General features: G+C 30.8%; 4 protein-coding genes across 8 annotated transcripts in view; 2 read left to right on the top strand and 2 right to left on the bottom strand.

Annotated features, from left to right (window-relative positions):
- Nucleotides 1-6,733: 6,733 nt before the first annotated feature.
- Nucleotides 6,734-49,222, top strand: LOC135962854 (uncharacterized). Of its 3 annotated transcripts, XM_065514760.1 has the most exons (6): nucleotides 6,734-6,920; nucleotides 7,163-7,273; nucleotides 28,241-29,579; nucleotides 29,658-29,869; nucleotides 43,000-46,608; nucleotides 46,677-49,222. In XM_065514760.1, the coding sequence occupies exons 3-6, from the start codon at nucleotides 28,378-28,380 to the stop codon at nucleotides 46,694-46,696; spliced, it is 5,043 nt and encodes a 1,680-aa protein (XP_065370832.1). In that variant the 5' UTR covers nucleotides 6,734-6,920; nucleotides 7,163-7,273; nucleotides 28,241-28,377; the 3' UTR covers nucleotides 46,697-49,222. The 3 variants fall into 3 exon arrangements, with proteins under 3 accessions (XP_065370832.1, XP_065370831.1, XP_065370833.1); XM_065514759.1 differs by lacking the exon at nucleotides 7,163-7,273; XM_065514761.1 differs by lacking the exon at nucleotides 6,734-6,920 and having other exon boundaries at nucleotides 7,262-7,280.
- A 31,857-nt stretch (nucleotides 49,223-81,079) lies between these two features.
- dpr7 (defective proboscis extension response 7) lies at nucleotides 81,080-210,304 on the top strand. 3 transcript variants are annotated; one of them, XM_065514728.1, is made up of 8 exons: nucleotides 81,080-81,166; nucleotides 116,628-116,846; nucleotides 124,503-124,847; nucleotides 135,454-135,507; nucleotides 157,285-157,387; nucleotides 157,456-157,643; nucleotides 196,899-197,295; nucleotides 209,816-210,304. In XM_065514728.1, exons 2-7 carry the CDS (start codon nucleotides 116,714-116,716, stop codon nucleotides 197,210-197,212), a joined length of 1,137 nt encoding a protein of 378 aa, XP_065370800.1. In that variant the 5' UTR covers nucleotides 81,080-81,166; nucleotides 116,628-116,713; the 3' UTR covers nucleotides 197,213-197,295; nucleotides 209,816-210,304. The 3 variants fall into 3 exon arrangements, with proteins under 3 accessions (XP_065370800.1, XP_065370799.1, XP_065370801.1); XM_065514727.1 differs by having other exon boundaries at nucleotides 157,282-157,387; XM_065514729.1 differs by lacking the exon at nucleotides 135,454-135,507.
- On the bottom strand, nucleotides 202,335-203,282 carry LOC135962799 (uncharacterized). Its single transcript, XM_065514692.1, has one exon. It carries the CDS (start codon nucleotides 203,280-203,282, stop codon nucleotides 202,335-202,337), a length of 948 nt encoding a protein of 315 aa, XP_065370764.1.
- Nucleotides 210,305-243,853: 33,549 nt separating the features above from the next.
- LOC135962798 (43 kDa receptor-associated protein of the synapse) overlaps nucleotides 243,854-247,739 on the bottom strand; it is a 7,477-nt gene continuing 3,591 nt past the window's right edge. Inside the window, exons 5-7 of the mRNA XM_065514691.1 lie at nucleotides 246,085-246,276; nucleotides 244,449-244,648; nucleotides 243,854-244,392 (exon numbers count right to left, since the gene is read on the bottom strand). Coding sequence (XP_065370763.1) covers nucleotides 243,903-244,392; nucleotides 244,449-244,648; nucleotides 246,085-246,276 — 882 coding nt within the window. The 3' untranslated portion in view covers nucleotides 243,854-243,902. The remainder of the gene's footprint in view (nucleotides 244,393-244,448; nucleotides 244,649-246,084; nucleotides 246,277-247,739) is intronic.

Here is a 247,739-nt window from a genome sequence, read left to right as displayed (position 1 = left end):
GTGGCAGAGTCGTGAGGGAGTTTATCAGAGATGCTTTTTGAATTCGTGTACATTATAAAATGTGTCTGTATTTATGTGAATTTATAAACGTGTATAAAAAACATTGAGTGACTATTTAATTCTGTTGTTATACATTTTAAATAAATAAAGAGTTGTTACAATTTTCAAGCTACTAAACGGCTTTTATTTGCAATCAAAAGTATCCGGTTTATTTAAAGGAAATAAACAAACGTTTTGAAAAGGTTAAAACGTAACAATAGGTGTCAGAAGTGGGATTGCAAAATAATAAGCATGAAGTTTGAGGAACTAAAAGTTGAACAACTCAAGAAAGAATTGAGTAAGTTGGAGCTACCAACAGCAGGTAACAAGGCAGAATTGCAGAAGAGGCTGATAGACGAATTCAAGCGGCGTGATATTGACAATGGAAGTTTCTACACGTTCAGCAACAAGCAGCATGAATTTAAGCACAATGAAACTTCAAGAAACTTCTAAAGTAAACAACGAGAAACTTCTAGCTGACGTTCAAGAAACTTTTAGAGTCAACAACGAAAAACTTCTTGCCGACAATGTGAAACTTCGTGTTGAGGTTAAAGCTGAAGTCAAAGACTTAGCTGAAATGGAAGCGAAACTTCAAGAATCCTCTCGAGCTAAAGATGAGAAAATTCAGGAAATGTCTGAGGTTATTAACAGCAGAGTGGATGTCATTGATAAAAAGGTGTCGGACTTGAATAATGTTCAATGTCAAGAAGAGACAGTTGTAGAGGCTTTAAATGAGAAACAATGTAAAACCAAAATTAAATGTTATAACTGTGGTAAAATTGGTCATATTCAGCGAAACTCTAGAGCACCAAGAAAGCGAACCAGATATGTTTCACCATCAAGAAATAACCAGCTGGCGAATCATCAAGCATTACAGGTGCCACCTTTAAAAAGAGCTAGCACTGAGGCAGAGGATTTGGTATGGGCCCGTGAGGAAGTGGAGGATTGTATAGACAATGGTTTGTTGGTGTTGAAACCTTGTTGAACAGTGCAGCGGCGGAATGGTTCCCGTTGGAGTGCTTGGTCTGTCCCGCAGAGAAAAGATCATCAGGCCGGGTTCCAAGATGGGTGAAGGTGCTTCAGCAGAAAAATAAATGCATGAACTCATTCGCAGACGAATTAAAATGACAAATAACCAAATGAAAACTAGATATAGCTCACAACGTAATAAGGGTTTTTCATTAAAATTAAGGAATCACTGCAAAGGACCACATAGGGTAGTTAAAAAATTGGACGACATGGTTTATAGAATACGGAAATGTGGAAGACCGATATCGGGAATTAAGGTTGAACATCTAGAACGACTAGCTACCTATGGGAGAAGTGAATCTATGCCTATTCGGGACGAACAGGCTTAAGCAGTGTTACGAAATTGTACTTGAATTCAAATGTAACGATTTTAACGGCTGATTTAAAAGTAGCAGAATGCTTTCAAATAGCAGTGCTGTAATAGCAAACTGTGACATATCTGTGGGCATTATTAACATTGAATAAAAGTTTTCATTTGACCATTGATCGTAAGTTGGCAACGCTGTTTGCTGCGACCGTATATTCGAATACGAATATTCAGTTAAAGAACAGTGTAGAAAGTACACCAAACATGGCGTATGTATTAGAAAGCGCTAGACAGTTAAAGAGCAATCTAGAAGGCAGTGTTATAAAAAGTGACAAAGGTTGCAGTCGTGAGGGAGTTTATCAGAAACGCTTTTAGAATAAACATCAAATGAGTGTGCTGTGGTTTTCAAGTGAATTCGTGTACATTATAAAGTGTGTCTGTATTTATGCGAATTTATAAACGTGTATAAAAAACATTGAGTGACTATTAAATTCTGTTGTTGTACATTTTAAATAAATAAAGAGTTGTTATAATTTTCAAACTACTAAACGGATTTTATTTGCAATCAAAAGTATCCGGTTTATTTAAAGGAAATAAACAAACGTTTTGAAAAGGTTAAATCGTAACAATATATATTTTATATGGTCGGAAAATTATATTGTGGAAATTATAAAGGGTATAAAAATATTAGTGTTGAATGCTTATGAATTTCTAAATGTTAAAGATTTGATATATAACTGTAAATACCTGGATATATATGAATATAATTTTTGAAAGTTATCGGAAAGGGATTTCGATTGATATATCCATTTGGAGCTTGTGACTGTATTTATATTTGTTGTTATTTTGAAGAGTACCAAGATTAGAAATATTGATATATGTATACATTTTTGTAGAAAACTTTTCAAGATTTCAACCCAAAGTCTTACATGACTTTGTTCTATGAGAGGAAATATAATAAACATATGTATCATTTGAAAGTGCTCAGAAAGGCCTTAAGACTGATATGTAATACGTCCCAAAATATGAAATGAAAGCTGTAAACGTTTTCTAAAAAATTTATATAACATGAATTTTCATTTTATGGGTTGGCTTTCGAGAAAAAAATACTTTAAAAAAACTCAAAATTGAACAATTTTACAGTCCGAGGTACACAACGAATTAATATATATTATATATCATTAGATAGGCCTTTCCGAGCACTTTCAAATGATATCCATATTTTTTTTTTGGAATTTAAAGTTAGTTGACGGAGTCACAAGACCAGGTTGTCCCACGTCGATTTAAGTTAGTCCCTAGTCGACCTTTATCTTCATATATGAAGCTGGAACCCTTAAATATTGTTATTAAAATTATGAGTGATAATGGTACTCCATCAGTTGATGCTTTGAGTTTTGGATGGTACTCCACCAGATTAACGATATGATGATGCTTTACTAGTTCACGATTTGAGTTTTAAATGCTACTCCACAAATATCGACATAAATTATCCATATTGTATAACTCATAAACCATTACACTGTGTCTACAACTAACATGAAATGCTTAACATTAACACTAACATAATGTTAGTGTTAGGTATAGACACATCATGTTAGCGTTTTTGTCATGTTTTAACATGGCTGTTAACAACTTTAACAACTCTTTCATAACATGAAGTGACGTTTAAGCTTCACAGCAGGCATTTTGTTACCTTTCATTTACAACACGATTTCACAAATACACAACTCTAAAATCACAAAGAAATAAAACACACTCAAGATTTTTTAGAATTTGCTTCGCTGACAATCAAAAAATAATGAAATATCTTAACATTGACATGAGTAATATATTGCACCATAAACATACTAAAAATTTAATATGAAGTCTAAGGCCCTAATTTTGTAAATCACGCCACCAAAATGATATTTATAAGCATAGCAAAAACAAAATTTCACACATTTCAAAAATTTGTTTTTGTTTTATATACAAATTCTGAACCAAACAAGCGCACCAAAATTCAAGCGTTGATTTGCCTTTAATAATTTGAAAATTTTGTACATAAAACAAAAACAAATTTTTAAAATGTGTGATATTTTTTTTTCCTATGCACATAACCCAGAACAACAGCAGAGTGATTGCTGATTACTTTAGGTGGAGAACGACGTTCATCACAAATACAAAATTTTCAACGCGAGAAGATCTATGAAAAACTGATGTGTATTTTGCTTATATTTTGTGTTGAATGATTTTTTCACTAATTTCTTTGTTTTTTTACTTTTGGTACTTATATAAATATAACTGAAGAGCCGACTGATGTTACATTCGTGAAATTAGTTGTAGTTTTTTAAGGTAATACTCGTCCTTGAGTTGAGTATTAATTAATAAATTACCGTGACTTCGGTCGCCGGTTCTTACCGTGATTCCGGTTTGCCTGTTCTTACCGTGACTTCGGTCGCCTGTTCTTACCGCGACGTCGGTCGCCTGTTCTTACCGTGGCTTCGGTCGCCGGTTCTTACCGTGACTTCGGTCGCCGGTTCTTACCGTGACTCCGGTCGCCTGTTCTTACCGTGACTTCGGTCGCCTGTTCTTACCGTGACTTCGGTCGCCTGTTCTTACCGTGACTTCGGTCGCCGGTTCTTACCGTGACTTCGGTCGCCTGTTCTCGTAGCATAAGCAAGCATTGTATTATTTAGAATTTAGACATTAAGAGTTAAATATTGCCGAACCTGCGTTAAGCCGATCTTGAATCTAAAGCCGAAAATCCGAGTAACCGATGGCTAAAACCCGAACCAGCCGAAATCTAATTTAGCCGATAGCCAAAACCCGAACCACCCGAAAACCGAATCCAGAACCTGAAAACGAGATCCTGGTTGCCGAACCGACCAACGTATCTTATCGTAGCTATTTTCATAGAATCTTTTTATAATTGTATTTTAAACCAAGAATAAAATTCAATAAAGAGATTTACTTATTTTAACCCCAAGAAAGGGTAAATAATAGTCTTATTACTAAAAGTTTGTGGACCCGTAAGTAAACCCTGGACACGACTAAGTTACTTCAGCCGACGACAAAACCACGTTACACAATATTTATAGCCACAATTGACAAGTTTGATTGCGTGAATAAAATTTTCGATGTGTAGATGGCATTTGTAATATACTGTAATCCGTTTCGTAAATTTGATTTATTGAGCAATTATTGCTAACCAATAAGCTGTCGGTTCAGTTGTCATTAATGTCAAATTTATTGGCGTTTTCTTTTCTGGCATATATAATGCCTTTATTCTGCCTTTTAATCTTTTCTAAATGCCTTTATTCTGCCTTTTTGCGTTCTTTTCTAAAAAAAAATGTAGTTTGGTAAGGGTATAACGTGTTCTCTTCAAATAATGTTGCTCTAAAACCTCGAATATATGCTACACGTTTCATCCTCAATTTTTTCAAAGGCTTATAAATCAGAACTTTTTCAACAGCAAAATGTATAGTTTTACAACATTTAGAAGGTACATAAAAGAAAATTGCATAATTGGTAATAGTTTTTGTTCTATTGTGATCTTTAATAAATGGTACAAAATATGTTGGCAACATTTTGTGTCAGAATATATATTGTGCTTTGCAATATATATTGCTACGTGGAGATGGTTATATGGATACTTTTTTCCAAAGTTGTATAAAAATCGATAAATTAGTTGAACAAAAATAAAACTTTAAATCTGGCAACAATGATTTTGTGAGTTTCAAGGCGTATTTAACAAGGTGACAGCAGTGGCCAAGGTGCCATCGGCAGCACAGCTGATTATAGAAATAGCACGCACAAATGTCAAACTACATATATAAAAAATATCCGTCCGTAGGCCCGTATGTCAAACTCTATATATAAAAAATAAGTGAATTCGCCTGTATTTATTTCAATTCGCCACTGCTGTCACCTTGTTAAATACGCCTTGGCAGTGGCGAATTGAAATAAATAGAGGCGAATTCACTTATTTTTTATGTATAGAGTTTGACATACGGGCGAATATTTTTTATATATGTAGTTTGACATTTGTGCGAGCTATTTCTATAATCAGCTGTGCTGCCGATGGCACCTTCTTAAATGCACCTTGGTGAGTTTATTGGAAACATTTTTAACAAACACTACCCAATGCGAATTTATACAAGGTGGAGTCCAGGGCACACTAAAAAAGGTGACTGCGATGAAACAGCTGATTATTTTTTTATTCAGTTTGAACTGTCAATTCACTTGTGGTTGTTGTGGCGAAAAATACAACAAACCCAAAAGCAAAAACAACAACAGGCAACTTTGACAGTTCACCTACTTTTTAACAAAAACAAAGTACCTGTTGTTTTTGTATTGTTGTATTTGTTGTAGTGATGCAGTCACCTTTCTTAGTGTGCCCTGCTGGAGTCAGTCAAACAGCTGATAACTTTTTTTTCGCTTTTTGGTTCTAACCAAGGTGCATTTAATAAGGTGCCATCGGCAGCACAGCTGATTATAGAAATAGCTCGCACAAATGTCAAACTACATATATAAAAAATATTCGCCCGTACGCCCGTATGTCAAACTCTATATATAAAAAATAAGTGAATTCGCCTGTATTTATTTCAATTCGCCCTGCTGTCACCTTGTTAAATACGCCTCGGTTCTAACAATTGTCAAAGCTTGTGTTTGTAGAACTGACACCACCTTGTATTAATTCGCCTTGACACTACCCAAGTCGAATTTATTAAAGGTGGCGTCAGTCAAACAGCTGATAACCTTTTTTCGCTTTTTGGTTCTAATAATTGTCAAAGCTTGTTTTTATATTTAAACATGTACATATTCTAAGCTTATTAACAAAATATTTATTTTTTACATAAACAAGTAAAGCCCTGATTATTCAATTATCTACACCATATTAAGTTTAAATACTTATTTGTTTAATTTTTCATTTTAGTTTTTTGACATTTGTTAAGAAAAATGGTTGTTTTTTGTAGAACTGCCACCACCTTGTTTTAATTCTCATTGATACTGCCATATCAACACAAAGTCAAAGTTAATCGCAATATGTTACACTTACCAATAATATAAACAAAAGACAGTTCTGAGAGAAAGAGTGAAGCATAAAAATTAGATATTTTTGTCTCGGGACAGCTCTGTATACTTTGTGATATCAATTTAAATAGAATAAATGTAAAAACTACATCGAAAAAGTATTGGAAGATTATAATTACGTGTATACACTATCCCAATTTAAATAAAACGCAAATAATGATAATACGCGTGTTAAGTGTCGGTAGTTATTTAATTAATTTATTTGCTTGAACAATATTTGTTAAACAATAATTGTCGACCTCCTGAAATAAAGTGCACTAAAAAGTATTTCTAATCTGGCAACTCAGTGTGGACTTGCAAACAAAAACAGCAGCCATTTTGTAGCTTGTTGGTTTTTGTAATAACAAAGCAGATATTCGTGGAAAGAAGTGTTTTTAAATTATATTAAAAAAATAAATAAATTAAAAATGTTTACAAACTTTAAAAAGCAATTAGTTTAATATTATTTTAAAAGTTTATTGAGAGTGAAAACGTAAGTGGTTCGAAATCTTGAAAATATAAAACCGAAAATATCTCTGAATTAGTGTAACTTTGTGTGTATTGAATAAAACCTGATTTTGGTACCACCTATAGTTTAAAATATATACATATTCGAAAATAAAATAATTAAAGTTTGGGGTATATGTATATCTTATACCTTTTATGTATTCTTAATAAATTGCATTCAAATAATAATAATAATATGTTTCGGAAAAAACATTCATATTATTAAAGGGTGGGTGAAAATGCAAGAAATGTATGTATTGGACAATTTTTCAAAGCAATGATATCGTGAAAATGCATTGTCAATGGATAAAATGCAAAGAGGAAAAATGTGAGCTTAAGGTAATATGTATGTACATCTTTGTGTATATATGAATACTATAAATATATATGTACATATATATATTTATATACTATGTACATATTCATATAAATAAGTATGTAAATTATATACATACATGTATATTAAAAGTTTTAATTAAATATTTGCTTTCTGTAATGAATATTTGTTACGAATAAATTTTGTTACAAATAAAAATAAACTGTCGAATATTAGATAAATAGTTATGAAAATACTCTAATAGTTTATGAGATTTACTAGTATTTGTATTAAACTTAAAATGTTGACTAACTAGTAAATTTTGAATGTTTTTTGTTATTTGTTGGTCTAGCATACATAATTATGATTGATTTTGAATAGAAATTTGATTTTGTGCAATACATTCAGAAGTTGAAAATAAAATTCGTGAGTTCTTTATTCCCTAACGGTATAGACCGGTGTTCTTCGAAGACTGTAACTTAAAATGACCATATTTATTCCCTAATAAGGCATAATTGATTGCCTAGATCGTATCTATATCTCCTAGTTCATTGTTAAATCTATCCCCTGGCCATTTTTGTCTGAGAAACTGTAATCTAGGACAGTTACACAAGACGTGTTCTACAGTCTCTAGATCATCAAAATCCTCGCACATCCTTGTTTGTCACTATCCCATTTACCAGTGAAGGCTTCAATTGTGCCTTGAACGTTTGTCTCTACTATTAAAGAGCTGATATTTCCCTAGATACTCTGATAAAATCAGATCAAAGCCTAGATACTTGGCTCCTACTGATAATATCATATCAATGTCGCGGAACGCCGTATATTTTTAATAAGTTAAAAATCCTGAGTGAGTGCTAACTCTGTTTTCATTGGATTTACACACCTGCATGATTTTTCACTGATTGTTGAAAGATACCCTTTATCAGAATCACAACATCATCCTGTCTCCACCCTCTAGGCAGTAGCAGTTTCTGTGAATGAATTATCTTTTCATTGAATACAGTTGTGGTAAAAATTTGATTGTATAAATAATTTTACACATGTCTTTATATTCAAATGAAAGAAATAACTCAAGACTAAGATATCACAAATTAAAAATTATTTATTCGAGAAAAATATTCGGTAAAAAAATAGCATAGTTAGGGGTAGGGGTAGTGCACAAAATGTTGATTGAAATCAGCATTGCACTATCACTCAATAAAATTGCAAAAAATTTAGTTTGCACTATTTTTTATCAGATTTATTGATAATGATAACCAGCATTAAAAAAATAGTGATAATTTTTTCACTATCACTAAACGCAGATTTAGTGCAAAAATCTGCACTACAATTAATTAGTGCAAAATTTTAACCTGCAATCAAAAAAAAGCTGCATTTAACATTTTATCACAACATTTTCAAAAATGAGTGGTAATGAAATTGTTGAATCCAATTTCGAAAAATAAAAATTTTAAATATTTTTTGGTTTTTTTAATGAAGTATTAAGTTTTAAATTAGTGCACAGAAATAAACTTAAACCATTTTGACCAGAAAAATTTAGTGCACAATTTGAAGTTGTACTCAAATTAGTGCAGAAAAAAAGTTGCAATAAACTGATGATTGCTATTTTTTAAATCAACTAATTTAATTTTGATTGCAAAATGTTTGCCATTTGTGACAAGTATAGAGGAGCGTGTCAACGCTAGCGATTGTAAGATAATGACACTCATTGGAAATACTCCCTCGTAGATGCAGTGCTTTCGTCAAATGCTCATCAAATACGATCATCTCAACATATGGGAAGCATGTTGAGATAAACCGACTGAATTGAGATGACATTTTGCATCAGATGAGTATTAGAACATCAAATCCAAATTTGCAACTGAGCGAGGAAATTTACAACGAGGCTTTGATATTAATTGAGGACATATGATTGATGATGTCAAAAAAGGTATTATCTGAGTTAGGCATGACAGCTCCTAATCGTCCGATGCATTTAATCAAGAGTTGCGACGCGAAAAACAATATGATTGCGATGCCTTAAGGGAATCAGTTCAAACAAACGTTCCATTGTTGAATCGTCAACAAAAATATGCGTACGACACTTTTATGAAAGTTGTGAAAGATGGAACTGGAAGGAGTTAACTGGAAGGATACGCTAGCAGAATGATATTGCACTTGCTTCAACAGGAATTGCAGCTACGTTGTTGGAAGGCGGTCGAACTGCTCATTCAGCACTCAAGTTGCCATTGAATATGCAAATCAATGAAAATCCAACATGCAACATATCCAAGAAGAGTGCGATGAACAAAGTTTTGCTGCAAGCAATCTGATCTTTTGGGATGAGTGTACAATGGTGTATAAAAAGTCCTTGGTGGTATTAGAAAAAACGGTGCAATATTTACTAAACAATCAAAGCGGGTTTTGAGGTGCGATGATTTTGTTGGCAAGTGATTTTGGGCAAACATTGCCAGTGATTCCACGGTCAACACAAGCCGATGAACTTAATGCATTTTTGAAGTCGTCCGTTTTGTGGAAACACGTCAAGAAACTCAAATTGACTGTGAACATGCATATCGAGCTGCAGAACGATCAATCTGGAGAAGTATTTTCCAAACAATTACGAAAAGACTTCTGCGAGACCTAACTAGCAATAAGTTATTAACCATGTTAAAATAATGAGTTAAAATACTGTTGTGTAAGTACATTGATTTTGTGAATCTTTAAGATTCCATCACTATATAAATAGTGATAAAAAATAAATAATAAAAATAAATTTAACTCAATTTGTAGTAGATTTGAATTAACAAAAATTTAATCATTTAAAGTTTGAATAAATTCTGTTGTTAACTTCAAAGAATTAGATGTGGTGAATGTATTTATGAGATGAAAGGCTGACATTTTTTAATTACGGATTAAGATTTTTGTGAATTAAATTTCCAGATTCCCGGGAATCAAAAAAGGTCGCGAAATTAAGAACCCTAAAACATTATTTTTGAATTTTATTTAATAAAATTCAGTAACTTGGTTATAGACGGTTACAAATTTCTACTTAAGAATAGTATTGAATAAAGTTTTTCAAATGAAATATGGCCTGATATGGAATTTTGTAAAAATGTACTAATAATCCCAAAATATACTCCTCTTGTTAAAAGTAAATTTAATGACTTACAATGTTAATAAATAAACGCGATAGTCGTTAATTATTTTATAAATATTGGTGTCTTGTAAAATGAAGACAACATAGCATAAATCACTCATGCTGTGTTATATTATCACAAGTGTATGACTTAATAATATTTAATTAACACACAAATATGGATATAATTGTATATATTTTCTTATGGCACAATATTCCGATTATGTTTATTAATTATTATTGTCATATACAGTATTTACATTCTAACTACCTATTTTCGTATTATTATTATTGAAGGTTTTTATAAGCAAATTTTCCTTCTCCATGCATTTAAATACTACAAATGCCCCTTAGAAATTTAAATTAAATAATATTTTTGAAAAGAGAAATCCTATTTTCGTATTCCAAATGACAAAATTTTTCTGTATATTATAATAAAAAACACTAAAATTTGTATACCCTCCATTGGTAAGTAAATTGGATTTTAGTAGTTTCTGTAATTCTGTATTTTTAAAATACTCATATTTATCTTATATACCCTTTACCTTATACTTCAAAATACAAATTTTAAATATTTTTAGGTAAACAAAATCTCATTTTGTTACATATTAAACATAAAATAAAAGGCAGAACAAATTTTTGGATTTGCTTTATTAGTTTTATTTTTATTCCATAAGAAGTACACAAAATAGAAACATGTACTCATGTGTGCTCCCCACTGTAGGTCAAAAATTGGTAAAAAATCGAGGTTGTCCTGGGTTTTTCCTCATATCTCAGCCATTTGTGGACCGATTTTGCTGATTTTAACCCTTAAATGCATGATTTTTACTTTTATTTCTCTATAAAGTATCAAGTATTTAGTTGATTTTTATTTATTATATTTCCTTTAGCTTTAGTTTGATTAAGAATTTCTTTAGCTGTAACTTTTCGTACTCCATTTGATTTTTCGGAATTAGAATCTGAATTAGTATCAAGCTTATATTCGTCTAAAATTAAGTGGAACTGGAATGTAGACAATTGGCAACAATATGCATTAAAGGGTTAAATAGGAAACTTCTCGAAAGCATGTCTGACAGAATTATTGAATATTTGGATCCCGAAGATATCTGGGGTCTTCAGAAAATTGATTTCAACAGACAGACATGGCTTAATCGAATCCGCTATAAGGATCCATAATATATACTTTATATGGTCGGAAAATTATATTGTGGAAATTACAAACGGAGTGACAAACTTATATATACCCTTCTCACGAAGGTGAAGGGCATAAACACGTGTTTTTGAATGATAATTTTTATTCATATAGGTTTGGGGTATGTTTGAATTACATTTGATTTGAAAATATATGCAATGAATCCTTTGGAGATCTATTTAAATTTCGATTGAAAGATCGATGTTCAGGTAACCAATTAATATAAACACATTTTTTGTGTCATCATTTTCAAATAATGATAACCATTGACCATGGAAGCGTGGATTTTCAAGGTTAATGCCGCCAACAAGCGAATGGGATCCGTGGTATCAAAACTTTCCTTTCCGTTATATTATATGAGGAACCGCAGAACAAAAGGTACTTTTTCGCATTTTTTTCAAAAATTGTTTTTTTTTGGTATTTTTATAATATTTGGTTTGAAATCTTCTAGAAGCAATGAAGTTAGCAAAATTTTTTTAATTTGTTTTACTAAGTACTACACTAGTAAAAACGAAAAAAAAATATTTAATTTCAATGTGTAATTTGTTTATATATTAGATCAGGATTAAAAACATTCATTTAAAATATTATCGTTAAAAAGAAACGCATAAAAACAAACATTTTAATTTTGTTTTTAACAAAACGTACTTTTTTTTCTTGAACAAAAGGTTCTTTTTCCGATATTAAAATGGTTTTATATCAAACATCCTTAACAGTTAATGTGGTGACTTATGGCAGTTAGATGTATCTATTGATAAGCAAGAAACTTGTTACTATTTCCAGGTTCATGCAGTTTTTTAAGGGGGCGAAATAAATAAAACTCAATTTCCCAAAAAATTTAAATGAGCGAAAGGTACTTTTGTTCAGCAGCTCCTCATATATGACGATATTCAGCAGGTTTTTTACCGCAAGTCGGGTGCCATTACAAAGATGTGGTTGGTTTATGTTTCGTAACATTATGATTACCGATCCGACTTTCAGTTGGAGGTTGTGAGGCGGTAATAAGGGTAATTCCAGTAAGTTTAAAAACTCGGTTGGATAGTTGATGACATCATCTTGACAAACAACGGAATCCAGCTATTTGTACGCCATCAATTCTACAGCAATTTCACTTTGAATCTTAAAATTCAATTCGTCGACATCAATGTTTCTCGCTGCCACTAAACTAAGCACGTTTGCTCAACCAATCATGATTTTTGCAATTTTATGTAATGTTTGGAAACACCTTTTGAATGAGTTAGGATTTTGATTCGATGTGCTGGCAGAAAGCGCCGGGAAATTGAATGCAGACGGTTGAAATATCAACCGGGATTTGCATTACAAAAGGTTTATAAACCAATTATAGGAAAATGTTCATATAGTTGTATTCATAAACGATTAATAAATTAAAATACCTTTGATAAACAATTGTTAAGTGTACAAATTTTAAAGTTGGTTCGACCCTACTTTAAATCTACTTTAAGGAATTCGTTTTACTTTTTATCTTAAAAAAGAGGATTTTAAAGATAAATTTGGAATAATAGACGATACTATTGCAATTGCTAAGCACAATTTCCACTCCGCTGGCGAATAAGTTCCATTTTAATAGTATATGATTTTGTATGATATTCCTCCGGCACTGAGTTACATGAGTGAGGTTGATTGGCATTTTTGTCATTTACTTTTAACCTGCAACGCCATATAGTAATAAAATGTGTAAAAATTGTGGAAGAAGGTCCACACAATCTAATATACCCACTCCGGAATTAAAGCTACGCGTTTCCACATAGAAATTCATTAAATTTTGTTAAAATTTAACAAAATGTCAATAAAAATAAATTAATAAAACAAATTATAAAACTGATGTTTATTTTATCACAGAATATTCGTCATTCGAATACTTTTAATAATAATTGAAATAAACTATATAAAAATGTTTGTATATTAATACATTTTAGCTTAATATAAATTTACTAGAAACAAATATATATTTTTAAAAATTAGTTATCTTCAAAAATGTATTATTACTAAAAACAATCAATGAAAAAAAGAAAATTAACGAATATTGTAGCAATCACTGCTGCTACAAAAACAACGAAAAAGGGAAAATAAATTAAGCTGACAATGCTTAAACAAAAATCAGTAAATTAGTAATTGTGCCTGTAACAAACGTTTATGAATACAATACATTTATAAATGGGTTTTAAAGTTAAACGGTCTAATTCATAATAAAATCTTATTGTAGATTTAAAGCACAAATTTGTTAACAAACACTTTAGCTTTATAAACCTTTAATAAAAGTATTCTATTCATAAACGTTTGATAAATGCACAATAACTAATGCACTGTTTTTTGTCTAAGCTGGCAATGCTTCTCAGTCATTTCCCCTTTTTTGTTGTTGTTGTTGTAGCAGCATGAACAATTTACAATAATCAATCTGGATGTTCTGGTGGTTCTGCATGTTGTTCAAGACCAAGAAATTGAGCTACTTCAACAGGATGAGTCCATAAATCCATTGGACTGAGTGAAGTAGGGTTGGCTGAACAGTTAAATATGTGGAGGGTGTCATGAGGACCCTGACCACATGCTGGGCATAAGTTAAGGACGGCACGGTCTATGCGAGACCAAAAGGCATTAAGCCTGTTGCTCCATCCTGATCTAAGTTGTGCCAGAACGACTCTTGTTCCACGCGGCAGAACCTTCTCGGCGTCTGCTATCGGTGGTGGGCGACCTCCAAGTACGACATTCATACGGTATCCTGCTACCGTGGAATTGATGGCGTCTCTGTGAATGTCGTTCAAAGCTGTCATATACGAGCGGCGATCAAATGGATCCTGCACATACCTCTGTATGTTCTCCTCGTATTTCCGAAGGTCCTGTCTGACATGCCTCGGGGGAGATTCCAACTGTGTGATGTTGAAGTTTGGATGACTCCTCCGATGACATCCCAGAAGGAACTGTTGCGTCAACATGACGTTGTGTTCCTTGACCGGTAGAACCTTGGTTTCCTCGTGAAGGTGGTGTTCGGAGGTTATTTGAAGGCAGCCTGTGACGGTCCTTAAGGCTGCGTTTTGACAGCTTTGAATATTTCTCCACTGGGTATCACTCAACGAAGGTGACCACACTGGAGCAGCATAGTTGACCACTGACCGGCCAATCGTTTTGTAGGTAGCAAGCAAGGTTTCTTTGTCCATACCCCAAGTACTGCCGGCTAGTGCTTTGAGGACCTTGTTCCTATTTCGCAGTTTATGCGTGATTGCAGTGGCGTGTGCTGAGGAGGTAAAAAGGCTATCAAAAGTGACACCCAAGATTTTCGGGTGGTTCACTGTCGGAATTTGTACGCCGTCGACCATGATGCCTAAATTCAGTTTTACCTCCTTCGTCCAGGTGGTGAAGAGTGTTGCTGATGACTTCGTTGGTGATAACTGCAGGTTACGTGCAGTGAAGAAATTGTGGATTTCATTGAGATAACCATTTACCATACCGCAAAGCTCATCAACGTTGTGACCTGTTGCCAATATAGTACAGTCGTCCGCATACGAGATTATCTCTACGCCCTGTGGGGGCACTGGGAGTTTAGAGAGGTAGAAGTTAAACAGGAGTGGCGACAGGACCCCGCCCTGAGGGACTCCTTGTTTAACTCTACGGTGTTTTGAGCATTTGTCTCTAAACTCCACGAACGACTGCCTGCCACTCAGATAGTTCACTATCCATCTCTTCGTGTTGTTGGGCATTGTGGACTGCAGGATGTCCTGGAAGAGTGTGGCGTGACTGACAGTGTCGAAGGCTTTCGACAGGTCAAGTGCCACTAGGATAGTTCGTTCACAAGGCCTCTGCTGGTTTAAGCCCTGTGAGATCTGAGTGACTATGGCGGATAATGCTGTGGTGGTACTGTGCATTTTACGGAATCCATGCTGGTGACGAGCAGCTGGTAGTTGACGGGTCAGCTGGGGGAGGAGAAGAGCTTCGAGTGTCTTCGCTACAGGTGACAGGAGGGAAATCGGCCTGTACGATTGTCCCTCACTCGCGATTTTCCCAGGTTTTAACAATGGGATCACTCGACCCATTTTCCAGACATCGGGTATTGTTAAGCTCCTCACTGACAGATTAAAAACCATTGTCAGGTACTCGACTCCCCGCTCGCCTAGGTGTTTTAGCATCAGCATGGATATCCCATCAGGTCCTATTGCCTTTGAAGGCTTAGCTGTGTTGATGGCTTCTGCAACTTCAGTTGGCGTGTAAAGTTGTGGTGTGTCCGAGACTGGAAGATCGTGTAGTTTGCGGACAATACTTCTTTTCGCCTTGTCTCTCTCGGGGTGCTCAATGAATTGTCGGCAAAAAGCTCGCGCGCACCGTTTAGGGTCGGATATGGTGGTATCTGCAAACTTAATCGCGACCCTATCATCCTTCTTAGTCGGATTGGAGAGAGACCGAACTGTGGACCACAACTTGCCAACTCCAGAACTTAAGTTGCAGTTCTTCAAATGATCCAACCATTTGTTTCGCTTGTCCTCATTTACCAACCTGCTGATATCGCGGTTCAGCTGGGCGATCCTAGGGTCGTCAGGGTTGGTACTTCGGATGTCATCACGCTCATCTGCGAGTCCCGCTGCTTCTGCTGGGAAGTGCGGTCGCACTACGGATATTCTACCAGCGGGAATGAAGCGAGCGGCTGCTGCTGTGATGGTTTCGCGAAACTTCCTCTCTGCTTTGTGTACGTTGGAGGGAATCGGTAGACCATTGAAGATGCGGTCGGTAAATTCTCTGAAGCCGTGCCAGTCTGCTTTCTTTTGGTTGATGTAAGTTCGGCATTCAGAGACGATGAAATCGTTGGGTCTATCCAGACAAACGATTATGGGTAAATGGTCTGATCCTAGAGAAATAACTGCACGCCAGGTTGTGCAGTTAATCAGACCAGGACTCGCTATGGTGATGTCTGGCGAACTTGCGCAATTACCCATAATCCGTGTGGGGGCATCATCATTTAGTGTGCAGAAGGTGGATTCGTCAATCTGTTCCGCCAGTGACGCTCCTCTCTGGTCTTCCCCAAGACTTGAGTGCCAGAGCTGATGGTGAGCGTTAAAATCCCCTAGGACCAAACGAGTATCACCATCTAGTAAGGTCCTAATGTCGGGATGGTAGCCTGTTGGACAACTGGCTACTGGCGGAATGTAGACATTATAGAGCTCCAACTCCGTATCTCCCGATCTGACCGCAATACCCTGAACTTCAAGATATTGGTCTCTAGAATTCAGATCGAGAGAAAGAGCCCTATACTGCACGGTATTGTGTATAATAAACGCGATGCCTCCACCGTTGCCTCTGGTGCGGTCTTTTCGGAGAACGTTGTATCCGTTGCAACTTTGCAGACTGGAATTACTCGTAAGTTTTGTCTCCTGGACCGCAGCGACCACGATGTTGTGTTGGCGCATAAATCTGGTTATCTCAGTTATTTTCCCTTGGAGGCCATTGCAGTTGAACTGCAATATGGATATCACCCCAGGTCTACGGACTGCAATCGATGGTGTGAGCGGCGATGGTTGTTGCTGCTGCTGTTGTTGTATTTGCTGCTGTTGTTGTGATTGCGGTGGGGAGGGTGGAGGTGTGGCGTAGGATGACGACGATGATGCCGAAGACGCCGATGAACTACGTCCCTGGCAGCATGGGGCAACGTAATTCTCCGACCACTCCCTTTCATGATTTAGTCCGGAACAATTCCTAAGGTGACACCAGCCCAAACAAGAGTTGCACCTTAATTGTGTTGACATGTGGTGCAGTCGGTTCTGGCAAACCGTGCAGAACCATGGTCCGGGATTTACTTCAATTCCGGCACGGACCAGTAGGATGCGGAGCAGCAATGCCGGAAGGTGCAGCTCCGTGATTAAAAATTGTAAAGTTGTTGTTGCTGGGTTGACAGCCCTTGGCCGATTGAGCTCGGGTCATTCCGGTGCGTAGAACCGGCTGTCGTGGGAACGTTTTTGTTGTTAGTGTTGCTTGTCATTTGGATAAAATATTCATTAATTCTCTTTTTTTTTCATTGTTTGTTTTTAGTAATAATACATTTTTGATGATAAAAACTAATTTTTAGAGAAAATAATCTATATTTGATTCCAGTAAATTTATATTAAGCTAAAATGTATTAATATACAAACGTTTTTAAATATTTTATTACCATTACTATTAAAAGATATGGAAGATTTTTTTATTTTTATCATGTTACATGTGCTGATGTCATCTATCAAAACACTATAAATAGTTGATTATTTTTTGTGTTAAGCATTATTTATATTTATAATTTATATTTTTGTTAATAAAACATTTTATTAAGTAGAAATTTATAACCGATTATGGCCAATAAGCTAGGTTGTTGAAAAAACAATAAATAAATAAAAAAAAAAATAAAAAAGTATTCGAATGACGAATATTCTGTAATAAAATAAACATCACTGTTTTATAATTTGTTTTATTGATTTATTTTTATTGACATTTTGTTACATTTTAACAAATTTTAATGAATTTCTATGTGGAAACGCGTAGCTTTAATTCCGGAGTGGATATATTAGATTCTGTGGATCTTCTTCCACAATGTTTATACATTGTATTATTACATGGCGTTACAGGTTAATAGAAAATTACGAAAATGTCTATAAAACTCACTTGCGGACCTCATGAAGCTCACTGCCGGAGGAATATGAAACAAAATCATATATTATTAAAGTGTGATTTATTCCCCGACGGAGTTAAAATTATGTTTAGCAATTGCAATAGTATCGTCTATTATTGCAAATTTATAAACAATTAACTTTAAAATTCGCTTTTTTCCAGATAAAATGGAAAATAATACCTTAAATTAGTTTTAAAGTAGTGTCGAACCTACAATAAATATTTCAAATTTATGAATGGTTTATAACAGACTTAGAGCTAGTTTCTTACTTGTCAGTTAAACTCAGCTTAACACGCTGTTATATTAATCCTGAAACATATTTTGCCGGAATTTAACCAATGATTGTGTTTCTCACTAGTGGATTAATTTTGTTAGCATTACCATACTTTTCAGTCAAATCACATGTTTATTCTTCAAATTTTTTCATATAAATATGGCAATTCTATACATTTTATAAGAAAAAGCAACCGCGTTACATAACTTTTTTTGTAAATTTTAACTTTCTAAAAGAAAAAGCGACATAAAAGTATATAAAATGTATATTAAAAATTATATTGATGTTAATAAAGCAAATAAAAACAAAGAGCTGCTGTGCTGAATTGTTTATTTTATTTTCCATCTGTTTGTGCTTTGGCATTTTATACTTAGGTTTAACTCACCAATGATGCTCAGTTAAACCTAGATTATATAGCATATAAACAATAAGTGAGAAACACAATTTTTAGTTTAATTTAGGTTTAAGCGAAGAATGTAGATTATCTCTATCCCAGAAACTAGCTCTTATAACACTATTAAACGTTTATGAATACTGTTTTTCAATTTTTTTCTTATTAACGACTTATAAAGCTGCTTTAAGTTATTATGAATTAGACCAAAGTGTTTGTTAACAAAATTGTGTTTTAAATCTACAATAAGGTTTTTTTATGCATATATCCGTTTTTATTCACCATTTTACACTCATCCCAAACGATCAGTTTGCTTAATGCAAAACATGACCGTTTTTTCGAACTGATTCCCGCAAGGCATCGCAATCATATTGTTTTTCCAATTAAAATAAAGAAATACTTTTTTCGATTGATTTGCTGTAATACAGTAATTTTGACTTACCTGCACAATCAACTTTGCACGATATTTTGTGCAGGTAAGTTAAAAATGCAGTTAACCTCAATGCACTTACCTGCTCATTGATGCTGGTAAGTACATTTACAGTTTACTGCCCAAAAAAGCAGCTAACGGCAAATAATTTACACGAAGCTTTGTGATTTTTCCGTCTAAAAATAACGTCAAATTGATATTATAGCTACTTTTAAAATTATTAAGAAGTGTACAACATATTTTTTCATTCAAAACCGTATTTTTCTTATTTGTTTTGATTTATTTGTTTTGATTTTATAGCTTCCAAAAGTATTATGCACTTATCTTAAATGTGCAGGTATGAACAATACACTAAAATTAACGAATTTATATGGAGTTTGGTAAATAAATATACAAAACACAAGTTTTGTGCACTTATATGCAAAATGCTTTTAAGTGAAAGGCAGGTAATTCAAAACTACTGTATCATAATTTCGTTCATTGGAATGCTCTATGATAAACGACATATTTTGTTTTGTTGTCTGGCGCGTAAACAAATAATGCAGAAGTTGATCCTAGAAGCATTGTTAACTGTCATTGCGAATGCAAGCCGTACCGGAAACTGCTAGCGTTTAAAATCGAACGGCATGTCGGTCGGAACCATTGGGATCTGTGGTATCAAAACGTCTTCTCATTTGTACTTTCCTATAAATATTGTTGCCTCGATGACGTTATTCATCAGGTTTTTTACCGCAAGTCGGTAATTAATGGATTCCACCGAATGAATATTAAATTTCAATTCGTCGACATCAATGTTATTTGCAGCCAATATAGAACGTTCGCTAAACCAATCATGATTTTTGTAATTTTGTGCAATTTTGTGAGTTCGGATTTTGTTTGGAAAATACTTCTCGTTATGCAGCTCGACACACATGTTCACAGTCAATTTGGGTTTCTTGGCTTATTTCTACGAAACGGACGACTTCATATATGCATTAAGTACATCGGCTGGCGTTGATCGTGGAATCACTGTCAATGTTTGCCGAACAACAGATTCAACAGTAGAACGTCATGCCTATCTCAGATAATACCTAGTTCGACATCATCACCCACATGTCCTCAATTAATATCAAAGCCCTGTTGTAAATTTCCTCGCTCAGTTGCAAATTTGGATTTGATGTTCTATGTTATTCGAAATTGTTTTTTAATTTTGTTCCAAATTTTTTTTTAATTTTTCATAACAAAAATGCTTTTAAATTTATTAGTGAAAAAAATTGATGAAAAATAATTCGTGTTAAAAAATATTTTTACCGATTTTGACAAAAAAAAAAGGCCAAAAATCGAGGTTGTCCCGGTTTTTCCTTATATCTTAGCCATTTGTGGGACGATTTTCTCGATTTTAAATAGTAAGCGAGCCGGAATTCCCGATATATTGATGTATCAATCATGTTTGTAAGTTATTTGGAGGCTACAGAAAGTTGATATCTATAACGATCCAGAATAAATATGAAAAATGTAGAAATTACAAACGGAATGACAAACTTATATATTCCCTTGCCATTCATGTTGAAGGGTATATAAAAATAATATTATGATGAAATTTTAGTTTATAAAATTTGTTTAAAAAATTAATTTTTTTTTGGCAAATAAAGATAATTTAATTTTGGAAAGTAGAAAAAGACTTTGTTCTTTGTAAAAAAAAAATTCTTCAATCAAATAAATTTAAATTTTTAATTTTGATTTTTCCTATACATACATTTCCATTATTATTATTTAGACTTGCCCTGATCATAAATGATCACACACCTAAAAGACAACGGACTACCAGTATTATCAAAATCAACACTGAAATCCACGTCCTCATAAGCTACATTCACACAATGGGCATTAATATCATCATCATATTCACACTGAAACTCATTGTCACCACTAAAACCCTTTAAAATACAATTTTGTATAATAGTTTCTTCCTACTTTCGTATAACAGTTTTTACTGTTACGATTCCGACAATATACTCTGCAGTTACCATCAGACCTAGATCTCAAAAATGTTGACTAGGCTCTATTCCTAAGAGATACAGCCAAAACTATGTTGTTAGACTTCTTCCTATTGTCAATCCCACTAGAAATCCTTTTACGAACAATTGGAACGAAATCAAACAAGGATCCAGCAAGTGAACTTAAAAGGCACCACACAAAATCCACATCACCGGAACCAAAAAGAGATATCGAATAGGATTTTATTGGAATATAATATATATAATAATATATAAATTTTGTTCAAAAACCTCTATGTAATTTAAACTTGTTCTATCTTCTTCAATCTATATATATCAGTTGAGAACTGCTGGGCCAATTTGGAAATTTTTTTTTAAACATTCGTCATGGTCCACCTTAGGTTTTTACGAAAAGAAAATTTGACAACGCCAACTTTTACGCCCACTTTTTCGATTTATCTAAAATCGTAAAACGGCTGCACCGATTTGGCTATTTTTTTAATGTTTGTTGTATTCTAATTTTTGTTTTTACTGAAAGAAAAATTGAGCATCGGACGATTGGGAGATGTCATGCTTATCTCAGATAATACCTTGCTCGACATCATCAAGCACATGTCTTAAATTATTATCAAAGCACTGTTGTAAATTTCCTCGATCAGTTGGAAATTTGGATTTGATGTTCTAATGCGCATGTAATGCAAAATATCAAATCAGTCGGTTTGAATGGGAAGCATGTTTCTTTCCCTAAAAACCTTATTCGTGACCTATACAGTTAAACTTGTACATCAAATTACCCGACGAATTAATGAACATGGGCGTATATGTGGACGTGGACAATTTAGATTTCTGTAAAAATCTTTTGTGGACTATTGCGAACGATTTTAGATAAATCAAAGAAAAGTGGGCGTGGTCAATTTTTCTTTCAGTAAAAACAAAAATTAGAATACAACAAACATTAAAAAAAATAGCCAAATCGGTGCAGCCGTTTTACGATTTTAGATAAATCGAAAAAGTGGGCGTAAAAGTTGGCGTTGTCAAATTTTCTTTTCGTAAAAACCTAAGGTGGACCATGACGAATGTTTAAAAAAAAATTTCCAAATTGGCCCAGCAGTTCTCAACTGATATATATAGATTGAAGAAGATAGAACAAGTTTAAATTACATAGAGGTTTTTGAACAAAATTTATATATTATTATATATATTATATTCCAATAAAATCCTATTCGATATCTCTTTTTGGTTCCGGTGATGTGGATTTTGTGTGGTGCCTTTTAAGTTCACTTGCTGGATCCTTGTTTGATTTCGTTCCAATTGTTCGTAAAAGAATTTCTAGTGGGATTGACAATAGGAAGAAGTCTAACAACATAGTTTTGGCTGTATCTCTTAGGAATAGAGCCTAGTCAACATTTTTGAGATCTAGGTCTGATGGTAACTGCAGAGTATATTGTCGGAATCGTAACAGTAAAAACTGTTATACGAAAGTAGGAAGAAACTATTATACAAAATTGTATTTTAAAGGGTTTTAGTGGTGACAATGAGTTTCAGTGTGAATATGATGATGATATTAATGCCCATTGTGTGAATGTAGCTCATGAGGACGTGGATTTCAGTGTTGATTTTGATAATACTGGTAGTCCGTTGTCCTTTAGGTGTGTGATCATTTATGATCAGGGCAAGTCTAAATAATAATAATGGAAATGTATGTATAGGAAAAATCAAAATTAAAAATTTAAATTTATTTGATTGAAGATTTTTTTTTTACAAAGAAAAAAGTCTTTTTCTACTTTCCAAAATTAAATGATCTTTATTTGCCAAAAAAATTTAATTTTTTAAACAAATTTTATAAACAAAAATTTCATCATAATATTATTTTTATATACCCTTCAACATGAATGGCAAGGGAATATATAAGTTTGTCATTCCGTTTGTAATTTCTACATTTTTCATATTTATTCTGGATCGTTATAGATATCAACTTTCTGTAGCCTCCAAATAACTTACAAACATGATTGATACATCAATATATCGGGAATTCCGGCTCGCTTACTATTTAAAATCGAGAAAATCGGCCCACAAATGGCTAAGATATAAGGAAAAACCGGGACAACCTCGATTTTTGACCTTTTTTTTTTGTCAAAATCGGTAAAAATATTTTTTAACACGAATTATTTTTCATCAAACTATTTTTTTGGTCATCAATTTTTTTCACTAATAAATTTAAAAGCATTTTTGTTTTGAAAAATTAAAAAAAAAAATTTGGAACAAAATTAAAAAACAATTTCGAATAACATAGAACATCAAATCCAAATTTGCAACTGAGCGAGGAAATTTACAACAGGGCTTTGATATTAATTGAGGACATGGGGTGATGATGTCGAACTAGGTATTATCTGAGATAGGCATGACGTTCTACTGTTGAATCTGTTGTTCGGCAAACATTGACAGTGATTCCACGATCAACGCCAGCCGATGTACTTAATGCATATATGAAGTCGTCCGTTTCGTAGAAATAAGCCAAGAAACCCAAATTGACTGTGAACATGTGTGTCGAGCTGCATAACGAGAAGTATTTTCCAAACAAAATCCGAACTCACAAAATTGCACAAAATTACAAAAATCATGATTGGTTTAGCGAACGTTCTATATTGGCTGCAAATAACATTGATGTCGACGAATTGAAATTTAATATTCATTCGGTGGAATCCATTAATTACCGACTTGCGGTAAAAAACCTGATGAATAACGTCATCGAGGCAACAATATTTATAGGAAAGTACAAATGAGAAGACGTTTTGATACCACAGATCCCAATGGTTCCGACCGACATGCCGTTCGATTTTAAACGCTAGCAGTTTCCGGTACGGCTTGCATTCGCAATGACAGTTAACAATGCTTCTAGGATCAACTTCTGCATTATTTGTTTACGCGCCAGACAACAAAACAAAATATGTCGTTTATCATAGAGCATTCCAATGAACGAAATTATGATACAGTAGTTTTGAATTACCTGCCTTTCACTTAAGAGCATTTTGCATATAAGTGCACAAAACTTGTGTTTTGTATATTTATTTACCAAACTCCATATAAATTCGTTAATTTTAGTGTATTGTTCATACCTGCACATTTAAGATAAGTGCATAATACTTTTGGAAGCTATAAAATCAAAACAAATAAGAAAAATACGGTTTTGAATGAAAAAATATGTTGTACACTTCTTAATAATTTTAAAAGTAGCTATAATATCAATTTGACGTTATTTTTAGACGGAAAAATCACAAAGCTTCGTGTAAATTATTTGCCGTTAGCTGCTTTTTTGGGCAGTAAACTGTAAATGTACTTACCAGCATCAATGAGCAGGTAAGTGCATTGAGGCTAACTGCATTTTTAACTTACCTGCACAAAATATCGTGCAAAGTTGATTGTGCAGGTAAGTCAAAATTACTGTATTACAGCAAATCAATCGAAAAAAGTATTTCTTTATTTTAATTGGTTACTTGAACAAGCATAGGGTTAGAATTAGAATCGCAAATGAGAGTAAAAATTTTTACACTCGCATTTTTTACAAGTAGTTTGTTATTGTAAGTAATACTTGACTTAGGTTTATCATTCAAAAATATGTTTTTTTCTGTTTTTAACATTTTTACACATTTCAAACAGCTTCTCACAAATCGAACACAATTATTTTTTAATTTGGACAGGACAACGTCTGTCGGATCAACTAGTATATAAATAAAACTTGTCAGACTTTGATTTTTTGTCAGACATATTTATGTATACTAGGATCGCCTGGTGGTCAAAATTCAACCACTAATAACAAAATTATACAGTTACTTTGAAACCATATATGTTTCATCAATATTGGTTGTCCACCAATACTTAAAAGTGTACCACAAAAAAACGTGTGGCCTATTTATATATAAGATGTAATATTGTTTTTTATTTGCATATGTATATGTAAAAAAAACTCAATAATTAATTTTTATATCTGCCAAAAAAAAATAACAATTATTTTTAAATAAAAATCAAAGTCTGACAAAAAAAATAAAAATCGAAGTTTGACAAATATTTCTGACAAAAAAAAAAAATAATTAAAATCAAAGACTGAAAATATTTCATAATATATGTATACTAGCTAAAACCCGGTGTGATTCGCCACCCGTAAAGTAATGATTTACAATATAGTAGTCTATATAAAATTAGTTTCTAATGTAATAAAAAGTACGTTATTTATTTCATATTTTCTAACCTTTATGTGAATTGTAATAAAATACAAAAGTTTAGAACCAAAAATATTTGAATTTAATGTTGGGTTTTCCTACTCGCGAACATGCAACTGAAAACTTTCCATGGATTGTCTAGACTTAGTCCGCAAACTTGAAAAGACTGAACTTGAGCTTTATCAATTGACATTGCAAATGCTAAGCAAATAGGAAACTGCAATCGATTAAAATCAATGGCATTTCCGAAGTTATAATCGGAATACGTGCAGCAATACATCTGTCCCTTTATACTTCCCAGTTATAAAAGTCGCCCCTATTAGACTGTTCATTAATTTCCTTATACTGTATGTCGAGTGTCATTACAAATACGCAAACAATCATACAAACAAACAAACAAACACACATTGACTTTTATATATATATAAGGGTTTCAAATGTATACATAAAAATTTTAACATTTACATTTATATTGTTGGTAGTGCGCGCATTTCTGTACTAAATATTAATATTGATAGGTGCTATAGCTTTCCCTATATATAATTTGTCATCATATCTATGGGAGGTGCCACGCCCACTACTGTTAATTTGCCCATTTTTGGCCTAAATAATTATTTCATACAAAGATTCAATGTTTTACATATCACAATTATACAAATAGATATGAATTTTAGTATTTGGTTTGTATGTATGGGAGGTGCCACGACCTCTGTGACAACTACTCCCATTTTGGCTTCAAATATTTATACAAAGGGTGGAATTGCTCATGCAAACTTTGATGACTACAGCTAATATAGTTTCCAAAATATTTGATATTTAATATTAACTTTCTATGGGAGGTACCACGCCCACTTGAAAATTCAAATTCAAAGTATCCTATTGTTCCTTCCAGATATAGAAAAACATACAGTCAAAATTTCAAGCAAATCTAGTTAGCGGTTTAGCCGTCTGGTTAGACGTCAAACCAACAAATATACTTAAATCTTATATATAAATAGGCCACACGTTTTTTTGTGGTACACTTTTAAGTATGTTATTGTCCACCAATTTTGATGAAAATTATATGGTTTAAAAGATTATTTTCTCTAGATGTGCACAATATACATTTTTTTAAAAAAATTCTTTCCATAAAAGTGGTAAAAAGCATTTTAAATTAGCTTGAAAAACAACAACAACATGTTTATGCACATCTAAATACATACACGTGCATTATTTGTACACAAACGTGAAAAATATTTTTGCGTATAAACAAAAGTAACTGTATAATTTCGTTATTAGTGGTCGAATTTTGACCACCAGGCGATCCTAGTACATATAAACACACATTCACTTTTATATATATAGATAAAATATATCAAAATGGTATGCTTGACTCGACACTCCTATATTTTCTTGTGATGGCTTTTTTCCTTTGAAATTTCCAGAATAATTACACTGCGTTACACGATTTCGGTACCCTCTTAACTATTAGCTGGAATGAATAGGTAATGAGTCATAGATTAAATGTTCCAAACGTATGTGGTATCCATCACCTTGTGGCCTGGTTATCACTGAAAGCAGTTATAAAAGGGTTTTTATGGAACCACATAACCGAAAATGCAGAACAGCTTATTAACCAGATGTTAAAATCTGACGAAAAATTGCGTTGTAGAATGTCATTGAAAATTCTCTTTCTTCATTCTCATTTTTATTTCTTTCCATCTAATCTTGGTGCCGTCAGTGATGATCAGGATTTAAAGAAGCTTTCACCAGGATTTAAAGAAGCTTCAAAAACGATATCAAGGCCATTGGGACACAAATATGCTATGTGATTACTGTTGGCGTTTAAAACGAATATATTATTCAAAGCACAAAAGACAAAGTTAAAGTTTCACGATATTTTGTGTTAAAATTTAATAAGATGATTTTTTTTTTTGATTTTTTTAACTTAATAAAATTAAACTTTATTAATGTAAAATATTCTAGTTGATTTTATTAGATTTCTTTAAAATATGTTTTGGCCATGACATTTCAAAGAGTGTACTAAATTTTGTTTAGGTCCCAGCATATTTATTACATATATCGATGGCTCAATATAGAAAGGTCGTATCTCAACTTTTAGTTACTTTACAGGAGAAGGCAAAAACTCAATAATATCAGAAAGTGAAATTGAAAAAAAAAAACATTAAAAATTTGTAATATATCAAAAAATATTTTTAGAAAAGTTGTTTGTTTTATTATAAACCAAAAAATATGCATTCAACTTTAAATGAGTTAGGGGTGTTTCTTTCAAACGATTTTTTAAATGAGTTAGGGCTTTTTTATAATTACTGTAAATCTGTTATTCGTCATCATATGAAGTATAAATTTATAAAAAGTATAAATTTATAGTCTTTTGTAAACAAGATCTGTTTTCATTATTATTGTTGTTATTATATATTGCTATTATTAAAATTAATATTTTACCATGCTAAAGAAAATGCTGTTATAAGCTAAGTACTCTGTTCAAAATTTCGTGCGAAATGCTGTCAAACTACATAAAAAAAAATTTGGAATGAAAGAAATAACACGAAATAAGCAAAGTACTAAGCTATAAATGTTAAAATTTCAGCCAATCATACACACAACATTTTTGTTATGTCTTACTATGATTTAGTATAAGAGATGCATAGTTATCAAAAGTTTATATTGTATTATTGTATCATCATCATTAACATTTTTTTAATATTATTATTATTATATTATTTTTGTATTTTTTTCAATACAGATTTATATTTTGGGTTGTTTCAAGGACGAGATGTAAATAAACTATGATGACAATTATAACATCTTTTAATCGGGGAACATCACTTAATTTTAGGAGATTTTTCATATCCGTGTATACATAAAAAAACTCGAACAGCCATGAACTCAAATACTGTGAATGTTGTATATAGCTTTAATAGTAATGCAGTAATTGAATATGAATACAAAGTAAATACCTTAATTGGGAAGGCAGATAGAGCAACTTCTCCTTATTATGAATGTTTCATAAAATATGAAATTAACAATAATAAAAGTGCATGTTGTGTTCACAACCATGATGATGACGGAGAGCAACTGGAGGATTTCCAGAAAGAAAGTGAAGCGGATACGTTTGGGCCAATAAATACTAAAATGCAAGGGCTAAGTTGGAGAAAACAAGCCAAAATGCATAATCGAAAACGCCAGTTATTACGAAAAGAGTTCATGAATAATGAAAGCCTCAACTCATCCTCCTGCCTATTAAGTGATCATCGACGATTACTTGCACCAAGGATACCTATAGCACATCACGATGAAGAACAACAATATTGTAAAAAATACAATTGTAGTTTATTCAATTCAAGTTTTCGCTCAATTATATCTGAAAACGATTCATTATTGCATGTTAATAATATGACGTCCAACTCAAAATACATTTCAACATTTGAAAATGAGAACCCACAAAATCATATAGATGTTACAGCTGATGATAATAATAAAGGAAAACAGTTTTTATGTGCCAAAACACAAAAGCGATGGTATCATCACAAACATCGCACAAGGAGCTTCGTTTCTATCCTTAACTATGTCATGCTAATAATGTCATTTTCATATCCTCAACAGCGAAAATGCAACCTTTTACATGTCTTATTTGTTATACTATTAACTTTAACACAATATCTAGGGCCCATACAAGGTCTGTTGATGTCGAAATCATCTCCTATCGGCATAGATTTGGGTTCCACTGATTTTGGGAATGGCAGCGATATATTAGTATATAACAGTACTAACGGCAGCGCTAGAAACAGCAGCAGTATTAATAATAAATTATCAAAAAATTTATTTAATTTGGAACATGACGGTGGAGAGAGAGGGGATACGTATCTTCCTGCTAGTAAAAGTCTTATTATAACATCCTCTACTGAGGGTGTGACTTCTGGAGGTGCTTATCTGGATAAATTAGATAATCTGGAACGAAGTTTAGCTGCTGTTTTAATTAAAGTTGCCTATGGCACGACTTCAACCACCAAGCGAAGTATTCCGGAAAATAGTTATGTGCCAAGTTTAACAACAATAGCAACACCCCTACTAACTACATTAAGGTATTTTTTGATTTAATTCAGTTTTTTAATCATTTATGCAAATTAAAAATTATTTATTTTTTTGTTTTCTATATCTAGATATCAAGAAAAATCCCATCAATCCCAATTAAATATTCATCATCGTAATTACGAATTAGATTTGGAGAGAGATCACGCTTTGCCAACTTCAGCACCAAATGCTGATATTTTAAAGAGTAATAGTAATCCAACATATCCAAATCCAAATCGTCATCACAATCATGATCGTGACAGACACAGACATTTAATAAATTCAACACCGAAACCATCATGTAAGTAAAAAAAAACGTATCTATAAAGGTAGGATCACACGATTGCCGCAATACTCCAATTTTATACAATTTTTATTGTGCTGTATTTGTGCCCAATAAAATTCTTTGCAATCACATGATTGCATAAATTTGATTGTTGTAAATTGCCGCAAAAAGGTTTAGAGACAATAATAGCCGCATTCCAGACACACGATTGTTTTAGAATACGGCAACTATGAGAAACAGCTGTTGGGCTAGATGTTAAATTTTGTTTTGTTTGATGAAGAAAAAAGTGAATAAAAGAAGTATATGGGTCAGAGAGCTCACAAAAAGAGGCACTGATGGCCTTATTCTATATTGCCCCTAATCACCACATCACTTTTTTAAATTATTATTACAATAAATACAACAATGAACACTTATATTATAGTGCATAGTTGCCTCTCAAGCTTTCACATTATTGCCGCAGCAGGGTTGCATTTGATTGGGCCAAATAAGCACAATATTGTTATGGTTTGACATATGAGCCAATAAGTTGTGAAATCACACAATTGAGGTATAAAATATACCAATAATTGGTGCATTGCGGAAATCGTGTGATCCTACCTTAAGTATTCCAATTGTTCTATTAACCCTTATCCTGTACTTTAAAAATTAAATTCAAATGCCATCATGTTTTTTACAGTTATGGCATGTACTTCGCATCTCAGAATGATTATAAATTCATTTATACTGAGTATTTATTCGAATATGTTGTGTCATTTGAACGATTTGGACAAAGGAAGAAACGTCCTATTTTAAAGCATTACAACTGTTTTGTCATTTTTGACACATGATTACATTAGATGAATACAGATGTTATAGAGTAGCATTTTCTGGGCAATTCCATGTGTATGTCAAACACGACGGAAAAAACGTGAAACTTTTTTCAAGATGATTTGAATAGGATAAAACACTAAAATTTTACTATGTGAAGATATTTAGAGCTTATTACAACTTTTTAAGATCAAAAATAATAGTTTAAACTGACTATCTTATTAATTTTTTATTTAATTTATTTATTTATTTTCAACAACCTAGCCTTATTGGCCATAACCGGTTATAAATTTCTACTTAAGAAAATAGTTTACATTAAAAAATTTAAATATAAAATAAATTAAATTAAAATTGTGATATAATTTAAATAATTATTATAAATAAAATTAAACAAAGTCAAAACTTAAACTCCAACATAATATATTATAAATCATCATTATTAGATAATGATTCTTTAATTGATGTCAGTTAATTAGCAACTTGATAAGAAAACTAGTTTCCACTAGTAAAAAAGAAATTTGATAAAATATATGTGTAACAGAAATAATCAACAAAGTAAAAGAGAAAGCAAGGTACTCAGTACAACTAAAAAACTGTAAGGGCCAAATATAATATGTATATGTATATAAGTATTAGTCACTGAATGACAATTAGTTGATACCACCTTTAGAGATATAAACAGTAGAGGGGCCAACCTATATGACAAACAATGTCATATAGGTGGGTGAATATCTAATAATCAATTACAATACACAAACCCTAATATCATAAGTGATTCAAACAATAATCAAAACAAGTTCGAATAAATTTATGAGATAATGATAAATTCATCGGAAGGGTACTTATCACAGTTCACAAATCAATGTCTACACACTATCCGCAAATTGAACTTCAAACATATATACTATTTTGGCGCCCCATCCAATTGCATTAGTGCAACATGTAAATCAAACTCTAAATGTAACTCAAAACAACACGACAGATTACTAAACAACACTTGATGAATACACAAACATAACACAGTCAGACAGTCTCATAAAATCCACAACAACAGAATGGAAATAAATTAACATGACAATGACTAAGAATGCAGAAAATCATATGACAATAGAAAAAAATCCATTAACAATGTTTACATTAATTACCCCATAAAGAACCACGATTGATAGTAGTCAAAAAACATAAGAGGATCTATGATAACCAAAATTGTATCATTCATATTAGGAGCAAATATAACTGAAAGACAACCTGACGGAAAATAAAAAAAAGCCGAATAAATTACAAGAAAACAAAGCAAATGACACATGACTATGAACAAAGAAAAGAACAATATTAAGATTAGCCCGTCAAAAACTTAAGAATGAGATAACAGATGGGAATGACATTATTAAGAGTGCCAGTCCTGATGATCAAGACCATTCCCTCTCTATAATCAATCTGAGTTTAGAAAAAAACATTAATGAAATTTCCACAAACCAAACGATAAAAACTTTTATGCGCAGTAGATATAAATGAAATGTTATCTGTCTCTATCAATATATAGAAAATGTTTGAAGCAATGAAAATTCAACTCACAAGCTTATTACAATGATATAACCAACTACTTGTAATCTACAATACATTCACTCAACACAACCAAATCCATTTTTACATAATATTGACAGTTGCTAAATAGTTATCAAATAAGGAAGAAAACTGCTGTAATAGCATCAATGAATTTAGATCTATATCACATGCCATTATCAGAATAGTGAACATCGCGTAAAACTCAACCCAGAAAACATATCTTCAAAAATGATACAAACCAAAACATTGTCAACCGGCGCTCAAATATAATTGGACTACCACCACATAACAACCTGATAAACTGACAACAAAAAAGATATAAAAGAATAATATGAATAATTACCCCAGACTTTGATATGGCCAATCACAGAAAAAATCAAAAGCATTATGTATTAAAGCTACATACAACGTACGGTCCAAGTCATGTTACAAATCAATGCAAAACCATCTTGCCCACAGAGCATAGTATGAATTAGAAATGTTATTTATCCTGTCATTCCAAATTTAAAGCTGAGATTAACAGGAATCAGCACAAAGATCCCTACTATTTACATGCATATAAATTAACATTCAAAACGCAGTTAAACAAAATATAACAACCAAATTCATTTTAGATAATGAACAGTTACCATTAACAAAATGATGTAGAATTTCCCTATATTATGCAAATTCCAATTTTTAATATTAAATTAAATTCATAATTGGGTCCCTATCAAATCATTTATCTAACAATAAAGATAAAGAAAAAAAGAATAACAATCTTTAATTTTTTAATTTAATAATGTGGCGGCGATATACGACATTTTTTTTTGTCGACACGGGAACAGGCGACATATGGAGCCATAGGGATCCGTGGTAGCAAAACGTCTTCCCCTTTGTACTTCCTTTAAGTATTGTTGCTTCGATAACATTATGCATCAGGTTTTTTACAGCAAGTCGGGTGTCATTACAAAGTCGTGGTCCGATCAGACTTTTAGATGGAGATTGTGAGGCTGTAATTTTTAGTTAGTTGGATAGTTGACGACATCATCTTGGGAAGTAACAGAATCCTCCGATTTGAATGTCACCATTAGACATATTCGACAGCAATATCACTTTGAATTTTAAAATTCAATTCATCGACATCAATGTTTTTCGCAGCCAATATAGCACGTTTTTGATTCGGTGAACTGGCAGAAAGTGATGGGAAATCGGGATTTTTCCGTTGCCAATGTCCAGCAATTGTTTGGAAAATACTTTATTTGGTATCAATCCAAGTTTTCCAAAATTGTTATAAAAATAAAACAAACAAATTTCAAGTTTAAATTAGAGACGAAGATCTCTTTTTATTGTAAATAAATATTGCCTCGTAGAAGGAATATATTTCGTTTTTTAGTAAGATGCACGTAGTGCTTATGTCGAAGACAATTTGACAAGTGTTTTTTTAATGCTAAAATAACAAGCATAATTTGGTGGCAAACAATATTTAAGGACCCGTTAACGGTTTACTCGCTAGAATCTAGTAAAATACTTCCAGCAAAGTTGCATAAAAAAGGAAGCAACAATAGATTCTAACGTTGTTAAAAATAGTATAATACGTTTAATGTAGTTATTACGTTTAATGTAGTTATTACGTAAATATTGCAAAGTTTTGTCTAATGCCACCAAAGATCAAAGAGTTTTTCCAGTTCAACCGGGAGTATGCAAAAAAATCCTTCCAGTTCCATCTTTCACAACGTTCATAAAAGTGTCGTACGCATATTTTTGTTGACGATTCAACAGTGGAACGTTTGTTCGAACTGATTCCCTTAAGGCATCATAATCATATTGTTTTCCGCGTCGCAACCCTTGATTGAATGTATCGTGCATCGGACGATTGGGAGCTGTCATGCCTAATTCAGATCATCAATCACATGTCCTCGCTCAGTTGCAAATGTGGATTTGATGTTCTAATACGCATCTTATGCAAAATATCCTCACACATGGTATCTTTGTACTTGCTTCACAAATCAGTCGGTTTATCTCAACATGCTTCCCATATGTTGAGATGTTCGTATTTGATGAACGTTTGACGAAAGCACTGCATCTCCGAGTGTCATTCTCTAACAATCGCTAGCGTTGACACGCTTCTCTATACGTGTCACACAATTCAACATTTATAGTTGGTAAATCTTGGAATGATGTTGGGCCACGAACGTTGACTAATAGTAAACGCAAATAGAAAGACTCATCGTTTCTTTGATAGACTGTGTAAATGCGACCTGGAACTGGATTTATTTATTTTTCTTTATTTTCAACAACCTAGCCTTATTGACCATAACTTTGTTCCTTGTTTCCGATGTTGAAATTTCTTTGTCGATTGATTCCAAGTAATATATTGGCATTTCGGAGTATAGCAGCGTTGGGGCAAATTCATCATTTCGGCACATTTCTAAACATCTGGTCATTGTTGTAGATGGCGTTCGATTAACTCGTTGTAATACATTCTCCTCAGTATTGTACTCTTTTTGGGCATTTTCCATATGTACGGCTAAATGAACAACAGTTGAATGTCTTTCATGAATGGAAAATGAAAAATGCGCCAAATTGTTTCGTTACTTAATTCATCGTTGGAATTCTCCGCACTAACTCAGCCAAGTCACTGCCTTTGGTTAAATATTTGCAGACAAAAAATTGCTAAAATCCGTCCAGGCGTTCTGCGATTTTAGATACATATGTATATCGAAAAAAGTGGGCGTCGTCAATTTTTGTTTTAGTAAAAACTTAAATTTGATTACTACGATTATTTAACAAAAATTAGCTAAATCGGTGCAGCCGTTTTCCTATAAATCAATTTTTCTTTCAGTAATAACTTAAATTGGATTATTACGAACATTTAAAAAATAATTAGCCATATCGGAACAGCCGTTAGCCAATTTTAGATAAATCTAAAAAAGTGGGCGTAAAATGGTAAATTTTTCTTTCCGTAAAAACCTAAGTTGGACTATGACGAACATTTGACAAGAAAAAATTCCAAATCGGTCCACCCGTCCTCAACTGATGCAATTACCAACGAACGACATTTTATTCACAGATGCAAAGAAAGCTGTGCTCCTTCCAGATAAAGAAGTACATAGAGTAAAAATTTCTACAGAATCGGTCCAGTGGTTTAGGCTCCTCTATGGCACAAACAAATAAAAAGACAGACATTCATTTTTAATTTATATAGATGATAAAGGTCTACTTAAATTTATTTTTATACACATTTTTGTTAAAGATAAAACGTTACGTGTGTAAATACATGTTTCATAAGAAAAATAAATAGATTTTAACATACAATTTTTCCTTTTTATACCCTTCACCTTCGTGAGAAGGGTATATATAAGTTTGTCATTCCGTTTGTAATTTCTACATTTTTCATTTCCGACCCTATAAAGTATATATATTCTGGATCCTTATAGATAGCGGAGTCGATTAAGCCATGTCCGTCTGTCTGTCTGTCTGTCTGTCTGTCTGTCTGTCTGTCTGTCTGTCTGTCTGTCTGTCTGTCTGTCTGTCTGTCTGTCTGTCTGTCTGTCTGTCTGTCTGTCTGTCTGTCTGTCTGTCTGTCTGTCTGTCTGTCTGTCTGTCTGTCTGTCTGTCTGTCTGTCTGTCTGTCTGTCTGTCTGTCTGTCTGTCTGTCTGTCTGTCTGTCTGTCTGTCTGTCTGTCTGTCTGTCTGTCTGTCTGTCTGTCTGTCTGTCTGTCCGTCTGTCTGTCTGTTGAAATCAGTTTTCTGAAGACCCCAGATATCTTCGGGATCCAAATCTTCAATAATTCTGTCAGACATTTTGCTATTTAAAATCAGCAAAATCGGTCCACAAATGGCTGAGATATGAGGAAAAAACCAAGACAACCTCGATTTTTGACCTATTTTTTTTACCTATATCTGGATTACTAAGACATTAATATAGACAATATGGATATCTAATGATAGATATTTCAAAGACATTTGCAACGACGTATATAAGACCATAGTAAGTTGGACCTACAATGGGTCAAAATCGGGAAAAAAATTTTGAACCAGAATTTTTTTTTTTAAAAAAAAAAATTGAAAAAACAAAAAAAAAAATTTTTAAATTTAAAAAAAAAAAAAAAAATTGAAAAATTTAAAAAAAAAAAATTTTTAAATTTTAAAAAAAAAATTTAATAACAATCGAAAAATTTTTTTTCCAAAAAATTCAAAAAACAACTGGAAAAAAAAATAAATTTTGTTTACTTAAAAATATTTAAAATTTTAGAGTATAATTTGGTGAAGGGTATATAAGATTCGGCACAGCCGAATATAGCACTCTTACTTGTTTTTATTATTTTTCGTTTGTATCATTATGAAATGAATGATAAGTCGACTGAAATAAAAATAACAGCATAGTAAGAACAGATGATTCATGACTAACATTAAAATAAGTAGGAATAGTGTTATGACAAATAGATAAACCATTTTGACTACCAAAAGTTCTAATTAAATTAGATTTAGCCGGTTCATATAGGTTTAAATTAAAATTTCCAGCAACTGCAATATTTCCTTGATAAAATAGATTACTATGAAATTGTTCTCTTATATTCTTAAAATCATTATTAGGCAAATATGCTACTTTTCTACCGATTATAATTTTAAAAGTTTGTTAAAATAATGTCTACTATAGAAGGCTGTACTGGGTTGATATTTATAAAAGAATTAAAATAACACAAAACAAACGTTTTAAATTGATTTATAATAAAACACAACTTATTGTTACAAATTGTTGTTCGTGTACTTTTTTTTACTCTCTAAAATAAAATTACTGGATATTTTTTACTGGAAAGTACGCGAACACACCATTATCGGAAACGGTTTGTTTATGGTAACCCAATTCTTGACAATTGGCATAATATTTGATCCTGTTCGATTTCTTTCTTATTCATGTTGTATATGTTACGGGAACTTTGCGTGATAAAACGTTTGTATAATCAACATTTGTGGTTGATTCCGATTTCGAAATCGGAATTTGAAGCTCGTTTGCTTGGTGAGCAGTTATGTCAGTATTTTTCCCGAAAATACAAGTAAAGGCTTATGGTCAAGTTTTAGTTTGAATTTTCTGTCGTATATCATTTTATTAAATTTGGTTGTCAATTTGGCTTACGATATTTCGGCTCTTCTTAAAAAATGGACGCATGGGAAATAGCCTGTTGACATTGATAGCTCCTTGTTTTCTGAAAATTCGTTTTCTTTTCGTTGTGTGAATGAAGTCGATGTTCTAGAGGCTTTAAACAAAGTTAAAACTGTTTCGGTTGGGACTGATGGTATCTCAATTAGATTTATAAAGATTTTTTCCCGCATATTTCTACATATCTTTTGCATTTATTTAATACAATATTAATGACGTCTCAATTTACATCTTTATGCCTGCTCTTTCTAATGTAATGGAAAGCCTGCTCAGAGATCAGTACTGCGATTCACTAACTTTTATAACGATAATCGTATCGTTAAAATAAATATAACGAAAATTTATCGAAATTGCTATTCATTAACATTTTTAACGACATACGCTGTCGGTTGAAGTCAGCTGTTACTTTATGCAGTTTTTCTTTCGTTATGTTAGCGACAATAATTTAAGTTGTGTTTATTTAATCGATAAAGTGTATTTGCAATTTTTTCTTCGTCATCTTCATCTTTTGTAGCTGGAACTATCGTAAAAATAATGGAAACACATTTTTGTTTACTTAACTTATTAATATTTACAATAAAATATAAAAAATATGGGAATTTGACGATTATAGTACTACTAATTATTCAAGTACTTATTTTTGTTCGCGATGTCCCAAAAGTAATCCTTTATATTTTGGCAGGAAATATGTTGTTTTGTTAGTAGAATTATTTATAAAATTATGTATTTACTAAAAAAAAATAAATAAAAAAATGCAAGTCGCAGCCAAGTGTCGAACCAACAACTTTCCGATTGCTAGTCAACGTTGTACTCACTACACCACTGGTTAATTATTTCATTATGTGTCAAATAATGGTTTTCTACTTTTAGCTTATTTTGATATTTTGTAGACAGAGATGTTATATCTTCAACAATCGTTAAAAATAAATTACTGAATCACACTATCGTTACTGCAAGCAATTATTTATGTCGATAAACATTACGATTGTCGGTTCGTTAAAAGTTAGTGAATCGCACTACAGGTTCTTGAATTCACTAGTATGAACATTTATGAGTCTCAATACGCTTTTCGTAGGGGTTTTAATACTTCGTCGTTACTTTTGAATCTTACTGAATCTATTAGATCTAGTGTGAATGATGATAAACTTAATGTTCTTGTATCCTTGGATATTTCTAAGGCTTTTGATTGTCTCAATCATTGTTTAATGATTAATAAGCTCAGTGAACAATTTGCATTCTCTAAATCGAGTTGTAGACTAATATTGTCATATCTTAAGGATAGAAGGCAGTTTGTTTCTAGAAAGGGCGATAGCTCAACTTACTTTCTTTAAGTTCTGGTTTTCCTCAGGGATCAGTTCTTGGCCCGATCCTGTTTATATTGTATATAAATGATCAACCTTCAAAAGTAAATTCTTCTATGTGTAAGTCATTTTTATATGCAGATGATGTGATTTTACTTTTTAAATGTGATCGTGACTTCAAAGATGTTCCGAAGAATAACATTAATTTCAGTCTTAGGTGTATATCTGATTGGACTAATGAAAACAGTTTAACTATTAATTATGAAAAAACTAATGCAATGTCAGTTGGACCTTCAGATCGATTTGTTGTTGATTTTAATATTGTTCTTAATGGTGTACGAGTGGAGTTTGTTAACCAATTTAAATGCCTTGGTATTTTACTTGACTATAAATTAAATTTTGATTGCCACATTGATCTTATTCTTGGTAGAATCTTGATGACCCCCTTTTCTATTTTTGTAAAGGTTCGTTCGTTGCTACTTTTTTATAAAATAATGAAAACTCACAAGCCTGCACCATTATGTAGAAACTTTACATTCAGTCGTTCTACCCGCAATCCGCAGATTATAATGCATAGAATTGTTTATTCATTCTATGAGAGATCTTTTTTTGTAAGAATTGAATTGAGAATCTTTTCTCATTCTAATAATGTTTTTAAGCTTAAATTACTTAAATTTTTTCAATTCTTACCATGAACCACTAATTTGGACTGGTTATTTCTCATTAATTGCCTTTGTATCGATGATTATATTAGTTTGGTTATGGCTGGGGAGCCGTTTAGGGAACATTGTATTATTTACTTATTTTTAATGTATAATATTAGTGCATTTTTTTGCTCAGGTTATTTTCTATGTACTATGAATTTTTGTATGGCCTTTTTGGCTCTATATTACATGAATAAATAAATAAATAAAATAAAAAGCTTTAATTGAACCGTCTTCGAACTCAAGAAAGATACATGCACCCAGTCCGTAATTATAAACTTTTGCTCCGTTTGGTATTCCACTCCCAAGGTTTGTTTGCTTTAAGCAGTTTATCAGGCGGACCTCGATGCTCATGGAATTTATTAACTAATTTGTTTGCCATACAAATTAATAGAACATAAAAAAACGAAGGTTCCTTAATAAACGACATCCTCTAGAAAATTTGCATTTATCATATTTAAGTTTTAATCATGAAGACTTTTTTCATTTTCTTCTTGATTTCTACCAGACACAAATGTGAGCTTAAATTTCTTTATTGACCTTGACCTGTCTGACCAACTTTTTGTATTTGAAGATTCTTGAAGACTTCTTTTGGTATTATTATTATTATATCAGAAGCTTTATCGAGTTGAAGATTTACTGGTGTATTACAGTGGATTCGGTTTAGAGTGAACACTTGATAATATGAACTACTGGATAGCAAGGTTGCCAACTGTTCAGTTCAGAAAATGGCTAGATTTAGAATTAAAAATGGCTAGAAACGGCTAAACCCAAAATAACTAACCATGAGTGGCAGGCAAATAACTTACATACATGACTCAAATAAATATATATAGGGAATTCTTCCGGCTCGGTTGCTATTTAAAATCGACAAAATCGGCTCACAAATGGCTGAGATATAAGGAAACCTATATTTTTTGCCTATTTTTGATCTATATCTGGATTACTAAGTCATTAATATAGACAATATGGATATCTAATGATAGATATTTCAAAGTCCATTGCAACGATGCATATTAGGCTATAGTAAGGACCTACAAAAGTAAGGACCTTTAAATAAAAAAATTGGAAAAAACTTTTTAAAAAAAATTTAAATTTTGTTTAAATAAAAATATTATTAAAATAAAGTACATTTTGGTGAAGGGTATATAAGATTCGGCACAGTAGACCTTTACTAATAATATCAATAATTCTATCAATGTTCCTTTTTGATAAATTAAAAAAATTTCAGTGCACTTATTTATAAACAAAATCTGATCTATTAAAGAAATGCAAAATTGATTTTTTAATACGTCTGACGTGTTTGCTTTGGAAACAATTTCGCAACCTGTTCTTATAAAACTAATAATATTTTCATCAAATCATCTAAAAAAAATTTTCCTTTTTCATTTGATAAAAGTTATTGTTTTACTTTTTTTTTTAAAAAAATTCCAAACAATTTCAAGAAAAGTTTAAAATAAAAAAGGCTAGGATAAAATAAAATGGTTAGATTAAATCTATCCATTTTTTTATGGCTAAATGAAAATAAAATCGCTAGATCTAGCCGAAAAATGGCTAAATTGGCAACCTTGCTGGATAGTATGAACACAATTGGAGACTCTAAAGTGTGAACATCGCCTACCTCTATAGAGTGAACTTTAGTTTTGTTTTTTGAAAAACAAATTAAAATCAAAAGTTTTTATTTGTTATTTTTTGTCTACATGCAGTTTTGACTCTCATTTGTATTTTTATACCACTTAAACTAAGTTTCTATATTTTTTTACACACATTTTTTATACAACACCGTTATTTCTGTTTTGGTTTTTCTGAGATTTTTGACTTTTTTTGAACCTACTATTTTTATTGCTATATAAACCCAAAAAATCTTTCTATAAAAGTTTAGCTAGAAATAATTAAAGATATGGACAATGTGTGGGAGTTACAGGTCTAGCAAATAAATTTGGTGTAGCAAAGTCCACAATATGAGGCATTAAAAAAATACAAAGTGGAATTCTATGCCACAATAAAAGGGCTATAAATAAAGAAAAACTTTGCGAAAAGCGGAATGTCCCAGCGTCGAAAAAATACTCCATAACTGACTTTTAAAGCAGCGATGTAAAAATTTTCCTGTTAGTGGAGAAATGTTTAAGGCAATATCAAAAAAAAAAAAAAATACACGAGCAGTTACACGATCAGGAGATTTCAATGCAAGCGCAGGCTGGCTTCAAGGGTACAAAGCAGCAACTCAAGCTGTTCAAATTTTTGAAAAAGCTAAAGATTATGAAAATATCTTAGTTTTACAAATTTCGTGATTTAGCAGTACAAAAAGCCAAAAGTACATGTATAAAACAAGCAAACATTAATGATTTATTTGTTCCTTTATAAAAATATAATAAAATTGACATCGTTGCTTACTAAAATACTCTGGGTTTCTGCATTATTGCTGCTGTAATTATTCTGTTTTTATACCCTACACCATGAGTGGCAAGGATATATACATATAAGTTTGTCATTTCGTTTATAATTTCTAAATTTTTCATTTACGACCCCACAAAGTATATATGTATATTCTGGATCGTTATAGATTGTGTAGTCGATATAACCATGTCCGTTTTTATGTTGAAATAAACTTCCCGTAGCCCCCAAATAACATGATTCATACATCAATATATCTGCTATAGACCCGGTTCGGCCCACAAATGACTGAGATGTAGGGAAAAAACCTGGACAAAAAAATTTTTGTCATACAATTTTTTCCACTAATAAATTTTAGTACCTAAAAATGGCAACCGAACTTCAGTTGAGTTGTCATATGATAACTAAAAATTTCTGGTTTCCAATTTGGCAACAGAAAATATAGCTGTCAGTTGCCATTTGTAATATCATTTTGGAAACTGACAACGCAACTTATTTCGTTATTTACTCATGACAGTATTACCAGTGAACATAATAACATTGTTAAAAAATAAATTTAATCTATTTTATCTATAAGCAATTCTAAAATTTAGTTGTTAATAAAAGATTTTGATACCAAGGATTCATTTGGTAATATTTGAACAATCATTTTTATTTAGGATTGCTAGGTATTGGAATTATTTGCCTTTAGAACTTAGGGTCTTCTCCCATTCTAATAATGCTTTTCGGCTCAAATTGATGGGATTATTTTCCTAACTAATAACCATTTTTGTCCAAGCCAAAAAAAAATTGTCTTTATTAATTTATTTGCTTTTATATTTAATTCATATTAAAAATAAAAAAAATAAAAAAAATATACAATTACAATATTTAAATCTTTTTTACAATTACTAATAATCATCTTGTTAAATTGTGTGTTTAAAGTTGAACTAAACTCATGTTTTATTCATACTTAATCACTGCTGGGATCAGTTTCTTTATTTCGTTTTATTACCTTTTGGATTGGGAATCAATAACTCAATGAAGCTCATTTAAATTGTACATACTAATAAATACTCAATATGTTATTTTTTTTACTTATTTATATATTTTTATTTAGGATTACTGCTTTGTAATATATATTTATTGGCCAAGAATGGCATTTTATATTACTATGAATAAAATAAAATAAAAAAAAATCTTAAAGTTAATAAATTCTTCAACTATGTTTTCTATATTGTTTTTCAGTGCCTAATATATTAAAGAAAACAAGTGGTCAGATGTCCACAATCTCTATGTTTCCCGCGGGTGGAGAGATACCATCATATTCACCTCCAGCTCGATCATTTTTTACTCCGCCACTACCACCAGAATACCAACATCCCTTTGCTGACAAACCAACTCTGCGTGGAACTAATAACGAAGGAATAATTGAGCCTAACACCGGTAGCTATATAAATCGCAGACCTATACCACCGCCTAGTTTAATGCCCGGCCATGAGCGTATACCATTCAGACCTCCAGATCTAGGAGGAACATCGAACTCTAATGAAGCCGTATCGTCGGTACTAATACCATCTGGCAGCACAAAATCGCCTGTATATTCTTTGACGACAATTAGTGCTCATCATGAAGCCGATGTGAAAAAAGCTTTAAATACTCCGTCAAAAATTACAGGTGTAAGTTCGGATAATATTTCGAACGTCGACAGAATAAATACATCATCATCTGGTATATATTTAGACCCAAATAATAATGTATATAACCATTCAAATAATCCTGAAGTTCGAAAGGAGGTCCTGCCCAGTATTAGACGTATTTTGAGTGGTTCAAATGGCCGTAAAGGTGATATACCAGAAGTCTTATTAAAACAAGTAACTACGCGACCTAATCACAATTACCATCATCCGCCGTCGTCACCAGTTGTTCTGATTGATTCCTCATTATTGGCAGCTAATGAAGGTACTTTAGATAATAGCGATAGCAAACAAAACATAAACAAAATAAAGAATATGAGAGATTCAGACATTAACAATGACGACGATCAGCAACAAAAAACTAAAATTACTACAAATCCTTCAGGTGACAGTATTTTTACTTCAAACAATACAACTTCAACACCATCGACCGCTGCAGCGATTGGTGGAAGTGAAAAAGTAAATGCAGAATTTTCAGCCGCGGTATCAACATCAACAACCTCATCAAGTAATTTCGATATGTCACCTTCGGCTGGTAAAAATAATAATGCAGATAGCTCATCATCATCGACTTCTTCGTCAACATCGTCCATATCATCTTCAACATCATCTTCAACTCTAGCATCTTCATCGGCACATGCGACCTGGTCTTTGGCATGGAATATACATGTTTATTTGTCCGTTATACTTTTTACTATTTTGGCAGTATATTCATTATATAAAATGATTACATATAACAAACTTACCCATCTTTTTTCGCAATCATATTTCATTTGCATACATCTAATTTTGATTATCATATGTACTGCTCGAACCTTCTATTTATGCTACGATGCATATAATATTCATTCCAGTTTTCATATATTTATATCGGAAATTTTACTTAATTTACCAGCCACATGTCTGACTATATCATTTGCTGTTTTAATTCTGTTTCTATCGCTGAAATCGCTGAACCACAAGAATAACCGATACTCGGCCTTAATACGTCCTTTAACGGTAGTCGTGGGCTGTGGAGTACATGTAGTTCTGTGTATTACTTTACATTATGTCGAATCTTATACGCTACAAAATCATCAACAGCACTTGTACTATCAACAACAACAGCAATTACTTACAAAGAGGCAACAGATGCAACAGCAACAACAACAACAACAGCAAAACCTTCATTACAATTATCAACAAAATCAATATTCATATGCAGCTAATATTATGGGTCTTGAAACAATGGCTTTCGGCTCGTCAGTATCCTCAGTACAGGGATCTAACTTCCATCAACACACTATAGCAACTAGTGTATCTTCATTGCCACCGCCCCCACCTAGAGTATTATCACTAATATGCCAAATAATCTATATATTTGTATGTTTTAGTTTGGGCCTCTTGTATCTGTATTTGTATCGCATTTTAAAACGCATTTTAAGAAGTAAATCTCAAAACTACATACACGGTTATCAAAACCTTTCATATGCTATACACATAACCATAGCCACAGCATTGCTTTTTGTATTACTGGCATCATTGCAAATCTTCGGTGCTATAAGCATTTCATCGTCCAGACCTTTAATTACACAAAAAACTGCTGAAATCGATTGGATGCAGTGGGGTTATCAATTTTCATTGCGCCTTATTGAAATCGCTATTATAACATTGATCTCTTGGGTGACAGGCCTTAAAATGAGTAATGGTAGCAATACAGTCAACATTAATTTAACCAACAATGAGCCTAGAGTAGTTGCTGGCCAGGTAAACGGTGGAAATTCAATGTTTAATACAAATATTAGTGTAAATCCAGTGCGCGAAAAACATAGCGTTCACAATACCCAATACAATCACTCGAACATGACAAATTTCTTTTTGCCTTGTACCTCGAGTTCCAGTCAAGAACAATTCGACACAGATTACCCAGCAGTCTGTAACGCAAATACCAATTTGCATACATACACAATGCGCACGGGTAAATTGATATATGATGATAGTTTTGCCTTGAATTCGCTAAATGCAGCCGCACCAGCTAGTGATTTCCATCATCCACATCACCAGGTTCAGCAACATTCTAAACAACCACCGCCGCAATCTACTTATCAACATCCTTATGATTCACAATCTCTGCACAGTTCGGCCCATCACAATGTTTCTGAATATGGTTCGAGGATAAATTATCAGCCTGAAAATCATTTACAGTACAACGACTATTTGACAGATAACACAACGGATCACTATGAAAATCCCAATTTCGATTTAAGAGGTTCAGGATCAGCTACATCAGGATCTGCTTTGGTGGTAAATTCTAACGTTGGCAACGGAACAATGCAAAAATTTGGTAAAAATTCCATTTCAAATTCGACTACGACAGCTTCAAGCAGCAATAATTCGAATATGGGATCAAATTCATCATCTGGTTCGTCGGCTACTTTGCAACAGCAAATGTTATTGCTACATGGTGGTGGTGACACTTGTTATTCAGAGCCTATTCATGAAAATTATGATTTTAATAATTTTGAAAAGCCAAAATTTAAACAACAGCCACATGATAATTGGCCCGATGCTCATATTCCCACAATACTAAACAAACGTGATAAGAAAAAATCCTTAACTACCTTAGAAAGATGTGGATATGATAAGCCCGAGAGACGAAGTTCTAATTCCACGCATTCCTGTAATTCAAATAGTAATTCCAATAATATCGGTGTTGGTGGTAACAGTGCTACTGGCGGTGGTAGTTCACGCTATGCAAGTTTTAATACATTTGAAAGAGCTCCCTTTAACAATGTACGTAAAAGTGATACGTTTAACAATATTACATCTAATGGTCTTAATATAATGCATGGCCGCAATAATTCCTCATCGTCAGCTACTTCAGCTACTTCGGTTAGTGGACCTAGAAATACTTCGTTAGGCATGCAGACTTTAGCATCAACTGAAAGACATCATCATCATGTCATGCCTTCACGAAACTTAAGAGCGAGTGGTAGTTCAAAAGTTTTAGCAAATAATGCCTCCGGGTTAGATGTTTTCTCACGTTCAACTATAGAACGTTCAAGTATAAGCCAAACACAACAAAGGCCCCTGAATCAGCTACCCATAAATCAATCTCAAGCACAACGCCAGTATTCTGATGACGATGACGATGATAAAGATGATGACATAATGCTAGCATGTATGTAACTTCTATGTGCGTATTCCACCAGAAATAAAACTAATGAACTTTTTTTTTTTACTTTACAGCATCTCCACATCAGGTGTAATAGTATGATATCGAATTAGTGAAAAAAGAACGAATTCTCTGATTAATCTGTATATATAGAGGAAGCTTTTTCGAACTCAAAATACTTTATATGTATATATATGTATATATGTTTTGAGTTTCCAAAAGTTTTTATTGCATATATACCTTTTCTGTTACCATCTTATAAGCATCTCTAGTAATTTACAACTCAGGTACTTCTCATATTAACATCACACGTTGGTACAAAAAATGAGATCATACGATATACGTAGCTGAGAAAGGTTTCGAGAGTATGTGTAATTATTCTATAGTTAATGTAGTTATCAGCTGGAAAGGAATTCAATACTTTTTGAAACATAAAAAAATCAAATCGAATAAAAGGTTTAGTGTAGTCATGCATAATTTTATTTAAAACGCCTTCTTTTAAAAAATTCGACTATGTACATTTAAATTTAACTTAAGGCAAGTCACATTAAATTCAACATTTTGCGCATACATTTTCCATAATATCTCATCACGTTACAATTTACATTTTATCTCCTTTCCATTGCAAACTCAAAATACATATAGCCTTCATTAATCAAATCATTACATCATTTAGTACATTTCAATATTTTTACTCAAATTAATTAACAAATTTTTATATTAAATTTAATTAAATATATTGGATATACATACTACTTTAATCTTAAACGAATTTTGTTAAAATTTGTCAATATTTATACAACCACTTGTACTATTGTTCATTTGCCTTTTCATTCGTTATCTACTGATGTTCTTACATACAGTAGCCCAATAAAGTCTACATACAGCAATTCTAATTAAATTTCTATCATTGAAATCTGTATTTGTAAGTTAAACAACATTTCTTATCACGTCCAAAATTTCACCGTTATTAGAATTATTGGTTCTGAGTCAAATAACGACATTTTTTTTGAGCTTTTTGGGCTTTAAAGTTCAAAATAGTATGAAACTTAAAAGTCCCGCACACCCAAAAGTAGGCGTGGGTGTAAGTTAAACAACATTTCTTATCACGTCCAAAATTTCACCGTTATTAGAATTATTGGTTCTGAGTCAAATAACGACATTTTTTTGAGCTTTTTGGGCTTTAAAGTTCAAAATAGTATGAAACTTAAAAGTCCCGCACTCCCAAAAGTAGGCGTGACCGACAATAAATTTTTCGTTATTCTACTCAGAATCAATAACTCTAATAACGGCGAAATTTTGGGCGTTATTTTTTTTTTTTTGCTAAAATCGACATAAGACGTGTTATTATTATATATTTTTTCCTTTATTAAAATTTTTCAAGTTTACAATTTACAAATTATGAGATTTTACATAAGTATTTCAACAATTAATAACAAATTAGCTTAACCTTATATAATCTATAAAATATATCACAGTTTAAGGATGAAAAACCTTTGCATAAGACGTGTGTTATTATAAATTTAATTAAAATTTTTATTTATTTCATAAAAAAAAACTAAAAAAACAGTTTCAAACTAAAGTAACACAATTATTTTTCTTGTATATAGACTTTATTTGGCAACTGTATATAAATTATAGTTCACTTAGTACATATTTTCAGGACAGTCTCTGCTTCAAATTTTAAAAGTAGGTACAATTTTCTAAAATTATTGTTCACTTTCATTCGAAACTGTTTTATCCAATGATATTTAAGTATTTTTTTTTTATTGGATAAAAGACGAAATGCGCAAGATAGCATTTGATTTTAGACCTATGGTATCTTGGGGAAAATTTCTTAGACGTTTGAACGTCCTGTATTGTACTACGTATGTAAGTAATCTATTCTATGTGTGTACACTAGGCTGGGTCGATTTGTATGGACGATCAAAAAGTAAAATATCGTATAGCAGAAACGCAATCTACGAAAAATTCTAAGAAATTTTCCCCAAGATACCATAGGTCTAAAATCAAATGCTATCTTGCGCATTTCGTCTTTTATCCAATAAAAAAAAAATACTTAAATATCATTGGATAAAAGAGGAAATGCGCAAGATAGGATTTGATTTTAGACCTATGGTTTCTTGGGCAAAATTTCTTAGAATTTTCCGTAGAATGCGTTTCTGCTATACAATTTGAATTTTCTGTTGACCGGTCATATTGTAAAAATGTGTGTATTTTTTTCATGTCGTCATTTTTTCATGTGTTGACAAATATTTCGGCTAGTCCATTTTTATTGCATTTTTAACATATAAACAGAAACAAAAGTCCAAATGAACGATACAGCTACAGTCTGTGGTTATTTTAAATACTGATACAGATATTGACAATTTCTAAAAATAACATATTTTTAAGTTTCCCCTGTTATATAGATTGTAAAATATCGATGATTTTAAATATATGTAAATGGATTTCCCTTAAAACGAAATTCACCCCTCATATTAAGATTTACACCAATAAATATTAAAGAAAGCATTTGAAGTTATTTAGTATATGACTTAATTTTTTGTAAATACTGCCAGCATTTTTTATTTTAAGTTATCACAACAAATAAATCAATTTAATAATCAACTAATAATAACTTTGTGGAATTTATTTAATCAGTTTTTTTTTGTTAAAAGGTTATTCGGGAATACAAAATTAGTATTTTAGTAAAATTGTTTTATGCTAAATTCCCAATTTTTAATTTGATAAATTCACTGAAATTTATTGTTGAGGGATAAGCTAGTTCCTATGCGCATTTCACTGGTTGCTTAGACCAGATCATCAGGAAACCTTTTCCCAAAAGGCTTTAGAAAAACTAAAGATATTATACAAATAAAACTATAGAGTGTTTGAGAATTACAGATACTCAAGCTTTATTTGTAAAAATATCAAAGCTTAAACAAAACACCAACAATAAACCGTGATTTATCTTTTCTTACATTTCCTTACTACAATTGGTTTGTTTCTTGCTGACACAAACTGTAGTGTGTAAGTGAGTAAAGAAAAAACAAAAAAATAAAAACAACTTGCTTTATTGTTTTTAAGATATACACTAAACATTTCATACCGAATTCGGTCAGAATTCTCACCGACAGTCTGATCATGTTGCCAATTTCATATCCAATGTAGGTACGACCTTTGTTTGTATGATTGGTTGACAAGAAATCGTAACTCTTTGTCTAAGGATATTCTATAACATTTATTTATTTATTATTATACAATTATTACTGAGCCCAATGGGCCATATTTACATAGTTAACAAATTTTCCACTTTTTTTTAAAAAGTTACATTGCAAACATTTTTTAATAATAATGATATAATAAAAATTTAGCTAACTTATATCTAATCTTAAATACTAGAAATATTAGATAGTAAAAAATGTCATAATGTCCTAATATTCCAAGACTCGCGGCTCGGCTTAACCGACTCTTAGGTGTTCGGCGCAGGTCTCTGCTGGTTGGTTACAATAACACAATAAACATAGCATGCATGTAGGAAAGACAATAAAAACATTTTCTAACCATTGTGAAAAATAAGGACATTATGGCAATATGACATGATAAGAGACCTTGTGAATTGACCAAATATGTAGTATAGATAAATAACAACCAAACAAAAAAAATCTCAATTGCATACTGTATCAAAACTATAACTACTTAATAAAAATTTGGTACCATTTAAACACATCGACTTTGTACTGAACAATCTAATCGAAGCGACCATTATAACTGGGAAGTATAAATAAAATACAGAGTTACAGTTACAGAGTTTTGGCCGATGAAAAACAATTCTGAACTACTGTGTGTTGTACAAAAATACGAGCATAACTAATGAATGAATTATCATTCACCCCTATTGCGAATCAATATTTCACATGAAATATGTTCACTTTTCCCATTTCTCGTTCATCAACTTTGTTCATGTGAAAAAATTCCCCATGTTGTGAAATATTTAGGTGGAATAAGCAGCTAATACAAACAAAATCAACTATTGTGAATGAAAAGTTCATAGGAATATCATGATAGCAATTTTCCCTTCGAGGGAAATGGATATATCATGGGAACAAAATTTCACATGTTATTGCCGATAGGGGTTACTACGCTAAAACATAAATAAATTTTGTTTATTTGTAATTTATTACATTTTTTATCTTAATGCTAGTAGCTTATCTATCTATATACATATATGAAATACAAAAAAAAATTCTACCTATGTCCGTTGTAGTATCTGAAACCATCCAACCAATTAGCTTCAAAACAGTTTCATTGGAAAGGATATTTTTCTGAAGATAGTTTTAGACACATAAAATACTTCGTTAGGTCCATTCTGTCCATTCGTAAAGCCCATTTTCGAATTTTCCCACGAAATTATTTCCCAAATTTAAACTTTTGAAAATTTGTATGTTTTGAAATTTTGTATGTGGTACCTCATACGATGTGTAGATCCACTAAGAAGTAATTTTTGGAAATTCGAATTTTAACCCCTTATTGACCAAGGCTTTTAATTGTTGAACAAGTTTTATTATTTTTATAAAATACTAGCGGATCCGGCGAAATTCGCCTCGCCCCAATTTAAGCCTTCAAACAAACTTTAGAGTAATAATACATAACTAGCATAACCCGGGGCACTTCGCTATCCCTACCCTATTAAAATTAAAAAAATATGAATGGAAATACGAAAATAACACATAAAAGATTTGAGAATCTCTCAATTACAGTTCACTTGATATTCGAAAATAACTAAATAATTTTATATGGGAGATACCACTCAACTGCTCTGATCCCACGCTATTTTAAGCCTCTTATGCAAATATCTAGCTACTAAGCCGATCATGCTTAGCTAAACTTCGAACAGGGAACAGGAATAAATAAATTTTTAGCTAACCTCCGTAGAATAGTAATAAATTGATTAATACAGAGTTAAAATTCTTTTAGAATTATGGTTCTCCAGATATTTAAAATTAATTATTTACATCAGTAATGTTCAAAAATAAAAATGAAGATGTATTGGTGAGAGAGCTACCCAGCAAACATAATGTCAAACACTGAAAATAATAACAAAATGAAGAAAGTTTAGATTTAGAATTTTTGTCAAATAAAACCAGTTTATTAAATGAATGTAATTTAAATTTTAAGGAAATGAAAAAATATACATTGTAAGTCCGAAATTCTCTTAAATTTTGTATTTATTTTTGACTTTGTTTTATTGTGTTCAATTGTAATTGAAACGCGTGTGTTTGCTATGCTTCAAACAAAAACAACCAACAACAATGCTTAATAAATTTCTGAAAAAAATTGCGATAGTCCGTCACATGTGGTTTCTTCGCATTCTCAGCGATGAATGAACAAAAGTTTTTAAAAGAGCATAACAAATGTGTGTAAATTTTTCAAACAATTGTTGTATGGCGTGAACATCACTGATTTACATTGTGCCACAACCACTACTTCAATCCCGATAATAATAACTATTTACTTTGTATGGGAGGCGACTCACCATTTTTTCCGACCCGTCCCATTTTTCATTAAACTTCATGTAGTGATTACATATTTACACCAATATGCATAAACAGTTTTTAAATTTTCAAAGGTTTATAAAACAAATTTTGAATGGAAATTTTGTTTTATAAACCTTTGATAAATTTAAAAAATTGTTTATGCATATGGGAGTTAGAAAATAAAAAAAAACACCTTCAAAATATATTTATTAAAGCGAATTTAAATTACTAAAGTCTTCTTCTTTGTTTTCTATAACAACTCTCACTTAAAACAGAGCGAAATAAATACTGTTTAATTGTTTCTCTTATTTATTTACAACAACAAATTGGACAAACACGAATTGCTTTGTTTACTTTTTAGCTTAATGTTCACATGTACACGTTTTTGCATATGTGTTAGTAACATCTTTAAACGCTTATAACTCCTAAAAAACTGAACCGATTTCAATAAAATATATATTCTGCACTTCTGTGAATAAATCCGTATATTGGTATCCGTATAATGGTATATTTCTTGCCCAAATTGATTGTATAATGTGAGCGTAAAAGGGGTCTAAAGAAATCGACTTGCCTATTAATATTTCGATTTCGCATTTTCCGCAATTTTCCATGATTTACAATAAGAACATAAAAAAAATTTAAAATTTAAAATCTGGGTAAGCAAGTTTGCCAATAGGCAAAAAAATATATTATTCAAAGAACTCTTGGGCAAAAAGTGTCAAAATATGTTTTTTTTTAATTTTATAAGCTTATTATTGGGTTCAAAAATGGGTAAAACCGGGTAAAATTGGCATTTTGGAACTAATAAAACTAGCACTAAAAGTCGAACTTAATCAAAATTTATCAAGGTTGGCAACCGAAACGAATAACGGTATCGGTATTAATTTTATTATTATTTCGGTATCGGTAACGGTATTTAAATTGTAACGGTATCGGTATACCGGTATAAAACTAATATATCGGTATTTATACCGGTATTAAAATTATGTAAATGCTCCAAACCTAACAAAAAGTTAAAAAAACTAAATATATGTAATTACATTCAGTCTATGTCTGGCAATGGCCGAGTACACAAGTGTTTACTCTCGCGACGGTTGTTTTACGTGTTATTGATAATTGTTGAGTGCATAGTTATTTACTTCACTTACTGAGATAAAAATGTCAATTATTAATTTTTTTGAGTTAATTTTACACTTTTGGAATTAGAAATAATTCCAATGGCCTGCCATTGGAAAGAACAGGCCAACCAGGGGCAAACGCCCACGCCCAGATGAATTTATTCATCTAAACCACACATCTTCAAATGAACATAATCTACCGCGTTACTTGGTTGCAACTGCAATAAATTGGAATCAAGATGGCATTACACCTTCTTTGGCATCATACAACGTATTTCAAGTGGAAAAGGGTCTGAACTATATCTCTACGGATCGCCTTGAGGTCAATGAAATGAGAAGTGGAGATTTATTGATAAAGGTAACTGATAACAAAACCGCCGAGACATTTTTGAGGGCAACGTACATTGATTGTATCCCCGTTAAAATAACTTTACATAAGACACTTAACACGATACAAGGCCGAATTTTTTCACGGAAAATTATTGACATACCACAGGAAGAGTTATTGTCTGCTCTTAAGGAACAGAAAGTTGTTGAGATTCACAAAATAATGAGACGGGATGGTGACAAAATGGTTGCAACTGGCGCTGCCATTGGCACGTTTGATCTCATACACCGCCCTGAGAAAATAAAACTTGGTTGGGAACTAGTTACGGTTGACGAATTTATACCAAACCCCATGAGATGCTTGAACTGCCAACGACTCGGCCATACCAAGAAAAGATGTCGAAATGCCGAAATATGCAGAGATTGCGAATTTCACCACCCCATGATCTGTGCTCTCGTAAATACTGCGTCAATTGTCAATCGGAAGACCATACGATCCCGACTGTCCAACTTTTTGGAAACACAAGTCGGTTAACTATTTGAGAATTACGCGCAGATGCACAACAAGAGAAGCTTGGGCCATTTTTATTGACAACCCAAAGCTTAAAACACTTATATCCAATCCAAGAAAGGCCAACAAGAACACTTATGCACTCATTGTAAATAATTCTCTTACGGAAAACGTTTCGATAACCCAAAAAGAACATGCAAAGACAAATAAGGAACAAAATCGAGCAAAAAAAAGCAGCCGTTACAAACTCAACATTCAATAAAAAAACAACTAGCACACTCTCATCCAGTGATGTTCATCCCATACAACAATTGTTTAAAAAATTTAAACACATTTGTTACGCTCTTTTAAAGAGCGTAATAAATGTCTCATTTTTTCAGAAATTCAATAAGCATTGTTGTTGGTTGGTTTTTGGATGAAGCATAGCAAACACGCGTTTCAATTACAATTGAACACAAAAAAACAAAGTTAAAAATAAATAAAAAATTTGAGAGTATTTCGGCCGTATAATGTATATTCTTTCATTTCCTTAACATTTAAATTATATTCATTTAATAAATTGGTTTTATTTGACAAAAATTCTAAATTTAAACTTTCTTCATTTTGTTGTTATTTTAAGTGTTTGACATTATGTTTGCTGGGTAGCTCTCTCACCAAATATCTTCATTTTTATTTTTGAACATCACTGCTCTCATCTATCAAATCTAATACTCAGAAAGAAGACAATACTGCGACAGTAACCATACAAGATAAGGAAAACAACTACCAACAACAAAATAACATAAAAGCCTTTACAGAACTCTCTCAAACATTTTCACTCAACACTGCAACGGATAATCTCAATCAAACAACAAACACAAACTCACCCACTCAAAAGAACATAAACAATGAATTTATCAGTGATGACAACTTTATTTTTTGCGAAGACAACTCTAACGATATTTCGGTTACAAATATGATGATTGATAAAAATGTAAGTGAGGAAATGGTTATAAACGATATTAATGAAGGTATGAGTTTCACCACACCCACGAGGGAAGATACGGAAGGACAGCTTGGAATGTCTCCATGCTCTCAACTTTATAAAAAATTTCCATATTTGAATACTATTATAACCCCAAAGACACTTAAAAGGACTATGCCTAAAAAGGACAAGAAAAAATAATCTAAGTTTTTTTTGCTACAATTTTTTGTTACTATTAATGTTAATGAATATTTGTCTAAATTTGAGTATATTACAGTGGAATATTCAGGGATTTACGAATCACAAATACGCCTTAGAGTTATTAGTTGCTAGACATAAGACGAATATTATTGCATTGCAGGAGACACAAGTTACTAAAAGGAACCTACAATTTTTACATTTACCAGGATTTAAAGTATACCATCACAACATCGATTATGTACAAGCAAAATCCGGTATAGCCATTTTTGTCAAGAACAACGTAAATGTAACACACCATCTTATTTCAAATGGAGATCTTTTATTTCAATCCATAACTATCAAATGCGGCATTGATCTACAAATAATAAATGTTTACAAGGAATTTGATATCAATTTAAATCCTCAGATGGTTGATGAAATCTCTCTAACAAATAACACATATCACCTAGTACTCGGCGACCTAAATTCCCAGAATCCTCTATGGGGTTCTGCAACAAATTCCCCTAGTGGTTACAATTGGGAAAAATTTGCAGACGATCAGGACTTGGTAATACTTTGCTCCCGGTCTATCTTGGAGTTGTTTACCAATGCCGGAAGTCGGTGATCATTTTCCTATTATGATCGCAAATCAAGCGAATGCACAAATTGTAAGGAAATTTATACCCCGATTCCTGGACCAAAGGGCCGATTGGGAACTTTTTGTCAAGAAGGCGAAGAATTTCAATGAAAAGTTCTGTAAATCGAGAAACATCAATAAAGAAGCGGCACAAATAAACCGTATACTGCGACGTGCAGCCAACGAGTCTATTCCACTCAGTCGTAAACCAGTAAACATCAACAATCCAATTTGGTTCAATTCTCAGATTTCTAAATTAATTCGGTTGAGGCAGGATGCCTGGAAACTGTTTAAAAGGCGTCGAAATCAACAGAATGCATTGGAGTATCGAAGGGCATGTGCCAGGGTAAAGACAGAAGGCAAGATGTCTAAAAGGCGCACTTGGGAAAATTTCCTTAACTCGTTGAACCCATCCATGGATGTTCGTTATTTGTGGAGGAAGGTCAGTAACTTTAGGAGGAATAGGATCGACAACTTTCCCGCAATTTTTATTGATGAGGATAATTTGTCTCACCCTCAACAAATAGCAGACGGCTTTGCGAAATTTTGGTTATCGCTGAGTTCAAATGGTGCATTTGATCCGGAAATTATACTTCCAAGAACAGTTTGGATATCAACGGTTTGTCCCATCCTTGTGATGATTTTTCTGGAATGATTTGTAGAATAGGTGTATGTGAGATGAACGAAGTTTTAAGGACATCAAAGGGGTCAACCCCGGGAACTGACAAAATTATCTATGAGATGATAAAAAATGCCCCAGTTGAGTTAAAATCTCGTCTCTGTGAGCTTTATGATAATATACTCACAAGTGGAAATTTTCCACATCAATGGAAAACGGCAACACTATCTCCAATTCCTAAACCTGGTAAGAATCCAAACCAGCTTGACCAGTCTTCTCTAAAATTCTCGAGAAAATTCTATCAAGACTATTTCTGAAATTTGCTAAGGATAAGATAAATGTAAACCAACTCGCATTTTTACCCAGGCGAGGAGTACATAGCATATGTCATCAATTAGATGAAAAATTACGACTTAATTTGAAGAAGAGATGGCACACTCTTGTTTTGTCGGAGGACATTGAAAAGGCATTGACCGGGTGATAATAACATACATACTACAGGAACTTGCCGAATGGAAGATGCCTTTGCATATAATTAGACTGAAATCTTTTCTCGAGAATCGCACTATGAAAGTGAAGGTTGACGGCTTTTTGTCAACGTCATACCGCCTTGAAAATGGTGTACCGCAGTGGTCTCCCCTATCGGTAGTACTATATACCATATATGCAAATTCTCTCATCAAGGCATTGCAGCTTTCACCTGGTATTGACTATGTCGGTATCTATGCGGATAATATCTTCGCTGTTGCTTCTGGCAAACCGGAGGAGGTACACGAGAATCTAAACAACCTTGATCGCATAATACAACAATGGGCTAAAAGTAGAGGTGCAGTTATTCCTGCTGAAAAAACAGAGTTATTACATGTTTGCAGGAAACGTGATTGTAATAACGGATCCATCTGCATTCGAGACGCAAACATAAATATTACGGACAGGATACTTGGAATTTTGTTTACTAGAAACCTGCTATGGAACAGCCACGTAAAGTACCTAACCAACAAACTTGCTAAGGTAAATAATCTTTTGAAACTTATATGTTCCCGTAGTAAGGGCCCTCATATGGACACTGCCTTAGGTATATGTAGATATCTTACAATTGGCATTCTCCAACATGGTATCACATTATATGGATGAACTTCAAAGATGAATATTAACAAACTAAATACCGCTGTTAACAACTGCTATAGAGCTGCCATTGAATCTATTGAGAATTGACGCTAATTTTCCAGATTTTCAGTATCTCCTGGAGAAATGTTCAGTCGCCTTGGCATCAAGGTCAATTACTACAACTAGCGATGGGTTGCATGACACCTTTTAGATAAACATTAATTCTGCGAGTATCTCTACAACTGCCATTGCAAGAATAATTCGGCTCCTAGGGCAATCTGAAATCTCTTTACCATCTAAGCCATCATCTCGAATCACCTCTGCAAATATTGTAAAGATTGACGATGGTCTTTCTTTTTATAGAAGGGACAACACGAATCCTTTATGTTTATTTACTGATGGGTCATTCCAGAATAGCAAGTCAATGGTTGAGAGTCTGGATAATAATCACCGGATCATGTTGGTATTTTTGTAGCGGAAATGTCAGCAGTGAAACGGGCAATAATTTATGCAACGCAAAAAAAAGAACTATCATTTGCACGGATAGTCTTAGTGCCATAAAAGTAATCAGAAGGAATCTCAAGGGTATTTATGATGACGTTGTTAACCTTCCCAATTTTGGATGCGAGATAATGTTACTATGGATTCCATCGCATACTGGTATTCCTGGCAACGAAGCAGCAGATAAGGCTGCTAAGGAAGCACTGAGTTTAGATGACATTACAGAGATTCCATGTTTTCCCAAAGTTCTGTCAAATCCCTTCCGGTAAATTGAGAGGCAACAAAATCCGAAACCTAAAAGACCTAATTATAACAGGAACCTAACACGTACGCAGTGCATCACGTTGGGTCGCTTGAGGGTTTGCAAGACAATATTTACAACACGGCATTATTATGACAGGACTGATCCTGCAATATGTAGTTTTTGTTTTGAGTTACTTACTGTTAGGCACATCCTTTCGGAATGCCCGCATTCGAGACTTGATATACCACTGGATGAAATTCTTGATTGCACCACCGACGGAAATTTGCCTATGATATGAGGCTCTCTACGACTTCATGAAATCCACGATGTCTAGTTTCATTTTCACTGAGTATACTTATTATTATTAATTTTAATTTTTTGTTATTGATTTGATATTTTATACTTTTGATTTTTTATTTTTATTGTCAAATTAGTTTTTTAAATTTTGAATTCTGATCTCATTGCATTTGTTTACATAGCCTACTATATTATTTTTATTTTAATTTGTTAAATTGTTCGAGCGCATATGGTCCAGGCGCCTTTTGATAATGTTTTGTAAATTTATTTTATGGAATATAACTTTAATAAATAAATGTAATTACATTTTTTTATTTAATAATTCAATAAAAACAAGTAAGAGTGCTATATTCGGCTGTGCCGAATCTTATATACCCTTCACCAAATTATACTTCAAAATTTTAAATATTTTTAGGTAAACAAAATTTAATTTTTTTTCCAGTTGTTTTTTGAATTTTTTGAAAAAAAAAATTTTTCGATTGTTATTTTAAATTTAATTATTTTTTTTTTTAAATTTAAATTTTTTTTTTTTAAATTTTAAAAATTTTTTTTTTTTAAATTTAAATTTTTTTTTTTTTTTTAAATTTTAAAAATTTTTTTTTTGATTTTTCGATAGGTCAAAAATAGAGGTTGTCTTGGTTTTTTTCTCATATCTCAGCCATTTGTGGACCGATTTTGCTGATTTTGATGATAAATAACAAAATTCTCGAAAGCATGTCTGACCGAATTATTGAAGATTTGGATCCCGAAGATATCTGGGGTCTTCAGAAAACTGATTTCAACAGACAGACAGACGGACAGACAGACAGACAGACGGACATGGCTTAATCGACTCCGCTATCTATAAGGATCCAGAATATATATACTTTATAGGGTCGGAAATGAAAAATGTAGAAATTACAAACGGAATGACAAACTTATATATACCCTTCTCACGAAGCTGAAGGGTATAAAAATAGGCATTAATGCCCTTTTAATGTTTAGGAACACAAAAGTAATTACAAATATTTAATATTTAAATTAGAAGATATTTTGTTAATTAGTATTTATTTAATACCAATCGAGGTAAAAATACAAGCATCTTCTGATTGTATTACAAAAACAAAAAAAAAATTTCATTAAGTTAAATAAAACTTAAACCGTTCAATTTAAATATTCTCAAAAATACGTACATTTATTCAACTATTGTACAAATTCATTAAAATATTGGCATATTACTCGCTATTTATAAATTTATCCACTTTTCATCACTATTATTCACTAACTTTTAACGATCCGACAATCGCAATATTAGTCGACAAAGTTTGTTGTTTGCAGTAACGATTATGTGATTTTCTAACTTATTTTAAACGATAGTAGACAACTTCATATCATATTGATATCAAGTGGCATCTCTGCCACAAAAAGCGAAAAACACAAAGAGGAATATAAAAAACAATTGAATTTATGGAAGTCAAACACTTTAGTTCGTAAATTTTATTAATTTTATATAATAAATGTGAAATAAATTATTATTAATGCATACATACATTAATGTCATCATATATTTCTCATTAATGTCACATAATATTGTTGTCAAAGAAGACGCCTCTCAGTTGAACAGCTAGCAATTGTCGATTTTGTAAACAACACAAAAATCTGTAACTTTCTGAACCTTATGCAACTTCAACCCAGCATTTATTTTGGCACTGCGCACAAAAGAATCAGAGCATTTAACTTTACTGATAGAAGTTTTTTTTAAAAGATTTTCTGATAGAAGAGTTCGGTGCTCTTCGAATTCTTTTGTTTTACCAATATCTGTTAAGACATTTTTTTCATCCTGATCCAGGTTTTCTTTCAATTTAATGGCTTTTGAACCTTCAACCTTCAAATCTTGTTGCAGTGGGAAGAAAATATTCTAAGTTGCGTAGCACCATCTTAGAGAATGCTTCGGGAGGAGGTCAAAAGTACCTACTACCTCGAGTCCCTCATAAATAATAGGGGAGGGGCCACTCTGAATTTGGAGGAACCACTTTCCGGCCCAATTCATTGTTTTATTATATTGTTAATTTTGATAGTTTTCGTTGTTTTTTTGTTTGCCGGGGTTAGTATTGTTAGTTTTTTTTATAATATTCGGTTTTTTATTTTTTTTAATGGTCCACTTCCCTCATGCGGCTGGCCTCCCGCAGTGGAACCATTTTAGGACCAACTTTTATTAGCGGCTGAGCAAGACAGCATATTATGAATGCTCATTTTGTATTTGTCCTGAAAAGAGAAGAAAGTAATAAAATATTAATGAATATGAAAGTTGCTAAAATTAGAACTATACTTCACCACCTCATCCGTTACTGCCTTGTCCAATTCCCTGAAAAGATACCAAATTTTATAAATTAAAACAATAAAATAAAAATAAATGCAAGAATACAACTAACTACCTACCTCATGTCTGCTTCTTTTGTTTTGTTTTGTTTATATTTTTCATTCCATATGTTTATATCATTGGTAGGCAAAAAGAGGCATTTAATTTGTGTGCTCTTTTGGGTAAAAAATAAAATATCCACAACAACATCAAGAAACTGAATGAAATGTGTGTATTTTTACGCTCTATTACGCTCTTTTGTTCACATTCGGGTTGTTTGACGAAAATCATCGTAACCTGAACAATATGAACGCCTACCATGGGTTTATATGTAGGGTATGCTTAATGAATGAAATTCAGCAAGAAAGTTGCAACTAAATTAATTTTCGTAAATAACAGGGATGTTAGTTGATAACGTATTGAATATTTTTGTAAAATTATTTGAAATTTATGAATGAACCGATTCAACCACCTAACTTTATGAACGCCTGATCCTGCAGTTCGGCATCAATACTAAATGAATTATTGAATAGGACAGGATAGGAGCAGTAAGGAGAGGGTTGAGAACTACGTCCCTAATGAGAGTCAGGAAAAAGTTAAAATGGCCGGTGAACCACCTAAGCGCAAAAACCGTCACGTAACAATCTATACTATTTTCGGATATCGCATAGATGCATATTTCGGAATTACCAAAATATACTTGGAATTTTAAAATTAAGAACATTTAAATATTTCAATATACAAATTAAGTAAGCATTGTTAATACTGTTATATAAAACACTCAAAATATTTTGAGAGTATCAAATGAGTCACGAATGTATCATACATAATAATTTTACCATCGCTGGCGTCAAGGTTCAAATACTATTTTAAAAATGTTTGCAAAATTTAATTATACTGCCGGTATGATAATGATATTGAATTGCAATTGATACCGGGATTAGGGGAAACTGTATTTAATCGGTATCGGTATTAATAACGAAATTTATGCAAAAAATAAGTGTACAGGTGTGTGGTACTTTTTGATTTTTGTACTTTTAAGGGGATAAAATGGGCGAAACCCAAGTTTTAGTACTTTTTCGTTGCAAATATCCACGAAATTTAATTTAAATGGAATTGTCCTTAAAAAAATTCAAATGGATTTTGGCACTTTTTTTAAATTTTTTCCTGCTTTTGGTATGTAATTTTTTTGCAAAAATATTTTTATGTATGCTAAAAAAAAACCTTTCATTAAAAAAAATAATAATAATTTTTAGATTTAGTAACCTTTTTGAAATTTGAACAATATTTTTTGTACATTAATATGATAGAAAAATGTTTGTTATAAAACAACTTTATTAATAACTAGCTCACCCGACAGACGTTGTCCGTTGTATGTTCGAATGTGTAAAAATAGTTAAAAAGAGAAAAAACTTAGTTTTTAATGATAATGTTTGATTTATATTTGATTTGATTTAAAATAAAGAAATACTTTTTTCGATTGCTTTGCTGTGATATCATATTTCGTTCATTTCAATGCTCTATGATACACGAAATTTTTTGTTGGTTTTTGTCGACACGGGAATAGGCGAATATGGAGACGTTGGGATCCGTGGTACCAAAACGTCTTCTCCTTTGTACTTTCTTTAAGTATTGTTGCTTCGATAACGTTATGCATCAGGTTTTTTAACCGCAAGTCGGGTGCCATTACAAAGACGTGGTCCGATCAGACTTTCAGATGGAGATTGTGAGGCGGTAATTCCAGCGAGTTGGATAGTTGACGACATCATCTTGGGAAGTAACGGAATCCACCGATTTGTAAGTCACCATTCGACATATGCGATAATAATATCACTTTTAATCTTAAAATTCAATTCGTCGACATCAATGTCTTTCTCAATGTTTGGAAACACCTTTCGGATGAGTTCGGATTTTGATTCGGTGAACTGACAGAAAGCGATGTGAAATTAAATGCAGCCGTTCGAAATCTCTATCGGGATTTTTCCTTTGCCAATGTTCAGCAATTGTTTGGAAAATACTTCTCCAGATTGATCGTTCTGCAGCTCGACACACATGGTTACAGTAAATTTTTCTTGACGTGTTTCCACAAACGGACGACATGCATCATCGGCTTGCGTTGACCGTGGAATCACTGGCAATATTTGCCGAAAATCACCTGCCAACAGAATCATCAACCACCTCAAAACCCGCTTCGATTGTTTCGTAAATATTGCAACGTTTTGTCTAATGACACTCATCCCAAACGATCAGTTTGGCTACTGCAAAACTTGGCCATCGCACTGTTCTTGGATATGTTGCATATTGGATTTTCATTGATTTGCATATTCAATGGCAATTTGAGTGCTGAATGAGCAGTTCGACCGCCTTCCAACAACGTAGCTGCAATTCCTGATGAAGCAAGTGCAATATCATTCCATCTTTCACAACGTTCATAGAAGTGTCGTACGCATATTTTTGTTGACGATTTAACAATGGAACGTTTGTTCGAACTGATTCCCTTAAGGCATCGCAATCATATTGTTTTTCGCGTAGCAACTCTTGATTAAATGCATCGTGCATCGGACGATTGGGAGCTGTCATGCCTAACTCAGATAATACCTTTTTTGACATCATCAATTAATATCAAAGCCTCGTTGTAAATTTCCTCGCTCAGTTGCAAATTTTGATTTGATGTTCTGATACGCATCTGATCCAAAATATCGTCACAAATCAGTCGGTTTATCTCAATATGCTTGCCATATGTTGAGATGTTCGTATTTGACAAAAGCACTGCATCTCCGAGGGAGTATTTTTAGTGGAATTCTCTAACAATCGGTAGCGTTGACACGCTTCTCTATACGTGTCACACAATTCAACATTGTGGGCGTAAAAGTGGGCATGGTAAATTTTTCTTTCCCGTAAAAACCTAAGATGTACTATGACGAATATTTGATAAAAAATAGTGGTGGAAAAAATTATTAAAAATTTTTAATAATTTTTTTACTTGAATTCAAATATAACGATATTAACGACTGATTTAAAGTTGCATAATGCTTTTAAACAGCAGTGCCTCTCAAACTGTAACATATCTGTGGGTATTATTAACATTGAATAAAAGCTTTGAGTTGATCATTGATTGTAAGTATGGCAGCGCTGAATGTTTCCTGCGACTCTTATATTCGAATTCGAAAGCTCTAGACTGCGAATATACTAGTTTTGACAGTTAAAGAATATTATAGAAAGTTCACCAGAGATGGCGTGTTTATAAATAGTGGACATGGTTGCAGCCGTGAGTTTAGTTTATCAGAGACGCTATTCGAATAAACATCAAATGAGTGCCTTAAAGTGTGCTGTATTTTCCAGTGAATTCATGTAAATTTTAAAATGTGTCTGTATTTCTCGAATTTATAAATGTGTATAAAAAACACTGAGCGACTATTTAATTCTGTTGTTGTACGTTTTAAATAAATAAAGAGTTGTTACAATTTTTAAACTGCTAAATGGCTTTTATTTGCAATCAAAAGTATCCGGTTTATTTAAAGGAAATAAACCAACGTTTTGAAAAGGATAAAACGTAACAATACTTTAATAACTGATTTTGAAGGTTCTATTATAAAAGATTTACTTTTAATTGATTTAATACTAATAATAATTGCTTGAATTGTAAAAATATCCAGTTTTTTTATTTAATAATGAAATTGGTATTTTTACGAAAACGATAAGCATTAGTAGCCATTTACACTATTTTCTTTTACAAAAATACATAAAGTAAGTTAAAAATATAATTATTATTTTACAACCACCTATTAAATTTTTCTAAAACTATTTATTGGCAACTCTGTTTGTCTTCACTTGTATGAAATAGGGTATCAGTACAAGGTGGTATCAGTTCTACAAAAGCTACAATTGGTCTTAACAAATGTCAAAACACAAAAATGAAAAATTAAACAAATATGTATTAAAACTTAATCAAGGCATATTTAACAAGGTGACAGCAGTGGCGAATTGAAATAATATGTTGAAAAGTCCTTTAACAAAAAAGTTTCTGCCGAAACAGTTCGTAGGGCTATTAAAAGAGCTGGATATCAATCACGAGTAGGGATGCCAAACGGGACTGGGTTTTACAAATCCCGGGATTCGGGATTTTAGAAATGTAAATCCCGGGATCCCGGGATTTTTCGGGACCCCGGGATTTTTCGGGATCCCGGGATTTTTCGGGATTTCGGGATTTTTCGGGACTTCGGGATTTTAGTTAAACGTCAAAAACATCAAATTCAACAATAAAAACTATTGATTTCATTAATATATTTAAGTAAAAATATAACAAATCAAAAACTAATGCATTAAATTAAAATAAATGGTCCATGATTTCCCCTAGCTCCATACAATTGTCCCCCGGAGTACTGTTTGAGCAGTCATAAATATCTTGATTATACGGCAATCCTTACAAAATTTTGCACAAAATAAGTTGTAAGTACTCTGAAATTATACTGTAAAGTACTGCGGAAATCGGACTACATTTGCCCCTTCAGAAAATAACTTGAACATAAATTTCGTAAAAGTGTAAATTTCGTGCTGCTTCCTGATTCAAATGAAAAAATCTGGCTGCGTTTGGATTTGAAGTGAGATTATTATAAATATGCTGAAATTTAGCTTTCTAAGTATTTTGGGTGCTTCAAAAATCTTCCTAAAATATCAAAAATCTCATAATATTTCGGGATTTGTTAATCCCGAAAAATCCCGGGATTCTTTTTCACAAATCCCGGGATTCGGGAAATCCCGATCCCGAAAAATCCCGGGATTTTCGGGATTTCGGGATTGGCATCCCTAATCACGAGTAGCTCGTAAAAACATCTCGTGAACGAAAAAAATCGAAAATTAAACGTTTAGATTTTGCAAAAATGTATGTAAATAAAGAAATATTTTCGGATGAGTCAAAATACAATATATTTGGCTCTGATGGAAAGCCACGTGTATGGTCAAAAGTAGGGGATGAATTCAATCCGAAGAATACATGCAAGACTGTGAAACATGAAGGCGGAAGCGTGATGGTATGGGGTTGTATGTCATCTGCAGGTTAGGGTTCTGAAACAAAAAGTCCACTTTTCGACCTTTCGACTTTTTCCGATTTTAAAAAGTTGACTTTTAGAACTTTCTACTTTTGGTAATTTATGAAAAGTCGACTCTTCGAACTTTCGACTTTTTAGTTTATCGACATTTTTCGACTATTTTCGACTTTTTTAAACTTTTTACAATTTTTTGTAAAAAATACATGGTTTCTACATTTATTAATGCGCCTTTTGTAATGTTTAGAAATAAAAAATAAATACACTACAAAAAATGCAAGCGTATGTACAAAATTGTAATATTTTTAGTATAACGTTGCAATTAAATAATTGGTTTTAACAATCTAACAAGTAAGAGTGCTATATTCGGCTGTGCCGAATCTTATATACCCTTCACCAAATTATACTTCAAAATTTTAAATATTTTTAGGTAAACAAAATTAAATTTTTTTTCCAGTTGTTTTTTTAATTTTTTGGAAAAAAATTTTTTTCGATTGTTATTTAAAATTTTTTTTTTTTTAAATTTTAAAAATTTTTTTTTAAATTTAAAAATTTTTTTTTTTGTTTTTTCAATTTTTTTTTTTTTTTAAAAAATCGGGTTAAAATTCTTTTTTCCCGATTTTGACCCATTGTAGGTCCAACTTACTATGGTCTTATATACGTCGTTGCAAATGTCTTTGAAATATCTATCATTAGATATCCATATTGTCTATATTAATGTCTTAGTAATCCAGATATAGGTAAACAAATAGGTCAAAAATCGAGGTTGTCTTGGTATTTTCCTCATATCTCAGCCATTTGTGGACCGATTTTGCTGATTTTAAATAGCAAAATTCTGACAGATGTCTGACAGAATCATTGAAGATTTGGATCCCGAAGATATCTGGGGTCTTCAGAAAACTGATTTCAACAGACAGACAGACAGACGGACATGGCTTAATCGACTCCGCTATCTATAAGGATCCAGAATATATATACTTTATAGGGTCGGAAATGAAAAATGTAGAAATTACAAACGGAATGACAAACTTATATATACCTTTCTCACGAAGGTGAAGGGTATAAAAAGTCGACTTTTATCGACTATTCGACTTTTATCGACTACTAGCTGAACCCGGTACGCGTTGCTGGCCTTTAGAAAACATCTGTTTTATTTTGTGCATCTCGATCTCGATTTTAATATACAGTGTCGGAAAATGTCGGTAATCCAACCTTCAATGTTATACATGTGGTGGCATTTCGGCTGGTTCCAATGAATTCAAAAATTCAGTAGGACAATTGACGACTTGTTCTTCGTTCATTACTATGTCAATCGATTTGTATTTTATTGTTTCGCCAGACACTTTCATTTGTATTTGGTCATCGAGCTTGTTAACATCATAATTTTTTGATTAAAAGTAGATTTCATTTGGAAATTTCTTATTCATGCACCTAATATGCAAGAGTAAACAAAATTGTTTATCACAGACCGAAAATCAAAAATCTGACATTGTTACCCAAAAGTCTTTTCTGAAGATTTCCCGAAAGTTTTATCAAAATCGGTCCAGCAATTTTTGAGTCCATACGGAACATACATACACACATCCATTTTTATGAAATATATGGCATTATCGGTATAATGTAAAAATTAGATTTTTACACGCCCCTCCGCCCACAGACCGAATATTAAAAATCTGACTGTACAGTGTTACTCGCTGGGCTATTCTGCAGATTCCCTGGAAATTTCATCAAAATTGGTCAAGCCATTTTTGAGTTCATTCGGAATATACATCCATTTTTATATATATAGATGAAAAATGTTTGTATGAGAAAATTCGAAAATCTTCTTTACGAAATCACTGAATGGATCTAATGTAGTATTTTAGGTGTCCAAAACCATATTCATAAAATTTCCTTTCCAATGATACCAGTTTGTAGCTAATCGGTTGGATGGTCTCAGAGTCTATAACGGACATAGTTAGAAACATTTTTTGTATTTTATATATATAGATTTTCGACTTTTGAAAAATCAAATTAAACATTTTAGGGGTCACCCTCCTAGATTTTAAGATTGCCAAAGTTTGAGCACGATTGAAAGATGTTAAAACGTGCCACTGGGGCCTCAAAGTTTTGAAAATGTCGATTTTTTGACAGTTTGGCGACTTGTTTTTGTTGCTCGTCCTTTGTAAGTAATTGGTTGTAATCTGTGATGAGCTTGACTCTTCGCTATTGTGTAGAACATAAAATATTATAAACAGTATGGCCTTTAATTTGATGGCACGGGCAAATAGCTTTAGCTGTTCCAGAGATATAGGTCATCGAAGTCGCCAAACTGCCAACAAATCAAGATTTCATAACATTGAGGCCCCAGTGCATATATGTATGTAGGTCTGGCAAACCACATTTTATGGCCAAAACTTCTTTTTCTATATTTGTTGTTAGAATATAGTAGCAAACACTTCAGATAAACCAAACAAATAATTTGTTTTTACAAACTTCAATTAACCGTTATTCTATGAAGTGAGAAAGTTCATGTTTTAAGTGCAGTGGTAAACTGAAACACGTTGTGCAGTTTTTTGTTTTATTTGAGTCACATGTTAAACGAAAAAAAAATTCTTTTTAAATCTGTTAGTTATGGATATTAATGACGATGTTAAGTATTTAAATTTTTAATTGTGAAATATTCAATAAAAATTATGGTAATAAGAAATGACATAAAAAAAACTTTCATAACCTAAAAATCATTGATTTTAACTTTTTATAAAAAATAGTTTATAACTTACAAAATTTCAACCGATTTCAACGAAACAAAAATTTACGGCCATTCTCACAATGTATGATTAAAAGTTAACGTGAACTTTAACCGCAAGTTAGGCTAATTTGAATTTCACAATGTACGATTAATTCTTAATTGACACTATTTAACAACAAAGTTGCTGTTAAATATAACCGAACAAATTTCGCCGGTTAGCATCTTAATTGTAAGAAATATAATAAAATAACATGGAAAAACATTTATATTTTTGTAATATTTATAATTTTTAAAAGTGTAATGCGAAGAAAAGTAAATTTTGCACGAGGTGATCCATATACCACCCGGATATTGCACTTACAAACCAAACAACAAATGTGCACTTTTGCTTGTTGGTTTTCAGTAATTGTTGTTCAGTTTGTTCTGTAAATTTTATAGTTAGGTACCTTAATATTTTTGAGTTTTATACGTTTTTTTTATTATACCACTAAGAAAACACAAACTATTATTTTTTATGCCGTCTTTTAGACAATTATTTATATTTCAATCTTTCATTACACTATTTTTCGTAAACAAATGTATGCAGTATTGCCATACTTTCTACTGAATGCTTTGGTTAAGTAATCAAATGATGGTGAAACGCAAATCGGTAACCGTTGGTTAAATGGTCCCCGTTAAACAAACCGACAGTTAGTTAATTTTCCGGTTAAAATGAAATAATCGTACATTGTGAAAATGGCCGTTACAGTGATATTTTCTGCTTACGAATCATCAATAACTTTCTGCTAGTTTTTGCTTATTTTTAAGAAATCAATTTTTGTTTCAGGAAACTTTTGCTTCAAAAATTATGATTTACTCAGAGTTTAGCAGAGTGGAAGTAAAAAAATAAATTATTATAATTATTATATTATAAATTATTAAATAAAATTTAATAATAATAAAATTAAATAAAATTTATGTTTTTTGTTATTAATTGTATATTTTGTACGAATTTATGTATATACAGCCTCAAAAGTGAGACTTGAATCTTTTTTTTCACAACAGAATCTATTATTCAACACATTCTCTAACAAACCGAAACTTTTAAATTTTAATCGATAGATAAATTAGAAGATTTTCATTATCTTAAAAAAAATCATATAATTTTTGGTGTATAATCACATTTGAGGTTCACTGTAAGTGAATATTTTAGTTTTGGCCAAAAAAAGTGGCTCGCCAGACCTATGTGCAGTGGCACGGGTTAACATCTTCCAATAGTGCTCAAACTTTGGCAATCCTAAATTCTGACAGAAAGAAACATTTTAGAGTGGTGCCCCCAAAAAAATTCTGAAATTTTTTTTACCCTATGAAATAAAACCACCCTAATACCTGACATAAAAAAATTTAACGGTATACCATAGCAAACATATTTAAATGAAATGGGATTCCAAAGTACAAGTATTTGTCCATAATAAGGAATAATAATACAAATAACGCATCTTCTCATTTTTTTAACCCTATGAGATAAAACCACCCTACTAAAGATACAGTGGTTGACAAAACAATGGAAACTTTTCCAAATATTCCATATGTAGCCTAAAATTTAAAACATTTTTTTAAAATAAATTTTTTTTTTAGTATTTTTCTTGTATAGTTTTATTTATATAAATTAACTGAAAAACAAACAACATAATTAATTATATTCTGAACAAAGGGAACAAAATTAAAAATATTCACTATTTCGCTACTGACAAAACAATGGTAACTTTTAAACTTCTGCAAGAAAGAAGTGTAAAACGAAAATAATATTTAAAAGAACTATGTAAAAAGCATCCTGTTTACAGTTATTTTATTTTTAAATTCTGGTAATTTTTCACAATTTATTTTTCTAAGTTTTTCGCATAATTGCTTTTTTTCAAAGTTAACGAAAATGGCTAAAGTTAAGATTTGTGAAGACTTAAAAAATAAAATAATTAACGATTTTAAAGCTGGTTTAACACAAAAAAGTATCTGTGACAAATATTCAATAAATAAATCAGCAGTTTCAAAAATTATAAAGAAATTTCGTGAGACCAGTTCTGTAAAAACTCAACATTTAGGTGGAAGACCTTATAAGACTACTCTTAGACAAGATAATTTAATAGCGAGAGAGTTCAAGAAATTCCCAAAAATAACTCCTCGTGATGTTGTTAATAGCCTAAAATTAGAAATAATACCCGAACAGTTAGTCGCAGGGCAAATGAGGCTGGTCTTTCTAAAAAGAACCGTTCTGCTCGTCTACAATTTGCCAGGGATCATTTAAACTGGTCGATACAGAAATGGAATACTGTCCTCTTTTCCGACGAATCCAAATACAATTTAAGAGACAGTGATGGGAGAACATTTGTTAGACGACCAAAAGGAAAAAGATTAGATCCAAAGTACACAAATAAGACTGTAAAGTTTGGCGGTGGCAATATTGGGGATGTTTTTCAGGGCAAGGTGTGGATCCAGAAAATCTATGGGAAATTGTAGATCGTAAAATAAGGACCCAAAATTACACCAGGAAGGAAGATTTATCGGAGGCGATTATAAGGGAATGTCAAAATATTTCAAAGGAGACCATTGACTTTAATTGGTTCAATGCATCGTCGATGTGTAGCAGTTATAAAAAATAAGGGATACCCAACAAAATATTGAGTTATTGCAAAGTTTAGACCATATTTGTTAAAATATTACCTAAGTTTCCATTGTTTTGTCAATGCCGTAATAAAGAAATCTTTTAATGTTGTTTTCTCATTTTAGAATTTAATTATGTCCTTTGTTTTTTGTTAAATTAAGTTAATATTTTTTAAAAAATTATTTCAGATTTTAGGCCACTAATGAAATATTTGGAAAAGTTTCCATTGTTTTGTCAACCACTGTATATTGGATATTGTTACGTTTTAACCTTTTCAAAACCGGATACTTTTGATTGCAAATAAAAGCCGTTTAGTAGTTTGAAAATTGTAACAACTCTTTCAAAAATTATAACAATTTCTTTGAAATGTACAACAACAGAATTAAATAGCCACTCAATGTTTTTTTATACACGTTTATAAATTATCAGAAATACAGACACAATTTATAATGTACACGAATTTACTTGAAAAACACAACACACTTTAAGGCACTCAGTTGATGTTTATTCGAAAAGCGTCTCTGATAAACTCACTCACGACTGCAACCTCTGCCACTATTTATAACACTGCATTACCATCTAGAAAGCTGTATTTCTACAATGTTCTTTAACTGAATATTCGACTTACGATCAATGGTCAACTGAAAGCTTTTATTTAATAATGCCCACAGATATGTTACAGTTTGCTATTACAGCACTGTTATTTGAAAGCATTATGCTACTTTTAAATCAGCCCTTAAAATCGTTATATTTGAATTCAAGTACAATTTCGTAACAATATATTAAAAAATAATTTACACCAAAGTGCAGAAAAACTGGGACTGCTTGACCGATTTTACATTCAACAGGACAATGATCCCAAACACACTGCTGGTATCGTAAAAATGGTGATCATTTACAATACTCCCCATATTCTTCAAACCCCTAGCCAAAGTCCTGATCACAATCCCATAGAACATCTATGGGACTATCTGGAAAAACAGATTAGAAAACATCAAATAAGTAACAAATCTGACTTTAAGGCAGTTCTTATTCAAGAATGGCAGAAAATTTCATCTGATTTGACCAGAATGCTTGTTCATTCCATGCCAGACCGGTTAAAAGCAACAATACAACTAAAAGGAAACCCTACAAAATATTAAACAAGTAAAAGGCTGACTTCCAAAATGTATCAATACAAAGTTTGTATGCAGTTCTCCTACTGTATTTTAATTATGTACATATTTAAACTTCCTAAACAATGCAACTATGTACTTTGTTTACATTTACGATATGCAAATTATAATTTTTTCACTGAAAAATATATAAAAGTATTTATTTGGTGTTTATATTAAGTTTTTTATCCAAAAAAAAATAATATTACTTCCTTTTGTGAATCGGCCATTCTCTATATTCTTTTCTTTTTTTATTTGTGTGCGTAAGTAAAAAATTATCAAAGAAAGCATTAACCGATGCGTGATTGCTTTTTTACTGCATTCAAAATACTCATTGGCGCCATTTTGAAATAGTATACACAGTAAGCATTTTGTATGCCGGCATTATGAAACAGTATACTTTGTTCAAATACAAAGCAACTAACATATTGGAAGTCAGCCAAAGTTTCAATATTTGGTAAAACAAATTTGTGCTACTTGTTTAAAGTTTTAGAAAGGTACCATGACTTTTGAGACTGAATTTTTGAAGTTATTTTATGTTTGATATAATGTTTATATATTTTTGTTAATACTGTTGAATTTGTTTGTGTTTTTATTTTGCATAATAGAAGAATGCATAAATATGTTAAGTTATTTTGTTTATTTGATCCAAATATTTTATATTTTAACAAGTTTTTAAATACAAATTAGTGAGGTACGAAGAGTTTTGTGAGTCAATGTACATGCGAATTCACTAATTTTTTTATATGGAGTTTGAAATAAATGCGTACCGGCGAATATTTTTTATACGTGTAGTTTGACATTATCGCGTGCTATTTCTATAATCAGCTGTGCTGCCGATGGATGACACCTTATTAATTGCACCTTGAACTTAATGTAGTTTAGATAATGTAGAATTAATGTAGATTTAGATGTATAGTGAGGGCTTTACTTATTTATGTAAAAAATAAATATTTTGTTAATACGATTAGAAAATGTAAATATTTAAATATAAAAACAAGCTTTGACAACTGTTAAAACAAAAAACAAGTAAGAGTGTTGCAGTATTATTATACCCTTCACCTTCGTGAGAAGGGTATATATAAGTTTGTCATTCCGTTTGTAATTTCCAAAATATAATTTTCCGACCCTATAAAGTATATATATTCTGGATCCTTATAGATAGCGGAGTCGATTAAGCCATGTCCGTCTGTCTGTTAAATAGGAAACTTCTCGAAAGCATGTTTGACAGAATTATTGAAGGTTTGGATCCCGAAGATATCTGGGGTCTTCAGAAAATTGATTTCAACAGACAGACAGGCGGACAAGGCTTAATCGACTCCGCTATCTATAAGGATACAGAATATATGTATATACTTTATAGCAAGGCGAATCTAATAAGGTGACGTCGAAAAGCAAGCTGACTATTTATTGCTCGATTTGTTTTTTCACTTCTAGCTGTCAAAGTTTGTTTACATTCTTTAATACGTTTTAAAGGTGTATAAAAGTGAAAAAGGTCTTTATATACAAATTAAAATATTTTTTATAAAGACCTTAAGCTTTAATAATTATTATATTAAAGTTAAATAAAAAGGTGAAATCGACATTTCGCTTTGGTGTCGATTCGGTTGGTTGGCCGGGCTTCATATACGATCTCTTACGCTTCGGTTTATCGTAATGGATCCATTTTTCATCGCAAGTAATGATTCGGTGCAAACATGATTTTCTTTTAAAGCGTTCAAGCAGTAGTTCAGACATACAAAATTGTCTTTCAAGGTCTCTCGGCTTCAATTTGTATGATATCCAATTTCCCTGTTTTTATATGAATCCTGCTGCTTGCAATCGTTTGAAATTGCTGATTGAGTAGCTCCCAATGATTTTGCAAGCTCTTGTTGAGTTTGACAACATTCTTCAAGGAGTAACGCCTCCAATTCATGGTCTTCAAACTTTTTTGGCTGGCCTGAGCGATCTTTGTCTTCCGTTTCAAAATCACTTCAGAAAAAGAGGCAACCAATTGAAAATTTATATAATTCTCGATTAAAAATGTTCGTAAAATTATTAGAATTTTTAAATGTTTATTTATTTACAATTATTTTAATAATACCACAATATTTATTGTTTTTATTTTAGAAGAAAACTTCAGAAAACTTTTTTACTTATTTTACACTTTTTGCAGTCAGCTGTTCTTAAGCTGTTTGACAGCTAGCAAATAATTTTACAAAAATAAAGAAAATGTTATTTTTGCATAGTTGTATTTGTTGTAGAATTGGGTATACCTGTAAATAAATTTGCCTTGACTTTATAGGGTCAGAAAATTATATTGTAGAAATTACAAACGGAATGACAAACTTATATATACCCTTCTCACGAAGATGAAGGGGATAATAATCAGCTGTTTGACTGGCTCCACCTTATATAAATTTGCCTTGGTGTATAGATTTCATAGTAGATTGTATGGTGTAATGATATACAAGGTGAAATTAATCAAACAGCTGATTATTTTTCGCTCGAGTTTGTTTACAACATTCATCTTGTCAAAAATTTTGTTTACTGTAATTTGTATACATTAAGCAGCTGTTTTTGACACTATAAAAGTTGTTTTTGTATTGTTGTATTTATTGCCGTAACGCATACACCTTATAATCATTACGCCATGGTAGATTGTTTTAAATGGCCGACATTTTATGTCAGACATAGTTGTGCGAACATTTCTTCTGACATGAAAGAAATTGTTTGACCGTCACCCAAGTATTTATATGGGCGACTAAAAAATAAACGCAAAATATACAATACTGTTAAATAGGGGTGATTTCTTGTTTGTATTTTCCTGATTACCGTTATTCAGATTGTGCGCTGTCAATTGCAAAAATATTTTTTTGTATTTTAGTATAAGAAAAAAAAAATAAATGAACATATAAAGAAATGAAAATGGTTAGAAAACAATATTAAAAAATAAACAAGTTTAAAACAAAATAGTAGACCAAATCTTGCCATTTGGAAAAACTGTAAGTGATTATTGAATGGATTAAAGTAATAATTAAAATATGCTATATGTGTATAAGATTATGTGTGATGTAAAAAAAAAGCATTTTGTTTCAGTTTGTATTGCATTAATTATTGGGTATTATTTAAAATATACAACATAAATGAATTAATAATTTTACATGTTTAGTGAAATATTTTAATGTTTGTACGCTATAACTGCAAAACTAAAAAGTGTACAAGTAATGGTATCAGTAAGGCAAATCGACTATTTTTGTTCGGTGGTGAAAGAAATGGTAGAATTTTTCGGCGGGGGTGGAGGCTTACCTGTTAAACACCGAGTTTTTCCCGGTATAAAAATTGTTTCGGCTGAGCCGAAATTAAATAACATATAATATTTTTGTTTGTTTTTTTTTTCAAATATTAGCATGTATTGCTATCCCAACAATGCTTATTTTAAAGTACACCACCATAGTGAGGTGCTGATGTTTGTAACTCCCAAAAATATTAGTCTAACACCCACCTTAATCGACTCAGAATCATTTTCTGATTTAACGATGTACGTCCATGCCTGGATGCCTGTCCATGTAAACCTTGTGAGCAATTTTGAAAACATTTCGGTAAAATTTGGTGCATACATTTGCTTCAGCGCAATGACGAAGCCTATTGAAACTGGCAGAAATTGGTCCATTATTTCACGTAGCTCCCATTCAAATGTCCTGCCGAAATTAGACTTTATCGGTCATAACTGTTTACTGGACCGATCCTCTCGAAATTATTACTGTATGTTCATTTATATCTAGAAGTAAATTGTTATTATGGAATATCTGGAGAACTATAATTGTGTGTATATAGTTTGTCTGAAAATATGCGCTATTATAAATTGTTAATTTCGAATATCTGAAGAACTATAATATTAAAGGATTTTACGATTAAATTTCGTATCACTATATGAAGTTTGGCTGAAAATGGGCGGGATTGGATTCGTGGACGCGGCACCTATCATACAAAGTAAATAGTTATTTTCGAATATCTGGAGAACTATAATTGTAAAAGTATTCAAATTTTATACGAATCAAGTCTAACCAAACATGGTTGGTATCGGAACAGTAAAAGTAAATAATCATTTCAAAATATTTTGAGAACTATAATTGCAAGATTCTTTCACAGAAAGAATTATTGCTAAAATATTTTCTAACAATGGCCTGTCTGAAAATAATTGTTTTTGTTTGATTTTTATTTGAATACAACACTTGGGATAAAACAACAACACAAGCAAGCAAATAAGTGTGTTTGTTGTTATCATGTGCATATTACTCTCATTCGGTAATTTCGTTTGCATGCGTGTTTTTAACATGAGTTGATATAATTCTCATTTGGTTAAAATATTTTTTAAATAACTAGTTTTGTTTTTGTCGAAGACTTTGCAAAAATTGTATGATGTATGATAAACATCTAAAAACATTAAACATTGTTTTAGATGTTTATTTATTATTCAGGGTTATTCCTGTTCTCACTTTCACCATTCACCTTATTTTTGAAAGCACAATTACAACGATAGTATCTAATTTTCTCAGAATTTCTTATTAGAAATGTTTACACGTAATTTGTTTCACCTTAATTATATAATTTTCGAAATTTTATATTATATTGTTGTAATTATGCTTTCAAAAATAGGGTGAATGGTGAAAGTGAGAACAGGAATAGCCATGATTATTTTCTTTACTTAGCTTTTTCTTTCCTTATTTGTAGTTTTTTTCTTTATTTTCCTATTTTGTCTTCTCAAAGAGCTTATTCTTGAAAAATCTTACGCGAAAGAAGAAACCACGGGAAAACATACGTCAATGTAAAGGGTAATGTTGTGCCGAATAGAAAATTTAGACCTCTGTTGTTTGACTGGTGACAGGAAGCACCACTTGTATTCCAAAAAAGTATTTTTCAGACATATTGGTCTTTGGGGACGTATAATCAGAGAATATTGTTTATTGGATCATTGATTTCCATCAAACACCCAGAAAAGCCCCGTGAGCGAAAATTTCAAGCTGTCTATTATGTAGAATACGAGTGCAAGTTTGCCAAAATTGCTTCCTACAGAGCATTTTCGTCAAAACTGTTCTGAGGTAAAAATTAGAGTGTCCTAATAGTGTCTTTTGTGACAAGCGACGATCAGGTGGAGGTAAAAATAGACTGACAGAAAAATGTAATTCAACTTGTAAAATACCACATAAATAGCATTCCCAATTACGAAATTCACTATTGCAGGAGGGATACAAGCTGCAAGTATTTTCATGCTGAGTTATCCCTGACACAAATGTATAAATTATATTGTGATAAATATAAATCCGAGTCAATCATCATCTCTGCGTACACAAATGTTTTCAAGAGTAAGATGCTTTTTTATCGATAACTTAACATCTTTTGCAGCCATGAACATGAACTTTAAGAAGTCTACACTTGACACTTGTTCTACACGCGACATGAAGCATTACCTGCTCCCAAATTGCATCGTGTTTATTTAAACATATAATAATCGCAATGTTTATATTGGCTCTTGAAATTAATCAAACATTAGAAACTATCGATCATAAATTTCTTGAACCTGGACATACACACATGGAATGCGATGTTGATAACTCAGTGATAGAATGAAAAAGAAAAATATCTAATGCTCAAATACACCATCCGCATGATTTGTACAATTTTGTAAGATGTCAGATCAGAAGAATTTTTTTACATCAACTCTTCTATTAAGAACAAAGTTGATGTGGAGAACTACAAATGAAGATAGGGAAAGATTCGTTTGGAAAAATATTAGGTGGTTAAGATTTACAAAGACAAATTTTGCTAAAATTCTATACATAACATCATTAGATGTAAATGCTTCATTTCGAACGTTAAACTTGCTGTGGGAACAAACTAAATTAAAAAAGAAGAAATGCTTATGTTAAACGAAGATGTTAAAATCAGCTAGAAAAAGGATCTCCTGGATTAACTTCCATTTATAAATCCATGTTTTCATCCTTTTTATAAAAGTTTTCCTGAAACCTGTACCTCTATGGAAAAACATCCAGATTTAGTTGAAGATGTGTCAGAAATAGAATAACTTATGCTCTGTATTTATCTCTTTATTTAATTACATAAATTACTTGTTTTAATTTTTTCCAAAAAGACGTTATTTTAAGTTGATGAATTTGTAAAATATTATTTTTTAATAAATAATAAATATGTAATAACAGCTTAACTCAACATATGCCAAGCAACAATCAAAACACTTATTTTCAACAAACGTCGTTGCAAAAGTCCTTGAAATATCTATCATTAGATATCCATATTGTCTATATTAATGACTTAGTAATCCAAATATACAGTGAACCTCAAAAGTGAGTATACACCAAAAAATATTTTAATTTTTTTTAAGACAATGAAAATCCTAAAATTTATACATCAATTATAATATTAATGTTTCGGTTTGTTGGAGATTGAGTTGAATAACAGATTCGGTTGTGAAAAAAAAAATTTAAGTCGGACTATCATGAAAATGATCCTAAAAAAATCAAAAAATTCGCGGGTGTTTACTCACTTTTGAGGCTGTGTGTAGGTCAAAAATCGAAGTTGTCCTGGTTTTTTCCTCATATCTCAGCCATTTGTGGACCGATTTTGCTGATTTTAAACAGGAAAGCATGTCTGACAGAATTATTGAAGATTTGGATCCCGAAAATATCTGGGGTCTTCAGAAAATTGATTTCAACAGACAGACGGACATGGCTTAATCGACACCGCTATCTATAAGGATCAGGATATATATACTTAATAGGGTCGGATAATTATATTGTGGATATTACAAACGGAATGACAAACTTATATATACCCTTCTCACGAAGGCGAAGGGTATAATAACCATATACGGACACCAAAAAAAAAACCGTGTCTCCCGGTTTTTTCCCCGGTTCAGGTCCATAGGTAGCGAACCGTTCAAAATTCAAGGAAACAATCAACTTTATGACAAGGGCAACTTTGCCATTATTTTCTTCGGAGTAAGTAAATATGTATCTTAAATTTAGAATAAAATATATTTTTGTGTTTCAACGACATTTTCGTTAACACATAAAAATAGATAACCTAGAGAAACCTTTGATAATCTTAAAAATATTTATTTATTATTTATCTTTACACTAACCTATTTTTTTAATAATTCAGCCTAATTTTGTCCCGAGTAATTGGTTAAACCACGAAAATCCAGGAAAAACTAAAATAACAACTTCTCCGGCGGGAAATCTTTAGAGAAAAAGGCTAATTTTTGAAAATTAAATAAAAAATTAGTAAATTTTTTAAGTAAATTAAAACATATTATGTGCACGTAATTCGTATAACTTTATTTAAACTATAAAATAAACTATAAACAAGAACAAAATATTTAATATTTAGTGTAAGGAGTGAGATCGAAAAATTCTTAACACACGTTTTTCATTACATTTTTTAACCCAAGTATTATTTGAATTTTTTTTTGATCAAGTTACCTTTGAAAAACATGTCAGTTATTATGTGTAATGTCAATTATATTAATTTTTTGTTAATCTGATTAAAATGAGTGACCAGAAAAAAGTGCGTACTGAAATTATTAAATATTTTCAACAAAACCCAACTTGGTCTTACAAAAAGTTGGCCAAGCATACAAAGGTCTGCCGTCAAACTGTTTCCAATGTTATTAAACAGTACCGGGAGAACTTGTCAGTTGATAGAAAACCTGGTTCAGGTAGAAGGAATGGTCCACATGATGTTTCTAAAGCCAAAAAAATAGAACGCATTTTCAAAAGAGCTCCCAACACATCCGGTAGGAAAGCAGCCCGGTTAGCTCAGTGCTCGGACTATTTGGTACGAAAAGTTAAAGCTAATGCAGGTTTAAAAACATACAAGGCTCAAAAAGTTCCTGACAGGAACGCTACTAAAAATTTAGAGGCCAAAAACAGAGCACGGAAATTGAAGTCAAGTTAATATTGTCAGGGAAAGTGCCAAAAAGCTGCTAAAAACACAAATAAAAGTAATATGAAAACAATAATATTCACAAAACTAATAAATTATATACTTAACTTTCATTAACTTCAGAAACAAATCATTTGTTTTGCATTGTTTTATAAATTTTATTTTTTAATGATTCCAATTTATAAATCCAATGTAAACGCAAAAATAACACTAAAAATCAAATAAAATAAATGTCAAAAACTTCTGAACTGTCAAATTTAAAAAAGGAGTTGTATAAAAACAAAAATAAAGAAAAAAATCAAAAATATAACAAGAAAAAAAAGATAATTTAAGTGCATAGTTAACTAAAACCTTAGAGAAACCGAAGCGGTTATAAGTAAACTTATTGGTGCCCTCTACTGAAAGTGAGCTAATTAACAGTAGCAAGTATAAAAGTGTACAGTGCGTGAAAAAATTAAGGTAACAATAAACAAAATTGAAAAAATTTAAAAAGATGCTTATATCTTAAAAAAATATATATTTTATAAAAATATCATTATTTAGTTAAAATTGAGTTAAATTAAAATTTAAATCCAAAAAATTAATGAAAATCCCCAAAAAAAAACGAAAATGATTTTTCACATAAAAAACCGATTCCTGAAGATTACGAACTGAAAGATCTTTCAGCGTTGGAGTTCCAGTACTCATACTAATGTAAGTGACTTGTTTTGTTTTATTTCCTAAATTATCTAAACGATTATTGGCCAAGTTACTAACGAATTTAGTTATTTTGAGTTTTTATAAAAAAATCGATTTTTGTTCAGAAATATGATTGATCACAGATCGAGCTCCTTTTCTTCATTAAACTCTTATTGGTCAAGTTATTAGTTTTTATAAAAAAATCTATTTTTGTTCAGAAATATGATTGATCACAGATCGAGCTCCTTTTCTTGATTAAACGCTTATTGGCCAAGTTATTAGCGAATTTAGATATTTTGAGTTTTTATAAAAAATGATAGATTTTTGGCCAGAATATGAGTGATCACAGATCGATCTCTTTTCCTTGATTAAAGGCTTATTGGCCAAGTTATTAGCGAATTTAGATATTTTTGTTCAGAAATAGGATTGATCACAGATCGAGCTCCTTTTCTTGATTAAACGCTTATTGGCCAAGTTATTAGCGAATTTAGATATTTTGAGTTTTTATAAAAAAAATCGATTTTTGTTCAGAAATATGAGTGATCACAGATCGAGCTCCTTTTCTTGATTAAACGCTTATTGGCCAAGTTATTAGCGAATTTAGATATTCTGAGCTTTTATATAAAATGATAGATTTTTGGCCAGAATATGAGTGATCACAGATCGAGCTCTTTTTCTTGATTAAAGTCTTATTGGCTAAGTTATTAGCGAATTTAGATATTCTGAGATTTTATGTAAAAAATTGATTTTTGGTCAGAAATATGAGTGATCAGAGATCGAGCTCTTTTTCTTGATTAAACGCTTATTGGCCAAGTTATTAACGAATTTAGATATTTGGAGTTTTTATATACAAAAATAGATATTTGTTTAGAAATATGAGTGATCACAGATCGAGCTCCTTTTCTTGATTAATTAATCGCTTATTGGATATTTTGAAACGCTTATTGGATAAGTTATTAGCGAATTTAGATATTTTGAGTTTCTGAGATTTTAGATGTATCGAAAATAAATGGGCCTGGTAAATTTTTCATACGAATTTTACTACGAACATTTAAAAACAAATTAGCCATTTTTCCTTCAGTAAAAAGTTTAATTGGATAACTACGAACATTTAACAAAAATATTAGCCATATCGATGCAGCCGTTTTCCAATTTTAGATAAATCAAAAAAAGTAGGCATAAATGCCCAATTTTTCTTTCCGTAAAAACCTAAGTTGGACTAGGACGAACATTTCCAAAAAAAATTGTCCGAATCGGTCCAGGTGTTCTCAACTGATGCAATTACCAACGAACGATCATTCGGCTATTATAGCCTGTATGTTTAACCTGTATTGTATCCGAACCGACTGGTTTCGAAACTCATAGTAGACACGTAATTTTTTTTTTATTAAATAATCGAAAATTAACTTTAAATTATACAGTGTTTGGTGCGTTTTAGGTTGCAACTGTTTGTTATTGCAATAATTTTGCCATTGACAGTCTTCAAGGTCTCTAATTACATCATTAAGCTAGTTTGTATGGGATGAACTCGTCATTTTCTTATGTAGATGGTAGTGCTGGATCTGAACTATCTAATTGGTAACACATACTTGGGGTTGAGTGGCCTGGGGCGTATTTCACTAAGCTACAAGTTCACAATTACAAGTGTATTTGCCTGTAAAATTGTGAATAATTGTGTTTTATCAAAATACAATTACAAGTTTGTAGCTACAAGTGAATTTTACAAGTCACAAGTCATACTTCTACAAGTGGTTTTGTTTCACAAAACTAAATTTGCACTTGTAAACTCGTAGAATTGTAAAAAAAAATTTCGACCAATGAAATAAAATTTGATTTTTAACTGTTAAATAATAAAAATTTGTTCAAATAAACACAAAATCCAAACATTTTAATATTAAGTAGCATTTTGTTACCTTAATATGGAAAGGCCCTAACTCGTGTTTTTTTAAGTCGAGATTTATTGGCTAAATATGATGTATGTGTGGACCATTTATGGAAATAATACTTTCTTACATTTTTTTTTTTGCGTTCCGGAATAGCCACTCTGGAAATCTAATCATATATAGGCAATTCTAAATTAGTACTCATAATTGCAAAAGTATTTATTTTTATCGCTCCCGCACATTTTCCGAGAGATTGGGTCTAAAAAATATGAAATATTATTAAAATGTGTTATATTGCGTTTTTATAGGATATTTTAGCATTTTGAGTAATAATAAATAAGGATTTTAAAATTAATATCACAATATATATGTACAAGAACTTGTAATTGTAGAAATTGTAGTTTACAAGTGCAAAAAGCTACAAATGTTGTTAAAATTTTAATGAAACACAATTCATCAGCAGTTGTAAGAATTAGATATGTAATTGTAACTTGTAAACTTGTAGAATTGTAGTTTAGTGAAGATGAAAGCACTTGACTACAGCCTGTTTTTAACTTGTAAGCTGAATAACTCTAATATTTATGTAGGTTAACCCTAAGATTTTTTAACCCAATAGATTTATGCTACGTATTAAGCCAATTATTCTATTTCGTGAGAGATCAGTTACTTCCCCGGGGCCATAAAAGCCTTCCGAGCCATTTAGTTCTGCACGTAGCCAGCGCACAGTGGTCCAAATGCTCAATATAGCCGGAAAAAAGTCTTTTGTAAAGCCGTATCGACATAAAACTTTGTACGTTTATATATTTCATCAGTATAAACAATCTGAGAAAAAAAAATTGTTTTTGGACATGAATGTGTGTTTTTGTATGAACATTTTTTCTCTGTGGGTTTGTTTGAAGCCTATAAACGGCGAAACTGCTGGACCGATTTTCCTGAAATTTTCACACCGTCTTTCTGTATGTGTGGAAGGAATTAAAGGATGCCATTCATTAAAAAATTTGAAGTGGTCGAACTGCCACGCCAACCTTAAAAATAAAAGTACAGCTCCTTCCTTGTAATTGACATGTTAAACTCTAAATGAAATAAAAATCGTTGAGGCAAAAAGTGGCAGCTAATTTTTTACACATTAAAAAGCAACATATATATAGATGACGACAACATAAAAACTAAAGCTTAACTCTGTTAAATTACCATTTGAAATTCTAATTGAATTTGGGCATTGAACAAAAATTTCACATTTAACACACACATGTAAACAAAACATATTTTATGAAAAATTTAAACAGTGATTTTCACTCTTACCTTTGTTATATTAATTACACAAACAATTTTTTTTTTTAATTGTTCTTATTATTTTTTGACGACAATTTCACTTGCACTGTTAAATGTCGCTTGAGATATTAATTTTTTAACAAGTAGCAATTACTTGTTTTTGTAGCAATGTACCAATGCTAGCGTAGCTATTTAAAGAAAATAAAATATGCCATATGCCATACAAAAAATTAGCTTTTGAAACATTTAAAAAAATGACTTTTTTCCGGCTAGATTTAGCATTTGGACCACTGTGCAGCGTTGGACAGTCGCATATAACATGTTCAGAGGTTTCGGCATGAAGTTTACAAAGCCTGCACTATTCATTCTCAACATTATCTAAAATAAATTGGTGATACTTTAAACCAGTGTCCGGTGAATAATAGTAATTATTCTCAAGTCACCCATACGGAGCGAAAGCAATGACTAGGATCTACGTCTGGATAGAGTAATGTACCGTTTGGACTGTCTTAGCCCCTGTAAATTATCCCAAAATCTGGCAAATTCCAATTCAACGCAAGAACGAATACGTTTCATTGTGTATCCACGTGGAATTCTGTAGAATGGTTCAGGACCTATAAACGAACGTGACGCTCCTGTTTCCAAGACAATCAGCGCGTTCCTTGCCAGCATGACCTTCATGGCCAGGTACCCAGCACAATGTGAGTTCATTGTGTGCACCGAGTTCATTCAAGGATGTCCAGCAGTCCATAACAACACCAGACAAATATCTTAGTAGTCCTTAATCTCCTTTTTAAACATTCGTTGAAAATTTCCACCTGAAATATTAATGGGAATGTATCCATTCTGCCACCATGGTATAGGGACCCTAAACATTCTATGCATATACATGGTGACCTATAGTCCGATATTACAATACTAGGATCTATTTCAAAGATGCCAAGAATGCGCATGTGCCCAACCAGATATCCCGGCATTACACGGGATATCCCCGGTAGTCTGGATGCACCCAAAGCATGAGTGGGACAGGTAATAAAGACACAGATGATATACATTGTCAAGTAATGCTCTCGCGGTCATCTATTTCACCTTTTTCCACCATGCCAATGCAGCATATGTTATTATTGGCCTAATTACCGTAATAAAACAACAGTAAATCATCTTCGGTTTTACCAAAAAGTCGCTGGCAGACATATATTGCCCAAGTAGCTTTTTTGACAGTTTTGGATAAATGAGTATTCCAAGTGAGAGTCCTATCAAGTGTACCCCAAGATATTTTACATCCTTAGAAAACCCTATAGATGAGCAGCCATTCAATGTAGGCTCTATGAGTATAATAACACTCCATTCGATAAATGGTGCAAGAATAGTCTTGGATGGTTTAATGGTCAGCCCCCTTTCCAAGCACCACTTGGGGGTTAGATTTAGAGCAGTCTGCATCCTTTCCGATATCGTTACGTAACGATATGTGCGGAATCCTAAGTTGTTAAGTTCTTCCAGAAGTTAATAATATATAGATAACTAGAGTCCACAATAAAGGCGATAATACGCCACCTTGTGGTCATCCCCTAGTTGCTCTAATGGTGTTAGGTGATCCTCCTAAATCCAACTTAATATAGAATTATTAAGTTGGATTTAGAAGGATCACCACACAACAGCATTTCCAAAATCCATTTCCTTATAATGTAAGGAATCCCATTTTCTAAGCAGTGCTACGCAGTGACATATTGTCGAAGATACTCTGATTGACAATGAACGTACAAAATGATATGTAATTTGCACCTATGGCCTTCTTGATTAGCTTAGTCACATGATGAAGGCAGTCACCGTAGATTTACCAGGTTGATAAGCTAACTGGAGGAGGTGTATTGGATTCATCAAGTATATATTGGATCAAAATATGTATCCCTTATATAACTTTCAAGTAGTTTGTCCATCGTTTTCAAGATTTGCCCCCAGCCTTAAGTATAAAGACCACTTTAATCTCTCGCCAATACGTTGGCACATGACACGCCAGTAGACTTGATTTGAAAATTATCGATAGTTGAGGGACAAAATATCACCTCCTTTTTGTTGAAAGCTTGGAAAAATTCCATATGTTCCTGGGGATTTGAATGGGCTAAATTTTCCGTTCTAAACCAAAGATTCTACCTATATATGAGATATATCTAAGACATTTACGTATTGTGTGCATTGTTTACAATACAAATCAAAATTAATGTCTCAAATAACGGGAGACTTACCCACAGATAGTGGACCTGTAAATGTATAACTGAGAATTCATAAATGCATTAGCTGATTTTTCAGCTAATGCATTTATGTTATATCTTAAAAGGTTAGCTGCCAGACGAAGATTGTCCAGGAAGATTCACTTTGTAGGTGCCAGAAAAGAGTTGAATGATCTAAGGTAGACGTGCGAGGATCAACTGAATGATCTGGTGTCATTCGCGGCATCAGTCAAAACCGAATTCAGCTTAATTCCATCTCACATCAGAGGTCTATGGGAAGCTGTTGTCAAGCAGGCCAGATACCTGCTTCTGCGAGCAGTAGTAAACGTCGAAGAAATGGAAACCATGCTCGCAGAAGTGGAGGCTGTGAACAGCCAACACATAGCTTCGCTGTCACTAGATCCCAACAACAGGGTAGAACTAACACCTCCACATCTGTTAATATGTGGTGGTATGCGTACGCCAGAATCAGAAGGCGTGAGTGGCAACGAGCTTACGTCTTGTAGACGATGGCGACTACTCTCCGGACTCAAGATGTTTTAGCAAGCTTGGTCCAAAGAATATATACAGAGTCTACAGCACAAGGTGAAATGGCATCAGCAAATTTCCAATCTGTAGGTCGGTGAGCTAGTGATAATTCATAAAGACAACCTGCCACCAAAGGAATGGTTGACCGGGCGGTTGACCGAAGACAAGGACGGCAAGGTCAGAGTGACAGAGATACACACAAAAACGGCGTATTTTTTGTATGTATCTCAGAAGCTCACATTATTGCCAATGAATTGAATTGCACCAGTTGGTTTTTACTTATCATTCGTTAATTTCCAAATGAAACATGTTTATAAAAATAGTAAATTGTATTTAAACATAACTCTAAACAAAACAATAATACTATGTGATCACTCACACTGTGATTGAAATTGGACGTGTTTTATTTTTACTCCGAGTTAATTCGTTATTTTAATGATTCTTTCGGAAAATAAATATAAATTGCACCTGTTTATTAATTACGCGAAAGGACGCTTTTATTTTAATAATATTATTAAATAAAAAATCAAAACAAGATCTAAAAGATAAATAAATAAAAATTCTTTATTTTTTCTTTCAACTTTGTGCATTAACTATTAAATATAGATCAAGAGTGTTAACTAAAGTATTTACAACTACTCTTTAATGCGTCTCTTTAACGAAAACAGTGAGCGAAGGTTAAGTGTAAACGGCAGAAATGCATACGTTACAGTTAATGCAGATGAAAAAAATATAAACAAAACAAACAGAAGAATAGATGACAGCTTGTTTTTAACCGCCAAGTCTGTTAACCGTGCTCGTTCTTGTTCCCCCGCATTGTCAGCTGTTAATCTGGAGTTACCAGAAAATAAAAATATTTTACTTACGCCTGAAAGTATGCTAGCTATATCAGCTTCAGAAACGAAAACCACCACACCCTACACATAAAATTAACCCATTAAGCGGCGCTATACCCAACATTAGTCAACCATTAAATAAAGATAATAAATCCCATATACAGGTTGGAATGGACCGGTATGTTACAGTATTAAAACGGGCACGATGTCCCAAGTCTTCGAAAGCGGCACCCTTGGCTAATTTATATAAGGATAGTGAACCTGCTAGACTAAACAATGAAAATCGTTTTTCTATTCTGGAATGTGAAACAGATGAACCAGTAAATAAAATTAACTCTACAAATAGATAGAAAATAATTCAAATTCACTGGTTCAGAGCCTGATCTCATTAGTAGGAGTGAACTCTTTTTACGTTATCCCAATCAAGAAAGGCACGATCCATGAAACTAAAATACAGGTCAATAGTGAAATGAAATAAAAAATGAAATGTATATATTTATTTATATTAACGAATATTACATTAAACAATTTTTTTCGAAGTTAACCCTGCATCTCCTTTGGGTCAAAATGACCCAAAAACTGTATTATCGCCAAAATTCGGAAAAAATGCAAATTTTTCAGATATTTTAAAAATGTTGCTACTAAATAAATAATTTTGCAATTGAATAGAAAAGAATCGAAATGTATACGTAATTATCGCTGTAATGAGATATAAATGACAAAATTTGGTTAAAAAATGTTAAAGTTATTAGAAATTCGCCAGACCATTAACGTGTTTCAGGCCACTTGAACAAAAATTTTAGGAAAAAAAATTGACATATTTCGAGAAAAATTAAAATATTAGCTAATTTTTATCTAAAATATATCCGTATTTACTTGTGTATATGTTTTTGTCTTCGTAGGATACCGTTAACCTATTCACAGGTATGGCCAAAAAAATATTTTTTTTAACGGCTGTTTCAAATCTCCATTTTCAAATTTTTAAAAATTTTCTTAAACAAATTTCAGAATTTTTTGATCATCACATTGGAATTTATTGAGATCAAAATAGGGAATAAAAATATGAAAAAATTATGTCAATACATCTTACAGTTTTTCCGTACCTGCGATTTAAATTTTGCGATTTTCAAGAAAAACTAATTTTTTGCCCATATTTAGGCGAATGAGCCCAATTTCCTTACTGTTATAAATTTTAAGTAAAACTTATTCATAATATTATAATCCTGGTAATTTTAATTATGGTCTGAAAGTTTTACTAAAATCGGAAAACGATAACCTTAAAATCGTGAAGGTCAAAGGTAAAATTTTTCAATATGTGGAATTTCTAATGAAAAGATAGCGAAATGTTATATATTTTTGGGCCGATTTTAATGAAACTTGAGGAAAGTATAGCATAAAGTCCAGGATTTAAAATAACAGCACAAAAATGGAAATTAACCCCTAGCAGCACTTGGGGTCCAAATTACCCTCAACTTTAAAAATCACGAAAAACACAGCCATTTTGACCCCAAGTGCTCTTAAAGGATTAAATCCATTTTTGCACTGTTGTAGTAAATGTTAGACCCCAATGTATATTTTGCTCAAGTTTCATTAAAATCGGCCCAAAAATATATAACATTTCGCTATCTTTTCTTTAGAAATTCCAAATATTGAAAAATTTGACCTTTTACCTTCACGATTTAAGGTTATCGTTTTCCGATTTTATATTTAAAATTACAAGGACTATAATATTATGAATAGGTTTTACTTAAAATTTATAACATTAAGGAAATTGAGCTCATTCGCCTAAATATGGACAAAAAATTAGTTTTTCTTGAAAATCGCAAAATTTAAATCGCAATTACGGAAAAACTTTAAGAGGTATTGACATAATTTTTTCATATTTTTATTCCCTATTTTGATCTCAATAAATCCCAATGTGATGATCAAAAAATTCTGAAATTTCTTTAACAAAATTTTTAAAAATTTGAAAATGGAGATTCGAAACGGCCGTTAAAAAAAATATTTGTTTTTGGCCATACCTGCGAACAGGTTAACGATATCCTACGAAGACAAAAACTCGTACACAAGTAAATACGAATATATTTTAAATAAAAATTAGCTTATATTTTAATTTTTCTCGAAATATGTTAATTTTTTTTCCTAAATTTTTTGTTCAAGTGGCCTGAAACACGTTAATTGCCTGTCGAATTTGTAATAACTTTAACATTTTTTGTCATTTATATCTCATTACAATGATAATTACGTACATATTTCGATTCTTTTGCATTCAATTGCAAAATTATTTATTTAGTAGCAAAATTTTTAAAATATCTGAAAAATTTGCATTTTTTCCGAATTTTGGCGATATTACAGTTTTTGTCATTTTAACTCAAAGGAGATGCAGGGTTAACTTCCAAAAAAAAATTTTTAATGTAATATTCGTTAATATAAATAAATCTATACATTTCTAGATAACAATGCAGAAATTTAACGAGTTTCACCTATTTATTCCATATAAATAGTAAAATTTTGCAAATATCTGAACTTTGACCTCGATGAAATCGTCGTCCAGAAATCGTTGCCCGATTTGGCTCAAATTTTCAGCACTTAACTTTTAGGCCTAGTTTTTAAAAATCAACATGAAAGCAAATAGTTGCCAGATTTTTGACTGACATGACATTGCCAGATAGAAATTTTAATAATATGATGTATTCTTAACGCTTGCGAGGAAATTTTCAATGTTACCGCCATTTAAATTTTTTCCAATTAGGTGTATCTATTATTTTGAGCAGATGTGTATATTCTGGATCCTTATAGATAGCGGAGTCGATTAAGCCATGTCCGTCTGTCTGTCTGTCTGTCTGTCTGTCTGTCTGTCTGTCTGTCTGTCCGTCTGTCTGTCTGTCTGTCTGTCTCTCTGTCTGTCTGTTGAAATTAATTTTCTGAAGGCCCCATATATATGAGATCAAAATCAGTAATTTATTTGTTTATTTAATAAACAATTTGGAAGTTTTACATCATGGCAGCATGAATTTGTCGATCTTAACCAATCTTCTGTCTGTATGAGGCTTGATAATGTTAGCACATGTAGTCTGTTTATTTCCTTAGTTTTTATTATATTTTGAAAATAAAAAACTATTTTCACGTTTGCCACAAATGCAATGAAATGGACGCAATAATTTGTTTGCTATACTAAAAATTCAAAGAGGGGAAACAAATTTTAAAATTGTACCAAATGAGTCGCGGTAGTACCACGGTACTTTTGAAGGTCAAAATGTACCAAAAAAAAGTACAATTGTACCAACTTTAACATCCCTGGCACACATATTCTTATTATCTTTAAAAGAGCACAAATGTCTCATTTTTTTCAGAAATTCATTAAGCATTGTTGCTGGTTGGTTTTTGTACGAAGCATAGCAAACACACGCGTTTCAATTGCAATTGAACACAAAACAACAAAGTCAGAAATAAATAAAAAAATTGAGAGAATTTCGGCCATATAATGTATATTCTTTTATTTCCTTAAAAAATTCTAAATCTAAACATTCTTTATTTTGTTCTTATTGTAAGTGTTTGACATTATGTTTGCTGGGTAGCTCTCTCACCTATACAATGACAGTTTTAGTTTTGGCAATATCTGCTTTAAATCAGTGATGTTCATCCCATACAACAATTGTTTAAAAAATTTAAACACATTTGTTACGCTCTTTTAAAGAGCAATTGTGCAGAAGACAACATAAAAGAAAATATAGAAAAAAAACAACAACTCAAATGGTTGATGAAAATAGTAATGCTACTGTGATCAATATCACAAATAGTAGTATTGATAATATTAACTCTATAAGAACCGGTGATGAAAACCAATTAAGTTCAATGCTGAAAAATACTGGCGCCATACCAAAAAATACTGGTGCCATACCAAAAAATAATCAAAGTATAGTGAAAAACACGGGAAAAATCCTAACAGGTATGGACCGTTACATCACTATAACTAAACGCAAGTCCAGTCCTAGGACATCAAAATTGGAACCAAATCCTAAACAGGCGAAGAAAAATCCGGTAAGTCAAAATAGTTTTGCAATTCTTGCCAATCATGAAAGTGAAAAAACACCCGCAAAGCCTGTAACAGACTATAAGCCACCTCCCCTATATTAGCGGGAACCCTCTACAAATATTTTGGTGAACAAATTGTCCCAAATTGTAGGTAAGGAGAATTTCCACGTGGTCTCTCTGCGTAAAGGAAATAAAAAAGTGCTAAAGGTTTGACAGTAGTCATCAAAGGCATAGTAGTCATCAAAGGCCTACTGATGATATAAAAAAGGCGTTAGAGTCTGAAGGCTTTGAAGTGAAGTCCATTCACAATATAATAAATAAGCACAAAATTCCTAAACCAATTTTTAGAGTTGAAATTACATTCAACTCTTCTCAATTAAAGAAAAAAGGTAACACTCATCCCATATACGGTTTAAGATATCTTCTTCATCGTAAAATAATTGTAGAAGAACCAATTAAGCGCAAAGGTCCACCTCAGTGCCTTAATTGCCAAGAGTTCGGTCACACCCGAACATTCAGCAAATTACCTTCTGTATGTGTAAGATGTGGAGATATTCATATAAGTGAAGAATGTCCCCACTCAAAAACAGATAATATAAGAAAATGTAGTAACTGTGGTCTAAATCATACCGCAAACTACCGGGGATGCCCAGTGTTCCTACGCATACAGGAATCAACGAAGGCAAGAAGATCTTTATATGCTCAATATAAGGCTTCTAACTTTCCAAGCCTTCCTGATGCTTCTAGTGCTCAATATAAAACTATCATAAAAAACAAAATAAATCGTATGCCCATACGACAAAAGAGGGTTCAGTTACCCAAGTGAAAACAAGCAATGGTGCTTCTAGTGCTTAATATAGAGGTATTATAAATGATAATTATCAAAACAAATCGTATCCCAATACAACAAATGAGGGTTTAGTTACCCAAATGAAAAGAAGCAATGGAAATGATGCCCCATTATTTTCATATGCATATGCATTAACCTTCGCTTTACCAAAGGTTTTTTATGTACGTGGTTTACCAATACCCACCCGGGTGATACTGCACTTCTATACATATATCCGATGAACAAAATTTTAAAAAATCGAAAAAACCTTATAAAAAGTTTAAAATGTTTTTATTAAATTATATAGAGCTCTAAAATTTGTTCATTGAGCCTAAATTTTATTTAAATCGAAACAAAATGAAAAAAATTATTAAGCTAACCAAAACCGAGTGGTCACCCGGGTGGGTATTGGTAAAGCGAAGGTTAAAAGAGGGTGTACCAGTACCCGATACTAACTCTCAAAGCTCTATTGAGAATTTAATTCAAACCATGAACAGTTTCATGGCGAATATGCAAAATATGTTTCAACAATTGATGCAGAATCAAAGCATGCTCATGCAGATCCTACTAAATAAAAAATTAATTCTCTAAGAATTTGTTTTTGGAATGCTAACGGCCTTAGCCAAAATAAGAATGAAGTACAACAATTTCTCCACCTTCAGGAAATTGATGTACTACTCGTTTCTGAAACACACGTCAGACCACTCGCCTACAGTTTTAACGTTATTAGAAGTTCCAAGTAAATTGGAAACTCTTACTCTTGTTTCCCTAACAAGAAAACGAACTGGTTAAAGTACAAAATGTATGTTAGCTCACACTTGCCACAGAACATCTCATTGAAAAATGAATATGAAATACAATCCGCTGTCGATATATTTACAGACATTTTAACAAACGCCGTTAAAGTGTCCACGCCCCCAGTTACCCTGGGGAATTACAGACATTCAAAATGTCCTAAAAACATTGAGTCTCTTATCAAAGAAAAGAACACTCAGACGTCAATGGCAGCAATCGCGATCTCCGAACGTAAAGACTAAACTTAATCAGTGCCAAAGAAGACTTCACGTCGCCCTAAAGATTAATAAAGAATCTAACCTGAGAAATTATCTTAAAAACTTAGACCCTACTAAGAAAACAGAATATAGTCTCTGGAAAGCTGTGAAAAATATGCAATGCCCTATTGTATATGAGTCGCCCATACGCCTACATAACGGAGAATGGGCAAAAAATACTTCCGAAAAAATCGATGCATTTGCCAATCACTTGGAGAATGTATTTACCCCAAATGATACAAATTCATATATTAGAGATAATGTCATAAATAATGTGGTGCCAGCCCCACTAAAATTCCGGTTCTCTGCCGTGAGGACGACGGTCAAAGGTCTTAAGGCTGGAAAATCATCTGGTATAGATAAAATTACTACCACGATGATAAGTAATCTGCCCAATTCAGCACTGGGAATTACTTTGTTCATATTTAACTCAATACTACGTATTGGATATTTCCCATCCTCGTGGAAAATATCTGATATAGTTATGATACCAAAACTGGGAAAAGAAGTCACTCATGTGACATCATACCGTCCCATTAGCCTATTGTCAATATTATCAAAACTTTTTGAAAAGTTGTTACTTGAGAGACTTATAGTGCACCTTGACGAAAATTGCATTATTCCTGACCATCAATTTGGTTTCAGAAGGAAACATAGTACTATCGAACCGGTACATCGGATAAGTACACTTATTCGGAAAATCTTCGAGAGCAAGCAGTATTGCTCCGCATTATTTATTGACATATCTCAAGTCTTCGATAAAGTCTGGCACGATGAACTAATACACAAAATTACTAGATTACTACCTGCGATTTAAATAATTACAGATATTTATTAGTTAATACATTTATATACAATTTATATACAGTTATAAGTATGTGATGCTTTCAGAAAATGAATAATTTTTTTAATATTATCAGATGTGTGAAAGAGTTTAACATATCGTCGCCCGGGGGTTTAAGTGCTCAACATGTCATTTTGACAATTTTGAGTTAAGGATGCCACCTTAGGTTTTCGAACCAACATTTTTTAAATCTGCAATCCGTTTTCGTCTATCTCGTCTTTAAAAACACAAGTTTTTTGTGCCATACAAAATCTTGAAATTGATTAGTGATGGACATTTCGCAATTATGCAATTAATATTGTTGAATGCTAATATTTTTCAATATATTTTTCTGTTATAAAGAATTATTAAGAGTTCTTCCTTTTATATAGAATATTGTTGTAAATAATGCTATCTCTTACAATAAAAAGTAAATAGTTGTGTCAAGCGTTGCATTAGTCTGTAGACAGTGTAGAGCAGTGATGTTCAAAAATAAAAATGAAGATGTATTGGTGAGAGAGCTACCCAGCAAACATAATGTCAAACATTTAAAATAAGAACAAAATAATGAAAGTTTAGATTTAGAATTTTTGTCACATATAACCAATTTATTTAATGAATGTAATTTAAATTTTAAGGAAAAGAAAAAATATGCATTATACGGCCTAAATTCTATTTAATTTTGTATTTATTTTTGACTTTGTTATTTTGTGTTCAATTGCAATTGAAACGCTTGTGTTTGCTATGCTTCGTCCAAAAACAACCAACAACAATGCTTAGTAAATGTCTGAAAAAAATGACGATAGTCCGTCGCATGTGTTTTCATCGAGAGCTAAACGATGAATGAACAAAAGTTTTTAAAAGAGCGTAACAAATGTGTGTAAATTTTTCAAACAATTGTTGTATGGCGTGAACATTACTGGTGTAGAGTCTACAGACTCTACAGCAGTGATGTTCAAAAATAGCAAAACCAAGCAAACATAATGCCAAATACTTAAAACATTGGTATACGAAAAAGGGGCATTTAATTTGTGTGCTCTTTTGGGTAAAAAATAAAATATCCACAACAACATCAAGAAACTGAATGAATTGTGTGTATTTTTACGCTCTTTTGTTCACATTCGAGTTGTTTGACGAAAATCATCGTAACCTGAACAATATGAACGCCTACCATGGACTTAAAATAAAACAAACATGAAAAAGTTTGGATTTAGAATTTTTGTCAGATACAAATGAATGTAATTTAAATATTAAGGAAAAGAAAAAATATACATTATACGGCCTTAATTTTTTTCAATTTTATATTTATTTTTGACTTTGTTTTTTTGTGTACAATTGTAATTGAAACGCTTGTGTTTGCTATGCTTCATATAAAAACAACCAACAATGATTAATAAATTTCTGAAAAAAATGACGATAGTCCGCCGCATGTGTTTTCATCGCTTGCTCAACGATAAATGAACAAATGTTTTTAAAAGAGCATAACAAATGTGTGTAAATTTTTTAAACAACTGTTGTATGGAATGAACCAAAGTAAATTAATAAAGTAGCGACAGTACTACAACAAATACAACATTTACAAAAACCACAAGCAATTTTGTTTTTGGTTTAAGGTCTGAGCTGTCAAAGTTGCCTGTTGTTGTTTTTGCTTTTGGGCTTGTTGTATTTTTCGCCACAACAACCACAAGTGAATTGACAGTTCAGACTGAATAAAAAAAAATGGTCAGTTGTTCTACTGAGTCTACTTTATTAATTTACTTTGGAATGAACATTACTGCTCTTAAACAATTGTTGTACCAGCGTTGCCGCTTTGGTCCAATTGGACCAAAATTGGTAGTTTGAAGTTAACAAATTGACTTTTGGTAGTTTGGTTGGTTTGTTCCGATATTTGTCGTATTTTGGTAGGCTACGATATTTCTGAATACATAAGTATTTTTAAGAACAAAATAATTAAAATAATAACGGAAAAACTACTTATGTTAAGCCAAAATAATAAAACTACATATTTGCAAAATATGAAGATAGCATTTTTTAAAATATTTAGTTTAGTCAGGTAAATGTGTATTTATTTAGTAGTGTTGAGTTCAAAAAATGCCAAAGGGCTCTCAAAACTTTTATTTTCTAATAATATGTGTTAAACTCTGCTTCAATATCATTCTTCCTCTGGATAATTTTATAGCAGCAATAATATAATTTTAAGTTAACTATTAATTTTGAAACGAATTCATATAGCATTTCTCAAATATTTTAAATTTGGAAGGTTTTGGTAGGCTTTGGTAGTTTTTAATTAGAAATTTGGTAGGAAAAATATTTTATGAGTGGCAACGCTGGTATGGACTGAACATCACTAAAGCGAAGAGTAACTAATTTCTCACCAAGGCGAATTTATACAAGGTGGAGTCAGTCAATCAGCTGATTACTCTTTTTTCGCTTGTTTGGTTCTAACAACTGTCAAAGCTTGTTTTTATACTTCAATATCTACATATTCTAAGCTAATTAACAAAATATTTATATTTTGCATAAATAAGTAAAGCCCTCACTATTCAATTATCTACACTATATTTAGTTTTAATACATATATGTTTAATTTTTAATTTCTGTTTTTTGACATTTGTTAAGACCATTTGTTGTTTTTGTAGAACTACCACCACCTTGTATAAATTCGCCTTGTTTCTCACTGAGAAACTCTGAGCGCTACAGTCAATGCTACGCGAAAGTGAAATAGCAACAATGCCTGTATCATTAAGAGCAGGGAAGCGCAAAAAGAGAAATTGTAGTTTGTGTGCATGTATGGGTTAAAAATAAATAATCCGCAACATCACCCAGCAGTTAAGCAAGTAGTCAATGTATCCCTTAAAGACAGTAATTGCCACAAATGTCTTATCACTTGGCTGACTCCAAATTATATATTTTGGTCATTTGACACGTGTGTGCACTTTGTATTGCAGAGAGAAGACAATTGGTTAATTTATACGTCCCAAGTAATCTAGCGTGAAGACAATTGTCACTTAAGTGTCTCTAAGTAATCGAGAGTGTAGTCACTTTAAACGTTTTGTGAGTAATTCGTACAAACTGGTTTTTTACAAATTGTGTTAATGTAATTCTCATACAGTTTATTTTTATTTTTTCTTAAGTATACTGATATCGCATGTAACATAGCATGAAGTCAATAGTCACTTTAGTGTCTCTTAGTAACCTATGGTGAAGTCACTTCAAACTTTTTTTTGTACTGCAGTTTATTTTACCCACCAGAAGCGTTGACTACCTTCGATCAGCTATCCGATAGTCACATTGTAATCAAAAGGGTCAATTGACCCCCTGCTTAGGACATGCACATGTTAAAATAACTAGTCAAGTAGCTGTTCAAGTAACCAGTTACAAAGCTAGCAAGGTAACTGACGCTATGTAACCAGTTTGTGAATCCGATGCGTTGCCTACTTTGGACCAGCTATTATACAGCTGCCTAGGACATGCCCATGTTAAAAGGACTAGTCACGTGGCTATTGAAGTAACTAGCTCCCACCCTAAATGATGGGTAAAATCACTAGTTTGGTACTGTCTCCTAGAACTGCTGGGCAAGCAACAGAATGAAATATTTGTATTATTACGCTCTATTGTTTGCAACTAAATGAGTTATTTGTATTTTTTACGCTCTTGCTGTGTGTTTTGCTTACTTTCGGGCTGTGTACGTGTAAATCAGTAATGCGCAGCCCAAGGCGAATTCATATAAGGTGACCTCATCCCTACAACAAGTACAACAATACAAAAACAACATACATTTTGTTTTTGCTTTCTTGCCCAATCTGTCAAAAAAACAGCTGTGTATAGGCGAATTTAATAATAAACTGGAATTTAACAACAAACCAGTGAAAGATTTATATTTATTTTTATTTATTGTTTTATTTCTTGTGGAGAATGGTAATATTATCGATGAAGAGTTCAAACGCGTGGTGAACAAAAGAAATTTAATATTAAACAGCGGAAACAAAGTGTTTGGAACAAATACGGGAGTGTGGCGAGAGATTTACTCGGCAAATTTCACTCCACTTCTTCCGACTTAGTTCATCTTTAGGTACGCGGAACAAAGTTCCACTTCCCTTTGGATATTTAAATTTACAATAAGTGCACACACGCATATTTTAAAATTGATTTTATTATTATTAATATCACTTTTTAAACTTTATGCTTTTTCTCACTTTTTAAATTTTTTGGCGCGCACTAGAAAGTAAACAACAAGCCAACAATTTTGACAGTTTGGGCAAAACAGCTGATGATCAGCTGGGCTAATGAGGTCACCTTATATGAATTCGCCTTGGCGCAGCCCATACCACAATTGTGGAAAATAAAATCACACGTATTCTTATGCTCTTACATTTTAGTAGTCGTTGTCCACTCAACGAGACAACTAGGAATACGCATGAGCACTGGTGTATGACTTTTTCTTTATTTTTTCAGTTTTTGTATTTGTGTGTTTGTAGGTGCACTGAATAAAATAAAGAATTGAATGTGTAGGTGAGAGTAAGTGTATTGGTGAGAGGATTTATTTTTGCGAACCTCTGGTGTAAATTCACGAAAATGTTCGTAATCTCAACAATATGAACGCCTACCAATGATTAAGAGTCATTAAGAGAGGGAGAGAGTTACGAAAAGTAATTTAAAAATGTATCTCCTATATAGGTACTTTGATTTTACAGTTAAACAAATAATGATGCTAATAATAACTAATGTAAATAAAATACACATAATAAATTAATTATCAATGAGAACAGTTCCAGAAGCTTCAATTTATAATGTCGTCTGTGAAAAAAAATTAACAAAAAAAGAAAAAGTGATGAAGAAACTATTGAAGATATTTCAAGTGGTAAATTAAAATAATAGACTTTGAATTTCATACAATATGTATGTACATTAGAGTGCTCCAAGATTGTATGGACGAAAAAAACTTTCTAGGTACAGGCCGTCCCCCCCTCTAGAATTGTTCTATGTATTGTAGAAACACGTTGTGTAAAATATTAGGATGATAGGATAACGTTAACTGGTGGCGCAACGACGCTGAAGTTTTGAGATGCATTTACAAGGGGAAAATATGCAATTTTTTCAGTTTTTGTAAAAATTTTGCTATTAAATAATGACTTTTACAATTTAATTTAAAAGAATCGAAATGTGTACGTAATTGTCGTTATAATAAGATATAAAAGACAAAAATTGGTGAAAAAATGTTAAAGTTATTAAAAAATCGCCAGGCCATTAACGTGTCTCAGGCCACTAGAACAAGAAATTTATGAACAAAATTAACATATTTTGAGAAATATTAAAATAAAAGCTCATTTTTACTTAAAATATATCCATATTTACTTGTATATGAGTTTTTGTCCTCGTAGGATACCGTTAACCTATTCGCAGGTATGACCAAAAAAATAAAATTTTTTTAACGGCAGTTTCAAAACTCCAATTTCAAATTTTTAAAAATTTTGTTAAACAAATTTCAGAATTTTTTGATCATCACATGGGGATTTATTGACAACATAATAGGGAATAAAAATGTGAAAAAAGTATGTCAATACCTCCTATAGTTTTTCCGTACCTGCGATATAAATTTTGCGATTTTCGAGAAAAACTAATTTTTTGGCCATATTTTAGGGAATGACCAGAATTTCCTTACTGTAATGATTTTTAAGTAAAAGCTATTCAGAATAATATAGTCCAGGTAATTTTAAATATAGTCTGAAAGTTTTACTAAAATCGGAAAACTTTAACCCTTAAATCGTGAAGGTCAAAGGTCAATTTTTCCAATATTTGGAATTTCTCATGGAAAGATAGCGAAATATTATATATTTTTGGGCCGATTTTGATGAAACTTAAGAAAAATATAAAATGAAGTCTAGTATTCACAATAACAGTACAAAAATGGAAATTAACCCTTAATAGCACTTGGGGTCCAAATGACCCTCAACTTTTAAAATCACGAAGAACACATTAATTTTGACCCCAAGTACTCTTAAGGGTTAATTTCCATTTTTGTACTGTTATTGTGAATACTAGACTTCATTTTATATTTTTCTTAAGTTTCATCAAAATCGGCCCAAAAATATATAATATTTCGCTATCTTTCCATGAGAAATTCCAAATATTGGAAAAATTGACCTTTGACCTTCACGATTTAAGGGTTAAAGTTTTCCGATTTTAGTAAAACTTTCAGACTATATTTAAAATTACCTGGACTATATTATTCTGAATAGCTTTTACTTAAAAATCATTACAGTAAGGAAATTCTGGTCATTCCCTAAAATATGGCCAAAAAATTAGTTTTTCTCGAAAATCGCAAAATTTATATCGCAGGTACGGAAAAACTATAGGAGGTATTGACATACTTTTTTCACATTTTTATTCCCTATTATGTTGTCAATAAATCCCCATGTGATGATCAAAAAATTCTGAAATTTGTTTAACAAAATTTTTAAAAATTTGAAATTGGAGTTTTGAAACTGCCGTTAAAAAAATTTTATTTTTTTGGTCATACCTGCGAATAGGTTAACGGTATCCTACGAGGACAAAAACTCATATACAAGTAAATATGGATATATTTTAAGTAAAAATGAGCTTTTATTTTAATATTTCTCAAAATATGCTAATTTTGTTCATAAATTTCTTGTTCTAGTGGCCTGAGACACGTTAATGGCCTGGCGATTTTTTAATAACTTTAACATTTTTTCACCAATTTTTGTCTTTTATATCTTATTATAACGACAATTACGTACACATTTCGATTCTTTTAAATTAAATTGTAAAAGTCATTATTTAATAGCAAAATTTTTACAAAAACTGAAAAAATTGCATATTTTCCCCTTGTAAATGCACCTCAAAACTTCAGCGTCGTTGCGCCACCAGTTAACGTTATCCTATCATCCTAATATTTTACACAATGTGTTTCTACAATACATAGAACAATTCTAGAGGGGGGGACGGTCAAAATTCGCAATTTTATTTTTTTGGAGCACTCTAATGTACATACATTACTAATAATAACTATTTTTTTAGATGAAAGTTTTTTTTATTGAAAACAGACAAAAAAGGCCAAGAAGAAGTACAGCTGCTGAGACAGCTTATAAAGTTTCGATAGAAAATTCTGATACCGGATTGGATTTTTCTAGTGGTAATATAGTTACATATTAAAATTATTATTATTTGTTTTGTGTGTCTGCAGATGACTTGCTTCATGATCAAGATTTCGACATAACAAAATATGCAACATCCACCAACTATGAATTAATTGCAAACGATACGGAGGCATTAGGTAAATAATATGAGAGGAATATGTAAATATGCATTTAATACTATTAATTAAAATTTTTAGAAGAAAATGCCGTTTTGGAGCCATCACGAAAAAAACGGCGTCAACCAGAAACTTGGAAAAAGAACATCTCAAAAAAATTGCGCGGGCAAGGGAAGAAATATTGCAGTGAAACAGGAAAAATTGTAGAAGCTCGACAAATCAAACCAGCTTGTAACACAGAATGTTTCTATGGCTGCACCCAAAATTTCTCTGAAACCGACAGAGCAAACCTTTTCAATAAATTTTGGGTACTGACTGATAAGGATAAGCAAACTTTTTATTGTAAGTTTGTCAAAAAGGAAGCTTTAAAAAGATAGCGTGTTATGGAGTCACATAAAAAGACAAATGCTTTTTCATATTCCTTGAAAATATTCATAGAGTCTGCAAACTTTTTTTCTCAATACTCTTGGTATAGCAGCAAAAAGAATCTACTATTGTTTTAAAAATATGGTTGAGAAATCTTCGGCAATTCCCATGCCTTTGCGAAAAGGCAAAAACAGATCTAATGTTATCGACAACGAAAGAGTGGAATAAATGAGACAACATATTAGAAGTTTCCCAACAGTTGACTCCCATTATTGTCGCGCATCAACCAGCAGACAATATTTAAGTGCAGATTTATCAATCTCAAAAATGTATGCACTTTACGTGGAGCAACAACCCTCCAACCCCGTTTCGGAAAGATTTTACAGAGATCACTTCAACCATAATTTGAATTTGTCCTTTACAAAGCCTAGAAAAGACCAATGCGACCGTTACGTACAATTTTCATTAAAAACTAATCCAACGAAGGATGAATTCACAGAAATGAAACGAATGGCCTTAAATTGGAACGTGAAGTAGATCGCCAAAAACAAGACCATTTTTCTGTTTTCCTGTTTTGATTTGCAAAGTGTTTTTAACCTTCCTAAAGGTTTTGCATCATCATTTTATTATAAGCGAAAAATTAATGTTTATAATATGACCGCTACAATTATTTTTCCCAATAAGGAAAAATTTACTTATTGTTGCGTTTGGGACGAATTTAATAACAGTCGCGGAGGTAACGAAATAAGTAGTTGTATATACAAAATACTAAATACTCTGACGATAGAACATACAACTATTAAAAATATAGTTATGTGGAGTGATTCGTGCGTTGCCCAAAATTAAAATCAAATGATGTCCACAGCAATTTTAAAATTTTTGTCAGACCATTTACAGGTCAAAAGTATTATCCAGAAATTTTCTGAACCTGGTCATTCACAAATCCAAGAGATCGACTGAGTTCACAATGCTTTAGACAAATACCTGAAACGTTTAGAAATTCATAGTATTTTGTCACTCGTGAATTATTTGAAAAATTTTAAAACAAATAAAATAATACTTAAGGTTGTAGAAATGCAATTCTCAGATTTTAAGAATTTGTCTAAGATATCTAACCAATTACATTTTTCGATTCTTCCATTTAACAAAATAAAAGTTCTTCAATATACTCAAAATAAGTTATTCACAATAAAATTTAAGAACTCAATTTTGCAGACTCATTTCCAAACAGCAAATATAATAAAAAAAGGTTGCCGGAATCAATTACCAACACCGTTAAATATTTTTGCAACAGAGTAAAATATTGTTAAGAGAAAAACAATAATTCAAAATGATAAAATTTCTGATTTAAAATTATTATTTAATTTTATATCTGAAACAGACAAAAAATATTACATAACTCAAATAAATTAAGATGTTAATTTTTGTATTATCAAATATTCTATAACAACTTTGTGAATAGTTTTTATTTTTGGTTTTTTGTAAATGAATATACTGTTTTTTACTAAAATTTTTAGGTGTGTTTTATTGCTTTGTTAATATGTACTACTTTGCTCTATGTGTATGTATTTGAAAACATCATTTTTATTATCGTTAGAAAATATACCGTTGTAGATGGGAGCGGGAGATACAACTTTTTACACGGAATCATATTTTTAAAACAAATATATGGTATAAAATTAACGAAATCCTATTGAGTAATTTTTAAGACAAATTGTGTTAAAGTTCAACATCGATTTACTCAAAATGCATTTTTGGCATATAGAGCAGAGGTTCGCAAAAATAAATCCTCTCACCAACACATTCAATTCTTTAATTTATTCAGTGCACCTACAAACACACAAATACAAAAACTGAAAAAATAAAGAAAAAGTCATACACCAGTGCTCATGCGTATTCTTAGTTGTCTCGTTGGGTGGACAACGACTACTAAAATGTAAGAGCATAAGAATACGTGTGATTTTATTTTCCACAATTGTGGTATGGGCTGCGCATGTCTGATATAGAGCAGCGATGTTCACGCCATACAACAATTGTTTGAAAAATTTAAACCCGGGATCGGCAACTCCTATGCACTGTGCATTGTGGGCGTTACTAAAGTTACACAGACTTCTCACACGCATAGAAAACACAATTCAGTCTCATATGAGTTGTCACAGAAGAAGGTTGTGTTGTCGCTCGTTTCTTGCTTTTGTTTATGAATAAATGTTAATGCAGAGGTGGATAATTCATATTATTGTTGTACCTTATTTAGCATCTACACTACATATTAAGTAGTTTTTAGAATTATAAACTATTTTAAATATTTTTTCTCTCACCTTTTGATGCTTAATTCGGTTTTTAGAAGTTTCTTGTAAATTATTATTTTTTAATACACAATAATTGCTAGACAAATAGGTTAGTTAACATGTTCAGTTTTCCATTCCTGTTTTGTAGTGAAGATGAGAGTACAACTATTTCTCATTTCTTCGCTCATACACTTATACAAGTGCAAAATGTAGTAGTATATGTCTGCCGATCGCGGATTTAAACACATTTGTTACGCTCTTTTAAAGAGCGTAATAAATGTCTCATTTTTTCAGAAATTCAATAAGCATTGTTGTTGGTTGGTTTTTGGATGAAGCATAGCAAACACACGCGTTTCAATTACAATTGAACACAAAAAAAACAAAGTTAAAAATAAATAAAAAATTTGCGAGTATTTCGGCCGTATAATGTATATTCTTTTATTTCCTTAAAATTTAAATTATATTCATTTAATAAATTGGTTTTATTTGACAAAAATTCTAAATTTAAACTTTCTTCATTTTGTTATTATTTTAAGTGTTTGACATTATGTTTGCTGGGTAGCTCTCTCACCAAATATCTTCATTTTTATTTTTGAACATCACTGATATAGAGCACTTAAACCAGGGAAAGGCAAAACATGGGCGTCGCGTTTTTCATTTACTCTTCTCTTACGTACGTGTGCACACGCATTGTAGAGAAATAAACAACTTTTAATCAGTCTAGCTTGAGAACTCAAACAAGCAGGTTGTGTATCGTTTTTTTATCGCACAATTTAAGAATCAGCGTTGCCAGTGAAAAAAAATGTCCCAACTTTTAAAGATGTATGATGAACAATATGAGATTTTTAATTGGGGAAAAGAGTCGAAAGTTTACTGGCAACACTGATTCTTGGTGAGAGCGGAGAGAGTGTATAACTAATACAATAGTAAAATGCAATAGTATAGGTTGCCTTTCCCTGACTTAAACCCCCGGTCGACGATATGTATTTATATTTTCGATGATGCATTTATAACATTTACTAGATGTACAGATGTACGTACAGCCAGTGTTGCCAGACAAAGTTTACCTTATGTCCCCAATCTGAAAGTCGATGTCCCCAAAAAATCCCCATTTCAAAATTGAAATCCCCAATTTTGTCACCATAAAAAAAATTAAATTATATTGTTAATACTAAATTTTACTATGTTGAGTTTAACAAACTAAAGTTGCAATCTGGCATAATAACATACGACAAGCATTTTTATATCTATTTACCTCATTGTCAGTTTTCAAAATGTTGATTCATCGATTTTGGAACAAGTTGTTTGGAAGATGTCATTTTACTTTGAAACCTGCCAAAGAATTCTTGATGTTTATCCGATTTTTGTATGAATTAGTTTTTATAACTCCTTGAGAAATCAAGAGCTTTATAATATTCGATTTTTTATTCCAGAAAAAGAAAGTATATTTTGTAAAAAATGGACAAAATAAGCCATAATTTCACCGCATCGGAAGTGGAATCCATTTAAGTATAATTTAAAAAAAAACATTGAAAAACTCATTGTCGTATTAAAATAGAACTTAAAGATAACACTCTGCTACAAAATAAAACTTTTTGTCAGAACTTGAAAAGCTACCCAATGGTGGTTGTAGGCCTAGGTGAGGGAATACTAAAACCGTTTTCAAAGATTTTGAAACTTCCTCAAAATTTTGAGTTATTTTGAAAATTATTTTTGTTTTAAGTAGTACTTAGTACCTCTAATTCACACATTTTGCATATTTTTTTCGTCGTTTTTCAAATTCAACAAAGTTATTTTAATTTTTTTATATGAAAACCTATTTTTTTACACAGTACTTTAAAGACAATAGAATATATAGAAATAAACATTACTTGTCGAAATCGGTTTATATTTGCAAAAGTTATTAAACTTTTTCGAAAAAAGTTCCAAAGAAGGGTATATTGAGTTAGAGCTGATGTTTGCAACGTGCAAAAATATTTTCCCAATACCCACCTTAAAGTATACCAATATGTTCTGGATCACTTTCTGAGTCGATTTTGCGATGTCCGTCCGTCCATGTAAACCTTGTAATCAAACTACAAGTCGCAATTTCAAAGATAATTTGGTACAAGGTCTTGTATTGCCCCAAGGACGAAGCCTATTGAATTTGATTAGAATGTGTACATCATTTCTCATAGCCCCCATACGATTGCCCTATCTGAAAATAGTTAAGCTGTCATAAATATCTTAGTTATATAGATATAAAAAACAAATTCAGCAAAAATAAGTTTTATATATGCCGAACCTGACTCACCAAATTTACCATATAATGCCCACTTCCGAAAATCATTTTAATGAGTATAGATTTCTTAAAAATATTTCAAACTCAAATAAAATTCAGCACAAATAGTTTTCATATACATATACAGAAGACATGTTAAGAACTAAATTTTCTTTATACATTGCAATAAAAATGTATATCAATGCATTGGTATAAGCTTTCATATCAAAATAAGTATTGAAATGCTATTAAATCAAATTTTGTTTTTTTTTTAGATATTCTTAACAAAAACAATACTTATAACTTACAAATGTATCAAAAGATGCACGGTATTTTAAAACGTAATCAGTTTTCTTTCCAAACCCGTTGAAAAATATAAAGTCGGACAAAAACTGACTAAAGCTGGCCCACACGGAATGATTTGTTCGCCTGATTTGTGATTGAAAATTTTCAATTACTTGTGATTTTTATAGCGCACATCCCCATTAACAAGTAACAAGATGTCGAACACGACCAAATCATAATCACAAATCAACCGTGTGTGGCCAGCTTAAGTTACAGGTCTACGATAAGTTGAAGAACATCATTGAAAACTTTTTTTTTGAATAAATTCTGAATTTGAGGATGTTTTTGAAATTTTTTGACATTTTTTTCACTTTCGCACAGTGTAATTAACATTTAAATACGAAGTCAAAAATTGGCTCCTAGAGAATGATTCAGCTTTCTGTGTTTAGCAAGAATTTAAAACAATTTAATATCTGTGAACTTTTGATGAAATCCTTTTTAATTTTTTTATTATCAAAGTAGTGTCCTGGAAACGAAAAATCTAAAATTTTTGTGTTTTTCATCAAATTCTGAAGAAATGAAAGAAATAAAATATGATTATTTAAACAAAATATAAAACCAAATAGATTAGAAATTGAAATGTTTGTCAATAAATAGCTCTTCTGCTTTATTACTAGGCCAAGTACTCTGCATTGTGAATACCGCTAATGTCTAAAAATGTAAAATCCCCAAAAATGGATGTAAATCCCCAAATTTTGTTAAAATCCCCAAATCCCTCGCCACGAAATTCTGTCCCCAAAAAAATCTTGAAATCCCCAAATTGGGGACAAATCCCCACATCTGGCTACACTGCGTACAGCAGTGATGTTCAAAGCTAAAGCTGTTATAGTATTGGTGAGAGAAATAGAGCTGCACTGAAAGAAAAGTTGTGTAAACTATAATAAATTTATGGAAAAAATATTTTTTTTTCATTTAAAATTTTAAAACTGTGGTTACCTTATAGATTAAGAAGTGATTAAAAATTTCGTTTAAAATGTCATAACATTTGATGTATAAAAGAACATTTTTTGAAAAATTAAAAAAAATATATATATGTATATGTTTGATAAATGTAATTATCTTTAACACATCAAAATTTATGAAACTTTAAGCGAATTTATTAAGCACTTTTAAAGCTCATAGACCTTCTTTTTAATGTTTATAAAATGTTTTTTAAATAGGTGAACAAGTGAAACATCTTTTAAAGTAAGAAAAAGAATTAAATAATAAATAAATAATAAATAATTTAAATATTTTTAATAAAATTTTCGATATTAATACTATGGTGGCAGTTTCGTAGCAAAATATTTTTTAGGTGAGCGGAAGTTAATTTATTGCGTTGTTTAGAACCTATGTATTTTAAATCAGAAAAAATCTGTTCACATATATAAGTTGAGGGGAAAAATGACAAACATTTTTGATAATTTTTTTTAAGTTCTGGATATATTAAATCATCCAAACTATTCCAAAACTCCTCCATATTAATTTTATTATCACAATTATATTCACTTTTAAGTATTATTAGTTATATTTGGATTTCAAAATCATATTTTGTTATGTCGCAATTAAATGGGTTATTGTAAATTTCAAGCATGGGTTGTATATTTGTAAAATCCTGAAATCTGTCTCGAAAATTGTTAAATAAAGTTTCTAATATTAATAAATATTCATGTTTTTTAGAATGTTTTAAAGAAAGTTTTTGGATATTAAAAAGTAATGATGTTTTCGGAAAATTTTAAAAATCTTCTTCCCGAATTTCTGACAGAAGTAAAAATAATTTGGTTTTAAAATTAAATATAGCTTTTGACAAACAACATTTCTTTCCTTTCCTTGTAATTGCAAATTTAATTCGTTTAACATAGAAGTTGTGTCTGACAAAAAGGCTAGATACAAAATAAATTCCTCATCTTTTAAGAACTGTATTTCAGTTTTATCTTTAGTCTCGGTTTCTATAAACTGAAGCACTTCTCTTAAATCAAATAATTTGTTTAAGCTATCACCACGACTTAGCACCCAATTGATCTGTGCCCCGAAAAACACTATGGCGTGACAATGGGGGAGTTTCCATCAACTTAAAATTATAATTAAGTTTCTGAAAACATTCATTTAAAATTTTTTTTATAAACACCCCATCAGAATATGGTCTACCATGCCTTACAATATGTAAGCTTATTAAGCTTGATAACTGAATTTTTATGCTTTTATCCTCTGAGGATTTTTCATTTTTTCTATTTCAAATAACCACCCTTTTAATTTTTCCAAATAAATTTTTTTATTTTTACAAAATATATCTTTTTTTTCATTATCATTAAATTTATCCATATTGTTATGAAAAGAAATGCCTTTTAAAAGCGTATTCCCTACATTCCTTTAATGCCTTATAAAATAAAAGGCATTCTCAAACGCATTTTTTATCATGAAATATTTTTCGCATGTCATCGTCAAAAACAATCCAAATATTTCTTTCAGTGAACATAAAAAATAAATTTCCAAAAAATTAAAAATAGCAATACATCAGATTAGCGTTTGCATTAGTCGCTGTCTCAGCACAAAGTATACAGAGGCGTCACGAGACTGAAAATAATATAGTTCTATATTTGTTTCATTTTTAGTAACTGCCCTTTTCATTTTGTTTTAGTCTTAATTTTCTGCCGCAATAATTCAATTTCTTTCCGATTTAGTTTGATGCAATCATTTATTTTTGTAATATTTCACTTTTAATTGCCATTGTACATGTGGAGTTTTATTTTGTAAATGTAAAAAACAACCAAGAATTTTGTTTCATTTAAATTTACACGTAAACAATACACACATTTTTATAATTTTCCATTTTAAAAAATTTTGTGCCACAGACTACGAAAAAATTGTCTTACAAATTTATTTGTTTGTTTTGTTCACATTTCTTTGTCTACCAAATTCGTGTTATATAGAGCGTTTTGCTTTAACACATCATTGATATTATAGTACAAAATATATTGCTATCTCTTTTTATGAGAACTGCCCTAACATCTGATTTGGCGTTTTTTAAACGTCAAATTTGACACTTCTGTATATTCTGTGGTCTCAGTGACTACTAAACGAAAGAGAACAAGAATATGCGTGTTGTTACTCAGCGCGAAAGCACAATGAAATGAACATCATTGACGTACAGGGCTGTCAGATGTGGCGATTTCTCGCCAAACGTAGCGATTTTTCATTGCCTTTGGCGACCAAAATTTCCAATTGGCGACATGGCGATTGACAGACTAGTTGGCGATTTGCTTGGCTATTTTTATTAACAAATTATTTTTTTTTTCTTGAAATAATTTCTTTGATATTTATTAACCCAATAGTCATTGGGATAAATGAATCATTTATAATCTGATCATATAGATGCAGGTAGCTTCAACAATATTTAATTTTTCTTCTAAAATGTGTAAGTTTTCATTTTTAAATAATAATGGAAATATTGATAATTTAATATGCTCATTAAAATGAAGGATTCTTTGGAATCCGAAATCTATCGATTTTGGCACAGAATTTGAAATGCAATTACAAAATATAAAAATGGAGGAATATGATGTAGAAACTTTAAAAGAAATAGTTTTTTGTACTTAAAAATCTTTTAAAAGAAATACTTAAACGGTTAAGAGAAAATATATGTAACTTTTTCTATAGTATATAATGAATTTCGTTAGCTTAGTACGCAAACGTAACAAGTCCACTTTTGATTGAAATTAAGATTTTGATGCAGAAAGATAGTAAAACATAAGATACATATTTTGAAATAAAAAATGTTATTTTGTTTCTAACTGATGATTTTTCAGTGCTACGCAAAAGTGCTAACTCCACAAAAAAAAATAATAGTAAGAAAACATGCTAAGTCCAGCAAAAAAACATTGACTATGATATTTAAATCTACTTTTTCAATACTATTTGCTATAATACTTTGAAGATTAACATTTTTCGATGTAATCACTATAGTATGGTTCAGTGTTGCCAATTCATGGTGAACAAAAAGGGCTAAATACTTAGAATAAAAGCCTAAAAAAGGGCTAAAAAGTGGGTAAAAAAGGGCTAACATTTTTAATTTAAAAAAATATATACATTTGACACAGAAAACTACTTAGAATGTCACATTTGGCTATGCCGAATAGACAAACAAAAATGTATGAATATAACACACGTTCAAATGCGAAAATAAGAATATTTATTCCTGTATGTTGATCCCTAACTTTCAAATAACGTAATATGGGGCCACACGTATATCATATGCCGATGTTTTTATCACCTGGCCTGCAAAATTCTCCTAGGAAAATTTTTTTATATGAAAGACAAATTATGTATAAAGTAATCCTTTGTGATAACTTCGATGGAGAATATTTTGATAAGTGAATATATGGCAAATATGCCTCTCATGTAATGCAGAAAAAAAGATATTCTAAAAATTATACACGTCGCCGTACAGAATTGATTGTCATTGGCAAAAACATAAATTTTGCCATTAGTTAGTAAACATATCAAAACTAAGGTAGCCAAAATATGTAAACATAAATATTTAATTTAAATTTGGATAAAAGTTAATTTTTTATATTTGATCAGATATGTATAAATGATCATAGCTAAGTTATTATGGATAATGCACTGAATTTTTCTTTCTAAATTGCTTGGATTGTGGTCTTTGAAAACGGTATACTACATGTATATATATTTACATCAAATTTTAATTTTAGAGCAATGATGTTCATTTCATTGTGCTTTTGCGCTGAGTAACAACACACATATTCTTATTCTTTTTAAAAGAGCATAACAAATGTGTCATTTTTTTAGAAATTCATTAAGCATTGTTGTTGGTTGGTTTTTGGACGATGCATAGCAAACACACGCGTTTCAATTACAATTGAACACAAAACAACAAAGTCAGAAATAAATAAAAAAATTTGAGAGAATTTCGGCCGTATAATGTATATTCTTTTATATCCTTAAAATTTAAATTACATTCATTTAATAAATTGGTTATATCTGGCAAAAATTCTAAATCTAAACATTCTTTATTTTGTTCTTAATTTAAGTGTTTGACATTATGTTTGCTGGGTAGCTCTCTCACCAATACATCTTCATTTTTATTTTTGAATATCACTGTTTTAGAGGAACCTAAGATTCAAAAGGATCAAAAAATACATCGCCCAGATAAAGTTTAAAGTATTCTCTTTAACCCTATATATGATTTTATAAACGCCCGAACCCGCGCGTAAAACATTAACATTTATTAACAATTTTTATTCAAATAACGTCCATTTTCTCTATATTAGTTATGGCATTTTTTTAATGTATGGAAGGTTCAAACAATTAAATTGTTTACTGGTTCAACATGTTTAGTTAATTTTTGTCATAATATCCCTGCCAATTTTTTTGAACTGATTTTACTAATTTTCAACAGCAAAAATTTCAGATCATTAGAGTAAATATATAATTTTCATTAGGGTAAATATATATGGCTAAATGAAAATAAAAAAGTCTAAAGGCTAAATTATTTTTTTTGTGGCTAAACAAGATTGAAAAGTGCTAAATTTAGCCCAAAAAGGGCTAAATTGGCAACACTGGTATGGTTGCACAATTCACTGTAAAATAAAAAAAAATTAAATTTTGAAGAAATATTAATAAAAAACTAATTTATTTAAGATTTTGAGTTATTTTGTTTTACAGAAATGAAATAAGACTGTTTTTTGTTATGTATTTAAATAATATAAAATAATGAAACCAATTTGTAAAATAATAAAACGAGAAATTTAAATTTATTATAAGAAAATGTGCTAAGTCCAGCCAAAAAACACAAAATCATAAAAATCAAAAGAGCTAAGTCCCTAAAAATGGCTTCAGTTTCTAAAGTCATTTCAATTTGTGTACTAAGCTAACGATTTTCAATATTGAAATGGAATCGAAATTTTTGGTAGTTAAAAAATCATTAACTTTATTTTTAAATACAAAAGTATCTGCAGGGAAATATGAAGTTGCAGAGGTCAAAATTAGCATATATCAATTGGACTTAGATCTGAAATTCCGACAAAATTTGTTAGATTAAAGACTTAGTCGTTCTAAATATGTTAATTTTACCAACCAGCAACCCTTGCGTAGAACTTATTCCAAAACTCGCTTACGTAAAAAATTCAATATGAACTTTTAGATTCATTGATGAGAATAATAAGTTATAGAATGTTAATAAATTTTGTTGCAGTTCATTTCAGCCTACAGATAAAATGTTAAAAAAGTTTAATTGTAATACAATATATACTTTTGATATCAATTCAATATAAATAACTAATGCACTAGATTTAAACCGAAATAAATTGTCTTTATAATACATAAAATAAGTATGTATGTATTTTACAATAAAGAACTCAAACAAATTATTTTGGCGATATTTGGCGATTTTTCGTTTAGATTTTGGCGATGGATGTAAAAAAAATCTGACAACCCTGTTGACGTACAGTGATAACAGTGTTGGAGTTTTTTAATTAATTCTCATTAACTATTGCAATAATAGAGATTTACCAACTAACATCATATATTCAAACATTAAAGAATATAACAGCTTGTATTAATTTTTCTTAAGCACAACAAAATATTAAAGTAGTTAGGTTAGGATTTAGGAAATGTAATAAGTAATAAAAATAATTTAATAAAATGAAATAGTTGTTCACCAACAACAATCTTAAATTAAGAATACATTTTGCAAAATTTAAGAATGTAATCCGAAGTTCTTGGAACATAGTCTTGTTAAAAGTCTTAATTTAAGATTGTATTCTTAAATTGTTAAGAATGTAATCTTAATAATTTATATTAAAGAAATTGGCCCATAATCATAGTCAAAAATAAAGTACATTTTAAGAGAATTAAACTCGACTTTACTTAAGAGTGGACTTTAGGTCTATCATAGACAAGTTACTAAATACTTCTGACGCTGAAGTCGACTCTAAATATAAAACTAGCTGAAGTTGTTTTTAACTCGTTTAACAACAGCATCAGCTGTTCTTCGCCGAGTAAAAAAGTTCGTCACAAAGAAAAAAAAAACGTTTAAGTTACAAGATATTGGTAGAGATTTTGCAATTATTAAACAGTTATCAATAAAATTAGTACCAAAATGTCGTAATTATAATATTAATCTTATCTTTTCCATTTTTCTACAACAAACAACTTTCTTTCTTTAGATGTCCCGGTTACTTTTATTGTTTACGTTTTTTTGATTTTTTTTTAATTTTGTATGTCAGCTGTTCAGCGTTGCTACTTGTCTGGTTTTTGTTGTATATTGTATGAAAACATTTTCTACGTTTGCGGTGGCACCCAGTTAAAGTCGGTTCAATTTAAAACATACTTTAATTTTGACTATGGTTGCAAATTAATAAAATGCAGGTTTTTATTTTAAAGTTGTTTTTAAAAAGAACCGACTTTAGTGTTTGACTATGATTATGGGCCATTGAATTAGAATGTCGAAATAAATGTATTATATTTATATTCATGTCATATTGACATAATGACGTAATATTTGAAAATGTTGTTATTGTCTTTCAAGCAAAAAATGTCCTAAAATAATACTACTCTGTTTATTGTGTAATCGTAACCAACCAGCAGAAACCTGCGCCGAACGCCAAAGAATCGGTTAAGTCGAGCTGCCGAGTCGCGAAATATTAGGACATTATGACAATATGATTGATAGGAGACCTTGTGAATTGACCAATTGTATTTACATATTTAGGTATTTAAAAAAACGCAATTATATTATAATACATACTAAAAATTATATCAAATTTGGTCTTACATATGTTCTTCCATTATTGATTGGATATAAATGTAAAGGAAGGCTAACAAAATCAGAAATTTTAATAATATAAATTTTACTAAATAAAGAACCAACTTCATACGATTGGAAGTGTTTATCGAACTATTTTAAGGATTGCGTTGCAAATAACATAAAACTCTTCGTTTTGAATTAACAAAATTGAATTTTTCCTGGGTACATAGTTTGAAAGTCAATTTTAATCAGAAATTTGTAGGGGAAAATAACTTAATCTGAAATTAGCAATCGAAAACAACTTTCTTACCAATTCCGGCACTCTTGAATGACTTATTTTTGGCCTCCTTCGTAGTAACTCAAGACTTCCTATTTTTGCCAAATCTTTCTGGAGCACACTGTATGTGAGTTTCCATTTATGACAAACTTCCTCCCAATCAGCGATATCTCTGCTCAAGTATTGTTTATAAGCAGCTGCAACTGATTCATCAATTTCAGAACTTTGCATTTGATTTATTGATCCCATTTCAGCAATTTCTTCTTCATCCAAACGAGATGAGCTTTTATCTAGGCTATTGTTGTTGAATGATGCAGCTTTAATAATAATTTTGTAATAAAATCTATATCGAAATTACCTTAAGTTCATTCTCAGTGAAAAAAACTACGCAAATATCGGCAAAGTATGAAAGTGTATCCTTTCTTCCGGCGTTCTGCTCAGATGATATTGTCCATCAGCCAGCGTCAAGAAATCTTCACTCACAGATATACTTATAAGAACTAGTTCGTCTGAGTTCTGATTTTCTATTATTAATTAAATATTTTGTTCACTTTTTTTAAACACGTCTACTTCGATCAGCGTTTTGCAATTTATAACACAACAAGCTTTCATTATTGTCAAATTTCTAAAAAATCAAGAATTCAATCTAAACTTTGAGAATATCTTCTTAAATTCAAAAATACAATCTTAAAATTAAGATTACATTCTTGATTTTTAAATCTTACTGACCCTAATTTAAGATTAAAACTTGAAAAATTTTGCAATCTACATTCAAGAATTTTTCTTAAATTTAGATCGTCATATTTCTCTTAGTGTACATAAGTACATTTGTGCAATAAAAGATAATTGTCAATTAAAGCTGGGTTTCTACATACACAGTAATCGGCGCCGATAACGAAAACTGAAAAATATTGGTGTTCGTCACAGTCACCGACAAAATCTATTTCCTCTTCCAATAAAGAAATTTTCATTTCATTCATTTTGATTTTCTTTAAATTTGAAATAAAAAAATAATTAAAATAATTTCGTTCCTACAGCACCGAAACCAACCTACTTGAAGTTGTTTTCGTTGAAGCCCCAAATGACAGGTTTTTCGTTATTGATCGGTGCCTTTTAGTTCCCTATTTTCGTTGCTGATTTCTGAAACGAATATTGTATGGAATTTCGTTTTCGGTGCCGATTACGTTGTATACGGAAATGTAGGTTTACTAAGAACAACGAATATAAGAAGAATTGAAGCTTTTCGATTAAACTAATTTTCGGTATTGATGTTCCCAATTAGCTCATTAACCAAATATATTTTGGAATTGTGCGTTATTGAGATAATTTTAATTGTTCATATAAAAACATATTCAAAAACATTTTTCTTATATATTTTATTTACAACTGAAGCATTTCCCTATCATCCAATTTAATTTTTTTTTTTCATTGTAGAACTCAACAGAATGTAAAATCCTGAAAACTAAATACTTAATTGAATTGGCCAATTTATTTGAATTCCAAGGTGAAAAACTATAATTATGAGAACGTCATCATCATCAGCGGAACATTTCTTATTTATTTATAAATTGAGACCAATAATTTACATAATTTTGCATTTGAATATATATTTCTATCTTATCAGTGGTGGTTTATCCTTATCGAGTTCAAATGGTAAGTTATGCATTTCATTTATTTTGTATATATCAAGCCATTATGTTAAACAGAAAAATTATATTATTTTTATCATTATTTTCACTCATAAATATATAAAAAAACAAGTAAGAAAGTATGGACCATCTAATTAACACCTTACTCTAAGTAAATGAGCAAAAATATTTTTCTTTTAAAATTTCAGTAATTTATTTTATGGGAGCTTTGACTAATTATGGACCGATCGCCATGAAATTAGGTCGTGTTATTTATGTCTATATGAAAGCTATTTTTGTAGAATTTTATGTGTATACCAACATTTTTAACCCTTTCGGGACTACTGGGATAATACATCCCAGTAATTTTCAAATGCAATTTCTTATCTAAATAACACCTAAACCATGTTTAAGGGCCATTTTTTAAGATCGTATTTAAATATGAATTATTTTTAAGTTCTATTTAAATACGAAAATGAGTTTCTTAGTGCTTTTTTAAATGATACTTAAATGGCCAACGTTGGCCATTTAAATTCTATTTAAGAATCATAAACTACCATATATTTTTGACAGCTGACTTTTGTTGTTTGGTTTTTTTCACTCTATTGTAGCTTCTTGCTAAAACCAGCGTCTTGCTAAAACTAAAAAAAATTCCGATGCGGGGTAATTGGAGCTTCTTTTGTGCATTTTCTTACCAATAATTTTATTGTTTAATAAACTTTTATTTCGTATTGGGCAAAATGTATCAATTTTTGTTTTGGTTGAACAGCTGTTTTAAGCAAAACTATCGATAAATTTTTGATATTTAGTAGTGCTTACCATACTTTTATCTTATTTAAATACGAAAAATTATATAGCACTGAAAAACTCAGACTGAATTTAAATACCACTTAAATTTAAGTAAAAATTAACTAAATACGTATTTAAATACGAAGTCAAAAACTGGGCATAAGAGTTCATTATAATATTTGAATAAAAACATAACCGTACATGTCAGCGTATTCATTAGGGTATTCAATCGATTAACCGTTAATCGGTTAATTTTGGACGGTTAACTGTTCGAATAATTTAAAATTGTCGATTTTCAAATAACTAATAAACCGATTAATTTGTTTCGATTAACCGAAATTCCTTATTTTGCACTTTAACATATTTTTTTTTGTATTTTTTTCCAATTAAATTTTTTCGAACTTCCAAGAAAAATGTATTTAAAACATTTTTTACATTTACATGTACGGAAGTTAACAAAACTAAACGAAACTATCAAAAGTATTCAATATCTAAAACAATCCAAAAAGGACACCAATGATATGCTTAGAAAAAAACTAAAAAAAACTGAGATATAGAATATTCTTCATTATGCTTTCGATTTCCCCATCTACAAACAGCGAGAGAGTTTTTTCCAAGTCAAGTTTTTTTAAATCTAAAGGAAAAAAATCGTTTAAAAGGAAAAAATTAAATTATATTCTTATAAAAGATTATTTCAGTAGATCTCATAAAATCATAAAAAAAACTCAAATGTGTATACAAAAAGGATCTCAAATAATATATTTTCTATTATTTGTTGGTTGAATTGTTTTGTTTGTTTTTTTATGTTTTTGTACACAAAATTCGTGGTTGTATTTTCAATTTATAATTAAAATATATATTATTCGGTTAATCGAATAATTTTAAATTAACCGATTATTAACCGAATAAATTTAAGACCCGATTAATTATTTGCTCGGTTACCGATTTTGTATGAAATTTGACATGCGCAAAGAGGAAGTCTGGTAGAGTTTAAGTTTTGACCTCATGAACCCATCAGGGCCGCGGCCAGGGGATCCTAAAATAGGTCCTCGTTTGGATTCCGATTTCAAAATAATAAACAAAATAAAGAATCTCCTTGTCAAGCACTACAAAAACTCTTATTGTATCTATCAATTATCTCTTATAGCTTAGGATATATACGTATTTGAAAATTAAATTTTCAAAATTTTTATAGAATTAAACTTTAATTTTTTACAATAAAGTGAATTATAACATATCTTTATAAATTAAAAGTAACTGTTATAGACTACACTGTAAAATTATTGATATGTATATAGAATAAAATCGAAATGCCTACTTATTATAATAAAAATAAAATAATTTTTTACTATACCCTTCACATTCGTGAGAAGGGTATATATAAGTTTGTCATTCCGTTTGTAATTTCCAAAATATAATTTTCCGACCCTATAAAGTTTATATATACTGGGTCCTTATAGATAGCGGAGTCGATTAAGCCATGTCCGTCTGTCTGTCTGTTGAAATCAATTTTCTGAAGACCCCAGATATCTTCGGGATCCAAATCTTCAATAATTCTGTCAGACTTGCTTTCGAGAAGTTTCCTATTTAAAATCAGCAAAATCGGTCCACAAATGGCTGAGATATGAGGAAAAAACCAGGACAACCTCGACTTTTGACCTAAATTTGGATTACTAAGTCAATAACCATAGTAAGTTGGACCTACAATGGATCAAAATCGGAAAAATATTTTCTAATCCGAATTATAATACAAACATTTTTAAAATAACAATTCAAAAATTTTTTTTCCAAAAAATGAAAAAACAACTTTGGAAAAAAAATTAATTTAGTTTACCTAAAAATATTTAAAATTTGTAATTTGAAGTATAATTTTGTGAAGGGTATATAAGATTCGGCACAGCCAAATATAGCTCTCTTACTTGTTTTTTTTTAAAAACTTTATCAAATATTATGATATGATGATACAGATTGATAGATCTAAGAATTTTACCCCAGAAAATGGTCTTAACTCATTTTTTTGATGTTGTGATATACGTGAAGATAACTTCGGATAAGGATTTCAAATGTCACCTAATTTTATGCCGATTGGTACATAATTAGCCATCTCCCATTATTGTAAATTTTAAAAGAAAACTGTTTATAATCATCTGTAGGGTATCATATGGTCGGGCTTGACCGACTATACTTTCTTAATTGTTTTCATTAGTTCAGTGCTTTTTGACCTCACTACTATTGAATTTAGTGAGGTCGACTTTAGTAGTATACAAATTATTATTAATTATTATATTTATTATCAGTTTAAAAAAATGTCAATATCAGTAAAAAACAAGTAAGAGTATATTCGGCTATGCCGAATCATATATACCCTTCACCTTTGTTGTGGATGCATTATTATTTTTTATAATAATTAGTATCAGTGTTGCCGTTTTGCTTATTTATAACCAAAATTGGATATTTTTTTTCCTGATGTGTAGATGTATATTTATTTTTCATTTTGGTTACTTTTTTAAAAACATTTTGTTATAGACAGATTTTTCAATATTTAATATACGATCCTAACGAGATCGTATAATTCAGACTGTACTCTAAAAAAATGTTTCGACATCGGTTTGTGTTAATCCTTGTTGTAGGTGTATAATTTTACATGAGAGTTTTCATAATCAAATTATATCGATCGTGATTGGCAATTAAAGCCAAAAGATTTGAGAAAGAATAATAGTTTTAAACGAATTTTGTGATTTAGAAATGTATGTAAATGAGTTCCAAATATTGGTTTAATTACACCAGCGGAAGAGACATTTTGGTGCCGAAAATTTCAACTACATTTTGTACGAGTTGATGAACTCTCAGTACTATGTTACACTTGTTATACCCTTCAGCTTCGTGAGAAGGGTATATATAAGTTTGTCATTCCGTTTGTAATTTCTACATTTTTCATTTCCGACCCTATAAAGTATATATATTCTGGATCCGTATAGATGCGGAGTCGATTAAGCCATGTCCGTCTGTCTGTCTGTTGAAATCAATTTTCTGAAGGCCCCAGATATCTCCGGGATCCAAATCTTCAACAATTCTGTCAGACATACTTTCGAGAATTTTGCTATTTAAAATCAGCAAAATCCGTCCATAAATAACGGAGATATGAGCAAAAATCCGAGACAACCTCTGAAAATTTCATCAAAAAACAATGTATTGCATGCTTTGACAAAAAAACAACAAAACGTATGTTTGGATGTGCAAGTTTTGTGTATTTTGTTTTTTTTTTTTGTTTTGTTTCTTTTGGCATTGTTGTTGTTTTTTATACAACTAAACCAGTCATGCCCAAGCCCTATACTCTTGGTACTCTTTTGTTTTTGTAATTGCTCTTAGCTATAGGCTGTGTGTTTTGTATACTCACTAGAGCACTAGCAATACAAAATACACAAACAACTTTGTCTTATTATTTTTTTTGTCGCAACACTTTCGTATGCTTTGCTGGTAAACATTGACGACTGCGATCATCCATGTAGATTTTGTTTTTGTTTATCGTATAATATTTTAAAAATGTGTGTGTTGAAAGTGAGTTTTTTTCTTTTTTCTTTGTATGAATTGGTTTTAGCAACAACAAATATTGAATAAAAAGTAGCTTTTCTTTAAATATATTGGTGTTTACTCTTCCATAAGGAACTTGTGGGCACCCCTGAACTAAACGTTTGTTTGGTTGTGTGTTGGTTTTTTTTACAAAAAAGCAACAAAACGTATGCTTGGTTGTGCATGCTTTGCGTATTTTGTTTTTTTGTGTGTTTTGTTTCTTTTGGCGTTGTTGTTGTTTTTTATACAACTAAACGTTTGTTTGGTTGTGTGTTGGTTTTTTTGACAAAAAAGCAACAAATCGTATGTGTGTTTTGCTTTTTTGGCGTTGTTGTTTTTTATACAATTAAACCAGTGATGTTCATCCCATACAACAATTGTTTAAAAAATTTAAACACATTTGTTACGCTCTTTTAAAGAGCGTAATAAATGTCTCATTTTTTCAGAAATTCAATAAGCATTGTTGTTGGTTGGTTTTTGGATGAAGCATAGCAAACACACGCGTTTCAATTACAATTGAACACAAAAAAACAAAGTTAAAAATAAATAAAAAATTTGAGAGTATTTCGGCCGTATAATGTATATTCTTTCATTTCCTTAAAATTTAAATTATATTCATTTAATAAATTGGTTTTATTTGACAAAAATTCTAAATTTAAACTTTCTTCATTTTGTTATTATTTTAAGTGTTTGACATTATGTTTGCTGGGTAGCTCTCTCACCAAATATCTTCATTTTTATTTTTGAACATCACTGAATTAAACGTATGTTTGGACATGTGTTGGTTTCATTGGCTTGCGTATTTTGTTTTTTCTTTTGGTGTTTTGTTTCGTTTGGCGTTGTTGTTGTTTTTTGTGTTCTTGATAAATTTAGATGCTGTACGCTGAAAGTGGGCAATGTACATACATACATATATACTAATTATAAAAAATAATAATGCATCCACAACAAAGGTGAAGGGTATATAAGATTCGGCATAGCCGAATATAGCACTCTTACTTGTTTTTTTTTCAGTCAGCTTGCGTTTTCGAAATATCGATTTTTTTATTTTATATTCACATTACATACCCTATTTGGAGTTTTTCTTCTAAATTTTGAGTAATACAGCATAGAATATGAAATTTTTTACCATTAAACTGGTCTACGTAAACATATGATTCCTTTTAGTATATTAATTCTGATGGATGTTTCTTTTTCGGTTTATTGAGCATAAATAAAATGTTGTATTCCGAAAATTCTAAACAAGAATATTTATTTTTAATATTTAGCTAGGTTCAACCTTTGCTATTGGTTTAGATTTTATTAAAAATACTCTAATTAAAACTACCAATGTCGTATGCATACAGACATCTGTATTAAACTGTATTTACATTAGACAATGATATTTCAATTCAATTCGTTTTATTTATTAAAAATTTATTTTATAAAAATAGTTTTCTTGCTGTAGCCAGTAACGCAAATAAGATAAGTAAAATTAAAAATGTTCAGCAATACAGCAAAAGTGTAATATTTGAAAATCTATGCCACTATTTTAAAAGATATACATTTATGTATGTACATATTTAAGTCAGGTATTTCATGTAGAGAGAGGTTAGACAAAATAAAGTACATTTTAAAAAAAATAAAGATTTACATTCAGTAAAAATAATTGTGTAAAATAAAAAAAATATCAAAAAAAGGCATGCAACTGGAAAAAAATATTTTTAAAATATTTAATTAAAAATTATTTCTGTCGATTTTTCAGAATATTTTGCTATTAAGAATTTATTTTCATAATATTCTAAATGTTGAAATCTTGAAAAACCTGTGTAAAATGTATAAAAAAAAAATAAAATTTCATACTTACATACTTCTGTTCATATTTTTTTAAAAAAAGTTAAAAACATGACGTCTGCAATAAATCTTTTTTTGGTTAAATTTTTAGCATTTTGGTTATTTTTTAATCAAACTTGGTTACAAATATTTTGTGGTTGTGGCAACACTGATTAGTATATACATATGTATTTATATTGCCCACTTTCAGCGTACAGCATCCTAAATATATCAAGAGCCCTTTTAAAAATTGTAGAAGTTACAAACGAAACAAAACACCAAAAAACAAAATAACAATTGTATAAAAAACAACAACAACGCCAAACAAAACAGCAAAAAAAGAAAAACAAAATACGCAAAGAAATGAAACCAACACATATCCAAACATACATACGTATTGTTGCTTTTTTGTCAAAGCATGCAAAAAATTGTCTTTTTTTGATGAAATTTTCAGAGGTTGTCTCGGATTTTTGCTCATATCTCCTTTATTTATGGACGGATTTTGCTGATTTTTAAATAGCAAACTTCTCGAAAGCATGTCTGACAGAATTATTGAAGATTTGGATCCCAAAGATATCTGGGGTCTTCAGAAAATTGATTTCAACAGACAGACAGACGGACATGGCTTAATCGACTCCGCTATCTATAAGGACCCAGTATATATAAACTTTATAGGGTCGGAAAATTATATTGTGGAAATTACAAACGGAATGACAAACTTATATATACCCTTCTCACGAAGGTGAAGGATATAGAAAGGCTAGTACAAAATAAAATGGCTAGATTTTCCCGCTAGTTTGAAAAATCTTGCAATTATAGTTCTCAAGATATTTAGAACTACATATTTACTATTTACTTTGTATGATTGGTAGACGCCCACTTTCAGACAAACTCCATAAAGTTATGCGAAATGAATTCGTACAACGTTTAAATACTTTTACGATTATAGTTCTTCGGATATTCGAAACATATCCCATATAATGTACACAATACATATGTACATACATATGTGCCACTCTCAATAATACGGTACCACCCATTTTCAGCCAAACTATTTAAAATGAAATGGGCAACATTTTAAGACTTCCACAATTATAGTATTCAAGATATTGACAAAAAATAACTGTTTACTTTGTATGGGAGGTGCCACAACCCATGTTCCGATTCGTCCCGTTTTAGGGTAAACTTAATGCAGTGTTAAGAAATTGATTCGTATAATAGTTTAATACTGCCACAACTAAAAAGTAGCCTATTTTTATTTCCAGATATACAGAGTAACATACAGTAAAAATTTTATGAGGATCGGTTCAGAGTTTTAGCTTCATAAAAGAAACAACCAAACAAATAAACAGACATACATTAATTTGTATATACATATATATGTAGATGAGGCTGTGACCAATATTACCTATAAACTTATAGAATTTTTAATTAACATAACTAATACGCTTGTTATGGAATATCAAAGCACTAAAAGTTAACATAAGGAATAATCTATTTTCCACTTTAGGTATGGAATCTCAACAGCAGCAGCAGCCAGTACAACGTCCATATTTTGATGATATAAATTCTAGAAATGTGACCACAGTAGCGGATGAAACAGCTATTTTAAAATGTCGTGTTAAAAATAAAGGCAATCGGACCGTATCTTGGATGCGTAAAAGAGATTTACACATACTAACTACGAACATATATATATACACCGGCGATCAACGATTTTCTGTCGTCCATCCGCCTGGCAGTGATGACTGGGATTTGAAAATTGAATATGCACAACAACGTGATAGAGGTATTTATGAATGTCAAGTGAATACTGAGCCGAAAATCAATTTAGCCGTTATGCTAGATGTAACAGGTATGATAATAACATAGTATTTTTCTTACAATTATAATGCCCTACACTTAAAAAAAAAGACATACCTATATATTTTAAACTTTTTTCAATTAGAATGCAATTTAAAGGATTATTGTGCACAAACTCACATTTTGAAAATTTGAGCAATATTGGGTAACTCTAACTAAGCCTTGAGCCTATAAGTTCAATTTTTCAATTAAACTATAATTGTGGTTGAAAGAAGAATGCCAACAGAGTAGAACGAATTTCTAATGTAATTCGATTGTAATATGGACAATTCCATATCATCGTTCTTGACATTTGTACGCCTATAGAGTGGAATAAATTTTGCAAAAATAAGAGTATCTGAAAGATAATTTGGTCTTTATGTTCCATTCAGAGGGTACTATATTTTAAAACTAGCTGACCCGACAGACGTTGTCCTGTCCAAATTAGAAAAATATGTTGTGTTCAATTTTTGAATTTGTGAGAAGCTGTCTTAAATGTGTAAAACTAGTTGAAAAGATTAAAAAAACGTATATTTGAATGATAATTTTTATTATTTTTATTCATATGGGTTTTTCATGGGTATTTCAAAACCGCAGTTTCGGTTTTATTTCGGTTTTGTGATAATTTATTAAATATTAAGTGTTATAGAAACAAAATCAGTTGATAGGAAATGCTATACAAATTTAAAATTCAAACTTGACGGGTGTATAAGAGGATAAAGGAAAATTGTTACCCATTCTTTTAATATATTAAATTAGTTAGCTTATATACATACATTAAAGTTGGTAAATGGTATTATGATACTAAAAAAAGAGAACTAAACCAAATTAAAGAGTACTTTTTCGTTCATCAAAATGGTAATTTTTGAATTGTCTATAATATGCCAATATCAGGAAATTACTTTGATTTCAAAATTTAAACGTGGAAAATTTATACTTTTTCTTTTATCAGATATTTGAAAATATACTAAGACTTTGTTACAAAAAATGTTGCATTATGTTTTTAATAAATTAAATAAATAACCAGGTCAGGAATTACTCGTAAGCTCAATAACTTTAAATGAGTCTGAGTCATTCTTCTTCAAAAGATTTCCTTGCCTAGCCTGCTATATTAACTGATGCAATCATTGTAATACAATTTAAACAATTTAAAGAAATCTTAATATATTTTTATATCGATTTGTTTCAGAGAAATTGTTTTGTTTTTCATTTCTAAATTTTGAATTTTTCTGCTGAAAATAGATTAAAAGTAAAAACCCTAGAATAATTGTCGGTTTCGGTTTTTGACCTTGAAAAACCGCGGTTTCGGTTAAAACCGATCACGAAACTCTAATTTGGGGTATATTTGATTTGAAAACATCTTAAGTCGAGATAAGAAAATATCTTCGATTTTTTATAATAAAACTAACTTTTCTAAACGCTCCGTTTACATAATCTGCTTCTTCTTACAAATATTAGTTTCTGAGATATCATAAAAAAACAAATCGACTTATTTGGAGTTGTTGTTGATTTGATTTTAACAAAACAACTTAATTCGCAAATCTATTGAATTTATCGATAATTATTTTATTATTTATCCTATTATATAGTAAACATTACTATTTATATAGTAAAGTTCTTCAAGGAGAAATAATAAAATATTGATCGATAAATTCAACAGTTTTTGTGCTCTCCTGAAAAATTTTAAAATTTCACTTAAGTTGTTTTGTCAAAAGTTCACAGATATGTACAATGAATCAATGAATGAATTATGATGTTCTATTTACATTTTGATTGAAAGATCGATGTTGAGGTAATCTATTAAAATAAAGAATTGCTTTGCTGTGATATCGTAAATTCGTTAATTGCAATGTCTATGAATGAGCAGTTCGACCGCCTTCCAACAGCGTAGCTTCAGTGAAATTGCAATATCATTCTGCGAACGTATCGTTGCCAAAATCAACGCGATCAAAAAAGTTATTCCAATTATAACGCGAGCGTAAAAAAAATCCCTCGTACGCATATTTTTGTTGTTGATTCAACAGTGGAACGTTTGTTCGAACTTATTCCTCAAGGCATCGCAATCTCATGGTTTTTCGCGTCGCAACTCTTTATTAAATGCATCGCGAATGTGATAATACCTTGTTCAACATCATCAAGCACATATCCTCAATTAATATCAAAGCCTCTTTGTAAATTTTCTAGCTTAGTTGCTAATTTGGATTTGATTTTCTAATATGCATCTGATGCAAAACACATGGCACTTTGCATTTGCTTCACAAATCAGTAGGTTTGGATGGGAAACATGTTGAAATAATTATCGAAAACTGTGTTCGCATTTGATGAGCATTTGTCGAAAGCACACATATCCCAATGAGTGTCATTCTCTAACAATCGCAAGCGTTGACACGTTTCTCTATACGTGTCACACAATTAACCATTTAAAGTTCGCAAATCTTGGAATAACTAATAGCACGAACGTTGACTAATAGCAAACGCAAACAGATTCTTGGATGGACTGTGTAAATGCGACCTAATGCGTCGGTGGAAAAAATGGGGGAAACCTGGAACTGGATTTCCTTGTTTCCGCCGTTGAAATTTCTCTGACGATTGATTCCGGGCAAAGTCATAATTTCGGCACATTTCAAAAATCCTGGTTGGCGGTCGACAACTCGTTGTAATACATTCTCCACAGAAAAGTGCATTCTTTGACCATTTTCACGATGTACGGCTAAATGAACAACACTTGGATTTCATTCATGAATGGCAAATGAAAAAATGTGACAAATTGCTTTGTTACTGCTAACATAGCGGCCTATTTGAAATTGAGTGACTTCATCGTTGGAATTCTCAGCCATATCACTGCCTTTGGTTACATATTTGCACATGTATTTGATAAGTGGGCGTATTAGTGGTCGTGAAAAATTTTTATTTTTGTAAAAAACTTTTGTGGATTATTGAGAACATCACAAATAACGTTCTGCGATTTTAGATATATCGAAAAATGTGGGCGTGTTCAATTTTTCTTTCAGTAAAAACTTAAATTCGATTACTACGAACATTTCAACAATTTTAGATAAACCGAAAAAAATCAATTTTTCTTTCCGTAAAAGCCTAAGTATGACGAATATTTCCAAAAAAAAAATTGTCTGAATCGGTCCAGCCGTTCCCAACTAATGCAATTACCAACGAACGACATTTGATTTTTATTATATATAGAAGATAGATAGATAAAGTCATCCAATGATTGTTTTTATTTAAATATGACGGATTGTAAAAGAAAAATATTTCGTTTAGTGTAAAAATTAAAAGAAAACAAAACGCCTCTCACGATTCGAAAATTTTCGCATATTTCTACATGTACCTCAAAATGACTTCCGTTTTATGTCACGTACGATATACCATTATTTCGCTCGATATTTTGAACAACAATGTTTCGAATGAACTTTTTATTATTTTAAAATATAGTACCCTCTGAATGGAACATAAAGACCAAATTATTTTTCAGATACTCTTAATTTTGCAAAATCTCTTCCGCTCTATAGGCGTACAAATGTCACGTACGATGATATGGAATTGCCCGTATCCAACCATATGGTCGCTCATCATCTGCGAAATCCCTATTGGAAGACCCTTTATTTGATGTTTCTAAAATATTGGAATTGGAAAAAAAGTTTTAACGCCAATTTTGTAAAATATGTTTTGAACGATACTGTACGAGCGTATTTTCTGAATAATAATCTAACTATTTTTGTCACTCATCTCCATATAAGGAATTTTTGTTTGTTAAAAATTTATGATTTCCTACTGGATATAAAATTTAATTTTTTTATTATTATGAAATAAAACAGTAGTAACCAGATAATTACAAAAAAATGTGTTTATTGTAAATTAAATAAAAATAAAGAATTTTTTAGCTGATGAAGAAAAAACCATTCCGAAATGGAAAGTAGCTCTTATATAAATTGAATTTTTCATGATTTTGTATGGCTGATTGATTCAAAGGTATGTGGTCGATTCTTGTGATGTTAATAATTTGTGCGAACATCTGAAAATGGTTATAAATTAATATACAATGCAAATTTCTCAGTAGCTACTTAATTGCAATAAGTTAAGTCTCTCTATAAAATATGTTAATACCTTACACTCAAATAAAGGAAAAGAATGACACAAACTATGTTCCCCCTAATGCAGTACGGAAATTAAATGGCAAAAAACAAAATATGAAGTGACAATTTGCTTACTCAAAACTAAATTTTCTCTTTCACAAATTCTTTAACCCTCCGTTACTCGCAACTGATCTGGTTGATACAGGCAAACACTTTTTATTGTAAATTTTTTAATCACCCTAATTTTTAAGGTATTTTTTGATGAAATAATATTTTTACTGCAATTTTTTTTGTATTACTCTTTTAAAAACATTGCATTTAATATTGTTTTTATGTTTTCGAAATAAAAAGCCTTTTTTTATTGATATCAATTTGATACATTGCGACTAGTCTCGATTGAAAATGATTGCGACTAACGGAGGGTTAACCCTTTCCCTGTTCTGTGCATCTAGGGTTTTTAATTTCCCAATTTTTTTGAATCCCGGAAATCGGGAAATTTTTTTCTACATTCCCGGGTACCCGGCTATTCCCAAAATATATAATGATACTATAAATTAGGAATATTATAGCCAAATTACGTATGAAAACTTTGTGTTATAATTATTATATATCAGAGCTTCGAATTAATTAAAACAATTTGAGCTTAATTCACTAAAATCTTAATCCGTAATTAAAAAATATCAGTCTTTCATTCCATAAATCCATTCCCAATATTTATTTTTTTAGATTCATTCAAAAGCCTTTGTTTAAACTAAATCAATTTTGAAGTTAATTAATAACAGAATTTATTCAAACTTTGAATGATTAAATTTTCGTTAATTCAAATTGAGTTAACATTTCTTTTCTTGATTCAGTTTTGTTTTTATCATTTACAAAATTAATTGAAAAAAATTGCCTTAAGCCTTTTTGTAATAGATTTGAACTGAAGACAAATTTAATCATTTAATACATTTTTGAAACTATTTTGTTACGGATTTGAAAAAGAAATTTGAAGAAATTAGAATGATCCAATAAGAAATAAATTCTACAAAAACATTAAGCGAGCTATTGTTCATTCAAACACCACAGAATAGAAGTGAACAACTCAACAAAAAGAACGATCTTGTTCATTTATTTGTTCTGAACAAAAACGACCAATCAGTAAAAAGAACGATTATGCCCAACTCTACGAAAAACCCCATATAAATAATACATAATAATAAGCGGTCTATGAACAAAAAACTGTAAAAAACACATTTCACAGTTATTTGGGATCATCTGTTTTTAATTTCCGGGATTTTTAGTCGTGAAAAATTGGCAAAATTCCCGGGAAATTTGTACCGGGAATTCCCGGGATAAAAACCCTATGTGCATCACATATGATTCACAGCAAGTTTCTTTCACACGTCCGTGCATCACATATGATTCACAAATTATATTATTTTTTAATTAACAAAAAAAACTTTGGACGTACGGCATAAACTTTTTTTTTTGTATGGGGACAGGTAAAGGGTTAAAATAAATTATCTTGCTAATTCTCCACAAAAAAAAACTCATCCGAAAAATGCATAAAAAGATCATCTTTACTTCGCAGACAATGAATCCTAAAGTTAAGGAATATTATGCAACATACAGCAACATTTAATTGCGAACTGCATTAGTCCAGATTAGGGATGCCAATCCCGAAAATTTTTCGGGATTAGCAAATCCCGGAATTTTTCGGGGTTAACAATATATAGTTTTGATATATTGGAAGATTTTTGAAGCTCCCAAAAATATCCAATCCCGAAAAAAACCGGGATCTCGGGATTTACATTTATAAAATTCTGAATCCCGGGATTTGTAAAACCCAATCTCGACTTGCATCCCTAGTCCAGATTGAATCCAGAGGGGAAGACGACTCAATTTAACATCAAGAAATTCTTATTCTGAAATTTTCGAAATTGGAAGCCAATGTCAAATAGCATAAAAAGAAGGTGACAAAAAATTTCAGACTTTCGTTAACAGCCATTGTCTAGTAACAAACAAAAATTCCCTCCGCCTCATTTGATATAACAAGAACAGCCAGCTAATCTTTCAGATACTGATCTAGCCGTTCCTCACTTTAACATATCGTCAGCTATTGATTTAGTTCTGGGAAATGACTTTATAAATCAGGATGTTTTACTAAATTTGTCTTTGGCTGTACTACATTCTATTGATTTTGGTTTTTAAATTTCTTATATTTTTTGTTCAGTTATTTTTTTTGTAAATTGTTTGTGTTCGATTTGTGAATTGCGAGAAGTTGTTTGAAATGTGTAAAAATAGTTAAACTAATAAACAAAACGTATTTTTTAATGCTAATTTTAATCATATACATATGTTTGGGATATGTTTGATTTGAAAATAGTAACTTATGGTGTTCTTTTAAAATAAAGAAATACTTTTTTTTTTGGTTGCTTTGCTGTGATATCATAATTCCGTTCATTGCGATGCTCTATGAAACACAAAATATCGTGTTTTGTTGAATAATAAAAACGGTGTTCCGACACAGGAACAGGCGACATACAATTGACCATGAGAGGAGCATGGATTTTCAAGGTTAATACCGCAAACACACAATGACTGCCGTTGATATTTTTTAATTGTCATTGCGAATGCAAACCGTACCGGTAATTGCAAGCGCTTAAAAACGAATGACATGTCGGAGCCATTGGGATCCGTGGTATTAAAATGTATTCTCGTTTGTACTTTCACTTAAGTATTTCCTCCATGACGTTATTCATAAATTTTTTATCGCAAGTCGGTTACCATCACAAAGACGTGGTTGGTTTATGTTTCGTAACATTATGATTACCAATTCGACTTTCAGTTGGCGAGTTTAAAAACTCGGTTGGATAGTTGATGACATCATATTGAGAAGTAACAGAATCCAGCGATTTGTATGTCATAAATTCGACACCAATTTTACTTTGAATCTTAAAATTCAATTCGTCGACATCAATGTTTTTTCGAAACAACGTTCGCTCAGCCAATTGTAATTTTGTGCAATGTTTGGAAACACCTTTCTGATGAGTTCGGAGTTTGATTCGGTGAACTGGCAGAAAGCGACCGGAAATTGAATGCAGCCGGTCGAAATGTCCACCGGGATTTTTCCGTTGCCAATGTCCAGCAATTGTTTGGAAAATACTTCTCCAGATTGATCGTTCTGCAGCTCGACACTCATGTTCACAGTCAGTTTGAGTTTCTTGACGAGTTTCCACAAAAAGGACGAATTCAAACATGTGTTAAGTTCATGGGCTGGCGTTGACCATGGAATCGCTGACAATGTTTGCCGAAAATCATCTGCCAACAAACCGGCTTTGATTGTTTCGTAAATCTTGCAACATATTGTCCAATACCTCCAAAGAATTTTTATGCGCCATTGTACACTCATCCCAAACGATCAGTTTGCTTTGCTGCAAAACTTTGTCCATCGCAATGTTCTTGGAAATGTTGCATGCTGGATTTTCATTGATTCAATGGCAACTTATATTCAGTGGCAACTTGAGTGCTGAATGAGCAGTTCGACCGCCTTCCAAAACCAACGCGATCAAAAATGTTTTTCCAGTTCAACCGAAAGCGTAAAAAAACCCCGATTCAACAGTGGAACGTTTATTCGAACTGAATCCCTCAAGGCATCGCAATCATATTGTTTTTCGCATCTCTTGATTAAATGCGTCGTGCATCGGATAACACCTTGTTCGACATCATCAAGCACATATCATCAATTAATATTAAAGCTTCGTTGTAAATTTCTTCCCTTAGTTGCTAATTTGGATTTTATGTTATAATACGCATCTGAAGGAAAATATCACCACAAATCAGTCGGTTTGGATGGGAAGCATGTTGAGATAATTATCTAGAATAGTGTTCGTATTTGACGAAAGCACAACATATACGAGAGTGTATTCCCAATGAGTTGCATTATCTAACAATCGCAAGCGTTGACACGCTTTGCTATACGTTTCACACAATTCATCATTTATAGTTCGAAAATCTTGGAATGCGCCAATTTGCTTTGTTACTGATAACATAGCCGCCCTATGAAATAGAGTGACTTCACTGTTGGAATTCTCAGCATTAACTCAGCCATGTCACTGCCTTTAGTTACATATTGCAGATGTATTTGATAAGTGGGCGTATAAGGGTGGTGAACAATTTTTCATTCTCTAAAACATATGCAGTTGTGGACTATTGACAACATTTCCAAAAAAATTACTCAAATCGGTCCTGGCGTTCTGCGATTTTAGATATATCGAAAATAGTGGGCGTGGTCAATTTTCTTTCAGTAAAAACCTTAATTGGATTACTACAAACACTTCCAAAAAAAAATTTCCTAAATCAGTGCATTCGTTTTCCGATTTTAGATAAATCGAAAAAAGTGGGCGTGGTGAAAAAAATTACAAAAATCAGTGCAGCCGTTTTCTGATTTTAGATAAATCGATAAAAGTGGGCGTAAAACTGGGCGTGGTCAATTTTTATTAGAATACCTAAGTTTGACTATGACGTTGGTAATTGCATCAGAGCCGTTTTCAACTGATGCAATTACTAACGAACGACATTTGATTTTTATTTATATAGAAGAAGGGGAATTTTTCACGTAAACAATGTTGGTGAACGAGAAATAGGAAAATTGAACATATTTCATGTGAAACATTGATTCGCGATAGGTGTGATTATTTAGAAGCATTAGACCTGTTAGCACTGCATTCTAGAAACTAGACTCGCCTTTTCGATATCAGGGTGAGCCTCTTTTCCTTGACGCAATGTTTTTAAATTACAGGAATTCGACATTTTGCACACTTTACATTTACAGCCAGTTGTCCATATTTCATAAAATTTTGGTCGTAATCTTTTAATAATTTTAATTTTTTTTCGACACTGAATATAACTGTTATGTATTTATCCAATTTTGACATTTGTAAATTTTGACTTTTCAAAAGAAAAAAACGTGGCCTTCAATCGAAGTTGCCTTTAGAACACATAATTTGTATGAAATTTTAAAATACCTGGCAGTTTTGGCTTGGACTATAAGCAAGAAGTACTGTAAATAGTTTGATTTAAATGAATGTTTTTTTTTCTTCTTTTCAGAGTATATAAACAAAAGCTTTTAAAAAATTATTGTTCGTTTATTTTCTTCTTTTTAAGAATCCTCATGATTTAGAAATTCAAAAAAAATTCGAACTTAAATTTCAATTTTCGAACTTTATGTTGCATTGTCATTAGGTGTATCAATGATGTTAAATTTCAGTCTATTCTGGTTCAACTGGTTACAAATTTTGACCTAAACTAACAAACAAACTTATAACAATCGGTCCATAATTGGTCATAGATCCCATATAAAACCCACAAACAAAATTCATTAAAATTGTGGACATACAGAATGTTTTATGTTTGATTATGCTGGATTAAAAAGCTACAAAATATCGAGAAACGGGTTTTGGAATCTAAAGAGGACAGTTAAAATATACATAACACTCCTAATTCAATTATTTTTATAAATGGTCTGTGAGGCAAAATATTAAAAAAAACTGACGAAATGTGGTTATTTCTTATTAGAAATTTTATTGATTTACGAATTGATTACGGGATATAACAACTTTAAATAATTATTAATAAAACAAGTAAGAGAGCTATATTCGGGTTAAAAAATATTTGATTTTATATACGTCGTTGATCTTTGATCTTTGAAATAGGAGGGACACAGCAGACCTAATCTAGAAGGAAGAATGTCAATTTAACCAAAACAACCATGAACACAAAATTTTTTCGTCCGGCACTGGCTGGACTAATTAAATAATAATATTAGATATAAGATTTGAACCACTTATTGTTAGTTCATTAAATAATGAAGATACAATAAATAAATGATGAAAAAAAAAAAAGAGATATCCATATTGTCTATATTAATGACATAATAATCCAGTTATAGGTCAAAAATCGGGTTGTCCTGGTGTTTCCTCATATCTCAGCCAGTCTGCTCAGTCTGACAGAATTATTGAAGATTTGGATCCCGAAGATATCCGGGGTCTTCAGAAAATTGATTTCAACAGACAGATAGACAGACAGACGGACGGGTGGACGGATCTATAAGGATCCAGAATATATATACTTTATTGGGTCGGAAAATTATATTGTGGAAATTACAAACGGAATGACAAACTTATATATACCCGTCTAACGAAGGTGAAGGGTATAAAAATTAAAAAAATTATAAATTCTAAAAATTATAAAAATTTTAGACATCACATTGAAAACGACTTTCAAAGACATTTCACATGATACCAAAATTTATGTTTTCTTTTAAATAAGTATTGAAAAACCATTAAAATCTTAAAGTTTGGAGAAATGGTATATTAGAATGTTAGAATTAAACTTATATTTTAGTTGAAAACATACACGAATTCTTTTACGTATTGCATTTATTTATTTTGTGTAGGGCATCGTTATCCGTCGGCTGTGGCCGATATGTCATATACATATAATTTAAATTTAAGCTAAATCCAATAAAACCACTGTTTTTTATTTCAGCAATGGCCGTTGTGAAAGATAGAATTTCCGAGCCGCAATACTATGATGCTAAAGGTGGGCTTAATTTTCCTTCTCGTACTGATTTATTTGTAAACAATCTGGTCTGGTATATGACCTGGTTTTTTATTATTATTAGGACTTCTAAAGTATTTCGTTTTATAAAATTAAATTTTATTTCTTTATGTAAGTTTCTAGGAAATATTTGCGTATCAACCACTTATAAATTTCAAAGAAAACAAAGCAATTATTTGTCATTCACAATAACTCCATTTATTTATAACGAGTTTTACTTACTTTCTTACAACAAATAGTTTTGTATCTGACACATGAAAAACCAGATACAATGGTTGGCAATGCAATGTAAACTTTTCTAAATATTCAATTAATAGGTAAACCAATTCTAAAAAGTATTCATTATTATGATATTAACAAAATAATTGCAACTTAAGTTAATCGTCTCCTCTGAAAGATTTTGCGATTCCCATATATCCGCATCTGACAAAGCTTCATTCGTGGTATAATTTTGAGTCCGTGCCTGCGATCTACAATAGCCCATTAGTTTTCTATGGGATTGAGATCAGACGATTTGGCAGGCCACTTCAGAACACGTACCTTATTGGTAGCCACTCGGTTACAACCCTAGAGGTGTTTTTTTGGGTCATTGCCGTGCTGAAATCTCCAAATTAGGGACATATATTTTCCTCATTCCAAATGTATATCGTCACCTAAAATGCAAAATAACGTAACAACAAAAATACCAAAATCGAATCTTTGATATATAATGATGAATAAGTTAAGATATAATAAAAAAAAACTATATTTTAATTTGCAAACCTGTTTGTCATTCTGTTTAATGATAAAATAGGAGAAATAATGTTTATATCATAGATACTTTTAATTCGTCATTGATTTTTTGCCCATCACTTAAACATTTTTGAAATGATGTTACGTTATTTTGCATTTTAAGTGACGATATGTATCTAATTCTAGCCCTAAATACAGACACCGACAAACTTGATAGTCTTAGGCCCGTTTTCTCAATGTATCGACAAACTGCCTGTTACTAAATGTCGACATAAATTTATTAGGCCGCTAAACTGTCCGTTAACAATTTTGGTTTTCTCAATATACCGACAAAAAACATTATTTTCAGTTAGCAATACCTCTCAAAATAGATGTGAAAGTTGGGAACCCTGCCTTCAAGTGACAACATGTTTACATAAATCAGCTGTTTAATGTGGCCATAGACAGACGGATTCATTTGAAAAATTCATAATCCTGCATGTCTGCCAAGTAATTAAGTAATTAATTCCTCTATTAAACTTTTTTTTATAAAATCTATTTAATTTCGTTTACAAAAACACAAACACATAAAAACTATGAACAGCAGTCAGCTGATTGAATTTATCTGTACGATAAATAAATAATTGGCAGATTAGTTCGGGTTAGCTTTGCGACAGAATAGAAGCAAATGAGACATTGAGAAAACCAATGAGAAAATGGCCCTTCTTTGTATAGTTGTGAATTTATAAATATTCTCCCATCACTAACTCCTAAAATATATTTGTATTAATCCGAAAATAGAACAGTATTACATTTCTGTCTCGACTAGTTTAACTCTTTCAGCCACGCTTTTTTGTGTATAAGTTTAAAATCAAAAAAAAATCATTTTTACTTTAATCAAGGTTAGTTTATTATAAATAGGAAGAAAAAATGTATCAAAACATGAAAAAACCACCCCATTCCAAGGTTTTTTATAGAGTGGTTAGTTCACTAACCACCGTGGCGGTTGGCATTAAAAATAACTATGATAACAAGTTTTGTTTCATATATATTTTTTTGAAATCGAATAGTTTTGACTAAATTTTCTAACCAAACAACCGAAATATCAAAGTAACACTGAATTCGATGAACAGTAAACACTATGTGCTTTTTTTATTGAATGAGTGAAAGTCTCTTAAAAAATGTCAAATTATTATATTTATCTAACCAGAGCACCCTGACAGCAAAATTTTGCAAAAAAATCATAAACGATGACTTATTGTTTATATAATAAAATTGTTTAGCAAAATTACAATAGATGCCAATAAACTATGTTTTAAAGAGTATAGAAAATGTGGTTAGTAAACTAACCACCACACCGCAAAGAGTTAAATGTTCTTTGGCAAATAGTATACGAGCAGTAAGCGGGGCTATAGCAACCAATATCAACCTTATTTGCCCTGCGTCTACCATTTCAAGAACTAATTTCCATTATATATTTCTATATTTCTTAAACTCTATGTAAGTTACTATAAAATAGTCAACAAATGAAAAATGTGAATATTACAAACGGAATGACGAAGTTATATGTATGTATATACCCTTGGCAACAGGGAACCAAGCCGAATTAAAATGATCGGCGGCGGCGGCGGGTTATATTTTGGTCAGCGGCGGCGGCTTAAATGTTGGTTAAAATTTATAATTAATGTATTTTTATGACAATACATACTATTAAAGTCGAATTAACAATGTTAGCATCATTTTCAATGTGTGATTGTTTTAAATATAATAGCGGCATTCATGATGTAGAGCTCTTGTCCTGGTAATGGAGTAAAAGAGAAATTAAGTGTCACAAAATTGTATAAATTGTGAACGTATCTTTATGATTCGATGTCGATTAATTCGTTAATTGCATTTGTTTAGCTTTTTTTTGGATTTTTCTGTTATATTTTTTTTTTAATAATTTTGAATTTATTTCCAAAACAAAAAATAAAATGTCATGAAATTTCAAATTCATATACATACATAGTTTAAAAAGCAAAAGTGTAAAGAAGTTTCCGCTAAACTGCTCTTTTGCAACTTTGCTGGATGTAAATTAAAAATTGCATTTGAAGTAAAAGTATTTAAATAAAATTATTTCACAGAACCAAAAACTTAAACAGTCCTTCTTCTGTAAGATATCTTGTCAGTAGTGGCAGATTTTCATGCAATTATTCTTGGAAAACAAGCGTCTAAAATATGCATAAAAAAATTAAAATATGACCTAATAATTTAAAAAATATACATTTATTAGTTTGAATAATGAAAAATTTACCAGTGGCGGCTAGCAGCCGATTTTTAGCCGATCGTCTTGGTTCTCTGCTTAGCAATGTCCGTGAAGGGTTAGAACGAGCAAGGTATTACCTTGAAATATTAGTTTTAGTGTTAGAATTTGTAATAACTTGTACTAAATTAGAACATTATTAACTTTTAGATAAACTTACATTTTATTTCAGTTGCTTACTTTTATATATTTTATGTTTTAACAGCTTAAGTCGAAACAAAAAAATGTTTGACGTATTGTCAATTTTGTGTAATTTGTATTGTTTCTTACAAAAATCTGTAACTTAACATATTAATATTAAACTTATAAGATATCAAAGGGTACAAGTTTTTAAAAAAAGTATTGGTAAATATAGAAGATTTTTTACTTAAAATCTTTTTCATTGCCTTTATGGCGACTTAAGCTACTCTTCTATATGACCACAGATATACATATGGGGGATTTCACGTCAAGTGAACCAACTTTTAAAATCGATGTCTTTTGAGCAAAAAAAAAATTGAAAAAGGGTCCATTTTGAAAAAAAAGTCAACAAAGTTTTTGATTTTGCAAAAAAAGTCAAAAATTTTATGTTTTGAGTTACAAAACATTTTTTTTGATAGATATCAAACTCGCATCCCACTAAGCTACCAAATAGGTCTTCAAGGAAAATATCTAAGCTTTATTTTAAGAAAAAAGGGCCCATTTTGAAAAAAAAAGTTAAAAAAGTTTTTGATTTCGGAAAAAAATATTAAAAATTTTTTATTTTTTTTTAAATATTTTTTTTCGAAAGATTGAAGAAATAGCTATCTAAATTATTTGGAACACATTTTGCTAAGAACAATAGGTAATAAGTTACATGGATGAGAAAAATCACATTTTTGGCCTCTAACTCAGATAGTTCTGGACCTATCTTGTTGAAATATGTCTGTTTATTTGTGACTTATAGAAATTCTAAACCACTGGACAGATCCTCTTGAATTTTTTACTGTATGTAAAGAGCTTTATTTACAGCTTTGGTATCTTTGGTGAACCAACAAAATTTTTACGGCAACAATTTTCGTAGAATATTTGAATCCTTAAATGTCCTTTTTGAAAGGACTTTTTTTCATTTCCTCAAAAAAGGGTAAAACTGACCACTAAAGAGAGGAGCTAGAGGGTAATGATCTTCCACAAAAATTATCCTCATAAAATTCCATAATATAACTCTGACCTTAAGAATTCTCTCAGATAATAACTTACAACATTTTTTTTAGTTAGTTAATGCTCCTTTCGATCAAAAAATGAAAACTTTGACCCACTGTAAAAAAAAAATTCAGACCAGCTGGACTATAAGTTTATTCTACAAAAATCATCTACAGAATTGCTCTTTCAGAATTATAGTTATAGTCCTCAAATTTTACACGTGCAATTCCAACTTTTCTATTAATATTTGAGACAAAGATGGTAGTAGTAGCCACAGAGCGCGTGGCGCCTCCCATATGATGATAATTAAAAATATCGAATATATAGGATACAATAAGAGATAGAGTCCATACATTTTTTACAGTTATTCTACCATCGATATTAATATTTAGGACAAGAACGGAATAGTAGGCGTAGCATAGTAGGCGTGGCACCTCTCATACAATCTAAATATGTACTAAAATTCATATCTATCTGTATAATTGTAGTATGTAAAGCCTTGAAAATTTGTATGAATTACTTATTTAGGCAAAAAATGGACAAACTAGCAATAGTGGGTGTGGTACCTCCCATAGACAAATGACGAATTATTTATATTGAAAGCTATAGCAGCTATAAATATTAATATTTAGCAGAGAAATGCGCGGACTACCACCAATATTAAGTAAACATTAAAATTTGTATACATTTGCAATGATAATTTATAAAGCTCAAGGTCAGTCTTCTCAAGTCCCGAAAATCCATGTTCTTGTGAAACAATTTTCAGTTGCATGTTCGCGAGTGGGAAAACTCGCTTAAACTAATTCGGGTACGCTTCAGTGGTGCTAACCGTTTTTTTAGGTATTTTCGAGATATACCGTTATTTCGAAAATGGAGGAGGTTGCACAAGACATATTCGCGTAACTTAAAAACGGTTTAATTTATTGAATAAACTGAAAAATTCGAAATTCTGAAATAAAATTACCTTTAACTAAGGGTAAATTTTCACGAAGAATGTCCCGATTGGTGCGTCTCATATCAACACAAATACGAATTTCATCATCTCCTTTGAATGCAACAAATATTGGAGAATTTACTGGGATCGAAACAGGTTCTATAATATCTTGTCTATTTTACTACGTACCTTCACTTCCAACCCTTGGTGGCATAAGTGTTTCAAAAGTGGCCAATCGTGGAACCCCACAGGGTGGTGTATTATCTCCACTTCTGTGGAATCTGGCTATGAATACCCTGTTGGTCAGGATGGACACCAGAAGGATTAAAACATTCGCGTATGCGGACGATGTTGCAGTATTTATATCTGGTAAATTTCTGGATACAATATCTAGTTGTATGGAATCGGCAGTAAGTACACTGAGTGAGTGGAGTATATCTAGTGGACTTAGTGTGAATCCCCAAAAAAGGGAATTGTTTCTCTTCACTAGGAGGTATAAGATCGATGACTTTAGTCCACCTAGACTAAATGGAATCAGTCTTGAGATCAGGGATAATGCAAAGTATCTTGGCATCATTCTAGATAAGAGATTATTCTGGAACTTGAACATTCAGAACAGGATTAATAAGCCCTATGTGGCCATCTACTCCTGCAAAAATGCAATTGGTACTAACTGGGGTATTATGCCGAAAGGTATCAATTGGATCTTCAAAGCAGTTGTTAAACCCATCTTGTTCTATGGAGTATTGGTGTGGTGGCAGGCCGTGGATAACGCTATAAGGTCTACTTCCTCTAAGGCACTTTTTACTTCTCAACTGGTTACCAGTGGATTTGATGGTGATACAAATGGCTCTCAACTCTGATGTGAGACTAAATGTTAAGATACTGAATTACTATGGACACATACATGATAATGTCGATTACTGCATCGCAAAACCTTTTTTCGATAGGCATTTCCATATTATGATCCCGAATAGGGATTTATGGCAGCGTGGACTCTTTCCCCCTATTGATGTCATACGGATATACACTTATGGCTCTAATAGGGGAAATAGGGTCGGTGGAAGTTTCTATATTGAAAACTGTGGGATAAAATCCCACCTAACTCTGTACTGCTCTTCAGGCGGTACGTGCATTCAACTGACTGAGGTATTATCGAATATCTGGTGATATATGTATATTTACTGACAGCAAGGCTGCCGTTAACGGAATAGCGGGTGTCTCCACGACATCTAGGTTAACCGAGGAATGCCGGGTATCCCTAAATGAGATAGCGAGACACTCTAGGATAACGCTTATGTGGGTCACTGGAAACGATGGAAATCAGGGTAATTGTATAGCAGATGATTTGGCCAAAAGGGATGCGATGATGAGTGAGGATGCGATCGACCCCTTTTCTGGTATTTCCCTTGTTAAATGCAAGATGGCTGTTCAGCAGAAACTATATGAAACTGTACAAAACAGGTGGACTAATGACACTTCCTGTGCTACATCGAGGTCGACTTGGCCCGTATATGATGCCAGCAGGACGAATCCACTTATAGAATAATAAGGCTTATTGTCTCCAAATAAGGCTTATTGTCTCCAAATAAGGCTTATTGCCTCCTTTATTACAGGGCACTGTTTAATATGGACAAATGCTAGAAGATTGGGCCTACGGTACAATGATTACTGTAGAAGCTGTCATAATGAAGAAGAGGAAGAAACTGTGTATCACCTTTTCTGCCAATGCCCGGCTCTTACAAACCTTAGGGAACGCATCCTCGGTTTTCCATTCATATCATGCTTGGACGAGCTATCAAGGATGAATCTTAGACGAATCTACTCCTTCATCCGGGAATCTGGCTGGTTTAATTTGGAGGCAACGGAAGAATTGTAAGGACCCTGCTGTCTACCACTTGGGTATCACAATGGGATCAGATTTGAATTTTAAAACGCCTTTTACCACTTTTATGGAAAGAATTTGTAAATATTTTTTTTATATTGTGCACATATCGACGGCATTTATCCAAAATGATTTATCTGCAAAAACCTGATTGTTCAGGAGAAACAAAAAACTGTTTAATATCCTAACTAGTGAGTATTTAACAAATCTATCTTCCACAATATGATTGATAGGCTTCTACTAATTCCCTACAATATAAATTATAAAATAAAACACGTTATTCGCATTTTAACGGTAGATAAACCATTTTGTCTTACAAAATTTTCGATGTTAATATTAAAATGAGTAGAAAAACCATTTTGTTTGAAAAATATTTTAAGTTTAAATACTGTTGTTTTTCACTTTTAAATAATTTTAGGATTAAGAAAAATAGAAGAAGAACTTACTTCAGTTCCAAATAATTATGTATCTGTATGGGTTAGGATTTTTATTAATATTTATTAAATAAATTTCATTTATTTTGAATGAAGATTATCATAGACACAGATTTCAATTCCTGTAGATGTTTCCATTTACTGGTGGATATTGATATTCTTGGTAAAGTGATTGTGGATCTATATATCTTATTTAAAATCAGCAAAATCGGTCCATAAATGGCTGAGATATTAGGAAAAAACCAGGACAACCTTGATTTTTGACCTATATCTGGATGCTATCTGACCTATATAAAAAAAAATTTCCAAAAAATTAAAAAAATACTTTGTAAAAAAAAATAAATTTTGTTTACCTAAAAATATTTAAAATTTATATTTTGATATTAAAACCTGTATTCGAATCTCAATGGCGGCGCAAAAATTTTTATTTAAAAAAAAATTAAATAGAAGTACACTGTTCAAGTTTTAATGAATGGTATTGGTACTCCCATCCTTGGCTTTCCCTATTTAGGACTGTTTTATCCTAAATCTGATGACAGACGACATCTGGAAACGCAAATGTCATCATATGTTACTTATTAAGATATTTTCGTTGAGTTTTTGTATATAAAATTTTGTTGTTGTAAATTGGCGAATCGTTGCCATAGCTAATTTATACTTTGAATAGTAAAGTCGAGCCTTTTGTTAACAGTTGTACTTTTTGAACTTAAAATTTGAAAATATAAATTGTAATTGAAATAAATTGTAAATAAAATATAGAAAAAACAATCGAATAAAAAAAGGAAAGTGATATTCGATCACTTGTTAATTGAACAAGCGAAATAAAATAAATTTTGTCTTTTTTTGTTAGTGCCATTGTTGGTGCTTTTCTCAAGCGAAGTAAAAGGAAACTGAGCCGGTCCTTATTGGGTTCCAAATCCTCGTCAGCGCATCCTCATCGGTGGTTCAACATACACAATATAAAATAGGGGAACAATGTTTTTGAAAAAAGTGCCAAAGTATACTGTACTGTAGTTTTTTCCCCTTTTTACACGTTTGTAATTCACCGTGTAGAAATAATTTTTGACTATTTGACAAATGGCCACTTGGGTTTCAAATTTCAAAAAAGTACCAGACACCTGTCGGCACTTTTTTGTATTAAAGGCGGACACATTTAAAATAAATTTCTAGGTTTATTTGTTTTGACCAATTTTTTTTTACCTAAAAATATTTAATATACTTAAATTTATCCGCCTTAACGACCAAATTTCCAAAAATCACTTCTTAGTGGATCTACATGTTGTAAAAGGACAGACAGTTCTCACCAAATATATTTAAGTATATTGTTTCGTCTGGTAAGACGATACAAATAAAATAATTAAGCTAAAATAATTTAGACAATAAGAAAAATCAGTCTTAAGACCAAACGCAAATAAAGATGTGTTTCTTTTAAAACATGCAACTCGCACGGAAGGCCAGCAAATTCGAACCTCATCAATGAGAGGACAGAGCAACAAGACTTGCGCCGTGAACAAAATCGCAATCGAATGGTGGTTAATCGTCGGAATACTTCTGACACATACCCACCTATTGCATTTAATTACAGATCTTATATGGATTATACCGAAGACGTATTAGTTGCAATTGGTCCGGTGAATGTAGTTTTCCAATATTGTAATGCAAAAGTACAAAACTGAAGCTTTTGGAATGTGTTGCGCAAACGGTGAAATTGTTTTGTCTGAATTGCTTCCACCACCAGAACCATTACAGTCACTTATTTCAGGTAAGTGAATTAAAATCTAAATCAATTAACTTAAAAAATATTAATTACGAATAAATCTTTTTAGGAACGAATGTGGATTCTCGTATTACAATAAAAGCTAGCAACTAAGATAAAAATACTAAATGAATTAATATTACTTAAAAATTGTAGATAGACTATATTGTACATCATAAGATATTAGAATAAGAATTAATTTATAAGAAAAAATGTAGATTCTATTACTAAATAAATATATTTTTTAGCGAAGCACACCGAGTTTTAGCTATAACAGATTAACGTTACTGACTGACTGATTCATCATTACACATCCCGAACGCCTTGAGATAGATGCATTAAATAGTGACCAAAATGGATCCACTAACAAGGGATTTTTGGAAATTCTAATTTTTAGGGGGTTAAGACAGACGAGCAAATACGGCAACCTTATATCTTTTAAACTAATACGGATACAAAAAAATATTAAAATGCATCTGATTACATTTAAAAAAAGAACTGGTTGGTACCTTTTTGAAATTCTGGGTAATAACGATAAAAACTTATCAACAGGTACCTGATATGAATTTCGTACTTTTTGGAAATTCGAACACTTAAGGGGTAAAAATTGCGCTTATTTTTGTGCTTTTAATAAAATAAGCTTTTTATGAATTGACATAGACATTAAGGTTAGAACAAATAATAGAGCTATATTAGTCTGTGTCGAATCTTTCTTCAAAATACAAATTTTCAATATGTTTAGGTATTTGCAGGGGTTTTCTTTATAATTCTATGCCAATGATTACACTGTGCAAGTTGAAAAAACTGTTAAGCGGGCACCCGGTGGGTTAAACTAATTCGGGTACGCTGAATTCAGTGGTGGTAACCTTTTTTTAAGTTAGCTCGTATTTTCGATATACCGTTATTTCAGAAATGGAGGAGGTTGCACAACATATATTCGCGTAACTCAGCGTACCCGAATTAGTTTAGATCAAAAAGTTAAGTGCTGAAAATTTTATCCAAATCGGACAACGATTTCGGGACGCGCATCGAGGTCAAAGTTCAAAAGTTATGCAAAACTTTACTATTTATATGAAATAAATAGGTGAAACTTGTTAATTTTCTGCATAGTTTTCCAGAAATATGCAGATTTGTTTATATTAAGGAAAATTACATTAAAACTAAATTTGTTGGAGATTAACCCTGTATCTCCTTTGGGTCAAAATTGTCTTTGGTCAAAATTTTTCAGTTTTTGTAAAAATTTTGCTACTATGAATTTAGCAATTCAATTCAATTTTGAGATTATAATAGGCAATAAAAATATGAAAAAATTATGTCAATACCTCTTAAGGTATGGTCAGGCACAGCTAATATTTGAAGTTTTTCGTCAAATATTTCATTGCTTGAATCTGACCACAAATAAAATTTAGAGCAAACAACAATTAGTCAAACAAAATTATTTGACAAACTAAATATTTATTAATGTGAACATAGTGTGACCCCTAGCTACATAAATAGCTAAAAATATATAATTTGATCTTGCAAATCTTTTTAAAATTAAAGCACTTGATTCGAATTCTAAAGCAGTTATTTTATTAAAGTTTTATTGAATTTTGTAATGATATAGTGAATTTAATTTTTCACTTTTTGTTTCACCAAACTGCTGCGAAAAAGAATCAGTAAATATATTTGCCGGGTGGTCACACTATATGAAATACTTTCATAAAATAATTGTTTGATCAAATAGAGCAAAAACAGAAAATTGTTTGCTAGCATGCCGGAAAAATTAAATGAGATTATTTAAATATTTTTGGTAATAAATTAAAACACACAATTTCACTATTTTTTTTAGACATAAATACGTATTCAATATTTCTTGAACATTTGTTATTTAAATTATTTTCATTAAAAAATTGCATCAATAAATGAAGTCTTCTTCTTCACATAAAAGTCATTCAGCCTAGAATGACATACTGGGAGAAAAACTAATTGAAGACATGAAATCTATGTTGCGATTTTTGCATTTTTATGCGATTTATATTTGTATACGTTTCAGATAGTCTGATGTTTGATTATTTTTTATACATGGAGTTTATCACTTCACAAAATTTAAAATTGCTCAAATGTATTGAATATTTATTGTATTTGTACCGATTGAATTTAAAATCAAAGAAAATAGTTTTGGACAATTAGATTGCAATTAATTAAAAATGTATGTAAAAAAGGTAAACATTTCCGTAAAATTTTATAATATTTGTGAACATGAATGAATAAAGTTTGGATACACTCATGTTCGATTAATAATATTTAAATATAGTTCAATTCACGTTACTTCTTTAACACACAGAATTTTATAATTTTGTTTTACACTTCTAGCAGATTTTTATTTCTTAAACACGTCCAATTTGAACAATCTAAAAAAGATTTTTTTTATTAATTTTTAGAATTTAAACTATCTGATACTACGTTTATACGCACGGCTTATTCGCAAATAAAAATATTGCAATTAGAAATAAATGCCGCATAAACAGTGAATTATTTTTTTTATTTGCGAATAGCTACCTCACGAAAACAATTCCTGATTAACGACACTATTTGCAAATAAGATATTAAGCATTGCCATATGTTTTAAAGCTTTTAGTTTATTAAGACGTTTTTTAAATATTTCATTGCGTTTTTGAATTAATTGGATTGCAAGACGGACAAGAAATAATTTTTACATTTAAAAAAATAAAAAATGTATCATATTTTATTCAATAAAAGAGCTACCAAATAATTACATTTTACCATCCGGCATCTCATAAAAACAAGAATTTTCCGTAACTAATGTGACATATAAACAGTGAGTTAATTAATTGCAAATAATATTTATTTGCGAATAGGCTACGTATAAACGTAGTATGACAGAGTTTAAATTTTTCGTATTGAAAATCATATAAAATTCAAACAAATTATAATTTATAATATTTCTTTTTAACAGTTCGCTTATTTGATTATTGTTAATTTTGTCATTATGGTGAAAATATTTTCTGTTCAAACAAAAACATAAAATATTTGACGTTTAAATAAAAGTACTGAAATTTCACACTTCTTTTAATTGTAAAGCAAAATCTAGTAATATTTTAATTTTTAGAAATGTATTCTTTTTTTGCAGCTTTATTTAATAATTATTTAAAAAAAAATATTACCATAAATGTGACCACAAGAAAAATATATTTTCCCCTTCGTGTGTTTGATAGTATTTCTGTATAGTTTGATTAAACAAATATTGCAAATAAATGTGTACAGTGTGACCACAAAAACAACAAAATCAATCATGAATTATTTGATATAGTTTTGATCAAACACATGAAACATTTTGTATCAAATAATTTGCGTAGTCTGACCTTACCTTAAGTAATGTTTTTTGTTAAAAAATGTGATAAAATTGTTTAACTTGCTTGAAATAAATCCACTTTTTTAACATAACCTTAAAAGTGCTGCGATTGTTTTCAAAGTGTAACTTCGTGGAAGCTTTTAAAATGTCGGCAAAGTTCGGCAGATTAAATGAAATCAGAAATGAATATATTGAAATGTTATAAACCAATTTTCATTTACATACATATAATAGCCATTTTTAGCCGTTTTCGAATAATACTATCTTTTAGGTTATTGTTTAAAATTTGGCTTAACGAAAATTCCAAAAAAGAAACATTTTATGCCGTTTTCAAACATGTAGTGGACAAAATTGAAGTAAACTTATTTTCAGATGCAGTGGAGAAGCATATAACGAAAACAATAAATTTGTTATACCCTACACCACCATAGTGGGGAGGGTATAATGCGTTTGTGCAGATGTTTGTAATGTCCAAGAATATTAGTCTAACACCCACCTTAATATGGTACATATAATTTTTTTCGGCCCAAGGGCGAAGCCATTTAAATTGGGTGAAATCGGTCCATTATACCACCTAGCCCCCATACAAATTTCCTCCCGTAATTGGACTTTATCGGTCATAAATGTTTAATTTATATAAGTATCTACACAAATTTTGCTCCAAATAAATTTTATATATACGGAATTCATGTCAACTAATTCTATGATGATCGGTCCTTAATTAGTCATAGCTCCCATATAATACCCGCTTCCGAAAATAACCTTAACGTGCATAAATCTCTTAAAAATATTGGCATACACATAAAATTCAACAGAAAATTAAACTCTCATAAAGAAAATAATCACACGACCTAATTTCATGACGATCGGTCCATAATTGGTCATAGCTCACTCATATAACCCACTTCCGAAAATCACTGTAATTCAACTGTTATGTTGCAGTGAACCCATGGAAGAATTTCACTTTAGCCACCAAGACAGTGAAATTAATAAAAGCGAAGAGGACCTTTTTGATTTAAATTTACAAAATGAATTAGATTTAAGCAATTACTAAAAGTTTTAGTTTTTTTAATAGAATTATTCTTACTTTCGAAATTCTTTAAGGTTTTGGTTTGAATACCATGATTTTGTAGTCGTTATTAATTTAGCACAGAAAAAGTAGTCATTTAACCTATAGTGCACTGCAAAACATTATAAATAGCATCGAAAACTTCAGGAATAATTCCTGAAAAACGTTTTGCCGTGTGTCCACTAGAACGTCATGAAGCGTCACTTGCGGATGAACTTCTGCAAGTATTTACGGAAGTGTTTCCACTCAAACCGAAACTTCCAGAAGTCTGCTTCCAGAATTAGGGACGGCAATTGTAATGCATCAAATAAATACTGGTGAAGCGAGGCCAATAAATCAGGCGTCCAGAAGTATTCATCCAGCAAAAAGAAGTGAAGTGAAGGTGTTTGTTAACGAAATGCAGCGAAACGGAGTAATCGAACCATCTTCTAGTCCTTGGAGCTCACCCGTGGTATTAGTTAAGAAAAAAGATGGCAGCACCAGATTCTGCGTCGATTACAGAAAACTGAATGACGTCACCACTACCAAGAATTGACTTCACTTGAAGCAAGCTTACATCAGCTAACCCAGAAGTCGCGACCATTCCTTAGGAGTGTATCCTGCAGTTAAAGGTTAGATAGTGATGCAAGCGGATATGGTATTGGCGGTGTGATTTCATAGGTCATCGATGGGACGGAAAAAGTCATAGGCTACTACAGCAGATTAATTTCGAAGCCTAATAATGTCCTATGGACGCTGAGGAAATAAAATTTTTGTAATAATTACACACTTGAATACATGAATTCTAAATAAAAAACATGTAAGAGAGCTATATTCGGCTGTGCCGAATCTTATATACACTTCACCAAATTATACATAAAAATATTTTTTTTTAAATATTTTTATTTAAACAAAATCAAAATTTTTTTTTAATGTTTTAAAATTTTTAAAAAAAATTTTTTTTTTCCAAATTGTTTTTTAATTTTTTTTAAAAAAAGTTTTATCAAAATTTTTCTTTTAAATTTCTTTAATTAATTTTTTTGGAAAAAGAATTTATGACAAAAAAAAAATGTTGATGAAAAAAAAATTCGGGTTAAAAAATATTTTTTTCCGATTTTGACCCATTGTATGTCCAACTTACTATGGTCTTATATACGTCGTTGCAAAGGTCTTTGAAATATCTATCATTAGATATCCATATTGTCTATATTAATGACTTAGTAATCCAGATATAGGTCAAAAATCGAGGTTGTCCTAGTTTTTTCCTTATATCTCAGCCATTTGTGGACCGATTTTCTCGATTTTAAATAGCGACCGAACCGGAAGAATTTCGGAGATATTGATGTATGAATCGTGTATGTAAGTTATTTGGGGGCTTCGGAAAGTTGATTTCAACACACAGACGGACAGATGGACATGGCTATATCGATTCCGCTATCTATAACGTTCCAAAATATATATACTTTATGGGGTCGCAAATGAAAAATGTGGAAATTACAAACGGAATGACAAACTTATATATACCCTTGCCACTCATGGTGAAGGGTATAAAAAGAAGGTAGAATACCAACCCGCAATGAAATATCGCATATGGGAAAGTGCTGACGGTTAAATGGAGACAAACATCCTCTAAAATAAACGAAGTAATTAAAGAATTCCATGAAGGTCTCCACGAAGGGCCCAGTATGAAGAAAAAATTTCAGTCAGAACCATTGACTTGTTGTTAAATAAAATATTAAGAAAATTTATCAAAAAAAATCTGAAAATGTGCAATATTTTTGAAAGACTGAGTTTTAAAAGTGGCATATTTTTGAAACTAATTGAGATATTGATTTGAATTTTTTTGTAAAACTAAAAATTAACTTATCTAAATTAAAAAAAATTAGTTCGGAATAAATGTGGATCAATTTGGTCCTAATATTTGGAATCCTATTAACATTTTTAAACAAATTTTAGTTTTAGAAACTCAATAAATATGTAATATAATCTTTATTTATTAACAAAACTCAATGAAATTTTCAACTTTTTTTAAATTTATCATTCTAAATAACATAGTGTAAAAATCTAGTCAAATGGTCAAAGGCAATTCCTAAAAATTGGAGCGAAAATCTCAAAAATTGTATTTTTAACAATTTTACTCATAGGGTCCACATTTCCTTTGGGGCTGGGAAAATACTTTGGGGATTTTAGAACATGTGGCCCAATTTTGAAATTTTGGATAAAAAATAGATCAATTTCCGAAGGGCGTAAGGCTGACGTATTCAAAAAATAGAACAAATTTTTTATACCAAAATGTTCTCTGTAAAGATACCTTACAGAAAAACATAAAATTGTTATGTGTTCTTAAAGAAAGTTTTTTTTTAGTAAAAAAATTCACCTTTTCGCCCAAAAAACAGCAAAAATCTACTATTTTTTAATTTTAAAATTGAAAATTGTTAATTTTTGAATCCATAATTGATATTGCTCTGAAATCTTTTGTATATTATTGGCAATTTAGTTGTCTAATCAACAAAAAAAATTATACTCAATCCGGTCCAAAGGTACGCTGACCATGCTTTCTTACTTGTTTTTATTGTTTCTTACAAAAAATCTGTAACTTAACATATTGGTATTAAATTTACTGGAGGTACAAGTTTTAAATAAAGTATTGGTAAATATAGAAGATTTGTCACATTTTCTACTTAAGATGTTTTTCAATATCAATTCGCCCTTATGTGCCGAATCTTATATACGCTTCACCAAATTATACTTCATAATAAAAATTTTAAATATTTTTAGGTAAACAAAAATTTATTTTTTTTGCAGTTTTTTCAATTTTTGGAAAAAAATAATTTTCGAATTGTTTTTTAAATTTAAAAAAAAATGTTTTAAACTTTTTTTTGTTTTTTCATTTTTTTCGTCATTGCAAAGGGGTTTGAAATATCTATCATTGGATATCCATATTGTCTATAAGTCAAAAATCGAGGTTGTCCTGGTTTTTTCCTCATATCTCAGCCATTTGTTGACCGATTTTGCTGATTTTAAATATCAATCTTCTCGAAAGCATGCCTGACAGAATTATTGAAGATTTGGATCCCGAAGATATCTGGGGTCTCCAGAAAATTGATTTCAACCAACAGACAGATGGACATGGCTTAATCGACTCCCCTATCTATAAGGATCTAGAATATATATACTTTATAGGGTCGGAAAATTATATTGTGGAAATTACAAACGGAATGACAAACTTATATATGCTAGGGTATTCAATCGATTAACCGTTAATCGGTTAACCGATTATTTTTGGACGGTTAACTGTTCGAATAATATGAAATTGCCGATTTTCAAATAACAAATAAACCGATTAATTTGTGTCGATTAACCGAAATTCCTTTTTTTTGCACTTTAAACAATTTTATTTTTTAATCTTCCGTTTCAATTCAAATACAAATTTCAAATTAAAATTATATATTTTTTGAACATCCAATAAACATGATTAGTGAGTATGTATAACAACTGACATATTTAATTTACATGTATTTGAAACTTTGTTTTTTTATCATCTTTTATCATAACTAAACGAAACTATTAAATTAATCAAAATCTAAAACAATCCAAAAAGGAATATTCTTTATCATGCTTTTGATTCCTGAAACATATACAATCAGCGAGAGAGTTTTTTTCCAAGAAAAGTTTTATTTAATCTAAAGAAAATAATCGTTTAAATATGCTTTTTATAAAAGATTATTTCATAAGATTTCACTAAAACCCTAAAAAACACACACATCACTCATGATGTGTGAAAGATTATAGATCGACGCATATTTTGTATTACTCATACTACGTTTATACGCACGACTTATTCGCAAATAAATATATTGAAAGTAGACAAATTAGCCGTATAAACAGTAAATTAATTTTTTATTTGCAAATAGCTAACTCACGAAAATAATTCCTGATTAACGACACTATTTGCAAATAAGATTTTAAATATTGCCATATTTTTTAATATTTTTAGTATTTCTTTCGTTTTTTAAATATTTCATTGCGTTTTTGCATTAATTGGATTGCAAGACAATCAAGAATTTTTAATTCTTTCATTTTTGCATTTAAATAAATAAGAATTTTCCGTAACCAAAGTGACATATAAACAGAGGGTTATTTAATTGCAAATTATTTTTATTTGCGAATAGGCTACGTATAAACGTAGTATCAGTTAAAAAAACACGGATTTTGAGTTATGACGTTGTTGCAGCAAATATGTTTGCTGCTATGTTTACAAAAATTATTTCAAATACCTTATTTGCTGTTTTTTATGTTTTTGTACACAAAATTCCTTGTTGTATTTTCAATATAAAATGAAAATAGAAATTATTCGGTTAATCGAATAATTTTAAATTAACAGATTATTAACCGAATAAATCTAAGCATCGATTAATTATTTGCTCGATTAACCGATTAAACCAGAAACCCGATTAATAGAATACCCTAATATATACCCTTCTCACGAAGGTGAAGGGTATTAAAATTATTTTTGTTTTTTTTTTTGTATCAAGTTAGGAATATTAAAATTTTGTAATATTTTATATTTAAGCATATATGCAGTGTTGCCAAGTTAGCCATTTTGCAGCTAAATTTAGCTTTTTCAATCTTATTTAGCCAGTAAAAAATGAATTTAGACTTTAGCAATTTTTACAGCCCTATGCTCCTTATAGGAACAACAGGAATTAATATATGTATATAATTTTTATGGCTAAATCAAACTTATGTATATATTTACTAGAGTATTCAAAACTGAAACTGAAAACCGGTTAACCGGTTTTTTCATCTTTGTAAACTCTTCCGGTTTCGGTTTTTTGACAAACCGGTTTTTGTAAGACGGTTACCTGGTTTTAATGAAATATATTTTATAAAGCTCATTCAAACAAATTTTTGAAAAACTTTGATACCATTATTAAAAATTATAGCTTTTGAAAATATTACGTAAAAAATATAAAATAATTCCATAAAGATAGAGTCTTAAGAATTCAAAAAATGATAAATTTCCGAAGATTTAGGAGACCTTTTTCATATTAAATACAAATTTAATATAAACCGGTTTTTTTGAAGACAAAAACTGAAACCGTTTAACCCGTTTTTCAAATTTGCCGGTTTTTTGGACACTCTAATATTTACTCTATTGATCTGAAATGTTTCTTGTAGAAAATGAGAAAATCAGTTCAAAAAAATTGGCAGGAATATTATGCCAAAAATTAACTAAAAAGCTTGAACCAGTAAACAATTTAAGCACATACAAATTGTTGGTAGCTTTCATATGGTCAATTCCATATCAACGTATGTGACATTTGTACGCCTAAAGAGTGGAATAGATTTTGCAAAAATAAGAGTACATATCTGAAAAATAACTTGGTCTTTATGTTCCATTCAGTGGGTACTACTATATTTTAAAATAATAAAAAGTTCTTTCGAAACATTGCTGTCCAAAATATAGAGGTAAATAATACCAATCTGCTCAGGATCACTTTCTGAGTCGATTAAGCGATGTCCGTCTGTCCATGTAAACCTTGTAATCAAACTACAGGTCGCAATTTCAAAGATTATTGTACAAAATTCGGTACGAGCTCTTCTCGTCCCCAAGGACGAAGCCTATTGAATTTGGTTAGAATCGGTCCATTATTTCTAATATCCCCCATACGAGTGCCGTATCTGAAAATAGTTAAGACCTCATAAATCTCCAAGTTATATAGTTATATCCAAACCAAATTCAGTAGAAATAATTTTTATATAAGGCAAACTCGCCTCACCAAAATTTTGTGATGATCGGTCCACAATTAGTCATAGCTACCATATAGGCCCACTTCCGAAAATCAATTTAACTAGCATAAATCTCTTAAAAATTTTGGTATTAAAATAAAATGCAATACAAATAATTTAAATAATAATAAATTGTCACTAAATTTTATAACGATTGGTCCATAATTAGTCATGGCTCTCATATAAAGCCCACTTCCGAAAATCATTTTAATGAGTATAGATTTCTTAAAAAAATTGATATTCAAATAAAATTCAACACAAATAGGTTTTATATATACTGAATTGGATTTGTAGGGTATCAATAATTAGATTGGTGTAGGGTATCATATGGTCGAGCTTGACCGACTATACTTTCTTACTTGTTTTAGTATTAGTATTTATTTGTAGCAGCATTTATTTTCATTTCCTTTTGTGAGCCACTCTTTGACCCATATACTTCTTTTAATATTTCTTCTTTTCTTTTATTCATTCTTTTCTTCATCGAGTCCACACACGATAATTAAAGCCGACGCAATTTTTTTATTTGTTTTAGTGAACAAATCATTTTTTCACAAATAGATTAAAATTTGTTATATTTATGTAAACAAAACACAATTTAACATCTAGCACAACAGCTGTTTCTCATAGTTGCCGTATTCTAGAACAATCCACTATAGGTAATTTTACCCATTTTTGAGGCAAAAAGTCATTTTTTTAACTTTCATGAATGCATTTTGTTATTGTTGGTATTTGATAAAAAAAACATTAAAGCAAACAATTGCAAGTTTTGTTTTTATAAAAAAAATAACGGCTACTGCTTAGCAAGTGGTCGAAGTCATTGTTTGTGAGCAAAGTGTTGAAATCAGTATATACTGTGCAATTTGTTCGAATTTTTAAGTTTATTTAAATAGTTAAAAACAAACAAATTTAAATTAAATATGGAAAACAAATGTGATAGAAGTGCTTAATATTTTAAGAAAAATATTTTGTAAAAAAATAGTTTTTGGCGAAAAAACTCATACTTCTGACATAACCCTTAATTTTATAATATTTTCTGAAAAATTAACATTGGATAAACTTTTAAAAAGTTGGGCGGATTTAAACAATCAGAAACGAGTTAAATGTGCAATTTTGAGTTTAATTTGTCAATTGGATCCGCTATTTTGAATTTGAAAAATTCTACCTCAATTTTGAATACTCCCGTATACCGATTTTCATGCAAATCAGAAGACATTTTAAAATTTACGCCGCCATATTGGATCCGCCATTTTGAATTTTAAAAATTTTACCTCAGATTCGAAATCAGAAACCTTGAAAACCCCTGTATACCGATTTTCATCTTGATAAGTGTTTCCTTATAATTTTGGCCACAAAAATGGATAAAATTACCTACACCCAGCGAAAAAATGAACATATCCGTGTAAAATTTGACACCATTTGGTGTCAATAGTGTATCAACTCCGTATGTGTACAAATTGTACACGAACGGTGTCAATTTGACAACCATGCGTAGCCGAATTGACACCATCCGTTGTCAATTTGACACCATAAGTTGTCGACCGTTCGTGTACGATTTGACACCTGAAAATTTGTCCTTTCTATTTTTTTGGTAATTAATATAAATAACAGTTTCATTATTGTATACATTTTTTTAATACAATACTTATAAATACTTAAATATAAAAACTATAAGTTTCCATTTGGAGTTGTATGTTGTCACTGGATTCGGTGGTCTTCTCTGTCTGGATCTTCATCTTCATCAACACAACTTCGCAATCAAACACAATTAAACTTTCTTTTATATTTTGGTTTTTAAACCATTTATTTGCATCACTATTACCCTTTATTATTTATTAAAATATTTAAAAATGTTTAATGTAAATAAAATTAAAACACACTTATAAAAAGCAACTCACGTTGAAATGCGTCGCGAATAATTTAACAACATTGCGTTGTCGATTCGTACCCGTTTGTTTACAAATTGTAAACGTATGGTGTCGAAAAAAGTGACACCGTATGGTGTCAAAATGACACCAACCGTTGTTGTTTTTGCAACGTCGTTTTTCCCACAGTGTATAATGCAATCGTGTGACTGAAATGCGGCAATTATTGTCACTAAATCTTTTTGCGGCAATTTACGACAATACAATTTATGTAAAATGAGGCAATCATGTGATTGCAGATAATTTGATTGGGACAATTTCTTTATTGGGCCCCAATTCAGCACAATAAAAATTGTATAATATTGGTGTATTGCGGCAATCGTGTGATCCTCCTACCTTAACACTGTATTACAATTTAACGTTAAATTATTTATCGTATATATTCATATATACATATATATAATATATATAATAATTTCCTTATTTTTCTTTATTTTTTGGTTCTCATGAATAAGCAGCGGCCAGAGCAAAAATTTTGGGTTCAACGGAGATACATGTTAAACGTGATAGTACGATAGCATTGGCATGCTCAGTAAATATACATGCTTCCTCCGTCTTGTGGTACGTACCTTTTTGCCAAAATAAAACGTTAGATATTGATTATATCATATTTTGTTGTTGGCTTATAGGTATCACGGTTCATCGGTTGTGGATTTCGATTCACTTCGAGGAGGCATTAGCTTAGAAACGGAAAAAACCGACACTGGTACAACCAGTCGTCTTATGTTGACCAGAGCATCACTAAGAGATTCTGGTAATTACACATGTGCGCCGGTTGGCGCAATACCAGATTCCATACGTGTTCATGTATTAACTGGTAAGTTAATTTGTTTATGTTTAGTAATTTTATTTTGAAGAACTGTAAGATTGGCGCTGTTTTCATTTAAGGTTGATAGTAATAATAATTTTTAAATCACCGTAAGATAATATCTGGATTTTGAGTGACTTCAACCACTTTCAAATTGCCTACAACTTATGTTGTTCTCATCTCACCTATATAAATATATATATATCAACTATGTTCAAAATGCATTATTATACAATTTTAAAACCCTCACTACAACAGTTGCTCATACGGAGCCTGGACGGAAATAAGGAGACGGTGAAAACGTTGTAAAACATAAAAACATATAAACACACACTTTATGCGCTATTTAACATGTGTCAAGAGATACACAATTTCTATAATTTAGCAGGGGAAATTTCGAGCCACAACATGCTAAAATTATTTTTTCTATAAATTTTTATTGTAATCCCAAGTCTCCACGTAGCAATATTTATTGCTGCAATTACTGATTGCCTGAGCAATTATTGCTAAGCAATAAGCTGTCAGTTCAGTTGTAATTAATGTAAAATTTCATCTTTCTATGATTCAGTGCGATTAATTCATATTTAATTTATTTAAGTACCAAATGTAAAAAAACAAAGAAAATTGTGAAAAAAATCATTCAACACAAAATATAAGCAAAATACACATCAGTTTTTCATAGAACTTCTCGCGTTGAAAATTTTTTATTTGTGACGAAAGTTTTCTCCACCTAAAGCAATCGCTGTGCTGTTGTTCTGCCGACGTTATTGCTTGTGTTTAGCAATAAAAATTGCTACGTGGAGACCTAGGGTTAAGGGTCTTTCATTAAGCGCTTCCTATCATTCAATTTAAATAAAAAATGTAAATTTTTCCTTGACTCTGGCTCATAAATCGTGCTGTATTTGACCGATGGCTTTGAGGGGCGCTGTGGCTTATTCGAATAGACCTGCGACTTAAGAAAACCCAAAAAGAAAGAGACTAGCGTAGTTAAATCGCACGATGGCCAATTCACATCCACATGAAATGACCATGTCCTCAAATCGTTCGTGCAGAATGTCAAATGTTCATGCCATGTGTGGCACGTATTACAGTCCTGTTGAAACAACCAATCGTTGGTGACCATATCATCCAATTCAGGCGAAAAGAAGTTGGTAATCATCGACCAACGTCGGAAGTCCCTATTGGAAGACCCTTTATATAAAGAGAAATTAGTGTAATTTTAAAATAGTTGAAATAATCGAATTCAGATGAAATTTTTAATTGTTAGAGTTTCAAGGGCGTCACTGATGACCCTTTTAAACGACTTAAGGCAACAAATAATGTATACTTTTATTTACGGGGTTTACTATAACCAATATGTATCAGAAAACAAGAACCCTAAGAAAGAGCATCATCATTGCTTCTTTACTATTTTAGCCAAACATATTTAAAAAAAATCACCAAAAATAAGATTGTAATGTATGAAAATAATATTGTGTATCCAATTACGTCCTTTTTGTTGTTCACACTGATTCTTAAGAAATCATAGAATAATAGCTTTTTTGCAAAAAAATCAAACTTTTATAAAAATGTGGGATTAGAGCCTGCCTGGTCACTCGCTCGATCAGGTAAACCCTATTAAGAGTTATCTATTATTTGAATTAATCGACCTGTATTGACGACAATGTGAGGGATACTGACAACAGTATGACTTATATCGAGCCATTATCGTAAGCGGCATTTTCTAAATTTTTTTTATTGCAAAAATTAAAATTTTATGGACCGACTGATGTTTTAGCGTTCTCATAATATCAAAATTGTTAATAATTTCAAAATTAAAGGGGTAAGATTTGATCGTAAGTCAATTGCTGAATTCACAGAACCCTTGTATCGAGTGTATTGAGTGTATTATTGTATTAGAATGCAATAGTGTAAGATTGTTGTTGGAAATTTTCATACAAAAATTAAATACACTTATACACTTTTATTTTGTATGTTTTTAAATTTCTCTGAACACACATATACGGGTATATGTGAGAGAGTAATTTGAAAAAATGAGAGTCGGTCTACTTGTTATACATACTACGTTTTCAAAAACATTCATACAATATACAATGGGTGTTCACAAACTAATAAACAAAAATTGTATTTAATACAAGATACACGATACAAATTGTTGTGAATTCAGCAAATGTTTACAGTAAACGAATTTAATCGAAAGCGACACACAGTGGTATAGGAAAACAAGTAACAGAGCTATATTCGGCTGTGCCGAATCTTATATACCCTTCACCAAAGTATACCTTAATTGTATGTTGAAACAAATAACAACAAAAATAAAAACAAAATAAACCAAACGCACTCAAATACATACACATTATGCACGCGTGTGTTTGATTTGTAATTCTCATTTCAATCCACATTGTAGATTCTACCCAACAACAACATTCTGCAATGTAGCATGAATGAAATAAACAAGATTGCGCCATCGACAATTCCGTTATTTTAGTGTACTCTTTTTTCGTGACGTCAACAGTGACCCTTTTCTTATGTTTTGAATGTTAAATACTTACTTTTTATATGAAATTTCAAAACAAATAGTGAAAAATAAATAAAAAAATTAATTAAAATTTAAAATGTGGTGTGCAGTAAAAAATTGCAATAATAACATCTTCATTTTTGAACACCACTGATCTACATACATATATACCAGAGGTTCGCAAAAATAAATTCTCTCACCAATACACTTACTCTCACCAACACATTCAATTCTTTATTTTATTCAGTGCACCTACAACAGTGTTGCCACCAAGAAAATTATAAACTACACATGCCTCATACCTAAATTACACATACGAGAAAAAATTACACATGTAAATAAATTTTCGTGATTTCAATAGGAGAAATTGTCTAAAATTGTCATGAATATAAAAGGTTTTTCACAGTTTGGACCAAATGCGATCACTTTATTGTCAATGGACAATTTTCACTTGCGGTGATTTTAATTTATCCAGGAATTGGATATATTAGGGTATTAAAAGAAGGTTAGCAATCTCTTTTTTTTAATGAACTTTTCTAATTTAATGAATTCTTGAGATCAGTCAAATATGTCAATCCCAAATACGCTTTTAACAAATATTATCAATGTTCATTCGGAGATTATTCCATTGGAAATTGTTACATTTGTATTAAAAATTTAACAATATTTAAAAAATAGCACACTGTTTGCTTTCGAATTTGAATTTATTCCTATTTTATATAAAGTGCTTTGAAATCAGTTTTGTTTTCAGTTTCAAAGATAATTATTTTTTAGTATTTGTTTAAAAATTATAGCTCTGATCATTTTCCTTTAGAGTAAATACTTTACCAGTAAAATCTTGTAACGTTTATATTTTTAAAATTTGTAGTTATAAATTTGAAATAAAGCTTCCAAAATAGTAAATAGTAAGTCAATTTTATTGTTTATTATTTAAAACACACACAAAAAATAACTAGTACCAATTTGTAAAAAAAATTTTCTCACACAAATTCCTACGTTCTTGTTTTTTCTGTTAAGATTGGCTAACGTTACCCCGAAATAACCGATATAATAGTTTATATCGTTATCTGTAAATACCGCTACCCTCATTCTATAAACAATTTAAAATTATAAAAATAAAAATTTTCGATTTTGGGCTATCTTGAAAATTAACGTTTTTCCAATAACAATTTTTAATAACTTGTAAAAATGTATAGTTATTGAATACTATTTGTTATTTTATATTTTTTTCATGTTGGAATTAAAAGTCTTTAATATAAACCAAAATTTAGTTTCTATTACCTATATTACGCAAACAAAACTATCACAAACGGCGAAATGTCCACTTGGAAAACCAAACGTAGCAATCTCCAAATTACTTATCGTATTTTTCTGCAAACCTTAATGTTAATTTAGTTCAAACTAGATTCATATCTTCATACATATAATTCCATTATACTTAGTATAGGAGTAAAATATAGGATAGTAGCTATTCCCTCTTATAAACGTACATATTTATTTCAGTCGGTTTTGAAATCTGAACAATCCATAATTCAATTAAAATCCAAAATATAGATAAAAGACAAACATTGACAATTTATTTTGGATATAATTGGAATTTAAAATTACACATGAATTACACATTCACTCAATTACACATGGGCTACACATCCAAGTTAAAATTACACACAATATGTGTAATTACACATGAAGTGGCAACACTGACCTACAAGCACACAAATACAAAAACTAAAAAAATAAAGAAAAAGTCAAACACCAGTGTTCATGCGTATTCCTAGTTGTCTCGTTGAGTGTACAACGACTACTAAAATGTAAGAGCATAAAAATACGTGTGATTTTATTTTCCACAATTGTGGTATGGGCTGCGCATGTCTGATATATACACACAACTAAACTTTTATTTTCTTTTTATTATGCTATTATATATGTACATGATTTCATGAAACACTAACAAAATACATGGGTTTTTTGCTTATATCTCGGCCATTTGTGGACCAATTTTCTCGATTTTAAATAACAACCGAGCTGGAAGAATTCCGGAGATTTTGATATATCAATCATGTTTGTAAGTTATTTAGGGGATTTGGAAAGTTGATTTCAACACACAGACGTTGAGTTGATTTCAACACACCGCTATCTATAACGATCAAGAATATACATACTTTATGGGGTCGCAAATGAAAACTGTAGAAATTACAAACGGAATGACAAACTTATATATACCCTTGCAACTCATGGTGAAGGGTATAAAAAGAGGGAAATAAATCTGTAACTTCCAAAATGGTTAGATTGGTTTCAGTGAAATTTCACACGAGCAAAGAAGAAGTGTTGTCGAGTTTATGTTTTGAACCAGGGGCGCCACCAAGGGTCCTCAAAGTAGGACACCTTGGGTATGTTAAATTTTAAAAACGATCCTATTGCTTCGTTTGTGTTTCGATTTAAAAAAAATTACACACACAGAATCTTCTCATCGAGCACTACAAAAAACCTATGAATTATCTCTTATAGCTTAGTATGAATATCTCGCATTTGAAATTTAATTTTTCAATTTTTTTTTTTACCCACCATACTCCTGTTTTTTGATAACAGCGTATCCAAATATTTCCCGATTTTCGCCAGTTTTCCTTATATAGTGTCAAATAGAAAAAGAACTGTTAAAAGTTAAATGCATTTGAATTTAAAAAATTTAAAAAGGCGATTTTTCGCTAATTTTTTTGGAAAAAATTAAATTTTTTCTTTTTAAGTTATCGCAAAAAATTTCTAAGAGGATGTATAAGAAATTTATACTTTCTGAAAGCTAATTTTTCATAAAATATTTTAAATGAAAAAAATATAAAAATTGTTGTTACCGAGGTCCATTAAACTTGGGGCAAAAATTCTCAAATCACATATTCGATATCAAAATATATTAACCGATTTTAGGCGGCCCAATATGTTTCTAATTATTTTGTAAAGGGTTCCGATAACCCCGACTCTGCTATGGATATTATAGCCAAAAAACTAAAAATTCCCATTTTTGGAATTTTTCAACATTTTTTTTGGGAATTTCGAGATTGCTGATAATAATTTTCAAAATTCGTTTATAGTTTTCCATTTAAATAAAAAAATTTACATAACTGTGAAATTTCATTAAAAACTACAGGTAGGCCTCCATTTACGCGGTTTGTTGGGCCCAAAAATATAGCGTGTAAATCAAATTCGCGTAGAACGAGGTTCCAATTAAGAACTAAATGCTTTTGTGGGGCCAATAATTTTTTTATTTCGCGTAAAACAATACATCAGTAACATAACAAAAAAGAAATTGGGACCTAAAAATTGCGTTAAATAGAAATCTCATATGTACATACATAATATGTATTACATATCGTCACCTTAAATGAAAGCGGACGTAACTACACAAAAATTCAAAATCGAGTTGTTTTTGATTAATTGAACAATTGCCAAGAATACTCTATTATTATTGATTTTATCACGTATCCTTTAAAAACAATAAAAAATGTAGTTACGTCCATTTGCATTTAAGGCGACGATACATACTTTAAGTAAACTTATTTTATTTGTACTTTTAAAAACTTACTTAAAACAAAGGTAAATTAACTCAGCTAAAAAAATATTTCTTATCGAAAATTAAGGAAAAAATTTCAATTAAAAAAACAAAATGTTCTAATACATAAAAGAGATCAAAACATAACAAAAAATTCATAAAAATTTACGAAGTTTTCAAAAAATAAATCTGCTATTCGCTTGTTTTTTTCGTTTCATGTTGTTTTTTTGCCGCGTTATATAAAACTCGTGTAAAAAAAGTCGCGTATTTGAAAAAATGGCTGCTAAATTGAGTTCGCGTTATATCGAATTCGCGTAAATAAAGTACCGCGTAAATGGAGGCTTAACTGTATTTTTAAATCAAAATTTAATTTCAATTCGAAAAATGTGTGTCTATGCTAAATTTCAATAACAAAAATTTTTTGTCATATTTTTCAATAAAGTATTCCATGAATTTTTAATTGTCAAAAGTTATAAATATTTTTGAAAAACATACAAATAGCTTGAACGAAATTATATTATATCGCATCATAACATTTTTATAAATTTCAAAATAATCAAAAAAAACCTTCTCCTCTAAATTTTGTGTTTTGTCGCTTACGATAATTTGGCGCTAAGGGTGAACTTTACAGAATTTTATATAAATGGACGAGTGACGAGTAACTAAGTTTAGATGGACAGACATTTTTAATCATAAGTAGAGTTGTCTAGCAGCATCCGAAGTAAAAACTTGTCAAGTTGTAAAGTCGATTAAAGTTGCTATTATTGTGTTTAAGTTACTAGATATTATTTTTTTTAATTAATAAGTTGCCTAGACATAAGTGATTTAAGTTAATATTTATTATAATAAACGATTAATAACATTTGTGCGTGTTTCACTGAAGTCTACAAACTTCTGGGAGAGAAAATTCCACAGATATTGGGGACTCATCGGGGATGTACTGGAAAATAATGTGAATTGGATTGTTTAGTGTGAGGCTAGCATTACCTACAGTGGAAAATAAACTATTTGTGTAAAAATAGAAATAATAAATGTTAAACTAAATTAATGTGCTTAAATACTATAGAAGTTTATGTGCTTTACAAAATAGTACAATCAAATTGTTCAACAATAAAGAGTGCACGTTGATTTATTTTAAGAAACGAGAATATTGAAAAATGTCCAAATTGGAAAGAACAAGTAAGAGTGCTATATTCGGCTGTGCCGAATCTTATATACCCTTCACCAAATTATACTTCAAAATACAAATTGTAAATATTTGTAGGTAAACAAAATTAATTTTTTTTTTTAATTTTTTGGAAATTTTTTTTTTTCGAATTATTTTAATTTTTTTTTGGGGGGAAAAAAATTCGGGTTAAAAAATATTTTTACCGATTTTGACCCACTGTAGGTCCAACTTACTATGGTCTTATATACGTCGTTGCAAAGGTCTTTGAAATATCTATCATTAGATATCCATATTGTCTATATTAATGACTTAGTAATCCAGATATAGGTCAAAAATCCAGGATGTCCTGGTTTTTTCCTCATATCGCAGCCATTTGTGGACCGATTTTGCTGACTTTAAATATGAAACTTCTCGAAAGCATGTCTGACAGAATTATTGAAGATTTGGATCCCGAAGATATCTGGGGTCTTCAGAAAATTGGTTTCAACAAACAGACAGATGGACATGGCTTATTCGACTCCGCTATTTATAAGGATCCAGAATATATACTTTATAGGGCCGGAAAATTATATTGTGGAAATTACAAACGGAATGACAAACTTATATATACCCTTCTCACGAAGGTGAAGGGTATTAAAACAAGGGTTAATTATTTCGGTTCGTTTAATTTAGCAAATCATGTGCAATTTAGTTTCAACACTGCTGTCCAAGATATTAGTGATTATTAATTACATTGTTATGAATTTGGTAGTTGAAAGTTTTTTTTAAAAATAGTTTAAATTAATTGAGTAAATTTCATAATTATATTTATCAGTTCTATTCAATATTAAGCAATTCATAGTGAATGTTAAGCTGTGAAGCTGGGTGAAGGGGGAAAGGGCTGGATGAATTGGAAGGTTGTTCAAACTCTCTGAGCCGAAACAAAATCGTTTAGATTTTGTACTCAGAATTATTTAACAAACAATATGAAATAAAGAAATGAATAAAACCAAAGGATTAGGAATTTTTCTAATTATTTATTAAATTATTTGGACAATGGATTCTTACCAATATGGAACAATAATAGTAATACAGCGATGTGAACAGGGTAGAGTTAGATTTGTATCTCGCCCAAAAAGAAGTATTTACGACTTTTTACTATTGATTTAGTACTTAATGACAAGTGGAAGTATACTGCAACACATAGCATTCTGCATTAATATATATTGGGGAAATAGGAAGTGCAGGGGAAATGAGGAAATCGCTAAGTGTTGTTTTGGCGTAAACAGTGAAATTTAAAATTAAAAATTAAAGAAAAAATTATGTGATGAATTTCAAGAAGTCAATAAAATTTACGATTTTATAATGAATTAAATTATTACTGAGTTTTTTCCAATTAGGTTAATGCAGGATAACTCCAGTTTGGATTTCTATAATTAGCAGCGCTTTAATAACAGGGAAGGGTGGGTTGAGCGCACCGGGCATCCATCAAACTCCACAGACGTAAGCGTCATTACATTACTTAATTTTTTATGGTTCATACATAGTTATTTCAGATCATTACAAGGTTAAATTTTAAGTATGTTTTACTCTTTGTTTAAAGGCAAAATACTAAAATAATTCCGCTTTTGATAGGAATAAAATTCTGTGGCAGCCCTGACCATTCACGAGTTTTTGGAATAATTTTAATAATGAAATTGTTATTGGTCTATTTGGGTTACATCTTTTTTATTGTATGAATCTTCTACATTTGGATCATCTTTTAGAGAAAGTCAAAAAAATATCACATAAAACTAAGTAACATAATCCCCAGGAATTCTCGCAGAATCCATTAGATGACCCTTGATCATATTGTATGATAGATACGTTTGGAAAGTTGTTGGAGAGCATAATTTGCAACAGACTGGACGCCTGCAACGAGACAGCCGCAGTCCTGTCTGATACCGAATATGGTTTCCGTAAGTGCAGATCAACAATAGACGCAATGAAGGTTGTAGTTGATACGGCTAAAGAGGCGAAAACTGGACACATGACTCCAAGGAGTATTGTGTGGTTTTAATGCTGGATGTTAAAAATGCATTCAATACTGCAAACTGGGGGAGGATTGTGGATACTTTTGACTTCCTCAATATACCGCAATACTTAAGAACTATTTCCGAAACTGGATACTCGTATATGATACAAACGATGGTAGCAGGGTTCCCAGTTTTTTTTTCGAGACATATCCCAAATTTAAATTTTTTATCCCCGAAATTCCCCAAAAAAAAGTTTGTGATATCCCCAGAAATCCCCAGTGAGAATACTGGTTTAATTTTAATTCATACATATTTATATGTAATTTATTTGTTCTACGATTTTTATTTATGTAATATGTATAATAATTTAAAAAATAAAATTTATAATACATACTATATAAAGGTTACTTATTTCAAAAAAAAATTAAAAATTACACAAAACGTTGTATTTTTAACAAACTATAATCAACTGTAAGATAATTTCAGATTTTATTCCATAAGAAATACTTTGAGACCAATATTCAATTTCTCAGGTGGAATTATGCTTTTTTTGCAGTTTTATTTTTTTGCCATTTTGAACGTTAGAAATTCTTCTTCTAAAACAAACATCCCCGTCTATTGATAACACATAATAACAAGGATTGCCAGTATAAAATGTCAAATAACATATTATTGAAATTTTACGACACATCAGACTTAAGTGCAATGTTTTCTTTTGATTTTAAAATAATCTCTTACATTAATTAAATAAAACAATTCAGTATATACGAAAACTAAAACGAAAAAATAAAAATCACCAAAACATACAATATTTCCCCAACTGTTCCCCATATCCCCAAACCCAATTATTTATCCCCATTTACAAAATAAAATACCCAATCGAAAAATCGCCTAATCTGACAACACTGTATGGTAGGAAGGAATACGAGGTTACCGGAGGGGTACCACAGGGCTCTGTTCTTGGAACACTACTGTGGAATATGATGTACGATGGGATACTAAGACTGATCCTTCCGGAGAGAACAAAGAACATGTATTTTTCAATTGCGCGAGATTTAGTACTGCGAGAGTTAATGTCGAACAAGCAACAGGGTGCGGTCTACGTGTGTGGTGAATATTATTGCAGTAATGTTATCTTCAGCGTATAATTGGGATTGTGTGCGCAATTTCTTACGGAGTATTATTATTGAACTTCGCAAACAGGAAGAAGAATAGTGTAACAATTTCTACATCTGATGATGACAGCTCTATTATTAGCTCGCATGAAAATCCAAATATAGCAATTAATATACTAGATAGCTATCTAAGATGTGTGGATACATGGTTAACAAAATTGAGAATACGACCAATCAAAGCTAAGCCTTGACTATAAAGTCACGCTGTATGAAATTGTGGGGAACCGCTAGTAATACCAGAGGAAACAATCAAAAATTCTTAGGACCATGAACAAAATTTTGTCGTTTCTTACTTTATTCAGATTCATATGTTTGAAGTTTTTTGTTTCTAGTAGTTATTATTAATTTTATTTTTTGGAATACAAAAAAATATGAAGCTAATTTCAGATCATTATTTTAGAAAATTTAAGAACCATTATAAGAAAAAAAAGTTTCACAGAGTCCTCTTTCTGCATTCTCACACATTCAGGATAATTTGTGTCTAATTTCTATAATGAACCCATACATACAAAATTTTTTTCTTCAGATTATTTTTCTTTCTTTAATGAACAAAAAGAGCAAATTGTTTCTTCATTTGTTCCGAACATCTTTCCCAACTCTAGTTTACGATGTATATAAGTGTTGGGCGATGGTCAGTGTTGCCAAAACGGCAGTTTTTCAGCTAGATCTGGAGGCATTTTTTCGCCGTTAGCGGGTATTTTTCGGTTTTTCTAGCTGCAAAATATTTTCAGTTGGTGGTTTTAAGCTCTTTTTTATATCTTGTATTTACTTAAGCGAAACTAAAATAATAAAATTTTACATACATTTTCTAAGTTTATGCCGATTTTTCTTTGTTGTTTTTATGGTTTATCGATAAATAGTGTTTTGCACATATCTAAAAAAACCTAACCGCCTTAATGACTTAACAGAAAGGGAGTTCCAAATCGAATGTTTTGAAAATTACATCAAGCCTAATAGTTATTTACGTTATCAGTTTGAAACTGAAATACGCAAATATAAATGCAATGGAAAAGGAATCAGAAATAAGACAACGATGTGTTGTACATTTTTGAATATCTCTGTGGAAGCAATTGATTCTAAGGTAATTTTTTTGCTTCTAAAAACCGAGACATTTTGGAACCATTTGGATGTTGTCCAGACAATTTTCAGTAACATCTACATTATTAGGTGGACAAATCATTCAAATACTCGTTTTGGTTTAAGCTTAAGAAAATAATATTTTCAATGAACTAGCTGATTTTACTTTGCAAATTATTTGTATGTCATGGTCAAATGCGTAAGTTGAGCGAGTTTTTAGTCAGCTTAATAATGTAAAGTCAAACTTAAGAAATTGTTTGCAGTCTCAGATGGTTAATGGAAAGTCGCCATGAAAAGTGCTGCTACTATTATGAAGTTTCATGAAAGTTTTTAAATTTGGTTGGTACCTCAGAAATATACTCAAAATTATAGTTTCTAATGGATTTGTTTCCTTGAAATATTTCTCGAAAATATCGGGGTTTTAAAAAATAAAAATACAAATTAGTTTCTAGGGTTTTAAATAGAAAAATGGGGTTTTATTTAGTTTTTTTTTCGGGGGTTTATATTTTTTCTTAGTACGTACCGTACGCTCGGGGTTTACAAGAGTAACAAGCATACCTAAACAAAAGCGGCAAGCGTTTTCTAGTTGTCAAAATGTCTCATGCCGATACAATTTGTATGGAGCATACCGAAATAACGCGGCGGCAACGCTTTGCAATTGGAAAATCCGATGTTGACAGCGCGTTTAATAGTGAAGTTAGTTGCAAAACATAATAAATGTAAACACATACATACAAAAGGAAAAACAAATAAGCAAGAAACTCATTTTTTAAACTTTAATATTTAGTTTTTTTTTATAAAATTTTTGTTTACAAATCACAAAACAAAAATCAGAAAATTTTTTTATTTATATGACTTTTTCCAATTAATAATATGACTTTTCATTTTTTACATAATCACCTATTATTGCCTATATCTTAATTAATTTTAGTATATAACGTTTTTGGCACACATTTTAATTTAAAATTTAATTATTTTTGTTTTTAAAACAGTTTGGCTTTATAATTCGTTTTGGCAACACTGGCGATGGTTACAAATAAAACATCACGACATTTGGGCTTATCTTTGGCAATTATTAAATTTAAGTTTAAATAAGTTCATGGTGGCACTTCATAATTCTAAAGTTTACCAACTAAATAGTTTTTCTTATAGTAAGAATTGTGCTAAATTCCCCAATTATTGATAAATTCACTGACATTTATTGTTGGGGGATAAGCTAGTTCCTATGCGCATTTCACTGGTTGCTTAGGCCAGATCATCAGGAAACCTTTTCCAAAAACACATTAAACACATTCCAGACAGCAGGCTATCAACTTCAATCTGTCAAAAATAAAATGCAGCTACAAGGCCACACGACTACTCATGCCGATGTAGCCGAATTAGACTGATTTCTATTAATAATAAAAAATGTAAATAAATTAGTGCTTAAAAAAACTTAATAAGAGAAGTTTCTGATGGTCAACTGAAAGCTTTTATTCAATGTTAACAATGCCCACAGATATGTTACTGGTTGCTATTACAGCACTGCTATTTGAAAGCATTCTGCTACTTTTAAATCAGCCGTTAAAATCGTTATATTTGAATTCAAGTACAATTTCGTAACAATATTTTTACTCAAAATAATTGTTTCAATCCTAATTACTTTGGAATTTGTACGGTTATTTTTTATTAAAGTGGCACCTGAATTATAAATCAGCTGTTTACTTTGTAGCTGTTGTATTTAAAATAATTCAGTAGCTGCCACACGACTACAACTGAAGCTAGCAGAATTTGTGTTCGTGTAGTCGTGTAGCCTGTTGTCTTGAATGTGTTTAACCTTCGCTTTACCAAAGGTTTTTTATGTACGTGGTTTACCAATACCCACCCGGGTGATACTGCACTTCTATACATATATCAGACGAACAAAATTTTAAAAAACCGAAAAAACCTTATAAAAAGTTTAAAATGTTTTTATTAAATAATATAGAACTCTAAAATTTGTTCATTGAGTCTAAATTTTATTTAAATCGAAACAAAATGAAAAAAAATATTAAGCTAACAAAAACCGAGTGGTCACCCGGGTGGGTATTGGTAAAGCGAAGGTTAATGCATCAAGCTTTATTTGTAAAAATATCAAAACTTAAATAAAACAACAAACAGTGAGTTTATCTTTTCTTACTTTCCCTACTACAATTGGTTGGTGTTTTTTCCGACTCGAACTGTAGTTGTAAGTGGGTAAAGAAAAAACAAAAATAAAAACAACTTGCATTATTAAATAAAGAGAGTTTTTTCTGAGAAAAATGTTCCATTTATGTTACCATTGGCGCAGGGGTATGTTCTATTCAAAAAATCTATGCAGACATGAGAAAAGTTGCCGTTTTCCTTTCTAAATATTTTGCATAAATAATTGGTAAATATGTTACATATTTCACCCTCAATTATATTTCAGGGTGAGATAATACCCTTTTTTGCAACTGCGTTAAGTACTTTTTTTGCAATTGAGTAACAGCTGATTGCTATTATTGAAAATCAGTGTTGTTAATGCTGTTGGCAAACACACACAATTGAATTTCGAAAGTCGCTTTAACAGTGTTAAATATCGCTTTTTAATACAAGATTCATTTAATATTTGGCACGCTAAATATTAGGGTATTCAATTAATCGGTTAATCGAGCAAATAATTAATCGGGGTTTAGATTTAATCGGTTAATTTTAAATTATTCGATTAACCGAATAATTTCTATTTAAATGTTAAACTGAAACTAAATCACGAATTTTGCGAATTGAAGTATTTTATTAATAAAAAGAACAAAATCATAAAAAATAAACAAAACATAACAATTCAACCAAAAAGTAAATAATTTTCTTTAGTTTTAATAAAACTCGATTTGGAAAAACTCCCACGCTGATTGTAGATATTGGAGAAATCGAAAGTAAAACAAGATAAAGAATATTCAATTTGTCAGTTATTTTTTTAGTTTTTTCTAAGCATATAAAATCCACCATTATGCCATTGGAGTCCTTTTTGGACTTTTTAGATTTTAAATACTATTAATAATTTCTGATAAAAACTCGTTTCAGTAGTGTCTCCAGTTTCGTCTATTATCATGTTCTCATCCGACAATTACATGTAAATTAAATATATCAGTTATTATACTCATTTTTACTTTGACATTTGTATTTGAATTAAAATGGAAAATTAACAAACAAAAATATATTAAAGTGCAAAAAAAAAAATTTCGGTTAATCGGTTAACCGACACAAATTAATTGGTTTATTCGTTATTTGAAAATCGTCAATTTTGAATTATTCGAACAGTTAACCGACCAAAATTAATCGGTTAACCGATTAACGGTTAATCGATTGAATAACCTACTAAATATACATTAGTTTTAAGTGTAAAATCAAGAAATTATTTTGTTTCATTCTAATAGAAACAAATTTTTCACTTTGCAAGGATGTGTGTAACATGATAATAATATTACACATTTATATATAAGGCATCATTTTTTTTAGAAAAGAAAACACCATTAGCAAAAGGTATATTTGTTTTAATAAATTGCATGTTAAATAGAACAAAAATTTAATGTATTTATAACTAGACCTGTCTGAATTTTCGACACCAATTTGATTTACTTGTCTCATGGCAAGTATTTCACTTATCGTAAATAACAAATTGCCTGCAAACAAATTTTGAAGATTCAGTTGAACGCTTCACCAGAAATAGTTAGAGGCAAATATCTTTTACAATTTGATTTCTTTCCTGGAGAATATCCTAAAAATCTAAAATCCGGATTACTTTTGCGGTTAAGCAGGAAAATCAAAACCACATCAATACATTTCACTGAAAGTGGACGAATGATCAATTCACACTATTTAACGCTGTATTATTCTGAACATTATTGACTGGTAAGCGTTTTTTTGAATTTTAATAAAAACTTCATTAAATTTAAAATATATATTTTATATAGGTACATACCAAAGGTTACTACGTCACTCAATGACAAATTTAAAACAAAACAAAATACCCCATATACTTCTACTATAACACAAAATGGAAAAAAGAAGATAAAAACTCAAAAGCAAATTGCAGTGGTTAAAATTTATACAGTGGCGGTCAAAATTAGTTAAACCTCCATACAATTTTAATACATTTTGTTTAAAAATTAAGCTAAAAATAATAGATTCCTAAAACAATTACTGTACTTTCTCTAAAATTTTAAATTATAAACTCTGTATCTTATAAAATATCTAAATAAGTATATATATGCAAGACAATAATTTTTTTTATCAACATCATTTGGTACAACAACATAGGACGATCGAGAGGCCTCTACATCATTTTGAAAGTTGGTGAGTGTAAAAGTTCATTCATCTTCTATATATATATAAAAGAGTGACGTTACTGACTGAATGGGCACACTTAGTAAGGTGACTGCGATGAAACAGCTACTTTGACAGTTCACCTATCTTTTAGCAAAAACAAAGTACCTGTTGTTTTTGTATTGTTGTATTTGTTGTAGTGATGCTGTCACCTATCTAAGTGTGCCCTGGTACAGCCCAAACGACTGAAGCTAGTCCCCTTTTACAATGCAGAAATTGAAAGGCAGACAGACAAAGTTTGTGGGCGAGGGGTTGAAGAGGTAGAGTGTGTATTACACAGGTTTAGGTTAGTTCAAAAGAGAATGAGAAAAATATCTGCCTTTGAATTTCTGCATTGTAAAAGGGGACCTAGAAGCATACAATTTTAGAAGGGATTTTTGAAAATTCGAACGTTTAGGGGATTCAAAACTAATAAAGATACAAAAAAAAACTTAAAATTGCATGTTACTCCACTTAAAAAAAATTGACAGGTGTTTGGTACTTTTTCGAAATTCGAACCTATTAGGAAATTTGTGTACTTTTTTGGCACCATATCTCTTAATCAATAAACATAGAAGCAAATTTTAAATGCCATCATTTTCTGTAAATTGATATAGACCCATGAATATTTGGAACAAATCAAGATCACACATTATTTATAAAATGATTACTAATAGATTTGTACCATTTGGGGTAAATACATTATCCAAGTGATTGGCACATGCTTCGATTTTTTCAGAAGTATTTTTTGTCCATTCTCCGTTGTGAAGGCGTACAATAGGCATTGCATATTGTTCACAGCTTTCCAGAGACTATATTCTGTTTTCTTAGCAGGGTCTAAGTTTTTAACATAATTTCTCTTTGACACTGACTACGCTTTTACGCTCGCAGATCGCGACTGTTACCATTGACGCACAGTGGTTTAAGGCCCAACTATAATATGCATAAACTAGCTTAAAGGCCCAACTATAATATGCATAAACTAGCTTAAGTCAGCTTAAGCAACTGTGCGAATACATATAAAATGTTGTGACAAACTATAATGTACTTAAGAGAGTTTCGTCAAATTTTATTTGCTTAAAGGCCCAACTATAATATGCATAAGCTAGCTTAAGTTAATGTCAAAACCGAACGAAAAGTCTGTCAAATGCTTAAGAAAATCCGAAGAAACTTTTAGGTGGCCATAATGTACTTACGTGCATTCAAAACAATTCAGCCCCATTTGTACATTTGTGTGCAACACGTAATTTAAAAAAATACGTATTTCTCATTATTTTATGAAAATAAATTAATTTTCTTCATCCGTTTAATTTTTTTCTTTATTTTCTTTGTATAAAATAAACAAACAGCTGATTCCGTACGGAATGTACGACCAGCTTCGCTCTTTGCTTAAGCAAATAAAAGTTGACGAAACTTGACGAAACTCTCTTAAGTACATTATAGTTTTTCACATAAGTTTTATATGTATTCGCACAGTTGCTTAAGCTGACTTAAGCTAGTGTATGCATATTATAGTTGGGCCTTAAGCAAAGTGCGAAGCTGGTCGCACATTCCGTACGGAATCAGCTGTTTGTTTATTTTATACAAAGAAAATAGAGAAATAAATGAAAAGGATGAAGAAAATTAATTTATTTTGATAAAATAATAAGAAATACGTATTTTTTTAATTGCATGTTGCACATAAATGTGCAAATGGAGCTAAATTGTTTTGAATGCACGTAAGTACATTATGGTCATCTAAAAGTTTCTTCGGATTTCCTTAAGCATTTGACAGACTTTTCGTTCGGTTATGACATTACCTTAAGCTAGCTTATGCATATTATAGTTCGGCCTTTAGAAATTTTTGTTTTTGTAAATAATTCGGTATCTTGGGAACTATTGGAGATATTCTTACGAAAACACACATGGTTTGAGCTGAGGTGTTTTCGAGTTGATTTACGTTTGTTCAGCTTCCTAGCGATAATGGGGGCCAGTGCGTAAACCCTCAATGTTGGTCAACTCGGGTATCAAATTTTTTAAAAAAATCCATTTAAGTACCGAATGAGCTGAAATTTTAAATATAAATAGTCCTTTAGAAGGTCTACAAAAAATACGCTTACAAGTGCAGGTTATTATATGAAAAAACGTACAAATTTGTCAAAGGGGGCAAGGTTTGTGGAACTTCTGAGGAGTAAATAAAGGCTTTTTATATAAGTATTTGATATTGTTGAAAACGTTATGACTTGAGGATTGATATTTTAGTAAAATTAGATAATTTTATAAAATTTTGAGACTTCATTTACCTTAAAAACTAAAAAAATATAATATGGTGATTTTCCACTTTTGAACCAATATAGACTCAAATATCCTCAAATTAATGGTATTAGAATTTTTGACATTTTTTATTTTCAAATACCGAAATTCCTAAAACGGGGAAAATGTGTTCCAAAAACTGATGTTTTTTAGAAAAGTGCCCACTGTGATGCTATTTACCGTGTGATAGTAAAAACACTTAGTAAATATTTAAGAAACATATGGGGTTATACAAATATGGAGCATTTTCGTGGATTGGTTCTACAAAAGAAAAAATATATGGGCTTTTTTGGGAAAAACGTAAAAAATACGGCCCTTTTTACAAATTCCAACTTTGGATGCGTATAACTTTTTATAGGGGAGAGATAACTGTTAGCAAGTTGCTATTATTTTATTAAGAATTTTATCACCAATATAGCTGATATTGTAAAAATAAAAATCCGTTTATGATCCGAATGAGCTGAAATTTTAAATATAAATAGTCCTTTAGAGATAACTTACAAGTGTAGGTTATCACTATTAGTTGAAGAGATATTCAGGTTTATTGATTTATTTTTTTAATTTTGTTTGATCTTTTTATGGTTATTCAGATATGGCGGGCCTACGTAGACCCGAGGTGACCACATTTGAGGGGTTACGCACTAGCCCCCATTGTCGCTAGGAAGCTGAACAAACGTAAACAATATCTCCAATAGTTCCCAGGATACCGAATTATTTCCAAAAAAAAAGTTTCTAAGCCACTGTGTGACGTCTGAGTATTCTCTTTTATTTGATTAGACTCTAATCGGAGAGAGTGTATAACTAATACAGTCGTAAAATGTATTTTAGGCACTTTAACAGCTTTTATTAAAATATCTGTAAATATATCGACAGCGGTTTGTATTTCATATTCAATTTTCAAATAGTTGTTCTATGGCAAGTGTGAGTTAACATACATTTTATACGTTAACCAGTTCGTCTTTTTGTTAGGGAAACAAGAGCAATAGTTTTTCAATTAGCTTATGAATTGCTAATAATGTTAAAACTGTAGGCGGGTGGTCTGATGAGGCGTCCAGGGCACAGATCACTGAAATACATTCTCGTTTTATATTTTTAATTACTGTGAAGTCAATTAGATCGGGCATCTTATTGAGGTATGTAGGCCAATAAGTAGGTTGGCCACTAGATATGGCATCTAGCCTGTTAGACGATATTGCTTCTAACAGTTGCCTCCCTCTAGGAGGCATTGTAATCACCTAAATCTTGCACCTAAAGTTTTAAAATATTCGAGAAACTACTCTCGATTAACAATATACCTAGGAGGACAATATTTTGAAGCTATTGTAACTCTACCATCAGGTATATTTATAGATGTGACCAAGATGTGGTCCTTTTTATGGCATTGAGAAATGCCTAATATCTTTTCTCACTTAAATATAGCTGTTCTGCCACATGGATGTTTCAAATCATAAGTGTAATATCCGTAAATTCTGAAACAGTTATTTAGGGTAAAGTGTGTTTCAGAGACGAGTAGCACATCAATTTCCTGAAGTTGGAGAAATTGTTGGCTAAGGCCGTTAGCATTCCAAAAACAAATTCTTAGAGAAAACATCTGCATTAGCATGCTTTGATTCTGCGTCAATTGTTGAAACATATTTTGCACTGTTCATGGTTTGAATTAGATTATCAATAGAGCTTAGAGAGTTACAGTCGGGCATATGAAAATAATGGGAGATTACTTCCATTCTTTGTTTTCATTTGGGTAACTGAATCTCTTTTGTTTATTGAGCATTAGAAGCATCAGGAAGGCTTGGAAAGTTAGAAGCCTTATATTAAGCATATAAATTTCTTCTTGCTTTCGTTAATTCCAGTATGCTTAGGAATACTGTGTATCCCCGGTAGTTTGCAGTGTGATTTTGACCACAGTTACTGCATTTTCTTGTATTATCATCTGTTTTTGAGTGGGGACATTCTTCACTTTTATGAATATTTCTACATCTTACACGGACAGAAGGTAATTTTCAGAATGTTCTGGTATGACCGAACTCTTGCCAATTAAGGCACTGAGGTGGACCATATATTGGATGAGTGTCACCCTTTTTCTATAATTGAGAAAAATTTAAAGTAATTTCAACCTTTGATGACTACTGTCAATCCTTTTCACTTTTCAGTTGATACGTATAGTAGATTCTTTTCTCGGAATCGAAATTATCAACTATTTTTATACCCTTCACCTTCGTGATAAAATTAAAAAAAAAATAACACGTTGACGTAAATGACGTCTATAGACGTCGTGTCTGAGTGCAAATAAATGCAAACGACGTCTATAACCGTCATAAATATTTAAAGTTATAAAACAATATTTTAATTATAAATCTGTGCAATTTAGCTTTCTACCAATTCCTTCAATACTATTTTAAAAGGAAAATATTACAGTTATATTATTTCATTTATTTTTAGACTTATGATTTTGTTGCTATAAGAGTGCTTGTAGATTTTAATGACGTGCATAGACGTCAATAATTTATTTATTATTTTTAGCCTCTCTTTGAGTCTGACTTACTTTTGGATAATTCTAACTGTATTTTTTTAAATATCAGTGAAGTTTTTAGTTATTACCTATTTTGCTTTAATCTCATGTCAAGTATTATTGTGGAAGGTTTTAAATTTTGTATATCTTTATACCCTTCACCATGAGTGGCAAGGGTATATATAAGTTTGTCATTCCGTTTGTAATTTCCACATTTTTCATTTGCGACCCCATAAAGTATATATATTCTGGATCGTTATAGATAGCGGAATCGATATAGCGATGTCCATCTGTCCGTCTTTGTGTTGAAATCAACTTTCCGAAGCCCCCAAATATCTTACATACACGATTCATACATCAATATCTTCGAAATTCTTCCGGCTCGGTCGCTATTTAAAATCGAGAAAATCGGTCCACAAATGGCTGAGATATAAGGAAAAAACTAGGACATCCTCGATTTTTTACCTATTTTTGACATATATCTGAATTACTAAGTCATTAATATAGACAATATGGATATCCAATGATAGATATTTCAAAGACCTTTGCAACGACGTATATAAGACCATAGTAAGTTGGACATACAATGGGTCAAAATCGGAAAGATTTTTGTCATAAATTCTTTGATTTTGTTTAAATAAAAATATTTAAAAAAAAAAATATTTTTAAGTATAATTTGGTGAAGGGTATATAAGATTCGGCACAGCCGAATATAGCTTTCTTACTTGTTTCTTATGTAAAGATGAATTAACTTTAATTAAAATTAATAAAAATCATGAATTTTTTCAATTATTTCAAAAAAATATCTTTGGATACCAGGACATCTAAAGACGTCATTTGTATATTAGGTTATTATGAAAAATTTTAACATAAAAGTATGAAATCTTCATCTAACACATTTAAAGCGCATTAATTTCACCAAATTCTCTGTAATAGAGGGTGTTTTTCGGCTTATGATCAAATAAGAGCGGTTTTTAATGTTTCAAGGCTATTGATGTCATATTTTTGCAAACATTTTTACAAAACATGCCATATGTGCTCTATTGGGTTTAAGTCTGGTGACTGGGGTGGTGAATATAGCTGTCTTGGGGCATAATATAGAAGCCAGAATCGAACAACGTGCGCAGTATGCTTAGGGACGTTATCTTTCTGGAAAATCCATTGATTTCGCAGGCCCAAACTATCAACAAATATGTTCCAATATGTTTTTATATTTATAGCGGTCCATGTTATGCTCGACAAAAACCAAACGACCCACTCCAGATGACGCCATGACACCCCAAACCATAACTTTGTCATGTAAAATGTTTATAATTATTCGTGGAGTAATAATATTATTGGAACATTTTTCGATCTGTTCCGCCAATTTTGGGGCGCTTATTTTCGGATCCTGGTTCACTACTTTCAAAATACTAGTAACATCACGTCTCGAAAGCTTCTTAGGTCTGCCTGATCTTGGCATATTTTCGATTATATTGGTGTTATTATATTTTTTGTATGATCGTCTGTACAGTAGCCTACTTAATTTTGTTGTCTTAGCAATTTCTCCATAAGATTTATTTTTCTTTCTGAAATTTACGACATATTCCTAACTGGAATATGAATCTCTTTTCAATTTGCCATTTTCAAGGATAAAAATTCAAAAAAAAATCTTTAATTATAACTTTAACAAGTGTAATGCTTGTAAATTTAAATAAATCAACAAAATTAACTGTTATTTCCTTTTCTTTGTTTTTAATGTTATATTTGATGTTAGAAGATACTACGTTGTATGTAGACTTTTTTCCCGCTAATTATTATGTTTTTCCCCAATAATTTCTATGTTACATTTATTTCATATTCTTTTTTACTTCAAATAGTCTTAATATTAAATACCTTAAACATTGCTATAACACTTTTTTTTAATTTTCGCCACCAACTCTCTAAAACTTCAAAATCGAGGGTGTATTTAGACTATTTTCCTTGACTGTATATAAGTTTGTCATTCCGTTTGTAATTTCCACAATATAATTTTCCGACCCTATAGAGTATATAGTCTGGATCCTTATAGATAGCGGAGTCGATTAAGCCATGTCCGTCTGCCTGTCTGTTGAAATCAATTTTCTGAAGACCCCAGATATATGAAAAAAACCCGGACAACCTCGATTTTTTAAAAAAATTTAAAAAAAAAGTTTTTAAAACTAAAAAAAAAAATTAAAATTTAAATTTTTTTTCCAAAAAATTAAAAAAACAACTTGGAAAAAATAAATTTTGTGTACCTAAAAATATTTAAAATTTGTATTTTGAAGTATAATTTGGTGAAGGGTTTATAAGATTCGGCATAGCCGATTATAGCTCTCTTACTTGTTTTCTTTTTGTATTTTCGTTTCGTGTATATTTCATTTACGCACAGAGACAACAAGTTGGGCAATTTATTCACTAAAACATTTGTAGAAGGTTCCGCAAAGGGCTTATAGTCTTTTACAGGCTTTGAGGGTATTTTTTCACTTTCTTGATTGTCAATAATTGCAAAACGATATTGAGTTTCCGGATTTTTTTCTCTTGTTTTAGATTTGGCTCTCCCGTTTGTGGTTGTTCTTACACTGAAATAGTTGTTGTCAAATTTTACCAACACAAGAGGGATAAAAAGGTCCCAAAAAGGGGGTAAAAATAAATTTTATTTTAAATTATTAAACCAATTTTGTTAAAATTTTTAACATTGGGTTTATATTGTTCCAAATCTAGGTGAACGGTTTAGTACTATTTTTTAAAACTTATTTTTTTGAACACATTAACACAGATTTGAATCGTTTGAAACATGTCTGTAGCACAAAAATATTTGGCAAAATGGAGTAATTTTAAATTTCAAACTTGACAGATGTACAAGAAGGAAAAGGGAAATTGGAACTTTTCTCATAATGGTACCTTTTTAAGATTTAAAATTATTTATCTTATCGACATTAAAGTTAGCTGATATGTATCTGAGTAAAGTTAAAATTGGGAATAGGTTATAATATGTAGGTACCAAAATGTAAGAACTGAACTATAGGTACTTTTTCGTTCTTCTGATGATACTTTTTGAATTTTCTTTAATAATAATATGAAATAAAGCACATATGGTTCTGAGTGATTAAGAATCCAAGGGAGAGACTTTATGATACTTTTAGAACACATTTATAATAATGAGCAGGGAATCATGAATTTAGACACATATGATCCTGAGTGGTAAGAATCAGCAAATGCTGTTTTTATTGGTACTTTCTAATGGTACTTCTAATAATGTAACTATGGTACTTTTTCTTTATTCTAATGGTAATTTTTGTATTTTCTTCATCAACGGACCTAGAATCATGAAATAAAGCTTATATGGACCCAATAGAGTGGAACTCTTATGGGGGCATTATAGTACTTTTTCGTTATTCTAATGGTACTTTCTGAATTTTTATAGCAATTGACCTAGAAAGATAAAATCAAGGGGTATTCTCTTTACAAATGAACATAAAAACATTTCAACGATTTCTGGACGCGCATCGAGGTCAAAATTCAGATATATGAAAAATTTTACTATTTATATGAAATAAATAGGTGAAACTCATTAACTTTCTGCATTGTTTTCTAGTATCTAAAAGCTGTATTATCGCCAAAATTCGTAAAAAAAAATAAAATTTTTCAGCTTTTTTTAAAAAAACTTGCTATAAAATAAATACTTTGGCAATTGAATGCAAAATAATCGAAATGTGTACGTAATTATCGTTGTAATGAGATATAAATAATAAAATTTGGTTAAAAAATGTTAAAGTTATTACAAGTTCGCCAGACCATTAACCTGTCTCAAGCGACTTGAACAAGAAATTTAGGAAAAAATTATCATATTTCGAGAAAAATTCAAATAAAAACAAATTTTTATTTAAAATATATCCGTATTTACATGTGTATGAGTAACTTCGGGTATTGTGGACTATGTGTCTAATGTGGACCAGTGTCTTTTTTCAGAAACTATTGAATGTACATATGTTAACATGGATTTGTCGTACATTTTACAATTAGTTTTAAACGAAAATTGCACATGTGCTTTCATGAGTAATTGATATGTTGGCTTTTTATTCTTGTATTGAAATTAATGCGGGTGCTCAACATTTTTTTCGGCCCAAGTAAGAACTAAAATTTGGTACAGTTACTTGGTAGAATTTAATGTTTGGTTGTTTTATTTAGTAAAAGTGGACACGTATATATGTATATTTGGTAAGAATTTAAGCACATTTAGATTATTAGGTAAAAATAATTGTTTACCACTGTAGCCCAAGTTCGTGTAATGTGGACCACTTAAATTACTTGAATACTAATGGTCCACATTACCCGACAATAAATATGTACTTTGTGTGCCATCTATCTAAGCCAAGAACGCGACTTTTTAGTTTGTATTAAGAATAATATATTAAAATTAAATTTTGTAATCATTCATGATTAGCTGGTTCATAAATTGTATGTATTAAATACTAGTCCATTTACCATTACCCTCCAATTTTTTTAATGCTGGTTTTTGGGTTCCGTACAATATTTTCTCATAAATTTTTTATCCTTTGACGGAAAGCTAATTTATTGCTTCACAACTTTTTTAATATCCATATATATTGTGACCGAAATTTAGAAAAAACAAAACGGTAGTCCACATTACCCGAAGTTACCCTATGAGTTTTTGTATTCGTAGGATACCGTTAACCTATTCGCAGGTATGGCCAAAAAATTTTTTAAATGCTGTTACAAATCTCCATTTTCAAATTTTTAAACATTTTGTTAAACAAATTTCAGAATTTTTTGATCATTACATTGGGATTTATTGAGATCATAATATGGAATAACAATATGAAAAAATTATGTCAATAACTCTCACAGTTTTTCCGTAACTGCGATTTAAATTTTGCGATTTTCAAGAAAAAGTAATTTTTTGTCCATATTTTGGCGAATGAGCCCAATTTCCTTACTGTTATAAAATTTAAGTAAAACCTATTCATAATATTATAGTCCTTGAAACTTGAGGAAAATATAACATAAAGCTCAGAATTTAAAATAACAGCACAAAAATGGAAATTAACCCTTAGCAGCACTTGGGGTCCAAATAACCCTCAACTTCTAAAATCACGAAAAACACAGCCATTTTGACCCCAAGTGCTCTTAAAGGTTAAAATCCTTTTTAGCACTGTTGTTGTAAATGTTAGACCCCAATGTATATTTTCCTCAAGTTTCATTAAAATCGGCCCAAAAATATGTAACATTTCGCTATCTTTTCATTAGAAATTCCAAATATTGAAAAATTTTACCTTTGACGTTATAACATTTCGTTATCTTTCATTTGTGTATTTTTCATACAACTCTATATTTATTTAAATACTATTCAAAGTCAACTAATATTATTTCAATTTAGTACATATTTTGGCAACCATGGGAATGTAGAGAATTGCATTACAATTTTTGTGAAAAGGTCGAGTAGCAGTCTTACTTCCAACTACTAAATTACAATGTCCTGGTTTATTATAAGTACCGGACGTGACTTTTCTATTGACTAAGAAATAAATCTAAAGTTTTTTTTTAAGATATAAATAAATTGTGTCAGATACAAGCTAAGGAACAAGATAGTCTCGAATAATTCCAAATCCGAGGAAGACAACTAACAGGCTATAGTAGATTATGAGGCCTGTGAAAACACACAACAAAAAGGTGGATTTAACAACAAAACGGATCCGTAACAACTTTAACAAACTAAGACAATATGGCAACATTTTCAGCTGAACAATTTCAACAGATTTTAGCGGATATGGGTGGTAACAGCAGATGCACAGCGCGTTATAAGGGGGAGAGAGAGACACCTCTGCTACAGTATGCTTCAAGATTTTGTGTCTGCTGTTAGCGTTCAAACACAAAATATCCGATGCAGATGCTATACGTGGAATTCCCATACTGCTTAAGGAATATGCGGTCACGTGGTTGATTGGTGTAAACGACACAGTGAGTAGTTTTGAAGAGACAAAAACTCACATTCGTACGACTTTTTCACCACCAATACCAGACAGGTGCATTTTTCAAATATTTTAGATGCAAAACAACAAAAAAGAGAAAAAACTGACAGTTTCATGTGTAAAAAGAGGTTGTTTGTTCAATTAAAATTGCCTGTGACAGAAGAAATCCAAATCAACATTATTTATGTACTGTTGACTTTAGCGATCTCATTTCGGTAAGCAGAGAGGCAGAAATGTTTAAAACGGAAACTCGATCAAGACTTTAAATAAAATCCTGACCAAAAATGATTGTGTGTCCCAGGATGTCGGAGCAGAGGTTACTTTGGACAACGGGTCCACAACTACTGGAAAAGTAATGCCTACAATTTGTGATGTAGTGATTGGCGGTAGAGTTCGAAAAACCAGATAAGTGTATCTTCCAGACAATGAGAGAAGCCGTACATTATTGGCATCTGGTATATTGAGAGTGACCCTAATTCAAATTGATGTCCACAAATCTATTTGAAGTTGGAGTTTTTAGCAGAGTTTCCAAAAAACCGAAGAATTTGAAAAAAAGGAGAACTAAACCAAACTAAGGAGTAATTTTTCGTTCTTCAAAATGGTACTTTTTGAATTTTCTATAATATTGAACCTATAATCAGGAAATTACTTTGATTTCAAATTTGACGGGGGTTCAATTGTGGAAAATTGGTACTTTGTCTTCTAATTGTACTTTTTATTATATTAAATTATTTTACTTATGTACATAATAGTTGGCAATAGTACTATTGTAATAGTACTTTTGGAATATTTTATAATAATAAACCTAAAAATTAGGCACACATGATTCTGAATGAGTTAGAATTAGCAAAAGGTGACTTTAGTGCAGGGAAAGGCAACCTATACTATTGCATTTTACGATTGTATGAGTTATACACTCTCTCCACGAATCGGTGTTGCTAGTAAACGTTCGTCTCTTTTCCCCAATTAAAAATGTAAAATCTCATATTGTTCATCATACATTTTTAAAAGTTGGGACATTTTTTTTCACTGGCAACGCTCATTCTTAAATTGTGCGATAAAAAAACGATACACAACCTGCTTGTTTGAGTTCTCAAGCTAGACTGATTAAAAGTTGTTTATTTCTCTACAATGCGTGTGCACACGTACGTAAGAGAAGAGTAAATGAAAAACGCGGCGCCCATGTTTTGCCTTTCCCTGCTTTAGTGGTACATTTCTTTTGCATTTTCAATAATAATCGGCCCAGAAATATGAAATTAGGCATTCATGATGCTAAGTGGGAATACAAAATATGTATCTTTATGGTACTTTTTAATTCTAATAATACGTTACAATGAACCAATAAACTTGAAACGAAAGACATGTTATCCTGAATTAATATTAATTCACAAAGAGAGACTTAATAGTACTATTTCTTTCTTCTAATAGGGTGGCGAAGCGCACCGGGTCGGCCAGTACTCCATAATTTTATTGAATATTTGAAAATAACTTAATCTTTGTTAAAAACATTTTGCATTCTTTTTTTTAAATTAAATAAATAAACAGTCATTTGAATTTTAATTGTCAGGAAATACTTGGATGAATCTTTGGATGAAAAAGTTTGTTTTTCATTTTTAATTTTTCTACTGAAAATAGATTAAAAGTAAAAACCGAAGAATAATTGTCGGTTTCGGTTTTAGGTCTTGAAAAACCGCCATATGTAGCAATCCATTGCCTGAGCAATTATTGCTAAGCAATAAACTGTCAGTTCAGTTGTCATTAATGTAAAATTTCTTTTTTCTATGATTCGGTGCGATTAATTCATACATATTTAATTTTTTTAAGTACCAAAAGTAAAAAAACAAAGAAATTAGTGAAAAAAGTATTAAGTTAGTTAGTTTCAACCAAACCCTCCAACAAAATTATTTGTTGGAGGGTTTGGTTAGAACACATTACTTAAATGTTGAACGAAAACTATGGCTTATCGGCCTTTGACCCTCTACCGGTGGCTTAATGTTCTTAGATGCCATCCAAAGGGAGAAGTTTGAGTGCTTAGTACTCATTAAACTTTCAATATAGTTTCGATTTCTGCGATCCTCTTCCGAATGAAGGGCTCTTTTTAGTTTCTTACCTGCAGTGGACAGCCTCAGCTTAGCAGCAGGAGATCTGGGGGGTTACTCTCTATTGCGTTGCTAAAGAAAAATGGTACAATTTATTGTGTTTTCGTATCGCACAAAAAATTAGTTTAAAATGTTTTTATTTACAACTTTTGACGTTTCATTTTGTTATACTTCGGTATTGTTTATTTTGTGGTGCCTGTGTTGCTTCTTTATGCGAAAGCGTTTGCGTAGACGACGCATAGTACCAAATTGTATTCTTATCGCATTTATCTTTCGTATCGAAATTGCTGTCGCATCGCAATAGAGAGTAAAACCCCTGTTGTGTTGTCAATCTCCTTTACATCTTCTTTTTTCCCGGAGGAGTCTATTAATGTCTGCATTAGAAATATACATTTTAGGTTTAAGAGGAATTTGGCACTTAGAGTGATCCAAGGCCGAAAAGATTAGATCCGATACAATTGTTGATATCTTCCTCACACTGCACAGTGGTTTAGAAACTTTTTTTTTGGAAATCATTCGGTATCTTGGGAACTATTGGAGATATTGTTACGAAATTTCACATGGTTTGAGCTGAGATGTTTTCGAGTTGATTTACGTTTGTTCAGCGTCACAGTTGGTCACCTCGGTTCTCAAATTTTTTTAAAAACGCCAACACTTCATTTATGATCCGAATGAGCTGAAATTTTAAATATAAATAGTCCTTTAGAAGATCTTACAATTATAAATTGTAGGTTATCTCTATTAGTTGAAGAGATATTCAGGTTTATTGATTTATTTTTTTTTATTTTTGCTCGATCTTTTTATGGTTTTTTAGATATGGCGGGCCTACGGAGGGTCGAAATGTTTTTTGAAAATATTTTCTAATGTCATTGATTTAAGGATATTTGAGTCTATATTGGATCAAAATTTTGTTATGATATCTTAATTGTTAAAATTTTACATTAATTCAAATTTAATATTTTCATTCGTGGAAAATCACCATATTATATTTTAATTAGTTTTTAAGATAAATGAAGTCCCAAAATTTTATACAATTACTAATTTACTAAAATATCAATCCTTAAGTCCTAAGGTTTTCAACAATATCAAACTAGTTCGTATGATATTTCTGCTGTAATAGAGTTTATATTTAAATTCTTTGATATGGAAAAATATATTAGATCTGTGATTTTTCTAGGACCAGAAGGCCAATAAGTGGGCTGACCAGGTGATCTAAAATCTAAGCAATTGTTTCGATTAACTAGAGTCCTGTACAGCTGTCTGTCTGCCTTTGGGATTCATTCTTAATTTTTGGAAATATCAAATTTTAACCATATGTAATATTATTCATTAACTTTTTATTTCAAATTTAAACTCTGTATCTTATAAAATATCTAAATAAGTATATGCAAGCCAATAATTTATTTATTAACATCATTTAGTACAACAACATAGGATGATCGAGAGGCCTTTCCATCGTCTTGAAAATTTTTAAAATAAGACTTGCTTATTCTCTCTTTAAATTCCTATTTTCTTATTAAATCTTTTTTTTATTCTCCTGGAAATTTGTAAAACTATTATTATTTTTGTAATATTGTCTTAAATATATTTTAAATTCCTACATATTTTTTATTTTAAAACTACCACATCGTTCTATATATTACTAATGGTGTTTTCTTTTCTGAGCACAATGTTACATTTAATGTTAATGTTACCATTGGCGCAGTTCTATTCTAAAAATGTATGGAAACATGTGAAAAGTTGTGCCGAATCTTATATACCCTTCACCAAATTATGCTTCAAAATAAAAATTTTAAATATTTTTAAGTAAACAAAATTAATTTTTTTTTCCAAAGTTATTTTTTTAATTTTTTGTAAAAAAAAATTTTCGAATTGTTATTTTAATTTTTTTTTTTAAAAAGTTTAAAATTTTTTTTTTTTTAAATTTGAAAAAAAAAATTTTTGTTTTCTAATTTTTTTTTGGAGGAAAAAAAGTAAGGTTTAAAATTTTTTTTGAATTTGACCCATTGTAGGTGCAACTTACTTAAGGGAATGAAATTTATTATTAATTTTTCTAGTTTCTCAAAAATGTTTGAAAAAATCGCTACAACGTATATGGACAAAAATATGTGGAAATAAGTTGACCCACCTTAGCGATCATCTGCTGGTAATACTTAATACGAAATTTGGTCCGAATATTTTATATAAATGTTAGAAAATATGTTTATTTAAAAAAAAATTTTTGGTCAAGTTGTAGAAAAATCTTATGTGTTCGTGGTGGATATGTATGAATTGACACAGTTGAATAAAACACACTTGTGTTTTAAAACAGTCCTCATGCATTCGTATTTGTGGAAATATTTGAAAAAATAATTGAGAATCACATGGAATTTAGCAAACAACTTTTGTCTTAATTACCTTTCCTCATATCTCAGCCATTTGTGAACCGATTTTGCTGATTTTAAAGAGGAAACTTCTCGAAAGCATGTATGACAGAATTATTGAAGATTTGGATCCCAAAGATATCTGGGGTCTTCAGAAAATTGATCGACTCCGCTATCTATAAGGATCCAGAATATATATACTTTATAGGGTCGGAAATGAAAAATGAGAAATTACAAACGGAATGACAAACTTATATATACCCTTCTCACGAAGGTGAAGGGTATAAAAATACCAAAAATCTATTGTTTGAATTTTTAAATTGAAAATCGTTTATTTTTTGATCCACAATTGAATATTGTTTATATTATAGAGAATTTATTTGTCTAACTAAGCAAAAAAATTCCATTCCGTTAAAAATGCCTATAACTTGGATAGTATAAAAGATAAATAGCACATGCAATATGTACAAATCTTTAAAAACGGATGGGAAACAAAAAAATTCCAATTTCCAAAAAGTAGTATTTACTAATGTTAGTTCTTCAAGTTTCTCCAACCCACATATACCTGCCTGTTCTTATTTATTTGCAAATAAAATACCTAAATTTGTACTGCATACTTTAGGGAGCTTTTTTATTACAGTTGATTGGACTCAAAAAAAAAATTACGAGTTTTACCCGGATTTTTTTAATTTTTTTTCTTTACAAACCATCTCCTGAAAATTTCGAATCGAATAACAAAAAAATCAGCCAAATCGCTCCAGCCGTTCTCACGTGCTGCCATTACATACATTGACCATTTCATTTTTATACATACATATATAGTAGAGTGACAGCCGATTTTTTTTTTTTAGATTTCAAAGGGTGCCGGGTGGAATATTGTGACACTAGGCCTAAATGTTAAGTGCTGAAAACTTGAGCCAAATCGGGCAACGATTTCTGGACGCGCATCGAGGTCAAAGTTCAGATATATGCAAAATTTTACTGTTAATATGGAATAAATAGGTGAAACTCGTTAACTTTCTGCATTGTTTTCTAGAAATGTGTAGATTTATTTATATTAATGAATATTACATTAAAAAAAATTTTTTGGAAATTAACCCTGTATCTCCTTTGGTTCAAAATGACCCAAAAACTGTATTATCGCCAAAATTAGAGAAAAATGCAAATTTTTCAGTTTTTGAAATTATTTTGCTACTAAATAAATACTTTTGCAATTGAATGCAAAATAATCGAAATATGTACGTAATTATCGTTGTAATGAGATATAAATGACAAAATTTGATTAAAAAATTTTAAAGTTATTACAAATTCGCCAGCCCATTAACGTGTTTCAGGCCACTTGAACAAAAAATTTAGGAAAAAAATTAAGATATTTCGAGAAAAATTAAAATAAAAGCTCATTTTTACTTAAAATATGTCCATATTTACTTGTATATGAGTTTTTGTCTTCGTAGGATACCGTTAACCTATTCGAAGGTATGGCCAAAAAAAATAATTTTTTTAACGGCTGTTTCAAAACTCCATTTTCAAATTTTTAAAAATTTTGTTAAACAAATTTCAGATTTTTTCGATCATCACATTGGGGTTTATTGAGATCAAAATAGGGAAAAAAAATATGAAAAAATAATACTAAAATCGGAAAACGATAACCTATGAATCGTGAAGGTCAAAGGTCAAATTTTTCAATATTTGGAATTTCTAATGAAAATATACTGAAATGTTATATATTTTTGGGCCGATTTTCATGAAACTTGAGGAAAATATATATTGGTGTCTAGCATTTACAACAACAGTGCAAAAATGGATTTTAACCTTTAAGAGGACTTGGGGTCAAAATGGTTGTGTTTTTCGTGATTTTAAAAGTTGAGGGTAATTTGGACCCCAAGTGCTGCTAAGGGTTAATTTCCATTTTTGTGCTGTTATTTTAAATTCTGGACTTTATGTTATATTTTCCTTAAGTTTCAAGAAAATCGGCCCAAAAGTATATAACATTTCAGTATATTTTCATTAGAAATTCCAAATATTGAAAAATTTGACCTTTGACCTTCACGATTCAAAGGTTATCGTTTTCCGATTTTAGTAAAACTTTCAGAACATATTTAAAATTACAAGGACTATAATATTGTGAATAGGTTTTACTTAAAATTTATAACATTAGGGAAATTGGACTCATTCGCCTAAATATGGACAAAAAATTAGTTTTTCTTGAAAAACGCAAAATTTAAATCGCAGGTACGGAAAAACTGTAAGAGGTATTGACATAATTTTTTCATATTTTTATTCCCTATTTTGATCTCAATAAACCCCAATGTGATGATCGAAAAAATCTGAAATTTGTTTAACAAAATTTTTAAAAATTTGAAAATGGAGTTTTGAAACAGCCGTTAAACAAAATTATTTTTTTTGGTCATACCTTCGAATAGGTTAACGGTATCCTACGAAGACAAAAACTCATATACAAGTAAATATGGACATATTTAAAGTAAAAATGAGCTTTTATTTTAATTTTTCTCGAAATATCTTAATTTTTTTCCTAAATTTTTTGTTCAAGTGGCCTGAAACACGTTAATGGTCTGGCGAATTTGTAATAACTTTAAAATTTTTTAATCAAATTTTGTCATTTATATCTCATTACAACGATAATTACGTACATATTTCGATTATTTTGCATTCAATTGCAAAAGTATTTATTTAGTAGCAAAATTTTTTCAAAATCTGAAAAATTTGCATTTTTCTCTAATTTTGGCGATAATACAGTTTTTGGGTAATTTTGAACCAAAGGAGATACAGGGTTAATTTCCAAAAATTTTTTTTTTATGTAATATTCATTAATATAAATAAATCTACACATTTCTAGAAAACAATGCAGAAAGTTAACGAGTTTCACCTATTTATTCCATATTAGCAGTAAAATTTTGCATATATCTGAACTTTGACCTCGATGCGCGTCCAGAAATCGTTGCCCGATTTGGCTCAAGTTTTTAGCACTTAACATTTAGGCCTAGTGTCACAATATTCCACCCGGCACTCTTCAAAATTTTAACAAACATTTTTTTCCATACAACTGATTGTCACTCTAATATATAGATATATTGACAGATAGGTAGATAGATAGATAGATGCCAAAGATACAAGGATACAAGGTGGAATAATGAAATACGTGAGCTAAGAGCGAAATGCCTCGCAGCACGTCGAGTGTCGACACGAAATCATGAAAATGAAATCTTAGCGTATGAGTACAAGAAGGCACGAAAAACTCTAAGAAAATCCATAAAAGATAGTAAGAGAAGATGTTGGACGGAACTATGTAATGAAATAGATTCGGACCCTTGGGGAAAACCATACCGAATTGCGATGAAAAAGTTGGGTGGAATTAAACCTATACCTGGTATTAAAGAACCAGAGTGGGCAAGAACAATAGTTGAAACATTATTCCCATATGATGAAGATGGGCTAACAAGTGCATCAAAGCTACATGTCGACGATTTCATCCCAATGAACGTAGATGAGGTTAAACATGCAGGCAATAAACTGAGTATTGGAAAGAGCCCAGGACCAGACGGTATACCAAACGAAGTCATAAAGCTGGTATGTGACATATGGCCGGAATCCTTAGTTAAAGTCTTCAACTTATGTCTAGAGACCGGGATTTTTCCCGCTAAATGGAAGATACAGAAATTAGTGTTATTACGAAAGGGAAATAAACCATTGAGCGAACCTAGTTCATATAGACCACTGTGCATGCTGGACTCACTAGGAAAGCTCTTGGAATGTGTACTATTAAAACGCCTAGAAGATTGTATAGATGACCTTGGAGGTTTGTCTCCTATGCAGCTTGGTTTCCGTAAAGGGAAAAGTACAGTAGATGCCATTAGTGAAGTTTACAATAACGCGATACAAGCCAAAACAACAGGATAATACTGCGCAATAATAACACTGGATGTGAAAAATGCATTCAACACAGTAAAGTGGAAAGTAGTGCTAGATGCATTCAAAAGCAAGGGAGTGGATAACTATCTCTACAACATAGTAGCAGACTATCTGGACAATAGAATTCTATTATACGAGACGGAAAATGGTATGCAGGAATACCAAATAATAGCCGGAGTACCTCAAGGATCCGTACTAGGACCATTCCTCTGGAATGTGATGTACGATAGTTTATTGAACTTGGAGTTACCAGAAGGAGCAAAACTAATAGGTTATGCGGATGACATTGCTCTCGTCATAAACCAACAAACTGCCGAATTGATTGAGATAGTTGCAAATGATAGCTTATGCCGTTGTAACAGATGGTTATGGAGAAACGGACTGCAGCTGGCAGTGCAAAAAACTGAGGCTATACTAGTGACAGAAAAGTCTTTAAAACACCGCAGATTAGACTTCAAGCTAGTGAAATATCCTTAAAACGCAACTTATGCTATCTAGGAGTACAATTGGATGACAATCTCAGCTTCAAACAACACGTGCTGAACATTCGTAACAAGGCCATGCGAACAGCAACCTCACTTGCCAGAATAATGCCAAACTGTGGCGGCCCAAAACCGCAGATAAGAAAACTAATTAACAGCGTAGTACACTCCCAACTTCTATATGCTGCCCCAACATTTACCAGAGCATTGGAGTTAAAGTATAACATAAGGGAATTACAGAAACCACAGAGAGTTAGTGCTCTCCGCATCACATCAGCGTATCGTACAGTGTCCACAAGTGCGGCTTTAGTGCTTGCAGGTCTACCTCCCATAGATCTATTAATACTGGAAAGAGCGCAAATATATAACCAAACAAGACACATATATCGAGACAATACTAGTCCAGCAGATCGAACGAGAAAAATTTCAGAAATCAAGAAAGACGCCAGGGACAATATAATAAGCATATGGCAAGAACGTTGGAACCAAGAAGAGAATGGAAGATGGACATATAACTTGATTCCAAATATAAGAGTCTGGATCGAAAGAACACATGGAAACATGGGTTATTTCTTAACTCAAGTGATGACCAACCACGGCAGTTTTAATAAATATCTACACAGATTTAAACTGAAGGATATAAGCAGTTGTGACTCATGCGGAGCAACAGAGGAAGATGCAAAGCATATACTTTTTGAATGTCAAAAATGGCTGGAACAGAGGGAAACTTTGCAAAATAACCTAGGTGTGACTTTAACACCCGAAAATATTGTGAACATAATGTTACATTCCGCAAATGCATGGAAATTGTGTGAAGAATTTATAAATAAGATGATGAAGACGAGGTGCTCAGCAGTTCCGAACCTCCTTACAGATAATGTAAGGAGGACGTAGGAATGATACTGAATTTAAACTACCCGCCCTGATGAAATGCGGAAGTAGTCCCAGGGTAGAGTTGGTGGAGTTATCGTAGGGCCACTAGTTGATAGCGCGCTATCACTACGTCCAACAAAAAAAAAAAAAAAAGATAGATAGATAGATAGATAGATAGATAGATAGATAGATAGATAGATAGATAGATAGATAGATAGATAGATAGATAGATAGATAGATAGATAGATAGATAGATAGATAGATAGATAGATAGATAGATAGATAGATAGATAGATAGATAGATAGATAGATAGATAGATAGATAGATAGATAGATAGATAGATAGATAGATAGATAGATAGATAGATAGATAGATAGATAGATAGATAGATAGATAGATAGATAGATAGATAGATAGATAGATAGATAGATAGATAGATAGATAGATAGATAGATAGATAGATAGATAGATAGATAGATAGATAGATAGATAGATAGATAGATAGATAGATAGATAGATAGATAGATAGATAGATAGATAGATAGATAGATAGATAGATAGATAGATATATATATAGATAGATAGATAGATAGATAGATAGATAGATAGATAGATAGATAGATAGATAGATAGATAGATAGATAGATAGATAGATAGATAGATAGATAGATAGATAGATAGATAGATAGATAGATAGATAGATAGATAGATAGATAGATAGATAGATAGATAGATAGATAGATAGATAGATAGATAGATAGATAGATAGATAGATAGATAGATAGATAGATAGATAGATAGATAGATAGATAGATAGATAGATAGATAGATAGATAGATAGATAGATAGATAGATAGATAGATAGATAGATAGATAGATAGATAGATAGATAGATAGATAGATAGATAGATAGATAGATAGATAGATAGATAGATAGATAGATAGATAGATAGATAGATAGATAGATAGATAGATAGATAGATAGATAGATAGATAGATAGATAGATAGATAGATAGATAGATAGATAGATAGATAGATAGATAGATAGATAGATAGATAGATAGATAGATAGATAGATAGATAGATAGATATTTATGAAATAGTTTTGAAAACTATTTTAAAGGAAATATAGAAAATATTTTACACGACTGTCAAATAAAAACTATTAGTGAAATAAATTCAACGATGGTAAACTCTTTTCATCTAAGGAATGCATAATAATACACCTTCGACGCACAGTGGCACCATTTGAGTTTTTTGGTTGCAGAAATCATAACTTTTGAACCAAATGCGATAATCAAAAAATTTAAAAGGCATATGATAGATAATTGATCAACCTATGTGAGTGTTTGAAAAGGGTTCTACGCCTTATAGGTGCCTACTTATGGAAAAATCAATTTTATGGGAAGTAAAATAAAATATTTTTTAAAATTTTTGATTTTTTATGTTACTTTTTTGATGTAAAATTATTCCAGAAAAGATTTAAATTTTTTTTTAATATTTTGTAAAATATAGCTCACATGAGGGTAATCTAATGGGTCAAAATGCATGTAACAGATTTTTGGATTAGGAATAACACAGGGCAACAAAATCGAAAAATTTTTGCAGGCTTTTAAACCACAAAATGGTAAAATTTTTGAATTCTATGGATAGATTTTTTTTTAAATTTTTTTTCTAAAATTCCGAAAAGTACACGCACATACAATTTTCTGAAAATAAGCGAATTCACTTAATTGTAAATAATTTCGAAAGTAATCCACCATATTTTTTGCTTTAATTTGTTATTATAACTCTGAAACTATTCAGCTTTAAAATACGTTTAAAACGCAATATATACGTAAAAATTTGAACATAAAATGGGGAAAATGCTTTCAATATTCAATCAATCGAAAGAAGAACATTAACTACTCAATTTTATGTATATCAAACAAAAAAGTTAAATTTTGTGAAAATGAGCGAATTTACTTAATTGTGAATAAATTCGAAAAGAATCAATCGATTTGTATGATCGATATCTCATTTTGTTGCTATTATATGTGGGTTTGCGATAAAGCAATAAATCTGAACAATTTGCCGTTTTCGATTTTTCATGAGTTTTTTAAAACACAAAAATTTGCTATTTTCACGTAAAAAATATATTTTTTGCTTCAATTTGTTAATATAATTCCGAAACTACTAAGCCGATTAAAACGCAATATACATATAAACGGATTAAAGGCTATGCAAACTTTTCTAAGTTTACTTCAATAATATCAGTATAACCCTTTTTGAGTTATCATAAATTAGCTGGAGAAACATCTAACAAAATTCACAATTTTAGAAAAAAAAAATTTTTTAAAAAATATATCCTAGAATCCTTGGATTAAAAAAATTTTACCATTTTTTTACTTAGGTAATCATGATGCATCAAATCTATATAGTGGTTAGTGAAGCCTTTTTTAGCTGTTGACCTGTGTAATCAAAGAACTTATTTTGAAAAAATATGGTAAATATAGAAATTTATAGCTTTTTTATTTTCTATCAAAGTTGAGAAATACTATTATTATTTTCTTAATAAATAGAGCTATCAATAGAATCAAAAAGAATGACGATCCATTACCTATTTTTCGAGATACTGTATCTGAAAGCGGACCAAGTTATATAAAAATTATCTGTTTTTTTGGAACACTGAAAATCAGTCAACTTATTCTGAACTAAAAATTTTAAGATTGTAATAATAGTAGCATATTTGAGATCGCTGGACAATTTCCTGTAAAATAGGTTTATTCAATATTTTTTAGGGGCACACGAAATTTTTGATTTTTGCAACCTCCATTGTTTTACAGGCGCCACTGTGCGACGTTACGAATCATAAATATACTTTTATTTCTTTGCTTCCGTTTAATTTTTTTTTAATATTTTCAGGTGAGCAACCTGCCGCTATGAAAACTAGTAACGGCATTGCAATCACGCCGCATGCCCACGTGACGATTGTGACATTCTGTATATTTTCAATAGCGGCGTGGCACTATTCAACCATATCACAAGTTTCTAATATAATTTCAATATATCACGTGTTACAACACAAACCTTTATTGCTTACCAAACCAAACAAATTACAACATATTCTGCAGAATCATAATTTGCAAAGAAATTACAATAAACTTTACTGTTGCAAACAGTGGCATAAAATTAGCACAAGATATGAAAACTTTCATCGATCACATCGAATAAGGTGACAACTAGAAACGCACCTAAGCGTTGCATGAAACTGAGAAAAACCTAACATTACCTAATTATCTACACATATAAACTAATAAAGGTAAGTAAAACCACTATATTATTCGATTACCTGAAAAGTGTGCTCTCTATATTAGGTGGGTGAAATTTCAAGAAAATGTTGTTTAATTGCGGAATGAAAGATAGAGAAAGAGAAAATTGGTAAAGGCTTCCCTGAAAAGGGTGTTCTATATCGCACAGTGGTTTAGAAGCTTTTTTTTGGAAATAATTCGGTACGTTTGTTCAGCTTCCTAGCGCTAATGGGATCCAGTGTGTGCGTAGGCCCTCAAAGTTGGTCACCTCGGGTCTCAAATTTTTGAAAAAAATCGCCAAAAATCTATTTATGATCCGAATGAGCTGAAATTTTAAATATAAATAGTCCTTTAGAATATGCTAACAAGTGTAGGTTATCTCTATTAGTTGAAGAGATATTCAGGTTTATTGATTTATTTTTTATGTTTTTTTTAAAAAATGGCGGGCCTACGGAGGGTCGAAATTTATTTTTACAATATCAGCTATATTCGCGATAAAATTCTAAATAAAATAAAAGAAACTTGCTAACAGTTATCTCCTCCCTATAAAAAGTTATACGCATCCAAATTTGGAACTTTTTACAAGTATTTTTTACGTTTTTTCCCAAGCCCATATATTTTTTTTCTTTTGTAGGAAAAAATTTTCTTCGAGACTATATAGAATTTTTATATGATCCGGAAAGATAACTTAATGAAAAAGCGTGTAATGAAAAATATGGCTCACTTTCGAGGACATATCATCCCCCAGACCTATCCAAACTTGGCCAATTTTAAAAAAAATTCGGTTTTAGTAAAAAATTCTAAAAAGGCAAAGCACCGATCCACGAAAAAGATCTATATTTATATTTATTAGTTTTGTAACTTTTATAACATTTTCTATTACAAGGCTATTTCATCGTATTTTACGAAACAGTATTTTTTATTATTACAACATAGATAAACACCACAATAAGAACATGAAATAATTCACCGTTATTCTGGGAAGCGAGTTTGCCAATAGGCAAATAAAATATATTATTCCAAAGATGATAGTGTACTTCAAAGTACTTTTTGGGCAAAAAGTACCGTCGGTCGACAAAGGCTAAGCCCTAATTTTATAAAACGCAACGCCTCAATTTTCTTTGCGTTGCATTAAATTACAGTTTGCAAATCACTGCGTTCAAGCAAGTTGTTGTGATTGCAGTTGTTTGAAATTGTACATTTTATACAACGCAACGCTTACTTTTTTTGTCACTTTGATTGTCAAATTTAACGCTCAATTTTCTTGGCGTTAGTTTAAAAAGTGGTCAAATATTCTTAAAAAAATAACAAATATTTAAACATTTTTAAATATAATTGTTTCTGAAATAAACATACTTATGTATCTACTTTAGGTTTGGACTAGCATCAAATGTCTGCCCAGTACCGCAATTCTGTAACTTTTTATATATTCCTACCGATGTCGTTAAGTAACGAAAAATATCGGTTGCTCCAACGAATTTAATATTCAGTATTTGAAGTTTACGATTTCTCTCGGTAATACATATTAACGACGAATATAGTTAAAAATATAAATTTCAATATTTTTAAAATTAAAAAAATCATTTTTATTTATTAAAATGTTCACTGTATTTTCGTGTTGGTAGATAAAATTGTAGTCGTGTGAATAAATAATCGCATTTATATTTAAAAATCAAACACCAGCTCCCCCAAATACATATATTCACTAGGATATTTGAATATAGGGATAAACATTATACACTCCAGAAATGTGTTAAATAAGGATATTATGCCCCATATAAAAGTTGCTCTTAAAATTCGAATACTATTTTTTAAAAGCAAATGATAATTAAGGCAAGTTAATTTGTATATTTAAAACTCAAATCAGTCTGTATCTAACGAACAGAAAAAGGTTGACCAATCGTACTTTCAAAGAACGGCTTATTTCAAATATTTATGTTAAAAAACTAACTTCTTAACAATTATCGTTATGGCTTAACTAGAACATTTTATTTGTTGTTAACCTGACAAATGTCGTTATTTACCGACTATTTTTAACGAAAATAATTGTAGGTACAATTATTTATTTTATATTTTTTTATATTTAAATATTGAAGTTTATTGATCAAGAAAAATATTTATAATGAAAAGTAAAATATTTTTAAATCAATCACAAAAAATATTTTTATGTATAAAGTTGTAAAAACTAAAGTGTTTTAAGAAATAAGTTAAGTTCCTACATCTACTCCCCCGTCAGCATTGAAAATATGGTTAGAAGTAAATTTCATTTAGATTAAAAGTAACTTTTTTCCTTTGTTGTTGATTTGTATTATCTAATTCGTCATTTAACTTTGATTCATCAATAAATGCAGGTTTTAGATGATCGATGGCAACCGACAATGTAGATTGTCCTTTTTGAATTTTAAAATATTTATCATTTCTACTTATGACTTTATATGGACCTTCAAAGTGATATTGCAATCCAATTTTCTTATTGACTTTTACAAAAACGTACGAACAATTCATTAAAGAAGGAGGAATGTAACTGCGACTGTTTCCATGATGAGAAATAATATTACGAATAAAGGAAAAATGTTCCCTTAGCTTTTGAAATAAGAACTCAGTAGTATTTTCTGAATTTTGGGACGGTACTACTAATTCGCCTGGAATTCTCAGAGTTTGACCATAAACCATCTCAGCAGGACAACATTTAAGATCTTTTTTTATTTGATTACGTAAAGCTAATAATATAATAGGAAGTCCATCAGACCAATGTAAAGTATCACTTGATGATGTAAGAGATGTTTTGAGTTGACGATGGAATCTTTCTATAATTCCATTAGATTGCGGATGATAGGCAGATGTGTGAATTTTTTGTATACCAAGTAAATCTACTAAATTCGAAAATAAACTAGATGTTAATTGTGACCCACGATCTACTGTAAATTTTAATGGGATACCAAAACGAGATATATAATTATGAATAAAAGTTCTAGCAATTACATCAGATGTAATATTTTGTAATGGATAAGCTTCTGGCCATCTCGTTGTCCTATCGATACATGTTAAAATATATTTGTAACCTCTTGAAACTGGCAAAGGTCCAACAATATCCATATGAATATGTTCAAATCTACATTTTGGAATTGGAATTTCAACATTAGGCGATTTAGTGTACTTATTTATTTTGGATTTTTGACATTCGATGCATTCAGAAACCCATAAATTTATATCTTTATTCATAGATGGCCAAAAATATCTACTTTGAACAATTTTTCTAGAAGCGCGGCTGCCTGGATGTGCCAGTGAATGAAGTTTTCGAAAGATAGTTTGCCTCAGTACTTTTGGAATATAAGGTCTAATATATTTGCCCGTTATTTCACATAGAATATTAAAATTATAGTTAGGAATTTGAATTTCTTTAATATTGTATTTAAACCTAAATTGATCATCTATTAAACCACTTGAAATTTCACATTGTTGTTCTTTTTTTAATACATTAAAATTGATTTCACTTTGAGTCAAAGCATCTCTATCGCTAATATATCTAATATCATTAGTAAACTGAGCTATGTATTCCATATGTCTTGCTTGTCGAGGTGATCTATCTGTCTTCGAATCAAGAATGTATGTCAATGGTTTGTGATCAGTAAAAATTGTAAAAGAATGTCCTTCCAGAAAATATCTAAAGTGTTTAACTGAGAGGTAAACTCCAAGTAATTCCCTATCAAATGTAGAATATCGTTTTTCAGCATTACTTAATTTCCTTGAAAAGTATGCCAGAGGCTTCCAATAATTACCATCTGATTGTTGCAAAACCGAACCAATAGCAACGTTTGATGCATCAACCGCAAGAGAAGTTTGGAATTTGTATCATAATGAGTAAGTAAGGTACTCTCTGTAAATTTTCATTTAACTATGTTAAATGACTCTTCTGCTTCTTTAGTCCATTTTATAGTATTTGTTTTATTCCTATTACCATCAGTAACAATATCATTCAAAGGAATTAAAATTTTTGCTAGCATAGGAATGCATCTACGATAATAATTTATCATACCGAGAAATTTTTGGAGTTTTTTAATAGAATTTGGTTTTTCAAAAGAATTTATTGCTTCAATGCGATCTTTTGATGGCTGTATTCCATCTTTAGATATTTGGTAACTTAAAAAATCTAGTGATTCTTGACCAAAAACGCATTTTGATGGTTTAATATTCAGACCAAACTTATTTAATTGTTCAAAAACTAATTTAAGATGATTCAAATGTTCTTCTTGATTTGAGCTAGCAATTAAAATATCATCTATGTAAACAAATACAAAATCGAAACCAAAAAATACTTCATTCATGAATCTTTGAAATGTTTGAGCGCTATTTCTCAATCCAAATGGCATTCTAATGAATTCAAACATACCAAAAGGTGCTGCATGAGAGGTAGACGGTCGACAAACTCCAATTTTAACTAAATATTCAAATTCTTTTTTAGCTACACTCAATTTTAAAGGATCGAGGCGTCTAGGTCTTGAGAATTGTAAATTATCTTTTGTAATTATTTTATGTACTGTGTTATGTACCGCAGTTTTTGTATAATCAGGGTCTACAGTAATTTTAGGAAAATTTTCTAATATATTGGTATATTTGTTTTGAGGAACTAGTACTTTCAATGAAAAAATATCACTAAATCCTAATGAACCTGAGATTTTTAATTTTGTAATAGAATCGTGAATTTGTTTGTTTTTCATATCAACTAACAAATCAAAATTTTCTAAGAAATTTGCTCCTATTATTGGGATACTAATATCTGCTAAAATAAATGGATAATTAAATTCTCTTCTTAAACCAATATCTATTTTTAGAAGTTTGCTACCAAATGTTTCGATATTCGAACCGTTTGCTGCTGACAAAATTAAATCTGATTTGCATTTAAAAATTTTGAATTTAGAGATTGGAATAACTGATACACATGCACCAGTATCAATTAAAAAACTTAATTTGTTATAGCGATCATAAATAAATAGGCGACGTGATGGTTTTGAAGATATCCTATCATCCGTCACCTCCATGATAGGATTATTTAATTTAAATTAGTATCATTTGAGGTAAAGTTACATGGGGGAATACACTTATGAGCATTTGAGCCAAATTTAAAATGGTACCAACATTTTTCAAACTTTTGACGTGATCTACTTCTAGATTTCCTTCGGTAGTTGGGATAACTCATATTTCTTTGTCTAGATGATCTAAGCTCTGAAACCTCTAAGCCCAATTTATCTAAATTTTGACAAATTTGAGATGAAATAGTTGAAAATTGCTGAATTATATATTGATTATTACAATTGGAACTAATTTGATATATTTGATTCTTACTCAAAACATCCCAAATTTTATCAGCAAGCTTGATTTTGTCATCTAAATTTTCTAAATTCGAAGATGTTAAATGAACTTGTAGTTCCTTTGGAAGTTTGCGTAACCAAAGTTTATAAAGAAGATCTTTTCCTATTAATGAAACTGATCCGGCTACATTAGACATATCTCTATAAAATTCTGAAGGTCTACGATCACCAATCTGTTTATCAGAAAATAATTGTTCAAGTCTCTTTTCTTCACTAAGGGAAAATCGTCCGCATAAGGTATTTTTAAGAAACTCACATTTATTTAAAGTAGGTGGCTTCTGTAAAACGTCTAATATCTTAATGATAACTTCCTGTGGAAGTGCTACAATAACATGTTGATACTTTGTGGTATCATCTGTTATTTGTTTTATATTGAATTGTATTTCAGTCTGAATGAACCATGCTTGTGGGCAAGAAATCCAAAAAGGTGGTAATTTAACATTGTCGTTAACAATTGGATAATTAAACACTTGGTTATTCATATTGGAGTTTTCCATAACTGTTAAATGGTTGTTTGGAGAACTACAAGATAATGGACTGTAAATGGAATTATTTGAATCGTTCGTAGTGGTAAGTTGTTCAACGTCTAGTGATACATTCTTTCGGGTAGAAGATCTAGTTAGAACCATAATTTATAAAACTGACGAGATTGTAGTTAACAAATTGATAAAACATGAATGTATTTAGATGTTCAACTTATTTAAATACTTAATACTAGAAAATGTGTGTTAATAAATGTGTTAATGTAATATTTACGATTTAAATGAATAAAAAAAAATATGTTGATAGATACAGGATATGGTTGAAATTTGTTTTCGCCTCAGGTTACTTGATATTAAAACCAGCTTTTTAATAATATTGTTGAGAGTTAGAGATGCACTTCAATTCTTGATATTTATTTTGATTTGATATTAAATTGATGTTAAATATATTTATCCTTTTGTCATATAATTATCAGGACGAATGAAAATATGGATTATATCCCTTTTCTTATTTCAAGAAAAAAAGTCTTATTTTGACGATGTATTTTTGATTAAATTTGTTTCCAATTTATTTATAAGATTGTTTTTAAGATAAACTATATTATATAATGTACAATTAAATAATTCGTTAGGCAGGATCGCCAATAGATGTAGGTACAATTATTTATTTTATATTTTTTTATATTTAAATATTGAAGTTTATTGAACAAGAAAAATATTTATAATGAAAAATCTGTAGGCTGAAATTAATTGCAACAAAATTTATTAACATTCATATAAATTACTATTCTTATCAATGAATCTAAAAGTTCATATTGAAATTCTCTTTCTACGCAAGCGTTGCTGGTTGGTAAAATTAACATACATATTAAGAACGGCCAATGCTAAGTCTTTAAAGTGTAATGTTCCACTTGCATCTCAATAATTGTAAACTTGTGGCCAAAAATCTAACAATTTTGTCGGAATTTCACCTTTAAAGATCTGAGTCCAATAGATATATGCTAATTTTGACCATTGCAATTCATGTTCCTCTGCAGATACTTTTGGATTGAAAAATAAAGTTTATGAATTTTGAACTACCGAAAATTTCATTTCAATATTGAAAATTCATTATATATGTACTTTAAAAAGAGTAATATTTTCTGGTAACCTTTTAAGCATTTCTTTTAACAGCTTTTTAAGTACAAAAAACAATTTTCTTTTAAAATTTCTACATCATATTCCTCTATTTTTATATTTTATAATTCCATTTCAAATTCTGTGCGAAAATCGATAGATTCCTAATTCCAAAGAATCCGTCGAACCAATAGCCAATTTTAATGCGGATATTATATATTTACATTATTATTTAAAAATTACGGCTTAAACATTTTAGAAGAAAAAATTAATATAGTTGAAACTATTTGATCATGTATGCTACCTGAATCCATATGATCAGATTATAAATGATTAATTTTATTAACTATTGGGTTAATAAATATAAAAAAAAAATATTTCAAGAAAAACATATACATAATTTGTAAAAAAATCGCCATGTCGCCAATTGGTCGCTTGAGGCCGCCAAAGGCAATGAAAAATCGCCACATCTGACAGCCCTGACAACAGCTACAAAGTAAACAGCTGATTTATAATTCAGTGGTGCCACTTTAATAAAAAAATAACCGTACAAAATTCCAAAGTAATTAAGATTGAAATATTCTGAGTAAAAATATATATATGGTTATAATTAATTATGTACCTGTTATTAATTTATTTCAATATGGTTATCAGAAACTTCTCTTAATTAAGTAAAAAAAATATATTTTATTTAAGCATTAATTTTATTTACATTTTTTATTATATTAGCAACACTATTTCTGTTCTATAGTTGACAAAAATAGAAATTAGCCTAATTCGGCTACATCGGCATGAGTAATCGTGTGGCCGTGTAGCTGTGATGTCGTCAAAATAATCGTCTTCATATAAACGTGTGCATTTTATTTTTGACATATTTTGACATTTTTTTCTTTTCTGAGAAAAGTGTATGTTCCATTCTAAAAATGTATGCAAACATGTGATAAGTTGCCGTTTTCCTTTCTAAATATGTTGCATAAATAATTGAGGGTGAAATATGTAACATATTTAACATATGTTACATATTTCATCCTCAATTATGTTTCAGGGTGAGATAATCCATTTTTTGCAGCTGATTTCCATTGTTGAAAATCAGTGTTCTTAATGCTGTTGGCAAACACACACAATTGAATGTCGAAAGTCGCTTTAACAGTGTTAAATATCGCTTTTTAATAAAAAATTCATAAAATATTTGACACGCTAAATATACATTAGTGTTAAGTGTAAAATCAAGAAATCATTTTGTTCCATTCTAATAGAAACAAATGTTTCACTTTGCAAGGGTGTGTGTAACATGATAATAATATTACACATTTATAAGGCATCATTTTTTTTTAGAAGAGAAAACACCATAAGATTCGGTACAGAAGGATATAGTACGTACTATATATTAGAGTACTCAAGCTAGTTTCATTACACAGAAAAAAGAAATTCATAATTGGAATGAATTTTGTAATAAATATTATTAATCGTACTTGACTTTTTTTCCCAAACTTTTTCATTCAGAATAAGAACATGTTCATAAATATTCTAAAATTGTTCATGACGGAAATTTTATATTTTTTTTTTGCATAAATTGAATATTTTATAATAAAGTGCATTATAATTGTATTATCTAATGAATTAATTCATTACTATTTGCATATTAGCCATATATTGGCCAATATTTTAAGATGAATCAACAATATCTGAAACTCAAAAAATATCATTAAATGTAATAAAATATCCATAAACATTAAGCATATCATCCCCTTAAACAAATTTAATCAATTTCGCGCATATTTCCTCATAAAAATAAATAAACAATTTTCCAAGAAAATTTCAAATATTTTTCAATATATTTAAGAAATTATTTATAAATATTATGAATTGAAATCAATGAAATCAAATCATAATATTTATGTTGAAACTTTTTTCTGTGTACTAATATGCGCAATCATAAATATATACCTCACAAAATAGCAAAATTGTAGTAGTACTTATAAGTCAAGTTATTCAGGGAAATGCTGCAAAGCTCAAATCAGGGTTGGCAAAATTGATACCATCGTACTTTTTTTGATACTATTTGATGTTCAAAAGTACCGTGGTACTCCCGAGACTCATTTGATACGCACAAATCATATTGATACCGACATGTCACTTAACAGTGAATACCGCTAATGTCGCGACATTAGCTGTATTCACTGTTAAGTGCGAATGGTCTAGCATCATTGCAAATGCAAAATTTTACCGTAATTCAATAACAAAATACACACAAAAACATTTACAATTTTGAATTTGCTATGATGCAATACCATTCGCACTTAATACTGAACTCCGCTATTGTAAATAATTTCAGAGAAAACTGCAAAAAAATGTATAAAAAGTTTTGTCAAAATTTAAGAGAACGTTTAGATTTCAATGACGATATTTTGGTCTAGTTTAACAAATTTTCACAAACAAACTGTAGTGTGTAAGTGAGTAAAGAAAAAACTAAAATAAAACAATTTGCTTTATTGTTTTCGCAAGAAAATCAAAATAAATTTAATAAATTTATCGTTAAAAGGTTAAAATTAATGTTTTCTGACATTTCTAGAATTATGACTGGAATTTTGTCTATACCTCATTCATCGGCTAATGTCGAAAGAGTATTTTCAATTCAAAACATTATAAAAACAAAAGAAAGGAACAAACTTCATTGCAAAACATTGTCTAATCTTATTCAAACCAAACAAATACTTAAATCTTCAAATACTTGCTGTTTCAATTTAAATGTTTGCAACAAATTATTATCCAAAAATACATAAAAATTGTATATTTGTATTTAACATTTACAACTACTTATGATCTCAATTTGTTTTATGTTATTTATATAATTTTTGTTTTTATAAAATATGTCTATATGAATTACTAGCTGACCCGGTGCGCTTCGCCACCCCAATTAGAAGAAAGAAATAGTACTATCAAGTCTCACTTTGTGAATCTAATTGTAAATGTCTAATTTCATATTTCCTAATTTTAAATTTTTAGGTTTATTATTATAAAATATTCAAAAAGTACCATTGCAATAAGGAAATAGTACCATTGATTATCACTTTTAAATTCGCATTCACTAAACCATAACCCATCAAGTTTGAATTTTAGATTTGTATATCATTTCCTATATTATCAACTAATTTTGTTTCTATAATACTTAAAATTTAATAAATTATCACAAAACCGAAACCGATTGGTTTTTAATTTTTTAAAACCGAAACCGATCAGTTTTTAATTTTTTAAAACCGAAACCGCGGTTTTGAAATTCTTCGATTTTTTGGAAACTCTAGGTCCATTATTATAGGAAATTCAAAAAAGTACAATTAGAATATATAAAAAGTACCAAAAATCCCCCACTTGTGGTTTCCCACTCACTCGGGTCCATATAAGCTTAATTTCAAGGCTTTAGGTTCATTGGTGAAGAAATTACAAAAAGTACCATTCGAATAAAGAAAAAGTACCAAAAAGTCTCCCCCTAGAATTCTCACTCACTTATGACCATATATGTTTAATTTCGTGTTTCTAAGTCCATTGTTATAGAAAATTCAAAAAAGTACCATTATAATATAGAAAAAGTACTAAAAAGTATACACTTGTGGTTTTCCAGTCACTCGGGTTCATATAAGCTTTATTTCATGATTCTAGGTTCATTGGTGAAGAAATTACAAAAAGTACCATTCAAATAATGAAAAAGTACCAAAAAGTCGTCCCATAGAATTCTAACTCACTTAGAACCATGTAGCTTAATTTCATGTTTTTAAGTCCATTGCTATAGAAAATTAAAAAAAGTACCATTAGAATAAACAAAAAGTACCAAAAATCCTCCACTTGTGGATTCCCACTCACTCTGGTCCATATAACCTTTATTTCATGTTTCTAGGATCATTTGTGAAGAAATTACAAAAAGTACCAATCGAATAAAGAAAAAAGTACCACAAAGTCTCCCCCTAGAATTCTCACTTACTTAGGACCATATACATTTGTTTAATTTCATGTTTCTAAGTTCATTGTTATAGAAAATTCAAAAAAGTACCATTAGAATAAAGAAAAAGTACCAAAAAGTCTCCCCCTAGAATTCTCACTCGGTTTATATATAAGCTTTATTTCATGTTTCTAGGTTCATTGGTGAAGAAATTACAAAAAGTACCATTCAAATAAAGAAAAAGTACCAAAAAGTCGTCCCCTAGAATTCTAACTCACTTAGGACCATGTATGCTTAATTTCATGTTTCTAAGTTCATTGTTTTAGATAATTCAAAAAAGTACCATTAGAATAAAGAAAAAGTACCTATAGTTCAGTTCACACATTTTGGTACCTAAATATTATCCCCTATTCCTAACACTAACTTCACTCAGATACATATCAGCTAACTTTAATGTCGATAACTGAATTAATTTAAAATATTAAAAAAGTACCATTAGGAGAAAAGTACCAATTTCCCCCTTTCTTCCTTGAACACCCCTCAAGTTTGAAATTTAAAAATATTCCATTTTGCCAAAATTGTTTATGCTACAGGCATGTCTGAAAATATTAAAATCTGTGTTAATGTGCCCAAGAATAAATATGTTTTAAAAAAAGTACCAAACTGTTTACCCGGATTTGGCCCAATATACACCTTGGTAATCGAGTTCCAAATAACACCCTGTTAGTTAATTTTTGTGTGAATCCAGGAACCAACGTTAAAAAAATTATCAAAATTGGCTTAATAATTTCAAATATAATGTATTTCCCCGATTTTATCCCCTTTTTGGTACCTTTTTTATCCCCATTGAGGTGGTACAATTTTATTCAAATAAATTTCTGTAACGTGGTGGGAGCTCATAATAAAATATTCGTATGTCTATGTCAAATTATAGAAAAACATATTTTATGAAAAAGTACCAAAATGTTTATTGGTTTAAAAGATACTTAGGGTGCCAAAAAAGTACCAAAATACAGTGTTTACCCGTTTTCTCCCCTAAAAGTTTCGAATTTCGAAAAAGTCGAAACACCTGTCAGCTTATTTATTGAATGGAGTAACATGCAATTTTAAGTTTTTTTGTATCTTTATTAGTTTTTAAGATATAAGTTTACCGAATTTACCCTTTTTTACCCCCTAAACGTTCGAATTTCCAAAAATCCCTTCTTATCGGATCGTTTTGGGGTGGGGGGAACCCACAGTTAAAATTTCATGATTCTATCTTCAGCCGTTTGGGCTGTGCGATGATGAATCAGTCAGTCAGTCAGTAACGTTACTCTTTTATATATATAGAATAGATAAAAGAATATTTCATAAACAAAAATGTTATAATTATAATTAAACAGAACTGAATTAAATTTTAAGTTATTATTATTTCTATGCTTTAAATGAATTGTTATACGTTTTTCTTGTTCTTTTGTTGTTAATAAATATTAAAAAAAAATTGTTTTAGTACCCTGGGGTTCAAAAAAGTACTATCAGTAAAATATTTTGATACCGAAAGAAAAAATCATTTGCCATCCCTGGCTCAAATCTTTCTGGTTTACATTTGACACAAATTGCTAATTTTGTTAATTCCATTTTTTTCTTTCAGGAATGGATGAAATAAAGAACCTTAGACAATTCAAGCCAGCTTGTAATAAAGCCGCAAGCAGCAAGCTCACCTAATGTAGTTATTACATCTTCGTTAAAACTTGGGAATATGTAATTTTCAATTTGAATTTGGAACCATTGCAACCTGGCTGATTTAACATATTTATGAAATAATAAATATTTTAACTTTATTCAAAACAAACAACAAAATAACAACTAAGAACAGTCTTTGATTTTAAAACTATAATATATATACATATATAAATATACTATAATAAGTAGAAAATAATTTAATTAATGATTACATTTAAGTCGTATGAAAGATATTGTTATATCTTTATTAATAAATTATCTGTTAATTATTAAACAAAAATAAAAGTATATTTAATTAAATTTAATAACTAATCTACAGCAACACATTTAATTAAATTTAATTTCGTATGTTACTTAATATAATAGTGAAATAAACAAATTTTTTTAAATACATAAATTGATACATATATTCAGAAGTATGTACTGGCAGCTAATATCCCTATTTCATCGTGTTTTTAAGCCCCCATAGAACTGTAAATTGTAAAAATAACACTCAGAGGATGACCCATACTCATGCAAAGCATTGTGTGAGAACTAAGGAAATAGGTTATGTCATTTTATGGACATTTTATTTGAATTTTCCAATATTCAGGAGGAAGATAATTCCACATACGAACAGTACGGCTAAATAACGAATTTACCCGGTAATGTGTTGTGCGATCCACTGTCCAGTCGACAACAAATTGGTGAGCCCTTGCCGAAGAACGTGTGTTGCGTAAAAAACTAAGCGTTTCGGGAACAAGTTGCCTAATTTCAGAAGAGCTCATACCATTGTATTATCGGTAGAACAGTGAGACACAACCCATATTGCGACGATGCTCCAGTGAGTCAACAGAATTGGATACCATACCGTCACCGATAATCACCTTCGTTCTCTCTCTCCTGTACGCGGTCGAGTAACTCCAAAATACACTTCGAAGCACCGGCCCACACATGAGAGTTATATTACATTTTAGGTCGGATATAAGCGGTGTAAATAGTTTTAGGCAACCAAGGCACCTGAATGCTTCTTTCGGCACTCGAAAAATGTCTTTTGAGACTCTAAATATTTCACAAGATGGTAGTTAACCATACTCTCCATAACTTTGGAAAGTCCAGAACAATTTGCTATTGGGCGATAATTTCCATTTTTAGGAATTGGCGCTACATTAGCAACTTTCCAACATACTGGAAATTCGCCGGCACGGTATAAAGGTTAGCTAATGGACGAACTAGCGTCGCAGAACACTGCTTCAAGACCAGTGCTGGTATACCATCAGGCCCAGGTGACTTATTTATGTTGAGATCCGCTAAAACACTTTTAGTGGTTGGCGTAGGCGTATTTAGACGACTGTCGTATTTGTAGGCGTATTTAAAATTCAATTGTGTCGTGAAAAATTTTCGACTACGCCAGCAAAGTAAAATAATCATATTGTAACAGATTACCTAATTTTATTTGATTCTGAAGCAGCCGGTTATAACTGTCAAAATCACAGCTGTTTACAAAAATTCATTTAAATTTTATCAATGCGGCATAAATAAAAATTAATTTATTTTTTAAATAAATATTAAATAAATATTGTGTGTGCGCTTTTATTCATCTTTAGAAGATGATGACAATTTTTTAAAAGTAACACTAGAACTTATTTTATGCCTTTTAGCAGCAGTTTCATCGTGGTCCAATACAATTTAGGTCGTCTGCGATTTCATTCCACTCTTTTTTATGTTTATTTTATTTAAACCTTTATTAATGCATCTAGCCAAATACAGGTAGGCCTCCATTTACGCGGTTTGTTGGGCCCAAAAAAGTAGAGTGTAAATCAAATTCGCGTAAAACGAGGTTCTAATTTAGAACGAAATGCTTTTGTGGGACCAATAATTTTTTATTTCGCGTAAAACAATACATCAGTCACATAACAAAAAAGAAATTGGGACCTAAAAATCGCGTTAAATAGAAAACACATATGTATTACATATCGTCACCTTAAATGAAAGCGGACGTAACTACACAAACAAAAAAACATTGCCACGACAGCCGGTTCTACGCACCGGAATGACCCGAGTTCACTCGGCCAAGGGCTGTCAACTCAGCAAACACTGCTGCTACAACAACACAAAAATTCAAAATCGAGTTTTTGATTGATTGAACAATTGACAAGAATTATTATTATTATTGATTGTATAACGTATCCTGCACAAACAATAAAAATTTAGTTACGTCCGTTTGCATTTAAGGCGACTTATTTAAGTAAACTTATTTTATTATTATTGATTGTATAACGTATCCTGCAAAAACAATAAAAATTTAGTTACGTCCGTTTGCATTTAAGGCGACTTATTTTATTTGTACTTTTAAAAACATACTTAAAACAAAAGTAAAGTAAAAAAATTTACTAAAAAAAAATATTTCTTATCGAAAATTAAGGAAAAAATGTCAATTAAAAAAACAAAATATTGCAATACATAATAACAAAAAATTTATAAAAATTAACGAAGTTTTCAAAAAAGAAATTTGTTATTCGCTTGTGTTTTTTTCGTTTCTTGTTATTTGTTGCCGCGTTATGCATTAAACACATTCAAGACAGCAGGCTACCAACTTCAATCTGTCAAAAATAAAATGCACACTTTTATATGGAGACGATTATTTTAACGACAGCACAGCTACACGGCCACACGACTACTCATGCCGATGTTGCCGAATTAGGCTAATTTCTATTTTTGTCAACTACAAAACAGAAATAGTGTTGCTAATATAATAAAAAAAATGTAAATCAAATTAGTGCTTAAAAAAATATATTTTTTTTACTTAATTAAGAGAAGTTTCTGATAACCATATTGAAATAAATTAATAACAGGTACATAATTAATTATAACCATATTGAAATAAATTAATAACAGGTACATAATTAATTATAACCATATATATATTTTTACTCAAAATAATTGTTTCAGTCTTAATTACTTTGGAATTTTGTACGGTTATTTTTTATTAAAGTGGCACCACTGAATTGTTAATCAGCTGTTTACTTTGTAGCTGTCGTCTTTAAAATAATTCAGTAGCTGCCACACGACTACAACTGTAACCAGCAGAATTTGTGTTCGTGTAGTCGTGTAGCCTGTTGTCTTGAATGTGTTTAATGCATTATATAAAAATCGCGTATTTGAAAAAATTATTGCTAATTTGAGTTCGCGTAATATCGAATTCGCGTAAATAAAGTACAGCGTAAATGGAGGCTTACCTGTACGTTTTCTTTTCCATTATTTTAACCAACTTAAAATATTGTGCTTGCGTCGTAATTTTTAATCTAGAACGTTTGAAAATCATCTGAAAAAAATTTTATGTAAAATTTATTACTTGTTTCTACTCTTGTCGTGAGTAAATTTTCTAACGACAGTTTTTTTTTGTTTTGACAGGCAAATACGCCAAACACGATACCGTTTTAACGGGAAGTTTGTAATAGATTTGTATACAGAGTCGTATTTATTGGCGTTTTCGCCAACCACGATACCATTTTATAAAAACGCTCAATAAATGACACAAAAGCGCCAGTTACGATAAGGGTGAATACATTCGGCATAGTAACTGGTACTCTTTCGAGCTCGGGTAGTGGTTGATTGCTTTCCAGTAAGTTCGAATTATGTATTTGCAAATAATTCAGCTAAAAGGTTAGCTTTATCAACCGGGTCAGTGAATGATTGGCCATCATTTAATAGAGTAGGAATTGATGAACTAGCTTAATCCTTAATCTTTTAACGAATGAACAAAAGCTTTTACTGCCTCGGGAAGCAGTAAGAACTTTGGCTCGGAGGCGCTGCTCGTGTAGAGATTTTTCACGCCTCAGCACTTTGGCACACGAAGATCTCGCCCTTTTGCGTATCGAATCAGTTTTGGCATTTTTGTTATCACGAATGCTTCCTCTCTAGATCTGATTGCTATTTTACACTTCTGATTAAACCATTATTTTTCCATAGTTTTAATCGAAATTTTCTTTGATGGAATGAAGATTTTCATCCCCATCGACCATTTTCGCCATGGCATTGACGTTAATGTCTAAGAAACGGAGTTTCCAATTCAAATGCCGAAACAACTCTTTTCGTAAATAAAACTTGAACGTTTCGTAGCTGGTCGTAAAACATTACGAAGTTCAGAGAGCGAAAAGGAGGCGGAAATGGTACAATTATCTGAATTACCAAGAGGTGCAAAAACATCTACTTCATGCTTGTCAGGATGTGAAGTTAGAAAAACATCGAGGGTGTTACGCATGAAATATGCGTTGGTTCATTCACTAATTGCTGCGAATAGTTCAACATATTGGCATTCTGTAGTTGTATGACTTGAACGTTGCAGTTTTGAACAGAGTATGAAAACAAACAAAACATTTCGCAAAAGTTTGCAAAATGTACAAAACAAATCCAAATTTTTATATTGTATTGTACATGAGCAAAAACAAAACAAAAACTTTTCAAGTGACAAAGAGAGAAAACGAAACGATTAGCTTTTCACTCATCTTCATTATTTAATTTACCGTTACAATCGTACATTTGAGTACAAAACAGATAGAGAAACGTATTTTTTATTCGTTTTGTTTTTTTTTTGGACTGTGTTCTCTATTATAATGAGTAAATCAATTACCAATCGTTTGTTAAACGTTTTTATCAGAATGTTTCGATATTGTTCTTACTCTTTTCTAGCTGCGTACGTTTATATTAATGTACAGTTTGCGCTCATGAGCAAAAACAGTACAAAACAAAATGAGACAATCATTCTCATTGTTTTTGTTTGGTTTTTCTTTTACTCACTGTAAAGAACAAAAAAAAAACGATAGCAAACGTTTCGATTTGTTTATTTCCGTACTCTGGTTGTGAACACTAAAATCACCAACAACAACAATTTCACTTTTTGGACAACTCTCAAGAATCTTCATTATGGAATCGGAAAGGGCATCGAATGTGCTGCAATGTTCATAAATTTGGAACATTATGTTTATAAGGTTTCTTTAGATATTTAGGTATTGGAACTTTAAAAATCAAAGTTGTGATTTTTATTATTATTATTATTTCATGATTGTTCGGGTCCCTAGTTATGAATTTAAAAAAGTTGACCTGGTGATTTCAGCACATAAGATCAGCAGTTTTTCAATCTGTACTGTGCAGAATTCACTAAAAATATCCCAGTATTCTTTGGTGTTATTATTGTATATACCCAGCAAAAATTTTGTGAATTTTTGTAATGACAACTAGTTATTTCATGCATGTAAGGAGTGGTGGTTACCTAGCACATTATTTTATTTACTAGAATAAGTACTTATTTTTATACAGGCTGGTAATGAACTTTTGCATTTAGCACAGCTATCTAGTGTGGAAAACGGGAGGTTAGTGGTTCGCCACCTGTCAAAGCCATTAATTTTTTTGTTCATATCATATTCATTTATATGTTGATGTTAAAACTATTGTTAACTTCCAATAAAATAACTCGTACATGGAGCAGTGAGTTAGCAGCTTGACTATCAAACACAAGCAAATAATGTGACTGTTCGATTCCCACACAAGGCAATATTTTTTGTGTTTTTTTAGCTACATATTCTTGTTGTGAATTTACTACTTATTTCTCAACAGATTGTAAGTACATTTGTAAGCTGACCACTGAATTTTTTAAAAATCTCGAAAAACGGTAAGTAGTGTTTCAGTCAAATAATAAGTAGTTATCGCTTTACTCCAATTATACTTGCTGGCTTACTAGGTAAGTAAAGTTTTTGCTGGGTGGTTATATTTTTTTTCAATCCGCTCCAACACCCTATTCGGTGGAATGAATGAGTGTCCTACTACAGGATAAGTTATAGTAATTTTTTTGCAACTTTGAGAATTAGACAAAAACTTGGACAACATTCCTGAAACAGTTATGTGTTTGTTTTGACTTGGGAAACCATCACAGAACAGTTGAATTTCATGGATATCTGTTAAGTTTTTATTATTTAGATGATAATATAAAATTTCATTGAACCCATTATGGCTTTCATTTTCAGGCCACGTATATGAAAACACAGTTCCAGGATTCTGAGTACTTGTGAAATTTGCTTCACATGAAAATTTCAGTATTTAAGATCTTAACAATTTAGAAACTATTACACTTTAAATTGAATGATTAAAACATTGAACCAGCGAGTTTTGCTACTGAATATGTGATAAGAGAATTTTTGAAAATGACTGATGAATGGAACAAACTAGTTTTGTTGCTAACTGCAATTTTAAGTCATGTAAAAATATAGAAAAGTACCAGCGTCCACGATCTCTATATAGCTTACCATTAAGTCATGTAAAAATATAGAAAAGTACATGCGTCCACGATCTCTATGTAGCTTACCATAAAGCTCCAAAAGGACTGCCAGAAACAATGGTTATCTCGATTTTCTTAATTTTTGCAACGAACGAGTTTTACATCTCACCTACTCATATAGAACTTCGTAGTTGTTAGGATTTAATTTTAATTCGATGTAATTCAGGGGAACTTAGTTATTGTCTAACGATTTATTTGATTGCTTTTTTATAGAAAATTATATTTTAAAGAAATGTAAAATTTGCTATAAGTTGTGCATTTATTATGTAACCTATATTAACGATTTAATTTATATATTTAATAAATTAAATATGAAGCAGACGGTAAGCATTAAAGATATGGTGGATTTGGAGGAATATCTCATTATTGGAACAGAACGTGTAACTACAAAATATGGAGAGATCATTGTTGCTTTACCTTCCTAAGATATTTATGTAGTTTCCCAGCTGATAAAGATATGTAAGCTTTTCTGCTGGTTTAAATTTCAAAAATTCCCTTGAACGATGAAAATAAACTAATTTCAATAAATAAAAATGTCGAAACGTAGTTTTCACACACACATTGTTTTTGTTTACTTTATTTTATGGATAAGATATTTACACGTTTCAGAACTATTTAAGAATTTTGGCATCGATTTGTTAGTGCATATTTTTGCATATTTTACCCTTAAATGCATATTTTTGCATATATTTGTTTTAAGAGCATATTTATGTCATATTTTTGCGTTTTAGAGCATATTTTACTGTTTAATAGCATATTTTGACTTTATCAAAAACAAATTTTGTCTTACTTATTTTTCGCTGTTACAGGTTTTTACTTCCTTTGTTTAAAATTCAAAATTGAAAAATATATGGCTTTTTTTAATATAAAATAACCACTATTTTAATAATAGCGCCATCTAAATTTAAAATTTTAGTTCTAATTCAAACTTAACCGTTCTAAGTGTTAACAAAATATTGTCTTTTAAATTTGCTCCTATAACATCAATTGATGTCGAAAGAACATTTTCTATGTATAAAAATGCTTTCAGATCCAATAGACAACGATTTTTATTTGAAAATTTAAGTCAATATTTTGTAATTTATTGCAATAATGACCTTAATTGAAGAAGTGACTTTATATTTACACAAAAAATCATCAAAAAATACCTCTCGAGGCCTTTACATAGCTTATTGTTTTTATGTTGTATTTATTTTTTGTTATACTTGTTTTAGTTCATGTTATTTTTGTTTATTTTATGTTACTTTACTTTTTTAGAAATGAATTGTATTGATTTTTTTAAATAAAAGTATAATTTTTTGCTAAAAATTATGTAAAAGTTTGTTTTTTAAGAGCATATTTTTTAAATTTTAAGAGCATATTTTAAAGTTTTTACTGCATATTTAAAGCGCTTAAAACACTTTTTTAGAGCATATTTCCGGTTTCCCTGATAATTATTATTCATGAAACCAATATTGTAATAGAATTACAGCCATATGCATAAACATTTACAAAAGGTTTATAAACCAATTATTGGAAAATTTTCATAAAGTTGTATTCATAAACGATTGATAGCTTAAAATACCTTTGATAAACAATTTTTAAATGTACAAATTTTAAAGTAGGTTCGACCCTACTATAAACCTACTTTAAGGAATTATTTTTACTTTTTATCTTAAAAAAGCGGATTTTAAAGATAAATTTGGAATAATAGATGATACTATTGCAATTGCTAAGCACAATTTCCACTCCGCTGGCGATTAAGTTCCATTTTAATAGTATATGATTTTGTTTGATATTCTTCCGGCAGTGAACTATATGAGGTTCACAAGTGAGTTTGATTGACATTTTTGTCATTTACTTTTAACCTGCAACGCCATAGAGTAATAAAATGTGTAAACATTGTGGAAGAAGGTCCACAGAATCTAATATACCCACTCCGGAATTAAAACAATTTGTTTCCACATAGAAATTCATTAAATTTTGTTAAAATTTAACAAAATGCCAATAAAAATAAATTAATAAAACAAATTATAAAATAGTGATGTTTATTTTATCACAGAATATTCGTCATTCGAATACTTTTAATAATAATTGAAATAAACTATATAAAAAAGTTTGTACCTTAATACATTTTAGCTTAATATAAATTTACTAGAATCAGATATACTTTTTTTTTTTCTAAAAATTAGTTGTTATCTTCAAAAATTTATTATTACTAAAACCAATTAATGAAAAAAGAAAATTAACGAATATTTTATCCTAATTGAAAGCAACACTAACAACAAAAAAGGGGAAATAAATGAGAAGCATTGCCAGCTTAGACAAAAATCAGTACATTAGTTATTGTACCTTTATCAAACTTTTATGAATACAATACTTTTATAAATGGTTTTTAAAGCTAAAGTGTTCGTCAACAAAATTGTGTTTTAAATCTACAATAAGGTTTTTTTATGCATATAGCCGTTATTCTTTAATCGTTAAGTATTGTTATCGCTAACCAAAAATGAATTGTCAAACCTATTCTAGTACTCGTTAAAATTGATTTTTTAAACCTTTGGATTAAAGCCCTACCGAGTGATCAAGTACCCAAACCGCACAGAAAACAGGAGGAGTCTTGCTGCTACCAAAAAACGTCCTCGTCTATTATACATATATCAAAGTGTTAACAAAGTTTAAAAGTTGCATAATGATGGATGATGAAACATAGGTAATATGCAGGCTTGCCAGATCGAAATTGTTAAAAAGCTTGACATTCAGAAGAAAAAGCTTGATTTTACTTGACGTTGAAAAAAAATTTGATTTTTCTTCACAATTTAAAATTCAGTTAAACAACAAAAGAAAAATTATATATGTATGTATTTATTTCATTTGAACAAATTAGTACGTTTTTGAATATTTTACAGTGTTTGAGGATATATAAAGGGTATTTCATTTTTTGAAAAGCTAACTCTACATAAAATATTTGCATTTTCAATAGAAAAATATTTTTAATTGTCAAAAGTTATATATATTTTTGAAAAATAAACAAATGTTTTTGACGTGGCAAATTAATTTGACGGAAAAATTTCTAAAATTCTATTTAGCTTGACAAATGAAATTTTTCTTGATTCTTGACACGCATTTAAAAAGCTTGACAATCAAGCGAAATCAAGCCCCTCTGGCAAAGCTTGATTTTAAGCAGATACCTGGAAATAAATTTTATATTCAAACGAATCGTGTAAATGTCGCCTCTAAATACAAGTAAAAAAAATTGGATAAATTTGGTAAAAATGTATGGTTGTTGGTTTGAAGACTGCTGCATTTATGACATCATCAACAGTAACGTCAGAATAATCTGCCACGTAAAACAAGAGTCGTTCTGGTACAACTGACTTAATGCCTTTTGGTCCCGCATAGACCGTGCCGTCCTCAACTTATGCCCAACATGTGGACAGTGTCCTAATGACACCCTCCACATATTTAATAGTGTTTTCATTTCTGCGAATAATGTTCCATTTATGTTACCATTGGCGCAGGGGTATTTTCCATTCTAAAAAAGTGTGCAAACATGTGAAAAGTTGCCGTTTTCTTTTCTAAATATGTTGTGTTGAAATTACGCAGTAAAATGAAAACGCGCGTCCTTTCATATCACAGAATATACAGAAGTGTCAAATTTGACGTTTAAACAACGCCAAATCAGATGTTAGGGCAGTTCTCATAAAAAGAGATAGCAATATATTTTGTACTACAATATCAGTGATGTGTTAAAGCAAAACGCTATATACAACACGAATTTGGTAGACAAAGAAATGTGAACAAAACAAACAAATAAATTTGTAAGACAATTTTTTCGTAGTCTGTGGCACAAAATTTTTTAAAATGGAAAATTATAAAAATGTGTGTATTGTTTACGTGTAAATTTAAATGAAACAAAATTCTTGGTTGTTTTTTACGTTTACAAAATAAAACTCCACATGTACAATGGCAATTAAAAGTGAAATATTACAAAAATAAATGATTGCATCAAACTAAATCGGAAAGAAATTGAATTATTGCGGCAGAAAATTAAGACTAAAACAAAATGAAAAGGGCAGTTACTAAAAATGAAACAAATATAGAACTATATTATTTTCTGTCTCGTGACGCCTCTGTATACTTTATGTTTCATATAAAGATTAATTTTATTAATAGATACATAAAATATAAATGTCAAATATTTACAGAGTTGTTATATAATGAATAATAATAAAAGTTGCCAGATAGTTTAGAAATTCATTTTCATATTCCAACACGAAACTGACCCACGAAAAATACCGGATGTTATTGATTTTAGCGTGATGAAAAATATCCCTGGAGAAATGATTCAAGTTGAATCCTCGATGGAACTATCTTCAGATCACTCACCCACTATTGTTACTTTATTGAGCCCCCGAGAAATTGTATCCCCGACTGGTACTTTAGCGATGACAGGCACAAGAATTGATTGGCTCAAATATAAAAAATACCTCAGTACACATTGCTCGGAAAACATACCGCTAAGAACACCAGAAAACATCGATCACTCTCTTATCAATTTCGATAAAAATCTCAAACTGGCTGCTCAACATGCTACCCAAACCCCCCGACAAATCAGATATAATAGAATTTATTCTGCAGATGTCGAACGGCTCTTAAATGAAAAAAGAAGAGTTCGAAGAGAGTGGCAATTGCACAGATCCCCCCAACTCAAATCGAAGCTTAAAGATTGTATAAAAAGACTTAAAAAGCTCTTGGAATTTCGAAAAATGGAATCATTGAATAAATATTTAGAAAGCCTGGACGCAACCCCGCAATCGGATTACTCATTATGGCGAGCAACAAAAAGTCTTAAAAGACCTGTCATATGTAAGCCCCCCTTGCGAAATTCAAGTGGTGGTTGGGCAAGAAATGATACTGAAAAAGGGAATCTGTTTGTTAATCATTTGAAAAACGTATTTACACCGAACACATCAAATGAAGCAATTGAGTTGCCACCTGTTGTACCCCATTTTGGAGCAGTCGTACCCCTACGTTTTGAGATTCGAGAGATCGAAAAGGCTATTGTTGATTTAAACTCCAAGAAAGCATCTGGTATTGATAAAATCAGTAACAAGATGCTTATGGAGCTACCCCGGATAGCAATAAAAATAATTCTTTTTATTTTTAATGCTATATTACGCCTTGAATATTATCCTCCAGAATGGAAGGTTTCACTGGTTACCATGATACCTAAGCCGGGAAAAGATCACACAAAAGTAGAATCATACAGACCAATAAGCCTATTGTCCAATATATCAAAGCTATTTGAGAAGATACATATGAACAAGTTGCACCCGATGTTAATTGAAAACAATTGTATTCCGAATCATCAATTTGGTTTTAGAAGAAAACACAGTACTATCGAACAAACCCATAGACTTGTAAATATTGTAAGAAAAGCGTTTGAGGAAAAGAAATATTGTTCCGCTCTCTTTATTGACATTTCTCAAGCATTTGATAAAGTATGGCATGATGGTTTAATATACAAACTGAGTCAAAATTTACCCGCAAACACACATAAGCTATTGGAAAGCTATTTAACTGGTCGAACATTTAAGGTTAAAGAAGGAGACTTTTTAAGTAGTCCCCAACCCATTGAAGCTGGAGTCCCACAAGGCAGTATCCTGGGACCCTTTTTATATTTGATATATTCGTCTGATATGCCAACTAACAATCGTACTCATACATCAACATTTGCTGATGATACTGCTATTCTAAGCATTCATGAAAACCCTCAAGAAGCATCTCGTTACTTACAAAATCACATATTTGAATTAGAAAAATGGTTAAAACAATGGAAAATTAAAGTCAATGAGCAATAATGTACCCATATAACATTTACATTGCGTAGAGAATCATGCCCCCTATTCATATCAATAACCAAACAATAATTCAACAATCGGCAGTGAAATACCTCGGAATACATCTCGATCGTCGCCTTACATGGAAAAGTCATATAGATGCAAAGTTGATTCAAATGAAATTGAAGTCAATTCAAATTAATTGGCTTATTGGTAGAAACTCTACGCTTAGTTTAGATTGTAAACTTCTACTTTACAACATGATCATAAAACCGATATGGTGTTATGGCATACAGCTATGGGGCACGGCCTCAGCGTCAAATGTTGAAAAGATCCAAAGACGCCAAAACAAGTTTTTAAGAATGATCACAGTTGCCCCCTGGTATATCAAAAACGCGAATATACACAAAGATCTAAACGTGCCCCTTGTAAAAACTGAGATCACGAAAAATGCAGAAAAATATTTAAAAAAAACTTGAAATTCACCCAAACCCACTGGCCCGCAACATATTAAATAACCGTGGCCACATTCGGTTAAGAAGGAGGGACACAGCAGACCTAATCCAAAGAATAGAAGGAAGAATGCCAATTTAATAAAAGCTAAATGAATAAACAATTTTTCGTCCGGCACTGGCTGGACTAATTAAATTATAATTATTAGATATAAGATTTGAAGTACTTGTTGTTAGTTCATGAATGAAGATACAATAAATAAAAAATAAAATTGGAAAAAAAAAAAAAAAAAAAAATATTCCAACATCCTCACTAAAAATAAATCCTAAACCATTCCCAACTGATTCAAAAATTTCATCTTCACTAGGGGTTTGGTTAGTATATCTGCAATCATGTCATCTGAGGTTATCTTCTCCAAAACTACTTTTTCATTAAATAAGCACGCCGGAGAGTTTGAACCTCGTTAAGGTCCTCACTTTCTTCCGTAACTTCACTAGATGTAAAACCAAGTAGCTCATCCTCATCATATTCTGAGTTGTATTGTGGTTCCTCAATAACAGAATCATCATTGGAATGATTGGAATTTTCCCCAAGTATCATCCTCACTAAATCTTATATATAAATAGGCCACACGTTTTTTTGTGGTACACTTTTAAGTATGTTATTGTCCACCAATATTGATGAAACCTATATGGTTTAAAAGAATATTTTCTCTAGATGTGCACAATATAATTTTTTTTTTTAAATTCTTTCCATAAAAGTGTTAAAAAGCGTTTTAAATTTGCTTGAAAAACAACAACAACATGTTTATGCACATCTAAATACACGTGTATTTGTACACAAACGTGAAAAATATTTTTGCGTATACTCAAAGTAACTGTATAATTTTGTTATTAGTGGTCGAATTTTGACCACCAGGCGATCCTAGTCCTCACTAAATTACCATCATTCAATGATTGAGATCTCTCAATTAACCGACCATTCTCAATAAGTGGGGCTTGGTCCTTCGCAAAATCCATCTCATTTTCTATGAATACTGCATTTTTACTTACATGCATTTTCCTTGATATTGGATTGTTCAGCCTATATGCCTTCGAAAACACCAGCACTGTGTAGAAATTAGGATGATTAGAAACCGGTTTTCGGTTTTTTCGAAAAATTGCAATTTAAATAAACCGGTTTCGGTTTTTTTTATAATAACAGGTTAACCGGTTTTTTGGAAAAATATTAAAACGCCTAGAAATAAGAAGAATGATTAAAACAATTTTGATTACTTCTTTTATCCTTCACAAGGTCTTCGGTTCAAATTTGACCCATTTTGAAATTAATATTTAATATTTTCTAAAAGTGAGTGGTTGATATTTTTGATATTTTATGAATTTTATTTCATTTCAAAAGTCAACAACTACGTTAGGTTTTTAGAAAAACAAATTGGCAAAAAAATATCTATAAACTTTTTTGGACTTAATGTGTTTTGTTACGCACAATTAAGTTACATATTTTCACAGCTTTGGTAGCGCTACAATATATTTTTGGTAGCTCTAATATATATCTGTCTCTTTTCATCATACTTGCTGAACATTATACACGAATGAAATGAATGATTCCCAGAGTAAATACCAAAGCCATGTTTTTCATATCCTTCATAAGGGTAAAATTTTACCCATTTTGAAATTAATATTGCATTTTTTCTAAAAATGAGTGGTTGATACTTTTGATATTTTATGACTTTAATTTAATTTCAAATGTCAACAACTACGTTAGGTTTTCTTTAAATCTATTTTCTATTTGTGTCAAATTTAACCCGACGATCGTTAACGCCAGTAAATTTTAAGACCTTTAAAATAATCTCTTAGGGATAAGTAAAACACAGTTTAAATGCTTTGGAGTATAACGATTCTTTTTGTTGGATAAAACTAGACATTGAAAATTATCTTTTACTCGGTGTACTTGCAGGACATATAGAAAACAAAGCATTGAGTAAGTTTTCAGGCATTCCAGATCACTTGTAACATTTTCTAAATATAAAAAGTCTTCTAAAATAGTTGAAGTATTTGTTTTAATTTTTTTTTTGGGATTTTGATTATTTTTTAAAGTTTTTAATACATTAGAACTCATAACAACACACTTTTAGAAAAAACCGGCTATTCGAGGAGAAAAACAAGGTTTCTTCGATATTCGAAATGTGAGCTTTTCAAAAAAACCGAAACCGACCTTACCAAAAAAACCGGTTATTAAAAACCGCGCCGATCACCCTAGTAGAGATCCAATTGATAAATATCTCTGTAAAGAGTACCAGTGGCTATTATTCTTTCACCACACCTAATGAAACAGCTTTCACTCGTAAACTCTATTTCATAACCTTTTGTAACCAACTGACTCTCAGATATCAAATTCGTACAAATATGTGGCAAGTAAATAACATTCTCAATTGTCGTATCGATCAATTTGTTGTCCACATTCAGTTTTACAACAACATCACCTTTACCCAATGCCTTTAAACTACAATTGTTCGCAACTACTACACTTTCATCCAAAGAAAATTCCATAAAGTTTTTAAAACAATTCCTATTATTCGTCATATGGGTCGTAGCGCCTGAATCAATCAACCAAGACTCCCCATTGTAAACATACTGCGAGTTGAACGCCGCTGTCAACGTTGTAGCATTCGAGTTTCCAGCCTGGTTGAGTTTTTTAGACTTGTAATTTTTCGCCATGTGGCCTTCTTTTTTACATTTAAAACAAACAATGTTTTTCCTCTTGTTCGCATCCTTAGTTTTTGTAAACTTTTGTCTGCTATATAATGCTGCATCGGATGACGTCATTGCACCTGCCGAGTTGTTGTAGTTGTCAAAATCTTGCAATAGCTTTGTTTTTATTGAATCCGTTGATATTTCAATATTCCTGTCTCTATTGCCATAATCATTGGTGTAAACTGTTCCGGTAAGCCACTCAGTAACTAACTGCCTACCCATTCATCGCTTACAACCATTCCTATTTCGTTTAGTTTCTGCGATGTAGCTATTATTGTATCGACATATTTTCTGATATTCTCACAATTCACCAAATGTGTTGTTAACTTTCTCAACAAACCGCAGCGTCTTGTCAGACAGGAGTCATCATATGTTAATTTAAACTTATCCCATATCTCTTTAGCTGTTGCTATTCCATGGATGTGTACAGTAGTTTTGACTTACCTGCCTTTCACTTAAGAGCATTTTGCATATAAGTGCACAAAACTTGTGTTTTGTATATTTATTTATCAAATTCCATACAAATTCGTTAATTTAAGTGCATTGTTCATACCTGCACATTTAAGATAAGTGCATAATACTTTTGGAAGCTATAATTTTGAATAAAATATTGTGTTGTAAATTTCTGAATAATTTTAAAAGTAGCTAAAATACCAAATTTGTCGTTATTTTTAAAGGGAAACATCACAAACTTCATGTAAATTACTTGCCGTTAGCTGCTTTTTTGGGCAGTAAACTTAAATGCACTTACCAGCATCAATGAGCAAGTAAGTTAACTGATGTTAACTGCACTTTTAACTTACCTGCACAAAATATCGTGCAAAGTTGGTTGTGCAGGTAAGTCAAAATTACTGTATATACAAATTCGGTGAAATATACAGCACAAGTCTGGACAGCGCTTTCTCCTGAACATGGTCTTTTTTTTAAGTACCCAGAATTGCCTGCCAGTAGCCTTGAAGCTTTAGTGCATTCTCAACTGCAAATCTCCATCTATGGTAGTTATCTCTGCCCGTTAACTTCTCTATTTCAATAACTCGCTCCATTTTGCGCACCTGGGCCCATAACCTGTTGAAATTTCGCAGTATTTGCAGAGATAAAATTCAAAAGTAAAAACGCTCATCCTTTCATATAAAGATTAATTTTATTAATAGATACGATTTCTATTATTGAAAATCTGTGTTGTTAATGCTGTTGGCAAACACACACAATTGAATGTCAAAAGTCGCTTTAACAGTGTTAAATATCGCCTTTTAATACAAAATTCATTCAATATTTGGCACGCTAAATATACATTAGTGTTAAGTGTGAAATCAAGAAATTATTTTGTTAATTTTTTTCCAATAGAAAAAAATGTTTGGCTCTATATTATTACATGAATAAATAAAAAAAGTAATGCAGATATGAAACTGAAAAATACTTCCAACGACCGCTGTCGTTTTTGCCGCATGAAAGGCCACACTATTGAAAAGTGTTTCAAGGAGAAAAAGCGTGACGAGCAACAAATGAGTCAACAAGAACAAACGAGCCAGCCAAACACCAACTTAGTAAAGAAACCAACGTTTTCATGTTATGGGTGTGATACTCCAGGAGTGTACCGAGAAAATTGCCCTACATGCCTACAACACACATCGAGATTTTTGGTCTAAAGGGAGAAGAAATTTTCGACTCTGGTGCAAAGACAAGTGTCGCCATTCTGAATTTGAAGAAAATCCTGACCAAATATGTTTGTGTGTTCCAAGATGTGCGTGCAGAGGTTACTTTGGCCAACGGGTCCACAACTACTGGATAAGTAATGCATACAATTTGTGATTCAGTGATTGACGGTACAGTTAGAAAAATCAGACTAGTGTATCTTCCTTCTTTCTTCAGGCTGGAATTTTCCTAAATATGGCGCAAGGTGCTGGTATTTTGAGGATGAGCCTAAAACCGTCATAGGAAGGAAATATTGGTACCATTTTGATGAGCTTATAATGGCCTTTCATCGTGTATATTTAAAAAATCTAAAATACTTTTTTTATTTTTTTTAATGAAATTTGCGACCCCTGTTGTTTTTAAGGATTCAAAAAACATCAATTGTATTAATTTTTGATGCACAATCGACTAGTGAAATCAGATTTGCAATATATTCAACCGTTTTTGCTCTACAGAAAAATGTGTTCCAAATGCACGTCTTTAGGTGCGTTGAACCACCACAAGGAGTAAAAATTATCCAAAAAAAGGACGCCATTATTTTTATTTGCGCAAAGACCTTCAGAAAAATGATGATACCCAAAAATCAAATGACATGACCTGGTCACAAACGAACTCTAATGTACATATAGCTTTACCTACCTTTTAAATGTACAAAAACTGAAGGCATATTTAATGTTTCCAGGAATTTTTGGAGCTGTATGTCGTCACTGGATTTGATGATATTCTCACTGCCTAGATCTTCATCTGCACCAACACAAATTCTCTATTATACACAATTACGCTTTCTTTTATATTTTGGTTTTTAAACCATTTATTTACTTCACTTTTATCATTATATTTTTTAATGTAAATAAAATTAAAAATCACTTATCAAAACAAAACAGAGCAACTCACGTTGAAATGCGTCGGCGAATAACTTAACAACATTGCGTTGTCGATTCGTACCCGTTTGTTTACAAATTGTAATCGTACGGTGTCAAAAAAAGTGACACCGCATGGTGTCAAAATGACACCAACCGTTGTCGATTTTCCCTCAGTGTACTCGCCAAACCCTATTCAGAATATCTTTTGAGATGCAATACCTGTTGGGGAGAGGACACATGGCGAGTCACAATGGGTTGCACCTGTGGACATCATTCCAAAGAAAAATAGTAGTTACGTTCTTTGGGCAGTTTTGTTCCAGGAGGAGGGTGCAGATGAGCACCCCATAGAATACATCGGAGGTTAAGTCTATAGCACTTCATACTTATTTTATATACTTTATTTTACTCATTTTATTTTATTATTAGAATCACTATTTGAATTTAACGTTTAGTTTAAGATACAACTCTGTATGAATTTATGTCAATTTATTTTAACGTTTATTTAAAAAAAAAAATTAAACATGAGGTGTTGCCTACTGCAAGCAAGCAAAGTACATAATAGTAAACAACAAATGAGAAACTCAGTTTTCGTCCGTTTTATTCCCTTTAAAAGTATAAAAATCAAAAAGTACCACACACCTGTCCACTTATTATACCCTTCACCTTCGTGAGCATGGTATATATAAGTTTGTCATTCCGTTTGTAATTTCTACTTTTTCATTTCCGACCCTATAAAGTATATATATTCTGGATCCTTATAGATAGCAGAGTCGATTAAGCCATGTCCGTCTGTCTGTTGGTTTACCTAAAAATATTTAAAATTTGTATTTTGAAATATAATTTGGTGAAGGGTATATAAGATTCGGCATAGCCGAATATAGCTTGTTTTAATATTACATTGGAATTTACTTCAATAATTAATAATAATCTCAAAACTCACCGTAGACTATTGGTATGAGTCGCGAATTACCACTCGTTAGGCCCAGGTTCGAATCCCATTGAGACCAAATACTTTTGTTTTAATATTTAATTTTTTTTTAGTCCGAGTTCAAATTTCAGTTGAACCAGAAAACATTTTTTTTTAAATTATATTTTTTTTTATACTTTATTTGATTTTTTTTAAAGACTGGAAATTGGGATAATTTCATTATTTTTTGTTACTTATTTTTTTATCAACATTTGTATTTTTCTTATATGTTTAACGTTAATTGATATATTTTATTTAAAAATTATGTTTAATGATACATTTTTGTAAATAAACCAAAATGATTTGAAAATTCAACTCTAAGTATTTTTGACTGGTTCCTGGTGAACTGATTCGGTTAGGGGGTAACTTTGTTTAAGGGATCATACTAAACATTAGATGCATTTCCTTTGTATGATCATGGTTGGGAGGGGAAAATACTGTATTACCATCAACACACAGTGCAGTGCAATATGTTAAACGTTCGTTATCGTTACCTTTTCTCTTTGTTATCTGTTTCCCAAAAAATATTAAGGGCATTCATTTAAAATTTTTTTTATTGGAATAATGGATATAGATACACTTTGATTTTTATACACTTGGTTATAGTTTGTTAAAAATGCAACTTTTTCGTGTGTCTGTTGTAACAAAAGTTTCAACTTTTCCATTTTCCGTACAACCAAAAAAATTTTGAAATTAATAATACCCTTATTATTGAACATAGAGGCTAACAACAGTTAGCCCTAGAAAAAATGGTATCTTATCATTTATATTAAGTACAAAAATCTACTATTTTTTACTCCATAAAAAAGGACCACCCCAGTATACAAGGCTATTTTTTTTTTGGAATTTCGAGTAGTGCGGGTTAGATAAATAATGAAGGGAGAACATTTAAGTTTGTAAGATATTGCTTATTAAATACTAAACGTTATCCTAGCTAAGATAAAATTCATAACATGCTTTTATGAATCTTAGGTGGCTGAAAATAGTATTGCATTGTAAAATTACACAACGCATATTTTTGCATATTTAATTTTCTTTTGGATATATTTTCATATTAGTGTACACTGTACGATAGACCGTACCTCAAACAAAAAACTTCCCCGTACATGTAATGTATTTCTGCAAGACAGTTACGAACAATTTTTTTTTGCCGAACGTAGGAGTCACCTTTTTATTCCATTTTTCGTTATATCTTTGCCATTTACAGTTGGATCTTAAAGTATGATAATCAATATTTTGTATCAGGAAGACCAATGATATGCTCTAAGCGCCATAGACCTCATGTATCCCGTTCTACTATTTAACCACCAGATCTTTGTTCCTACCACCCTAATGTACCACCCTTGTTTTATACCCTTCATCTTCGTGAGAAAGGTATATATAAGTTTGTCATTCCGTTTGTAATTTCCACAATATAATTTTCCGACCCTATAAAGTATATATATTCTGGATCCTTATAGATAGCGGAGTCGATTAAGCCATGTCCGTCTGTCTGTTGTTCCGAAGCCCCCAAATAACATACATACACGATTCATACATCAATATCTCCGGAATTCTTCCGTCTAGGTTACTATTTAAAATCGAGAAAATCGGTCAACAAATGGCTGAGATATAAGGAAAAAGCCAGGACAACCTCGATTTTTGACCTATATCTGGATTACTAAGTCATTAATATAGACAATATGGATATCTATTGATAGATATTTTAAAGACCTTTGCAACGACGTATATAAGACCATAGTAAGTTGGACCTACTGGGTCAAAATCGGAAAATATATTTTTTAACCCGAATTTTTTTTTCGATAAATATTAAAAAAAAATTGAAAAAACAAGAAAAAATTTAAACAATTTTTTAAAACAATTCGAATAAATTTTTTTTCAAAAAAATTAAAAAAACAACTTTGCAAAAAAAATAAATTTTGAAGTATAATTTGTTGAAGATTCGGCACAGCCGAATATAGCTCTCATACTTGTTATTGCATATTTTTTGTAATTTTTAGTGCATATTTTCTCTCTTTATAGTACATATTATAAGCCATATTTTTAATTTTTTAGTGCACGAAAATCCTTGTCTTGGTTATTATAACCAAATGTAAATGTATATTTAATAAAATTTTCTTTTTCAAAAGACTAACGAATTTATAATTAAAAGAACTAAAGACTTTTTGTTGGTATTTGTCTAATGGTGTTATCTTTTCTGAGAAAAATGTTCCATTTATGTTACCATTGACGCAGGGGTATGTTCCATTCTAAAAATGTATGCAAACATGTGAAAAGTTGCCGTTTTCCTTTCTAAATAAGTTGCATTAATAATTGGTAAATATGTTACATATTTCACCCTCAATTATATTTCAGATTGAGATAATACCCTTTTTTGCAATTGCGTTAAGTACTTTTTTTGTAATTGAGTAACAGCTGATTTCTGTTATTGAAAATCAGTGTTGTTAATGCTGTTGGCAAACACACACAATTGAATGTCGAAATATCGCTTTTTAATACAAAATTCATTCAATATTTGACACGCTAAATGTACATTAGTGTTAAGTGTAAAATCAAGAAATTATTTTGTTCCATTCTAATAGAAAAAAATGTTTCACTTTGCAAGGATGTGTGTAACATGATAATAATATTACACATTTGTAAGGCATCATTTTTTTAGAAAATAAAACACCTATTAAATTTAAGCCTATTAAAATTAAATTATGTATTCCCCGAACTAACTTTTAATGATAATATTGATTAATTTGAATTATAATATGATTATTTTGGATCATTTGGTCATATTATGATTACTTCGGAACATATTATGATTATGTACAGTATTGGCCATAACCTCAGTGCATTTTTTTCATATGGTATTTTTTTGTATAAAAACAAAGTTTTAAATATCTATTATTTATTATTTTCATTTGTTAATATGTTTATTATTGATAAACAAATACTTTCAAAGTTAACCTTTCTATAAGAGGTAACTTAAAATCAAAAAATATTTTAAAGTATATCCACCCCTTCAAGGATATACTATAAAAAAATTTAATTAATTTTTTGTTGCAAATCCTTTGTTTTGGATGGCACAAGAACATCTCTTAGCATAGATGATTTATGGCGTTTTTCGATATTCCTTTCCAGGCTATTTTAACGGCATGAAATATATCGTGAAAATTGCCGATCCTTATTTCAGCAATTTTCACGATTTATTTTTATATTAATAATGTGTCAGAAGTTCCCAATAGGATTAAGATCCTGAGATTGACCAAGTCAATGAAGAACTTGAATCTTATTGCTCTGAAGCCAAGTCTTACAAACTTTGGAGGTGTGCTTAGGATCGTTATCCTAAGTGGCATCTCTTCACTGATATAAGGCAACATTACATCTTTCAATACATCACGGTACATGAACCGATCCATAATCTCATAAATTTTATGATTTGGCCCAAATCCTTGACCAGAAATGCAACCCCAGACCATTACATTGCCTCCTCCATGTTTAATTGTTCCTTTGCAATACTTAGGATTCAGTCTTTCTCCTTTTGGTCTGCGTACACGAATTATTCCAGCGGAACTTTTTAAGTTGTGTTTGGATTCGTCAGTACTCTCTTCCCTTTTAAGACACTCCAGTCGATGTGGGCTTTGGTAAACTTCAGTCTAGCTTTCTTGTTCTTAGCTGATGGAAATGGTTTTTTTGCTGGTCGTCAGCTGAATAAACGGGCTTCTACTACTCTTCTATGGATTGTTCTTTCGCTAACGCATAATCTTAAACTTGTTCTTACTTGACTAGCGGATGCTGTACAATCTTTTTGTATTGCTCTTTTGATCAAGGAATCATCATATCGTGTGGTTTTACACGAACGACTTGCAGAATGCACCGGTGATATGCGCCAGTCTTAAATAACTTTAATTTTAAATTGACTGGAGTCCTTGTTCCTTGTCATTGTTTTTTTTAACAATAAACTGTATAAAACTTAAATTTTACACAATACGCCTTCCATAATTTTTATCTTTTGGAATTTTTAAATGCATTCATTGTGATTTCCGATAACTCACATTGCAAATATGCAGTACCGAGTCAAATTTTTAAACATCTTATAAGAGGGTGCTTTTGCTTTGTCCGTTGCGTTTTGAGTTTTTATATGATTTATCATTTTAAATTAATTTTTAATAAAATTATCTTTTACTAAATGAATATTATGAACATTAACAATATTAGTTAATAAAATATATACAAAATACATCCCAAAAAAGCCGTTTTTATCAAAAAAATTATGATTTGAAAAAATTCATTGAGGGGGTGCTTTATTTATGGCCAATATGACAATGACAATGTTATGAACATATTGGGTTATGATGATATGATATTATTTTATATTATTATGATTAATAGGAAAATAATATGATGTAATATTATAACTATAATTGATCATAATATGATATTTTATGATAACAATAATGATGATAATAAATCTTATGATTATGTTTACCTCAACCATGTATCTTTCTCTGTATGCATTAGTATATTCAAGTATAATTTAGCTTTATTTTAAAATAATTGAATTTAAAATATAATTTTATTAGTTTTTCATTCATATCTTGTTTTACATTTAAAATATTGAAATATGTATGTATTATTTTATTTTATATTAATTTAATATTTTGTATAATTTTTTTTGTTAACACGTGAATTTATTAAATTTGATTTAATTCTCATCCTCTTATATTTTATCTGATTAAATTAATTGCAAAATTTCTTAGTTTTTTTTTGGTGTTTGTTTTTATTTGATTTTTGAAAAAATATATTAATATTTGTGTTGCTTAATATAGTGTTAATGTATGTATATGAATACATAAATATCGTTTTGTTTATTTTGTATTCATACTTTAGCATTGTGAAGTATGAAAACATAACATTTGCTTTTAAATTAAGGTACTGAATTAACGTTTTTTCTCAGGTTTCTAAAAGTCTGTTCTATCTACGTGTAGGTGATTGATGCTGATCCTGGGAATTGTATACATGTATACTATAGTTAAAACTACAAGCAAATTAACTATGGTAGGCCAAGTCCAACCACATCACAGCCTACAAAACCTCCCCCACCACGTACTACTAATTTCTACAGCTTTAAATTTATCGGATTTGAATTTGTGTTGAATTTTGTAGTTTTTTCCAATCTACATAAATATTTCTTTTTTTTTTCATTTTAGATTTAAATAAAAACACTTAAAGTGTACGAAATCTACAACTAAGATCTAGTTTATGGGATAAAGATAATAGACATACATTCTTCGTTTAAACCTAAATTAAACTAAAAATTGTGTTTCTCACTTATTGTTTATTTACTATATAATCTCGGTTTAACTGAGCATCATTGGTGAGTTAAACCTAAGTATAAAATACCAAAGCACAAACAGATGAAAAATAAAATAAACTATTCAGCACAGCAGGTCTTTGTTTTGATTTCCTTTATTAACATCAATATAATTTGTTTTACAAAGTTAAAATTTACAAAGAAAAGTTATGTGTGCGATTGCTTTTTCTTATAAAATTTTAAGTACTGCCATATTTATATGAAAAATTTTGAGGAATGCACGCACATGTGATTTGACTGAAAAGTATGGCAATGCTTATAAAATTAATCCATTAGTGAGAAATAATATAACAGGGTGTTATGCTGAGTTTTACTGACAAGTATGAAACTAGCTCTAAACGTTGTCGAATGAAGAACGAACGTATAATAAAAATATCATTCGTTGTTAAATCGAGGTAGAAAAAATAAATAATTTCATACATATAACAATATGCTTAAAATATGAATAAAGGTATACAGTTTTAACTTTTATTTATTTAAACTGCCCTCACCACCACCATCAGTATTAAGGTTAACAGACGGGCTTGATTGTCAAGCTTTTTCAATGCGTGTCAGGAATCAAGAAAAAATTTCATTTTTTCATTTCTCAATCTCTGGTTATTTTTTATCGTGACGATAAACTGACAGTTCTCTTACAAAAAAATGTTAATTGAAGGTTTATCGTTACGATAAACGATAACCATATATTGAGAAAATGGGGGTAAGAATACCAAATACATGTGCTTTAATTTCAATGTTATGCAATGTACTTTAATTTTTTGTTTTTTCTTTAAGTTTTTGTTAATATATGAATGAAGTCTGAATTAAATGTAATTTTATTACTTGTTTTTATTTATTTATTTATTAGTTTGTTGTTCTATACAAAAGACTTAGAAGTCTTATATTCCAGTACAGAACTGAGGATTTGTAAAAAAACACATTACATTTGTTAATAAAAAATTATTTACGTATTAACGTAGTTGTATTTTTAACTGTTTTATTTGAAATACCCTTTATATATCCTCAAACACTGTAAAATATTCAAAATCGTCCCAAATTTGTTCAAATGAAAAAAATATATAATTTTTCTTTTGTTAATTTAACTGAATTTTAAGCTGTTAAGAAAAATCAAGTTTTTTTCTTTAACGTCAAGAAAAATCAAGCTTTTACTTCTGAATGTCAAGCTTTTTACCAATTTCAATCTGGCAAGCCTAATCAGCATATTACCTTATAAGTGTGAAAAGTAAGACTTAAAAGAAGCAGTTCCACACTTAGGTCTGCGTGAAACGTCACAAAGTCTTGTTATGGCTTAATGAAAATGAAAGCAACACGATGTCGCCATTCAGTATTATTGGCAACAGTGAAAAAAAGGTAAAGTAATTAATAGTTAGTACAAATTAACAGTGAACCAATATTTTGTTTTCTACAAAAGTGAGCAAAAGTCGAAAGAATATTTTCCATATAGAGGAATACGATTTTGCTTTTTATTCGAGATTAAGTAACAACTCATAAATTCGAATTTGACATATAAGTTGCTCATAAAAACATACGAACATCGCATGAATTTATCAAAAATATTTCTCAATTTATGTTGCCAAAGTTGTGCCTGAATAATTTATGTTGAAAACATTTCGCATAAGTTCTAGTGAACGGCAGATTTTCTGATTAATATTTTATGAAATTGTTTAACATATTTTTTCAATAGTCTCTTTGATATTCCAACTTTTTCCCAATTGTAGTGTAATTACTAAATTAAATCAATTATTGTAATCGATTATCTATATAAGGGAATCCCGCAATTCCTAAAAATTGGAGCAAAAATCCCAAAAATGGTATTTTTTATAATTTTGCTCATGGGGTCCACATTGCCTTCTCGGCTGGGAAAATACTTTGGCTATAAATAGGGAACACATCAGGGTTTCTAAAACTACTTCCCGTTTTTTGATCCCAGCTTTGGGATTTTACAACATGTGGCCCAAAAGTGAAATTTTAATAAAAAAAAATAGGTCACATTCCAAAGGGCGTAGGGGCTACATACTCGAAAAATAGGACATGTTTTTTATATCAAAATATTCTTCGTAAAGATACTTTACAGAAAAATATAAAATTGTTATATGTTCTTAAAGAAAGTTTATTTTTAATGCAAAAGGAGTTAAGTCACATTTTCGCCCAAAAAACAGCAAAAATCAACTATTTTTGGATATACATATTGCTCTGAAATCTTTTTCTAAATTTTAAAATTTTATTTTTTGTTTTTTCAATACCAAGGTACCCTACATTGAGCCCCCATAGCGCCGCCTCTGAATAATTTGTAGAGCCCATTTTAATAAGTAAAACTCATATACTTCTTGGCTACGACCACGTCAAATTTTGTCCCAATCCGGCCAGCCGTTTAAAAAAGCCATATTTATTTCCAAAAAATTTTGATTCTGCCCCACTGTGCAATGAAATAAAACTTCAGATACATATTAGAAAAACATTTTTTGACCCACCCTAGAAAGCATCGCTATTATTAATTCCGGAATTTCAGTCAGTTTTTAATTGTATAGTATGAATTGTATCCTGCGAGTTTAAAAAATCTTGATACTTTCGTATGTTTTTATAATGGGCAAATTTCTATCCAGTCTATTTTTAGTTAAACTACTTATAATAATAGGAAAGTAACTTATAAGAAATTAGATGACGACTCTAGCTATAACAGTTCTTTAAATATTCGAAAATAAATATTTACTTTGAATGTTCCGATACCACGTACAATGGCAACAAAATAATTCAAAATAATCTCACTATTATACTTAGTTCTCCAGATATTCGATAATAAATATTTACTGTGTGTGGGAGGGACTCGATCCTTTCTCCGACCCTCTTAATTTTTGGCATAACAGGACACTGGCAGCAATGTAATTTACACAAAGTTTAAAGACTTACAATTATCGATTACTTAATATTCTATACAAATTCACGGTTTTGATTCCACCCACATTTTTATATATTTTTGTACAATGGTAACAAAATAACTCATTTCAAGTTTAACTATTATAAATCTCCAGATATTCCATTATAACTATTTTCTTTATGTGAAAGGAGTAATTCCCACTAAGCCAAACATAGTAAAAATATATGAAAGTGATTCAGACAAATCTTAAACGCTTAGAATTACAGCTTTATTTGTAATGATCACTCTCTTTTCCGAGCTAGCCCATTTTTAGCCAAACTTCGTACAGTTGTAAGAAATACATCCGTACTAAGCTTAAAGACTTTCAAAATTATTGTTCTCCAAGTATTCGCAAATAACTAATCCAATCCGGCACATTTTCAGCCAACTACGTAAACCATAAATCCTTCAAAGTGTTACTATTACTCTAATACAGGTCTCCAGATATTTGATAATATCGTTTTCACATTTTAAAAATGGTGGTTTATTTCTTTTAAATAAACCAGATACTTTTGATTGCATAATGTCCATGAACAACCCAAAATATGAACACTTTTTACTTCCATAGGGTACTCTAAAATATGAACTACACAGAGTTGAAATCTAAATCAACAGGGTAGTGGCTAAATTCTAATTCAACTGCTTAATAATTTTAGGACTTCCCTAGCTGTTGATGGGAATGCCATTCGCAAATATGAAAAATCTTGCAAGAGTGAACGGCTTGGTTTTAATTAGTTCATAGTATCGCGAGTGCACTGGAAATGCAAAGTTAGGGCTTTCTGCAGTTAAGATAAACAGAGAATGTTAAAATTCATATATGTAGGTATATAAAAATATATAAAATAACGAATTCGCTAAAATTTGCCAAATCTTCTCCTACTTTGTTTGCCTTCTTTAGAGTATTATTTTTATACCCTTCACCTTCGTGAGAAGGGTATATATAAGTTTGTCATTCCGTTTGTAATTTCCACAATATAATTTTCCGACCCTACAAAGTATATATATTCTGGATCCTTATAGATAGCGGAGTCGATTAAGCCATGTCTGTCTATCTGTTGAAATCAATTTCCTGAAGACCCCAGATATCTTCGGAATCCCAATCTTCTATACTTCTGTCAGACATGCTTTCGAGAAGTTTCGTATTGGTTAAAGCGCCGTCGCATAGTGAAGGCGTGCACATAGGGGCGTAAAATTTTACATTAGTTATACTCAAGTCCAATAGAAAAAAATATCAGGTAACCCTTATGGCTTAGTTTCCTTTAAAAATCAAATTTAAATCAGTACTATTGAAATTGACAAGGTTTTTTATGGTTTTAGAATTTTAGGGTCACTATTATGTTCTCAATAAATCCCAATGTGATGATCAAAAAATTCAGAAATTTGTTTAACAAAATTTTTAAAAATTTGAAATTCGAGTTTTGAAACTGCCGTTAAAAAATTAATTTTTATTGGTTATACCTGCGAATAGGTTAACGGTATCCTACGAAGACAAAAACTCATATACAAGTAAATATGGATATATTCTAAGTAAAACTATGCTTTTATTTTAACATTTTTCAAATATGTTAATTTTGTTCCTGCATTTCATGTTCTAGTGGCCTGAGACACGTTATTGGCCTGGCGATTTTTTAATAACTTTCACATTTTTTAACCAATTTTCTTAATATCTTATTAGAACGACAATTACGTACACATTTCGATTCTTTTAAATTAAATTGCAAAAGTAATTACTTAATGGCAAAATTTTTACAAAATTTTAAAAAACATGCATTTCCCCCTTGTAAATGCACCTCAAAACTAAATCACTAAGTCGGCACGGGTTGCCCTTCTTAGAACAAGCTAAACCTTTTTTTGGTGGTATTTTAGGTCATTACGCTTTAATCGAATTCATATGTAGTGATTCTATTGTATTGTCCGTCACTGTAAGTTAACACCCTTCTGGCTCCCAACGTGTTAAACATATTGCAACACGCGCATGACACAAATGCGATTCAGCATTTTATGCTAGCTGCAACCGGATACCACCAATTATGCGCATGTGGACAATTTAGTGTGTAAGCATATTTTAATTAATTATTAGTAAGCATATTTTAACTTAAAATTAAGTTTATATTAATTGTTATTGAAATTATCAGTTCAGTTCAATTCTAGTACGCGAACGTAATAAAGCTTGATTTTGTAAAATACTAATTAATAAAACCGGTGTTTAATTGAATTAACAAAGGTGAGTTGGGTCCCATGGGTGACCCAACCCTTATTTTTTTATTAACAACCAAATGGTTGTTTTAACTTATATATATGCTGTCGCAAATAATGGAGGAGGTGTAGACGTAGAGTTTATTTACCAACTAAGTTATCATTAAATTTAAAAACTGTATTTATTTTTTCAAGTTCTTAACTAGCTATTACATATAATTACAATATTACACAATTTGAAAATTGCTTTCAGTTCATACGAAACTGGTACAACCAGTCCTTAATGTCTGAAACATTTAAATCACCACATATATTGTATATATTTACAATATACTCGTTCTTAGACCCTTCAAATATTTCTCGTTTTATAATCAGGATGGGTTGAGTGTTAAACTACAATTACAAAATTTTGCAACAGATTTTAGTTTGACACATATTTAAAATACGGTGGACTCGAATATATTATAGAATATTTAATTGAAGTATACTTAAGGATAGGAACAAATTCATAATGGTTTCCCTAACAGGTTCTTACTTTGTCGACTATGAAAATAATCTATTTACATATCAGCATTAAATTAAAATCTTTTATAGTTTTCACCTCGGATTAATATACATACCATATGCGTCAAAAGTGAGTGCACACCAGTGAATTATATTATTTTTTAAGACAATGTTACGAATTTGCATTAGCGATTTGAATTTAACGGCCGCTTGCAATATTCATCATGTTTATAAATATTTCCATCAGTAGAAACTTCTACTTATCAACAATACTGATAACAAAAGCATTTTTTATCAGTGTAACCCACAACGTAAGAAAGGAATGTCTCTTAAACTACAAACCCATTGGGAAGGTCCATACATGGTTATTAAGAAATTAAACGACGTGGTCCACAGATCTAAAATGAAGATTGTACATTTAGAACGATGAGCTGCCTATGGAAAATGTGAATCTATGCCTATTCGGGACGAACAGGCTTAGTGATTTGAACTTAACGGTCTGTAACGGCTGCTTCCAAAATTCAACATGTTTATAAACATTTCCATCAGTAGAAACTTTAAATTATCAACAATGTTGATAATACGCAGTTATTAACATTGATTGTAAGTATGGAAACATTAACATTGAAGCAGCTAAAAGCTCCAGAAATAGAACAGTCTAGTTTTGTCCGTTATGGTAATTCATGAAGCTACTGGAAGATGGCCCTGTTTATAAATAGTGGTTGCGGTTGCAGTCGGTGATTAGTTGATCATACCAGTGTATACTTGCACATTATAAAGTGTGTGTATTAAAACACAGAGTGACTATTTAAACTGTTGTTGTATGCATTTGTATAAATAAAGAGTTGTTACACATTTTAAACTGCTTTTATTTGCAATCAAGATACATAATTAGGTTTATTTAACGGAAATAAACCAACGTTTTTAAAAAGTAAATACTTAACAATTTTAAAAAATATTAGTGTCCTTTTTTCAGATATTAATATTCGGCCTAATCTGCAACAAACCGAAATTTCTAAATTTAATGATTTTCATTATCTTAAAAAACCAGATAATTCACTGGTGTTTACTCACTTTTGAGGGTCAGAGTATATACATATGTACAACTACAACTCAAATTTTAATCTGATGTTGCGACATTTCAATTTCATTTAATTTTTTACAAAATCTTATTTTTGGAGCTACAAATTAAAGATACATATTTAAAAGACCTGAACAATAGTATAAAAACATAAGTTAATAATTTGTGTTATTTAAAAATATGTATTTGAATTTAGATTATGTTTTCAACGAAATTGTACAATATTATAATCTTCTTTCTTTTGATTTATTGAGCTATTATGATTGATTTTTGTTTTTCTCGAAATGAAATCGACATAAGTATTTATTTACACTATGAAATCGTAGGGAAATACGTTTAATTGATAAAAAAAAATGGTTATCTTTTTAAAAGCATCTTTAGACAATCATAGTAATGCATTGCACATATTGAAGACAGCAGGCTTCTGTCAAAAATAAAATACACACGTTTATATGAAGACGATTCTTTTGACGACAGCACAACTTCACGGCGACACGACTTCTTTTGCTGCTGCTGTCCAATTAGGCTAATTTCTATTTTTGTCAACTGCAAAACAGAAATAGTGTTGCTAATATAATAAAAAATGTAAATCAAATTAGTGCTTAAAAAATATATATTTTTTTTACTTAATTAAGAGAAGCTTCTGATAACCATATTGAAATAAATTAATAACAGGTACATAAATTATTAATAATTGTTTAAATCTTAATTACTTTGGAATTTTGTACGGTTATTTTTTATTAAAGTAAAAAATTAAAGTGACACCACGGAATTAAAATTAAGCTGTTTACTTTGAAGATGCTGAAGTCTTTAAAAGAATTCAGCAGCTGACGCACAACTGCAACTTCAGCCAGCAGCATTTGAATTCGTGTGTTCGTGAAGCCTGCTGTCTTCAATGTGTTTAATGCATAAATTATAAATGATGTTTTTGACTGTAAAATAAAGTAAAATGTTATGTTTATAGGAGCTTCGATCTTTTTATCGGATTAGATTTAAAAATTTGTTATTCTCGTTATATGTTATCTTGTAAATGGGCTTTGGAAATATTGTTTTTTAACGATATATGTAGATGTTTTCGGAGAATGTTTAACTGACCATCAAACATGAAAATGTGTATGTTTAAAATGTTTTTTTTTTTTAATTATTTATCTGCGTTTATTATTACTTTTGTTTTAAATAATAAAATCTTTCTAACTGAGGAATGATATATGTAGGTACATGTGTAGTTTGGGTGGCCCGTATATTGAACTTTTTTGATTTTCGGTGCTTCCAACCAAGTATGAATTTGAATTTTTTTAGAATCGAGGAAATAATTTTTCATTTTACATGTTTCTTTTTTTAGTATCAAGACCCAGGATGCACCGTAAAAGACCAAGTTAATGTTAACCTTTATGTACATATATGGTTTAATATTTATCATCCGTTTTAATCTTGATAAACGAAAAACACGGTTAATATAAATGAATAGTCTTAAGTTTTATTATTTTTAACAACAAGGTGTGAGTTTTCATATATTAATGTAGGTACATATGAATACAAATATATATATACATATATACACATGCATATATATTTTGTTTGGAATTTCGAGGAATCGGATAATTTTAACACTCTATATAATAGTCTAAGGGCCGTTTTCTCATTAGGTGATTATCTTTTTCCCAAAGAAAAACTGCAGATTAAAGAAATTTGGTTTTCTCACTTGCTTCTATTCTGTCGCAAAGCTGACCCGACCCCATCTGCCAATTATTTATTTATCGTACAGGTAAATTAAATCAGCTGACTGACTGCTGTTCATAGTTTTTATGTGTTTGTGTTTTTGTAAACGACATGAAATAGATTTTACAAAACAAAAAAAGTTTATTAGACGAATTAACATTAATTTGATGGAGGATGAACTCGAAGAACATGAGTTCCAAGTGAATGCTTAAAGAGTTTATCATACCAGGCCTAACTAACTGGCAGACATGCAGGATAATGAATTTTTCAAAAGATTCCGGCCAAGGCGAATTTATACAAGGTGGAGTCAGTCAAACAGCTGATAACTGTTTTTTTCGCTTTTTGGTTCTAACAATTGTCAAAGCTTGTTTTTATATTTAAATATCTACATATTTTAAGCTTATTAACAAAATATTTATTGTTTACATAAATAAGTAAAGCCCTCACTATTCAATTATCTACACTATATTAAGTTTAAATACTTATTTGTTTAATTTTTCATTTTGGTTTTTTGACATTTGTTAAGACCAATTGTTGTTTTTGTAGAACTGACACCACCTTGTATGAATTCGCCTTGATTCCGACTGTCGATGTCCATATTAAATAGCTGATTTATGTAAACATGTTGTCACTTGAAGGCAGGGTTCCCAACTTTTACATCTATTTTGAGAGGTATTGCCAACTGAAAATAATGTTTTTTGTCGGTATATTGAGAAAACCAAAATTGTTAACGGACATTTTATCGGCATGTTTTATGTATTATGTCGACATTTGGTAACAGACATGTATATTTGTTTTTGTTGTTTATATGGGGGAAAATAGGGCCGTAACGTATGAATATGAGCATATATATGAATACAGATACTTGGTTATTTTTATAAAATACGTAATATCGTTTAACATATTCTTTTAAAGCTGTTTTTCATTTCGCGTTTGATTGTTCTTTGCATAAAACAAATTTGATTCGCGACTTATTACATAATAATAATAATAAAAAATTGGAATCCCCGAATTTGAGTTATTCGTATTTGCGTTATTGGAAGGATTTTTACATCTGGCGTATGTCGTAAGGGCTTTGCACAATAATTCTTCTCTCGATAGCAGGCCTTCAGTCAGAAAATTCAGAAAATGTTTGCACCATCAATCTTAGAATTTAAAATACTAAGTCTACATATCACTTTTAATGGTATAAAATAAAATGTCATGACCGTATTTTTATTTAAGTTCTACATACAAGATTTTTTGTAGAACCGAGTCTGTTTTTCAAATTTCTATTAAGAGTTTTTAACCACCATTGATATGAAATCTCTGAGTGTTAGTTTGAATATTTTTTTTTAGATGATTTAGATTTACACTTTACTAAACGGACGAAGTGGCATTACGACCACTATCGATAGTAAGATTTGAAGCCCTTAAACTTAAAGATGCCAGAGATAAATTGCTGCGATATACAGGTCTAGGAGAGTTTGAATTGTTAGCTATTAATAGGGAGGTGCTCTCAGCGTTGCTGTGTTGTTGCTGCTGCTGTTTTAAGCCATCGTAGATATTTGCGTTCTCACTGTAGCATGTTTTAACAATACTAGCCGATGGGTTGTTAATCAGAGTTACTTGAGCACTGGATGAATTTGTGTTACTCATTCTCGGCAATGTGAATAATTCGTTGTGAGAGTCCATGGTGGCGAGAATACTGTCCCTGGCCAAACTATTTGGATTTAGAGTGGTGCTGGAATTATTGCTGCCATCAATATTGGTGCTACACAAGTGCAAGCGGGAACTTAGAACCTTGTTACATGCCGGGCACGCTCGTGGTGCCCCCTTATCTTTGCGACGCATTAATTCTTGAGCACATCTTCAATAAAACGAATGTGAAATTCATATCATATTGTGTTATCAAGACATACTAACCTGGCATGTAAAATGTGTGCACACGGCAGTGCTTCTAGAGAATCCGGCTCTAGACCAAATACTTCACCACATGCTCCACAATTCAAGCCCAGCGCTGAATCCGTTTGATTGGCCAGACGTATGTGTGTATTGTATTGGTCTTCATCGCCTAGCGCTCTATATATTAACGCCAAACGTCTCCGAATTTTTCGCACTAATAACTGTAAAAAAGATAATTTTAAGTAAAACCATTTAAGAAATGAAATGAAAGAATTTTTTGTAAAAATTTAAAAACTCGATCGCGATTATTTGCGATATTAAAAATTTTTGAGAACCTAAACCCACATAATTTATTACAACAAAAATATTTTTTGGCGAACATAATATTTTCGTTTGGTCTTCAAAATGTGTGACAGGAAAACCAAAACTGAGCAGCAGCAAAAATAGAAAGTTAAACTAAAGTTTTTGTATGTTATTTACTAGAGACATTGGACTGGAAAATAGAGAACACGGCGTACTAAATATGCTGATAGGCGTACTTCGAATATTCTTTGATTTTCTTAAAAACCACATCCGAGGAGTATGCAAACTCTCGTACAATTTTTCTTGGATCAGGTCTTTTTTCGAACGACTGTAAAAGTGTGAGTTTCATCGAGTCGAACTAACAATTAAGGGACTTGGTACAGGGTACTGTACGATTGAATGAGGGGGAATGTTAAGATCTCTAGATTAATGGTGCCCATTTCATAGTGATTTCGCGCTAACTAACAACACACCTATTATTATTCGTTTTGGTTTAGTAGTCACTGAGACAGCGACGAATGATCATGATAAGTGTATTGCTATTTTTTTTTTAATTGTTGTTTCATGATCACTGAAAGAAATAGAAGTAGAAAGATGTTGTCTGGTTTTTTCTCTCAATTTACTTCTGCGAACAATATTTGAAATTAATTTAATCAATACAACGTAATAAAATAAGCCAAAAAAAAACATTTTAAATATTAAAAAATTTTCCAAAATTGATTAATATCGAATTCTCAATTATTGAGCTACGATAATATGTCACAGACAATTTGATTAAGATTGTTGAATTGATTATTGTTAACAAATAAAGCCGCAAAAATATAGACATCATCATTAATTTATTTAATTCAATAAACTTTTCTTTCAGTGGGGCTCCCATATAACAATTTTTGAATTCAATTATTGTTTCGAAAATTGTGTTCAAAAACAGCTAAAAGTATAGTATACCAATCTTAATCGAGACTATTTTGAACACAATTATGTAATTATTTATATATATAAAAATGAAATGGTCCATGTATGTAATGTCATCATATGAGAACGGCTGGAGCGATTTGGCTGATTTTTTTTTATTCGATTCGAAATTTTCGGGAGATGGTTTGTAAAGAAAAAAAATTCCGGATAAAACTCGGAAATTATTTTTTTTGTGAGTCCAGTCAACTGTAATAAAAAAAGCTCCCTAAGGTATGCAGTACAAGTTTAGATATTTTATTTGCAAATAAATACGAACAGGGTGGTGTGCGTGGGTTGGAGAAACTTGAAGAACTAACATTAGTAAATGCTACCTAGTTAATAATAAATATTTAATTTTACTTTTTGATGTTTTTTTACTGTTTCTATTTGTCTTACTTACCTTAGCACCTATTGAACTAGCTACTTCTAGTAGGCGAGTATTGAATTCCAGTGGACGACAATTGCAAATTTTTTGCTGTAGTCGTAAAGCTTCCAAGCATCGTGCTGCCCCATCCATTGCCTCCATTTGTGCCATCCGATCTCCTAAAGATGCTGAGCTACCCATGGCTTGTTCATACTGTCGCAAAGCTCTCTAAATTGTGAAATATAACAAAATTAAATTTCATGAAAAAATTTAATAATTTAAAAGTTGGAGTCGAATATACATACATATGTATCTGTGGAAATCGGACCATAAATATACTACACATCAGATAATTTTAATGTTTTCTTTCTTTGCTTACGTAAACTGTGGTTCATGTCATTTCAACATTAAATTTAAAAAGCCATGACATACGAAATTTTACCACTTTTAACCCTCCGTTAGTCGCAATCACTTTCAATCGAGACTAGTCGCAATGTATCAAATTGATATCAATAAATAAAAAGCGCTTCTGAAAATAATTTCTTCTCTTTTTATATTAATATTAAATTCACAGTATTTAAAAGAGTAATACAAATAAAATTTATAATATAAACAAATTTTCTTGTATCAACTAGATCAGTTGCGAGTAACGGAGGGTTAAGTACATAGGATACTGTAGATACTGTACTACGTATAGTGAGTTCCATCAATGAGCTCAGAAAAATCACAAGTTTCAAAACCTGGATATTCCGATTTTTACCACATTCAGTAAACCCTTAACATACCCTTTGACATTGAGTTTTATTCTTTAACATTTTGAAAATTCGCGATTTTATTCACGATTTATTTAAAAAAAGTCTAGAAATTTTCCATGGACAGCTGCTTTGTGAAGCTGTGGTAAGATTTAATTGATATAAGATGCATTTGTAAGCTAATTTTGTCCTTTTTAAACAAAATATTTCAAAAAATATTTGTTTAACAAAGATGCAATATTCTCCGCCTAAAATTTTACATTTCTTCAAATAATCTTAAGTGTTAAATTGACTAAATTAAATTTTTTTCAGATATTTTTGTTAAATGGCTATACATTTAGGAAACCTATTTGTAAACCATCTGGCTATTCTAAATCTTTGCGCTTCATATTTATCATTTATTTTATTAGTTTATCCTACTAGTCTCTGCTATACTTTAAAATATTTTTCTCATTCTAATTGGAACCTGTAAAGAATAAAGTTTATCATTATAACCGACATAAGATCGAAGTTAATACAAGATTTTTACATGTTAAGGGGCCGATTGTCAGATTGACAATCTCGACGAGTTTAAAATTTGATTCATAGTGATTTATGGAGCATGTACTAAGCAGAGTACTAAGCTTTAAATCCACACTGAATTCAGCATACAGCGTGAGGAAGATATCAACAATTGTATCAGAGACTTCAAGTCTCTAATCTTTTCGGTCTTGGATCACTCTAAGTGCCAAATTCCTCTTAAACCTAAAATGTATATTTCTAATGCAGAAATTAATCGAAAAGAGAAGATGAACAAGAAATTGGCAACACAAAAGATCTCCTGCTGCCTTTCAATTCGGATTCGCAGAAATCGAAAATATATCGAAAGTTTAATCGGTAAACTCCCTTTGGAAGGCAGCTAAGAAAACGAAGCCAGCGGTAGAGGGTCAAAGTCTGATA

The sequence above is a fragment of the Calliphora vicina genome, chromosome X, assembly GCF_958450345.1.
Source record: "Calliphora vicina chromosome X, idCalVici1.1, whole genome shotgun sequence".
Lineage (NCBI taxonomy): Eukaryota > Metazoa > Arthropoda > Insecta > Diptera > Calliphoridae > Calliphora > Calliphora vicina.
The sequence above is the reverse complement of the archived record's forward strand: the minus strand, read 5'-3'. Positions and strand labels throughout refer to the sequence as shown.

Excerpts from the sequence above, each read along its gene's own strand:
- LOC135962854 (XM_065514759.1), top strand. The coding sequence starts at position 28,378 with ATGAACTCAAATACTGTGAATGTTGTATATAGCTTTAATAGTAATGCA. Across the intron at positions 29,580-29,657 it reads CCCCTACTAACTACATTAAG|ATATCAAGAAAAATCCCATC; the intron begins GTATTTTTTGAT and ends TTCTATATCTAG. Across the intron at positions 29,870-42,999 it reads TTCAACACCGAAACCATCAT|TGCCTAATATATTAAAGAAA; the intron begins GTAAGTAAAAAA and ends ATTGTTTTTCAG.
- dpr7 (XM_065514727.1), top strand. The coding sequence starts at position 116,714 with ATGAGAACGTCATCATCATCAGCGGAACATTTCTTATTTATTTATAAA. Across the intron at positions 116,847-124,502 it reads ATCCTTATCGAGTTCAAATG|GTATGGAATCTCAACAGCAG; the intron begins GTAAGTTATGCA and ends TTTCCACTTTAG. Across the intron at positions 157,388-157,455 it reads CATGCTTCCTCCGTCTTGTG|GTATCACGGTTCATCGGTTG; the intron begins GTACGTACCTTT and ends GTTGGCTTATAG.
- LOC135962799 (XM_065514692.1), bottom strand. The coding sequence starts at position 203,282 with ATGGTTCTAACTAGATCTTCTACCCGAAAGAATGTATCACTAGACGTT.